Source organism: Myodes glareolus, chromosome 14 (assembly GCF_982192425.1).
Source record: "Myodes glareolus chromosome 14, mMyoGla1.1, whole genome shotgun sequence".
Classification (NCBI taxonomy): domain Eukaryota; kingdom Metazoa; phylum Chordata; class Mammalia; order Rodentia; family Cricetidae; genus Myodes; species Myodes glareolus.
Genome location: NC_142039.1, coordinates 14,587,759 through 14,876,116, shown reverse-complemented (window position 1 = coordinate 14,876,116; position 288,358 = coordinate 14,587,759). Strand labels below are relative to the sequence as shown.

Sequence of the window (288,358 nt, the reverse complement as noted above, 5' to 3'; positions counted from 1 at the left end):
TTCAACTAACAAAGTCTGGCGTGGTGCGTTGGTCACTGAATGGTTAGCCATAATTTAGGAGTCTGCGGGCTGACTCTATTGACTTTTATTTATATTTACTTTTTGGAGGTGGATCTCCCTGTGCAGCTCAGACTGTCCTCAGACTCACAGTTCTCTTGCCCCCTCCCAAGTGCAACCCTGCTGCATTCTGACAAACTGAGCTCCCTTTCAGCCCGTGCTCTGCCTCTCATTCCCAGGGTTGAGTATGGAGAGGTCTGGACAGGGCAGATGTCATGCTAGCGATGGATCGGAGGCTCTAGAGTAAATGTTTATCTTAAATATAGGACTCCGTATTTTATGAATTGAATGTCAATGCCAAGTCTTGGTCGCTGAGAACAAGAAGGGGAAGGCTTCTGATGAACAGCCAGTCTTTGCATGCGGGGCAGTGCTGGTCTTGGACATCAGCACCGCCTCTCCTCCATCACTTTGGACACAGATTCTCTGTCTTCAGCAGGACAAGATGATGGCCTGATTAAGACCACTCTAGCTCGTTTACCCGGTGAAACAACATGTGTGTATGGTCAAAAGGGGCCAAACAGTAAAAAAAAAGGAGGGGGGGAGAACCATGGATTGTGTTAATGCACGCAAAATATCTCGTGTTGTCCATTTCATTTGGCTCAGTTTATATCCTTTGTCCTCACATATCCTTCCCACTCAGTCTTGAGATAATTCTATATCCAATGATTGCTTTACAACCATCACATTTAAAACCTTTTCTCATCAGATTAATTATTATTATTATTATTATTATTATTATTATTATTATTATTATTTTGAGTCAGAGTCTCTCTTTGTAGTCCCAAAGAATTCACATCTAAAATACAGGTTGTGTAAAAACACAACAACACTCATAACGTCAAGGTTGGGTAAACAAGGCTCACTAATACCCGCAACAAAGCATCCTGCCGCTGGTGTAGAGGATGGAGCAGAAACTGGTATGGCAGGTGACTCCCTGAGCATCTATTTGCATCAAATGGTTGCAAAACCAAAGGTAGATTGAGCTTCTCAGGCTGGTGTGGTTGACCTCACAAACTTTTCACTTCTTGCTGGCAATTGATACTGGGGTAGAAAGGCCCAGGACTAAGGGTGGCTGCCACTTAGTCCTGGGTCTGCAAAGTAGATCCACTCTTCTGTTTGCGGAGGAGAGAAGGTAAGACAGGCAATTCCTGAGTCTCCAAGTCTCTAAAAGTTTCTCCGAAGTCTCAGCTGCAGCATCTACCGGGGAATTGCTCTTTTGAAGATGTGCAGCGAGGAGACCTTTATGTTTTGGTTCTGAGCGAGCACCATTGTTTCCTATTTACTCCATTTTAAGACGTAAATCTTGAAAATGTGTTGACAATTTAAGTATTTCTTAATGTGGTCTCCCTTGCATTATTTTGAGAAGCTGTTGATGGGAAGAGAAGTGTAGCTGAGAAACAGACTGTGGCCTTGGGGGAGAATCCAGTGCTCCAACAGTCTGTGATAGAAGGCAATGGAAGAAAACAGCGGGAGACGCAAACCAAAAGAACCTCAGGTCTAAGGGGATTTTTATGATAATCCGAGACTTCCGTACACCTTGACCCCAACAGCCTTGGTCCAGGATGAAAGTGGTCAGCATGCCGCTCTGTCAATATTGTTGTTGGGAATGAATGCTTTGTTATGGAGTAAAAGGGGGAATTTTGTGGACAAAGGAAAACAAACCTGTAAGGAAAGATGGCTAGACCTCTGAAGTGATTTCAGGACAGGGTTTGAAATGCATGTAATGAAATACCTCTCTAGGTGTGCTACAAGAATCCGTGGTTGCTGATGTAGCTGAATAATTTAATTCTTGCCTACCACACTCAAAAGAGAAGTAACTATCTTAATTAAAATTTTATTTACATGAAGTTGCCCGTGAGTCACACAAACACAGTAAAATCATCGTCTACAAGTTAGGTGCTGACTCTTTCCTTTTGCAGTGCTGGGGACCTGCAAACTCAGGCATGCCAGACAAGTACCACACCACTAGGCCACAACCCTATGTATGGATGTTCACATGTCCGTTGCTGTGTGTATGCAGACTCACATGTGTGCATGTGCACACGGAGGCCGAAGGATAAATGTGGGTGTTCTTCCTCGGTCTCCATCTATTATTTTTCACATTAACGTTTCTATTTTTATTAATTCTGGTGTGTGTGTGTGTGTGTGTGTGTGTGTGTGTGTGTGTGTGTGTGTGTATAGCTGCTGCAGCACATCTATGTGTGGACAATGGAGGATAATGTGTGGGGGTTTGTTCTCTCCTTCCACCGCGGATGTAACTCAGGTTGGCCATCTTGGCAGCCCGGAGTCTTCACCCACTGAGCCATTCCCCCTCTCACACACCTTTTTTTGAAAGAGTTCTTTCTCTGGAACTCACCAAGTAGGCTAGGCTGCCCAGCCAACAAGTCCTGGGGCTCTGCCTGCCTCTGCCTTCGCTACTCCAGCACTCTGAGGACACGTGTGTGCTACTGTGCCCAGGTTTTATGGGCACTCTGATGTGACTTAGCATCCCAGTTCCTGGTTTTTTCTTCTGTAGCTCAGGCTGGATTGGAGCTCACGATGGAGTCTGTGCTGGTGTCAAACCCAGAATGGTCTTGCCTCAGGCTCAAGGTGCTGGGGTTGGAGGCGAGCTGTACCACTGTCAAGTGGAACACTCTTGAAACATCTCCAGGATGGTTTCTTCCATTCCTGCTCTTTCCTCCGAGGGGGCATTCCTTTTGTTACAATATTTACATGAAGAAAACACCTTTCTGTCTTTCCACTTCAAATGAGTAAAATTTGTTGTAAAAAAGTCCCAAATGAGGAAAACAAGGACTCTTTGGAGAACATTCCTCCCTTCTTTTAGGCCCCCTCTTTGTAACATTTTCCCTCTGATGGCCAAAGTCCAGCTGGCTCGCCTCTCTCACCCTGTCCTGCCTCCTGTGATTTTGTTTGCCTGAAGGAACCTGGATCCAGTTGAGGGAAAGCGGAGTCTGAAATCAGAAGCAAGACAATGGCGTCCCCCTCCTTGTCCACAGGCCAATCCCAGAGGGGTTTGTTTTAGCTCTCAGAGATGGCAGCGTTCCCTTCCCTTGGAGCTGACAATTGTCTGTGGCCTCTCTGACTTCCCCTGCTTATCTGTAGACAAACTCCCAACAATCTGCTGGACAGAACTCGAAATGCAAGGATTTGCAAACCCAGGCTGTGCCACAAATCAAGAGGAGGGACAGTGACAGGGATGGGGGTGGGGGAGGACTGTTCGGTGAGTTGCTGTGACATACAGGATATCACTGAGACCACAAAGAGACAGGCAGAGCTCTCCTCCCCTGAGGTGGAAAAGGCCAGCCTCTAAGCCAGGAGGATCGGGAAACAGCATTTGGAAGGAATCCTAGCCTGGGCTGCAGTTCGTTTTTGCATGATAGACCTTATAGAAAGGTCGGAGAAAAGGGGGCGAGAATTGGAGGGCAGTCAACTCCACAGCTGAAAGCAGGGAGGACTGGGGAGGTGGTCAACATTAACTTCATCTGTCCTCTAGCTAACTGAAAAGATGATTAGTGTGCAGTTTTCTTTAACTATAAAAGCGATGCTTGCGGGGCTGGCGTGCTGGTTCAGCCAGGACAATGCTTGCCTTGCACGTGGAAGGAGCTGATCTTTCAGAGTCCACGCAGAAAACAGTGGGGGTATGATGGCATGTACGTGTGCCCCTATGGTTGGGAGGTGAAGACTGGTGGGCCTGGGGACTCGCTGGCCAGTCAGCCTCCTTGATGAACTCAAGGCTAGGCCAGCCGGAAACCCTGTCTAAAACAGCACAAGGAAGACCAAAAAGATGGCTCAGCAGTTAAGAGCAAGGCCTGCTACTACAGAGGACCCAAGTTTGGTTCTCAGGACCCACATCAAGCAGCTTACGACCCCTGCTAACTCCAGCACCAGGGGCATCTGATGTCTCCAGCTTCTGTGGACACCCGCACAAACCCCTCCCTCCCACTATATGCATGACAAAGAATAATTAAGTCTTTAAACAAAGCTGGAAGACAGCACCTGTGAATGACAGCTGAGGCTGTCCTCTGAGCTCCCCACACATTCACACATGTGCACACTCAACTTGGCATGTGTGCCTCTGCATGGATGCCAACATGTCCACACACACCACATGAGCAAATACGATGTGTATATTATGTCAGTGTAAACAAAAAAGGGAAACAGACTGGAGAGAGAGTGGGGATCCTAACCCCATTCCCCCCAAATAATCACTTTTGTAGATTTTCTCACATTAGCGTTTCTGTTCACATTTAAAAATGATCCAGTTTTACTGCTCCGTTCTAATACATGCACCTTATATGCAGGGATGCACAATTTCAGTAATATATAATGGTTAGAGGAGTTTTTCAGTTAACACTAAAAACACGTTTTGCTAGGGTTTCCCAGATTATTTTTAGTCTGCTGCGTCTGTGGCTGCTTTCTGTTCATCTTAGTCACTCCAGAGTTGAGTATAGACGCCTTAAGCAATGTGTAACAGGTGAGGGGAGAAAAGAAACCTTGCAAAGCTGTTTAGGGAAGACTCTCTTCTATTCTGAGACAATGTTCCAGAAACTAACTGCACAATAGCAAAAGACTAAAAACCCTGATACTATGGGCGTTAGATGATTATTATTATTATTATTATTACCCAAGTATTATTATTATTATCCAAGTGTGGGGCTCATGCCCCCAATCCCAGCACTCCAGAGGTTAACACATGGGGATTGTGACTTCCAGAATGGCCTGGGATACTCAGTAAGAATCTCTCAAAAATATATTAAAAATTATGTTGAGGATATGACTCAGTAGGAGAATTCTTGTCTTGTATGCACATGGTCCTACTTCAATTCCCAACACTGGCAAAAAAAAAAAAACATAAAACAAAAAGTTTGTCTTGTGTCAGTGAGGCGCATTGGCAGCTAAGGAACTTGCTCAACACAAGGTAGGCCATTTTGGAAGAGGGAAACTCAGTTGAGAAAATGTCCCTATGCTAGACTCTCCCCTGGGCAGGCATTTTCCGGGATGATGGTTGATGTAGGAGGGCCCAGCTGTGGGTGGTGCCACCCGTGGCCTGGCTATCCTGGGTGTTTTAAGAAGCTCGGCTGTGACAGAAATCCCTGAGGAGCAAACCGGTAAGCAGAACTCCTCCATGGCCTCTGCTTCATCCCCACCGCCAGGTTTCTACCTGAGTTCTGGCCCTGGGCCCTGATTTCCTTCCATAACAGACTATGAGGTGGAACTGTACACTGACAAAACCCTTTCCTCCCCGAGTTGGTTTCTGGTCATGGTGTTTCATTGTGACAACAGAAACCTGACTTAGACACCCAGCGACCTGGATTTGATGCCTGAAACCCGCATGATAGAATTCTCGCAAATTGTTCTCTGACTTCCAAGTGCACTTAATGCCTACACACATATAATAAATAGAATAAAAATTTAAAAATATATTTAATATATTTTATATCATGGTAAGGGAAGTCAGACAATAAATAGGTAAAGAAAATGTGTATTTTAATTGGTGACAGGAGCTGTGAAGAATAGAATTGGGGATGATGTAATACTTGTGCTCGCATGTGTGAGCACACACGTGTGTGCGCAAATGTGTGTGTGCCTTTGTGTGTGTGTGTGTGTGTGTGTATGTTTTCCTGCTCCTCTGGAGGAGGACGTGTTATTGTGAACCTTCTCCCCTGAGCGTGAGACCACAGTTCCACTTTCCACATCGCAGAGACGGCTGGAGCAGCTAGCACCACGCACTGGGAATGGATCAGAGTGGAGGCGCTGCAGAGAGGACTGGGTCTGATACGCCTAGCCTATGTAGCAATGGAGAGCCAGTCAAGCTTTTGGGTCGCTGTGGAGCCGTTGCCTGCCCTCCAGCTCGGAGCGCAGGTGGCTTTGACAGGCTACCGTTTGAATCCCAGGACTCTTTTGCATCAGTGTAAGGAAACAGGCACGTTATTTAACCACTGTGGACACTGGATTCTTCACCTGGAAGACACTGTTGATGAAGGAAGCTTTGCTCCAGGGTCCTCGGACAGTGCCTCGCATATAAAGTCTATTTGTGTTGGATATCATGGAGATATTACTTGCTGTGGAGATCTTGAGCTGCCTATCCACGCTGTCCAAATCCCTAAACCTACTCCTAGGAAGACGGCTCAAACACCTTCTACAACAAAGCCATTCTGCTGGGAAGCCCTCGTCCTTAGAGCCTGCTCTGGGGCCCTGCATCCATCCTTAATGGACTTAAACACAAAGCTTGTTTTTTTTTTTTTTTCCATCTCCAGGGCAATACTCCATCACTGCATCCTTAGGGCAAGAACCATGACCTGACCTTTTCCAGGCATTTCTTCTATGTGATGGAAGAATTTATAGCTACTTTCTATTGATTGCTGAGGCAAAAATAGAAGAGCAGTTTTCCTCAGGAGATTTAGACGGTTTAAGCCTCTGCGTCTTTGAATCCTCACATGGAGAGCAGTGTTCAGTGCTACGTAGGAAAATACAGTGGATATGGAGACTGTCGTGACTGCTTAAAAATGTCATTTGCTCAAGACACTTGTCTGCATCAGACCCTCATCTGTCTACACTTTGAGAGAGTATCTCCCCATGTAGCCCACTTGGATCAGAACTAGCTAAGTAGCCTAGGCTTGCCTCTGAGCGCACGCTCCTTCTGTGTCAGCTTCACAGACGCTCAGTTTACAGGCACATGACAGCATTGCTGACTGTATGTAATAGTATTTCGATATCACAAGCATCCCCGTGTCTACTCAATGAAATCCAAAGTCTTGCCAGGGAACTTGGCTGCCCCATCCCCGCTGTCCTTCTCCGCTCCATCACTCCACACCCCAGCAGCTCCTCCGGCTCCAGCTTCCCTCAGCTTCTTTCAGTCCTGTCTCCTTCCAAGCTCCTGCCAGTATCGGTTTCGCTGTTTCCTCAGCTTGAAGTCTGCTCACGTTCACCTGGTCAGCTCTGTAGGTCACATTTTCCTAATGTGATCAGGCCCAGGAGGTTCATGGACCCTCGCCACACACACACCGCAAGGCTGTAATCCTTTCCTTAGTCTGTGCCATAGCAACTGCCAAAATTGCATCCTTCATGGCAGAGAGTGTCCCGGTGTTACTCAGTGAGTTGTGGGCACTTCGTGGGGAGTGCCTCATCTTGCTGTACCCTCAGTGGTAACTGATGTCTTAACTGATGACATCACTGGGGAAAGGCATGTCTGTTTGATGAAAGCGTTGGAAGTTCTACTGACATGTACAAAACCGAGGGGCTATCGGCTCAGTAAGCTCTGGATGACTTTAATACAGACTTTGCACAAATTTAGGCAGAGTAAGTTTAGGATGAGGCAGGGGCAGGAGTTTGGGGAGGTGGGCTGGAGAAACAGGCAGGGCAGTGTGATGTGGGCCCTGGTCAGCAAGATGAAAGGGCTCCGAGGCCTTCAGAGAATAGTGAAAAGGCAAGGGGGTGGGGGAGACCCGAGCAAGGACACTGGTCATTGTTAAAAGTAACCATGACCAAACAGTGACACACGTCTGTGTAGCTCTGTCTTCTGTCAGTTGTATGACTGTGCACGCTGGTTAAGATTTCCCCATAGCAAGATGCTCATGTGGCTAACAGGAACTAGAACAGAACTGACTTACAGGATCTGTGATAATTATAGAAGATAATGTACACACATGGTTTGTACTGGGCAGGGACAGGATGCAAAGGACCTTGAGAAGGGGTTTGTGAGAAGTAGTGGAATTAACAGTAACATAGACAGTAGCGACAATCACAGTGATGACATAACAGTGTGAGTATGTGTGTGTGTGTGTGTGTGTGTATGTGTGTGTGTGTGCGTGTGAGAGAGAGAGAACACGCATGTGTGTACGCGTGCCTATGTGTTTGTCAAAGATAGCCTCAAGTATTGGTCCTTGGGTGCCTTCCACTCTTTCTTTGAGGCAGGGCCCAGAAGTTGGCCAAGTAGTTGAGGCTAGTCCATATTTTTCATAGCGTGTCCAGGGATCTGTCTGTTTCCACAGTTCATCTTGCCATCACTGGGAGTATGAGCACACATGTGCCTGTCTTTTTATATGGGCCCCTGGGAGGAAGGGAAGAGACAAATCCCCAGGGAAGAAAGGATTCTCCTCTTACAGTTGGTGATCAGGTCTGCACATGATATGCGCATGTGTGTGAGCGTGGGTACACTCCTACACACCAGCGTGAAATTTAGGGAGGGAAAGCTTTTGGATCACAGCGAAGGATTAGTTGGCTCTCCCACTTCTCCTGTGGATGACGACGCACTCGGTTAAAATGTACTTCCAGCTCGGGCTAAAGGAGACTCGGGTGCATGTTCCTGTGCCCTGTTTGAGCATAAGCAGATGGGCTTGTCTAGTTTTTCCTCCTCACGCTCTCCCTAGCTCTAGAGTGTGGCATTAGGCATGTTACTATTTCTGCTGCTGTCACTGGTCTGATGCAAATAAGGGTCCCTCCACTGAAGTTTTGAGAACTCTAATTTCCATGGGTGATCAAAGTGCAGGCAAAAGGTGTGAAATTAGGGGTCAGCCTGAGGTTAATCCTCCCTAGAAATGCATTTTTGTTCTGAAATTAACCTTACATAAAGAACTATAAGAAAAGAGGTCACTCCTACGTATTGGGCTGCCCACCCCTCCAAGACTCTCTCTGTACTCTACCAAGCTCCCTCCCCCATAGTCCTACCTTTTAGAAAGATAGGACTCTTACCACTGCTACTTAGATTTATATCCCTTTGAAAAGGGGTTGGCATGGAGAACGACGATTGAAACAGTTTCGCCCTCCTTCTCCTCCAGCCCCCCTTCCTGATTACTATGCCTCAGCCTTCCTGTCTCCTTCTAGCTACTTGGGACTGTGAAAATTCCCGGCTCAACACCCTTCAAAATCTGCTGCACACAAGAGAGCCAGTGGGCCCCTCGCAGACACCATAGTAGGAGTGAGCTCAGGGCTCAATGTGCAGAACCATTCACTTTCCCGCTTTCCAAAACCACGGCCAAGGATTTGCAAGCTCTGGAGATGAAATGTGGTTGGGACATTAAGCTAAATAGGAAACCGTGCCTGGCATAGTCATGGCGTATTGATTAGTGGAAGGGGTAAACAGGAGTGTAGACTCCCAGGAGGGCTTCTCCAGGTGCCTGGAGCTGCTTGCAGAATAGTAAGTATCTAGAGTAATGGTGTCGAGGTTATAAGGGATAAGGGGTCCTCACAAAAGGCCAGGATGCATCCTCCTTTTGCTTTAGTTAGAATGGGTTCTATAAATTCTCCGAGTTTGCAGGGCCTTCTGTTCCTGTTAGCCTGTTTCTATGGCAGTCTAAACAGCGTGTCTTTTGAACCAATGACTGGGGGTGCCATTAAGGATTGGTTGACCTCCAACCAACTCAGATTAGACAAATATACCCAACTATGGCTGACATTGCTACTTGTCCCCTGAGATATTTTCTCTCCTTTTATGTACTAATAAGATTGCTGACTGAGACCAAGATTTTGTCCTTATCGCTAGCTGTAGCTAGTGACAATACAGGCGACTGGTTTTCAAATGGCGGTGAAATGTGTAGTTTTCTCATTTATTCTCCTGATATGTTTCTGAAATGACAAGGACGTACTGCTGGCTTGTCCTGTTTTCTTTTCTTCAAGCTAGAATATATACACAGTAGAGCAGTCACCTTAATTATGCAATGGAAACTGGTATTTAGTTGTGTGTGGACCTGCATATAAGTATGCCAATGCATGCACTGCCCACAGAGACCAGAAGAGGGCACCAGATCCCCTGGCACTGGAGTTGTAGAAGCTGTCAAGTGGGTGCTAGGAAACCACCAAACCATGGCAAAACATAAGAAACAAGAGTATGGATCCTGAGTGAGTATGTAGCCCCAGACCAGTTCAGGATTGCCTTTCCAGACTTAGAAGATAATCTCTCTCTCTCTCTCTCTCTCTCTCTCTCTCTCTCTCTCTCTCTCTCCCTCTCTCCCCACTCTCTGTCTCTCTCTCTCTGTTTCTCTCTCTCTGTCTCTCTGTGTATGTGCTTGTGTATATACACGTATTCATACAGGTGTGCATGCACATGTATGTGTGTGTGTAGGCCAGCAATCAGCATAATCTACCGTCCTAAATCACTCCGCACTGTATTTTCTCGAGACAGGGTTTCTCACTGAACCTGTAGCTCACCCCCATGTAGGCTGACTGCACAGTGCAGTTCAGAAATGCCCCCTCTCCACAGTCCCTTTCAATGCTGGGGTTACTGATGCCCCAGGTTTTACACACATGCTGAGGTGCACATTCAGGCTCACATCCTTGCACATTAGGTATGCATTTTTTAAGATTTATTTATTTATTCTGTATACAGTATTCTGCCTACATGTATGTCTACAGACCAGAAGAGGGCACCAGATCTCATTACAGGTGGTTGTGAGCCACCATGTGGTTGCTGGGAGTTGAACTCAGGACCTTTGGAAGAGTAGGCAGAGCTCTGAACCACTGAGCCAACTCTCCAGCCCCTTAGGAACACATTTTTTAATGAACAAATCGCCTCCATAGCCTACTTTTCTAGGCTTTTATGTGCCAGAGAAATTATCTCCTGGCATTTAAAGTCACCACTGGTTTGGATTTCTCTTGTAGTAAACTCTGGTCTAGCCAAAGTCTAGTAGCAAACTCCTACATCGTTGGTTCAATATAGGTGGGAAGTGCTGTTTTTCCTTTTGATCCAAAAAGCCTATTCTTAAAAAAAAACCAACAACTATATACATGGGTGTTTGCCTACAGTATGTCTGTGTACCGTGCACATGTCTGGTACTCATGGGGGCCAGAAGGAGGTGTTAGATCCCCTGGGACTGGAAGTATGGAAGTTGTGAGCTGCCATGTGGGTGCTGAGATCAAACCCAGGTCCCCTGGGAGAACACCCAGTACTCTTTCTTAACTGCTGAGCCATTTCTTCATCCCCTGTGCAGCTTTTATTTTTCTTTTGCCATCCATACCCTACCTGTAGCTCTGAGGTAATTTTAACAACTTTCTTCAGCAGAGATGTCTTCAAGATTTTAATTTAGTCTATATTGCTTATACACGTTAAGGGTTAATGTGTTTCATTATATTTTCACACATATAATGCATTTGATCATATTTGTCCCCTAATTCTTTAACATTCCCTCTCCCTCTTGTCCCCCTTTGCATTCCTGAGTCCCTTTATTTTTATGTACATCCCTCTGCTAAATTCCACCTATGAGAGGAAACATACGACACGTGTCATTGTGAAACTAGCTTATGTTTAACATGATTAACTGATTGCCAGTTCCATTAATTTTCCTGCAAATGACATGGTTTAGGGGTGTTTTATGGCTAAATAAAGATCCACTATGCATGTATGCTTCATTTTTTTTATCTGTTTATATGTTGACCGGCGCTTAGTCTGCAATAAACATAGATGCATGTATCTCATACATATATAAAAATATGTAGGTATGAGACATGGTGTCTTAGAACCCTTTGGTTGTATATTGGGAGTATATATCTGGCTTATAAAGTGGGTCTATTTGAAGATTCTATTGAAATATACTGATTTCCATAGTGTAGTACAGAAAAGCCCCTTCTTACCCTACTTCATCTCCCCATCCATCCTCTCAGCACTTTTTCTCATAAATGATTCTATTCTCATTGAAGCAAGACTTAAAACTGAGTGATAGCGAGACATGGCATATGCCCGGAGAGGTGTCAAGAATTCAGTTTTTAATGATCATTTTCTCAGAGATCAAACTTAGTCTCACTTTAAGTGTGTAGAAAAAGGTACAACGTCCATGTTCTCATCCAAACAGGGCCTGGGGGTGATGCTCGGTCAGAAAGCCTGTGCACCACATGCACCAGGCGCTGGGCTCCATCTCTAGCACCTTGTCTCTGAATAATGCCCTAGACAAACAGGACAGCCGACGAGCATAGTCTCTGATAAGAAAGTGGCTCTCTGCCTGCAGCCATCCCAAGCTGAAATTTACCGATAAACGCTGGAAACCTTGCTGTATGAGCAACCTATCCTCCCAGGGTAGGGGGGAAGCCGGCACACACCAAATGCAGATAACAAGCTTTCAAATAGTGTTTTAAATAGTTGTAAACACTCTCTTCTTTCTTCCTGGCTCGCTGCTGTGCAAAGGCAAGGATGATGGTTACCAAAGTCCTTTCCAGGTCTGAAAAATCGCTGCCCTAAGACTGAAAACCAGCCATGCAATCCCCTTCCAAGCCACACAGCAGTGTCGTGTTCCGGACATTAATCACTGTCCCCCCTACTGGAGGATCCTTTGGTCGATAGTGTCACTTCCTGGGCAGGCTGTTCGCTATCAGCAGGATTTAAGCCTCATTATTCTCGTGGCTAAAGGACGCCTCCAATTTCACAAGGCTTCCCTCTTCCTTTAGGACCGAGGAAGGGGACAACTCCCATTCTGGGCTGTGCTTTGTTTGTTCTTTTGAGCTGTGTGGCCTCCCCCTTCTTAGCTGTCACCATAATAGATGGACTTCTGGATTTATTGGCTCAATTAAGAATCTGTCTACATGACAGCAATGGATGATTTTGGGGCTAGTTCCAGGAAAAAAAAAACCTAGGCAATTCTGCGGGGGAAATAACTGGTCCTGTGAACAGGAATTACCAGATATCAGAGTAGCCCCTGAACTGTGGGGAGTTAACTCCAGAAATACACCACTTCAGTGCTATGCACAGGGAAGCGGGGACATTTTAAAAACCATCTCATTGACATGACACCATCATACACACCCATGACATGGCATTTCTGGTCTCACTTTCGCTATGTGTGATTTTCTGATATGGCTGTCTACTGTTTTCTATGAATCAGCTATCAGACTGAGACATTTGAGCTCTCAGAGTTCAGACAGAACAACCTTTTTGACACATGCCTTTGCAATCTGGTTCTTTTGATCTGGAGTCACCAGAAAGTTTGAAAAGCGATTGTTTAAGAATTGAAACAAAGGCTTGGTGTGGTGGTGAACACCTTTAATCCCAGCTCACGGGAGGGAGAGGCAGGAGCATTGCTGTAAGTTTGAGACCAAACTGATTCACATAGACAGACCCTGTCTCAAAAACAAAAACAAATAAAAATCAACACAAGGGGTTGGAAAAGTGTTTGCTATGCCTATTTTAAAATAATTACAATCGGGCATTAAACACTATAATGCTTGTTCATAATCTTAGAGTGGGAAGGCAGGGACAGCTGGCTACCCGGGCCTCACTAGCCAGCCAGTCCAGCCTACATGGAGAGTTCCCACTGTATACACGTGCGTACCCCCAACACCAACACAATGGCAGGTACCATAGGAAGACAGCATTTTCCTAACTTGAACCCCTAAGATTCCAATTCACGGAACAGTTTCTGGGAACGTTTTGTTTGGTGGGCCCTTTGCAATTCCGAGAGTGAAATATTGACACGTCAGTCCAATCACTTGTTCTGCCCAGATAGGGGTATGGACAGGTGGTTCTAGTCAGTGAGACAAACGAGCATCTGCTGGGAAGGCTGGGGCACTTTTTCCTAAAGCCAGTACAAGAGAAGCAGTGGTCATTTTCTGCTTTGGAACAAATCAAGGAGGAAACCACTGAAGAATTTCTTGCCATCTTGGTGGGGAAGAAAGAGTAGAAGGGAGTTTTCAACAAGTAGAGGACAAAGAATCAGTAAGAAGGAAGGAAGGAAGGAAGGAAGGAAAGAAAGAAGAGAGGAAGGAAGGAAGGAAATGGTAATAAATATTTACCTTTAAAGATGTTCCTCAAGTGTTGAATGATGCTTTTAAGTGTTGCTTTTTTTTTTTTAAAAAAAAGGACAATAAGCCTCTTGTTTAATTACTTTAGCTAAGCTTTTTATAACTTGCATTGAGAAACATCCTAGAAGATGAAGGTGCAAACCCAATGTTGCGTTACAAACTGAAGTAGAGTCATAGGCTTCAAAATCTCCAGTGGAACTAATCTTTCAGGTTCAGGAAGGACACAGAAACAAAATGAAACTCTGCATTAAACATGAACAATCAAGGCAGAAACTGTAATTGGTTAGGGAATGCTTAAAAGTGAAGGTAACTCTTGCAGTGGAGAGCTCATTCTGTCTGCCCCCTGCTACTCACCACCGAGGCTCACGGTGGAAGCATGGCGCTAAGTGAAAGCCAGTTTCAAAAGACCGCAGCTTTGGGGTTGCATCTCTATGCCTTGTGCAGAGTATATACGGCCAGCTGTGAAGCTAAAACATCAATTGGAGCTTGTCAGGTGCTGGGGTAGGGTGTGGAAGTGGGAGTATGAGCACAGGGTTTCCTTTTAGGATGAGGAGACTATTCTGGAACAAGGAGGTTGTGGTGATCCAACATTGTAAATGAATGAAATGTTGAGCTGGATGCTTAAAATGGTTCAGTGGGAATTTATAATGTTTATTTTACCAAAATTAATATTTAAGTGTGTGTGTGTGTGTGTGTGTGTGTGTGTGTGTGTGTGTGTAGGCTAGAAGTCGGCCCCAGAATAATGTAGACTAGGCTGGCCAGGGCTAGCCTGTTCTAACGATCTTCTTGTTTTTACCTGCTCAGCACCAGGGTTAGAATCATGTGTCACAAAGCCCACTTTACATGAGCTCTGGGGATGGAACTAAAGTCCCCATTGCAGAGAGACACTGTGTTGTTTTTCTGTTGGCTTGGCGGATGCACCTGAATCTACTGATATTTTAAGTGCTGTTTGTGTCCTATGGCCTGTAGTCAACACTCTGCCACTCAGATCTTGGCCTGCTGGGATTTTTGGTCTCACCTGCACTGGCTCAACTGCGGCTGCCAAATATATATAGGTTTTAACTAAGTCTCTATTATTTTATTTATCAATAAAGACTCAGGAGTCAGACATTGGGGTGAAAACCTGTTAGATCATGGTAACTGAGAAACAACCAGTTGACCGTTTTGGTTGGAGATCCAGCAAGAGCAGCATCTCTCCAGGTATCCGAAGCGTTTCTCCAGCCACCCAAAGCATCTCTCCAGCCACCCAAAGCATCTCTCCAGCCATCCCAACTCTCCCCCCCCAAAAGCTGCACATCTCTAAGTCCCTCCCTACTCCTTCCTGTACATCTCTCTATATATTCCTGGCTCCTCCATGCCCTCTATGGCGAATTCTTGTCAGCTAGCTGCTTGCTCTGTCCCCTGATCCAAGGTTGATTTTATTAACACAGTCTTGGATTTTTACAGAGCAATCAAATATCCCGCCACAACACTATGCTGAATGAACCATTTTTCTGGCAATTACATAGCAGTGAGAAGCCTTTTTCCCTTGTACCATTATGGTGGAGGTTTTTTATATCTTAATTTTAAAGTTGTTGCTGTCTCATAATTTAAAATAGTTACAACAACAAATATCAGTTAATAATTTTTATTGAAATAAAAATTAGAAAGTCAATAGTAATTTGTTAGGACAAGACATGGTAATGCATATTTACAACCCCAGATGAAGTATGAGGATTGAGATTTCGTGGTTATCCCAGGCCACATAAAGAGGTCAAGACCAACTTGGGATAGAGAGGTCCTTTATCAAAGGAGCAAAACAAAACACCACTTGGGTGGAGTGTTTGTCCTATGGGCTACCAATAAGTACAAAATAATATAATATTAAGTAGGCTAGAACGGTTGGTTAAAGAACCCCAAGGATCCATTTGTCTCTCTCCCCAGCACTGGGGTTGCTACTACATGCCAAAATGTCTGATATTTTTGCGACTTCTTAAATATAGATTTTGAGTGGACATAGATCATTTTTATTGAATTTTTGCGTATGTGTTTCTTTTAAAAAACAGTGATTTAAAAATAGATTAGAATCTTTTAAAAAAATACTCATGTATTACACATCCTTGGCTATGTACAGTCTCTCTCTCTCTCTCTCTCTCTCTCTCTCTCTCTCTCTCTCTTTCTCTGAAGCCTGAAAAGAAGGGACATATCCATCTAGCCTCAGATAGAGAGCATAGAAAGGTCTTCCTATGCTCATGTTCCTGTGGTAAACACATCCAAGTAAGGTGCTTGCAACTTAGACATCCTTAGTATGAGGTCCCTTTACAGAATGTGACCATCCTGCCCCCAACTAAGCAAGAGATTGGAAGTTTCAATGGCTCTGGGAAGATCACTTTGGGTGATATTTTTTGTTTTGGTGCCAAGGTGTGATAAGGGAGTCCTGTACAGTTGATGAGATTTAGTTTATCAAGAGGGAACAGGATTCTCTGAGTTGAGATTTATGTCCAGTGTTCAGTAATTTTCCAGCAGGCAACACTACACTCTGGTCATAAATCTTAATGAGCATAGTTTCCTTCCTTTTGTTAGCAGACAGCCTCATTCAATCACCATTGGGAGGTGGGAAGTGTCCCTAAATCTTCACTGTCCCTCTCTTCTCCCGAGTCACCTCTTCTTCTGAGTCAGATTGTCTGGAGGAACAGGAGACCACAAGCTGACACTGCCACTTCCCTTGCTTACCAGTGACTTCCCTTTCATCTCAACCCTTGACTTGATGGCAGCCAGCCACATCCTGGAAGGAAGAAGCAGGGCAGACCGAGGGGAGGTCATATTTATTTTAGAGGAAGTTGAGGGAGAATCTGCAGCAGATGAGCAAGTAAGTCGTGGAGCAGAGGGGGTCAGAAGTGTACGAAGTGGAAGACAACAAAACTTGCTTGAAGGGTTGGGAAATCTCAAAGCATCATTAAGCCGTGGGGGCTCCAAACACTATCAGGCAGCGTGCACAGCCTGCTAGGAGATTCTGGGACAGCCAGGGCAAGGGTGGCCAGAAATCAAAGGACCTGGCTTTCCTTCTGGGGCCGTTTCCTAGTCCCTGTCTCCCCAGTGTTATGATAACTGGATTCTCCTGTGATACCTCCGAGTGCCAACACCAACAGCGTGCAGCAGGGATCTGCTGTAGATGGGGCTTTGTCCCAAACAGCTGCCTCGTGTCTTGTTTTGAGAGCATAACCTTACGCAGACCAACAGGAAAGTATCCGACTATCTCCTGGAGTGATGGGTGTCTCTGTAAACCTCTTTTCAGAAAGTGGAACTGAAATCATCACCACGTGCACCCAAAGTCCCTGCTCTGACCCTTGAGGAGCCATCTATTCATTAGCGGAGGAATCGGGTCAGGATGCTATGTTTGTTTTCTCTGTGACACAGCCACCAAACTCCAAAGGCCAGACTCTGAGGAACTTCCTTGGAAGATGCTTGTTACCATGGGGAGATACTGTGCAGGTTTGATGCATCTCATCATGGACCTCCGACTCCGTACTGACATGCTTTCTTGACATGCACACTGCTCCTAGCTCTGTCTGATTGTGTTGGATGGTTCACTCACCAGTCAACTTCTCTCATATAGAATACAGATAAATAATCCCATGCCAATGGTTCTCTGTCTGGAATGGGCCTAAAATAAGCTGGGCCTGAGCTGGGACTGATGGGACCATTCAGTTAACAAATGAGTCATTCCTATAAGCAAAACTCCTTCAGGAGATTTTAGAAAGATGTGGAAGAAAATAAAAAAATATGCCATTTGTTAAATAATTAAAATGTTCCCTGTTATTTATATTCCTCCAGTAGTGTATTGTAAATAATATATACACACATACAAGCATATTTGATGTATAGCTAATGAATGAATGGCACCTGCGTGAGAACTTTGTTTACGAGCTCATCCTTTCCAGGATTTGGAAGCTGTAAAGGAATGATGTCACCAACCCTGCACTCATGGCCTTCAGAATACACCAGTTCCCTGCTTTAAATGGCCATTTCTGGATATTATAAATATGTAAAACCCTAGGGTATTTCATGTGCTTCACATAAATATATAAAACATTAGGGTATCTCATGAGCTTCATATAAAAATATTATTGACTGTAAAGAGTCTCACTTGTAGGATCAGTTAAGACACTACCATTTTCTTAATAATATTAATTATATTTTCTTTTGCAATAATGCATATTTACTAACTACAAACAACTCAATAATATATAGAAAAGAATAAATACCACCACTCTCCAGCTTTCCAGAGAGAAGATCCTAAAATACACGCACAAAACAATAATGCTCAGGTTTTAAGTATGCTTATGTGTACTGTCTTTCTTTTCTCTTCCTTCTTTTCTTTTCTTTCCTTTTTTTTTTTTTGGTTTTTCAAAACAGGATTTCTTTGTAGTTTTGAAGCCTGTCCTGGAACTAGCTCTTGTAGACCAGGCTGGCCTCGAACTCACAGCGATCTGCCTACCTCTCCCTCCCGAGTGTTAGGAATTAAAGGCGTGCACCACCTCCTCCTGGGGTGTGTGCTGTCTTTCATAAGCTCTCATAGTACTTTCAAATTCTTATTTAATTTTAGTTTAAATATTGCATCAAGCCTAACAGAATACCTATAGTATTCTAGTAGGTGAGGTAGTATTTTTTTTTTGACTGGCATATGGTTTGTTATTTAATGTTCACTGTGGTTTGTAGCTGTTCATTCCTTGTTTGCCCATATCCATACATGAAGATTTTGCATACATTCTCTTCTGTCTTTTCCTCTCTTCTGGTTCATGGTTATTTAGGAATCAGCACTCCGGAGCTGACTGCAGTGGCTTTCCACTGCTCCTCTTCCATGGATCAGGAACCAATGCGTGCCTTTCACTATACTCTTGAACACCATGGTATCTGGCTCCAGACTCAGTCTAAGTAGGGCGGACTCATATTTCATAACTCATTCTGTTATCAGCCTGTCACCTTCCCAGAGTGCGGTCCAGCTGGGAAATTTCATCCCTGCCTCTTTTCCTCTGATGACAAAGGAGAAAAGGAAACATTTGGCCAATCTGCTTTTCTATTAACCTTTACATAGTTAAAAATTAAATACACACACATATATATATATGTTCTTTTTTTTAAAGTAAATTTTATTAAATTATAAAAGTTTCCATTTCTGCCCCCCCTCCTAACACCCTCCCACTCCCCCCACTCCCCCTCCTCCTCCCTCTTCGTCCCCCAGGGCAGTCAGGGTTTCCTGCCCTGTGGGAAGTTCCAGTTCCTTCCCCCTCCCTCCAGGTCCAGGAAGGTGAGTGTCCAAACAGACTGGATCCCCAAAATCCAGTATATGTAGAGGAAACAGGTCCCAGTGTCATAGTCAATGGCTTTTCAGAAAGACTTCGGGCCAGCCACAGTCAGAGAATCCGGCCAAATTCCGAGAATCTGGTTAGATCACGTCCTCTTTCAGTCCCAGTCCAACTGGCCTTGGTAAACTCTCATCAGATCCGTTCCCTTGTATCAGTGGGTGATAGCATCCCTCGCAGTACTGATTTCGTTTTTCATGTTCTTCCTCCTTCTTCTCCTCATTTGGACCTCGGGGGGCTCAGTCCGGTGCTCCAATGTGGGTCTCCGACTGTATCGCCGTCCTTCGCCAGATGAAGGATCTATGGTGATAAGCAAAATATACATCAGTATGGTCATGGGCCAAGGCCGATTCAGTCACCCTCTCCTCTGTCCAGAGAACAATCTGGGGGATCTCTCCTTGGACCTGGGATCCCATATATAATCAAGTCTCCTGTAAACCCTAAAATGGCTCCCTTAGTTGAAATATATTCTTCCCTGATCCCATATTCATCCTTCCTCCCTCCCCCCCCATCCCCGGCCACCAAGCTTTCCCCGTTCCTCCCCTACTCCCTTCTCTCTAACACTCTCCCCTTCCATCGACCCTCCCACCCCACCCATGCACCCGAGGTTACCTGGGACTCTTGTCTATTTCCTACCTCCTGGTGGATAGCTAAATAATCTTCATCAGGTACATCTTCTTATTTAGCTTCTATAGGATCACGAATAATAGGCTCAAAGACCTTTAATTATGGTTAGAATCCACTTATGAGTGAATACATACCGTGTTCCTCTTTTTGGGTCTGGCTTACCTCACTCAGTAAAGCGTTTTCTATTTCCATCCATTTGCATGCAAAATTCAAGATGTCATTGTTTTTTACCGCTGAGTAAAACTCTAATGTGTATATGTTCCACACCTTTTTTAACCATTCTTCTATTGAGGGGCACCTAGGCTGTTTCCAGGTTCTGGCTATTACAAATAGTGCTGCTATGAACATAATAGAACAAATGCTTTTGTAGTATGTTAGGGAATCTTTAGGGTATATTCCCAAGAGTGGTATTGCTGGGTCCTGAGGGAGGTTGACTCCCAGTTTCCTGAGAAACCGCCACACTGATTTCCACAGTGGCTGCACGAGTCTGCATTCCCACCAACAATGGATGAGTGTTCCCCTCACCCCACATCCTCTCCAGCATAGGCTATCGTTGGTGTTTTTGACTTTAGCTATTCTGACAGGTGTAAGATGGTATCTCAAAGTGGTTATGATTTGCATTTCCCTGATCGCTAAGGAGGTTGAGCATGACCTTAAGTGTCTTCTGGCCATTCGAAGTTCATCTGTTGTGAATTCTCTGTTAAGTTCAGTACCCCATTTTTTAATTGGGTTAATTAGAGTTTTAGTGCCTAGTTTCTTGAGTTCTTTGTATATTTTGGAGATCAGACCTTTGTCTGATGAGGGGTTGGTGAAGATCTTCTCCCAGTCAGAAGGCAGCCTTTTTGTCCTACTGACAGTGTCCTTTGCTTTACAGAAGCTTCCCAGTTTCAGTAGATCCCATTTATTCATTGTTTCTCTTATTGTCTGTGCTGCTGGGGTCCTACTTAGGAAGAGGCCTCCTGTGCCTCAATCTTGTAGACTACTTCCCACTTTCTCTTCTATCAGGTTCAAAGTGGACGGATTAATGTTGATGTCTTTAATCCATTTGGACTTGATTTTTGTGCATGGTGATAGATATGGATCTACTTTCATTTTTTTACAGGTTGACATCCAGTTATGCCAGCACCATTTGTTAAAGATGCTTTCCTTCTTCCATTGTATACCTTTAGCTCCCTTGTCGAAAATTAGGTGTTCATAAGTTTGTGGGTTAATATCTGGGTCTTCTATTCGATTCCAAAGGTCGATTTCTCTGTTCTTATGCCAATACCAAGCTGTTTTCAATACTGTAGCTCTATAATAGAGTTTGAAGTCAGGGATGGCAATGCCTCCAGAAGTTCTTTTATTGTATAAGATTGTTTTGGCTATCCTGGGTTTTTTGTTTTTCCATATAAACTTGATTATTGTTCTCTCAAGGTCTGTGAAGAAGTTTGATGAGATTTTGATGGGGATTGCATTGAATCTATAGATTGCTTTTGGTAGAATTGCCATTTTTACTATGTTGATTCTCCCAATCCAAGAGCAGGGGAGGTCTTTCCATTTTCTGGTATCCTCCTCAATTTCTTTCTTCAAAGACTTAAAGTTTTTGTCAAATAGGTCTTTCACTTCCTTGGTTAGAGTAACCCCAAGATATTTTATGCTATTTGTGGCTATCATGAAAGGTGATGCTTCTCTGATTTCCCTCTCTGTTTCTTTATCCTTTGTGTATAGGAGGGCCACTGATTTTTTGGAGTTGATCTTGTATCCTGCCACGTTACTAAAGGTGTTTATCAGCTGTAGGAGTTCTTTTTTTTTTTGTAATTTTATTAAATTATAAAAAGTTTCCATTTACGCCCCTCCTCCCAACACCCTCCCACTCCCCCCCTCCCTCTCCTCCTCCCTCTTTGTCCCCAAGGGAAGTCAGGGTCTCCTGCCCTGTGGGAAGTCCAAGTTCCTCCCCCCTCACTCCAGGTCCAGGAAGGTGAGCATCCAAACAGACTGGATCCCAAAAATCCAGTATATGCAGAGGAAACAAGTCCCAGTGTCATTGTCAATGGCTTCTCGGAAAGACTGTAGGCCAGCCACATTCAGAAAAACCAGCCACATTCAGAGAATCTGGTTGGATCACATGCTCGTTCAGTCACGGTCCATCTGGCCTTGGTAAACTCTCATTAGATCCGACCCCTTGTATCAGTGGGTGATAGTATCCCTCGCAGTCCTTCGTCATTTTCTTCCTCCTTTTGCTCCTCGTTTGGATCTTGGGGGGCTCAGTTCGGTGCTCCAACGCGGGCCTCCATCTGTTTCGTCATCCAACGCCAGATGAGGGATCTATGGTGATAAGCAAAATATTCATCAGTATGGTCACGGGCCAAGGCCGGTTCAGGCACCCCCTCCTCTGTCCAGAGAACAATCTGGGGATCTCTCCTTGGACCTGGGATCCCATATATAATCAAGTTTCCTGTAAACTCTAATATGACTCCCTTAGTTGAAATATATTCTTCCCTGATCCCACATTCATCCTTCCTCCCTTCCCCCCATCCCGGTCAACCGAGCTTTCTCCATTCCTCCCCTACTCCCTTCTCTCTAACCCTCTCCCCTTCCAACAACCCTCCCACCCCCCTCCCCCATGCACCCAAGATTACCTGGGACTCTTGACTATTTCCTACCTCCTGGCGGATAGGTAAATAATCTTCATCAGGTTCGTCTTCTTATTTAGCTTCTCTAGGATCACGAATAATAGGCTCAAAGACCTTTAATTATGGTTAGAATCCACTTATGAGTGAATACATACCGTGTTCCTCTTTTTGGGTCTGGCTTACCTCACTCAGTAAAGCGTTTTCTATGTCCATCCATTTGCATGCAAAATTCAAGATGTCATTATTTTTTACCGCTGAGTAAAACTCTAATGTGTATATGTTCCACACCTTTTTTAACCATTCTTCTATTGAGGGGCACCTAGGCTGTTTCCAGGTTCTGGCTATTACAAATAGTGCTGCTATGAACATAGTTGAACAAACGCTTTTGTAGTATGTTTGGGCATCTCTAGGGTATATTCCCAAGAGAGGAATTGCTGGGTCCTGAGGGAGGTTGACTCCCAGTTTCCTGAGAAACCGCCACACTGATTTCCAAAGTGGCTGCACAAGTTTGCATTCCCACCAACAATGGATGAGTGTTCCCCTCATTCCACATCCCCTCCAGCATAGGCTATCATTGGTGTTTTTAACTTTAGCTATTCTGACAGGTGTAAGATGGTATCTCAAAGTGGTTTTGATTTGCATTTCCCTGATCGCTAAGGAGGTTGAGCATGACCTTAAGTGTCTTCTGGCCATTCGAAGTTCATCTGTTGTGAATTCTCTGTTCAGATCAGTACCCCATTTTTTAATTGGGTTAATTAGAGTTTTAGTGTCTAGTTTCTTGAGTTCTTTGTATATTCTGGAGATCAGACCTTTGTCTGATGAGGGGCTGGTGAAGATCTTCTCCCAGTCAGAAGGCAGCCTTTTTGTCTTACTGACAGTGTCCTTTGCTTTACAGAAGCTTCTCAGTTTCAGTAGATCCCATTTATTCATTGTTTCTCTTATTGTCTGTGCTGCTGGGGTCCTACTTAGGAAGAGGGCTCCTGTGCCTATATCTTGTAGACTACTTCCCACTTTCTCTTCTATCAGGTTCAAAGTGGACGGATTAATGTTGATGTCTTTAATCCATTTGGACTTGATTTTTGTGCATGTTGATAGATATGGATCTACTTTCATTTTTTTACAGGATGACATCCAGTTATGCCAGCACCATTTGTTAAAGATGCTTTCCTTCTTCCATTGTATACCTTTAGCTCCCTTGTCAAAAATTAGGTGCTCATAGGTTTGTGGGTTAATATCCGGGTCTTCTATTCGATTCCAAAGGTCGATTTCTCTGTTCTTATGCCAATACCAAGCTGTTTTCAATACTGTAGCTCTATAATAGAGTTTGAAGTCAGGGATGGTAATGCCTCCTGAAGTTCCTTTATTGTATAAGATTGTTTTGGCTATCCTGGGTTTTTTGTTTTGCCATATAAACTTGATTATTGTTCTCTCAAGGTCTGTGAAGAAGTTTGATGGGATTTTGATAGGGATTGCATTGAATCTATAGATTGCTTTTGGTAGAATTGCCATTTTTACTATGTTGATTCTCCCAATCCAAGAGCAGGGGAGGTCTTTCCATTTTCTGGTATCCTCCTCAATTTCTTTCTTCAAAGACTTAAAGTTTTTGTCAAATAGGTCTTTCACTTCCTTGGTTAGAGTAACCCCAAGATATTTTATGCTATTTGTGGCTATCATGAAAGGTGATGTTTCTCTGATTTCCCTCTCTGCTTCTTTATCCTTTGTGTATAGGAAGGCCACTGATTTTTTGGAGTTGATCTTGTATCCTGCCACGTTACTAAAGGTGTTTATCAGCTGTAGGAGTTCTTTGGTAGAGTTTTTGGGGTCACTTATGTAAACTATCATATCGTCAGCAAATAACGAAAGTTTAACTTCATCCTTTCCAATACGAATCCCCTTGATCTCCTTATGTTGTCTTATTGCTATTGCTAGAACTTCAAGCACTATATTGAAGAGGTATGGAGAGAGTGGACAGCCTTGTCGCGTTCCTGATTTTAGTGGAAAGGCTTTGAGTTTCTCTCCATTCAGTTTGATGTTAGCTGTCGGCTTGCTGTATATTGCTTTTATTATATTTAGGTATGATCCTTGTATCCCCAGTCTCTCCAACACCTTTATCATAAATGGGTGTTGAATTTTGTCAAATGCTTTTTCAGCATCTAGTGAGATGATCATATGGTTTTTTTCTTTCAGTTTATTTATATGATGGATTACATTGATAGATTTGCATATGTTGAACCAGCCCTGCATCTCTGGAATGAAGCCGACTTGATCATAATGGATAATTTTTCTAATGTGCTCTTGGATTCGGTTTGCCAGTATTTTATTGAGAATTTTCGCGTCGATGTTCATGAGTGAGATTGGCCTGTAATTCTCTTTCTTGGTTGTGTCTTTGTGTGGTTTTGGTATTAGGGTAACTGTAGCTTCATAAAAGGAGTTAGGCAGTGACTCTTCTGTTTCTATATTGTGGAATACGTTAAGGAGTATAGGTATTAGCTCTTCCTGGAAGTTCTGGTAGAATTCTGCATTGAAGCCATCTGGTCCTGGGCTTTTTTTGGTAGGGAGATTTTTGATAACAGCTTCTAATTCTTCGCGACTAACAGGTCTATTTAGATTGTTCACCTGTTCTTGGTTAAACTTTGGTATATGGTACTTATCTAAAAAAATGTCCATTTCTTTTACATTTTCCAACTTTGTGGCATATAAACTTTCATAGTAAGATCTAATGATTCTCTGAATTTCCTCTGTGTCTGTGGTTATGTCCCCCTTTTCATTTCTGATCTTATTAATTTGCATGTTCTCTCTCTGCCGTTTGATTAACTTGGATAGGGGTTTGTCAATCTTGTCAATCTTGTTGATTTTCTTCAAGAACCAGCTTTTTGATTCATTGATTCTTTGGATTGTTTTCTCTGTTTCTATTTTGTTGATTTCAGCCCTCAGTTTGATTATTGCCAGTCTTCTAGACCTCCTGGGTGAATCAGCTTCTTTTTTTTCTAGATCTTTCAAGTGTGCTGTTAAGTCTCCAATGTGTGCTTTCTCCGCTTTCTTTAATTGTGCACTTAGTGCTATGAACTTTCCTCTTAGCACTGCTTTCATAGTGTCCCATAGGTTTGAGTATGTTGTGTCTTTGTTTTCATTAAATTCAAGGAAGAGTTTAATTTCTTTCTTTAATTCTTCCTTGACCCAGGGGTGATTTAGTAGTTGACTGTTCAGTTTCCATGAGTTTGTTGGCTTCCTGGGGGGAGCATTGTTGTTGAATTCTAATTTTAGTCCATGGTGATCTGACAAGACACAGGTAGTTACTAATATTTTTTTGTATCTGTGGAAGTTTGCTTTGTTACCGAGTATGTGGTCAATTTTCGAGAAGGTTCCATGAGCTGCAGAGAAAAAGGTGTATTCTTTCCTATTTGGGTGGAGTGTTCTATAGATGTCTGTTAAGTCCATTTGATTCAATACCTCCAATAGGTCTCTCAATTCTCTGTTTGGTTTCTGTCTGATTGACCTGTCCATTGGTGAGAGAGGAGTGTTGAAGTCTCCTACTATTAGTGTGTGTGGTTTGATGACCGCCTTGAGTTCTAGAAGAGTTTCTTTTACATATGTGGGTGCCTTTATATTAGGAGCATAGATATTCAGGATTGAGACTTCCTCCTGATGAATTGTTCCAGTTATGAGTATGAAATGTCCATCTCCATTTCTTCTGATTGATTTTAGTTTGAAGTCGATTTTGTTAGATATTAGAATGGCCACGCCGGCTTGTTTCTTAGGTCCATTTGCTTGGAAAACCTTTTCCCAACCCTTTACTCTGAGTAAGTGTCTGTCTTTGTGGTTGAGGTGTGTTTCTTGTAAACAGCAGAATGTTGGATCCTGTTTTCGTGTCCAATCTCTAAGTCTGTGCCTCTTTATAGGTGAATTGAGTCCATTGATATTAAGTGATATTAATGACCAGTGGTTGTTGACTCCGGTCATTTTTTTTTTTTTAGGTAGTAGAGTGTATGTGTTATTCTTCTTTGATTTGTGCTTGTGAATGGTCGCTAGATGTTCGAGTTATTGTAGGTCGTGTTGGGAATGTTGGATTCCTTCGGTAGTGATTTTCCTTCTAATATTCTCTGTAAGGCTGGATTAGTAGCTACGTATTGTTTAAATTTGTTTTTATCCTGGAATATTTTGTTTTCTCCGTTGATAGTGAACAATAGCTTGGCTGGGTATATTAGTCTGGGTTTGCATCCATGGTCTCTTAGTTTCTGCAGTACCTCTATCCAGGATCTTCTGGCTTTCATGGTTTCCATAGAGAAATCCGGTGTAAGCCTGATAGGTTTACCTTTATAAGTTACTTGACCTTTTTCCTTTGCAGCTCTTAGAATTTTTTCTTTAATATTTATGTTTTGTGTTTTGATTATTATATGGCGCGGGGATGTTTTTTTCTGATCCAATCTATTCGGTGTTCTGTATGCTTCTTGAACCTTCATAGGAATATCGTTCTTTAGGTTGGGAAAGTTTTCTTCTATAATTTTGTTGAATATATTTTCTGGGCCTTTGATCTGCAGCTCTTCTCCTTCTTCAATCCCTATTATTCTTAGATTTGGTTTTTTTTTATTGTGTCCCAGATTTCCTGAATGTTTTGTGAAGAGAATTTGTTGGATTTGCCGTTTTCTCTGACCAGAGCATTTATTTTCTCTATGGTATCTTCAGAATCTGAGATTCGTTCTTCTATCTCTTGTATTCTATTGGTTATGCTTGATTCTGTAGTCTCCGTTCGTTTACCTAGGTTTTCCATATCCAGCCGGTTCTCGTTTTGTGTTTTCTTCATTGCCTCCATTTCAGTTTTCAATTCTTGAACTGTTTCCTTTACTTGTTTGATTGTTTTTTCTTGGTTTCTCAGGGTATCACTCACGGATTTACTTAGTTCTTCAAACTTTTTGTTATATTTCTCATCCATTTCTATACTCATTTCTTCAAACTTTTTGTTATACTTCTCGACCAGTTCCTTAAGGGAGTTATTCATATCCTGTTTAAGGGACTCTATTGCTTTCATAATGGCACTTTTTTCCACTTCATCTGGGTTAGAGTGTTCAAATCCTTCTGTTATAGGGTCGTTGGGATCTGATATTTTCATGTTGTTTTTCAGATTGTTGGAGGAGGTCTTGCCTTGGCGTCTGCCCATCTCTTCGATCAAATGCTCTCTATTGGAACGTCTGGTATCGGGTCAGGTTCCCTGGTTGGGCAGGGAGTTCACTGATAGAATGCCTACCTTTCCCCAGGCAGGGTATTGAAGCACAGGCACTCCCTCTTTCCGGGATGCCCCTACAGAGCAGGCCCAGTGTGCAAGGCAGCTGAACTGGGGAAATTGTATGGCCTCAGTGGGAGGGGAGAAATATAGAAATTTGTACCTGGATGGAAGCTGGGATGGCAGGCGGGAGAGCCTAGAAGGGTGGAAACAGCACTGCAGGCTGACCTGGGAGTCTATGGGGTCGGGGAAAGTCCTAGCTCCCCCTCGCCGGGCCCCTGCCGCGGGCCCGAATCAACTCACCACTCCGAAGGCCCTCTGGATGGAAGCTGGGATGGCTGGCGGGGAAGCTAGCAGGGTGGAGCCAGCAGAGCAGGCTGACCTGGGAGTCTATGGGGTTGGGGGAAGTCCTAGCTCCCCCTCGCCGGGCCCCTGCCGCGGGCCCGAATCAACTCACCACTCCGAAGGCCCCCTGGATGGAAGCTGGGATGGCTGGCGGGGAAGCTAGCAGGGTGGAGCCAGCAGAGCAGGCTGACCTGGGAGTCTATGGGGTCGGGGAAAGTCCTAGCTCCCCCTCGCCGGGCCCCTGCCGCGGGCCCGAATCAACTCACCACTCCGAAGGCCCTCTGGATGGAAGCTGGGATGGCTGGCTGGGAAGCTAGCAGGGTGGAGCCAGCAGAGCAGGCTGACCTGGGAGTCTATGGGGTCGGGGAAAGTCCTAGCTCCCCCTCGCCGGGCCCCTGCCGCGGGCCCGAATCAACTCACCACTCCGAAGGCCCCCTGCATGGAAGCTGGGATGGCTGGCGGGGAGTATATATATATGTTCTATATTTGCATGTGCCTTTAAATATGCGGGTAGCCCTGGTGTATGTGGATACTTGGAAATTAGTACACGCATTTGTACATATGTTAAAACATGCATAAAAAATTCCTACATGGAAATTTTTAATGTAAATATAGTGAGATACACTGAACTCATTTACAAAGAATATTTTAAATAGAAAGTCAGCTAGGAGCAAGATGAAGGCCTAGATTTGAACATTTTACTTCTGCTGAAACTTCTACGAATTACTAAATGTTTGGTTTTATCTCTGCTTTTCTTGGATCTCTGGCCTACAGGAATCCAGAACGTTTTAAGATTGGCTCCGCTTAGTTTCTGCTTTCCTACCTCTTGTGCTTTTATTGCATTAAAATTATTGATTTTTCAAGTTAAGGAGCAATTCATATATTTGAGGCTTATTCTTTGAAACCCTGCAACCTAGGCGTTTTAAATATAGTCACGAAGTTGTATAATATTCATCATCCTCTGTACCCAAAGCCCTTCACTATCTACAAATGAAGTTCAATACATATTAACAACCCCTGTTCCTTTCCTATTCCCCTGGCCACCCCTACCCCCTCTGGCTCAGTTGACCTCTGTCTATTTTGGAGACCCTCCCCCGGCTCAGCTGACCTCTGTCTATTTTGGAGATTTTATATACACACACATTGAAAGAAAATGTGTGTGTCCAATTCATTTCATCTGCCACCATGTTACAGCCAGAATAATTTTTTATGACTGAACTAATTCCATTACAGGGACATTTATTTTTGTTATCTAACCCATTCATCAGTTAACTGACATTTGGTTTGCTTCACTTTTTGGCTATTATAAATGATTCTGGAGCGGACACCCATGTATAAGGCTTTGCATGATGTCTGTTTCCAGTTATCTCAGGTGTATATTTAGCAGTGGAATTGCTGGACCAAGGGGTCACTCTGTTTACATTCCTGAGGAGCTGCCAGCCTGTTTTCCACAGTGGCTGTACCTTCTAGTCTCCCCTGGTGATATATAAGTGCTTCCGGTACTCCACCTCCTTGCCAACATTGCTGTCTTCTGTCATTTTTAGTCTGTGAAGAAGGGTCTCGATGTTCATTTCCCTCATGGGTAATATGAGCTTTTTCTCCACATCCTCATTTTCCATTTCTGTATCTTCTGCTGAGAGATACCTATTCAAATCCTTTTCCCACTTAAGAACGGTTCTGTCTTTTTATTGTTGTATTTTACCTCACATACTGCAAATACGAGACCTTTCTTAGATATCTGATTTTAGAAGCAGTTGGAGCATAGATTGAGGAGTCGCGTTAGTGTTATGAAATAGCACTTCTTTATTGCCAAGAGAATGTGGCTTATACCTATGGCTAGATGACTTGTTAAAACCTCACATGAAATCAGAGGTACTGTTTTGTAGAGAGACTGACATGTACCATGCGCTCATAGCTCCACCACTGAAGATAGACTGTTTCCTCTTTTTTAAATTTAAAACATTTAACAAAATTTTAATCAAAGTAGAATTACATCACTTCCCCCCTTCCCTTTCTTCCCTCCTGGGTCAGAGCACAAGTTTCTAGAGAGGAAAAAAATAGTCTGAGATGGAACGCTTTGGTCTAAATTTTCTGATCAGCCACTCCTCATGGGAGTTGTGAGGGATGTCTCAGAGGGAAGCAAAGGGGACAGAATCCTGGGTGGGGCAGTTGCTCAGCTGGTGAAGCGCCTACTGTATCGGCATGAGAGTCCAGGTTCAGATCCTCCACGTCTGTGTAAAAAGCTTGAGGTGACATCATGCACCGCAATCCTGGGTTGGCAGGTGGAGTGGGTAGAGACGGGCGGATGCTTGGAGTTCCCTGGCTAGCTCCATTCAGTGAGAAATCCTGTCTCAAATAAATGACTAAATAAACAAACGAGAACAGATAAATAAATAGAGAGGAGTGATTGAGGGAGATACCCAGTCTTTACTTTTGGTTTCTATACACACAAGTGTGTATGCACTCACATGCACACCCATGAGCACTTACAACACACACACACACACACACACACACACACACACACACACACACACACACACGTACAAGACAGAATCTTTAGTACTTAGAGTTATTTAGTAGGCAAATTTGGTCCATTTAAGAAATAAGGGACCAGGGGCTGGAGAGATGGCTCAGAGGTTAAAAGCATTGCCTGCTCTTCCAAAGGTCCTGAGTTCAATTCCCGGCAACCACATGGTGGCTCACAACCATCTGTAATGAGGTCTGGCGCCCTCTTCTGGCCTGCAGACATACACACAGACAGAATATTGTATACATAATAAATAAATATTTAAAAAAACAAACAAACAAAAAAAAAAGAAATAAGGGACCAATGCTGATTATTTGAGATTGTGTGCTATTTTACTCTTTCTACTATGGAAATGAAAGAGAACTGGGTGGTGCTGGTGCTGGGGAGATGGTCTACTGTGAAGGAGTGCTTATCGTGCAGACAGGGCCTGAGTTCAAACCTCCAGCACGAATGTGAAAAGCTGAGTCTCACTGTGCATCTGCCTCTGACCTCAGTGCCCTCAGGATGCAGATGGGGGTCCCTGGGGCTGGCCGACGGCCAGACTCACTCCGGGTTCAGCGAGTGATCCTGTCTTAAAAGGGACATGACAGAGAGGGATGGAATAAAGCATCTGTTCTTCTCTACTGGCTTCTGCACTAAGCACAACACAATCACCCCCACTGCACACACGCAAAATGCTACAGTACACATATTCACATACACACAAATGCGAAGAGTCAGGAAGACTTTTAACATTTAACAGCCAACTTAACTAGTGCTTCGAGGGGATCATGGCTATTGTTTGATTACATCCCGAGGCTTCCCATCCACTGAACTGCTGGAGAGTCACACAGGGCTCCCTAGGATGGACTGAGAGTCTTTTCTTATGACCTTCCCCTCGTGCATTAATTTGTACTATAATGTTTCTGATTGACCTGATGAAAACCATTTTCTTGCCTTCATATATCTAAGAAAGAATCATCTATCCCATTTGTTAGCATGTATTTTTTTTAAGACTTAGCACTTTACCTCCCCTAATTTTGTGAGAGAATCTCACATCAACTGGAATCAGCTGTGGGGTCCAGGAGACGGACTGGTTATATCTGGGGTCCATCGGGGCCATTCAATTGACATTAAGGAAGTTGATAATTTTGTGTTTTGTGGAGGAAATCCCTTTCAGTTTAACTTCCTTTTTCAAACAACAGTTATTTGGAGACTCAGTGCCTTTTCTGTGACTTTATGACTGCTCTTATTGCTTTCCTAAAGGAACCTTAATACAACCTTTAAAGTTGAAATTCTTAAGAGATGCTCCCCGGAGTCATGTGATCTTGCTGTTGCTTGTTTTTTTAACTCTACTTTCTCAAATAAGGTTTGTGAAATAGTTGCTGTCTGAAGGTGCCTCATATCAATCTGGCCAAAACTGTATACCATCAGAATACCATCAGAATTGCTTGCTGGTTGAGGGGAGGGCCTTTACAGGGCTGGAAGGCCTCTACAGGACTCGAAGGCCTCTACAGGGCTGGAAGGCCTCTACAGGGCTGGAAGGCCTCTACAGAACTGCAAGCTCTCGTTTCAGCCCTTGAAGGAACAGCCCTGTAAGATGCCTGGCCCAGGATAGACGCTCGAGGCAGGTGTGTGGAGTTACTAAATAGCTTTTTTTGAATTTCAGACTTCAAGGAACTCTGTCCTGGAGCAAAGGAAGAGAGAAAGAATGCACAGAGCAATGAAAGAGAAGATGTCAAAAGAAAAATCTAAATAGCAAGGACTTAAAGTAGTTTTAAACATCTTCAAATGCTTTGCCATTCACGGGCTGGAATGTTACGTCACCTGTCCTTTAATTTGAATAAGACCTGCTGACTGCTTGTAGTAAATAGAACACAGCTGGGGCAGCGAAGGGCACCCTTCTAAACTTGGGAACTCCTTCTAAGAGAACATGTAGCTCTCACTTTGTTTATTGGGACCCTACTTTTGGAGCTAGGCAACTGTGGCTCTATGATGCTGCTATTCCAGGCAGCATTTTGTTATGGCGGCCCAAGTGCCCTTCCTTCCAGACACTATAGTGTCTCATCTCTATTGTTTCCCAGTAGATGTTTCCAGACTAATTTTTAAAAACAATTTATTTGTTTTTATGTACATTGGGGTTTTGTCTTCATGCATATCTGTATGAGAATCGCAGCCCCCTGGACCTGTAGTTACAGACAGTTGTGAACTGCCATGTGGGTGCTGGGAATTGAACCCCCAGGTCCTTTGGAAGGGCAGCCAGTTCTCTTAACTGCTAAGCCATCTCTCCAGCCCCCAGACTAAGCTTTTCTAACGCACAGCTCTGGGAATGAGGGTAAAACATATGCTGAGCATATGCAAGGCACCGGGTTCCATTCCCAGCACCAGAGCAAAACCGAGGTTACACTGCCCCAGGCTCAAACTTCTCACTCTCTCTCTCATCATTTCCTGGGTCAAATGCCAATTATGTTATTGGATACATAGCACTTGGCACCAGGCATGGGCTGAGTCTTTCACCCCAACCTGTTTGCCACACAGCACCTGACCCAATACCAGTACCATTTTCATATAGATAGCATTGCCATTAACTCCTTCCCCTTGGTTCTCAACACACTCCCATCCATTGGCTCACAAATGCCTATTACGCTGACTCCAGTGGAGCCAAGACTCTCTTCTGGCCTCCGTGATCACCTACATACATGTGCACATACTTACATATAGGTGATTATACACATATTTAAAAATAAAATTAACCTTAAAAATGAAGTTATAAACATCTCTGTCACTGTATGTATGCCTTTATTTACAGGTCATAGGTCATAGGTACTGCTTGATCTTTTCCCCGAGAAGAGCTGGGGTCCCAAAAATATTTTCTCTTTGTGCCCTGTCCTGGGTCAGGGTCAAGGGGTAGTACACAGGATCCTTGCTGTGTATTCCAAGATTACTTCCATTGAATGTATACCAAAGGAAGTAGTGGGAAGTAGTCAAATATCCTCAGACTACAGCCAGGGCAGCTTCATTGCAGGGTAGCTTCATGCCAGCCCTGGAGTTTTAGTTAAATTTCTCACTGTCAAAATACTTGGCAGAAGCAGCTTATGGGCAGGATTTATTTTGCCCCACTGTTTAGGAGGGGACAGCCCATGATGACATTGTGCTGAGACTCCCCCCTTCTCGTTGCATCAGCCGGAGGAGAGTGGAAAATATTGGCACTCACTGGACTTTCCTTTGTGCCTCTTTTATTTTAGGCCCCCAGGCCACGGGATGGCACCGCACACAATCAGTATGGGGCTCTGATCAAAGCTGCCTAAGATTCGAAGTGGAGTACTGAAGGGGTGAGTGTGAATCTCAGAGGCGTGTGGCTCACTGGCGTCTGCCCCAAGAACAAGCAGATTAGGCAGCACTGAGCGTGAATTACCAGGGCTGGCACGGATGAGTTAGAGTCTTCCGGGGCAGGGTGCACAGGCAGCTGTGCAAGGACTGGAACAGTGTCTCCTGATACCGGCAGGTTCTTAGTGATAACCACTCATGACCTCATCACAGGTGAAGTGAAGAATGCGTGACATGCAACTCTAATAATAGGGACATGCGTTCTACACACCAGAGCTTGAAGACAAGAGGTCACAGGGATGCTTAAGTCAGTTTAATGCTAAGTCACTTCAGAGCTAGTGAGATGGCTCAGGACCCCCAGAAAGCATGTTAAAGCAGCCAGAAAAGCCATGAGCAGCAGTATGTTTCTGATTGCAGGATTGGGGAGGGGAGAGAGTAGGAGCCCTAGAGCTGATTTGTTAGTCTAGTCAACTCAGTGAGCTACAGGTTAAATGAGCAAAAAACAAGGCAATGATCGACTGAGGAAGACAGTGTTGGACACTGTACACACATACATGAACATATAGACATGTGCACACATACACAAACACACACATATATACCGCATACTAAGAGTAAAGACTCTTCAGGAAGAAGAAGCAATTACTTCATATGGGAGTTTGATGTCCGGTAACTTCGGCAGGAGGTGTGAGCTATGTTTCCACTTCCCAGACACAGTTTGTCTTATATACCTCACCGTGTTCTGGTAGGATGTCACTGTGGGTATTAAAAGTGAGTGCCCATAAGAGCAAAATAGTTCCAACTACAGAAACAATCCAAAGACACCGATATCCTCTTGTCACGCTAATGGCAAGACAGCTCATGACTGCTCAGATATTTCTCTGGATGTCACGGGACTAGTTAGCACGCTGTGGGATACCACAGCTGACAGAGGATGTAATGTCAAGTTAACATCATGCCCTAATCAAGGCTACCTTGATACAAAGTCAGCAGGACGGACTCGGAGACTGATGAGTTCCCATTTGCCCTACAAATCCAAGACACAGTGACTCAGTGACCCAGAATAAATCAGGACTTCCTGCTAAGCCAGGATTCCGAGCCAAAGTTGACCACCCACGCTCATCCACTCTCTTGGGAGAGAGCATAAGTCCTCTGCCTCCAGCCCTAGAAGCGGCAGCGCTGACCTCCCCAGCCTCAGCTTCTGTCTGGTGTCCTCCTGATGCTCAGGGAGGAAGCAGCGCCCTGAACTTTGAGCATGGTTAATAGCATTCTCATGGCTTTTGCAGCACTTGAGGTCTGCCCCGTCACCTCTCCTGATTAGGGCTGGACGTTTGGAGTCTGCATGGCTGACTTCCTGCAGACCAGGCAGGGAGGCCGAGCTACTGCCGGCAATTCTAGGAGGTCACTGGGTCACTATTCTCCTCCTTGTTTTCCTGTTCCCTGAAGCAGCATTTTGAATAAACAGCTCTTTCTTCTCACAAACCAAGACATAAAAAAGCCTTCTAGTGTTCCCCCGGCTGCTGGACTGGTTTCTTTCCTCGTGCTCTGGTGCTGCATTCCCGCTGAGTCCTTTTGGAGTGCACCATCATGACTAACAGGAACTGGACAAACACAAGCTTTAATCCTTCCGCTTTGGGAATGGTTCCTCTCAGTCACAGGACTCTCTTCTGTTCTTGGAAAGATACTATTTTTTTTAAAGTTTTTTTTTTCTTGCAGCAATCAAGATTTAAAAAATTCCACCAAGAAATATTTCCATTCTTGGTCATGCTTGATATCCTGCGTCACTTGGAATTGGATGAAGATAATTAAAACAAGCAGCAGACTCAAATACATGCAGAAATCTCGAGACTGCTCAGTACTGGTGCGGGCGGAGAAAGCTGGCGTCTCTCATCAGCCGTGCCCCTGTTCTGTTTCCCCACTTTTAGTGCCTCCATCAATGGCCCCGTACATCTGCGCGAGCAGCAGACATGCATGCACCCACTCAAGTACGCAACTGCTAACTATACACAGATCCCCGAATTTTTTGATGATGGCTTCTTTAGGACAAACAAACATAAAATACTTGGAGGGGGAAAAAAAGTTCTTAAAACGTAAATAACATGTTGAATACCACTCTGACTGCTGGATGATTAAAAATCATTCCATTTTCTTGTTTATCCCAAGTTCATCTCTTGGAAACCGCCGAACCTGGAGACCCAGAAGCTATCTGCTCGCTTAGCCTGCTCTCTGGGAGGTATCTATTTGATTTTTCTTTTCCCTTTTTCTTTGGCTGGATGACTATATCCAGAGATGGGAAAATTTGGCACTGTTTATCCTTTGGTCTCCTGTTTCATTTATTGAGCTAAATGGCAACAATTCTATTTTCTTGAGGCTAAATTCAGTCTCTCATCTGAGCTTTCATTGTTTTTTCTTGCCTTACTCATGTAAGGGCCTCCAAGCCGTCCCCCCGTTTTCATTCTTGTTTCGCCATAGTTCAGCTTTCACATAATGGCACATGAAATTTGAAAACGAAGGGGAAAGTGTCAGAGTAGGAAATAAGACTATGCAACACCCTTTCTTTAAAGCTTTACCATGACTCTTCATACACTCAAACCCAACCCCTTTGTCATGCTTTTCAAGGCCTCGGCTTCTTCTTCTGGTCTTGGCTTTACAAAAATTATCTTCTGAAATTTAATAAACGTATTGTCTTTATAAATCATCATCGAAATCCAGGTTTAGAACAATTTTATGATCCTGGTTATGGAGAGATAGATGGCTCAGTGGTTAAGAGTAATTAGTTCTCAGTCATGAGGACTAGAATTCACATTCCAGCATCCACTGGGAGCAGTTCCCAAATGCCTGTAACCTACAGCTCCAAGAGACCCTATGACTTCTTCCAGACTCCTTAGATCCCATCTATACATATCTGCATACCATTACACACACACACACATACACACACACACACACAAACATATGCAAACTCATACATAAATTAATCTTTAAAGAAAACATTTTTATAGTCTCAAAATTGTTATGATGCCACCTTCAATCAACAGTATTTCAGATTCCAAGGACCAAGCAAGTGATACACTTTGTAGCTTTGTAAATGTTTCCTGTCCATAGTCCTTATAGATGTAGTAGTGTAAGATGCACTCCCTAGCAGCCAACTTCTCCTTTTGAGCATCAGTTCATGTTTTGGCATTTATTAACTTTTCATTCCTTTTAATTGATGAAAACTATCTCATTGTAGAGATAAAACTAGATACTTTTAGTCTGTTTGCTAGCTGATGGATATATGGAATATCTCTGGCTTTTATCTATTTGATATATAGTTGCTGTGAGCATTAAGATCCAAGGTTTTCAGTGGACATATGTTTTTATTTCTTTAGTACAGTCCCAAGTAGTCCTATGGGAAGATGATGACATCATTTTTAGGAAGCATCCAAACAGATTTCTAAAGTGTCTGCACCCTATTATATTCCCGCTAACAATATATAAGTTCTAGTTTCTTCGCATCCATGCCAATATTTGATGTTTTTCTTTCTTATTGTGACCACTGCAGTGGCTTATTTTTTCTGTATCTTTTGAAATTATTATGTGGATTTTAATCCTCCAGTTTCAATTTTCTGGGTGTTAAGCCAACCTTGCACTCACCTTACACATGTCTCTGTGTGTGTTGTGAAAGGTTTTGTGTCAGTGATTTATTGAGCACACTGACAGAATGGCTTTCCTTTCTTGTGATATTCTTGTGTGCCTTTGCTGACAGGGTAACACTGACCTCGCTGTAGATAGTCTTTTCTCCTCTACTTTCTGAAAGCTTTTACAACATTGGCATTCTTTTTTATGAGTACACAGAGATTTTACTAGCAAGATAAATAGTCCTGAGTTCACTTGATTCTGAGATGCTTCCCCCCAGGAGGATTCTAAATTCTTAATACAAATTCTTTACCTATGAAATAGATCTACTTTTTCTTGAATGAGTTATGTCTCTCTAGGTATGTCTATTTTCAATCTCTCTCTCTCTCTCTCTCTCTCTCTCTCTCTCTCTCTCTGTGTGTGTGTGTGTGTGTGTGTGTGTGTGTGTGTGTGTGAGAGAGAGAGAGAGAGAGAGAGAGAGAGAGAGAGAGAGAGACAGAGAGAGAAAGTTTGGGGATCAGAAGACAGCCTTGAGTATTGGTCTTTGCTTTCCATCTTGAGACAGAGTCTCCCACTGTTCACCACTGTGCATACCAGGCTCGCTGACTCTCTCCTGTCCCCACCTTCTTGCTGTAGGGTAGGGATACTGAGGACTACAGATCCATGCTGACTCTGTGTGGGTCCAAATTCAGGTCCCACATGTACATAGTGAGAGCTTTACCTATTGATCCCTCTTGCCAGCTATTTTTCTAGGAATTGGAAGTTTCATGCATGTACTCTAATTCCTTTGCAAATGACATACTATTCTCTTATAATCCTCTTCATTTTGTGAGGCTGGTAGTGCTTTCCTTTCTTCCCTCCTTGACTTTGGCAATGTGTGTCTTCTTTCTTATTGGTTAGCGCAAGGAAAACTTTTGTAAACTGGTTAATCTTTTTAAAAGCCCGACTTTTGGTTGTGTTGATTTTATTGCTTTTCTGTTTATGATTTCATCCGGCTCCATTCTAATCTTTGTTTCATCGTCTGCTCATCTCTCACAGCAGTGTTAAGTAGATTCTTAGGCTACTGACTTAGGCTTCTGACACATGTACCAAGGCAATGCATTTTTCTTCCTCTGTTGCCTTCGATGTTTTCAATACATTTTGATGTTGCATTTTCATTTTCTTCCAGCTCAAAACCTTTAAATTTTTCCTGTGTGTTTTTACTTTGATTTGTGGTTTTTTAGAAGTGTGTTGCTTCATGTCCAAGTATTCCCCAAATTTATTCCTCTCTTGGTTCACGCTTTCTGTTGTGGTCAGAAGTCATTGTATAATTTTAATGTGTTTAAGTTTGCTAAGACTTGTTTTGTGGCCCACTGTAAACCTCTGAAGAATGTTCCTTCTGTACTGGATAAAGTCTGTGATCTTATAATCTCTGGCTATAGAGATCCAGGAGTATTATTTTGTTGGATAGCATTGCTCAGTGCCGTATCTTCACTGATTTGTTTTTGCTGTGCAGTGGGTACATAAGCTATCGAGCTTGGAGTATTGAAACCCCCATCTATTACTGTTATGTCGGTGAATGATTCATGTATTTTGGAGATCTGCTCTCATGAGCATAAACATAAATAATTGTTTTAAGTACCAGGTAAATTGACCTTTCAATCACCATGGAGATCTTCTTTGGTCTCCACAAATAATTCTTCTTAAAATCTATTTATCTGTTATTCATATTCATGCTTTTGCACAGTATATAGTTTTTCCTATGCTTTTAATTTGAATGCATTTACTTCTTATATAGCAATCATAATCACAAATCTTACTTTTTAATCTAAAAGGATAGTCTCTGTGTATTGAATGAGGCATTTAGCTCATTTATATTTAATGCAATTATCGATATGGATGAATTCCAAAAGGCTATTTTGATCTTGTCTATCTATATCTTTTGCTCTTTTTCTCATTTATATAAATATTTAAGTAAACACTTTTAGCGAATTGTTCTAAATCAATATTGAACTTCTCACTGCAAAAACAATAGGCTACAATTTTTAGTAATTGCTCCAAGGGTTACAATATTGATCTTATCACAGTCTCTTTAAAAATAATATTTAGTACCCTTACTCTGTTCATGGTGCTGGAGGTTATACTGCATGCTACTAAAGGAGAAAGAAACACCAACCCAGCTACAAATCCTGAGCTCAATGGTGAACTGCCTGCAAGATGTTCTGGTGTCAGAGTGGCGCAAATTTGTGGGAGGAACCAACCATGATGTGACTGGATTTAAGGCCCCCTCCATGAGACGGACCCCATGAGTAACACTGCTCAGTAGACCAAGAACCTGGTACTACAAAGGCCAGGGCCCTAGGAGAAAACAAAATCTACTGTTCTGTTAAAGGATGGAGCAATAAAGCGACCCTAACAGCATTCTGCTCAACCATCATCAGAGGGGCTTCCTCCCATAGGAAATGGGGACAAATTTTTTAACCCACGACTGGGCAATGTGCAGAGAGTGAGAGACCTTGAAGCACTCAGTCCTGAAGGGATGTCTCTATCGAAGCCTTCCCCTCAGTGTTCAGAGAACCCCTAGAGGAGGAAGTGGAAAGATTGTAAAAGCCAGAAGGGATGAAAGACACCAAGGCTTTCTAGATACAACAAGGCTGATACATATATGAGTTCACATAAACCACGACAGCAAGCACTGGGCCTTCATAGGTCAACGCACTTGGGGTCCCAGTGCTGAAAGTTGGGGTGATAACAAACTCTTATCCCTAACTTAGAAGCTAATTCCAATTTATAACCACTTGCAAAGGAAAAATTAGGTTTCTCCAATGGAGTCTCACTGGGTATACAGATCACATTTAAGGGTATACTCAGAAGTAGGGACAACACAAAACAAATTTAATGGTATTTTTGGAGGAGTTTGTTTGTTTTTTTATTTTATGTTTTTTGTCTCCTCCTTTGTCTAAACTTAAAAACAAGAGCAAAAGTAAAAAGCACCCTGCAGGTCTTTTGCTTGTATATTACATTTTTCTGGTTTTATGTTTTTATGGGATTTGTGTGTGTGTTTGTGTGTGTGTGTGTGTGTGTGCAAATGTTTGTGTCTCTGTATCTATGTGTGATTCTTGTGCCTTTTCTTTGGCTCTATTTTCTTCATGTTTATTTTGTATTATTCTGGTTTGTTTGTTTTTAGATTATTGTTATCTTTATTGTTGTTGTCATTTATTGTTTTGGATACCTGTTTGCTTTCTTTTTCTTTTATTCTTCTCTCCTACACTGTATCCTGACTGAAATTTTCCCTCCCTCCACTTCTCCTAGTTCCTCTACCCATACCCCGTCTTCCCCAGATCCACTCCTCTTCCATTTCCCTTCAGAAAAAGAGCAGGCCTCCCAGCAATATCCACCGAACATGGTCTAACAAGATATAGTAAGACTAGGCTCAAAGCCTCATATCAAGACTGGGCGAGGCAATACAGTATAAGGAATAGGGTTCCAAGCTCAGGCAAAAGAGTTAGAATCCCCCACTCCTACCTTTGGGAGTCCCACAAGAACGGCAAGCTGCACCACCACAGGCCATATGCAGAGGACTAGCACAGACCCTATCCCTCCCGTTTCTGTGAGTCGAGTCCTGCTTGTTGATTCTGCGGGTTGTACTCTCATGGTGTCCTCCACCCTTCTGGCTCCTACAATCCTTTCTTTTCCCTTGGGTTCCACAGGTTCCTTGAGCTGGTCTACCTAGTGTTTAGCTTTGGGTCTCTTCATGTGTTCCCATCGCTTCCTGGATGACACTCCTCTGATGAAAATTGGGCTAGGCACCGATCTATGAGTAGAGCAGAGTATAGGAAGTCTGGGTCTCTAAACGACTGTCCTACCTCTTGTTCCTGGTTCTCCATGCAGTGTCGGGCTTGGGCTCCCCTCTCATGGTGTCCTCTCATGGCGTGGTCCTCAAGATGGACTAGTCATTGGTTGGCCACTTCTAGAAGTTCTGTGCCACCATAACCCCACTACATCTTGTAGGCAGGACAGTTTCTTATAGGTCAAAGGTTTTGTGACTGGGTTGGTGTCCCAGTCCCTCTGCTGAGAGCCTTGCCTTTTCTGGCTCTATATTCCCCTTACTAGGAGATTTTGACAGAGTCACTTGTAGATTCTAGGGAGTTTTCACTGTACTAGGTTTCTACATTGACCCCCAAATGCCTCCCAATTCCAGTCTTCTCTCCTAGTACTCTCTCCCTCAGTTCTTCCCCAACCCCATCTGTTCCCCCTCATTCCCATCCCTCCCCTCCTCTAGTCTACCTGAAAAATCTCTCCTATTTCCTTCCTTGGAGATTCATGAGTCCCTTCTTGAGCGCTCCCTGTTACTTAGCTTTTTAGGGTCTATGGACTGTAGTATGAATATCTTTTACTTAACAGCTGATGTTGCCTTACAAGTGAGTACATACCATGCTTGTATTTCTGGGTCTGGGTTATCTCACTCAGGATGATCTTTTCTAGCTCCATCCATTTACCTGAAAATGTCAAAGACAGAGAACAAGGTATGGATTCAGGGGGGTAGGGTGGTGGGGAGGATCTGAAAGAAATTGGGGGAGGGAAACCTACATTGGCTGGTTTTGTGTGTCAACTTGACATAAGCTATAGTCATCAGAGGAAGGAGCCTCAACCGAGGAAATTCCTCAGTGAGATCCAGCAGTAAGGCATTTTCTCATTTAGCGATCATGGGGGAGGGCCCAGATCATGGCGGGTGGTGCCATTCCTGGGCTTCTGGTCCTGGGATCTATGAGAAAGCAGGCTGAGCAAACCATGGGAAGCAAGCCGGTAAGTAGCACCTCTCCATGGCCTCTGCATCAGCTCCTGCTTCCAGGATCCTGTCCTGTTTGAGTTCCTGTCCTGACTTCCTTCAATATGAACAGCAATATGAAAGTGTAAGCCAAATAAATCCTTTTGTCCCCAACTTGATTTTTGGTCATTGTGTTTCACCATAGCAATAGAAACACTAACTGAGAGAGAACCTTAATAGGAATGTGTTGTATGAAAAAACATATATTAGCAAAAAATTTAGTTAATTTTAGTAAAATAAACAAAGCTCACTTCAGTATAATTCTAGTCACTCCCTGTTGTCATCATAATGTTTAGTCACTAAAAATCCCAATGGCAAAATACCATAGATTTGATTTAAGTAATCTTTAAAATATCATTTAAAAATTAATATATAATTACATCATTTTCCCTTCCCTCTCATCTTTCTAATCTCTCCATGTCCTTCCTCACTCTCTCAAACGGTTCCTTTAATTGTCATTATTACATGTGTTTATAAATATAGAAATATAACCTGTTGAAACCATCTAGTATTGCTCGTATGTATATAATTTCAGGGCTGACCACTTGATACTGGATAACCAATTAGGGGCTCATCTGCGGGGAAGATTGATTCTCCCTCTCTCAGATGTCATTAGTTGCCTGTAGATCTTTGTGAGCAGGGCCCAGTGAGATTTCTCCATTTCACATGAATATGTCTATTGATGCTGTTATCATTCAGGTCTCGTTTAGGTAGTCATATCGTTGAGGTATCCAGGTTGTAGCCTCCCTGTCATTTCTAAGGGACACAATCTCACAGGAGACATCAGGCTTCTCTGGCTATTACAATCTTTCCTCCTCTTCTTCTAAAATGTTCCCCCGAGCCTCAGGTGCAGAGTTGTGTAACAGATGTATCCAATGGGGCTTGACAACCCAGGGTCAGTTGTTATGTGCATTTTGATTGGTTGTGGTTTTCTGTATAGTTTTCTGTTTACTATTTTAAACGGTTTTATAAATAAATCTTTATTAGAAATCAACTGTCCTTGTTAATTTATATTTGTCTATTTCTTCGTTTCCCCCTTGAAAAATGTGTAGCTCTTCTTGCTCTCTTTTAAAAACTGCTGACTTTTCCAATCTTCAGATTTACTACAATGACCATCAAAATCCCAGCAAAATTCTTTACATACCTTAAAAGAACAATACTTAACTTCATATGGAAAAGCAAAAAACCTAGGGTAGCCCAAACAATCCTGTACAAGGAACTTCTGGAGGTATCACAATCCCTGACTTCAAACTCTACTACAGAGCTACAGTACTGAAAACAGCCTGGTATTGGCATAAAAACAGACAGAAGGACCAATGGAACCAAATCGAAGATCTGGTTCAATCCACACACCTAGGAACACCTGATTTTTGACAAAGATGCAAAAAAATATAAAACGGAATAAAGAAAATATATTCAACAAATGGTGCTGGCTTAACTGGATATCAACATGTAGAAGAATGAAAATAGATTCATATCTATCGCCATGCACAAACTCAGGTCCAAAGACCTCAATATAAAGCTAACCACACTGAACCTCATAGAAGAGAAAGTAGGAAGTACACTTGAATGCATTGGCACCAAACACCACTCCCCAAATATAACCCCAGTATTAGCACAGACACTGAGAGAAACAATTAATAAATGAGACCTCCTGAAACTAAGAAGCTTCTATAAAGTAAAAGACACAGTAAACAAGACAAAATGATGGCCTACAGAATGGGAAAAGATCTTCCCCAACCCCACATTGGACAGAGGGCTGATCTCCAAAATATACAAAGAAATCAAGAAATTGGTCATCAAAAGAAAAAATGATCCAATCAAAAACTGGAGTACAGACCTAAACAGAGAACTCTCAACAGAGGAATTTAAAATGGCTAAAAGACACTTAAGAAAATGCTCAATGTCCTTAGCCATCAAAGAAATGCAAATCAAAACAACTCTGAGATTCCATCTTATACCTGTAAGAATGGCAAAGATCAAAAACACTGATGAGAACTTATGCAGGAGAGGATGTGGGGTAAGGGAAACACTCCTGCATTGCTGGTGGGAGTGCAAACTGGTGTAGCTGCTTTGGAAATCAGTATGGTGATTTCTCAGAAAATTAGGAAACAACCTTCCTCAAGACCCAGCAGTACCACTTTTGTGTATATACCCAAAAAATGTTCATTCATACCACAAGGACATGTGATCAATTATGTCCATAGCAGCATTGTTTGTCATAACCACAACCTGGGAACAATGTAAAGGCCCCTTGACCTAAGAATAAATACAGAAGATTTACACAATGGAGTACTACAAAGCATAAAAAAATGACATCTTGATATTTGTGGGCAGCCAGGTGGTGGTGGCACACACCTTTAATCCAACACTCAGGAGGTAGAGGCAGGCGATCTCTGTGAGTTTGAGGTCAGCCTGGTCTACAAGAGCTAGCTCCAGAAAGGTTCCAAAGCTACAGAGAAACCCTGTCTCGAAAAACCAAAAAAAAAAAAAAAAAAAAAAAAAAAAAAAAAAAAGCGGGCAAATGGATAGATCTAGAAAACATCATATTGAGTGAGGTAACCCGGACCCAGAAAGACACTCTCTCATAAATGACTTTTAAACATAAGACATAAAGGAAAAAAACCTACAATTCATAATCCCAGAGAACCTAGACAACAAAGAGAACCCTAAGAGAAACACACATGGATCTAATGTACATGGGAAGTAGAAAAAGACAAGATCTCCTGAGTAAACGGGGAGAGTGAGGACCATGGAAGATGGTAGAAGGGAAGGGTGGAGAGAGGAAGGGGAGGGGAGAAAAATATATACCTAAGTAAAAACAGTGAAAATTTACTGGCTTTTCTTTAAGAAATCTAAAATTTTAATAGGCAGGTTAAACTGTTGATATCTATTATTTACAACAGGTATCCCAGACTTAATAAATCTAGTTACCATAAATACAACTATCATTTCTATTAATCCTATGTATGAAGAAGTGCTATAGTGTTTTAAGATTTCTTTTTTTGTTGTTGTTTTAAACTTGCTTCTACATCTACCTTCTCTAACACATCTATTTCATTCTTGCTTCCACATTTTGTTCAGAGTCCGACTGAAAAGAGCAGATCCTCTCAGTTGTATTTGTCTGCTTAGCTGGATGTTGACTTGAGTTTTCTGTTCTGCCCAGTTCCCGCAATTGTTAAACCCCAAAGAAATGCACAGAGGTCTACATTAACTATAAACCGATTGGCCCATTAGCTCAGGCTTCGTATTAACTCTTATAACATATATTAGTTCATTATTCTTGTCTATGTTAGCCATAGGGCTCAGTACCTTTTTCAGCAAGGCAGTCACTTCTTGCTTCTTCTGAATAAGCTTTCCTCTTGCCAGAATTCTACTGTTCTCATCACCCCGCTTCTACTTCCTGCTTGGTTGCCTCACTTATACTTCCTGCCTGGCTATTGGCCAATCAGCATTTGTTTAAATATAATTGACAGAATACAGACCATTGTCCCATACCAGCTGGAGTTATGCTCACTTTGGAAAGACTCTTACCCTGAAAATAGAACTTTTGATATATGATTCTATTTTTAAAATTTGAAGATGTTACTTTTTCCCTGCAGACTGTCATTGGCCAATGCTTTGTAGATCTTTTCATATCTCCCCATGATCCTCCTGGATTCTATGAAAACCTACTAAGATTCCTGGGCTTTGTCATCTACTGGAACTCCTGTTACACTCAAGCTGGTTTGCCAATCTGCTGCAGTCCCTCAGTCTAATGCAGTTGCTGGTCTTCTCTTCTCTGGCTGGTGAGATGGCTGCTCTAACTGGTGATACCATGAGTTAAATGAGTTTGTTCTTCAGGAAATGACAGAGTTCCCAGATCATCCTGCTATAATTAAGGCACATAGAAAGTTTGGGACAGCGTGGGGGGATATGAGAGCAGCCTCAGCAAGAACTCCATCTTTAGCTTGTGAAGTTCAAGAACATTTTAATAAATGCTTCTCAACGTGTTTTATGTTGTTGGTTATTCAGAATTCCAGGAATGGTTGTTTGGGAACAGTTTCATCCTTGCTTGTGGGGGCAAGACGTGTTGACCTTATTCTTTCATGTTGGAAGCCAGAAACCTCTCTCTGACTTCACTTTATATGTTCCCTGTGTTCTATCCCAGTAAATTTATCATTTTTTAGATAAAAGACTTTAGTTTCTCCTGTATGACCTTTGTGATCGTTAATTTTGTATAACACTTGACTTGACTAACAGATGCCTAGAAGTTGGTAAAACATTATTTGTGGGTATTTCTCGAAAAGATCAGCATTTGAGTCATTAGACAGAACAAAAGTCCCTCCCTCACCAGTTTGCATGGGCATCATTTACCTAATCCACTGAGGTTTCCAAAAGGAGAAAAAGGCAGAGAAAAGGTTCATTCTTACATTCTTTGTCTTTCATACACATATAACTACAGATAATGATACTTATCCTGGTGACAGGACTTTTGGTGGATAATTCTATTTCTGTAATTCTTACTTCTGACTGTCACAGTCCAATATTTCATATGTGTGTATATACATGTGCACACACACACATATGTATGTATGTATGTATATCTCCCCCTCTCCTTTCCTTCATCCCTCCCTCCTTATTTAAACTGGTTATTCATCTTGTTTGGCTTTGGACATCAGATCTTGAATTTCCAGACCCCAGGACTCACCACAGGCCCACCCTGCTTGTTTTCAGACTAGGACTGTGTCAGCCGTAGTTCTCATTCTCAGATCTTCAGACACAGACCACATTGCTTGATTCTCCTAGTTCTCAAGCTTTCTGTTCCACTGAGATTTCTCATCTCTCAAATTCCTGACAAATCAATATACAGAACAAAACTTCTCTTATCTACAGAAACATCCTCTTCATTATTGGGGAATGGGATGACTGTTCTTGATGATCAACTTGACTACATTGGGAATGAACTAAAAACCCAAACGACTGGGCATATCCATAAGGTACGTTTTATTCTTAATTAAATCATTTGGAGTTGGAAGACCAACTTCTAATTTGATCTTTGAGGTTGAGTAGATAAAGCTTTAATTCCAGTGTCTTCAGGTTGGAGAAATGGAGTTAAAATTGGTTTGAGCCACCAGGAGGGTGCTGGGGACCAAACCTGGGTCTTTGGAAAGAGCAACAAGTGCTCCTAACTGCTGAGCCATTGTTCTAGCCCCTCAATCTTCTTATTATAATCTCTGGGAAAAACTATTTCTGTATGTGCTATTGTTTGCCTATTGTTTTTGCCTTCTTATCATTCAAACTTCTCTCCTCAGACTGTCTTTTCATTTTGCTTTATTTTCCTCATAGTAATCATTATTACATTATAAATTACATTTAATTATGCTTCACTCCAAACTTCAAAGGCTAGGGGTTTTGCCATGTGCTCCATCATGTCCTCAGGATAATTCAGCACATATCACATCCCCGCAAGCATCTGCTGAGAGAATGGGTTGAAAATGAAATTGAACTTTGTCTCTTCTGTATGCATGCCTTAAACTTATTTTTACTTTCCCCGCTGTAAAAATGTTTGCTTAGAGAGTCCACCCATAAAACTTAAAATATTTCTGGGGAATGCAAATGTCTTTCTAAGCAATGGGAGCCTTGTTCTCAAGCAGGAAGCGAGAGTGGAAGACTTGAACTACAAGACAGAGAACTCACACTAGATTAATGGGTTGCAATATAACTCGGGAGAGCATTAGCCCACTGAGCATCTCTACATATAATATTTATTACAGAAGTGGTCCTCTCTAGGCTTACTGATTCCTTCTACTTTCCTTTTCCATCCCCCAACTCCTATATGTAAATAAGAATGCATTTTACCAATCTGGGTTGCAATGGAGTTTTATCATAAAGATAAACTAAATGATGTGGATATCTTAATAGGAGGATTAAAGAATATTCATGGGGAGAAAGGAGAAGTCAAAATCCCACAGTAAAGATGATCAGCACTTAGATGAAGGTCAAGGATTCACCTTTTATATGAACGAAGGAGACAAGGACAGATGGGGCACCTAGGAAAAACTGTGTAATAAGAGTGAACAGATGTGGGGCTGGAGAGATGGCTCAGGGGTTAAGAACAGTGGCTGCTCTTCCAGAGGTCTTGAGTTCAATTCCCAGCAACCACATGGTGGCTCACAACCATCTGTAATGAGATCTGGTGCCCTCTTCTGGCATGTGGGCCTAAATTCTGGCAGAATACAATATACACAATAAATAAATCTTTAAAACAAAGAGTTAAGGACAGTTCTTGGCTGATCCACAGGGAGGAGGACTGGAGTGTTCCTGGTGGAAAGGGTTGAGTCTGGAAGCAAGAGAGAGATTTCCCAATGAGTAAAGTATGACATTTGGAGACTCCACAGACATTTGCTGGGCTCTCTATGGAGTGTGAGGAGGAACATGGCAGGGAGAAGGAGCTGATTGATGGTAGAATGAGCAGACAGTCCACGTCATAGCTGCTTTCACCACTGTCTTTCTATCTGTCTTCAATGTGATCATCACATTAGCGTTGACCATGTAGCCACCAAGCATAAAGAATGAAGTTCTAGATAAGCTGTATGCGGGATGAGTCACTTTAGGATAAAATACCTGTAGGTCATATTCTAAGTACAGTTCATGGCCGAAGTCGAGTGGTGGTTGGTACACATTTTCCTGTGGATTTCCTATTAAGAATACACTTGCAGAGATTACTTCTTTATTCCTACATGAATAACAGTTACGTGGCTTGCTTTTAAAATAATATAATGATTGTTGTCAGGGCCTGGGTAAGTAACTTAGTTGACAAAGCGTTGCCTTGCAATCTACCTTTAACTCCTCTAAGCAGGGTGTGATGGCACAGATTGTAATCCTAGTATTGGGGAGGTAGAAACATCTAGATCTTTGGGGCTCTATGGCCAGTCAGCTTCGCTTACTTGGTGAATTCTTGAACACCGAGAGTGCCCCTATCCCCCCCAAACCTGAGAGGGGTACTGTTTGAGGGACAGCAGCTGAGGTTGTTCTGCGACCTCCACGTGCATCCTCACACACGGGCACACAAACTGCTTTCAGGTTAGTATGTTTTTTGACAAGATTTCACTGATACAGTTGAGCACTAAATTAGGGAATACGAAAATAGAGAAATAGGAAAGTGCGTTTTGAGCTTTTTGGAGAGTTTTATTTAAATGAGAAATTGCACTCCAAGAGGCCTCTGCTTAATCATGAAGGCCAGGCTTAAGTGAGGATTGAGAAGCAGAGAAAAAAGTCACTTTTGTTGTCTTCTCGGATCAGATTGCCCGTGTCTCCTTCAGCCACAATGCCAGCAGTTAAACAGACATTTACTGCTTTTCATGTGGTGTTCTAGAATAGGAAGCTGCCGGAGCAGAGGCAGTGGGCAGTATTAACATCAGCGAAGTGTCTGAATGAGTGTCCCTCTTGGCTTGCCATAACTGGCTAAAGGTAGAAGAGGCAGCACTCTAGCTTATGCATAAAAATAGGAAGCTGGAGCCCTCAAAGGTCTTTTTATAAGAAGGCTTAGGAGTGGAATGGAGAGAGACTACTTGGGGCTGCCAAAGTCCCCATCCTGGAGCTTTTCGGGCATGGGGAGGGACTGGTTTGGGGAAGGGTAGTCATGGGATGGTGCCAGTCAGGAATCTTCCTTCCATGAACTTGTCCTGCCTCTGAGGAAGCAAAGGATTGAAGTGCCCCATTTGTTTCAAGAGTCAGTGATGCTGCTGACAGCCAGACAGACCTCACTGTGGGAGCTGAGCGGCTTCAGATTTACAGAGCAAGCCACATTTCACCTCATTTCATCTTCTTTCCAGTATGTGGTCTCCAGGTTCAACCCACAATTATTTTCTTCTTTGAAAGCTAGAATGTGGCCTTCCAACCAAATATTCAAGCATTGCCTTTTGAGTTACCAGGGCAAAGATTCTTCTCTACATCTGTCCCCTGCAAAGAGTATTTTGGGAAAATGAATCACACATGGCATTCTGCTCAGATGACGCCGGCGGGCTCTGATGGCAGGTCTCCAGGGAGATTTGGGTTAGATAGTTAGTCACCATGTCCTATGGACTGTGCCTTTGAAATGTCTCTCTCATCTTGTCTTTGGAATGTTTCTGTTCTCTTTCCTGTTCCATGTTGCTTTGGCTGCCACTTTTTAATCTCTTTTCTGGTTCCTGATGCCTGGCTTTCAGCACTTTGTAGCTGGTCAGCCTGACTTCCTGCTTAGAAGCTTGAAGTAGCTCCTTATTTTCTTATTATGGGATGGACAGAGTGCTGCCCGATGTTAAAGTCTTCTCTCATCTGATCCCAAATGACTCATCCAAGAATGATTAGACCTTATCCAAGCCTCAGATCCCCTGTTCTGGTGGGGTCAGAGTCCTCCTAACCAATGCCCAAACCTGGCTCCTACGGTCTTGTTTGCTGTCTAATTTACTTTTTATTTTATGAGCAAAAGAATATCCCTACCTAGTCCCACCCTTTTCTGCCTTCAGGACTCAGTCTTCTGGGACCAATACTTACATTTTCATTCTTCTATAAATTTCTCTGGGGCTTCCTGCTCTGCCATAAACTCATGGCTTTCACCCAGACTGGTATTTTTACTAATTGTTTTCAAAGTTTTAGGCCAATGAGATGGCTCAGCAGACTTGGCAACTTGAGTTCAATCCCTGGATTCCACAAGGTGGCAGAAGAGAACCAACCTCTGAGAGTTGCTCAGTGAAGGAACACACACATACACACCCACACAAACACCCCTCCACATACACTTTTAATGATGTTAATTCTAGTAATCTTTGATGTAGTTAAAGTGTCTTCAACAATCCTAACCCTCGGTAATCTTTAATAAATACATGCCTGATTAATTCTGCATTTTTTTAGCATTGAAGGTAATTAGAGTCAGTTCCCCAAAGTGTACCACAGTAAAATAACTCAGAAAAAGTGTGTGTGTGTGTGTGTGGAGGCCAGAGTTTAACATTCTGTGTCTTCCTCAATTGGTTTTAAATAAATTAATCAATCTATCTATCTAACCATTTATCTATCTGTCATCTGTCTATCTATCTATCTATCTATCTATCTATCTATCTATCTATCTGTCTATCATGTATCCATCTTCTCTCTTTCTTTCTTTCTTCCTTCCTTCCTTCCTTCCTTCCTTCCTTCCTTCCTTCCTTCCTTCCTTTCTTTCTTTCTTTCTTTCTTTCTTTCTTTCTTTCTTTCTTTCTTTCTTTCGTCGTGGTCTCCCATGAAAGCCCAGATCAAAGAATGCTGACTTTTAATTTTCCTCTTTGATAGCAAGAGTTGCTAAGCAATTTCTTATACCTACCGTAGGATGTTCCCCCAGTGTTCCAGAATACTTTCAGGGGTTTTCCTTGTGGGCACTCTTCCACAGGGTGTATACTGTTTCTGGGTTAAGAACATCGCATTCCATTTTATCTCTCTCTTGGTTTTCCTTAGGTTCTGTTTGTTTTCTCCTTGTTTTCCAATCACGTACTTTGTCCATTATCAAAGGTGATAAGCTAGGCAACTCCAGTGTCTTCTTCAGAAAATACACATATTCTTTTAATGATTGTTCCAGGATGAAAGCAGCCTCAGAGACATGGCTAGAACACTTTACCTCAAGATGATAAAGATTACGTTGCTGAAAGTGACATTCTGGGAGGAGGAGCTCAGAAAGGGGACCAGTGACCCCAGAATTTTCTCTGGGTCTCTGACATGAGCATTGGGTTTAACTAGAGAAGAACTTGGAACAAGAAGGTGTATGGATAGCTGTGTTCATAGTCAATGTATGTTTTTGTTGGTTGTTGTTTCAGCCCTAGCCTTGAAGGCAGTCCAAGCCTTAACTGTTTAAGAGAACAAACTTTTGACAGGAGACGATCAGTTCTGCTTTAGGGTATAGTCTCACCACCATGGATGCTTGCTATTTCCAAAATGCAAGATGACTACCTTCATGCCTTCAGTCTTGAGAAGGACTGAGGGAGGTTGGGTAGGTAGACACTCCTTGAGTGACTACCATGCCTGCACAGAGTTAGGCCGGACTCTGACCCACAGTAAAGACGGCAGACACATACAAGGCAGGAATGCATGCCAGCTCTCATTTTACTCATAGTTACTTCACAAGCCCTAGCGAGGTGTTAGTGCATTGTGTAAAAGCAGCAGCTAAAGCCTGTGGTGATGTCGTCTTGTCATCTTAGCTATGTGAAGTGAAATATAAGTGCTTAAGTTATTGCGGCAATAGCTCCACTTTAACCTGTATGCCCCAGGGTCTCTTGGGTTTACTGTCTTATTCAGGTTAGAGAATTTAATTTGATTGATTTCCCAGGGATGCCAGAGGCTTCATAAAAGGATCACCTGCAAAGTTGTCATTCCTTCCTGAGGTGGTCTCTGGAGACAGCAATGACTACTTTGAAAGGATTGAGGGTGTTGCTTTCAGAAGACATATCTACAGTGCAGATTAAGAGATGTGCCCAAACCCTCAAATGCGGTGGGGGTACGTCTCATTTCTTCTTCTGTCATCCAGGGATTATTGTAGTCTTCAAAGTCTAGTCCGCTCCATCTTCATTTCGGTCACCAGCTCTATCTAGGACAGTTCTATCTTCCGTACTGACCACTTGATGCCTTCCATTTGGGGACATTTGCAATGGAACCTAAATTTAGAAAGCATGTTTCTGGATGGAAGGGTTTGCATCTATACCAAGAAAGATAGAATTCCTAACTTCTGAGCAGGGCTATTTAGAAGTCAAGATTAAACTTGGTGAACAAGTGTTGAAGTTTTAATCTCAGCATGCTAAGTAAAACCCAGAGCTTGCCTGAATACTGCATGCGTCATGTGGATAGTCTCCGAGACTTATCGTTTAGGGACGGGAATCAGCTGTCTCTCAACATGGCCACCTCTTAGCTGGAGCAGGAAGCTGGGGAATATGTGTGGTTGTAGCCCTCCAGGGTGACTGGAGAAACCGAAGAGAGTTCAGCAGGCTAAGAGGATCACTCCTTCTCTCTATGCAGGCAGCTGGAGACCAGTCGCTCTACACTCTAGGCATCTCCATCCAAGCCTGTGTCTGGTTGTATGGTTGTTTATTTTGGGAAGGTCACAATAAATAACTGGAGAGAGGATATTAGAGAGAGCCTTCTTGGGAAAGGCCAAAATTCTTTGGGGACATAAAGCCTCCTGCATGCAGTCACTAATAAGAGGAAATCGCTATAGATAATATTTGCTTTTTCTACATTCCCCAAGGACAGTAAAATAGAAACAGGAACAAGCAATAGAAAAAAGAAGCTGTTATTTGTTTGGCTAGGAAAGCCTTCTATTCCAGGCATGTTAGCTAAACCAGGGAATAAGGCCCTGGACCCTGAACTGACACAGTGCCCTAATTGTCACTGTTCAGATCTGCTGGGAAGCTTGGGAGTTAATAGCAGGAGGAGTGAGGTTCACTCTCACCCCGTCAGGACTGGGCCAATGCTTGGTGGAGTGTGACATTAGGCTTCTGGTTTTTCCTGTTGATTACAACCTGAAAGTTTCTGGTATAGAGTTCAGCTTTGCTGCCTTAGGTCTGGACATGGGAGGAAGAGCAAAAATCAAATGACACAGAACAGGCAGCTCCTGTTTGCACACACTCAGGTACCATGCCGAACATCTCTCTGTAAGGGTCTTGGCTCAGTCACAAAAACCTCCACAAGAACTCAGGAATCAAAGCCAAGGCTTACGTCACCGGGAAGATAATGCATTCTTGGTACCAGACCTGAGTTCACTGTGTGTATAGCTCAGGGGACAAAAGGAGGTGCTTGCCACATCCAGGGCAGTGACCATCCCCAGGACTCCTGCTCTTTGTCCAGAGGTGAAAATGTCCCCCAAGGAATTCCTGAATTAGCAAAGGTCATCAAAGAAAGGAATCTCTTTCTAGGCAAAGTTGTTTATTTTTCTTCCTCATTACAAAAGCATCAGGGTATCTTTTCTGAAATTTTGACTTAGAGATCCTGAATTTTTATTTATGGGGTCACCTTCATGTACCTCACTAGGGATAAATCCTCCACAGCCCAGCAGGGGGGCATTTGGATTTCACACTTCCTTAACAAGGAAGAGGTAGGCAGGAGAGTCAGCGATCAGCTGACCTACTCACTACTCAGACTTTCAAAGGGGCTATTGAGGTGGACAAAGACTAATGAATCTCCATGAAGAGGGACAGAAGCCTGGAGGAGACTTGAAAACAGAGGACTTCAGCAAGAAAAGGTCCCCTAACCATTGGGAAGGAGGGTCACACTGAGATGAAAGGGATTAGTTACACTTTAAGCCTCACAGGAAGCTTTCCCTTTCTTAGTGGACAGAAATAAAGAATGAAGCTAATGATCTATAGCAAAGTGGGTGCCTGGGCAGGGATTTGGCATAAGATGCACACATGGATGATGGAAGGGGAGAAACTGGGGCAAATGAACACAGATTTAGGCAAGGACTCTCTCTCAATATGTGTGTGTGTGTGTGTACTGCAAAACAACAGCAACAAGAAGAAAGCACAGGCCAGGTGTCCAGGCCAGTGGAGATGTCCAGGGAGTCTCCAGCATCTCCCCAGACATAGCTGTGTTTCACAGAGCTGCCACCAGGCAAGGAGAGTCTGAGTCCTTGAAAAAGTAGATGCTGGGATGAGATTGATTGATGGTGAATATTTGTATAGAAGGACACCGTGGTGGGAGACGATGGTCTGGGAACAAGGGCAGCAAAGAATCATCATATTACCATAAACTGACCAAGAGAGGACCCCTGGGAGAGAGGGTGAATGAGATGACCATGCCTTCAAGGAAGCTAAAGCAAGGTCACTTAGGAAAACCTGGGTCCCACAGCTCAGAGAGGCATCATGTCTCCTGTATGGGCTCCGTATGCTTTGTCATTGGCTGAGCTGGACTAAATGTGAGGGACTTTCATTTCTTCCTGCAGCTCATAATTTTACTTTTTTTTCCATTCTGCCTCAAGTTCAGCTCATACAGGGTAAGTTTGATGTTGCTATGATTAACAATAGATTTCAGGACACACGGCTCTCAGGACACACAACCTCATGGGTTGTCATATTTGCTCTACCCTGAGCTCTAAGGACTGTAGGATATGTGCAATGAGCCATGGTTGGATCACTGCCTGAAACTGAACTATCAGCAATCTGGTCTAAATCTTTTAACTTGAGGCAGAGAGGGTAGGGCAGAGAGATAGCTCAGTTCTTCAGAGCATATAGTGCTCCTGCAGCGGACCTGAGTTCACTTCTCAGCACCCACACTGAGTGGCTCTCACCCACCTCTAACTCCAGTTCCAGGGGGCTCTAAACACTTCAGATCTACGCACGCACACACACAATATAAAAACTATAATGTATCTGGGGAACAAAGATTGAGGTGGTTGTCCATAGGAAGTGAAATTCAAAGATGAGCTAAACTCAAGTGCAGATGCTTTATTCTCAATTGCAAATAAAAAAATAAAATAACCAGAGACACCAAAGAATGAAGGAGATGGAAAAGGCGAAGAAAGAAAAGGCGAGAGAAGACAGAATGGCCACCGGAGGCTTTGTTGTAGGGTATGTGAAAAGTCTGGAGAACAGACTGTTCTACTTACAGTGTTGCCCCGTTCAACCGTTCAGATGCCATACCCCATCGATGCAGGAAATGCAGGCCAACTGCTTCCTCTTGCATTCACAGGTGACTGTGGCAATACAAGGCCTGTTAGAGAAAAGGAAGGAGCTGGCTACCCTTTCCCTGATGAGGGTTCTTTAGTCTAGCTCAAGAATGAGAGCAGCCAACTTGGAGCCATAAATACAAGTGGCCAAAGTGCCTAGAGCTTCATGTGTGGCATTCTGGTCACAGCAGCAGAAGGTAGGGCTGAGTGCGCAGCAACTGGACAAAGAATGCAGAGCGAGACTACTGTGGAGATTTCAAATAGTGTCTTTTTCTAAATCTTGTCCCCTTCCTTCCTTGGTGACACTGATCTTTGGAATCTTGGTGGTAGAGACAGAAAGGCTAGTGGCTTCTACTGGCAAATCAGTAAATGTGGAAAGAGAGCCAGATCTGAGTAAACCTTGTCCAGCTACTGAAAATCTAGATTCTTATCAACCTTTCTGGTCTTCTTGTGTTCTTTGCAAAGGTAAATAGAAATGTCACTTGGGATGGCCTCCTCAGGGACAGGGAAGCCAAGGGATCCCTTCTGTCACACTACAGCTAATTTGAGGATACAGAGAAACAAGGGCTCCTTGTGCACCTTGTTATTTTCTGAAGGGAGTTAATTAAGTGACACTATAGGAGGCAGCTCCTCTGAAAATCGCCAGGGGCCAGAGCTCAGCTGGGGTCTTTTGGTTGACTTGAAAAGCATCAGATATAAAACTGTGGCCTTTGTTGGTATATTCCATGGCTACAGGGAGGTGTCAAAACCTCTTCAAAGGAATAACTTAAATAATTGCAAATAGAATCTAAAACAGAGCAAATGATAGACTTTGGAGGATATTTCCAATCACTGGGAGACACAAGAAGGGAGCTGTCCATATAGTTATTAGCTTCTCTCCCCCCCCAAAATTATCTCATAGACTATCAGGAATTCCCAAATCTTGATTATCATTAACTCTTTATCTTAAATGTTGGTGTATTTCTGGGAGAAGTTTGAAAAGCTGTCCCACGCTATCATCTTGCCAGCAAGAACCATGCGGGACACTAGGATTCTTTTGCAGAGAAGCTTTTAATGTATCTTGAGAGAGAGAGCATAAGCTAACATGGCCGGGGACCCCTAAATGAGGGAACCCAACCTTTATATAGGAAACAGTCCTTGCTTCAGACATGTCACCCTTGGATTGGCCCGCAGCCCATTAGCCCAGATGAAGCCTCAGGAATAGGCGGGAACAGCAATGGAAAGTTACCGAGCACATGTGCGTTCACCTGGTGGTGAAACCGGATGCCAGCGCCATCTTGTAATGGAGCAAGTGGATGCGGCCCTTCACAAAAAGCCATCAGAGTTAAAGATTAAGACCATTGTTTGTGAAAGAAGAGTTAGAGATGCTGCCTGGACCTCTCACTAGGGAATTATGTCTTTAAATTGTACTTGCAGATGAGGAAACTACTTGGTAAAGCTCCAATTTGACTGGTTGTTCATGTGGTACATGGGCTTCTTAAATTATCGGTACCTCACTAGTTTCTTGTCCAGCCATGGGAACTCCACAAGGAGGCACTGTTTTCTTAAGAGGACTAGGACCAACGAGTGAGGGTAGAAGTCACAGCAATTCCAATGGCATAGAGTTTTTTTTCTACCCAAGTTGGGTCAAATAGTTTCACCCCACATTGCTTCAAGTATTGCTTAAGACTAAAATTAGAATAAAGTCATTTCCAGAAAGAAAGATCAGATCTGAGAAAACCAAGATATTCTTAGTTATTTAAGTCTGTTTACCACTTTAGTTTCTTTCTTTTGGCATTTTGGTATGTGTGTGTCTGTGTATGCACAGGTGTGTGGAAGCATGTGCATCTGTGTGTGTGAGTGTGTGTATGTGTGTGTGTGTTTGTGTGTGTGTGTGTGAATGCACGTGTGTAGAGGCCAAAGATGGCTGTTGAGTGTTCTGCTCGATTTTTCTCGTTTTTTCCCCCTGAGACAGAGTGATTTACTGAACCTGGAGGTCATTCAGTTTGGCAAGGCTGGCTAGCAACCAATGAGCTCCAGGAATCCTCCAGTCTCTGTACCCTCCCCCCTCCCCAATCCTGGGGTTACAGGCACATATTACATAGCTCCATAACCAGCTTTTACATGTGTGTGAGGAATCTAAACTCGGGTTCTTGTGCTTATAGGGCAGCCACTTAAGTAACTGAGCTTTCATCCTAGCCTAAACTACTGCGTCTCGAGGTCAAGTGAATTAAATGGAAATTAAGATTTTAGCACAAAGTATGAGAAGATAGAGCATTAGGTATGTGTTTCAATCACTTAAAAATTTATGTACATATTCTTTAAGTTAAAAAAAAACAAAGGGAAATGTCGACACCCTGGGGTCCCTGACGATGAGTCCATATGTGATCATTGTTCTATGCTGTATGCTAGAGAATTTTCACAAAACCTTGACAAGAGTGACACAGCACATGTTTCCAATCTTGGGCACAAGTCTGACCCTATAGGATTGGCTTGGACAGGCTTGCTGTCTGCCATATCACACATGGGTGCAGACCATCTGAGAGCAATCTTTGCTTTGAGGGAGCATGCTTCCAGTCCGCTGGCAGTGCACTCCGGGCTGGCACAATCTTCTCTGCCAGGACATTCTTTATTTTGTCTGTTTCCTTGATAGCTGGAATATTTCAGGCTCTTGGATATTTTGGCCTCTTCTGATTCCTGAACTTAAGTGGTAGCTTGGAGAAGGTAGTAGATTTTCACATTTTGGGGTGTGTGTGTGTGTGTGTGTGAAATTACAATTGGCATTTCTCTCCAGTGTGGTCTGATAGTTATCTAGAGACTCTGAAAGGAAACAGAATGCAGGGCCACGATGCTGAGCCAGACAGCCGTGCCCCGCCCCCACACTTTGTCCTTTACTCTGCCCTGGTATCGACTTCCTAAGTGAGGGTTTTCCTTCCCTGGTGGCCTTATCTGAAGTAGCACCCCATTATTCTCTCCCTGTTTCCTCAAGTTAGTTTTTTTCCTTCTTCTTCCAAAAAAGCATCAGTCATTGCCTGACATATTGTACACATTATATATTCATTGCCCATTTCTTCCCTTAGATTCTTCTCTCAGAGGGTGGAAGGAAGTGTATCTATGGCAACAGTTCTCCAATTTTATTTTGGTTTTGGTGGGTACATTGATATATTGCCCAGACTGGTTTTGAACTCTTGATTTGAACCTCACACAGTGTGGAGACAGAGGGGTTATTTCTTTAACAAAGCATCCAGAGCTCAAGTGATCCTCCTGCCTAAGCCTTCTGAGTAATTGGGATTGCAGGCACACGCCAACTACTTGGCATGATTCTATAATTTTATCACAGTGCTGAAATCTCCAATGGGGGTAATTAAAGACAGACTCTGTAGAGCTCAGTCTAGCCTCAAACTCATAATCCTCCGGCCTCATCTGCCCAAGCGCTGAAATTATAGGCATATGTTATATTCTGCTTGTGGATGTTTCTTCCTTTAATCCTGTTGCCTTCATAGAAGGCTCATCCTTCAGTTAGAACGTTTCCTTCTTGTTAGTGGTACCCAGAGTAAACACTGCTGTGAGAGACCCTCCTCCTAGACTTGGAGACTTCGAGGTATCAGAACGAGCACCAGGAAGCCATTTTTCCATTGTGTGTGATTTCTAGAAACAGAATGTTAGCAAAGGGCCGTGGATTCTTTCCCTCAGGCCATGGTTGATTGTTTCCTACTGATATAAACATAACAGGCTGTCCGCCATGGAGAGAATGGGTTATTGAACTGAATGCCAAAGAGTAAGAACAGAACAATCTTAGGTATTATTAGTAATGTGTTATATTTTTGTAAAGCCATAGTTTCCAAATGACACAGATGATCTCATTTTTCTTGGAATTATTCTGGAGTGGACAGTTGGGTGTTTAAGAACACTGGGTAAGTTCAACAATTTGTGTTTCCAGATGTACAGCAAAATGTTGGTCCAGACTGAGTGTACATACTCCCCATGGCTAAGATGACTTCTAGTCTGAACACATGCCCATGATTATACTTGTACACACATGCACACACGAGTACATGTATATAGGAACACTGACTAGACAAGCCCATGTACTGAAATCTATCTGAAAGAAGCCATGTCGCCTTAGTGTACTCACATGACTGGGTGAGTTAGGGTCTGGGATGTTTTCAAGGTTCTGTTTTGGTGTCAGATTGAGGGGAGATAAAGCAACCATTAATTTAATAGTGCATCTGGGATCTTTAAAGCCAGAAGCAGCTAGACAATTTATCAATCTTAATTTGCTCGCACTGCAGTTAGACAGAGAGGATCTCTGGGAAGCACTGACAGGGCCCAGATGCTCTCCATTCGGCTGCGATCACACACACCAGCAGCGGCTGTACAGCTCCCACCCCCAACTTCCTCAGACCCCCACCATGCCTGAGCTCTTGACCTTGGGCCTGGTGTTAGTCCCTGCACAGGGAGGAGGCCCTAAAGCACACTTACTCAGTTTTCTCCAGGCAACCTTCCTTGCAACAGAAAATTAGCCTCTTGTAAGCCATTGGCACCGAGGGCAAGGTAAAACTTTCAAGTAAACATTGGGGCATCCAATGTTGGGGTTAAAAAGGAGTTTGCTAGCCCTTTTAGTATTTGGGATATACTCAGATCTCCAAATGGGTCAGCCATATTTGTGGTCAATAGAAAGGATTAAAGACAGGAATTGGATCTTACATGTCTTGTTTTCCTATAGCTTTCTATAGATTGTCATATATAGTGATATTCAGTTAATGTGAATGGCTAAAGGAAACCACAGGGCTTGCCCCAACTAAACTACTTTCACGTCATTTCTGTTTTCCTTGAAAAGAAGGTTAATAGCTTCATAGGTTTTGTAACACAGACACACAGACACATACAGACACACACAGAAACACAGAAGCACAGAGATACACACCGAAACACAGACACAGACAGACAGACAGGCACGCACACACCACACAGAGCCATACATTTCTTGTTCCAGCTGCTTGTTTCCTGTGGCATGCCTGTTCCGAGTCAAGAGCCTGGGCATGCAGGGGGCGTTAAGACAGACAGCAGTTTTGACTCGGCACACTTTATCATGTGGTCGAGATGAAGACGAGAGAGACATGTGTACAGGGTCGTAAATGCTGCAGAGGCAGGGGAGAGAATCACTGGGCTTTGTGAAAGTGGATAGCTCAAGTTTTATTTTAGCCTGGGGCTCAGGGAGGAAGAAGCAACGTTTGTTTTGATTCCTAATGAGAAGAAGGGTCAGCTAGGCGAGGGCACCCCCACCCCCAATGTCCAGACTTTATAGAGCGTCTGAGTCAGGAGGGTTGGTTGTTGCTGAGGACACTCATATGGCAGAAAGACACACACACACACACACACACACACACACACACACAGAGAGAGAGAGAGAGAGAGAGAGAGAGAGAGAGACACAGACAGACAGACAGACAGACAGAGACAAAGACAGATTTAGAGATTTTTTTCCCTTTATTTTATTTTATTTTATTTATTTTTAGTGGAGACCAGAGACATGGACAGAAGTGAGGTTGTTTGTGCTATGTGTGGGCGTGAGGCTCATGACATTTGGACTCTTGTTTTGAACTAAATCATTTTACTTTAAAGGCCTCAGTAAATGCCAAAGATCTCCCAGTGAGAGGTAAAACAAAGATGATTACTTATTAGGAATTTTAAATAAATTCAATGGTTTCTTCAATGGCCTTCGACCTTGGAGGAAATGCACCCTCAGGCTGTCGAATTTCAAAGTGAAGAGGTAAAGTGAAGACAAAGGCAGAAGGACTAGAAACTGAGGCTAAGGTCTCAGGGTTTTCAAAGTGTCTTGTGGGGAACACTATTCTGATTTGGTATCACTCAGTCATATAGGCCCTATTTCCAGAGAGTTGCTAGAACAGCACATTTATAAATAGTGGAAGTTTACATATAACAGGCCCTTTGGAACCACTATGCCAATGCACACAGTGACTCTCCAGGGGATCACAGTACTAAACATTTCCTAAACATATGTGATGATGGAAACCCCCTTTGAACAAGAAAATTTGGGGAATTGGTGCACTGAGAAACTGAGGATTAGTCTGTGGTGGTATTGAAAGTAAGGACACTTTCAACAGGGGCACCATTGCATCATTACAATGATTGAAGCATGTAACGGAGTATGTTGGATTGAGTAATTTTTATCAAGGACCTACTTATGTTTTGCATAAATATATGCTTGCCTCTGACCTACCGTGTCATTAAGAAAATTTATTTGTGTAAACAATCATTCCCCAATTAAAAATATTTTTCTAGTTAAAATATCATTGGGACTGGAGAGATGACTCAGTGATAACACTGGGGACTCTTATAGAGGTCTCAGGTTCAGTTCCCAGCACCTAGATACTGGCTCAGAATTGTCTATTGCTCCAGTTCCAGGGGATCCAATGCCCTCATCTAACCTCCTCAGGCACCAGATGCTCACATGGTGCACATGTAGGTGAAACACCCATATGCATTAAATAATAGCTATTGTTGTTTGTGCATGTGTGTACTTGCCACAGTGTGCATGTGACGGTCCGAGAATATGTTTGTGGAATTGGCTTTCTCCTTCCACACTTACACGAGTTTAGGGGATTGAGTTTAGGTCATCAGGTTTATAGTACCTTTTCTACCAAGTTATCTTGCTGGCCTTCTTTCGAAATAGACCCACAGAATGCCCGAGCTCTTGTGCAATTGCTTCCAATAATACGTACAAGCTCTGTCTATAAAAGTGTGAGGCAATTCATCTCGCCCATTTGACCCCTTTATCTCGCTTAGTTTATCAGTCCATCTTGGAAACACTTTCACCAAGCTGACCTGACTATTTATATATACTTGGAAAACATTCCACTGGAAATTACTCTCGCAGGGTTCTGTGCAGTATAAAAAAGGAAGTGGTAATCCGACCCTGTTGTTTCATCACCATGTTTTCTTTAAGATAGCTTCCCGAAGTGTTATTGGCCAGTTACGAATTAAGAAAATCTCCTGCGGGCATTCCAAAACTTCCTTCCAATTCTCTTAGGTTCTTTTAGGGCAAGAAACACGACTTTTCTATTTTTAAAGCTGAAAAGACAAAAGACTAAGAGGAAGAGGGGTTAGAGATGTGTGTTTTCTGTATTGCTACTATTTAGATGTCTATCATGCCCAAGCAATCCTGTTGGGTATTGCAGAATCTGAAAGTACACAAGGCATTTCCTGTTAGGAGACTGACGTGGGAGTCTGATTGATTGATTCATTGTCAGACAGATAAAGGAAAATTCCAGATAACAACATCTGAGATTTTCTGATGAAGACTTCAGGAGTCCTGCCTGGCATTTGTTGGGCATCTGAGAATGAATGAACTTTATTCTGAAGACAGTTGGCCATAAAGCTTCATGGAGGAGGAAAAATAAATCAAAGATGGGGATTAAAAGTTCCCTAGGAACTAGACACCAGGCAGTTTTGGTGGCTATTAGCCTGCCCTTACCTCTTGCTGCTAATTAGAAATCAGGAGGCATTGGAACAGTTCTGTTTCTGCCACTCTTTGTGTGACAGGTCACTCAGACCTATGCATCTCAACTCTCAAGTGTCTTCTAATTCCATCACTGATTGCTTCCCACGTCCCCTTTCCCAAATTGTCCTGCTGTCGCCCATGGCCTGTTATCTTCTTTGCTGCTTGGATGGTCTCTAATGTGCTCGCCACACTGTGCCAAGGAAACCACCCCGACTGCAAACCTAACAAAGTGGAAGCCTTCTGTGGTGGCCCATGACCATTGCGATAGAATCCATATGCCCACCGCCTATAGCCTGGTTTCATTTGTGATAATGTTCTTTTTTTTATTTTGTTTTTCCATTCAAAATTTTTACTTCCTCCCCTCCTCCCATTTCCCTCTCGTTTTCCCCACTCCCCCTTCTCCCTCCTCCTTCAGTCCTAAGAGAGGGCAGGATACTCGGCCCTGTGGGAAGTCCAAGGCCCTCCCTCCCCTCTCCATCCAGGTTGAGGAAGGTGCGCATCCAAACAGATTAGGATCCCAAAAAGCCAGTACAAGCAGTAGAAAAAAATCCCAGGGTCATTATCCTTGGCTTCTCAGTCAGCCTCCATTGTCAGCCACATTCAGAGAGTCTGGTTTGATCACATGCTCATTCAGTCCCAGTCCAGCTGGATTTGGTGAGCTCCCATTCAATCAGGCACACTGTCTCAGTGGGTGGACCAACCCCTCACGGTCCTGACTTCCTTGCTCATCTTCTCCCTCCTTCTGCTCTTCAACTGTACCTTGGGAGCTCAGTCCGTTGCTCTGATGAGGGTCTCTGTCTCTATCTCCATCCATCACCGGACGAAGGTTCTATGGTGATATTCGAGATATTCATCAGTATGACTATGTGACAAGGTCAGTTCAAGCACCCTCTCCTCTGCTGCTCAAGGACCTAGCTGGAGATATCTCCGTGGACACCTGGGATCCCCTCTAGAACCAAATCTCTTGCCAACCCTAAAATGGCTCCCTTAATTAAGATATCTTCTTCCCTGCTCTGATATCTGCCCTTCCTCCATCTCAACCCTCCCACTCCCCCAAGCTCTCCTCAATTCTTCCCTTCTCCTTTCTCTCTCCCCCTCTCCCCTTCCCCCCACCCTACCCCCACCCTCATGCTCCCAGCTTCTGCCCAGCAATCTTGTCTGCTTCCAATTTCCAGGAGGATCTATATATGTTTTCTTTTGGGTTCACCTTGTTATTTAGTTGTGCGGACTCATGCAATCCAACTTCAGCTGCCTCACCCCAGAAGTGGGCATTGGTGGTTACCATCGTTAACATGCCTGCCACTGTTGCTTCCCTAGGTTTCTTTCGGCCCTGTTCTTTTAAGATCCTTGGTCCAGCTCTTGTTTACAATTGAATAGCGTTATCTACTGGCCTCACATCCATTTGTACATTCTTTTCTGTTCCTCCTTCCGTCTCTACAGCTAGTCACACTGACAGCAGAATTAGCCGGAATCCCCGGTTCTGTTTTGTCTCCAGGGATTAATGGCTATCTCTGCTCCTGTTCCACCTTGCGCAGAGCCCATGATGCTGCCGGGTTTCTCAGCTCCATACTGGCTACATCCCTAGCATAAATTCCCAGAAGTGGAGTTGCCGCTCAGACAGTATATGCGTTTTAAATTCAGAAGCTCACTGCCATCTTGCCCTCTAGACATGGGGTATCATCTTCCATTCCCACAAATAGTGGACAAAGAACCTTATTTTCCTCCCCCTTGCTCTGCCTGGGCAGTATCACGCCTTTTAGATTGCCAATCAGATAGGTGAATATGATATATCATTGTTATTTAATTTGAGTTTCTTTGCTATTTAACAGTGTTTTACAATGTCTGCCATTCCTCTTGTGAATTGCCTCTTTGTCTTTTGGTGGTTTTCCAATGGGAGTTTCTGTTTCCTTTGCTTATTTATAAGATGCCCTTCTCTACTAGCCTTCAGAAAGGCCTGTTGCAAATACTTTCTCCGCCTTGTTAGTAACCTTCAAACCTACTAGGTATGTCCTATGTCTGTTTTTTGCCATAGGGGTTTAAAATGTTTTATGGCATTGCATCTATCAACTTTTCCTTTCCTTCACAGAATCTGAGTAAGTTTTCATACTTAGGATGTGTGTGTGTGTGTGTGTGTGTGTGTGTGTGTGTGCAAATCTGTGGAGGCCAGAGGAGAGCATTAGATCCCCTAGAGCTGAAGTTACAGGTGGTTGTGAGCTGCCTGCATTGGTTTCTGGGAACTGAACCCCCTTTATCATCAAGTGCAGCAAGGGCTTTTAACTGCTGGGCTGCCTCTCCAGCCCCAGCTTTTCACACTCAAGCTGGTATCATAGCACAAAGGGTGGTACCTATCTGCCATCTCAGCACCCAGAGGCTGACATGGAGGATAATGGGTTCATGGCTAGCCAGAGCTACAAAGTGAGACACTGTCTCCAAAATCTGAACAAACAGCCCTGCACACAACACACACGCGCACACACACACAATGAATGAAAATAAGGAAAAAGAGAAGGAAGGTAGGTAGGAACAAGACTCTTCATTTATCTTTCACGGTGGAATTATTTTTTAAAATTCTCAATAATCTTACAATAGTTTAATGAGATTATCATTGTTTTCTTATATTTAAGCCTCTTTCAGAGTTAATTTGACTTACAAGATATGAAATAAGGTTCCATCTTCATATTGTCTTAAATGAATGCTCCATTGTTTGAATGGTGCTTGGTAGCCTTATTTTCTCCATGAAATGTCAACTAAAAGTACTTACTCTATACAGTGAATCTGTGTGTGTGCCTGTGAGTGTTTGCCTGTGTGTGTGAGTGCATGTAGCTTTATCTTTTGTGCATGAAACACCAATTTAAAATATTTTCATTACACAACAAATCCGTTTTGTGTGTGTGTGTTCTTGTGGTCTTAACTGCTTTCCACTGGTCTATTTTTCCAGATTTCCCCACTATTTTAGTTAATGTGGAAGGACAGTACCTTTTGAAAACCTTCAACTTCATTTCTCATAATTTTCCTATAGCCCTGCCCTTATGATATGGACTAATGATAGGATTTATAGACCTCTGAGGTCCCATGAGAGGCTTCTGAATCTGGAGTGTTTGGGTGACTTGAGCAGATCTGAGTATCTCCTATGTTGGGATGTTCTTTTAGAAATCCCCAAAATGGAGAATGGCTTAAGATCTGAGGATGCTTCAGAGCTCCTGGGTCATGGGGCCTGCAGGGTTGGGAGAATCTATGTGTGCTTGAACCAGTTTGGAGCTCGGTTTGGGAATCAGGTCCGCATCTTCTAAAGACTGACCAAGGATAGAGATGAACGCACAACAGAAAAAGAATGATGAAAAGTTAAACAGAATCTGCTAATTTTGTTGCCATTTGAGTTGTACCATGTCCCCTACAGAGGGAAAGTTTCCACATTCATAAAATGTTGATACCTAAGCTGTTTTAGTTCTTTTAAATGCGAATGTGGGGAATGACGGATTGCAAAGAGAAACGCTAGTGACAGGAACACTGTGTGAACTATTCTTGTACAGAACAAGTTGCTACTTACTCACACTGTGACATTCTTCTAATATTTTTTGGGCAAGAGGAGAAAGATTTTACCCCAGGACCTTATATGGGCCCCATTCCTACCCGTTCTGGGATGAGGGCACGTGAGTCCACCCTGCCTTCACTCACCCATTCACATTTCTAACCACCGAAACCATCCAGTTATCTTAACTCAGTCCAGCTTCGTGAAATACCATCTGCCAGGCCAGATGAGGTAAAAAGCAGCAAATGAGGTTTGGATTAAGGCTCTGAGGAAGCCCTGCTACAGAACTGATCTGTGAAGAGAGGGTGGTGTATGGTTACACAGGTCAAATTCCAGCCGGGGAAGACTCGGGTTAAATCTTCCAAGGCCCATGCTTTCCTGGTGATCAATGGATTTCCTCTAAGCAGGTTATTCCCTTGGGGCACAGTCATCTTTTGTTATTGCACATTTTTGTGGTGACCAGATTTAACCTATAAATAGAACTCACATGACTATTTCCCTCTGGGAACTAGGAACAAATCAACCCTGGATTGGCCTTCATAGGTGATGTCTCGGATTCGCCTTCATTGGCAAAGACACATTTTTGAATGTGTATGTGTGTGTGTGTGGCGGGGCAGGGGGTGTTCACCAGAAACTGCGCACTCATGGAATTTTCCTAAACTGCTGTGACAGTGTCAGGATGTCTCCAGGCGGCTGATCTCTGCTATGAGTTTACAAAAATGAACCCCAGATTTTCCCTGTAGAGATATAAACAAAATTACTTGCAAGTAGAGGCACAGTCAGGGCAAGTAACAAGGAGTACTTCATTAGCTCCCAATTGTGGTGTGCTATTTTTTGGGGCTTGCATTCTTGAATTCACTCAGTCCTCAGGGAAGGGAATCCATGACTCTCACAGGTTAACTCTTCTTGTGTGGGAGGAGCATGACTGGCTTGACCATGGATAGTCAGAAACAGGCCCGTCTTTCCATAGCAGAATGTGGTTGAGTCTGCAAGCATACCTTCCTTGTTTCACTTTGCTCTTTTGACTAGCAAATTGTTCTTATTATGCATCCCAGGGAGAGAGGATACTCTCTTAGTGGTGAACTCACTGACTACTCAGATGTCGGGCTGAGTACTGAACTCTAGCAACACAGAAACAAACCTGGAGTCCCTGCCTTAACCAGTGGGTGATAGGAAAGGTGGAAAAATAAACCCAGGAAATCAATCTGGGCAGTTATGAGAACACAGAGAAGAGACAGGCAATAGAGCAGGGGGTGGGGAGGGGGGAAAGAGAGAGAGAGAGAGAGAGAGAGAGAGAGAGAGAGAGAGAGAGAGAGAGAGAGAAGGTGAGGGAGGGAACGAGAGAGGGAGGGAGGAAGAGAAGGAGGGAGGGAGAGAGCTAGAGAGAGAAAGAGAAGGGGAGGGAAGGAGAAAAGGTGAGAGGGAGCAAGGGAGGGAGAGAGAGAGAGAGAGAGAGAGAGAGAGAGAGAGAAAGAGAGAGAGAGAGAGAGAGAGCGCCAAAGGGACTGCTTCAGCTGTTGTTCCTCAGGAGCTGAGCTCCTTGTCTCTTAGAGCAAATCTCCCACTGGTCTAGCGCTCTCCCAGTAGCCTAGGCTGGCTGCCAGTGAGCCCCCAGTGCTGGAGTTGGAAGCTTGTGCTAGCATGGCTGCCTTGTTGTCATGTGTTCTGGGGATCAAACACAGGTCCTGATGCTTCTTCCTCAGCCTCATAATTTTGCTTTTTTGTTGTTTTAATGTTTGTGCTTGTAGTTCAAGTATAAGCGTGAACCTAGAGATATTCCTTCCTCCTTTTTAAGTCTTTGGAAACTTCTGTTCCACACTCTTTCTATGAATATGATGTCTGTTTTATATTATTGGAACCATACACTATCTGTCCTCAGGCATATGCGTTTGCTCACTTACCTTCATGTCTTCAGGCTTCTTCTGTGCTACATAGACTGGAATATCTTTCCTTGTGACTGAGCGATATTTCCTTTTCTCTGTAGGGCATTTTCTGCTTGTTTCTAGTCCTGTTAATGGGCATTTGGCTATTTCTATCCCCTTCAGCATTGGTAGGGATCTGTGAGAGTCCTCTGTTCTTCCGTCTTGCAGGGTATATACCTGGAAGTAGGATTCCGCTGCATATCCCCCAACCATCCCTGTTGGTCCCGGGGACTTTAGTTAAAAAAAAAAAAAAGGAGAAATGAAATGAATGAAAAATGTGTATGGAGTTTTAGACATCAAGAAAGCATGAATTCATGATACATATGTTGGACTTCATCAGCTGTCTAATTCTCAATCTGTCTGCTCTGAGGATATATATTGGATAAAGTCTATAGTTACTGGTACTTATGCTTTCATTGGGGGAGAAATTTAATTAGTTGCTTTAGCTATTAGAATAAAGGGCTTAGTTGAAAGTTAAATATTATGGTCATGTATTGTAGCACAAATTATCTTGCAGGATAAATAGAAATGTTGTTTCTGAAGAGGGAGGACAGGCTAGGGAGGAGGGAGGAGACAGTGCTCCTGTCAGCACCTCATTAAGAGGATTTTTCCAAGGTCACGTCTTTCAGGGGCATGTGAGCCTTGTCAGAGGGCAAAGACAACATGTGGTTTGAGCTACAGAGGCATTGAAAGAATTTTAGTGATTGTATACAAAACCCTTTGACCTGTGTCCTAAGACATGTCCCAAGCTTCAAATGCCTTTAAAAATAACCTCATCATGGCCAGATGAAGGATTCATGCTTTTCTCCTCACCTCCCCTAAATGGAGATATCATGGCATAGATGTGGCCAGGATAACACGGCTAAGAGATTAAATGGCAAACGGAAACTCTTCTGCGATGATATACTCATGACAGACAGGTCATAATTAGGGTGGGAATCTTCTCACTTAATGTGGTCTTACCTCTCCATCTTTCATTTAGGTGGCTTTCAGAAACTGTTTCCTTCTGCCCCTCTAATTTATTCTGAGCAGTTTGCACTTCCCACTAATTCAACCATCCTGATGCTAAAGCTAACATTACTAAAATTTGAATGATTGCCCTGCTGCCCTGGCGGGTTGTGGGGAGCATGGGAAGGAGCAGGTGTTATGTGTGAGGAGTTCAGGCCACCTGCTTTTATGCCATGGTCATGTGTTTCAGCTGGAACTCGAGGTGGAATTTCTGCCATGGTTTCCACAAGCACAAGCATGCTAGATTTGCTATGCGTTAGTGAAGCTGTCTCTTTTCCACAGTGTACCAACCACACACAGACAGTGTAAACACAGTGCTAAGGGAAAGAGCTGGGGGGGTTATGCACAATCAATTTTTTTTAAAAATTCTTTATTGATTGATTTTGTTTATTGTGAATGTGTGTGTGTGCATGTGTGTGTGTGTGTGTGTGTGTGTGTACAAACACATGCATGTTGTATCACATGTGTAGAGGTCAGGACACAACGCTGAGGAGTAGGTTCTCTCATGTCACACGACAGGACCCAGGGATGAAATTCACATTGCCCCCACACAGGTACCTCTAACTTTCTGAGCCATCTTGCTGGCCCCACAATCAATATTTTTTCTAACCAATTGGAGAACAATAAAACTGCCATGGAAATAGATGGATGACTATTTGTTACTGGTTCACCACCAAGCCTGCAAGTTTTGCGAGGGAAGGGAACATCTTCCTAACCGCTATATATTCAGTGTCTAGACAGTGCTTGCTGTGTTGTCCTCGGGGGCCACTGAGTGGACGAGTGAATGAGTCATTGTGCTAGAACTTGGCAAAAGCAACAACAACAAAACTTTCCACGGAATAAGGAAATTCTAAACATAATACCAGGCCTGCTTGGAGACAAAATTATAGATGATGATTATATTTTCACTTTGAGTAGGTTAATGTAGTAGGTCTCTCAAAGTTCCCCAAGATGGCATCCAAGGAACCTATGATGGTATCTTACTGCATGTGGAAGAATTATGGTTGCAGATGGACCCAGACTGTGAACTACTGATCTTAATTACAGTAAAGAGGGTGTCCTGTGGCTCCAATGTGATCATGGAAGTCCTTCAAAGTGAGAGTCCCCTCAGCACAAAATGAGGGGAGTCCACTATGCTGGCTTTGAGGGTGGGGAAAGGGCTGTGAGCTAAGGGAATGGAGTACCAGAAAGGGAAGGAAGCAGATTCTTCTAGAACACAGTGCTGTTGACACCTTGACTTTAGTTAAGTAAGGCAGACTTCAGACTTCTCATCTGTAGAAGGGAAAGACAAATTAGTGTTGTTTTAAGACAATCACTTTCTGGTAATTCATTATAGCAGTAATAAAAATTTTCTATGTACTAGACCTTTGTTCTCTCTCTCTCTCTCTCTCTCTCTCTCTCTCTCTCTCTGTATGTATGTGAGAGATATGTGCACACCTATGAACATGTGGAGACCCAAGGAGGGCCTTGAGTGTCTGCCCTATCACCTATCACCCTCTGCCTTAATCCCTTGAGACAGGGTCTTATAGAACCTGAGTTTCAGTTGACTTTGCTAGGCTGGCCAGTCAGCAATCTCTATCAATTCTCCCGTGTCCCCCAGGGTTGGAGGAACACGCTTGTGCCCACTTGTTGGCTTTTTCATGGACGTTGGTGATCCAAACTCGGGTCTTCATGTTTTCCCAGAAAATGCTGATGCACAGAGTAACTCCCTGCCCTGTGTGTTGGTTTCTTACCTGTCTCATACTGGCTCTGATGGTTAATTTTGTTGTCAATTGGAGAAACATAAGAGATTCCTGGAGGATTAAACATGTCTCTTAGTGGCTCTGTGAAGGAGTTTCCAGAGTTCATTAGCAAGAAATGGCTCTGACCTAACCAATGGATTAATCCCTTGATGGATTCATAATATAGTGACATTATTGGGAGCTGGTAAAAGGTCGAAGGGGAATTCTTGTTGGAGAAAGCTCACTGGGGACTACATTTGCCCTGGACCTTTTTGTATTCTTTTCTTTGCTTCCTGTCCATCAGGAAGTAGACAGCTTCTGCTGCAGATTCCTGCTACCATGATGTTCTCCCCAAATTCATGACACTAGGGGATCATAGATTAAATCTTCTGGAACTATTAGCCAAAATAAAGCTTTCCACCCTTCAATCCCCCTTTTATAGACTCTTGTTATATGTTCAGGCAGGAATGGAACAGTTGGGCTTAAGGCATCTGTCTGTTTTAGTTGGGGCTGTAAGTATACGCCATTGTGTCCAACCAAAGTGCTAATTATTACCAGGAGGTTGTTTTTTTCAATCATAGCAATTAAAAAAATGATTTGTCATCATTAAGTAATTTTGTTTGGTTTCTCCATATTTTACCAATTTGTTTCTTAAAAGCCCCTCAAATTGTTGTCTTTTTTTTTTTTAACAAGTCAGAGAGGCATATGTCGTCACTGGGTTATTCAGTATCAAAGAGCAAAGAGCAAGTGTTCTCTCTCTCTTTCTTTCTCTCTCTCTCTCTCTCTCTCTCTCTCTCTCTCTCTCTCTCTCTCCATATATAACCCTATTTAAACTCAGTAGGTCACAAAACAAAACTGAAAACAAAACCAAACCAAAGACATGGAAGTGGGAGGGGGTTTTGAGGGTTGATAGATATGTATGAGTATAAGATACACATGTGTGAAATCATCAAAGAATTACAGAAAAGAAATCTGCTCATCTAAATTTAAAAAGAACAGGAAAGGGCTTATTTTCTCTGTGTAAAGGTCTATTGTATGAGCTTCTTACACTTAAAACTTTCTTTTCAAGGTCAGTTGTCTCCCTTGATCACTTCATAGTGAGTGAAGGGGGTTAGGTGTTCACTGTGGTTGACCGGAAAGCCCAAAGGGGTCTGAAGGGCGCTTTCACTCAGACAAGCATCAGTTACTACAGGAGAGTTTGAGTCTATTGCTGATCTACTGGTTCAAAGAGACCAGAATTTTAAAATATTGATGCACAGATCCAAAGTTTTACATGTGGAGTTCAAATATCTATCAACTTACTTCTGAACCAAGACACATAAACTTTTTCCCATATGTAATATTAGGAATTGAACCTAGGATCTTGTGCATGCCAGGTAAATACTTATCATTGAGCTACAATTCCTGCTTTTTATTTTAAAATTCAATTTTATTGCATTAGTATCAAGGTATGTATCCCAGGGTGGCCACAAACCTGCAGTTACCACAATTCAACTTCATGTGTCCTGGGATTGTAGGCTTGTGCCATAGTGTCTGGACCCAGAAAGCATCTTTGATAATGAGTTTAGTTGGGTTCCCTTAAACATGGACTTCATTTTAGGCTGTTTGGGACATATTATTAACATAGAGATGTTCAATTTGGGCAGAAGGATTAAGTCCATAAAACACTAGCGAGGAAAGACGCATATCCACAGTGCAAGTAGGAAGGCAAAGATAAACACACAAACTGTGCAGCTCTCCCAGAATGGTGAGACAAGGCTAGAAATCATCAGCGACACTGCCTGAATAATCTGGGGGTTGTCATGATGATTCTGAAAGAGAGGGACAATAGAGCTGAATGTGAAAAATTCACGCCCATGACATCTACAAGATGAGCAAAATAAGACAAGGGACTGGTAAATAGAAAACTGTGAACTTTGGTGAAGAAAATAGCATAGAGCGGCTTCCTACTGATAGGATATTAATTTCAGAGAAGTTCAAGTGGTTTGCAGAAAATATTTAAAGATGAAGCACCCTGTTTACACTGCTCAGGTAATGTTGGCGACAAACTGCGGTGATGTCCATGGACCAAAGTCTGTTTAGATGTTGGATGGGTGAAATCAGAAAGTAAGCTGTTAAGAAATTTGCTGTGACATTTGTAGATGTCATAAACGAAAAGGTGTAGTGTTTTCAACTGACTTTCTACGTAGATGCTGTGGCTTCTTTTGTCTTAAAAATTCAAACAATATTATTAGATTCTAGCTTATATCTTGTCATATACAATGTCTTTTTTTACACTGAGCCACATTCTTGCTTTCATTAACTTTTAATTTAGCACACAAAGTAATATGTTTCATTATGATGTTTTAGCTGGTATGCACCCTTATGCTTTGTTCTTCTTGTCCCCCCCCTCCTCCATTCTCCCTTCTCCCTCTGACTGGTTCCTTCCTTGGCCCAAATATTTTTACCTTCTGCTCTCATGCCAAATCGATTCTATTACTCTCACTTCTGCCTCTCACTTAAGATCCTCTTTCTAGATCCATGACCTACCCCCACCCCCGCACATACTTAGAATGCATGTTCCACATATGAAAGAAAACAGATAACTTTTGTCTTTCTGAATCTGGGTTATTTCACTTAACATAATGATTTACAGTTGTATCTATTTTTGTGCACGTCATGATTTCATTTTTCTTTATAGCTGAATAAAACTCCATATGTATCTGTACTGTATTTTCTTTATTCATTCATCTGTTGGTGGAAAGCTAGATTGGTTCTATTTCCTGGCTATTGTGAACAGGGCAGTATCATCATGAGTATGAAAGCGATGATATGCCATGTGAACTTTCAGACATCTGCCCGAGCAGTGTAGCTGGATCACAGAGCACTGCTTTTTAGATTTTGAGAAAATTCTGTTCTGATTTCCACTGTGGCTTGCACACATTTTCATCCCCACCAGCATTGTTGGGTAAGAGTTCCTCTTTCTTCACTTCCTCCTCAATATTTGTTGATGCTTGTTTTATTGATGATAGCTGATCTGACTGGGTTGAGATGGAATCCAAATGTAGTTTAATTTGTAAGGATACAGGAACACTTTTCAAAGATTATTTGACCATTTAAATGTCTTTGTTGTGTGCATGGGGGGTCTGTTTATTCAGTTAATTGTCCTACTTAGTTGATGTTTTTTGTTGCTGTTTAATTTTTGTAGTTCTTCATAGAACCTAGATGTTAGTTCCTTGTATGATGTGTAGTTGACAAAAACTTTTCTGAATGGTGGCAGTGGTGTGTGTGTGTGTGTGTGTGTGTGATTTCATTTTAGTGGTTATTTCCTTTGCTGTGCGGAAACTTTTTCACTCACGTAATCCCATTTTCAGGAATATTTTCCGTGTTATTGGAGTCCTTTCTAGAAAGCCTTTGCCTATGCTTCTGTCTTGAAGTGATTTATCAAGTTTCCTCTAGCAGCTTCAGATCTTAAAGTTTGGTCTTTGATCAACTCTGAATTAATTGTCATTCAGGCTAAGAAATATGGATCTAATTTCATTCTTCTACATGTAGAAAAGCAATTTGTTAAAGAGGCCGTCTTTTCTCCACTCTATGTATGGGTTTAACTCCCCAGACTGGTCAAGTTCCGTGTCTTTGCCCTGTCACACTCGATTCTTCCATGCTCGCTTGTCACGATTGCTTTGTAGAGCAGCTTAAGTCAGATGCTGTAGCCCCCTAAGCACTGCTCTTTCTGCTAAAGATTGCTTTGACGACCTGAGGTTTTAGTGCTTTCATGTGAATTTTAGAATTGTTTCATCTAGTTTTGTGAAAAATGTCATTTTTGATAGAAATTGTATTGAATTTGTAGGCTGCTTTTGGAAATATGAAATATGGCCATTGTGACAATACTAGCATTATTTCACTGGAAAAATAATTACTTCATTTCTTCCTTTCATATTTGAATTTATTTTTTCTTGTCTTGTTGCTGTAGCTAAACCTTCAAGAATTTTGTTGAATAAGAGTAGAGAGAGAGGCTACTCTTGTCTCATTCCAGATTTTAGTAGAAGTGTCCTAAGTTTTTCCCCATTTGATATAACATTAGTTATATATAGATCACATATAGATTGTATATATATATATATATCACATATAGTCTTTGTTATGTTGAAATATATTCCTTCTATTCTTAATTTATTCAGGCTTTTATCATTAAAATATATTGAACTTACTCAAACCCCCTTCTGCATCGATCCAGATGTGCTGTGATCTCTGTCCTTAAGTCTGTTTGTGTTGTGTTTACAGTTACTGGTTCACATATAGGACAAATTTGCATGCCTGGAATGAAGCCAACTTGTCCTTGCTGTGTGATAATTTCAGTGTGCTTTTGGATCCAGTTTGCTAGAATTATATTGACAATTTTGTGTCTATGCTCGCCAAGGACATTGATCCGGTTTACTCTTTTTGGTTGTGTCCATATGCAGCTTTGGTTTCAGGATGATTCTTGTTTCGCAGGATGAGTTTGGTACTGCTCATTCCCCTCCCATTTATTTTAGGACAGTTTGTAGAATATTAGTGTTAAAGAAGAAATGACTCTTCTTTAGAATTCTTCTTCAGTAGAATTTGGCAGTGAATTCTTTAAATCCCAGCCTTGTCTTTGTTAGGAGACTTTACTTCTTCAGTTTTGTGGATTGTTATGGATCTGTTTAAGTTGTTTATATTCTTGATTTAATTTTGGCAGGCTATATATGTCTAAGAATTTACCCATTTCTTCTAGGCTTTCCAGCCTTTTTGGATATATGTTTTCAAAGTATTCCCTAATGTTTTTCTGTATTTCATTGGACTACATACTAACCTCTCCCTTCTTTAATGTCTAATTTTATTAATTTTGGTTTTCTTTCTCTTTTATATAGTTCAGCTATAAACTTATCAATTTTCTCTATTTTTTCCAAAGAATCAACTCTTTGATTGCTCCTACGTAATGTACTTTTAGTTTCCATCTTGCTACTTTATTCCCTGACTTTTATTGGTTCTTTTTGTCTACCAGTTTGGGGTTTAGATGGTTCTTGCTATCCTAAGAACAAGACGTGCATTATTAGGCTATTTGTTTGAGATCTTTTGGTTTTTATGTACTTATTATTTTAAATGTAAGCATTCATAGCCAGAAACTTTTTTTTTAGAATTATCGTAGTTGTGTTCTTAAAATTCTCCTAAATTGTACTTTAATTTTCATCTGACTCTAGGAATTTAGAATTTTCCTCCATGATTTCTTTAGTGACTCACTTGTCATTCAAGGCTCCATTGTTCAGTGTTTGTGTATTTGTTAATTTTCTTGTTTTTGATTCTTTGTTTTATTATACTGTGATCTGTTAGGATATAAAAAATTATTTTGATTATTTTACTATTTGGCAATACTTGATTTGTGACCTAGAGTGTTATTTATTTTACAAAAGATCCTATAGTCTGCTAAGCAGAACGTATATTTGGTATCTGTTAGATGGAATTTTTTTTACATTATTAAGTCCATTTTATCTATGTGCCCTGAGGTTTGTTTGTTAATTTTTCATTTTGATGGCCTGTTGAAATCATTTATTATCATTATATTAAGACCTAACTAACCTTTCATGTAAGTTACTGTTTTTATGAAATTGGAAGTTCCGGTTCCAATAATATTTGGTATATATATTCTTGATGAATTTTACCTTTATTGCTATGTAGTGGCCTTATTTATCTCTTTTGACTAAGTTTGGTTTGAAATTGATTTATTGATTCAGCTTGTTTGGGGTCCCCATTTGCTGAATAGTTTGTCTCCCATCCTTTTGTTCTTCAGACTGCAAGAGTCCTCAGCAGTGAGGTATGCTGTTTCTTGGAGACAAGGGGTATTTAGTACATAGTCAGTCTGGGTTTCTTTATTCACCAGAAAATTGAGTTGAGTCCATTTGCATGTAAAGTTACTCTTGGAAGGTATTTACTCATTCCTATAATTTTATTGGTCATTTTCCTGATTGGATCATTATTTTTCATTTCTCCCTTCTTAGTATTAGAGGTTTACTGGTTGACTGTTGGCTGTGATAGATCTCTTCCTATCTCTTTCTTGTTCACCAATTCCCTTCATGCAATTTATTCTTGCTTAAGCTCTCATTATTGAGATTTTCTTGTTTCATTTTACGTACCAATCCCAGCTTTCACTCCTTTCCTTCCTCCCATTCCCTCCACCTCCCCTGCCTCCATCCCCAAATTAACTCCCCAGAAATGGCAATTGCTCCTATTGCTCCGAGGAAGAACCAAGGCCCTCACCACTATATCCAGGCTGAACAAGGTATCCATCCTAAGAAAATGGGTTCCAAAAAGCCAGTGCAAGCAGCAGGGACAAATCCTGGTGCCACTGCCAGAAGACCTGCAGTCTGCCCCAGCCATGCAGCTGTCAAGCCCTCATAAGTGGATGGTAGCTGTAAAGCAAAAGATAAGGAGCCTATAGCCCATGACCCGAGAGAAGCTAAGTAACATTGTAACCCCTAAGAGTAGCAGATATAAATCCCCCTGGGAAGGGGAAACAGACAATATCTCCAGAGAAATTTGGAAGCATGAAGGTGGGGGAAAAAGGGAGGACTGAAGGGGAGAAAGAGGTGAGAAGGGGAGGAGGGGGAGAACCCGAGGGAACAGGATATGGGGGAAAGATAGAGATGGAGAGCAAGGAAAGAGATATTTTGATTGGGGGAGCTAGCAAGAAGCCTGGCACTTGAGAAATTCTTAGGAATCCACAAGGATGACCCCAACTAAGATGACCATAAGCAATAGTGAAGAGTGTGCCCTAACTGGCTTTGCCCTGTAGTCAGATTGATGACTATCTTAAATGTCACCGTAGAACCTTCATTCAGCTTCTCCATCCTGATGGAGACAGGGTCAGAAACCCACAGCGGAGCACTAGGTTGAATTCCCAAAGTCCAGTTGAAGAGTGGGAGGAGAGAGGATACAAGCAAAGAGGTCAAGACCGTGATGGGGACACCCACTGAAACAGTTTACCTGAGCTAATGGGAGCTCACCGACTCCAGCCAGACAGGGAAGGAAACAGCACAGGACTAATCTACTTGTTTTCTCCGTTTTTGGCCATTGCCTATCTTTGCTAGTAAACTCTCAAAATCTTTATCTGGCATCTTTGGGTTCAGTAGCTGAGGAATTGTATGTTTTTAGAGGACTGATGTTGCTTTGCTTCCTCATGCATCACAAATATAGAACGCTATGGAAGTGACTCTTGAGAAAGCACATTTGACTGGATCTGTGGGGTGTATATATACGTATCTCACAAAATGTGGACCAAAAATATTAGACAAGATTGTGTTTGTTTTAACAACCTTTCCATCATTCTCTACACAATATAATGTAACGACTATTTTGGGTATATAGCGGGTCCATTCACTATTTTGGGTATTGTAAGTCATCAAAAGATGACTTAGTGTGTAAGAGACCCTATGCACAAGTTCTACACAAATTTCATGTTCCTCTGTATAGGGAATTTTAACGTCTATTTGTAGATTTCAGTTTTATGGATCCTGGAACCAACTCTTCAAGGACTTTAGGGAAAAGTGCACTTCTCAGCATGTGGGAGGACTTTCTGCCCAGCTTCCAGAATTCAAAGGGCTTACTCACACTACATTTAGAGGAAATGCCCCAGGCAATGCTGCCTTTGAATTTACTCAGGAACCCACTGGTGAACTGCTTCTTGGAACACAACTTATTTGTAAATAAAAGAGCTTTTCAAAAATACTCTCTCTCATCAAACTTACAGAAGGGTTTTTAAATGTTTTCCTAATTTTTCTTCTTTGAGCAACTTACGACAGCAATATGTAAAGTAGTTCCCATTTTAACATAGATGAACCATTGTTTTACACTCAAGTGGAAACTTTTCTAGGTTAACATGATCTTAACCAGAATCATCCTTCCCTAATCAAAATGGTGCAGGTCGGCAGGCAAGAGACGTTAGAGCAAGGGGGGCTCATTCTCTGATGACTTCAGCAGGTGTTTGGGGATGTCACTACCTGTGTTCTCAGGATCAGCTAGTTCAAGTCAACAGTGACTTTGATAAAGGGCGCAAAGCAGGAGCAGATGTGAGGACTTTAGGTTTACAAACCATCACAAAGAAGTGCTCTAGAGAACTTGGGAGATGCCTCGGTGAGTAAAGCGCTTGCTGCATAGGTCTGAGGACCTGAGGCTGAGTCCCCAGAACTCACGCAGAAGTTGTGTGTGGTGGTGAACACACTAGCAATTCCAGTGTTCTTCCAGTGAGGTGGGAGGCAGAGGCAGGAGAATCTCCAGAAACTTGGACCAGCTTGTCTGGTGTATGTAGTGATCAACAACAGATCCTTTGTCAAATAAGTTGGAAGATGAGGGACTACACCCAAATCATGCTCTGATCTTCACAAATACGTTATGGCATGTGTGGTGTCTGCATTGACACACAAGGCTATGTGTGTGCATGCACACACATGCGTACATGTTCACATACAACCACACAGGACTCTATGTGTGTGACGCTTATCAAAAGCTCTAATTGTACCCAATTAATCGCTAAACAAGATTTAAAGTCTCCCTAAGCCTTCCCAGTTTTATTTAATGACTTCTTCCTGGTCAGTATATCCAGGGCAAAAGCAGGCTAACAGCATAAATAAGCAACAGATTTTTACTCTATAAAAACACTGACTTTTTCCTTTCAGAAGCACACATATTTTCAAGCTAAAGCAAGATGGCCGCATAAGAGAGGCAGCTGCATTGTTTGCTGCCAGCCACAAAACTTAACTCTCCCCAGATGGAAATCTTCACCCTTTCTCCCTCCTCATAATTTTTGTCTGGAATGAAACTACTAAAGGAGACTGTTTTTCTTATGTGAACTTAAAAGTGAGACACAGATTTGCAACTTCAGTGGTAAGTACCCGGCTGACAGGGCTTCCTCTCAATCCCCTTGGATATGCACTGAAGGCAATGGCAGGAGAGAGCAGAATTCTTAACAGAGATAGGTCAACAGTAAGAACTTTTAAATTTTAAGGTCATTTTAATCCAAAGAAAACCTTGATTCTAACCTAACAAGGACAGTCCTCTGTGTAATGGCTCACAGGCTGTTCATATTAAGAATAAAAGAGAGAAAGAAAAGTAGACACCCTAGTTAAATGACAGGACAAGACAATAATAGACTTCATTCTGGTGGCAATGGCTGGCTGGGTTCCAAAATAGAAGCCAAACAGCACATATATTATTGACTGTGAGAATCCCCGTATCCCTGTAGAATAATGCACATGAAAAATGTTTGATACATATACTGTAGATACACACCATACATATATGTATGTTATTTAGGAAAACGTGTGGAAGTTTTATTGTATTTAAATCATGGGTATATAACATGAAGATTTTTTTCATTGTCCCGAAAGGAGCCCTTTTCTAGTATAGGGAGAATTTTTTGATTGTAAGACGACCCTATGTGTGAATGTGTGGGGCTGAGTATTGTGTCTTTAGTGATTCTAGGTTTCCACAAACCCTTTCTGCCACTGAGTGTTCCTCATAACCACTTAATGGGATGCCTGACCCTCTATATCAGTGGTTCTCAGCCTCCTAATGCTGTGACCCTTTAATACAGTTCCTCATGTTGTGGTGACCCCAACCGTAAAATTATTTCATCGTTACTTCATAGCTGTAATTATGCTACTGGAATGAACTGTAATGTAAATATCTGATTGTAATCCTGAAAGCGTCATGCTTCACGGTTTGAGAACTGGTACTTTAGGAAACATATAGAGGAGCCTTTTATTTGTACTGGGCATTTACTCTGCAGAGAGATGACATATCATAATGGATAAGAGTGGGGTCTGAAATTGTATTCTTGATCAATATATATATATATATATATATACACACACAAATACACACACACATGTATGCATATATATTATACATTTTGGGGTGTCTGTGGGTTGGCAGGAGCACCTGCTCTATTCTGAGTTTGGAGAGAGGTAGTTCCACTCCTGAGGTCTCTCATCCTCCTGGTATTATACCCTGGCATGGCCATCATGTGGGTATGTCAGAGATTAGGGAGATCTAGTCTTGCTACCTTATGTGTTTTCAACATGTTGCCTCCCCATTGCTCAAATCCCACTGCCAAAGCATGTCACAGAGAAAAACAAGAGTCAAAGAAAGTTGGCCTTTTGATGGGAGGAGCAGCACAAGACACCGTTATAGAGAACAAGTAACTGGTGCCTTCAAGAGTCTACCACTGAGAGGTACATTAAACTTGCCCCAAACAGGCTCACTGAAAGGCATTACTATGCAGAAGAGAAGTTACAAATGTCACAATGACTTTCCCATTGTTCATGGTGGAATCTCCAGAAAATGAAGCTCTTTACAGATGTTTTCCTTCCCTATTGCTTTCTTTCCTGTAGAGAACTTAATCTTGTGAAATTCCTTACTGTTGTTTTGAGGGAAGCTGCCTTAACACTTACCAGACTATGATGTAGGGTTGTCTGTTCTTAGAACATTCCTCACTGTCTAACAGCAAGGAGGATGCACTTGGGATGCTTTATAATATATTTAACTCATTTTGTGACGCTCCATGAAGTTTCTCCTTCAGTGTGTCTATTAGTTTCCTTTTTCACAAACACCTGACAAGAGCAACAAAGGAGAAAGGGCTCACAGTTTGAGAGGATACAGTCTGCATGACAGAGAGCACAAGACTGCAGAAGCAGTAGGCAGCTGATTATAATACCCACAATCAGGAAGCAGAGGATGAATGAACATGATGTGGGGTTGAGCTATAGAGCCTCAGAACCTGCCCTAGTGATCCACTTCCTTCCCCAAGGCTCCACCTCCTACAGGTTAAAGACCTTCCCAAAGCCAGCTAAGGACCAAGCGTTCAAACACATGAGCCTGTGGGAACATTTCACATCCAAACCACACCAGTGAGCATTATAGACCCTCCTCTAGACACACTTTCCTGCTCACTCTTACTTAAACACATGTGCACACATAACCACACACACTTCACACCTATAGTCCTCCAGCTCCCAAAGAGAAGCATGAATTCACAAAGAAAATGTAGCTCAAATGCATAAAGAGAAAGATAAACATTTCTCACTGTGAAGTGGTGTTATTCCCAAGATTTTTTTAATAGTAGATTGCCAGAGAATAAAACATCATGACCTTTTCTTCACCCAAAGGATGCCTTCTGCATTTCTCAGTTATCTATGGCAAGTTAGAAATTCATTCTTTCTATTATTCATATAATATTTTAGTGTATAACATTTAAACATCACATCACCCTGAATTGCTCTTGAACAAATATGGTGTTAACACAAACAGAAGAGCCTCCTAGGGTGAAGGCTAAGTTGGAATTTTATGGGTTAGGCTAATCCTTCTTTACTTTTAGTTTGCAAAAGATGAAAATGAAATATCATAATCACCTGTCAGGCAATGGGATCATTAGACAACAATGCTTTGTGGATATGGCAGCACATTTATGTGAATTCATCATTTTAAAAAATGAAATAGAAAAGTTTGATGTATTTAATTATCATATCATTTAGACTGTTAGCAAGTAGATTTTTGCTGTTGGGAATATTGATGAACTATATAGTTCTCAAACCACCAAACCCCTGAGGAGTTTGTGGTCAGCTCCAGTTCTGATCAATGACTAGGGAACATGAGACTTTCTATTTCCAGATATTTTGAAAATCAGGATAGCATCTGCTAAACTTTTTAGGTGTCAAAAGACATTGACAACGTTTAATGGTGTGTACGCATCTAAGTAGAAGGTTTCAGCTTTATATTTTATATCTAGCGACCCTGCAACACTTGAGCCATTGTGCTGTGCTCTTAGTGGGTGTTTTAGTTGGAGTTTTTATTGCAGTGGTAAAACACCATGACCCTAACAACTTGGAGAGGAAAGGATTTTAGTTCTGTTTACTACTCTCAGGTCACACGCCATTAATGCTGAAAGTCAGGGCAGGAACTCATTCATATAGGGCAGGAACCTGGAGACAGGAGCTCATGTAGAGGCCGCGGAGGAGTAATGCTTGCTTTATTGCTTCTCATAGCTTGCTCAGTTTGCGTTCTTACAGCACCCAGGACCACCAGCCTAGGGGTGGCACCACCCGTAGCGACTTGGGCCTCTCATATCAATAATCAATCAAAAGCTTATCCACAGGACAGTCTGGTAGGGACATTTTCTCAGTTGAGGTTCCTCTTCCAAAACAACTTTAACTTGTGTCAAGGTGACACAAAAACTATCCAGTACAGTGGGAGGACTTAAGGGATTTTTTTTTGAGAACCTTCCAGCTCCATTGTTCTGAGACTTCTTTCTTTTCAACACAGAATGCGGTAGTAATTAATGCTCAGTGTTTGTTGCCAAAAGCATGGTACAGCTCCACACTCTGGAACTTGGCAGATGTAGACTTGAAGTCCTGCCCTGCCATGCATTATGGTACAAACTGGCAAATACTATTCCTAGACCTCAATTATCTGCAAATAAGGATAAATGTAGTATTGACAAATACATGCTACTTCATGGGCTTGGGCCAGGCTCTCTGAGACCTCTAGTTCACATAAGCTGAACCTGGATTTCAGTCTCTGTGAAGAGTTCAATTTAGCGAGACGATTCCCTGTTCTCCACATCTGACTGAACTCTTTATGCCTCACCACCTTCTTGTCCCCAGTTTGCTCAGAACAGCATCACTGGTCCACTGCTGCCTACCCTGCTCTTGAGTGACAAGCCCCTCTTGCCTTGCTGTGTTTAAAATTGAGCCCAGCACTTCTCTTCCCTACAGTCAAACCCCACCACAGTGCTTGCTACCCACAGTGCAGTGCTCCTGAATACTCTGCCTTGTCTTTAAAAAAAGGTCAGTAAGTTTTTTCTCAGAGTGTCTGCTGTACACAGTGACGACTGGAGTTGGAATGTAGAGAAAGCAGACAGTGAGGAGTCTGGTACAGGGAGGGTGTGTGAGGCTTTCTCACATTTACTGTGGTCGATGCTGCTTTTGGTTCTGTTCTCACTTCCTCAGCAAAGGCCTTCCTCTTTCTTTAGATGTTTTTGGTCAATATTTTCCCCAAGGCATTGCCCTCTCTGGTTTGAACACCGAGCCCTTTGACTCTCCTTCATGTGATGTATGGAAACATCTCGTTTTCACCCTGCTTCCCTCTCAGTGAGAACTAGCAAATGGATGGAAATATTCGCAAATCCATTGCCAAGGCGGCATACTTCCTGGATTATTGGACACTAAAAGAGTAATACATAGCAATTGTCTTTAAAGCCTTCCACTTATCCTTAGTTTGCTTTTACTTTGCCAAGATGCCTTAAACATCAGACACGCTGGAGGGAGGAGGTATCAGCTGATTTATCCCCCACAAAGCCATTTACAAAGGGGTGTGTTAAAGTCTTAGTACCCAGAATCTCAGAATGTGATCTCATTTGGAAAGAGCACTTTGCTGAGGTAAGCAAATCTAAGTGACAACGGTAGGAGAGACCAATAGAACTGGTGTCCTTATGGACGGGAACACTGTCACGACATACCAGAAGGAAGATGCTGTGGGGATTGCACTGAGTGTACCAGGAAGAGATGTAGTGTTGGTCAGGAGATCGACAAGGCCGGGAGTACTCGAGAGGGACAGAGGCTGGGAGAACAGCACGGAAACAGGTGCTTCCCGAGCATGATGGAGCATGGCAGATACCTAATTTTTAGACTTTGAGATAATACATTTGTGTTGTTTTAAGTGGCCCAACTCACAAAAGCTTTGGCAGATCAGGACATAGGGTAGATACTGTTGTTTCAAATAAAAAGATAGAGTAATAAACGTTTAGATCTGTATGTACCTCACAGGACACCAAGTGAATGGAAATTAAAAGCTCAGAGTTCAAAAACAGGGAGGTACCCTGTAATCATCTTTTATGAAAAGCCCACTTCACAGTTGGCTGGCATGGATGTTTCTGCAATGCAGTGACCATCAAAATAAGCAACATCACAGATGTTAAGAGCATTCTTACTGTGTTGTGTCATGGCACAAAGAATCTGAGACTTTTCATTGCCTAGAGGCCATGGTATCAGGCTACATTTCCATATGGATTTTGACCAACAATCATAAATAACAGAGAACCTGCTCATAAACAACCAGAAGGCAGTGAGTCAGGCAGGTGGTACTTTGGAGGTGGGATCGAGAGAGTTTAAAATGGCGAGTGAGTCCTGTTTATGTGCACACTCAATGCTAAATCCCAATGAAGGAAGCAAGACTGGGGAAGTTAGGGTTTTACTCAGATTCCAAATGAGTTTAAAATATGATGTTTTGATGCTTTAAATGTCTTGTGTAAAAGGAATCAACATTTTAAAAATAATTAGAGTCTTGTAAGAGAAAAATCTTTTGTATTTGGGGAAAACCAAGAACACCAGATGCACTGGGGGCGCTGTCTGCATATTCGTGGCTGTAAGGTAAAGGTGTTTATGTCCTGGTTCTTCCTGATGGCACCAGAGGGATCTTTCTATGGAGTTTCTGTGGGGAAGGGCACAGATCTTAGAAAGTAAGTGGGAAATTCACGAGGGACTTGGACCTTGTCAGTAAACTCTGCAAGGAGGGATGTGGGTGAGGTGTTGTGAGCAGGTGGCGGGGAGTCTTTGTACTGCAAGGAACAAAGAAGCAGAGAGTAGACTGGGAGTGGGGTGGGGCCTGGCTTTTAATCTCAATGTCTAACCCGCCTATGTCAGTGACCTGATTCCTCAACTTGAGGCTTTTCCCCCAAATAGTGTCTCCAGATGGAGCTCAAGTGTTCAAAAGCACGAGCTTTTGGAAGACAGTTACATTCACACCATGGTGAGATGACTAGGGATTAGATCCATATCTAGTCATAAAATATATTTCTGTTTTACATGTACCCTGTACATATAACCTGGAGATATTTTTTTTCAAAAATATTGTTCATGTATTTCTTCATTTTTTTAAAGTTGTGCATATGTCTATGTGTTTATGGGTACTCGAGGTCAAAAGAGGGATCATAGTCTCCAGAACTGGAGATGCAGGTGGTTGTGTGTCCCCTGCGCTGGTGTGGGTGCTAGGAACTGGACGTTAGTCTTTTGCAAAAACAATTAAGCCCTTGTTTTAGCCAGGATTGCTATTGCTGTGACAAAGCACCTTGAGCAAACAGCAAGCTGGACAGGAAAGGCTCAGCTTATACGTCCATATTGTTGTTCATCATCGAAGGACGTCAGGAAAGGAGTCTAAACAGGGCAGGAACCTGGAGACAGGAGCTGATACAGTGGCCGTGAATGGGTGCTGCTCACTGGCTTGCTCCTCCTGGCTTGCTCAGCCTGATTTCTTATAGAACCCAGGACCACCATCCCAGGGATGGCTCCACCCACAGTGGACTGAGCCCTCCCTATCAATACTAATTAAGAAAATGCCTTATAGTTGGATCTTAGGGTGATATTTTCTCAGTTGAGGTTTCCTCCCTTCAGATAACTCTAGCTTGTGTAAAGCTGACATTGAACTAGTTAGCACAGCACCCTCATTCATTAATTCATCTTTCCAGCTTCAGTTTATGTGTTTTAATTGGGACCTATTACATCAGATCAAATATGGAATTTTTGGCTAATGTTGACATTCAAAAGTTTCAGATTTCTGAAGCCAGAATTTTTAAATTGGAAGTAATCAATCAACTTCTAATAATATTGTACAGACATTATAAGTAGAAACGTGGACTGCTCTGGTATTTAATATTTGAAGTGGTTTATAAAAGTACATGTCCACCGTGAATATTTAGTAGGCAAATACATATTCACTTGTGCCTCAGTTTCGGAACATCCACTATATACTAGGCGCTGTGGCTACCTATAGGAAGCACATAGTTGAAAAGATGTGGTGACTTGTTCTCACTGCAAGGCAATCAGGTTGAGATCTAATCATAAGCACAGGTGGGAAGTAAGTCAAACGGAGGACGGGGGCACAGAAGAGCCTTGAAGTTGGCTAAAGATGTAAGGAAGAACTTTATAGAGCTGAGAGGCACAGATGTGCAAATTAAAAAAAAAACAACAACAGACAGATCAGTTGCACGAGTGTGGAACTATTAGGAATGATGCAAACATTTGAACCTCTTTTCAAATGTCATCCATGACTATACATGTACCCATGTCTTAAAAGGCTCAATTACTCAGTTGAACACCCAACACCACAACCCAAGTGTAGAGCCGTTTTACTTCAGAAAGGTAACTTCTTCAATGTTACATGTTCTTATAAAAAAAGGAATCAAGGTAGAAAGGTATAAAGATCTCTTTGATGCTGGACTATTATGAATGGAAAGGCTTCATGTTGTTCATGAAATAAGCTATACAGATGATTTTATGCCTTTAATTTTTAATTTTATTGGTGACAAATCAAATAGGTACATGAAAATCTCCACCATCTCTACACATGTATTTAAATAAAACAAGAGTTCTAAGATTTGGATTTCAGTGATGACTAAAACATTATCACTTTACTGTATAAAATTCTCTAAGTTTACAAAATCTGCTCATTCCCCTGTGTCTTATTTAAAAAAAAGAAACAAAACAGCTGCAAGAACTAAAAATATGAACTTAATGAAGAGAAATACAAATAAGCTCCTGGTGAAGCCCAGCACACAAGTTATGGAGGACGCAGCAATGTTGTGAGCATGGTTGTATACTACTGTTCTCTGTGAGGTTGACGTGTCTCAGAACTCTGTGTGCATGTGGATGACAACCCGTTGTGTACTTCTATAGTGGAGACAATGGGAAGCCATGGTTTCCCTTTGGTATCCCCATATCTTTTTCTGTGTTGGTCCCATCTTCCCCCTGACATCTCGTTTCCCCCATAGGCTGTAGAAACTGTCTCCCCCAATCCTGATGTTTAGCCCTAAGAGTTCTCTGAGTTCCGTCAAGACCAGAGATGCATTCCAAACTTCTGAGGAGTTTTTATTGGTCCCATATCAGGAATCACAAAAGTTACGTCATTATGTAGTGTAGAGAGAGCTGTTTGTCATCCCTCAAACTATATCATATAGATGGCTTTCTGCTTATGAAACTGGTTCTATCAAAAAGACGAACAGTGACGACAACTCCAGAGGCTGGTATGGAACCCTCAAAACTCTTTGAGGCAAGCGCAAAGCTGCCCATACACTAATCACACAGACTGGGAGCTAGATGTGAGCTCCTGGTAGACATGAGCCAGCTACCGGGACAGATTTAATTAACAAGCAGGGGACGATGAACAGCAATGATATTTGTCTCTGTGTCTTTCATTTGCTTTCCAAGGAACTTTGGCAGCTGAAGCCAAGTGGCTCCTTTCCAGGTTAAGGCACCACATAAAATTTACTGTCTGTGAATTTGGCTCATCTTTCAAACAAAGTGTCACTGTTGAAATTGAGACACAGATTTTCCAGACAGTTTTGTAAGGGTTAGGATTTTGTTCAGCTTGTTGTATCAGACTTAGTATTCAGGATATTAATTAAGAAAATAACGGATGCAGTGTAAACATGCCTCAGATACATAGGTCTTTTATATATTGCACATAAAATTTTGTTCAGCATTTCTCCCTAGCAATTTTTCATTATTACAAAAAGGATATAAAATTGTGCAGATCATCATATGCATTTTGGTTGGTCAATATTACTTCAAAATGGTAACATTACAAATGATTATGTATTGTTTACAAGAGCTTTAAGCAACATTTTCTGGATGACTAAGTAAAGATGATGGTAAAATAGTTTAAGTATAGAAGATTATTTTTCCAAGATTACATTCTAGGAAAGATTAATAGTAAGGAGTGGGTAATGAATCTTTAAAAATATTGTTAGGTCCTCAGGAGTGAGTTTTCCCTTTGCCTCACACCTGTATAACTGCATATATCTCCATCTGATTTATACTCAACACATTTTCTCTTTTATATAAGCATGAGATATTACAACAAAAACAGGTGTGTAGATCCCAAGCTAAATAATGGTGTGTAAACTATAAAAATAAGATTCACCCATATAGTTAAATTGCTTTTTATATGGACTCTACAGCTTGTGCCCGTACTTTCAAACACCATCAGGGTAGTGAGTACCTTGAAATGAATTATTTAAAGAAATCGGTGGAAATAGTTTTTCACATGTACAAAAAGAACTGTAAATACAAAATTTTGTGTTGAATTATGCAGATGTGAGTTCCTCTAGAGCACGAAGAAAGATAACTCTGGGTAGCAGGCAGCAAGACATTAGCGAAACTGACCCCTAATATCAATTTGTGTGCAACACCGTCTAACACACTAAGAAGCCCAATTAAACATGTTATGTTCATGGAGTAGATGTCTTAAGAAGAAATAAGCTGAGTGATGTTGAAATCTAGCCAACTAAATCTTAATTTCGATATCCTCTAGATGGCCTGATTCTCTACCTAGAGAAATGGAAAATAAATAAATACATTTTTTTGCTCTCACTTAACTAAATGATCTCTGTTGTTCCACAAGTACTTTCACAGTCCTGACAACACATTGCTTGTCTCCCTGAGCCACCGCATCCTTAGGAAGGCTGCTCTTCTGTCGGGAGGTGTCAGAGAGTCCAGTGGGTTACAGTAGTGTTAACCTTAGTTCATCACATCTCTGTAGGACTCAGTTTTTAAAGTCACATTGGGCTGATCTGGACAGCCGTCTGAGTTCCCACAGCCATTCCAAACTCTCAGCCAGATGTGAAATGGTGAAAGCAACAGGAATTGTCACAATTGCCGGTTGTTTCTACAGTGTCAGGGTTCTCTGCACTCCGTGCCCGTGCATGGAGCAGACGAGGTGCTCCCTTAGGCACCTTCCATTCCTAGGTCACTGGCCCGGATGGAAGGCTCTGATCAGTTTGCAGTCGTGTCCCTTCTTTCTCTGAACAGGACCAGTGTTTGAATTTTAGGGCTTCGCATTTCCGAGTCATGCCTCCGGGGTCTTGTCACTGGTCAGCTGTTCCCTGTCTGTCATTTCATCCTGAGGCGGTCTTGCTCTATCAAAGAAGCCACACTAGGAGAAAGAAAAATCAAGTCATCTGGAGAGTGTGTGAAATGCCTTATTTAAGGAATTTGCATCTTAGACATTTTATAAGAAACCTGGGATATGTGAATTATCTGTCTAACTGTCCAAGTTAGAGGGAAAATTGGAGTGTTGGCGACTGGTGGAGAGAATTCAGTGCCCGGACAAGGTTGGCAGCGCATCTGTTGCCTTCCTCCCGCCACACGGGAAGTAGTGGCAGGATGTCTTCATTTCAGAGAAGCCGCTCACAGATCTTAGCTGTACCCCATACGGTCACTAGTGCACTAAGGATGCTTCTGCCTTTCTGCACGCTTCCCTCATGGTGCCCCACAGCTGACCTGACGCATGCCATTCCCTGTGGTGTTCTGTAGGGTACTTAGGACACATCATAGGGAGACATTGGTGCCTGTTCTTCTGGACTTGGTGGGACACACAGTGATTAGAGGAAGGTCCAATTTGTGATTTATGTCAATGACAGCACCGGGCAGGATGGGACATCCTTGTGACTTTCTACAGATTTACCAGTACTCTGGTAAAGATGGTTCCAGAGCCATCTTTCTATTGAATTTCAAATTAATATTTAGCCCCAGTGGATGCTTATTTTCCTAGAACCCTAGAATTATTATTTATTGTTTCTCATGTGGGAAGCCCAGAAAGAGTTCCTTCGCAAGACTAGTAAGGTACTCTCTCATTTAGCGTATAGAGTGATATCCAGCTACCGTAAAGAGCAGAGTAATGCTGAAGTTATCTCTACATGTGTGTGAAGGACTGTATGAGCTCAGGACAGCGGACAGCTGTCAGCTGTTAATGATTAGAAAGGCTATTCTTTCTTAAACAAAGTTTTCTAAGTTCTGTAAAGCAGACTGCCGCCTATTGTTTCAAAATTTATAATTGCCATGTTCTCAGAGGGCCACACAATAGTGGCTGACTGAGATGTGTAATGTCACTGTGACACTGTTCTTGATTTAGAGTGAGAGACTCCGTGTAACCTGGCAGATGGACAAGACACTTGGCTACAGATCTGATGCTCTTATGTACTTTCAGAACAAGCCTCAGCAGGACATGTTGAACGATTCGTTAAGATTTTCTACTAGAGACAAACTAATTGGCAAGATGGAAAACTCACTCCACACACCTTTGGCATGGCCTATTTGGCCTAATAGTTGAAATGGAAAAAAAAGGAGAATCAGTCTATATTAGCTACGTAGTTGGATTGCTTTTAAAAGGAAATTCAAAGGACTGTTGATAGGTTGCTGTCAACAAAACACACAACTTCCTGGTTAACTGAAAAAGAAGTCTTGGTAATGATGAAATTACTCTGAGCCCATTAAAAAGAAGATCACGGGTCTTAAGACAATTACTCAATATATTTATTTATAAGAAATCTCAAGGTAAGGTCTGAGAATGTCTCTCAGGAGAGAAAGGCTTGCCTAAGCCTGTGCAAAGCCCCAGGCTCTATTCCTATCACTCAAATAAAATCACCCCCCACCAAACTTCAATGTGGAAGCAGTTTACCCCCTTATCTTTCACAATATTATCTTCACACACATTAAATTCCAAAACAAAATAGACACAATCTTCTTCTGTCCTGAAGATTTATCAAAATCAGCAGCTTATGACTTTATTGTTATATTTAATATTTTCCAACAATATTCTTTCACCGTCTCCATTGAGGGTGAAACTTCTGAACTCCAAAGGAAAAACAAAGAAAGCTCGCTTACCTTCCATAAAGCTAAAGTTAAGATGGCCAGAACCAGCAAGCCAAGAAGGATTGCTAGTATTATGACCCACAGTGGAATCGAGAAAGAGACATTCGGCGTGGCCCAGATAACCGACCGTCTTAATCTGAAAAGAAAACAAAGCAAATGATCGCTAACTTGCAACTGTCTGATGAGACAGGCAAGAACTGCCAGCTTGCTACTGAAGATCATCCCGAGACAATGCTCATAATAGCTGCAGGAATTCGAGGGCATGTTAGGAGGTCATAGTGACTGAATGTGGGCTCTCTAAAACAGACACACACCCATGCCTCGGAGGCTACATGAAAATCTAATGACATATACTTGTTGGGTGGTGACCTTTAATCATGGAATCCTAGACTGAAATCCTGGTAAATGTGGACCTCTCTGCAAACAAAGAGCCATGAGTGTCGAATCTACACATCTTCATGTAAGTCAGCTAATTTCACTGAAAGGTGAATTTGTGAACAATCATGAAATATTAGATATTCAAGAGTTAATGTCACTAGTTAATGTCAGTACTGGATCTCTTCATCTGTAGACTTTGTGATCTAGTACTAAATGACAGCTGAGAACTGAGGTTAGCCACCCTTCATTCTTCCTCCCTCCCTCTCTCCCTTCCTCCCCCCCCCCCTCGGCAGGTGTCTCCTTAGAACCCTGTGGATTCTATGACAGGCACTCAGGTTCTCAGGATTGGCAGCATGTGCTCTTACCCAATGAGCTATCTCGCCCGCTCCTAGCTTGCATTTTTATGGAATTACTTGAAATAAAAATAGAATGAGAGTGAAGCCACTGTGTCAATCCTAACAAACAGGAATAAACAAAGGCAGTAGGAACGAGGGTTTTCATGAATTATTGCTTGATAGTAATCAGTAACAAAGATTCTGCGGGGGGTGGGGACTAGAGAGATAGTTCAGTGATTAAGAGCACTTTCTGCTCTTGCAGAGGATGGGAGTTTGACTCCCAGCATCTGAAACTACCCATAAATCCAGCTCCAGGAGATGTGGCTTTCTCTTTCGACCTCTGCAGGCATCTGCACACAGATGTTCACATACCCATACACAGAAATAAAAAGAAAATCTTAAAAAGAAGGTTCTGTCGAGATCAAAAAGGCCACTTCAACACACACACACACACACACACACACACACACACACACACACATGTGCGCGCACACACACACCACACCATACAATACATACACACTACAATTCTGTATAGTTATCTGTCCATCAACCCTCTGGTAATTTTAGATTAACATTAATTATTAACCCCTAGACTGATGATTACTATTTCAAAATATCTTTCTCATTTTTGCATAGGGTCTAGAAAAGAGGGAAGACAAGGACCTACAACTAATATACTCCTTTTGTATTAACCTGTATGCCTACACACACACACACACACACACACACACACACACACACACATGCACGCATATGCACACACATTTACAAATATTCTCCTTCCCTCAGCTTCTCCAGTTACATTCAGTTTGCTATAGCAGTGCTGTTCTATTCCCTTCTAAACGTCATTATTTGTAGGAGATACTCTAATGGTTGTTTAGATGCTGTACTATATAAAGCGGTGTGGTATTATCCTCATTGGTTTGGGCTACCTTCAAACCTAAGTCCAATTTTCATGGACAGAGCTAGAGAAAGCACCTGGAGACGATAGGAGCCCATGTCATTCCCCCCCCCCCCCGTTGGAAAGATTCCTGGAGGAAAATGAGGCCCACACGGTCAGAAGAAGAGAAGAAGGACCTCTCTTGCTCCAGAGCTGGGAGTCTCTGCAAGAAAGCTACAGACTCCTATGTAAAGTGGAGAGGACTAATCCATGCTGCTGAGAGCTTTCTTCAGAGAGAATAAAAATACAGAATATTCTTGGAACTGACTATTATCTATCATGCTTGATATAGGTGTCTGGCTTTACAGTAATAGGCACTGCTTCCTTTAAATTGATCTATATGCTCTTCATTTTAAATATGCTCATTGAAACTACCTGAGAACTCTAGACCACAATCCTAAAGGGAATTGTGAGAGGGACTCATGGCTAGTTGGTAGCTGTGAATTGGTATGGCAGGAAATGACTGGGCATTTTCGTCACTGGAACCTAATATTGGGCCCTAACCACACCCCTGTATGTATGTATGTATGTATGTGTGTGTTTGTTCTGCCTTCTTAACTAGATCTGGACCCCTTCCAATGTTCTGCTCAGTTCTTCCTGGTTCTATTGTGCCTCCCATATTAATCCATGCCCCCATCTAGCAGACATATGAATGGATTATGTGTCCTTCACCTACCTGGTCATTGTAAGTTTTAATGTGCTGTGTCAAAAGTCAGTCTGTCTGTTGAAAGAAGCATGAAAGACTCCCACAAAGATCAAAGAAAGATACCTGAAGGACTTTCTTTCTCACAACGGTAGAGAGAAAACAATTCAAGCATGGGATGGACGCATGTTCTCAGCAGGGGCGTCTAAACCAGGGAGCAATTCTCATGGTTCTTGGCTTATATTTGTTTCCAGAAATTCTGGCAGCTGTGCCTTAGGCAGTGCGTGGAAGGTGATCACCACGTGGTGATCCAAAACTCTGAAATCCTCTTTTAGTTCCAGAATTCTGAATTTCTCATTATCAAAACTGTGGCCAGCCTGCTTCCAGGAAGAGTAGGTTTATTTTAAAGTTATCACTCCCTCCCATCCCTCTGAGTACCCTGAAGTGTAAGGACTCTCCATGCCACGTGTATTTCTTGCTTAGCATCCCATTCAGTCCACTAAGGGGAAGGGATAGAAGGCCTTGAGGGTCTCTGAGCTTCCCTCTGCCTCTGATCCAATGGCACAGTCTAAAGTTGGCGCAGCTGCGGACCTCTGGCCAACCTGGTGTCTCTCTAAGATGACCTGGCATTTATGCTTCACATTTAGAAGCCGTGACACCAATGTCAGTGGGACAGGCAGACGATGCATCGTTAATAGAGAGTGACCGCGAAGAGCCGAACACCACGCCCCATCGGGAGAGCTCTATGCCTTGGAAAGAAGGGAGATCGGAAACATTCCGACCTGTGACTCCGCCGTAATGGCGGGTCGCTAGCAAAGCACAGCTCTTCCTGAGACTCCCTGCTCTGTAGAGATAAGTGAGAGACTTCAATTGTATGTGGCTTAAATGGAAACAATTGAACTGGTCACTTTGTTAGGACCTATGTTTGTTTAAATTCATGGTGGTGGGGAATAGGAAGATAATTCTGGAGATATCTGAATGAAAATAAAGTACTGACAAACACCAAAACTTGATCATTTCCAGTGCTTGTATTCATCTTGACAAGCCCTCAGAAAGCTTAGCTTGGAGTATCCACAGGCTCAAAACTGATGAGAAAGTGCACCACAGATGAGGTTTCTTACGACTGTGATTTATGCTGAGAAATGTGTGTTTATGTCAAATAATTATGAAACACCCCATATTCTCTGAACCTCTGTAGGCCTCATCAGCTGTGACCTTGGTCTTGCTCACTGCTGCCCAATAGAAATATTAGACAGCTATGAATTCAAATTTTGTATCAGTCACATTTAAAAAATGAGAATAGGAGACATTAACTTTAACAATATGCTCTCAAAACCCAAATATCAAGTACTTTCTGTTAATACAAATTTAATATCATTGAAACATGCTATTAATGTTTTAAAAAGTAAATTATTTCTTACATTCTTATTTTTTGATTGTTTCCAAAGTTCAGTTGCTCTGAACACAGGCCGCACGCAGCAGCTGCAAAGGTTTCGACCGCTGGAGTGAAATGCAGCCTTCCAACACTAACTAGCTGTGCTTAATGGAAAAAACATTTGCGCACCAGATCTTCCCATTCACGTTTTATAGAATGAAAATGCAATCAAGTTATGAGCTTGTTCCGCAGCCCCACATTTTAGGAACTCGGACTCTACACGCCTGGCATTGTCCATGTGACCCAATGGTGAGGTCAGCTGATCCATCCAACCCCTCACTGTAGGATTCGTCTGTCTCACGGCAGAGCGGGCTACACACAATGCACAAGAACTTACTTTAGGCTTGTGCTGGAAAGAAGCCCTTGTACCTGATGACCGGAGTGCAATCCCTGGATTCCACAAGGTGGCAGGAGAGAACCAACTCCTGGATTGTCCTCTGACCTCCACTAGGTTCATGTCTACATGTGTGTATGTGTGCATGCGCGCGCGTGTGTGTTTGCATGTGCTCGCGTGCACTCTCTCTCCTCCCCCTCAAAAAATTGAAAACTTTAAAGATTTGTTTTCAGACCCCAGGCTTCTGATTGGGTTAAAATTGAGTCACTGGAGAACTTAAGATGCACTGGGGAGTCCAGTTGTCAGCCAACAAATCAACTATCTGCTTTTAAGCATTTTTGCTTATCAGGAACTTGAAGTTATTTAAAGAAATAGTATAAAAACTTAGCAACTCACTTATTATCTTTATCTGTGGCTTTAGGAAGTGGAATCTATAAATTATAAGCAGTTGGATTTTCTCAAAGTGATCCTAAGCAGAGACCATTTAATCTTACCTCCATCAAATCGTAAATCTTGCTGTTCTTTATTATGGTTGAAAGACTATAAATAAACTTCAATATGCCTACATTCCATCATTGATATTTATGGTATATTTTTGGGTATTTTGATGAAAAAAAACCACCAAGGTGGGAGGAAACATTTTCCTTGTGTTTGCGACTATAATTAACATTAACATGTGTGCTTACAAATCACAACATCTTATGCAAACATACAGCAATGGGGGCAGACGAATGTTTTAATAAATGTACCAAGACGCTTTACCTACAATGCCATTTAGAGCAAAATAGAAACACAAAGGGAAACAGCTGAACACACAGTTAACAGTCCTTGGCATTGCGCCATCCCATCAGAAGTTTGGACACCAAAGAAACCATCTCATTTAAGAATTCTGTTCATAAATGTTGAAGTTTTGTGAAAAAAAATTCTGAAAATGAAGTGTATCTGCAACTTCCAGGAGATATTTTTACATAAGTATCTTCACAAAATAGTTTATAATAATAATAATAATAATAATTTTTACATTTATACTAGACAGCAATCCTTTCTCCTATGTGTAAATTGTGGAAGTGGGTGTTTGTTGAATGACATGCAAATGCCTATGTCTCAAGAGTCAGTCAAAAAAAAGCATTCAAGTAATTGAATAATCTTTTTCTTTTTTTCCCTGTGCTGTGATGACTTAAGATGCACTGGTATGCCTCTCAGCCATGGCCCCTGCCTCACCTCTCAGAGGAGTTCGTGTGTTACCAATTCAGATGCTGCGTGAATGGCAGGTAGGGACTATTTCCTACACAACCAGAGCTTACTTATAAGATACGGCTGACTTATGACCACGTTGAAAAGGAAGTACAAACCAACCAACCATCCCACACAAGAGTCTAGGAAAACAACCATATATCAACTTCTCACTACAAAGTCTTCCCAGTGTCCAGATGGACATTGGCTGATTCTCAAGTGACTGATTAAACCACCGTCCAGCAATTCTCTTTGGCGGGGCTCTTTCTGAGAGGAAGAATGGGGAGACCTTTGAGAACTTTCTCAACAAGATGTCTGCCCCCTCCAGCCAGAGTTCTCTCTAAGCCACAGAGAGACCAGACCGGTTCCCTACACTGAACAGCTAACTCTGTACTGGCAAGGTCTTCCCCTGTGAGTCAGATACTGGGAGACTTGAAAGCAATTCCCTTGCTAAATGTTTTTCCAATAACCTCTACCTAAACGATGTGGTAAATCTTCATCATCAGATAACGGGTCGTTTTTTCGTTTTTAATGTGGTAACGGATGGTGCCATGGAGGGAGCATGCATTTGATCATTTCATGGATCTTTTGAGATGAGTTGAGAACAGCAGGCTGTCACCTGTAGGCAGCCCTGAAGGATGTGATCCTGTTGATGGAATCGACTGGAACATGTGTTTTTGTTATGAAACACGTGCTCCAAGAAAACAAAAGGGGTCTGGATTTATCTCCCTGAGAGCTGCAAGTCTTTGAACCTCTTTGGATGAACGCTCTGTATTAAAAGCCCTAAGCCTCTGTATGCTGGGTTGAACATAAATCCAGGCTATAGCAGACAACTTGTGAGAGACAGAGAAGTGATCTAAATGAAGAAAGATGTGGCCATGCTGACTTTAAAATCCATTGCTCAAATCTTTATTGTCGTTTCCAGTGTGGGCTTACCAGACTTAGAGAGAGACAAGAAGACATTTGGGGATGTTATTAACATTTATTGAGACTGGAGACTTAATTATCTCTGGCAAACTACTAAAAGTTTGATTATGTAATTTTATTAATTACCTTAACAGTTTCATAGGATAGCTATGGTTTCAAATTAGATTGAAGGGCTTCAAAGCCTTTGCTTTTCCTCTGAGTGATCTGTGGTGTTAAATCTCTCAGCCTTGGCTCTCCCTGAGGAGTCTCCTCCTGTAATGACTGTAAATCAGTCGCAGGGCCCTGCCCCCAGCCTGTTTAGTCCAGAGGCACGGAGAGAGCTCTCAGGATGTACACATTTCTACGTGCATTTAAAGATGCATGAGTAATGATTCTAATTGTATACTCAAAAGTTGAGGCTGGAAGAATAATCAATAGCTAATCGGTTTCATTTATTTTTGTAGTGTGTGTCTCTGTGTGCACACATACATGTGTGTGTGTTTGTGAGCAGATGCATGTGCATGTGTGTGGAGACAACTTCAGGTGCTAGTCCACCTTTGCTTTTATTTTTCTTTTGCGACATGGTTTCTCACAGGCCTAGAACTGGTAAGGTAGGTGAGACAGGCTGTCCAGGGAGCCTGAGGCCTGATGAGGCTGTCTGACCTCCCGCCTCCGTGCTGGGAGCACAGGTGTGCACTATCAAGCCCACCGCCTTTTATTTTAGTTTGTACTTTCTGTACATGGACGTTTTGCCTGCATTTTTGTCGGTGCGCCGCATGCATGACTGGTGTCCACAGAGGCCAGATGAGGACATGGAGTTCCCTGAAATGGATGTTACAAATAGATGGTATGAGCTACCATGTGGGTGCTGAGACTCAAACTCTGGTCCCCTGGAAAAGCATCTAGCACTCTTAACCACTGAGACATCTCTCCAGTCGCCTTCTCCTTTAAAGGACATGGCTCCAGATACTGGCCTCATGCTTACAAGGCAAGCAATTTACTGACTGAACTATTTCTTCAGCCCCTAATTTCTATAGTCAAAGGTTAATTAGGCTACAAAGATGAACCATTACAGTGGAATGGAAGATCAGGGCTGGAAATGGATGGATAACAAAGGGATCAACTACGCAGATTCTAAAGAAGCGCTTCCCAAACCTGACCCTGTGGATGTTCTTGATGTAGGTGTGTCTTTCTATGCGCTACTTTCATTGGTTAATAAAGAAACTGCTTGCTTCCTCACTACATGTTCTGGTAATTTTGATTCAATACATGCTTAGAGTGAAGTTTGCATCTGTATTTCTAACCAGCTCTCAGAAGAGGCCTGGGATCCTGGTTTACAAGTCACATTTTGAATAACAAAGGCCTAGGGACACAGTGTTCAAATTGGGGGCTGGAAATACCCACTGATAACTAAGTGATGAGGCTTGGAACTTGAACACTGTTTTGTTTGTTTCAAGACAGGGTCTCACTACGGCTCCCTGGCTGTCCTGGAAACATTATGCAAACCAGGCTGACCTTGGACTCACAGAGATCTACCTGCCTCTTCCTCCTGAGTGCTGGGATTAAAGGTGTGTGAACCACGCCTGGCTTTAATATTGCTATTAGGAGAGCTGAGTTTTTCAGGGTTAGATTGTCTTTGTAAGGACTTTGTAAGGACATATTGCTGGGGCTCTCAACGATGCCCTTTTCATCTTTGCATGGGTTTGGCATATTCTCGAAGATGTCAAAAACTGTTCTGTGGCATCTATGAAGTTCAGTGGTGTTTAACTGTCTCGATTTTAGAAAGCAATATTTGGTCAACTGAAGTTCATACTTCCCCCACCTCTCAACTCAGAATTGCTCTTGGCATGAAAAGGACAGAGAGCTCTTACAAGTTTGCACTGGTCTGGGGAAAGTTTCCTCTCTCCCTACCAGAATCACCATGCTGTTATCAAAATTAAAAACTCAGAATAATTTTGCTATGACCACTATTCCTATTGGAATGTGTTTCTCTGAAACAGAACAACTGACTTAGAAAGTGCTGCATAGTGTGGGTCTTGCACCTGGAGTTTTTATTGCAGAAATATTTGTGAAAATTTAATAACCGGATCAAAAGGCGCTGGGAAATTTCTAGAATGAAAGAGAAAATGGTGGGATAAAGAGGAGAGCAATATTCACTACTTCATGTAACTGTTTTAACCAAGCCCAAGCTGAACAGTGCTATAGAAGTAACTTTATCACTTGTACCTGTGGTTCTTAAAGAGATACTCACTGCTATGCTCCCGGTGGGGAGTGTCGCTGGCTGGTCTTTATAGGGCATCTTCCTCACTGCAAAGGACACCAGGGATGCAAGAGCATAGGGATCGTTCTTTCTCTGAAAGTAAAAGCGTTTATTTAAATGCATGTCCTTGAAAACTCTTAAAAATACTGCTACATAATCAGTTGTTTTCAGTATTTATATGTCCAGTGCAATTTTCTTCTTCTTTTTTCTGTCCTTCTTTTATGTCATCTATCCATCCATCCATACATACATACATACATCCATACATCTCTCCATTCCAATAACCATCCAACTATGATGCATTTATCCATCCTTCCAAATGTGTCTGTAAATTTACCTTTCCTCTAAATATCCATCCTATCCATTCAAATATTCAAATATATGACTAACCTGTTTTTAATTATATATATTTAATAACTATTTTAAACATTTATTTTACATATATTTGTGTACATACACATATACACACAGATATGCAAATATATGTGTATATTTGATTTTCTTTTAAGATAGAATCTAACTGTGTTGCCTGTCTCTGCCTCCAGAGTGCTTGGGATTCAAGGCATGTGCCACCATGCCCGGTTAAGATATATTTTGTTAGTATAATATTTGTGCCTCAGTTTAAGAGGAACCCGGCCCTAAGGAAATTCGAGTTCTAAAAAGGAGTAAGTACAAGGATTTTCTAGAGTTACTGCTGGTGAAGGTCAAAGGGACCCACAGGGATTACAGGTGCTTGTTCCCCGAAAAGGAAAGTCCTGGTGACAGCTTGTAGAGACATGTTTCCCATCTCATGTGACATGGAAAACCCCAAGCGGGGCTGCTCAGCCTCGGTGCTACTGAGGCTGTGGGTGTGTCTGGAGTCACCCTGTGCACCTGAAGGTGTTTGCCACAGTCTCTGCCTTCTCCCTGTTAGGTATTCCAGTTGTGGGGATTGGGATGCTCCTGAGGGCTATGGAAACTCTGAAACTCAAACCCCCTGAGGTCAGGTGTTAAATCACAGCACAATAGATAAATAAACAGGGCATGGGGTGGGAGGGAGATACGTTGGGAAGGATTTTAGGCGGAGATGGAGGGAGAAGTAGGGGGTCAATATGATCAAGATACATTATGTACATGTACAAAAATTTCAAAATAAGTAAAATATTAAAAATTAAATTATATCAATTGACTTATGTTTATAAAAATTTAATAGTTAAAACTCAATTCTGTTTAACTATATTTTAAATTACCAGTGTTACTAATATTACATGTGCCTACTTCATTCATAAAGGAAAACAGTGATGTGTGCTTTGGGCACCCATATTTTTGCTTCCTCACATCACCCAGGACGATCTGTGTGGAGAGGAACCACCCACAGTAAGCTGGTCCCACGCACATTATCATCAATCAAAAAAGTGCCCCACAGACTTAACTATAGGCAGTCTCATGGAGGCATTTTCTCAATTGAGAGTCCTTTTCCTAGATAATTCCAGCAGTTTTCAGGCTGACTAAAACCTAACCAGGACAACATCAATGAAGAAGCTTTCAGAGCTGGGGGTTGAGGTGCATGCCTGTGATCTCAGTCTGGACCATTTAAGAGTTTGAGGCTAGTCTACCAGCCAAGGCTGCAAGGACTTGTCTTAAAATAAAACAGTAGAGAATTTGGAGAGGCCTGCCTAAGGAATTCTAACTCCTGTAGTAGACACTTGTCTAGCATGCTTAAAGACCTGGGTTTAATCCCCTGTACTGCAAAAACCCAACCAAATAAACAAAGCCAAAAAATCAAAACAAACCAAAAACAAAAACAAAAACAAAAAACCAAAAAACACCCAAAACCCCCAAATAGCAGTTTTCACTGATTATGTTGGTTCATACCTATAATTAAAGGAGGTGAGAGGATGAGGCAGGAGGATTGCTGTGATTAGAAGTCATCCTGGACTACATAGTAAATGTGGATTAAGAAAAGTCTCAAAAAACCCAAAATGTTTTCACTAATCTTCAAGTTCAATAAAAACTTGGTAGAAAATTAAATTACAGTACTAGAAGCCATATCTTCAGCGAACAAGTGTAGCAAGAGTTGCATCTCTGCATGGATTCTAGACAGAGAGCTTTTCTTTTACTTCTTGTAGATTTAGGAGCAGGAGCTTCTCGATGCATTAAAGATGTGGTTTGACAGTGTCTTCCAGACACAGTGGGACTGCTGTATATATGATTTCACAGAGGCCAGTGCACAAGACCAGCTCAGCCTCAGGTTCAAGTTAGATGGGACCCCAGCACTGAGGGGGGAAGTGGACACAGGGTCCAACATCAACTGAGAAGCAATCTGCTATTGACACCCGGGGGCAAATGGAAAATCAGTTTTCTCCAATGGAGTCTCACTGGGTAGATAGTCTACACCTCCTCCTTTTGCCCCTTCCACTCTTCACCACAGCTGGACCCCTCAGATTGTTCATTTATTTCCAATCGTTACTCTTGTCTCATTGGTCCACAAACCACTGGAATTGTCTGGGTCTTTGAGAACACCTGAGATCTATGTTAGAGGTTCTGAATCTATCTTCAGTGAAACTGTATTTGAAATGTAGTATTGTATTATTCTATCATAGCGAATATATTTTTTTAAGTTTTATATTGTGGTTTATAATTTTCTGTTTTCCTATTTTATAGTCATGATCCACAGAGTGATATCTGGACCACATGGACAGTGGCGACTCTCCAAGTTATATTGCCTCATAGTACCACGGCTGCCTTCATCTGACTGAGTCTGCTTTATGCTGTGTGCACAGTAAAAATGCAGCTCGTGAACCTCCTAAAGATATTAGCCATTAACAAATGTTCAGTAATGACATCACTGCTCTGTCTTCCCCAACTTGATGACACAAACTGGAAGGCCAACCCTACAGAAATTTAGTGAACCACAAACTAACCACTTCATGAAATGATGTACAAGTTATCTGATGGCCTTTGAGATCTTCAGATGACGAATTTGTTGGCCTCTCACAACGAAAGGGTGAGGTTTTCCAGTGATTGATTACACTGGGCACTGTTCTAGGTTTCCCAGCGATTAATTACACTAGCACTCTCCCTGCTGCTGTGATACAACACTGACTGAAAGTAACTTCTGGGAGGAAAGGGTTGAGTTGGCTTACACTTTTAGGGCACAGTCAATAACTGTGGACATTGTCAAGTCAGACCAGGAACTCAGACAGGAGGTGTAATTGTAGGACTGCAAATCCAACACACCCAAGTCAGAGGCAGCAGATCAGAGGTTCAAGGTTATTCTCTGCTATACAGGGAGTTTGAGATCTGCCTTACTACTGGAGGTACTGTCTCAAAAAAAAACGACCCGAGGCAAATCTCTTCTGCACATGCTGCTGCACTACTGAGTGTGGGTTGAAAACCTTCACCTTACTCCAGACTTCTATTACTCCTTAGAAGGATACTGTTCCTCTGTCCACACCACATCATTTAAGCTGTTGTTAGCAGTTCACTGGCTGTCTCTAGCATGCAGTGTGTGCATGCGTGCATGCATGAGTTCATGTATGGTGTGTGTGTGTGTGTGTGTGTGTGTGTGTGTGTGTGTGTGTGTGTGTAAGACAAAGATCTACTTTGCTTGCTTTTTCTTAGGGTCTGTCTACTTTGTTTTTTGAGTCAGGGTCTTCTGGGACCTGGGACTCAGCAGTTAGGTTAGGATGGCTGACCAGTGTGCCTTAGAAATACACTTGAATCCGAGGACTGGGGTTATCTGAGCAAACCACCATGTCCTGTTTTTCACTTGGGTTTTGGGGGATGGAAATTAGGTCCTTGTACTGGTGTGTCAGGCACTGTACTGACTGAGTTGTGTTCCCAGTCAGTTGGTATATACTTTTTCACTATGGTTTCCTTATGGTACTAATCAAAGTTACAGGGTCGGCAAACTACAGGGAGAGGAGGCTTCTGGACTTGATAAATACCAATATCGAGAGCTTTCTCTCTCCTATCTTTGAACTGCTTAAACCATCTCAAGACTGATAATAATGGTGGTGAAGATGATGGTTTTATTTGAGAAAGGACTTTTATGTAGCTCAGGCTGGCCTTGAACTCACCCTCTTCCTGTCTCCATTGCCTGATGTTGGAATTGCAGATGTACACCTCCATGTTCAGCTCAATAATTATTTTTAAACCCACGCTAATTTTATCTTTAAATACTCACTAGCTGCCAGAATTCACGCTTCTGAGTTTTCTGAGCAACTATTGGTGAAACTCTTCAATAGCAAAGAAGGTTTTACTGTAAGCAACAACCAGGGAAGAAGGTGCCACTTGGTATTAAGCTAAGTAGAACCTTGTTCTGACCAGTTTGCAAGTCTACCACAGGAAGAGAAAAAAGCATGATACATTAAGTCCCACCTTTCAGTTAACTTTAAATACTGGGTAGGGGAAGCAAAAAGTAGCAGTGTATTGTGGATTATGTGATGAAACTACTTTTAAAAAATATGTAAACTTAAGTATATATATACACACACACACGCACACACACACACACACACACAAAGGCATATGCATATAGTTGAACATGTTTATATAAATGAGTAACTGTTACATGTATATCTCTAACTCCAACTCCATGTTTATGTGGGGGACAGGGATTTTTTAATACTGCATTCCTTCTTGGCATCAGGCTTCCAGGAGGGTAATATGTAGAAACTGTAGGGAATAAAGGCATTGTGGCTACAGGTGTGGGTATATGTAGGGGTACACAGGCAGTGATTGTTATACCCATAGATTTCCCTCCATTTTGTGGAAGGAATTTGGAGTGTTGATGTATGTTCTAGTCTGACTCCTCTGTTAACTACGTTTAAACAATTGCTCAGTCACTAGTGATGTCCTTCAGACATACTGGCTCTTTTTCCTTAAGATTAATTTTTAGTTTATGTATATGAATGTTTGCCCACACATACTCACACATGAATGCTCGCAAGCATACATGCACACACATATGCACAAATACATGAATGGGCATGCCTGGTGCCTGCAGAGGCCAGGGGAGGTCACTGGATCCCCTGGACTGGAATTACAGACCATAGTGAGCCCTGGGGACTGAATCCAGATTCTCTGCAAGAGCAGCTAGTGCTCCTAATCACTGAGCCATCTTTCCAGCTTCTATTGTGGTATTCTTAATAGGAGAAGGAGGATATGATCTCTCTACGGAGACAGAATCCCAGGTACCAAGCAGAAGCAGGCAGTTTAACCCCATCGCTCCCTGACTCAGTTGCAGTGCTGTAATGACAGGTCCTGGTTCATTGAAATGGTCCTTCCTTCTCTCTTGTTTCAGAAGGATGGGATGCTTAGAGCGACAGGAGGAATATGCAGTCTTTCCTTTAGACTGCATGGGCTTGGGAGTTTCCTAAAGCCCTTCTCTTCCAGCTCTCAGATAAGAACTAATAACCCACGGGCAGAGTAACCCACACAGACTTATGCTATGCGGTGGCAGAGTCATCTTCTGGTTTTTCAGCTGAGACATTGTACAGCTAGGAAAGTTGTGACTCCGTGGACAACGGTGTTATTATCTATTAAAGGTGGAATCTGATTTGAAAAAGTCTATTATAATTTTCAAATTTAGGCCATTGGAAAGTATTAAAAATGGCCTAATTTTTGTTGCGGCTCAGTCTTTGAAGAAATTAGTATTCATATATGCACGTCAGAAAAGCAATCAAATGATAAAAGTCTACCATGGCAATTCATCATGAAGAGACAATCACATTTTCTGAACTATATAGGGAAAATAAAATTATTATTGAACTTATCTTTTGAAATTCTGCATGGTTCTCTCTTATCTAAAGTTCTTATTTTCTGAAAAAACTTTTCAAGAAACCAACTGACATTTTAATGCAAACTTTTGTTTTTGAAATTTCCCTCACAAGGCAAAGAAATGAATACACTGAGTTAATTATAAAAAGACCTCTGTGTGGCATTATCTGAGGTAAATTGTACTTGTGTAGAATGCTCTGTAAAGTCATTTGGTGTGCATGTTTGCTTTCTGTTTTTTTTGTATTTCAACTATAAAATGGAAAGAAATTAGCCTGTATATCCTCAAGGCGAGAGAAAACACGTGACAGAATTTGACCAGAGCATCTGTCTCCAACAAGATATGACTGGCGTCATGTGGGGCCCCAGGAGTCTGTTTTGGCAGAGGAAATGAAAAGGAACCAAACGCTTCGCAGTTCTGAATTCAATCATTATTACCACTGCTACTCTGCTAAGCAGGACAAGCGAAGAATTACCTTCTGTTTGTCATAGGTGTGGTGGTGCCTGTCTGTAACCCCAGGTCTCAGGAGCACAGGGGAAGGACTGTGAGCTGGTAATCCCAGCTCTGAGAAGCAGAGGCAGGGGGATTGTAGATTGGTAATCTCAGCTCTCAGGAGGCAGAAGCAGAAGGATTATGAGTTGGTAATCCTAGCTCTCAGTAACAGAGGCAGGGGGATTGTGAGTTGGTAATACTGGCTCTCAGGAGGCAGAGGTGGAAGGATTTTGAGTTGAAGACCAGCCTGGACTGTGAGCTCTTATCTCAAATCAACCAATGACTTCTTTCCTGTATTTTGAAATAACTTGCTATGCAATACATAGATCATTTAACACAGTAGTAAGGCTATATATTCTATATTCTCTCTATATATATATTCTATATATTCTAGAAAATCTTCATATGTGGTTACCATAGACTAACCTATACTATCAGGGTTACAGGCCAGCAGTCTGTGCCACATGGTTCTGACATAATATCTCAAGTGGGCGAGCATCATGCGATACTCTCTGGTTCAGCATTCTAACCTAGCGATGCACGCAGGACTCAAACTCTCAGACTCCTCCTCTTACCAGCTATGTGACCCTGGAAAGGACACTTAACCTTCATGTCTCTGTTTGCTCCCTTGTAAAATGTAGTTGATAATAACCGTATGTATCCCACAGGTTTGCTTTAAAGATTAAGTAATTCACACATGAGCATTTATCCTGGTGCCTCACGGCATGGTCATCATTCAGCAGAAATCTGGCTCTTTGCAGACAGGCAGACCTCTCTGGAAGGTTTGGCTGTCTGTTCCTTAATGCTTAGAGAGAGCCATTTTGACATAGTCTGTTCTGAGTCAACCCAAGTGTCAACACAATACCAAAAGGGGCCATTAATAAAGCACACAGAATTATTGCTGACTTTAGCTAAGTAGAATAAACATCATAAATAACTTATTAGGAGAGGTTCCATATGAGCTGCCCATACATCACTGAGATTTTCAGGAAAGAAAGGAGACTTTTGTACAGTCCTTTCATCTCACACAGGAGGGAACTCAGAGCCATCAAAGTTCAGTAGAGCACAGCCAGTTCAGAAAAGAATTGAGCTCAGGCCTCCTGACCCCAAAGTCTTTGAGATAGTGAGGACAGATTGTAGATTCATTCCAGGACATCAATCTTAGAACTTGTTTTTAATGTGTGGATTTTGTTTCTTACAGAGCATTTGGCTCATAGGTAGTTTTCAGACATGAATCTGTCTATGAAATTCAGAAACATACATCCCCACACATTCTCATACGTACTTTGATCAATGTTTATCAAGAATGCAAAGAAATCTACATTGGCTTGTGTCTAATCACAACTTTTGCCCAAGATTAGTAATGATATATCTGAGAATTGATGGAAAAAATGTAGCGTGAACAGAAAGAAAGAAAGAAAAAAATCAAAATAAAAATCTTAAACTGTAGTTAATAAATTCTCCTGAACACTAGCAAAGTATTTTAAAGAGTTTATTAACTAGATTTTTACACAGTAGCAAATGGAATAGCACAAGTTGTTCAGAGGGAAGTAACTCAGCTGATGGTAGTGGACTGAGAATCCTCCCAACATGTCCATGGCTACTTGGAATCTTATAACATGACTTTACTTAAAGATTTCTGTGAGCTTAAGGTCATTATACTGACGTTATACGGATTTGAGTGGGCTGTAAATCCAAGGATAGTGTCCTTAAAGAGTCAGAGAAGAAGGCTGAGGAGATGGTTCAGTTGGCATAATGCCGACCTTGTGAGCGTGAGAACCTGGGTCCCCAGCATCTATGTTGAAAAGGTAGGCGTGCTTGTGGGTGTCTATAATCCTAGCACTGTGGGGTGGGTTGGGGGCAGAAGCAGGCAGATTCTCTGCTGTCTGAGCCTGTTGGTCTGCAGGCTAATCTGATGGTGAGAGATGGGTTCAACAGTAGACTCTATCTCAAAGGATAACAAAAAGAGACATAATGGAGACACCTGCTGTCTATCTCTGGTCTACATACGTGTGTGCATACATATGTATGTATACATGCAGATCCTTATACACATTACTCTATCATTCACAAAAAGACAGAAAGAAAACACAAGACATGAATGAGGTGATATAGCAACCGAGGTTGGAGTGATGTTCACAAACTAATGGAGGCTAAGAATAAGGGGAAGGCAGAGAATTACTTCTCTTTATGCACTCTCAGAAGGACTTACTTCTCCACCTCATTGGCTTAGAACTTATGATAGTGTGTGTGTGTGTGTGTGTGTGTGTGTGTGTGTGAGAGAGAGAGAGAGAGAGAGAGAGAGAGTTGCTAGGGATTGTACCCTATCCTCATATATATTAGGTAATTGCTCTATAACTGAGCTATATACCTTTAGGTTTTGATTTTTTGAGACAGGATTTTAAAAAAACAATTTTTTAACACACAGGGTCTTTGTGATTTGGTTCAGGCTGTTCTCCAACTCAACACTGGCCTCAGAACACCATCTCCCTGCCTTAGCCTCTGTAGTGTTAGGTAGCGCTGAAGAACACTGGCTTAAAACTGGACAACTGAAAACCTCGAATGATTTTGTCTCTCTGGACTACAGTTGGCACATCCGTAATGTACATGGGAAGTGGTTAAAAAAAAACAAACGATTTTCTTCCTCTTGTTTGTTTGTTTCATAAGAAAAATTGGAGATTTGTGGGAATGTCAAAGTATTTTTGTTTTCTTTTTTCTTTTCTTTTCTTTTGTTTTGTTTTTTTGAGACAGGGTTTCTCTGTGTAACAGCCCTGACTTTCCTGGGACTCACTCTGTAGACCAGACTGGCCTCAGATTCTGCCTGCCTCTGCCTTTCCGAGTGCTGGGATTCCAGGCATGCGCCACCACTGCCTGGCTGTCAAATATTCTCAACAATAGAGAAGATGAAGATTTAGAGACTCAAAGTCCTGTATTAATAGATAGACAATGGTTGGTTTTCATCATCACATGAGGCAGATGAATCTGTCTAGTTTGGGAGGTAGAATATGAGCAAAATTAGACTGACTTACAGCTTCTCCAAACAGTAAGGTCTGAACACAGCAGTATCATTTAATTGGTGATCATTTCTCAGCGTGAGGAGACTTAAATCTTCAATGTATTTAAGGTCAGGCTGGGGAGCTGGCTCAGAGGATAAAGTGCTTGCTGGCAAGTATGAGAGTCCATACTCATTCCACACACAAAAGCCAGGCAGGTGCGATGGCCATCTGCAACTCCAGCACTTGAGAGGCAGAGACAGGGGACCCCCATAGTAAGCTGGGTAGCTAGACTTAGCTGGAATTTGAGAGACCTAGGTTCAGCAACAGTTCCTGCTTCAAGAAATAAAGGAAAACTCAAATAGGGAAGACACTGGACCTCAGCTTGCCTGTGCACACACAGATACACACACACACACACACACACACACACACACACACATGTACTTACACACACATGCACACATGCACACATTTCTCTCTTCCCACTGCAAAACTCAATGAACTTCCCCGCTGCACAGATAGATAAAGCAGGAGGTGATCTTCAGATTCAAAAGGTCCAACCTCAGCTGAGATGCTTGCCTGGCTACAGCCTGTGCTATCCTGACGCTGTGTGAGAACTTTTAGAACAATCTTTCTATTGCTTTCTTTGTTGGTTCCATTTGTTCAGATTTTGGGTTGCATAGCTGTCTCTCCACACTGATTCTACGCTGTCCCTTGCCTGACCATTCAGCAGTCTTTTCGCCAGACTCTCAGGGACTTGGAGTAGTTAAGGTGTTCTTATCTCCTGGAGGAGGTGACCAGGAAGTGAAATGGGAAGATTGTTCTAGAAAAGTCCTCTCAGACAGCATCAGGACAGCACAGGCTGTAGCCAGGCAAGCATCTCAAGAGACTTTGGACCTTTGGAATATGAAGATCGCCTGCTGCTTTATCTATCTGTGCAGTGGGGAAGTTCATTGAGTTTTGAGGTGGAGAGAGAGTAATGTATGTGCGTATATGTCTCTCTCTCTCTTTGTGTGTGTGTGTGTGTGTGTGTGTGGGCATATGTGCATGTGTGTGTGTGTGTGCATGTGTATCTGTGTGTGGCTGAGGTCCAGTGTCTTCCCCAGTTGATCTTGGCTCACCTCTCCTACAGAAGTGTCCTTTGAAATATTTAAATTCTAGAAATTTAAAAATGAAAACCTTTACATTTAAAACTTTAAAAAATTCAAAATAAAATATAAAAAACCTGGACTGGGGAGATGGCTCAATCAATAACCTGCTTCCTGTGTAAGTCTGAGGACCTGTGTCTGGATCCCCAGGACCCTTGTAAGAAGCCATATATAATGATGCATCTCTACCACGCCGATGTTCACAGAGGTGAAGGAGTGTGGGGAGAGGTGACAGCCAGCTTAGTTGTGTTGGCAAGCTCCAGGTTCAGTGACAGACTGGCTCAGAAACGAAGGTGGAGGAGGATGGAAGAAGACAACTTTGACCTCTGGCCACAAGTATGTGGCCAATACACAATAATAACACACACACACGCACATATGCAAATGAAAAATTCTTGCAGAGGGGTTGATGCTGATCTCCCAGAAGGTTCTAGGTGGACGGTTGCCATGGTTACCTGGAGGAACGTGTGGGCCCACAGTCTCGACCTGACCTTCAGGACTGCGCTCTCTCCTCCTCCCAGTCGTCCCACTGCACAAGAGATTTGCAAGCACTCAATGTTTGTGCAGTTCTGCAAAATGCAAAGACAAAGACGGAACATCAGTGCCTCGAATGCAGCGAGGAATCAACACTGACGTGGATTTCTTTCCTCAGAAGACACTGGCTTGCCTGCAAATCTAATGTATTTCATTTAACTTAGAGAGAGAACAAATTCATTGAAGCAACTGAGACAAAGAACAATTAGCAATGATGTGAAGTTGTTTCCTGGTCATAAAAAGGTAAAAGTGGATCATAAAATCCCGTTAGACACACGCTTCTCTCTAACAACTCCATCTCCTGTGACAACCAGTGAGCTGTGTTTCATTTTCTTAGAACTCGGGAAGATGTTTCTTAGACACGAAAGATAAACTTGGAAAACCTGGAAGCCTTCTCAGAGAAAGCCTTTGAGTCCCTGTCACCTCAAAGATTCAAAGTTAATGACTCACTGATAAGCAATTGCTTCACAACATTCTCTCCTCTGTCCAAACCACTTCCTGATCGCTGAGCTGGCGCTTGTACAAGTCCGACACATTAGGCTGTTGTTAAACCAGATATTTACCCGTCTTATACTGGATCCCCTTTTAAATACAAGATACACAATGTGGAAAAGAGGTTCCCGATGAGGACATTCTACCTATCAAATGTATCTTCACTGGATCCCGGTTTCCACAGGCTCATTTGTTTGAACACTTGGTATCCAGCAGGTGGCGCTGTCTGGGGAGGCTGTGTAGTCTAGCAGGAAGGACCTGGTTGGGAACAGGTCACTCACTAATGGTGTACTTTTAAGCTTATACCTGCTTCTGGTTCCAACCTGCACTGTCTACTAACTGACTGGTTATGTATGTGGTCTTGCTTCTATGCACCCCCAAGGCCGAGACACAACTTCTGGTACTATGCCTTTTCTAGGACAAGCAGAAACCTCTCAGAAACTGCACTCAAATAAACCTTCCCCCTTTCACTTGCTTTTGTAAGGCGCTTTGATCACAATGATGGCAAAGATGACTAATAACTGAGTGTGGGAATACATGGATACCGCAAGTCTGTTTTTCACGTGCCCTGTGCAGACCTCCTTTATTGGATTGGAGATATGATCAAAGAAGTAGCCCTGAAAGAGTGGAGGCTATTACAGAGGAGAGCAAGAGGTTGGAGATGGAACCTGCAGGTACTGAGTGGGAAGAAGGGTGGTTCATAAAAATCCTCAGGTGGGGTCAGCGAGAGTAGGAAGGCAGCCGGGAGAGGACATATAGGGAGAGCAAGGAAAGGGTTGTAATTATTTCAGCAGCTGGTCCATAGCATCAAATGTGAAAATGAAATGAAGAAAGACACGGATGTTGTAAGTTGTAAAGAGAACAGAGAAAAGTTTGGAGAGGGAGGTAGTCCTGGCCCAAGCAACGGGGGACTGAGGTGGGGGAGGCGAAGATGGCTGTAGGTGGGAGAAGAATTAAGTTTCCGTGTTGGAGATGCACATTTTAAAAAAATGCAAACTGGAAAGCGTGATGCCAGCACAGGACGTTGGCACGCTACACTTACAAATTCCTAATCAGGAATGGGATTCCGTACTCGGTTTTAACCAAACAAAAACTGTAGGAGGTCTTGTTTAGCTTTTGATTTCAGAGTAAACTTTGCATAATCATCCTCTCCTCGGAGTTGTCTCGATTCAAGGACATTGGTGGGTGTTGCCTGGCTTGTAGTTTTTGAGCCAATAAGAGGAAAGGAGAATGTAATGTGAGTTTGAAATCAGATGCAGAAACTAATGACAGTCTTGGCAATCATTTGCAAGAAAAAGGCTCCTGTGATAGTTAGAGGTTGAGATTTATGTTAAAATATTTAATGAGAAATAGCAGGAGAGAAGACACTGGACTTACATCACAAGTGCATAGAATTTCAAGAGGATACCATTTCTCCGCTGCTCTTCTGCTCAAGTTCATACGCAAAGTAGCATGTGTAAGAGGAATCTAAATCCTGTTTTTGCAAATATTTAGTACTGCAGAAGTCTGGATATTGGTTTTTCAATGGACTCTTCCCATTTTTACTGTATACAACAGGATTCTTTCGATGTCAACGTTTATTGACAACATACAGCTTTATTTTTCTAAAATAAATTTATTCTAAAAAGGACAGTATGAATTGCCTACTTTAACATTTTGAAGCCATTGTACAATTTTACAAGCGTGCAGGCCCTTAACTCATAATCTGCTGATTATTGTAGCTTTATCTCTTAAGTATGCTACTGGAGATAAATTCCCTTGTACTTTTCATTTCCATGTTTTAATTTTCCTATTAAGAAGAAACAAGTGGATGGATATTAGGAATTAAGACATGATTGTGTGTGTTCCTATGTGTGCACATGTGTACATATGCTTGTGCAGGCCAGAGGTCACCTCGGGTGTTACTCCTCAGGCACATCCCACCTTCTATGCTGAGACAGTGTCTTTCACTGTCCTGAAACTTGCCAAAGATGCTCTACTGGCCAGAGAGCCCTGGGCACCCAGCCTGTCTGCCTGTTCAGTACTGGGATCAAATGCACACCACCACACTCAGCTATTTTACATGGGTTCTGGGGAACAAACTCAGGTATTTATGCTTGTCAGGAATCCACTTTTAAGAATGAGCCATCTCCCCAGCCCTAAGACACAGTTGCAAAAGCCTCTTTCGTTGTTTTAGGAGCCCAGGCCAGTTCTGCAACCACTGCCACTGGACTTATCATCTCAAACTCAAACTCTACTTCCTTAAGTCTTTTGCCTCATTAACACACAAGCGGAATTTGTATCTGTGTCACCCAATGGTCCTGCTCTTGACTGCTGTTACAGATATGTTCTGCAATGTTAGTGCTGTAGCTGGAATGACATTGCTCTACTTTACTGGACTGAAATAAGTAGTTAGGAGTATCAGGCTTTTACATATATTTTCTTCTGCCTTAAAAATTATAGTCAATTCATGTAGTGGCATTTCATTTGTATTTTAATAAATAAAGCTTGCCTGAAGATCAGAAGAGTAAAACAGCCACACTGTTCAGTCTTATAGAGTAGGCATCAATGACACACACCTTTAATCCCAGTAGCCACCATTATGTGTGCCCCCAGGGCATGGGGCCAAGGGACTGTGTGATGAACCAAATCACTAACTGTCAGCTAAAGTGAATCCTCCACTAAGTTGCTCTGTCTTGTATTTGTCACAGCAGAAAGAAAAGCCACATTTGTCATTGCTCTTCTTGCAACTATGCAAATGCTAAACTCAGAGGCTCAAGTCCTTGGACATCCTTGCTCCTTGAATTATGTCTCTTTTATGACTGGCTGGAACAATGGGGCTCACTGAAATATTGCAAAAATGGGCATTGTAGTTTGAATACAGTGAGGGTAGTGGCTGGTGAATTTGGTCAGCACTCAGTAATCTATTTTTTAATCTGTGCAGTAGATTTTTTTGTAATTGGATGGAGAGTTCAGAGGTCTAAGGGCCATAGACGAATGGAATGACATTCTAAGGGCATTTGAGATATAACTACAAAAGCTATCACCATTACTCCAGTGAATTCATACCTGAGTCATTTGTTTACACGGTCACCGAGCCCATCAGCCGGGCACTGAGCTGTGCCCAGGGAAGCAATGCAGGGAACACCATGCATATTCTCATCTGAGGGAAGCAGGCCTGAGAGTCAGAGCACATTAGTGCCCAGAGGAGTCTCAGAGTCACTCTGCATTTCTGGGAGAGGGCCAACAGCGTGGGCTTACGAGTTTCCCAGCTCCCCACCTAGCCAGGGCAGTGACCGCTGCTCCTGTGGAGACAGCTATAGAGCTGTTCAGAGTTCTAGCTTTCTTAGCCTTCAGTCGTTCTTTTCTTGGTCCAAAGCTTCCTGATGAAGGCCTCTCTCTTTTCTGTTTGTGACTTTGGATTGGCACTTGAGGCTGTAGCTTCAGTTTGGATAATGAGTATCAGGATGGGCTTCTTCAGTGCAAGTGTGGGGCAAGAAGCATCTTTCTGGGCAGTCTTTGCTCTATCCGAGGCACAGTGTTCTCAGCCTGTTCCCACCCCCAGTCCCCAGGTATGGTTGGAAAGAGGATGGGATGTCTGGTGGGCTCTGACTTCTGCAGAATTTGAGGCTGTACCTATAACTGAGTTCTTATGGCTGTAGTCTGGGAAATGCTGATGGATTGGAAGTTAACGCTTGCTTTGTGCCTTGGCTACGTGGTCAGGAAAGGACGAGCATCCACGGGAGGAAAGGCAGAGGAGATAAGATCATAATCAACATTGGGATGAATAAGGGCCTTGCACAAAAATACCAATTCATGCTGACAGTTCTGCAAAGTCCAGCTAAGATCAGGCTAGACCCATCAGAGGCCCTCAGTGCCATATTTCAGCCCCGAAAACCTGAACACATTAGTTTATCTTTAAGGTTTTATTTTATGCTAACTTATGCACAGTAATACAATGAACCAGAGTTCCTAATAAATACGCTGCTGTTTTTTTTTTCTCCCAGGAGTCTCTCTCTATTACTTTAATTCCCAGTCTTTTGATTGGTCCTCATGTAGCCTAGGCTGGCCTTGGGCTTGCTGTGTAGACAAAGATGACCTGCTCCTGATCTCTCTGCCTCTACCTCTCAAGTGCTGGGATCATAGACATGTATCATCCAAGTCCCTGGGTGTGCTTGCTGCCTTGCTAAGACGATCATGGGATTTCTGTTGATCTTTTATTTTTATATTCTGCATTCCAGATAGTAAAATTATATGTGATTCTTATTTTCTGTACGGCTTATTTTACTTAATGTGATGTCCTTTAGCTCCACTAATTTTCCTGCAGATGGCTGGTTTTCCTTCTTCCTTGAGGTGTTTCGGCGCTCCATTGCCCATGCCTGTCGCATTTCTTCCGTCTGCTCATGTATTGACAGCACCTAGGCTGAATCGTGCCTCTTCGTCAGTACTGCCTCCGTACACGTGGAGGTGTGCACGAGTCACAAGCCGACTTGGTTTCCCTGAGCACACGGTGCTTGCCTCTTTCAGACAAGCCAAGCCCGGTAAGATTCAGAGGCAGGTGTGACACCATAGGGACATACTGGGTCGAGACGGCTCTCGGCACTCATCTCAACTGCCCCACTCAGGGCCTCTGAGAGGGCTAACTGAAACTTGATGACTGTAAATTGATTTTCAGAAGTTAATCTCCAAATAGTGGGATTCAGTATGACATTGCCATATATGGATCTTACGATTCCTGCCCTTCCTCCTGTTCTGTTCTTTTTGTTCTTGGAATGGATTCACAGTCACACTTAGTGTTCACCTCTGTTTCTCTGAAGTGGTTGTCGTGGTGGATTTAGAAGACTATAAAGGCTATATTGCAAACACTTTCTTAATCTTTACAAAAGAGTCACTTTCATTTTGCAACACAAGCCGCCCAAAGCTGTCGGACGTGTCTGAGCATTGAAGAAAACTGAAAGCAAGAGTTAAAGTTAAAACCACCTGTGTCTGGGAATTCTGTCTGTACAGGGCAACTCACCAGTATTTTTGCAGGGCTCTGTCTGTGGAGCTGGACCACTGGCGCATCCCTCTTCCTAACAAGATGAGGAATTGTAGCGTTTCTCAGGAAGGCGCTGAGCTCGGGGGTGTCCTCTGGGGAGGCAGCTGGCTGCAGAGAGAAAGCAGACATCACCACATGTAGCTGCATTCACAGATTCTACCATTTTCCTTCACCTCAAAGCCCGGGCAATTGAATCGGATTCACAAAAGTTGGGCTTTACATAGGCACAATCAACACCAAAACGACTGAAGATGACAAGGAACGAAACTGTCCCCTCTTTGGTGACAGGAATCCATGAAGCGCAGGAGAACATATTTTTGGGAAATTTATTTCCAAGGATAAATTTGAAGAAGAAATAATTTCCCCAGAAGGGCAGAAAACGAGAAGTTGACTGACGCTCCGGGCATCAGTTACTCTCACTGTTTTCCTCTCATGATGGAGAGGCCTGGCTAAATGGGGGCAACTTCTGTGTGGAAAGATAAACCCTGAGGTGTCTAGAAAGGGCTGGAGATAGCCTGATGTGCTCCACAGCCTGCTGTCTTTTTGGCTGCGACCCTGTTCCCTTGCTCTTTAGAAGCACCCCCGTGAGGAGACGTGGTGCGGGAGAATTATCTGTATTCTGTCAATCATATTTTAAATAAATGCTGATTGGGTAGTCAGGAAGTATAGGTGGGAAAACCAGACAGGAAGTAGAGGTGGAGCAAAGAGAACAGGAGTATTCTGGGAAGCAGGAAGCTCCCTCTGCAGTCCTACCCAGATCACTGAAGAAGCAACATGTGAGCTGCCCAGCTAGAAAAGGTACTGAGCCATGTGGCTAACGTAGATAAGGATAATGGGGTAATATGTGTTATAAGAGCTAATAAGTAGCCAGAGCTAATGGCCAATCAGTTTATAATCTTATGGAGTCCTGTGTATGGTTTTCTTTGGGGTATGCCTGCTGTGGGGTGCCGGGCGGGACAGATACCCCAACAAGCTGACCCCTCATGTTACAGAGACCTGTGTCCCAAGGACAATGGCTTTCCCAGTGCACACGCTGCTGTATGTGGAAAACAGCTCGCTTTTCACTCTTAGTTTGTATTCTAGAACAGGTGATTTTTATCTCAGTGTTCCTGCTGAGCACAACTTCTGGCTGAAAACACACTTTGGCATTCCAAATTGTGTGTGAACCCCACACAATATCCTAGTGACATCATTTGCTTGCAGATCTGCCTAACTTGCGGCTCACAGGGCATAAGCAGTAGGGGAAACTGTGAATGAGGCGCAATACAAAGTACAGAATGTACTACTTTGTATTAATAAATTAATAATGTAATAATAAATATGAGATTGTTATTTCTTACTATTTTGTTTGCTCAGTTCTCAAGTATAGGCTTTGTGGAAACTCAGTGTTGTGTCACAGTGACAAAGTTCGGACTACCTGTGACCAACTGAGTACAGAAACCTGCCTCCCACTTCCACCCTAAAGCTCGAGCCTTCCCTTGCTTGATTTGTCTACACATAATGAGAGCAGCATGATTACACTCCTGTCCGGGATGAAGAAAGAAATCCCAGCATTGCAGATGTGGAATGTACCACAGAAGATAAAATAGTGATGATCAGTGCTACTGAAGGCCTGGAAGAATCTACCAGACAGACAAAGGGATGGAATCCAGACACTTCAGGGTGACAAGGGTCATGACATGCTGGATCTTGCTCCTGTTGGCTTCCCCAGATTCATCACACCAGGAGGCGTTTGACTCCCACTCCACGGCAGCCTCTCTGGTTTCCCTTCCTGAGCTGTCACGAAGCTCTGGGCTTCCATTTCATGTGGCGCTTGATCTCTGAGGTCTGTAAATAGCTCTCAGGCCCATTCACACTCGCCACCGACTAGTCTTGGCGAGGGAACATAAAGTAAGAAACAGAGAGTCACATGGCCTTTCCCAGGAAACACCAGAAAACAGGCAGAGGAAGGAGATTTAACAAGGAAAATTTGGGGAGATTGGGGTGGGGAGGAAGCCCATTAGGAATGAAAGGGAAACTTGCAAAAACAAAGAACTCTTGGTGTCACCCAGATCTTGCAGAGAAGGGAAACCTGGTGAGGGACATATGTATTGGCTGAATATGTCCGCTAAGAATTGTGGTCCTTTCCTGAGTGGGATATTCTGTGGGTGAAAACTGAATCATTATACTTAAGAGGGTTTGGATAAGTAACGATTGTTTAGAAGAGCATCAAATGAAGTCCCTTGGTCATTCTCATGTTAAAGCAGTCTCTTTCCATGTCAGAGTCTGCATAGACAGTTTCAGGTAGCCAGGGCTGCACTGTGAGGTCCTGCCCCACCCCACCCCACACACACCCAAATGAAGCAACCAAGTAATCAAACAAAACTAGTTTTTAGTGGGTTAGAGTTGGGATGAACCTTTCTTAAGTGGGTAGGCAAAGCCCACTCTTGAAAAGGATGCAGGTCGAATTATTTAGTTTACTTTTTATTTTAATGCAGAAGGAAATTCTGAGGCTTGTAAGGTTCAAGGGAGGGGTAGCAGAGGAGAAGAAGTTGAAGACAGGAAACGGGGACATTTGGTGTAGAAAAATTAAGCCTGGAGCAGCAGAAGGAAATGGCTTTTCTCCAAAAGCGTTGCAGAGAGAAGTTGAAGAAGAGAAAGAATATTAGATGTTGCATATTGTGGGCTGGATTTTGTGATGTGGAAATTGATCATTTGAAGACACGCTTGTCTTCAGGACAACAGCAATGTGACGGGAACTGGAGAGGCAGTACAGAGAGTGCAGCGGAGGCTTGGAGTAGTTAATATAGAGACTGAGGAGGACAGGACTTCCTTGTGACAAGGATGACCCCACGGATACTTCCAACCACTGGGATATAATGGGACCACCAGCTAAAAGTGGAGAAGCTGGACTATAAAAGTACATCTTACTGGGACTCCCAGGGCAGTCACTTGGAAACTTTGGAAGTTTCTAAAAGAATGTCCAGGTAAATCATCTTGCATTCTCAGCATGGCCGGAAGGAAAGTTTGGCCAAAGGTAGCTTTAGGAGTGGGCTGGGCTGAATTGGGCTGAATGCTTCAGAGAAAGCATGCATATTAAGAGAGGAAGGTTCATTGGAGAGAGACGGTGAGAACATTATAGGAATAGAATGGCTGAAGAATAGGATGCTGAGTGTGGCGGAGGCAAGGTATCTAGAGAACAATGGCCACAGTCCCAGGATTGTGAGCATCTGGATGGAGTGAGGTGAGAACTCAGAGAAGTGTCGGCCCCACGGATGCTGGGATTGCCCAGGACAAGGACAGAGCCTGGTCTTGCCAGAGGATAAACAAAGGAGTTGTTCGCAAATGCTCAGAAATAGAGTATCTGATAGAAAAGTGTTTACAGCCCAAGATTTAAAAAACGGAGCTTAGACAGACAATTAAGAATTGTGTAAATCCCTAGTTCCCCATATGTTTTCTATTACCCCTCTGTATGTGTCTGCTGCCATGGACAGCAGATTTACTATGTACAACTTCTCTTTCTTTTCTTGTCCTTTGAGACAGGATATGTAGTGTAGGCTAACCTTGAATTTGTTATCTCCTGCCCCAGCCTCTAGCAGGAAACTAATGTACAGAGTGGAAGTACTGGAAAAATCGGGTCATGATTAGTGTGTGTGTGTGTAAGTCATATATGGGTGAGAGCGTGAAAGTGTGTATAAACATACACATGGATGCTAGAGTACTGTTTTGGCTATTGTTTCCAAAGTGGCATCCACTTTGGGGTTTCCTGAGTTTTTCTGTTTGCTTTGAGACCAAGTCTCTTATTGGCCTGGAACTTTCCCAGCAGGCTATGCTGTCAGTCCAGAAAACCCTGAGGATTTGCCTGGCTCTGGCTCTGGGTGATTTCTGTACATAGGTTCTTGGGGTTAAACTCATGTCTTTATGTTTGCACGGTGAGTATTTTGCCAACTGTGCCACTTCCCTAGTCGCTAGTTGTGATTTTCTATTCTCAAATTATAACTTATAATTATTATCAGTATTAATAAAACAATGGCCCCAGACCAAGAACTCTTTGTGTGGTTTCTTCAGATGCGGCTTATGTGGAAATCAAGAACATATGTGCTGGGGTCCATTATAATTTGTCAATATTAATACACGGTCTCTGGATAAGCATAGGTCCTCCAACTAGCCAGAAAACAGGGCCCCTGCAAGAAAGGTGTCAACAGAACATGCCCCTTTCTTTTCATACCACTGGTTAGAAGATAGAAAAAGCGTCTCTGGTGAGCACCGTAATCTATGGGTCTTCAAACAGCTTACAAACCAAGTTCCTCAAATGGCATTCCAGAAATTATTTCACAAAACAAAACATAACAAAGGGGGGAAAGTTATCCAAGAAATGTAAACAACAATTCCCATCCATTTTCTTGATGGATGGTGGCGTCCCTTTCCCAATTGGCCATGGTCACACAGACTGAACGTTTCCTCAGCCGGAGATGAGGGGAGGTGAGGGATGCTGGACTCAGAATCCTCGGGCGAGGCAGACGTGCTGTCAAGAGCAAATTGGTTCAATGCTATGAGAAGCTGTAAGTAAACACTCAAGAGGCTCCCCAAGAGCAAACAACTTCGTTCTGCAACAAGGAAATAATTGTTAGTAAATACGTTTCTTTCGGCAGCTGCTACTCAGAATTTGACCTCAACAAGACTTTTTCATTTTCATAATTTCCCCCCAAACTCCTCACTCTGGTGCAGGCTTAAATTTATGGATTAAAGGAACAATATGTAGCTAGAATGTGCAGTACCATTGGGAAAAATGGTCTTTGAAGAAAGAAGTTGGGTGAAACGAGACTGGTGGCCCTGAGAATCCATAGTTAAGCCTGGTATCCCATCTTTTTCTTGTTTGTAGTGTCTTTGGAGCTCAGGTATTCCCAGCATACACGAAAGAATAAACTCTACTCAGGGACTGTAATTAAATCTAAGTGGAGGCAAGCCTAGAGGGCCAATGTACCCTGCAATTAAGACATACATGTTAAGGGTTTGTGGGCAGAGGGAAAACCCCACTTTTTTCTTCCTGAGTTATGCAGTCTAAATACAAGAATCAATGCACTCCATTGATGGTGCTGAAGCTTCCTTAGTCTTTGGATGTGGTGTTTTTCCATTGTATAATAGCTATGGGGCTGCACAGATGGATGTTATATGTGCATGTGGGTGGAAGTCAGTGGACTTCCTTAGCTGTCATTCTTCAGGATGAAGATCAATAGCAAGCACAGATGGTAACTACAGCATCGTAACTGGAAAAAAAAAACCAGAGCCAGGTGGGCTGTCTTGCTCAGACCTTCTAAAACTGTGGATGGCTAGGATATCTTCTCAAAGGAGGAGGGGAGCATGTAGTTGATGCCTGACCATGATAGGGTTAAGTCACAGGTGTCCTGGGTGGGTGATATCAACTGTGGCTGTGAACACTCCAGCCCTTTAAAATGATTCCGAAGGGCATGAAAAGAAATTGGTATGCAATGACAAAGGCAGGTGAAATACTCTTCTTCTTCATGTCTTCGTTTGAAAGGTGTATTTTAGGTGAGGGCCTCGGGGTGACTGAGCCAGGGCTGTTGTTCAGGAGCTGACAGGCGTCCCCTGGTTTTGAATTGATGAGAAACAGTAGACAGAGCAGTTAATGACAAGAAAGTACTCTTAGGGATAAGACAAACTATGCAAATATGCCAAGCCACTGTCTGCTGGCCACTTGAGTCTAGAAAACTATTTGCAGGGATCTAATCCTTGACAGATGAATGGGTTCTGGGTTTTTGCCATTCCTGTTTGTATGATCTGGTTGCAATTTGGACTTCCTGTGAGATCTTGCTGAAACAAGGAGAGATTCAGAGGCGACCTCTTTACATCTCCAAGGGCAATGCATACACATGGGACTCTCGTGCTTCTCGGTCTTGGTACCTGAGGATCCTCCTTCTGTTGAAGTTATCCCTGGAAGGTTTCTGGGTGCTACTGCAGATTGGCTCTGAGCTTCTATGCCTTCCTCGTTCCTCACAGCCTCCAATTCTTCAGCCTTCTTCCTCATCAGCTCACAGCTGAGCTGTTTATTATAAAATCTTGCCCATTGAAAAACTCAAAATCCTTTATTCTTCATGAAACTTGTGGTTCCTTGGTTGGGTTTACTGTTTCAACCTCATGTTATCTAAAGATCATAGCATGTTTGAAAGGCTATTCAAACCCCTGGATAAAGTCCACCAAAATAACAAAATTGGTAGTTTGAAAAAAAAATCATTTTACCATCTTTAGTAGAGCTGAGAAACACTTTATTCAACTCTAAAGTCTTATTCCAAGAAGGATCTGGAACAAATTAGATTTAATGGATCGGTCTGAATGCTGCAGACAGTTGAATGTTTCAAAATGTTTTAGATGGTGGAGGGAGGAGAAACTGCTACATTAAATCCTTTCCTTCTGACCTAGACCATAAAGTGTGTAGGCAGAACTTCATGGATGTTTGATTCTTCTCCTGGGATCTAAAAGACAGGTAACCAAACCCCAAGAGGTTGAGAACATCGCTACGCAACAGAGCCCCAACCTTTGGATTAGGAGGCCAATGTGCAAGTAGAGCGAACGAGTCTAGCCCACATGTACTACTCTCTGCTGACCTCAGCCGGGCATTGGCTTCCTTGAGTGACAAGCAGGGGCTGTGTCGCTCTCTCTTCTTCTCTCCACGTTTCTAATTCTCCTCAGACTCCGATGTTTCACAGGCCAAGCTGAATAAATCTCCATGCAGCTTAAAATGATGCAGGCAAATTAAAAATAAAAAAATTCCCCGTTGTCTAGTGGCATCTATGTATGGCCACCCTCGTCCCATCCCATCTTGGATGCTGATGCTCTGTGGTTGGGCAGCAAGGGAGGTGAACGTGGACGAGATGGTTTATTCATTGTTGCCGAAAGCCGCCATCGGTTAGAACTGTTCTGCCGGTGGCTTCACAAAGGCACTCGGTGCTCCCTCCTCAAACTTGGGGGGCATCGGAGTAACTTGACAGAATAACTAGTTTCTACTGTGCAAACTGAGCCCTGCTAAGGTCAGACTTAGTGGACCTTGGTGTGCATGTGAGAAGACTTTCAGGCTTTTGTTGAATTTGGAACACATCTTTGTTTGCACACAGGTCAAATTTCTGAGGGTTTGGGGAGATAGTTGGCAATAAGAAAGCATTTCTCTTGAAAAATCGTGTTTTAAATGGCAACTCAGTTCTCAAGCCAGTCCACAAAAAAAAAATGAGTCCCAGGGAAAAAATCCTACTTAAGCTTCAATATGGTTTTTATGCCATAAAACTGTATATTTGTAATAAAAATAGTAATATCCAGGACAATGGCCAGATGAGTGATTATAAAAAATAGAAAAAAATATTTGTTTACTCTGCGATATTGAGTATTTGGGTAGGGAAATGAGAAAGTGTGCCTATGCTTGGTAGACTCAAAGGGGCTATCGACATCATTTCAAAGGCTCGATAGTTGGTGGCTCTGGTTTCCTGTAGTGGGTGGCCTAGAAAATGCTTCTCAGGAAATCTGGATGGTTTCTTTTCCATGAGTATGTGAGAGGAGCAGGCACGGTGGGGCTCCCTATAATTCAAGAAGTCATTAGCCTGAGTCTGGAGAATGGAGAGTTTGAGGCCAACGTGGGCTGCACAGTGAGAACTTGTGTCAGAAAAGAACAGAACAGAAGCGAGACAAAGCCGGTTAGAAGGTTGCACTGAGACAGCAAAGTCGGAAATCCTTTCAGCCAGAAGTGAGCACAGTCAAGAATTTACATGGGAGAGCATGTTGACTAGGTGTGTATCTGAGCACAGAAGGGGGTGGGGTGGGGTGGGGTGCTGACTGTGGTGGCACAGGATGGACATTTGCTTAGGAATACAGATGTTTCGAGAGACACCGCCTGGCACCTTCCTTACTGAAGCAAGGCAGAGTAGGCCGCAGTTAATGCAGGGACTCTCAGCTATTCAGAGTGTTGACAATAAATGACCACAAGTGCTCAGTCCCAAATGGGAATCTGTATCATCAACTGACCCTTTCAGTCACTTCCTGGCCCACTCCTAGCACCTCCAGGTTTCAGAGCTCCTGTAACCTTGCAGAAGAGGGGTGGAAAGAACGCAGGAGTTGCAGGACAGGAAGGGTGATGTGAAATGATGTCCCCTTGATGTGACAAGGCACGTGCCCTCGCAGGCTCAGTGCAGCGGTGGCTGCCTGTACAAGGGCGGATGCTTAAAGTTCCATCATGGATGGGGAAGGGATCATGAGACTACACTCTTAGATGATGAAGTATCAGCAGCTGATGATTTTGGTTGGGCTGCCATTTCTCTCTGGACATGTGGTTACTGGAAGACCGCCCCTGTTTTGGTGGGACCCATGCTCATGCGCATAAGGGCAGCACCAATTAGATTCAGCGGGTTTCTTTCCAGAAGGATGTGTGAAGGTACAAGTGACAGAGGATCAGTGAATCGTTCTACACTTCTTAGAGAAGCTTTTTTGGCACGAGATGGTAAGTAGCACAGAGACCCACAACAGGGCAATGGGCAGAGAGTGAGAGAATTTGGAGCACTCAGCCCAAACAGGGATATCTTTATCAAATCTCTTCCCGCAAGACTACAGAAGAGCTGGCTGAAAGATTATGAAGGTCAGAGGTGGTGGATGGCTCCAAAGAAGCAATGTGATCTAGACACAGTAGGGCTGATGCACATAAGAACTCAGCCTGTGACAGTATGTACACCACTTGCCAAACTCAAGCCAGACAAAAACCAGCATGAGAAGGGAGAACGGACCCAGAGTTTCACCCTAACCAAGAAGCAGTTTGCAATGGATACCTGCTGGGAGAATCAGTTCATTAGAGAAAATCAGTTTTCTGGATTACTTAAAAAAAACTGATTTTCTCTAATGAACACTGGGAATATCATCCACACTCCAGAGCAGGCTATATGCTCAGGAGTAGTTGGCCAACATAAAATAGACCCCATGGTATTACAGACATGTGCCCCTGGGCCTGGTGCTATATGTAATACCAGCTCTGGGGAGGCAGAGACAGAGGATCCCTGGAATGCATTGGTCAGCCAGGCTAGCTGGAGAGGTCAGCTCCGGGTTTAGTGAACACCCAGGATGATAGAGGAAGATACCAGTGTTCACACACACACACACACACACACACTTTACACAAACATATACATAAACAATATAGAAAAGCTATCAAATAGCCTTGCTATTACCATATTAAGATTTTTAAACCTGTGTGTTGAAAAAATGGTGTAATCTGTTTTTTCTATAATTTCTACGCATACTTAATCCAGGACAAGTTGTTTATCTGTGTTGTCAGGGAAGGAATACCTGCTGAATAAATTGATAGCAGTGCCACTAATCTGGTTAATATCTTAAAGAAAACCAATATTCAGGTACTTTAAATTATGAGTGCTACTGGCCTAAAACTAAAGATTATTATTTTAATGTCAATTTACTAATAAGAGGGTATTTTTTTTGAAGTTTCGCTGGGAACATACTAAATGTTGTTAAAGTATATTAAGGAGGCTGGAAAAATGGCTCAGTGGTTAAGAACCCTGGTTGGTCTTCCAAAACAAGTTGGGTTCTGTCCCCAACACCCATCTGGCAGCACCCAATCATCCCCAGCTCCAGTTCCAATGAACCCGATGTCCTCTTCTGACCCCCACAAGTGCCCAGCATGCACGTGATACACATATGTATATGCAGACAAAATACTCATATGCATAAAGCAAATCTTTATAGAATATGTTAAGAACAACGTTCCCATACCTTAGGAATTCATATATTCTTCTAATTAAGCTATGTTAGGGAGCTGTTACTTCATATTGTCATAAAATCTTATATTTAGTTTTCACAGATTGAAAGTTTTTTTTTTAAAAAAGAAGCATAATTAAGTTGCATTCAAAGAATTTCCTAGCCTTGGGCAGCTTTTTAATGTAAAGCTATTAGCACGCTAAGGAGTAAGTAGGGAGCGGGGAATGCCAGGTGCTTAGTATACAGCACCACTCAGTTTGCACGAATCTGTCAACATTTAATGCAAGTTATCTGTTGGTGCTGTCCCTGTCACTGAGAGTGATGGTTAAATTGCCACAGAAGAAAAAGAAACCTCACAGTCAGCATAGCGCACATTAAACAAGTTACATAATATATACAAACATATATAAACACTGTCAGACGTAAGCCAAACATTGCACTCTGAGAGTTAGGAGCCTTCTGCTGGAGCATGTGATTCAAGACTGTGTGTGAGATATATCAAATACGGGGCCCAGTGTGCGGAGATCTGAGTCACCTAAAGCGTATACACTCACATTTGAAGACAGTATTTTTTTTAAAAGCTGGGTGTCCCTGAGGACAGAGATCATCGCAATAAAGGGGAAATGAGACAAGAATTCCCGGAAGTATTTGAACTAATTTCATGCCCCACAATGGCTTTATTTACTATCGTCCCACAAAGAGGGTGGCTCACCACCCATTAGGTCCTTTACTGCTGAGCCTCCTGTTTCCCTCTTGCCCCTACATACAGAACATGTGGGGGTGAAAAAGGAAGCCATTCAGAGTGTCAGTGACCCCTGGCCTGTGGCCGGGTCCTGTGGATGGCTAAGACTGTGGTTCAGGAAGTCTGTCCCTGCAGCAGAGACACTGGGCCCTTGTAGCTACTAGGAGAAGGTTCTCAAGAGAGGCTGTCTTCTGAGGACAACATCCGATTCTCAAAGTTTTGTTTTTGTTTTCTTGCAAATGTGACATTTTTAAGGGCCTGTGTTACTTCATTTCTTTACTTCCCAGAAGGAACCTGAGCCAGATTTAGACCTTAATCTAGATGGGTTTGCCTTTGGGACAGTGGGGTTCTTTGGTAATGAACGAGTGGCCATCAAAGCAGCTGCCTGGACAGGAGGCAGAAGCAGGCAGAGAGGGAGAATCTCAGGCTCAGTTCAGAACCTACTCTCTAATGGACTCCCAGGCTCCTTCCAGAACCTTCCAGAATAAAGCCCAGGGCTCTACTCTGAGCCAGCCTCCTTACAGGTCAGGCCCTGAGCTTTTTCTAGACCCCCAGGCTTTACTTTGAGCCTGGTTTCTAACACACCTCTAAGAACACTTTCTGCTTTTGCCTCTGCTTCTAATAGACTTCTCAGGCCCTGCCCTAACTCTGCATTCCAATAGGCCAAGGTCCTTCCCTGGCCCTGTAAGTGCCATAGACACTGGTCCTGCACTGGCCATGCTTTTTCCTAGACCCCCAGAAGCTTTTCAAGTCCGCACTGCAGTATTTTGGGCTTCTCTATAATCTTTCACTACCACGGGAGCTCTGAACATTCCAATCTAGGGGTTCTCAGCGCATGGAGACAGCTTTTGGCAAATTCTCACACTTTCCCACTTGCTATTGACAACAGCTACAAGAACCCATCTTGGCAAAGATCCTCATGTCTTTGGGCAACATCCCAAAGAAGACTTTTTAAAACAGCATCTTATACTAACTCTTCCAAATGCGACATACCTAATTATGATTTTGGTTTGGTTGTGCTATTGGTGAAACGGTCTATAAAAGGTGATCACTGAAAAAGGTTTGAGAGTTGACAGGTTGCTAGCAACAGTAAACATTTGCTCAGGTTGAGAGTTTATACTGGGTTATGCCCTTTAAAACCAAGAGAAAAGTTCTGCTCAGTGATCATGGAAGCAAGCTAAGTTGAGCCACTGCTTAGACCATGTTCCTACCTTTATATCCTGTGGGTTGATCTCAGGATTTGTTTGACACCGCAGAGGCCCCAGAGTTTGAAGATGAAAAATATAGAGGAGAAACTCATCTCGTGCTGAGAATGGCCAGCCCACTTCCAGAATGGTGTCACTGATGGTGCTGGGTCCGATATTGTGCAGCTGCAAGAAGGTGACACATTAGGAGATGTGGTCCAACTCTGTCTCTCACGGGTTTGCTTGGAAAAGCGCATGTCATTGGTGTTGACTATGGCGGTAGAACACAGAGTCCCCCCAGGCAGGGGGAGCTCTGAAATCACAGCATGTGGATATTCAGGGAAGAACATGAAGCTCTGAGCTTCGGTTTCCTGAAGACCAGGAGACGGAGAATTCTTATCAGAAAGGCTTGGGACCAGAAGTATTTTAAACTTCAGAATACTCAGGGATGGGACCCAATTGCAATCACAAAATTCACTGATATTTCAGACATACCTTATTATGCGTAGCTTGAAGGTAACTTTTTACATTTTTTAAAAAACTTCTTTAAGTGTATTTGTGCGTGCACAGCCGCCTGTACACACATGTGCCTGTGGAGGCCTTAAGTTGGCATCAGCTTTCTTCCCGGATTGCGTCACACCTATGTATTGAGGTAGTGTCTCTTACTTGAACTCAGAGTTCACGGCTACAGGGCTGGACATAGCTATTCAGCTTGCTTCAGGGATCTCCTGTCTTTGCTTCCTAAACCCTTGGATGACAAGCAGGCTGCCACACCCACATGGCAAGGGTCTTACCCACTGAGCCAACTGCCCAGCCCATTGTATTTTTAACGTGCTTGTGTTTTGGCTACGGTCTGTCCCATGAGGTCAGGTTTGGTATTTTCTGCTTGGAGCAGGTATCAAAGCAATTGGACTTTGTAGTACATTCTGTTGTTTTTCAGATTAGAGAGGCCCCATCCGTACTCTCTGTGTGCGATCACTGCTATGCTTACCTTGAATTTATGTAACTTTAACGGTAGCACTAGAAGCACACTTTTAATTATAGGCTTCCAAAATGTAGTCATCTTTTCTTTACATTTGGAACTGGCCTCCTCCTGCCTGACTACTGGCTTGTCAATTGCAACCATATGGGATGCACTCTCTTTCACCCTCTGGGAAAAGGGCCATCCATCAAGCACCAAAGCCTGTCTGTGCGCCTTACAATTCTCTGCCAGTGAGTGTTTCCAAGCTGATGTGCTGTCATTAGCCAATCCCAGAGAAAGGAAGGCCACATCTCATGAAGACGAGCATTTTAAGCACGTGACTTCTGTTCAGAGGACACAGATGCCATCCCCCGCAAACACTAAGCACATTGGAAGGAATTATGAGTTTACAAATTCTCTTCAAAATTAGTAGAGATCGTTGCCCCCCCCACCCCGATCTGACAATTACCATTAGAATCTATGAAGCAGTGTGGTTTCAGCTTTTTTTATTTGATGGCCTGTGTAATTCACATCATTAAAGGAGCATGGCATCCACTGACCCAGCATGTTAGGAGAATTGAGATTAATGTGTAAGAAATACTTGGTGACTGGGAGCAGGGATGGGGCATCCTGGTGCCTGCTTTAAACTTTCATGATGTTCATGCTAATCCTAGAAGCAGAGCTGCACATAAATGATTGAATCTGAGCATCTTTTCCAAACTTTGAAGTTTTACCATTCTTAAGAGGAAATTGACTCCCACAGTTTCATAACGATTCTATTAGTCTATTATTATTATATTGCTATTTTCCTTGGGAAGTTCTTGACCTGAGTGACGCTGGGACAGGTGTCGGGGTCCAGCCTCGAAAGGGTTCACACGTTCAAACGTAGGGGTGTGTGGGTTAGAAATATTAGATAGGAAGAACAGAGATACGAAAGAAAAGGAACAGAGACATAGGATAGAACCGGGAGGGCAATCTAGTGAATACTGAATTTACCTTCATTTATTTTCCATATGCTCATATACCCCAATCCAAAACGGGGAAGGCAAAACGACTGCTTTAACATGATTCAAAGAACAAACAGAGCAATTACTTGCTTCAATATGTGAAACATCAAGTCACTATATTCTGAGTTAAGCATTCTGTTGTTAAGGCAGGATGCGCACTGACTACACCTTAGACCAAGCAACTGGTAGGCAGCCACTCCCTGGGTCAAACCATCTACATCCTTCAGGGAGCAGGAGTAGGCTTGACCTTTGGTCGGGGTGAAATGGATTCACTTCTGTGGGCCACCTCAATATCCAAAACACCACGTAACCACACCCTAGGTCAAGATATTTTGTTTGTAGCCACACCTTAAGTCAGACCTCTTGTCAATAACCTTGAAAGAGCCAGAGGAGGCTTAACCTCTCTCATCTTCAGTCAAGGTAGAGAGGACCCACTTCTGTGGGCCCCTACAGACAGGCTGTCCTTTTGTTATCAGAAGAACCTAAGCTCCGGCCAGGGCATCTGAAGGTGCAGAGGAAGGACGTTTATGCCAATACTGTTCTCCCCATGGAGGAAGAGCTCAAGTTTGGGAAAGCCTTCACTGTTAACCCAGGGGGAAGGAGGTCTTCATGGCCCTTTGTAATGGTTGATGTCAACTGTCACTTGACAGAAGCTAGAATCACCTGAGATACAGGGATTATCTTGATTTTGCATTGTTGTGGGAAGGGTTCTGTGTAGGTGGGACTATTCCCCCTGGGCCGTATAAATGAAGGAGGTGACTGGAGCTTGCATTTTTCTCTGACTCCTGAGTGCAGATACAATGAGACCAGCCAGCCTCCTGGGCCTGCCACTATGTCCTCCCTGCCCGCTGCCATGTCTTTGCTGTCACGACGAACTGCATTCCCCTGGAATTATAAGCTAAAATAAATCCTCTTCCCTTAAGTCACTGTTCTCAGTGTATTTTATCACTTACAGGTCCTTTGCATGTATGTATTTATTATATATTATATATATTGTGTGTGTATTATATACATACATGTATTATATACATACATACACACACACATATTGGCTTCTGGTTTTGTGTTTTTATGGGGTTTAATTGTGCAGATATATGCTTCTTGAGCTTTCTCTTTGGATCTCATTTGTTCTGATTGTTTGGAATTATTGCTTTTAAATGCCCATTTGCAGCCTAATGAGAGAGAGCAAGGAAGGGTATGGATTTGAGTGTGTGTGGAGGCAGAGAGGAACTAGGAGGAGTTGGAGGGAGGGAAACCATAATCAAAACATATTGTATTAAAATCTGCTTTTAATTTAAAAAAAAAGAAAGTTATGTTCAAAACAATTGGTTCAGAGGCATGAAGGAACAGAGGATGAATGGAGAAGGGGTCTCAATTAGAAAGTCAATTGGAATTTTATTTTTCTGAAATTCCATGCTGGGTTCGCTGAAAACAAATTACTACATGACTGATGGCATTAACTTTAAAGAAAAACCTAAATAACTGCTAAGTTAAGCCTCTGTTATATATTTACTGTTTATATTGAATCTAAATGTTTTAGGTAACATGTCAACAAGTGATCTCACTATTAACAGTTTAAGACTTTGTGTGGGAAAAGAACACCGGGACACTGTTTCCTCTGAAGATAGTTGACTAACCCATGGAGTATTCAGATCTCAGAATAAATCATTCACTTTCAACGTCAGTTACACAAATAAAAAGGTAAAATCATTCTATCATGTTCTTGCCACATAAATTATATCTATATTTTCATTTAATAATGACTAATTAATGGAATATTCTAATAGTACTTCATAGTTAATGACATTTAGTTTATATATAGGTAAGCTTAAGGATATCTGAAAACATGAAAGAAATATAATCAAAGGAATTAGGCTTTTTTGATGCATAGGCTGTCCAAATACTAAGTGGCGAACAAATAAAAATATTTTTAAAAGATCACTTAATAAGATAAGGTGTTTCTTGCCAGGTAATAGATCTTACCACTGAGGACTGGATGTCCATGTCTCTGGGTATTCAGCTGGGTAGCCATCAGCAGCCACTATAGCCATACTAGTGTATGGGTAGTTATTCTTCAGGGCACCATAGCCATAATAGTACAAGTTATAAAGTTTGGACCTTGAACTGGGACCTGAGGTTCTATGAATTTCTTATTAGTAAGGAGTACATGAATAAAACATCAAAAAATTAATATAGGAAATAAGTTTCTTGGATTGAGGAGATGGCTCAGGAGTTAAGATCACTGGCTACTCTTTCAGTGAACCTGAGTTCAATTTCTAGTGCTCACAGGAGGCAGTTTACAACCACCTGTGATTCCAGTTCCAGAGGATCAGGTGCCAGCTTCTAACCTCCACAGTCACACATGCTGTGCATATATGTACACACACATATGTATATAGGCAGAACCCCCCCCAATGCGTAAACTGATAAAATAATAATTAAACAAGAAATTGATACCTCATAAATATGCTCCACCAAAGGACCGACTTCCTCCTCCTTGTGGGGCTCCTTGTCTGGTTCCCAGTTGTGGATGGGCAGAACAATCTGCGGAGGGTGAGACACTCTGGAATGTGTAATATTAGGTTGGTTACTGATGAGCGCCTGCTAAGTATGTCTTCCTTGCATATTACTATATAGTTACACTGGTTCCAGAGAAAGCAAACTGCTCTCCAGTTACTGGGGACTATATCTGACACGCGGTTAGACACTGTTAGTAAGGGGTGCTAAAATGGCCGAGGGAATAGTGGAGACACAGAAGCACCGTGCGTTCTTATACACTGGCCTATGGTCAGTCACTGGTTTACAGTCCTGTACATCTTAGACAGGGAGCAGGGCAGAGCATGTTATTGAGTGGACATGAACAATTCAACACACATATGTACATTTATAAAGTCTGCTATCCACTTTTTGTAAGTATGTGTCTGTGTCTCCTGGCATAGAGGTTATATAACCCCTGCTTTAACACAGAGTAAGAAAGAGGGTGTGTGTGTGTGTATGTGTGTGTGTGTGTGTGTGTGTGTGTGTGTGTGTGTGTAAATATATCTAGGCTCCTGTGAGATGTATTCAATATCTAGTTGAAAAGATATACAGTTTCTGGTTAAATATGTCTGCATAGACCAGTGGACACTCTGTGTATATTCCTTCTTTGTAGATTCTTTTGGTTCCTGTTCCTGCAGAGGGCAGAGCCAGACTCAGGACCAGGTAGAATCAAGTGTGATCACAGACTAGAGTTGTCTTACGGACAGTTTGTAGGACAAGCGAGTCAGAACTAAGTATTGCCATCATCTAAGTGCAAAATTAACTTAGCAATGTACACATAGACAAACCTGCTGAGTGAAATTTAGTTTTTGGCATCATGTGTACCTGTGTGTGTGTAGTGTGTGTGTGTACATATGTGCTTATAAGTACTCCCCTCTTCTGGAGTCGGTGGAGGCCAGAACTTGATGCTAATATGTCTGCCTCAATTGCTTCTGCACCTTTGATTTGAGACAGGACAGCTCACTGAACTTTGCGCTCGCTGTTTTGGCTATGCTTGGCTGGCCCAGCAGCAAGCCCAAGCAGTCCATCAATCTCTGCAGTTCTGCGTTGGGGTTGCGGGGTTTGCACAGCCGCACACAGCCTTTTCCATGGGTTCTGAGGGTCCAAACTCAGATCCTCATTCTTCACAGCAAGGGTTTTACCTTGAGCCACTCCCCAGACCCCAAAGCAGAATATTAAAAGATACCGCTTTCTAGAATTCTATTGAGAAAAGGTATCTTTGAAAGAATATTCATTTTTTAGCTAAAGTTAATTTCAACTGAACAAATCCTTGCATGGGTCTCAAGTGCTGCTTTGGAAACATTCAGTAATATTCGGTAATATGCACCCTCTAGTAACTTCAGCATTTTTTCTCTTCTAGGCTGTTCTATCTATTAAGTGTTTATTCCTCTTTACTGTTGAATAACATTCTACAGTATGGTTTGTTTACCATTGACTCACTGGGAACCGTCTGGGTTGTTTACAGTTTGAGGCTCTTACAAATAAATTTCTACAAACATTTATACAGAAATCTCTGTGTAAGCTTAAGTTTTCATTTTCTGAGAATAATTTTTTTCTGGGATAAATAAAAATAGTTTTTCTATTGTTGAAGTTTGTTTGCTATTGGGAACTTAAAAACTAAGTATTTGGTTATATAATGCAAATTCTTTTAAAAATATAATAGGACCTATCTTCTATTTCTATTAATTCCAAATAGCAAAGAGCATCATTTATTGTCTTGAACAAGGTTGACCCTACCTGCTATAGATAGAATCCAACATAGGCTTTGGTTATTCATGTTTTTTTCTCTTATTGATTTTTTCTCTTATTATTCATTCATTCATTTTCTTGTGTGTGAGCATGTGTGTATGTGTGTGTGTGTATTTTCCATGGCTTGTGTGTGTGTGTCTGTGTGTATTTGCCATAGCATATATGTGTGTGTGTATTAGACATGGTGTGCATGTGTGCATGTGTGTGCATATTTGCCATGGTGTGCACTTCACATGTGTGTGTGTATTTGCTATGGCTTGTATGTATGTGCATGTGTGTATGTGTATTTTCCATTGCATATATGTGTGTGTGCGTGATGTACATGTGTATTTGCCATGGTGTGTGCATGTGTATGTGTTTTTTTGTGTGAGTGTATGTGTGTACTTGCCAAGATACCTGTGGAGGTCAGAGGATATCTTGTATGAGTCAGAACTTCTACCATTTTGGTTTTGATCCTGGGATAATAATTGGGTCCTTAGGCTGGGCGCATTACTTGCTGCATCATCTCGTGGGTGCTGCTGCTTCCTCTCTTGATACAGCCTCCCCACTGGATTAGTCTGAAAAGACTGTGTATTTTGGTAAATCTTCATGAACCTAATCTACATAGTTTACCACTGAAGGCTAAGCTTACTTAATGCATGTTAAATCAATACTTTGTCATATGAATTGTTTGCCAACTGGCTCAAAGACCGGTTGATGCCATGTAGTAATGAGTCAAATGGAACAGTTCTAAGTACTTTTACCCACTTCAAAAAAACTCTACTTAAGATTATTTTTAAACTATTAAAACAACAACAAATAAAAATGGGCTTAACATAGCGCATGATAAAGCAGCTCAGAATAAACTCCAGTGACCGAAAGCAAATGAGGGTTCCTGAAGGCTGACCATGGAAGATCTTATAGCAACTACTTGTTCCTTGAAGAATTAAACATTGGAGCCAATGTTTTAAAAGCATAATCAGAGGACGGAGTCTTGTTTTGCGATATGGCCAAAATGAACATTTACACTGTCAGAGAATAAACTATAGTCAATTGTTGGACATTAATGTAGCAACTAACACAGCTGCATCCACCCGAGAAACCCGGTTTTAATTAGTTGTTTGGATTATTGCCAATAAGGAATAGAAATTTTTTTTCACTCTACCCGATGGCAGGAATACATGAGGAAACATTAATTTCCTAAGATGAATGTGTAAGAAGGAAGGGAGTTACAGTCTTTCAATGCCTTGGAATTACTTATACATTATATGAAAAATTCCCCACTTTATAAAAAAATAATTTATTTACAAAAATTTAAATTTAGAATTACAAAGCAGTTAATATACATGGTATCATCATCGTTATTGTTATTATTATTATTGGTTTTATGAGACAAAGTTTCTCTGTATTGTCCTCGTGCTCCTGGAACTTGCTCTGTAGATCAGGTTGGCCTCAGACTCAGAGATTCATCTGCCTCTGCCTCCCAAGTGCTGTGGTTAAAGCATACACTACTATACCCAGCTTGGTTTCTATAATTTTGTGGTTGTAAATCTAAAATGAACTACAGAGTATTGGGTGGCACAGATTTGCAATCCCAGATACCCACAGGCCTGTAATTGTAGCTACTCAAGAGAGTGGGCCAGCAGGACTGAAAGCTCAGAGGCTGCAGAGTGAGTGAGTTCAAGGCCCCCTTTGAAAACTTAGTGAATTCTGCCTTGAAAGAAAAAGTAGAAGGAAGCTCAAGGAGGTAGCTGTGTGGCTGAGCGTTACTTAGCAAACCCAAGGCCCTAGGTGCAGTAAACAACACACCCAACCCAAATAATAAACAACGAGAAAACTCTGAGATAACAACGGGGGAGGGGGGAGGCAAGGGTTCCTGAATACTAGTGACAATTCTGAAACCATAGGAGACAGTAGAAATAAATGCTATATTTTCTTCTCTGAGCTTTTAAAACAGTGACTTTCTTTGAGAAAGAGACAAGGGAATGAAATTAAAAGTAAACAAAAATAAAACAATACTAACTTCTAATGCCACATCACTGTATTTCAGGTAAGTCACTGCCCTTGAGTCAGATGATTTGGAGAAATCATAGAGCAAGTAAGAAAATAGAACTGAGTTCTAAGGAAACCCAACATAGCAGCAGTTTAGAATGTCACTAAAGTCATTCCTTTTTCAAGCTTGTATGCATCTATGTGTATGTGTGTGTGTGCATGTGTGTATGAGTAATGTGTGTTTGTGCATGCATGTGAGTGAGTGGTTTATGCTTGTGTATGTGTGCCCGTGTATGTACATGTATGTGGATGCCAGTGGTACTAGCAGGTGTCTTTGTCTATCACTCTCCAGAACAGTTTTTGATATGGGTCTCTGACTTAATCTGGAACTTACTGACAGGAAAAGACTAACTGGCCAGCATGCCCCACTGCAGTGCTAATATTGCAGTGAAACATTCCACACTTGGCTTCTTAGAGTGGGGACTGGGAGTTGGGTCTTAGGTTGTCATACTTGGCGTGGGGATTGGGGGTTGTGTCCTAGGTTGTCACTCTTAGTGTGGGGATTGGGGGTTGGGTCTTAGGTTGTCATACTTAGCGTGGGGACTGGGGGTTGGGTCCTAGGTTGTCATACTTAGTGTGGGGACTGAGGGTTGGGTCCTAGGTTGTCATACTTGCACTGCAAATGCTTTACTGACTGTGCCATCTCACTGGCCCTCGATTAAGTCACTCTTAAAGAAAAATATATAGTGCTAATATTTTTACAAGTAAAGAAAAACTCCAAAGATAGAATTTCTAGATAGAACTAGAAGAGAGAGATGGAGTTGGAGGTGCGCGCGCGCACACACACACACAGGCAGGGGGTCAATGGAGGAGAGAGTAAGATCAAATCTACTAGGGAAAACCAATACAGAAAAGCACAACAGAGACAAGAAGGAGCAGAAGCAGAAAGAGATGTGTGGCCAGATGCTGGAAGAGTAGTGACCCTTCTCCTTGTTCCCCAGAACAAGGCAGTGATGGAAGAAGATAGGTCTAGCCCTGAGAGGCACAGTACCAAGAAGTCAGAGACTGTGTTTAAGTCTGAGTCAAGAGAGTGGAAAGAGTACTTCCTGCCCTGGGGGAGCAGAGAATTTCCAATGGGCGTCAAAAACAAGAAACCCAGACTGTAAACCTCAGCTGGAGGTAGGCAAGAGAAGACAAGGGGCTGGGAGAGAGGATGACACTCAGGCACACATTCCAGAAGGAACACTCAGCTTTCTGAAGGATTGGGGCGTGTGCTGGTGCTGAGGCTGGAGAGATGCTCGGAAGTTAGGGGACACTTGGATGTAGGAATGCTTCCAATACAGTCAATGAATCTGGTATCCCTTGACACTCAAGAAAGAAAATGATAGATCAATACTTCTCATGAGTATAAATATAAAAGTTACTAGCATGATTCTAGCCAGTTCAAGTCTGGAGTATCTTTTCCAGAAACAAGTTTAGTTTAAACTTTCAAAACAAAAATTAAGCAGCTCGCAATTTTCATGGACCCGTGGAGAGGGAGACAGAACCATTTAATCATCTTCATAGACACAGGCAGTACACTGGACAGAACTTAATAGGTATTCATTCTAGCAGTTCTCAAGCAAAAATGAACAAAACGTAAAAGGGAACAGCCAGAACTTGGTAAACAGCATCTCTGAAAACCATGATGTTAGCATCCAACTAAACATGAAAGACTGAACAACTGTAAGAGCGAGAATAGAGCAAGGATGTCTGCTCGCACCACGTCTATCCAGTCATGAACTAGTGAGCCTCGTCTTTGCTGTAAGAGGGGAAAAAGAAAAGAAGACATTCAACAATGTCCAAGAGGAGGTCTGGCCTTGGTCCTCATTTTTTTGCAGGATAATTTCTAAAATATCATATGGCTGCCAGAAGTGACAAGGTCTGAGGCTTTGGGACACACTAGATATTCCAGAAAGAGGAGTTTCTGTGATAGTGTCTAATCCAGAAACATCAGCAGTGTAATTTATATGGGAGACTTGGTCGTATCATCTCAGTCAGCTTGGAGATGGATCACTTGGGCGGGCAGGCAATCCATCAATAACGCCTCTTTACAAAGGACTAAGGAAACTTTGCCCCTGAGGTTTAGGGCATGGCAGGTGGCACTCCCTGCCTGCTGTTACGCATCAGTGTGGGGAAGTAGTAGGTCATACCCTCCAGACAAGGACACAGAGAAGCTAGTGTTTGGCACTTGTCCAGGTCCTTCCTTATATCCTTCTTCCTTTGGTGAGCTCGATCTGATTTTCCCCAGCTGTAACGTGTTTCTATGAGCTTGGTAGATTAGGATGGGATCTGTAAGCTGCTTGTGTCAGACATGACAGTACTTGTTCAACTTGCTTTCCATTGCTGTAATAGAATGTTCTGACCAAAGACAACTTTGGGAAGAGAGGGGTCTATTTCGGTCTATAGTTTCAGGTAATAGTCTATTGCTGAGGGAAGTCAGGGCAGGGACACGAGGAGAAACTGAGGCAGAAACCAGGAGGAGGGCGGCTGTCTCTGGCTGATTCACAGGGCTCACCGTGGAGGAGGGCTGTTACTAGCTAGCTCGCAGGGTTCTGCTCAGCCAGATTTCTTACACAGCTCAGACCACCTGCCTAGGGATGGATTGACATCCAAGAGGTCTAGGGAGGCTGGCCCTCCCACATTAGTCATCAATCAGCCACTCAGAGACATGGTCACAAGCTAATCTGATTGTGGCATTTCTTCAGTAGAGGATTTCTTTCCCCAGGTGACAGGTTGAGACAAGTTGACAATAAAAAAAAAAAACCAAAAACAACCCTAGGATCCGGTTCTTTTGGGGGATCCACAACTTTATATCTGGCTAAATTTATGCATATACAGTTTGGAAAGTAAGAGGGAAAACAATTTTTGTTCACAGGCAGCATACATATGCAATAAAAAATCTAGGAAATCAACAAAATGTCACTGCAACTTTCATGCTTGCCAAAACATGAGCACATGGTCCCCATTTCAAAACTTCCCATTCCTGTTATATGGCACAGCAAGACATTTAGGGTGAGACCCTTACATTTGAGCAAATGATTTGTTTAAAAAGGTGCCACAGTACGAAAGGGGTGAAATGGTGGGCTTTCCAGCAAACAGGCCAAGAAAAAACTGATACTCAGGAGTGAAGCACACCCCGGGCCTTACCTTAACCCAGCTACAAAAGCTGACCAGAAAGGAATTGGTTTTTTTTATTATTATTTTTTTTATTTTTTTCAGGTTTTATTATTATTATTATTAAAAATTTTCACCTTCTCCCCCTTCCCATTTCCCTCTCCCTCCTTCAATTCTCCTTCCCCCTCCCTCTCCCTCTCCAGTCCAAAGAGCAGGAGGGCTGACTGAGAAGCCAAGGACAATGGCACTAGGTTTTGATTCTACTGCATGCACTGGCTTTGGGAGAACCTAGTCTGTTTGGATGTTCACCTTCCTAGTCCTGGATGGGGGGGGAGGACCTTGAACTTCCCACAGAAAGGAACTGAAAACCTAAACATAAAGTTAAACACTGGGGAAGGAAAGGACAAAGCTTGCTGTGAGCCCAGAGAGACAGCTATTAACCCAGAGAGGACACAACGGCACAAACCATGACAAAATTTGCTAATAGATTTTCATTCTTTAAACAACATTGTTAGGAAAATATAGAGTCACATACATCACACGGGGATAAATTATTTTAAAGCCAGATACATGGCAAATGATTTCCTACCCTGAACATGTAAGGGGTTTTTAACAAACCATTAACAAGACAAACAATTTTATAGTGAATGAATGGATGAAAGACTGAAGCAGATACTTCATGGAGAAAGGAGAGACTGGTGACAAACAACCCTGGAAGAGATCAACACCACAACTAGTCCTTAAGCAAATGGACTCTGAAATGCACATTTATTATTCTAGAATGTATGTGTGTATACATGTGCATGTGTGTGCATGCGTGTGTGAGTGTATTTTCTCACATGTTGGCATGGATGGGAGACATGGGACTGTCTTGCATTGCTAATGGGAATTCACAAAAGGCATGGCTCAGCCCTTCAGCCCTTCTGCAAGGCAATTGAGCAAGCTCTTATAAACATGCATTTACCATATAACTCAGTAGTAGCTCCCTTTGGGAAAACAAATATCCCAACAAAAACTTGTATGTGACTAGCCATAGCAGCTTCATTCTTAATTAGCACAATCTGGAGACAACCAATACGGTCACCAAATGGGGAATGGATCATGCATTAGGTGACGATACAATGGAACATTATCAACAATGACATGAAAGAGACTACTGATACATATGCAAGAACATGACTATTTTTCAAATTCTTTATGCTAATTAGAATCCAAACTCATTCTGAATGAGTTCACTCTGTGACATTCTGGAAAAGGCAAAAATAAAGTGATAGAAAATAGATCAAGATGCCAGGTATGGGAGCAGGAGAAGAGCTGGCCAAAAAGGAGCCCAAAGGAATGGTTATTTTCAGTGGTCTCACGATATCCTAACTTTACTAACTGGACTCTCCAAAGGGTGGGTTTTACAACATGCAATCTATATCTCAGACTTAACTCTAAAAACAAGCTGGAAACCCAGTAAGCTATGAAAAGATCTGTGACTGACCGAGAGCCTAAGGTCACAAATGAGTTCTTATGGGGCAGCTAGTGATTGAAAATGGCTCATGACCTGAGTTTATTCCATGTACAAGGAGAGAACTGAGTCTCACCAACTCTAATCAGAGGTCTAAGCACCTCCTGAAAAGGAGACAGGTGTTTAAAAATCTCGATGTTAGTAAGAAAAAGGTCAGTTGGTTTAGTAGAAATATGGACATGAATTTTCCTTGGTAGGAAGAACAAAATGACAAAAGTATAAACAGTCTCTCAATTCACTTAGGGACTAGGGAACTCTAAGTTAGGTCCTTCAGTCCCACGCTACGTCTCACCCAACCAACAGGCTCAGCAATTAAGGCTGGACCAACCTGAGAGCGAACTTTCACCCAGTTCTTCCGGGAGTGAGATTTGGGAAAAACCATTTTTAAGTGATTTGATGTCAGTCAGTAAAGTGAGTAGCACACTCTAGCTGGTCTGGAAATACCACTTCTTAGCATATTTCTCACTAAATTTCTTCCATATTGTACCAGAAGATGTGCTTGAAAAGTTCTAAAAATTAGGGGTGTGGGAGCTCCAAACATTTATAGAATGGATGTGTGAGGCAGAGTTTTACAACATAACACTCTTGTATCAATAAGCTGATGAATTACAAGCCTAGGTAGCTAAAGACGGGCAAATCTCACAGCATTTATGCGAATCAAAAAAAAAAAACCAACAAAACAACCCACAGGAGTGAGTATTAACAAGGTCATAGAATAAGGTTCAAAAGACTATCTCATAGGAGGGGTACAGTCACCATTACTGGGAGTGAGCTCCAGGGACAGATTGACTGTAGTTATGGTTTACCCTTCAGTGTTTGCTAGCAGTGTGTTCACAACCCCCTGACTTGTACATTGAGGGTGTCACCATAGTGAAATAGCTCTGCGTGCAGAGATCCTGGAGGAGTTAGCACCAGCCAAGACCTGTGGAAAGGAAGGCAAGCAGGATCCTGGAGCCCAAGGATAATGTGGTTTAAAATACCAGTAAACGCTTTTAGTTGTTGATCCGAAAAAAAGCAGAATTACAGTAACAAAATCAATGAAAGCCGCCACTACAATCCAATTTCCTTCTCTTCCAAGCAAGGTTTCCCAGGTGGGAGTCATTTAAAGAATTCCCTTGACCTTCTCCCTCCTCGCTCCCCTTCTCAAAGAATAGGATGGATGGACAGACCAGGATGCAGAACGTCAAGTCACTGATGCTCACAAATATGCTGGCAGTTTTCCAAACTCACAATGAGATGGGCGAGGTTAAATGACCGCCACATTAAGCAGCTCTAGTGAAAGTGAGGATTTTCCTTCAGACAATCATACATCTATCTATTTAGTCTCTCCTCATTAGTGGTATTTCTAGTTTGGTTACTAAAGTCTTGGTCTGGACAGTTAAGTGACCTCTTGCTTTGATATCCTTAGACTTAATTATTTTACAAGGTTCGTCTTGCTTGCTGATGATCGAATGCTGAGCAGGAAGGATGAAAACCAGTCGGTTCACTGAGCATGAATGTAGTTTTGTCTAGTCCTTCACTGTAAGTCTTTACATACCAAAGTTAAACTTAATGACGCACCACACTTACCCTCTTATTTCTACTTGAGCGACAGCGGTGATGTTGATTTGCAGGCTCACAAAATTGCTGTCTGGATTGTCCTTGTTGGAGCTAAAACAGCGATGACACGGTTTCAGTACACTTTCTCACAGTCATGAGAAAACCTTCTGTACATCACAAGAGCAAACCACATTTCCAGATTCAGCACTTGGAAAAACCACGGTATTTATTCTACAAAATCATAACCATTTGTCCAGGGAGACGCTAAGAGCTTTGGGGATATAGAAACTAATCAGCTGTCCCTGGGGTGACACCTCGTTTGAAAGTCCAGTGGAGAAGGGAGAAGCAAGTACTTTTTTAGTTAGAATAAACTGAAGGGGCACTGAATGGCATTTGCTTCCCTGCTTCTACTTCAGACAAATTCTTTTGCTTCCCTACACATCATGCTCAATGCCATTCAGATAGGAAATGACAGCTCCGTCAACTGCAGATTTTCCATGATAATAAATGGAGAGCTGGCATAAATAATCCAGAGCATCTTATAACTGAGAAAACTTTTGGGTATGGTTCTACAGTGCGTCACACCATATCCTATTCTGTCGGCAATTTTATCTTCCTTATGCTTTGTTTAACTTAATAATGTTAATATTAAAATAAGTGTTTTATTATATTAATGTAAATACTAATATATAAGATAAGTGATTATAGTCATTTTATCTTCATGAGCTGTCCATGACAAGGAACAAGAGGGATTAGAAGCCTGGCTATGGCATTGAGAGGCATGAGAAAACTGGGCATTGCATAAGCAAGGAGTTCAGAGGACATGGGTGCTTGTGAAATGCTTCAAGAGTCTTACGAGAGCATGAGTTTCATAATTCCTCTTTGAACATGGCAGGAAAATTTAAGTTTGCTGCTTTTCCCTCAAGCAAATATAATTAATTATCAATTATGAAACTGAACTTTGCAAAAAGAATACATGTTAAGCAGTCAGGGTTTAAAAGGAAAATTAACTAGAACCCCCAAGAGGCTCAAGCAATGCCTGGTCCTTGGATGCAGCTGCCACCCACACTTCATGCCCCCTCTGTGCCTTCATCGAAGTCAGAGATGGAGCTACCACTTTGGGTGATGGTTATAACCAGGTTGGTAAGAAGGGAGAGCCTGCCCTGTGGTCCTCATGAGTGCTGCTTGGGTTCAGTGGGCAAGCTCTCTCTGGGAAGATGGCCACAGGGTAGATTTGCATGAGTGTTCTCATGTTCTCCCAGTCATGGCTTGGGAAAGGAATGGATAAAATCCTGCTTCCAATTGGAGAAAACAGGGTTGTTTCCAAAGTGCCTTTGAAAAGACCTTGTTGGTTGTATTTACTGAGGAGACAACTTAAACTGCCAACACTGGTAAAGATTCTACTGGCAGATGTCAGGTTCATTCTCTGATGGGGACTTCCCCCTGCCGAGCTTGTGATGGAGTCTACAGGAACTTCCCCCCTCAATTAAAGCCCTGTCTCCAACCACTAATTTCACTATTACCACATCTGGGGGGAAGGTTTCTTTATCCCTTTTAAAAGAAAGCATTCAAAAATTCAACTACTGAGAATTGTCTTTGAACTTGAATTTAACATGAGGCTGCAGAGGATGTTTTGATTTTTTAATCACATTTATTTATCTATTCACTTATAAATGTGTATGTGAGTGTATGTGTGTGCCACAGCATGAGACTGTAGGTCAGGGAAGAACTGTAGGAATCGGCTCTCTCCTTTAAAACCAAGTAGGTCCAGGGCGATTGAACTTGGCCATCAGGCTTGGCAACAAGTATCTTCATCTGGTGAGCCATCCTCCCTGACCATCTCCTTTGAAATTCAGCGAGAGCAGAGACTGACATAGCTCAGTCCCTGACTGTGCAATGGGTGTTGCTCTTTCAGAGTATGCCAGTGTGGGTCCCTTTTTACCGTGGCAATGCTGGCAAGGTTCCCGGAAAGGAAGGATCTGACTTGCTATATAACTTGTATGCTTCCTTGACATCTCTTCTGGAAGGAAACTTCCCCCACTAATTCCATAACTATATGTCAACAAGCAATCCACCACCACTGGGGACCCTGGGTTATTTATACCATCCTCCTAGTTCCACAGAAGGAATGATGAATTTCCCTTCTGTGACTATAACCCATGTCACATAAAAAGGACATTGTTTTTCTCCTCATTAGTACAATGCCATTTCCTATTAACTTCTGTTTACTAATGTTCCTTCTATATATTCTGGCCTTTGGAATGCCAATGAAGACGTTATAGTGCCATTTAACCATTACTGAGAAAGCAACTTCCAGGACGCTCACGAAGGTGTACATGGAACTGTATCCTGAACTTTAGGGTGGAGAGAAAGTCCCCCATACAGAGACAGGGCTTTGAGAGATCATTTTATGCAATTATTTGGTAACAGGAAATATTTTGAGTGGATTGGTGTATGAAACCAGCCTACCTTCTGACTTTAACTTGTACAAAGGGGCATTAATTGTGGAGCATGGTAATCAATGCATGGAAGAGTGCAGACTGTGTAGCATTTGACCCAATTTAGTTTTTCTTTGAACACATTTAACTTGAATGTAAAGCCACCTCTGTGAATCCTTACATCTTTGGAGTTAGCCAGCAAAGCCTACAGATCAACACCTTCAAATACTTTAGTATTTATTATGAAGATGTCCTCAAACTCTTTTATATCCCAAATACATTGGAAATTTGATCCCTGATGCATAACCCAGCTTTTTCTGCATTTTTATAATTTTCAAAATAGTATTACAATTGTCTTGAGCAGAAGTGGAATATGACCATGACTTGTTTTTAGGAGAAGGTACATACATGCTAAACCATGTTGTCATTTTTGATCCACCATATCCAATCTTTCATCGATGGATTCAATTTTTATAAGCGAAACATCTTTCCACACATGACAAAAGGCCTCACACCTGTAACACAAGGCTTTAGACCCATGAAGAATCAATAATGTCAACAATGATGGGGAGAAACAGAAACCTCAGGTGCTTTTGTCTAAGGTGACATCGGTGCTGACACTTTAAGACTTAAAGACTACATGAAGTCCTAAGATTCACCAGAAAAACACTTATGTTCAAGAAGGTGAGAAGTTGATTGGGCTCATTACAATCAAGAAGCTAATTAAGGTGAGAAAGAGCCTCTGAGCCAGCTAGAAGGCTTCCTTTCCCTGGAAAGCTGCTTCAAAGCTTTGGCTGGGGGCAGGGAGAGGGGGTTGGTAGCACATTTAGATTTAAACAGTTAATTCTTATCCTAAGACTTTTCTCAAACCTTTAGTTGATGTAGGTATTAAGGAAGTATTCTATCACACAGAGCAATTACCATAAAATTTATCATACTCTAATATCCCTTTGTCTTATAAGATATTAAGGTAAATTACATAGTATTTGATAACCAAGTAATAAACAACAACTTTACAGCCATTTGCATGGTTTCAGCAAGGATTTCACATTTTAAGCAGAATATAAATGATAATTGGAAGTACCTATGTGCTTTCTATATTAGTGTTTTTAAAGCTTTTTAAATACTTGACTGCAAGAAAAATTCACTTGGTTGGGTATCTTGTTAGCTCTATATTTCTCAATAAGGAATGATTCATGTACAAGACAATTGTACTGCATTATATATTAGCTATATCATGTTACATCTATTTCATTCCATTTTCTTTTCTTTTAATAAGAAGAGCCTAGAACCATTTAATTGATTCCATTACAATGAACTGAAGTTTGTATCTGAGAAACCCCAGCGTGCATGCTTCATTTCTCTGGAAGTCTTCCTGCTCACGACACATTTCTGGTCATAAAAGAGCAAACAGAATAGACAATGAAAGGACAAGGCTATGGCCAGATCCATAGGACAGGTGGGCAGCTGTGTGCACAACCACAGGTTACTAGAGAAGGACCTGGTCCCTACACAGTGTTAGGTCATGGAGACCTGCCACAGAATGCCACTCACACCATCCAGAGTCGGAGTCCTTCCTGCACATTTGGGAGATGACAAGATTTCACTTGGAAGATCTATTTTCTTTTCCCAGATTGTTCCCAGGAATGAGCTGCCTGCCTGCTGAGTGCAGAGTGAGGTTATTTTTCCTCTCTATAGTTTTTCACAGAACAGTCCGATACAGTACAAGAGTCCTGTGCCCAGAAGGAGGAAACGCGGAGGTGAATCAGCAGAGGCGGGGAGCTGTTCAAGACACAATCTGACTACTTTGCATCCTGGCCTTCATCTCTTTTGAAATGCAAAATAATCCCCAAAAAGGTGGAATAATTAAGAACAATAAAGAAGAATGGGGTGGTGAGAGTCTAGACTCTAATTCTAGGAGAATTTTTAATGTGCAGGTACTTGCAACAGGGCGCATAGTCACCATGCATCTCTTCCTTCATGGGTGCTGTCAACAGAGTAAGCATTTAAAAGTCTAACCTTCTGATTTGGAGATCGAAGTGAATGCTCGTATTTGTTTTCTCAAGACGAGGAACAGCAAATCGGAGGCCCAGAGAAAACTAAAAGCAAAACACAACACACATGGGACACAAAGGTGTTTGCAGGAGGACCCCTATGCACAGTGTGACAATCCCACCTTAGCCACTCCGCCACCCTAATCCTACACCATCACAGCCTTTCATCTCCCACTCTGGATGACTGGGAGGTAAGAGGAAATCTGCTAGGAAACCACAGGGCCTAGGAGACTCAGTTCAGTATGCACTTTGGCTCTCTACTTGGCCTTGTTGCCCGTCTTCTGCTACCGCTCTGATGTAGAACTTCTCACAACACAATATAGAAGATTTAGGGAACTGCGATGCTTCTGTTTGGGGGATGCGGTGTAGCTGTAGGGATCACAGCTGTGATTGCCAAAGCAATAATGCAGGTGGCAATTCTAATGTAATGATGCTCAACCAAGAATGACGGTTACAGAGTTCTGTGTGCCATGTATATTAGCTATGGTCTGGGAAGCCCACACAAGCAAAATTATTATATGTTTAAGAAGAGTGGGGGTGTACTGTAAGGAATATTCCAGGAGAACATGTAGGTCGGGGTTGTGAGGATTCCTTTGTCCTCCTTTATTTTCCAAATTGTGAAAAGTGCTCATGAAAATAGGTTTGTAAATGGAGAACAGGGAGCCCATGGGAAATCTGGACAAGGAAGTGAAAATGGAAGCTAACGCATATATGTAACATCCTCTGTATACACCATGGTGCTACATGGTCATCCAAGCAATGTTCTCTGCCCTGCTTGCCTTATCTCAGGGACACTTATGTTGACATCCTCCAATGCAATAGCTATCTGCGGATTAGAGCAACAAAGGCAGAGCTGGAATTTCAATCCTTTTAAGGCAGATTCCAGAAACAGCCCTTAGAGCTATTGCATTGTGCAAATGAAACTAGCAACAGAAAACAATATTATTTAATCAACAGCAATGACCTGTGATAATTTATCATAACTCTTCTTCCCCATGGTCCTTACAGTAATGATGCATTAGTATCATTTTGTGCATATATGTTTGTGTGCATATTTACATGTATGTACATGTATATATGGAAGCCAGAGACTGGCTTTGGGCCTCTTTCTATAGCGCCCTACCTCATCACCTCATTTCTATTTACTGTTTTAGTTTGACAGATCTCTCACTGAACCTGGAGCCCCCAAGATCTTTTTGTGTTACCTCCTAGAACTTGGTTTCAGGCTTGTTCCAGGGCACCTGGCTGGGGAGATCACACAAGTCTTGATTATAAAACGTGTGCAGTGTTTTAATGGCCCAGTGAAAAACTGCTTTACAATTTTTTTTTTTTTATTTTTCGAGACAGGGTTTCTCTGTAGCTTTTGGTGCCTGTCCTGGAACTAGCTCTTATAGACCAGGCTGGCCTCGAACTCACAGAGATCTGCCTGCCTCTGTATCTCGAGTGCTGGGGTTAAAGGCGTGCACCACCACTGCCTGGCTCTGCTTTACAATTTCAAGTGTATCCATTTTTGTTGGACCTCTGCATATGCTCTTCTCTCTTCTTCAGGAGACTTTTATCTTTACTTTGTCTTGCATTTTCCACTTCAAGAGTTTCTGAAAACTCAGGCTTTGTAACTTAGGGTAAGAGAGGTAATGAATGGGATGCTCTCATGGCCTAAGACAGGTAAGCTTTCCTTTCTTAGCCTCTGTCTCTACTATTAATCTCTTCTTGCACAGCCTATGATGTTGCTAATATTAAGTGCCCTGTTTCATAGGAATACAGTGTTTCCATATTATCTTATCAGGTGTTTGCTAAGTAGCATGCTTATGGTGGTTACACCAAGAAGAATGTGATAAAAAGATGTTGAAAGAATAGGAGTGGGAGTGTGTCCTTGTGCACACGTGCAGCCATTGTGTTGTGGGATTCCCCTCTGTATGCTGTGAATACCACTGGTTAATAAAGAACTGTCTTGGCCTGTGATAGGGCAAAAAGAGTGGAGCTAGGCGGGGAAAACTAAATTGAATGCTGGGAGAAAGGGGGCAGAGTCAGAGAGAAGCCATGGAGCACTGTCGGAGACAGATGTGCTGAAACTTTGTTGGTAAGCCATGACCTCATGGTGGTGCACGGATGAATGAAAATGGGTTAAATTATTATGCAAAAGTTATCCAATAAGAAGCTAGAGCTAATTGGCCAAGCAGTGATTTAAGTAATATAGTTTCTGTCTGATTATTTCAGGGCTGAGCAGCTGAAAACCAACAAGTGGCCTCTCTCCCTACAACAATATAGAGTGAAGACAGACAAGACCTGTCAATTTCCTATTGGTAAGCATCACCAGCAGAGGCTGGAAAGATGATGACTCAGCAGTTAAGAGACCTTGCTGCTTATTCTCTTCTGCCCCCTGCGAACCATCCTTCAAATGTGGCATATACCCATAAGCATAAATAAAATAAAAATTTAAATAGTCATAGATTAAAATGTGTGTGACAAAATATTAGCTAAAATATTTTGGTCAATCTGTCTTGCATTTTTTTCTTTGGAGAAATTTTCAAGTTATGAACCTTATTAGCACATAAAAACTATTTTATAGCATCATGGCATCTACATGCTTACATGTACATGTTTATTACATGTCAACAACTTTTCTCTTTAAAAAATCAGAAGTCAGAATTGATATTACTGAGTGAACAGGTGTAAATTAATAGTAGAAGTCATTTGAAAATTTTTCTTTTAAATTTTGAGCCTGGGATAAATATTCCCAGCTATTTATTTATTGAATCGTTTTAAATAGTAGGACTGATCTTCCACCTGCAGTTCGCTTCACTCATGGGCAGAGAGTGCTTTGTAAAATGCAGCATGAAGAGTGAGGGAATCAACATTTTTATTCCAAACCAGGATGCAATAAAATTCGGTGTGTTTGAGGTCATTAAAGGGCAAGATAAGAAACCTATTAGCTTTCTTCTACTAGGGACCTGGAGATAAATGAATCCAAACAATTTACTTCCGCCTGCTCCAGATTATTTGCTGGTAAAATGGATTGATAGCCTCTCACATAAACACTCCCACGGTGCAGGCCACACTGCCATTTCCACCCCTTTTCCGTTGTGGCACTGGTGGCAGCGTTGAGTTCAATTTTACTCACAGTTATTGGCGCTCTGAGATCATCTGCCGTCTAGATTTAACACTCTCGGTATTGAACGGGAATGAGTGACCCTATCTGAATGCTGGTGTCAATACCCTCATGTCAAACTAGGTTCTTCTTGTCTTTCAGGTAAATAAATATTACATCGAGCGGTGAGATTTATTTCCTTCAAACTAACAAAACAAAGGTTAGTTTCTAACTAAAAGGACTATAATGGGAAAATGCCTCATTCTGTCTTTCTTATCTTCTTTTTAACATCCATCTGTTGTTCATTAGTTTCCATTCAAGTATTTTGCACAGCGTTGTAGACCAGATAGAACTTGGGCTTTGTGGTCAGGCCTAGTTGGAATTCTGGTTCTGCCTTTCATCACCAGTGTGACTTCAGGTAATGTGTTTAACTTTTCCAGGCCAGAGTGTCCTTGTCTATTAAACAGGTGAGACTCGGGGTAACACTGATGTAGTTATTCTCTAGTGATGGTCTTGGGACACAGAGGGCATTTGGTACATGAGAACTAACAGTCATCTGTTACAGGGATTTCACTGGCTTGAAAATATTTAAGTTAATGAATGAATTAATTTTTTTATAGAAGAAGTAAGTTTACATGATTTCAGCTAGCCACATTTTTAAAATACCCAAGATCAGTGCAATAAAATAGTGTAAAGGAGTAAAACTATGATCTATTGTACATGCTTCTGGAGTATACATTGGGAAGAGGTATTATTTCAGAAAAGGTTACTGACGCTCAGTTCAGGTTGTGAAACATTGGGATAAAAGATCGATTTGCCAGAAGACACATCAGCACCTTTGAAAGGCAATCGGGACTCTCCCCAGGGATGCATAGGATAGGCAACAGGACCCGAAAGCCCCCTTGAGAGGATGGCCAAGCGGCATGGATGTCTCGAGCCCACCAGGGAGGTATTCCCACGCAAACCGATGCTATTGTAAACTTTAACGGAGTTCTATTCAAACAGGACATTCTGCTGATAACAGAAACACCTAAGTAAGGATTAAACAGAGGATTATGCACATTCTCTTTATTGTGATTTAGTTGTGTGACCTTTTCAGAATCTCAGAATTTGTTCTATGGCTTCAAAATTGCTGCTGTTATATTTATTATGAGGCGTTGTTGTTGAGTAGTTAGGCTGAGTTGAGCAAGTTATCCCAAGTCAATGACTACTCTTCTCCCACAAGATCATTACTCGGCTTATTTTCCTTTTGCTGATATGATCTTTGTATTATTTTTCAAATATATTTTATTTAAAATTGATTGGTGTGTGTGTGTGTGTGTGTGTGTGTGTGTGTGTTTGTGTTAGTGTGACGTGTACAGGAGTTCATAGAGGCCAGAAGAGAATGTTGGGCCCTCTGGAACTACAGTTATATTGTGGGGATGCTGGAAACAGAACTCTAATGCCCTGGAAGACAAAACACTCTTACTGCCAAGCTGCTTCTTTACCCCTATTTTCAAACATAGACCTAACAAAGATCATTTACAAACCAAGTGTGGCTATTTCTAACATGAAAATACTATAATATTCACATGGGAGGCATATTGGAAAAGAGTTCTCTTTGCTTTGCTAATGTAGTTTAAAAATTATCCCTTCTCCCCCATTAGACAAGGCTGGCCTTGAATTCACTGTAGCTTGGGGATGGGTTTGACTTTCTGGTTCTCTTTCTGCCAGCTCTTGAGTGCTCGAACCCAGGACTCTGTGCGTGCTACGCAGGCATTCTACCAAGTAAGCTACATTCTTAGCCCTCCTAAATAGCTTATTTTAAAGCTTTTTAACTTAATATTGTAGTTTTAAAATAAAATCTATATTAGAATTAAAAGAAAATAATCAAAGGCAAAAATCTGAGGTGCACGTGTGCTCACGGACTTTCTGGGACTCCCAGATGTAATGTGTAAAGTCTACAGGAAAAGTGTGTGAAAGCATAGATCTGCCTGTGGCTTTGACCCACCATTATCACTCCATGTAGGTTAACACGCTAAATCCCTGTCTGCTGGTAATTTCCTGGGCAATCTGTTTTAGCTGCTGTTTGCTGGGTGCTAATTGGGGGAGTTTCCCACTAGTCCTCTGTAAAATTCAATCAGTCAGAGATCAGGAAGGGCTGCTGGTGTTCTCTTACGTTCGTGCCAGCCACCATTGGGTTCCCGAGGTCACACACCACCATCCTGGTCACATTTTCCATCTTGTATTCACAGCTCAGTGGCCTCAGTCCCTACAACAGGAAAAGAACACCGTTATGGAGTTCAGGGGCAGAATGGGTTACATCCTGTTGCAAGCGATGTGGGAGGCCTCAGAGCTCCCCCTTGATTTCAAACACCTGTGTGGGTCACGCTGCACCAAGTTAAACCGATCCGATACCATCGACTCAAGAGCAAAATCCGGAGGAAAAAGAACAAGTTAAACTTTAGGAGAAGTTGTGAAAACACATGTTTTGCTGAGGAATAAGAGGCTCAGGCAGTACTTATGTGGACATTTTGTACTTTCACTATCTTAATGTTAAACTCAGAACAGTAAGATCGAAAAGTGATCAAACATGAACAAAGAGATTTATTCCTGACGTTCCTATCACAAAAGCAAAGCGAGGAGGATGCACACAGTTGCTGTGTCTCTACGGCCATTTGTAGAGGAAGTGCCTTGAACCCAGCTTCTGACACATCACAGAGGAACTCTTTGTTAGATCTTGTGTGTCAGATCCTTCAAATATTTAGGATGTAATAGAAAATTAACTTTTTAGGTGAGCATACAAAGGAATGAGTATTTTCTTTCTTTTTTTAGAAAAAGTATTTGTGTTATTAGTGTGTGTGTGTGTGTGTGTGTGTGTGCGCGCGCGCGCGCGTGTGCAAGCACACATATGTTTGGGTGACTTTGAAGGCCAGAAGAGGGTGTTGGATTCCTGGGTTTGGAGTTACAGGCATGACACTGTTGTATTTTCTCTCAGCTCTCACGGAGGCATTTTCATACCTATGTGCTATAAACACATCGCTTTCTATAGCCCCCACCTGTATTGTACCCCCCACGTCCTCTGGTGAATGTTCACGGTTTGTGTTTAACTGGTTCTTCCTCTCTATGCCCCTTTCTCTAGAACCCGATCCTGATCAGAATTTCTGAATACTGCAGCTGGAGGAGGTTCCTGTTTTCGCCTGAATAAGTCTCCATTTGCCTGAAGAGAACCGGGTGCAGAGACCTTTCTTTGCAGCCTCTGCCCCTCCCAAGCACCCATGTCTTCATGGCTGGGCGGAAATCCACCCTTCACTTTCCACCCCAACTCCTTATCCGTCTTTCCAAACCTGATGGTGTCTCTGACAACGTCTTACGTTTCTCTATCATTTTATCCTAAGTCATTCTATGCCATCAAATTGTGGCCTGTCCCCTTCATCCCCATAGATAATATATGAATGGCTTTCACAGTGGAGCACCCTTTGGGAAACATCCGGGAAGTCAGCAGATGAGGTTTCTACTGTGACAATCCCTTCCTTCCTCATCTGGTACTGCTGCTGGGATGTTATATAAGGAAATGATACGAGGTTTTCAAGGAAAGGTTTTAGAAATGGTTTCCTGTTCCTTTCTTCCTTGGGACACTGCCCTCTCCCCAACTCTCACCCAAACTAAGAAAAACCAAACCAAAAAACCAACCAACCAAACAAACAAAAAACCCTCTAGTCTCTACATGAGGAACTCTATAGTCAACACTTTGAGACTGTAAGCATTAGGACGGAAAGACTTCCGGGAGCTGTCCCTGTCTCAGTGTCCGAGCAGAGTTTGCACACAGCAGCTGAACCGGATAGAAGCAGTTCACACATCGTCCCTTAAAGAGGCAACTACAAGGAGGTGCCTAGTCTAACATCACCCAGGTAAACATGCAGAGTCTGATCAGTGGGAAAGAGCCCAGTGGCTACTACTTGGCTGAACTCGCTTTAACGCAAGGTTACAGATGCTGTGCAGAGAGCATGGTAGCTGTCTCACACAACTTTCCAAAGCTGGCAGTCTCTTTACTCAAAGGTAGGTTTATTGGGTATTCATCTTTACAACTCGCAATTTAGAGTAACAATACAGAGATGCTTCATGCTGAGATTATCAATCATGGAAGCAAAACAAAATTAAAAAGTTTTCGAAAGTATCCATGTTTCCTGGCTATAACTCAGGGATTTAGTTTTTATAGTTAAAATGTTTGACTTGCTTGAAGGTGGAAGATCACATGTACTTTTTAAAGAACTATTTTTAAATTAAAAGTATTGAATTTATTTTATGTGTTATGAGTATCTTGCCTACATGTATGTATCCTGCATGCCTGACACCCAAAGAGACCAGAAGCAGGCACTGGATCCCCTAGGACTGGAGTTACGGATTCAAGTTAACATGTGGGTGTTAGGAACCAAACCCATTCCTTAGCAGCAAGTGCTCTTCACTGCTCGGCCATCTTGCCAGTTCCCACAGGTACACTTCCCCAGGCTTCCTACAAATAGTTCTTTGCCATCAGTTGAAACATTTTCCCTCCCACGTCCCCTCCACCCCCTTTCTTTTTCTTTTCTTTTTTTCTTTTAGTCTTTATTCTCTCTCTCTCTCTCTCTCTCTCTCTCTCTCTCTCTCTCTCTCTCTCATGAAAAAAGAAACTGTTTTTTTTTTTTCTAGACATTGCTGGATTGTTTTTCTCACTGGTTCCAGGGACATTTTTGTTCTAATCCATTTCTGGCTCATAGAGCATTCTTCACTCCCTTATTCAGTCACTGAAAATATTTATCTTGGGGCTGCTACTTTACCAGGTAAACAAGACCCCACGTCCTTATTGAATCTCTGTTCATGGCAACAATTCTATCAGGTGAATTATAGCAAGCAATGGAGACGCAATTACAGAAGGATTCACTTTTTTTTTCGTTTGTTTGGTTTTTTTAGTTAGAAAGCGAATAGAATTTAAGGAAGGTATGCATTCGTGTTTAAATAATCAGAGAGGACATCCCGGAGGAGGTAACATCTAACTAAGCTAACAAGGAAAGGGCTTATTGATAGTTCAAAACAGGAGAGATTTGACTGGTTCTGCAATACAACTGCCAAGTAACTTGAGCACGCTGCACAAGTCTGCTTATGTACGAACTCTAGAACAAATTTGATTCTTCTCTATAAGGTTGGCATCAGGATCAGGCAAATTCAATGCTTGCAAGAGTTCAGAGCAGTACCCAGACCACAACTGTGTAGTGCATGTTGATAGTATTCATTATTAGCTGCCTGAAGTTATTAGTAGATTTTAATTATTATGAAGACCTGAAAGATAAATAAAAAGAGGTTACTGAAGAGGTTGAAGTTATAGAACTAGTGTGTCAGTGCACATTAGAGGGATGAACCAAACAGAAATTCACAAGAGCTAGAATTTAGGTCATGGGGATGAATGAAGCATCAACTACTAGGGAGGCTGAAGGCCCAAGGAGAAGGAAGAGCATGGAAGAAAAAAAGAAATATATAAATAAAGAAGAGAAATAAAAAAGAGAAATAAAGAAGGAAAGAAAGGGGGAGAAAAGAGGAGGGAAGTATGGAGGGTGGGAGAGGGAGGGAGAGAAAATGGAAGAAAGAAAGAGAGAGAGAAAAGAGGAAGGAAGAAGAGAGGGAATGAAAATAAGAAAAGGAAAGAGAAAAAGTTGGATACAAAAATTCTCTATTTACATATCTAGTCTCAAGGATTCTTGTTTTTGTTGAATTATTTTCTCAATTTAAAAAAAATTGAACCAAACAAGCAATCAAGTATCTTTGACACTTAAAAGCATTATGCATTTCTATTCAAGAAAGTGATTTAAAAGTGCATACACTCATCAAATTGTGTGGTGAGACTTTTCCTGTCAATTACACCTCACTAGAACTATTTAAAACATGTGTTCAAATCCATCCTCACTGGCAGGCAGGACAGTTAGAGGGAAAGTCTCTCTGCTCTTCCCAAGACTATCTGCAGTTGTCATGGCATTTTTCCTCCTCCACTGCAACCGTCAGCATCCCTTGGTATTCTAATTTCTCCAAGGAATGATCGAAAATGCTCCCATTTTCTCCTTTCTCTAGTGATGGTGCTTTTATGCGTGTTTCTCTGTTATTTCAGCAAATAATAGACAGGTGGTGAGTGCAGCTCTCACCCAACACATCACGGTGTTCAGTGGCCATTTTGAATTGAAAATGCCATCTCATGATCAAACCTCTGCAGGCAAAGAGAACAAAAGAGAAGGAAAGGCGGAAGAGACAGCTCGGGGGCTAAGAGCACTAACTTCTCTTACAGAAGACCTGGGTTCAGATCCCACCAGCCCCACTAAGCAGCTCATAGCCACTTGTAACTCCACCTCCAGATGATCTGACCTCCTCTTCTGGCCCCCACACACGTATCTACATTCACACACACACACACACACACACACATACACACACACACACTAAAAATAAGTCTTTTAAAAAGAGAGAGGAAAAAGCATGTCGCCTGCAAATACTTATATATAAACAAATGCAAACATTTAACTTAAGTGTGTTTTTTTTTTAAACATTTCTGGGTTCCCCTCAAATTTTTGTTTTTATTCCCTACACATCATCCCAGAGATCCCTAACTTTGCTTTTTTAAAGCCTCTGTTTTAGAATGTTCTTTTACCAGATCATCCGCACAGTTTGTTGTTCATTTTGCTGCAATGGAAAACACCAGCGAGCCCTTATCACTGTATCTTTGGCTATAAACATTGTAACACACATCATCTATAGTCTCAACTGGGAACTGATGTTTCTTTCTTTTTTCCTTTCTTTCTTTTTTCCTTCCTTCCTTTCTTCCTTCCTTCCTTTCTTTTCTCTTTTCCCCTTCCTTCCTTCCTTCCTTCCTTCCTTCTTCCTTCCTTCCTTTCTCTTTCTTCTTCTTCTTCTTCTTCTTCTTCTTCTTCTTCTTCTTCTTCTTCTTCTTCTTCTTCTTCTTCTTCTTCTTCTTCTTCTTCTTCTTCTACTTCTTCTTCTTCTTCTTCTCACTCTCTTTCTCTCTCTCTTTCTCTCTCTCTCCCCCCCCCGTTTCTTTTGACAGTGTCTCCCTATATGTAGAGTACAGGCTGCCCTTGAACTTGTGATCCTTCTTTCTCTCCCTCCCAAGTGTTAGATTATAAGGATACACACCCGCACCAGGCATTTTTCTGTAACTTTTTAAATGCTCTTACAGTGACACCACATCAGACAGATCACTTTCCATGACATTGCTCAACCATTAGACTATGAAATTCCCTTAGAGAATGTGGTCTTGAAAAAGTGGTGGACACATAATAAATTTTAGTTAGATAAATCCAACAGCAAGCATTTATAGAGTGCATGCTATTCCTATTCCTATGAAAGAATGTGAAACTTAGCCTCTGCCCCTAATTGCATGTCTTGAACAGTTCTGAAACAGAGGACCTGCCAATCTATCAGACATTTATAACCATGTGTTTGGTTTGTTTGCTTGCATATTTGTTTTGGTCTTTTTTAGTTAGTTTGATATGTAGCTCATGTAGGTCGTCAACTCATGGATTCATTTGCCCCAGCCTGCTAGGATTAGATGTGTGCCCCCACTGATCTATTTAGAATGTTTTCCCAGACAAAGCAATTAAGAATACTACAGGTTCCCAGAACACACTGAATGAGAAGAGCCGTGTTCTGGTAAAGATCCAGAAGGCCATAAATAGCAATTGTACCTTTTCAATAAAGAGTGACATTGAGGACTGGCACACCAGGAAGAAACAGGCTCTTCTCTGGTCGCAGGCCCAAAAATGTGGACTAAGAAGAAAGACAAACGAACTCGTTTCCTTGGCAGTTTCTGTTCAGCCTGTTATCAGTACTCAGCAGGACTGGTTGGCTCTTCTTCCATCACCAGTAATAAAAACCAGGCCTCCTGTGATCTGCTTGGAACTTAAAGGGACTCAAACCAGGCTCACAAAGTCAGTGAGGAGAGGGGGTCAGCCTGGGAAATGAGTCATCTGCCTCTTTGGCTGGTCTTTTCTCTGCCTCGCTTCAGCTCCTGGTCTTTGGCTGATTCATCTTCATACTGTGGCAAAGAGAGACTCTAATACTTCATAGCCCATCTTCTCCCGGGCTCATGGCTAGTAAGAGCTGACAAAGAAAGGCGCCATTCTGATCTCTTCTGAGATGAAAGATTAAGCCTTGTTGATCAGACTTAGTGTATATGTGGATTCAAGCCTTACCTTGCTGTTGCGCTCAATCCCAACATAATCTGCTTCCTCAGGGATCATAACGAAGAGTTCAGCTTCATAGGCTCCTTCTCCTTCATTTCTTGCATTTATTGTGAGCATAAGGTGATTTTCATCCCCGATAATTATCTGATGCTTATCTCTAAAAAAAAAAAAAAAGAAACCACACAGTTTAAAAAGAGTGATTATGCAGTTCAATATCACATGCTTCATGAATCTAGTTTAGAAGTTTAAATACTGTGTGCCTGTAATCTAAACACTCAGGAGACTGGGGTGGAAGAATTGGAATTTGAGGCCATCCTAAACTATTGAGCTACATAGCAACAGTGTGTCTTCAAACAAACAAACAAACAGAGAAAAAAATAATGATTTAGGAGGATAAAAAGAAAATGTCAAATGCAAGGCTAGGACTGAGAAAGAAGGTACCTGGTCAAGAAAGGCTGGTAGGAAGATTTAAGGGAACAGTTTCTGAGTGGGGAGGGTGGGACAATGTTCAATGACGTGCAAGCAACTATTTAACAACTTGTTCTAAAAAAATAAAACCGATACATATCATTTGTGGATTCCAGTGTTGTGTCCTCCCACTGTGACCAGTTTGAAGCTATCAACACACTGTTCAGTCGGCTAACAAAACTCCTGCAAACTTAACATTTGACTCCAGAGCCAGAATGAAGAGCTCCCAACTCCTCCATATCATTCAGAACACACATTAGGGAGAGAGCGAGCTGTAGGGAAAGAAAGAGGGCGTGTTTAGAGACAGTAATAGAGCGAGGACACACAGCAACACGGAGGAGAAGAGGGAAAAAGAGGCAGGCGAAACAGGATCTCAAATGACTGATAGAGGGTTCTAAGGTATTTTAAGAAGCTTTGCTTACTTTGAACTCCAAATGAAATCAATATTTAGAAATGCCTCTTCCACTCCCCCCACCCACCAAAGCCATTGCTTTTGACACTGAGTAAATTATGAACGTTGGGACAAGTCCCCTTGAGAGATTACCAAGCGGATTCCAAACACTAGCAGTGCGGGAGTTTCTGGGAGAGAGGTGTCCAGCCCACTTTTCCACCCAGGGGTGTCTCAGCCCTACTCCAATTTCTTTCCAGAACCCAACAGGGCAATTACCAGCTCTGGAGTCAGGCCTTGCCATTACTTGCAGCTGTGAAGCCCTTTGATTCTCGTTTGACTCTCTGACACTTTCTGCTCGACTCCCTGGTGTGTCTTTTAAGTCCTCCCCCAAGTAAATTAAAATTAATTTTGTTTTGACAGTTTTTAAGGAGGCCTTTGAGTCATGGGGTGCTACAAAAACAAGTTTGGTTAAGGTGTGGACTGAACTGGCTTGTCTGAACCCTTTCTCACTTGACGGAGGTAGGTAAACATAACCTGAGCCACACCGCACATGGGTTTACTTTCAACAAGAACGCTTTTGCCCCCGACTCTTGCTGAAAGATGAAATGGCCCAGGCAAGATCTCAGGGTGTGTCACTTGACACCAGTGACAGAGGACTGACCAGATCAGAGGCAAATCCAAAAGTGTGGCCACTCTCAAGAATTCCATGCTTCACTCCCCTACCCCCAGTTCTTGGGAGAGTATACTTTCCCCAACGCAGCTTTAAGTAAACACCCACAGACCACCAGGTGTGATGCACACGTTTATTTATTTAAACTTACGGTCTAGCTGACAGCTTCAAGTCGGGGATGCATAGATTGTCTTCTCCACAGTCCACCAGGATGTGAGCCTGTGTTGAGCAAGTGAGGCATCAGGAAAAGCTGAGAACACTCAAATCAGATCATTTCCCTCGAATATGCTAAGGGATTCTATCAGCTAAACCAGAGCTTTGGTTCCACTGTGCAGAGGCTTCCCAACTCCACCTGCTGTGACGTTAAGCGATCTCTGGATAGAGGCATATTTCCTTGCCCGTTTCCAGTTTGCTCTGAAATGTCTGTAGAGGATGCTAACTGTGCTGTTCTTAGGATTACTGCCTGTCTTTGCTTCCATCGCTACTACATCTGAACAAAGCAACTTTGGTTGCATAAAGGGAATGGCTTCCAAATAACAATGAGGAAACACGCTCGGAGCAGGTCTCTACTGCTGTGTATCTCTGTGCACAGATGGGAATGAGGGGGCACGGGAACAACCCTTTCCAGAGAATGGGAGGAAAAACGCCTTCAAGGACTTACCTGCTCAGTAACTACATTGTCCCTGTAGTGGTTCAAAATGGGTTTCACTTCCAGGCCATCTGTAAAGGTGGAATCATCCAAACTGTAGTTCAGGCTAATGTTGATTGGAGATAATTTATCTCGGAATTCAGTTTCATCCTAGGAAAAAGAATCACCAACTCAAGCCCATGAAATGACTACAGGATATTAGTCTATGACAAACAGGCAACACTGGACTCCCATCAGCATTAGTGAAAGACAATGTTCACCGCAACAGGCTGAACTGGGTGCTAATATATGTGGTCTGCAATAAACAAGATTTCATCACAGTTAGTGATGAAATCACCTACAGCCAAGGAATCTCCTAGAGCAATAGTTCTCAATCGGTGGGTCACAACACCTTTAGGGAGTTGAATGAGCCTTTAGCAGGGGTCGTATATCAGATAACCTACATATTAGATATTTACAATACGATTCATAACAGTAGCAAAATTATACTTATAAAGTAGCAACAAAAATAACTTTTGGTTGGGGATCATCACAGCATGAGGAACTGTGTGTAAGGGTCACAACATTAGGAAGGTTGAGAACCCCTACACTGGAGGAAATCATTAGGTACCACGGACCCCAACACCTGAGTCTGCATCAGTCACATCACCAGTAAAATACGCACCACAGGTGCCAGAGTACACCATGCATCAGGATGTTTTGGTGAAGTTGCCAGAAGCTTCTCTTGGGTTCAGAAGAAGAAAACATTTTACTTCTTGTTCCTTTTTATTATTATTATTTCTTTTAAGTTGTTTCAGTGAACTTAGTAACAAATACCTTCAGCACTTTTGAAGATGTCTTGGATAAAGGAACAGAAGTCCTCCCGGGGTGAGGAGAGGGCAGCCAGTGCTAAGCTCTGAGCAAGCAGCCAGCATCCCAGCTGAGCTAGTCAAGGCTGCACTAAGGTGGGGGAAGGGGCTCATGGCCTGGATTTGCACTCTTAAGTGCAGCTGTGGCTCTTTGGTCCTCACTAGGATTCCCTGATGGGAAGAGAAGAAACGGACTAGTGACCACCGTCTAACAACTGCCAGCATGGCAGTGGATAATTGAGTTCCAGATATTTTGAATTTTAAATTTCATCAGAATTTGTAAAACACAATTACAAATTATTTTTAATGAAAGTTTGGTTGTCTTAATGTTTCCCCAAGTCAGCTCTAAGTACATCTTGATAAAATCTAACAGGACATACTCACATAGGATTAAAAAAAAAATCAAATAAATTGTGTTGAACTTTCATGTACGGGGGAGGGAAGGCAGTTAAAAATGAAAGTCACCTGAGTTAAATGTTATTATTAAGATTTTGTCAAAAACAAAAAAGGAGCCTTAGAAATGAATAGCAACAAATCATTGGGTTAGTTGAAGTCAGGGTCAGCAAGAAGCATTCAACCTCAAACTAGAGTTTCCTCCCAGGAAAATGAGACTAGACAGACGGGATGTCTGTGGCAAGTGTGATGGTTAACTAGATAGAAATGGTTGGAATCTGGATTCCAATGTGAGAAGCCCAGGAAAAGATTTCTAGAAAACTTACTCGGAGGTAAACGCTGAAATCCTGGCAGTGGAGGGATCTCTGCTGCCTTATCACGAAGGGGAACGTGAGGTGGGGCTGGTGGTTATGGAGGAAGAGCGTCCGCTTGATGGCTCCTTTTTGCTTCAGGAAATCCAGCTGCACCTCAGCCACCAGAGCTAAAGAATGGAGAGAGGATAACAAAGTCACAGGAGGGACAGCACTGGACAAATACAGTGCTGTCAGGGGTGGGGACTCATTCAGGGAAACCTTTTCTTTTCATAGTTGGATCAAATAACACAAAAGTTGAAGAAGTATTAAAAAAAAATGCTGCTGTGTATATAACTGTTTTGGGACTTTGCATGCATGGGCGGTATATGTGTGTGCACATATTTATGTGTTTATATGTGCACGTTTGTTTATATGTGAGTATGTGTGCGTGTGGAAGTCAGAGGTTGACGCTGGGTGTCTTACTTGATTTCTCCCACCCACTTATTTTTTGAGGCAGGGTCTCTCACTGAACTCGGAGTTCACCAGTTTGTCTAGACTGCTGATCAGGGAGGTCTAGGCAGTGCCTGTCTCTACTTCTCCAGACTCGGATTACAGAGGCATCTGCCATATTTGCCCTTTATATATTACTGGTTCATATTTAGGTCCTCATGCTTACACAGGAGCGCTTTACAGCCAAGCTTTCTCTCTAGCCCATATTTTGTAACTTAAATTATATACATATACATATATATAACATATCACTTTTCCAAAATTATGTTTTTAGTTGCTAATGCCCATGATTAAAATAGTATTAATTTAAATGTGCAACAGAAATTTGAATTTTAATGAGGGGTCCATTAGTTTTTTATTGTCTGGGCAGAGAAATATGTCATGTTTTCTTCGCATAGATACCGTAGAAATGAAAATATGCTCACCTATTGTATCTGAAATGCTCTGGCCTGTTATAGATGCACAGACTCTTAGAGAGAAGCTGTGGGAAAACAGTAGTCAGTGATTGCTGGTTAGTAAAGTTCTGATTCTGAGATAGGAATCTTCCTTGCCCTCCATCCAGATAAAAGGAACACAACATTTCCTTCTATATGTTTAATTATATACACATACGTATGTGCATGTACACACACACATTAATACACACACACTCCCATAGCTTGACACAATACTAATACAATTGGCACAGGTAGCTTTTCTTGAAAATAGTGATAGAGATTTAATCAATTGATTAATACCCCAGTTTCTTTATGCAATGAGTACATATGAAGATTTTCCTTGGAACATGGGAAAGCTGGGGAACACAGTGGGGAAAAGCTATGGAAAAGTATGGAGAATAGCAAAAACATGGCTCCACTCGAGGGACCTGAAGAGTTTCAGTGTGGTTAGAGCTCCCAGGAAGATGAGGTTGGCTGGTTTGGTTGATGGGTGGTGAATAGGGCTTTGGAGTCATGGTACGACTTGTGAATTTAATCCTAAGCATGGACAAGCATGCTGGTTTTAATGCCAGTCAGTCACACTGCTGGGAGGAGCCTGGAACTTGGAAGGTGGAAGGAGAGATGAGGTGGGAGAGAGAGAGAGCTAAAGCAGCTACTCAAGCCAAGGGTGCGCAGTGATATGGGTATAAAGGCAGTGCCAGCTGAGTTGAAGACACTCATTTTGCCTTCAGTGTGCACTATCTGCCATCCAAGAACTCATGGGTGATTGTGTTTGCCCCATGACCTGAACACGCCCTGGTCTGTGGCCACAGACTGAATGACAAATCTCTACTTGTTTTTGTCTGACTTTACCAAATATTCTCACCTCCCTCCTGAAATAGTCTAACAGCCAGCACTGTAGCCAGGGACTGTGCGCATTGCTAAGAAAGCACAGACGCGAGAGAATAGATTTAGTGGCAGTCTTAAAGATTTTACTGATAAAATTCTAGTATGATTGGAGCATTTCTATGGAATTCAAAGGAAGTAAATACTCTCCACCTCCAATCATGCTTTAATTAGATGTCAGCTTCCTGTGTCAAACGTAACAAAAATGTGTCACATCTGGGATTCATCTGTCTCCATGACCTCAGTCAATGTCTCCCTTCAGGGTAAGCAATTCGCCACACACCATTAGCCAAAAGCTTCCTGAGATGTCTGTGCTATTCCAAGTGTTTATACCACTTCCCCAGAGAAATCACAAACTGCAGCCCCCTTCTCCTTGAGTTAGAATTATTCATGGAAGGTGGGTAGGAAATTACATCTTTAAATTTTCTGGCATGGATTTTTCTTCATGCCCAGCTTTTCCGTAAGTTCTTGGTATGTGCCGCCATCATCCACTAACCTATGTTTTATTCACCGTTCCTGAGCATAGACAAAGCCTCGGCAAAATAAATCCACATTTATGGTGAAATTATCAATATACAAAATTAAAATGAATTTACATGCAGTAATTGCTTTACCCAACATGAAGCAATAGAACTTTCACAAAGTAAGTTTCGGCTGTGAAAATGGATGTCGAGTCTTTGGCAAGAAGGAATTTGATAAATGATGTCAGCTGAAGTCTTTATCTTAGTTTATAAATTATGTCAGAGTATATTTATATTTCTTTCTTAGTTTTCCCTTTCTGTTGCTTCAATATCGTTAACAATTGGATGACTTTAATTTTTTCATTCAAATTTAATATAACTGCTACAGCCTGCTGAATTATTGATGATAGCATTTCAACTTGAACCCACCAGGCTAAAGAAGACTCTAGTAAAAATATCTTTTCAATGTGGTAGTTTTTCTATAGTTCTACTCTAAACTAAAAAGAACATTTCAAAATTCTACAGAAGTGGATGACAATATCCATTCTAAGTACAGAAAAATATTTGTTATCTATATCTATAGATATTTATTGAGGAACCAGGTCTATTCTCAAGTCAATACATAATTATGAATTGTGTCAGGCAAAACTGTGAAATATGACTGAATTTGAAATATAACTTTAAGCTATGATTTATGTTCAGATTCAGCAAAACCCATTAGTCTCAGCATTTTTGACTGAAAAAAAACAAAACAAAGCCAAACAAAAACGACATGAAATCAACTGAGTGCTTTCATTGTGACTCTAATCAAAACTTTTGGCAGACAGGCTGCTCTACACAGAAGGCAGAACAGACACCGCATGACCCTCACACTATTTGCTACCCATGCACCGGTGGACAACGACTTCACGGCATAACTCTGCTCGTGGCTGTGTATGATGAGAAATGAGTTAAATGTGAAATCTGATTTCAAAGTACAAAGCCAGATGGAGGAGATGCTCATGGTTCAGTGCTTGCTGCACGATCCCCGGGACCTGGATTTGGATCTCCAGCATCCAGATGCCCCTCCCCCACCAGACCCAATGGCAGTCATCCAGGGCTGGGTTTGAGGGTGGGAAAGAGTACAGAGGCGGGGGACTCTAGGGCAGGGGTTCTAACCTGTGGGTCAAGACTCCCTTGGGGATTGAATGACCCTTTCACATAGCTCTCATATCAGATATCCTGCATATTAGATATTTACATTATGATTCACAGCAGTAACAACGTTATAGTTATAAAGAAACAATGAAAATAGTTTTATAATTTTATGATTGGGATCATCACCACATGAGGAACTGTATTAAAGGGTCTCAGCATCAGGAAGGGTGAGGAGCACTGCTCTAGGGTTTATGGCCAGTCAGGGTAGCCTAATTGATGAGACCAAGGTTCAATGACAGACCCTGTCTCAAAACCAAGATGGAGACTTTTTAAGGAAGATACCTGCTATCAGCCCGTAGCCTCCACACACCTGTGGGCACACACCCACACGCATGTGCACACACACACATATACCACATAAACATTTCACACATGTACAAAATAACAATGAACGTACAAAGCGAACAATCACTATTTCTAATTATCTCTGTATTATTGTCCACAGATGCACTTGGTGTGTATTTGTTGGGGAGGGCGCATACCGTGGAGCTTATGTGGAGATCAGAGGACAATTGTGTAGGATCGGTTTTGCTTCCACCTTTGCTCAGGTTTGGGGGATTGAACTCGGGTCCCAAGGCTTGTGTGGCAAGGGCCTTTACCAGTTGAGCCATCTCTTTGGCCCAACTATTACTATTCAACTCTACTTTAAGGATGAAAAGTATATGGTTTTACATGATGTCATTCATATCTGAAAAACCTCTTTTATTCAGATTGGAGAAGTAGATAGTTTGTTTTATGTTTATAAAACAGAAAAAAAATCAGTTTTTCTCACTAGTAACCAATTAACTTAATATTTATTATATTGAATTTCACTTCTTTTTTTTCCTAACTGAGCAATGCCAACAGCAGCTATTTTATACAACCAGACAGCTGACTGAATAACACAAAAATCCACATGGAAGGAAGTGACAAATGATTTGTGACTGGAATTTGCAGAAGGGTTTATCTGCAGTACAAGTTCATGCCAAATCCGGCCAGTGTTAGAGCAAAGATGCTTTTCAAGCACTCTGGATGAACTGCACGAACCATTCTATGTGAGTCAGCTGTTTGCTTCCTGTCTTCTGTCTGGTTGGTTGGTGGGGGTTCTGAGGATAGAACCCAGGGTACTCTACCACTGAGAAATACCCTCAATCCCCAACTTTGTCTTTCAATATTCTGAACTACACAAAAACTTTTACACTTGAAAATTAAGTATCAGCCAGGTGATTGTGGCACACACCTTTAATCCCAGCACTCAGGGAAGCAGAGGCAGGCGAATCTCTGTGAGTTCAAGGCCAGCCTGGTCGACAGAGTAAGTTCCAGGACAGCCAAAGATACACAGAGAAACCCTGTCTCAGAAAAAAATTAAGTATCTTCAGAAAAGGATACATAGAATTAAGCAACAGTTGTTATAATTTGTCCACAGAACAAATTACAATTTATCCTAGTAACATGATTCCAATCAACAAGGAAATGACTGCCAAAAGGAGAGGGATTAGCAGAGGGAGGGGTTATTCGCCATTGGTGACAGCCTGGATGACAGTAGCTTTTCCTCAGCAGTGTGAGCACCCGTGGATTTCCAGGGCCCTAGCGGATGACACCATTCATGCCCATGCACTTATCAGCAGCACTAATTGGGCTTGGTGGGCTAAATAAATAACTTTTAAAGAAGTATATTAAGTTGTGAGGGAGGTGTGATGAGAGTTCTGGGGGCACTGGGGACGGAGTGAGGGGTGGATACAATCAAGATACATTCTATACCTGTATGAAAATTTTCAAAGATTAAAAAAATGTTTTTTTTCCTGAACAAAAGAAATTAGTCCTACATTGGTTTGAAAAAAGACCTCAGCCTCTTTCTTAAATTCATAAAACTCTTAAGGAAAAAAATCATTTATTTCAAAATAAACACGTTCTATAGTAGAATGTTGCCATTGTGCTTAACAGAATGTAGTGTGGAAAGCCATGGTTTTGAAGGTGTGAGCAGAGGGCTCCTTGGAGAATACTAGAGTCTTAACGCTCACAGCCAAATAGCTCTCACAGTTCCTCTAGTGTTCATTTAATCACGCCAGGCAGCGGGGAAATGCCGGCTCTTTCACGTATTCTCTAAGATCAGGTTTTCATTATACTATTTTATGGTTTAAACCATTTTAAAGTTGGCTCAGGGCGTTTCCCAGCCACGTTCAAAGGCAGTTAAAGGAGAGGATAGGCCTTCCCACACAGGGAACCCCTCACAACAGGATGTTTTCCAAAGAATTCTTTGGGAACCTGGACCTCTCCACCCATCCCCCACAGCTTAGACTCCCACAGGAACTCCTGTCAGAAGGCCATCAGTGATGTGCTAGGATGTGCTGGAAACAGCTTCTCAGGGTCAAGACCGGCTGGTCTTTATTCTGATATTTTCAAGAACCGAACAGTCTCCCTAGAAAATGAGGGTGACTCTCAAAGACCTTTGTTGATTTTCCAGAGGAAGTGTCCTGGTACCATGATCCGGCACAACATCTGATGTCTGGGACCCCTACACTAACAAACAAACTGGTGTTTTTTCTTGGGGATGTGATACAATCCAGTTCCACATGGTCATTTCAAGTGACAGGTATAAGTCAAAAGCTGGATACGCCATGTTTCCTACTGTCCCTTTTATTCTTGTAATATCATGGTCGTAAGAACAGGTCATTGTACGAAAATCTTTTTTATAGCATTGACCTTCTGTCTAGTTGTCCATGCCAAGTTACAAAACTGCTATTTTTAGTACATGAAACTAAGTAATCCAGACTAGTTTATTTATTTAAAAAAGAGAGACATGATAGATTTTAAAAGCTGTATCCACAATCTATGCAAAAGTAAGAGTTGTTTTGGTGTGCTTTTGGTTTGGTTAACATTTAGTGTGCCAAGAAGTTTGTTTAACAAGGAATTTCCCAACTGTTTTGGTCTTTTTTTAAATCTCAGACCCATAGGTTAGAGTGCTGGCCTCTGTCTGAGCCCACAGTCAGAGTTCAGTATCACATCAGCGCTCGTCTGCAAAGTCTGCACAGTCCAGAGATCTCAACATCCTCTGGAAGATTTTTCTAGATATGCAGAGTGCAGGACCCCAGAGTTCCACCCCAGACTTTCCTCATACAAATCTGCATTTTTAAAAATAAATAAGATCCAGGTGATTTGAGTCTATGTTAGAAGTGTGTAGCACTGGGCTCACTTACCAGGCTACAGGTGTGGGGAAGTCTGGAAGCTGGCAGGTTTTATTTTCAAGGTTGATAATCATCGGGTGTAGCAGGAGCCGGGCATCCACTGTTACAACTGGCCTTGCTCTGGAAGGAGAAAGCCAGGACATGAGAAACTCATGAATCATGGAGGGGATCTTTTCCTCATCAGAGGAACTCTCCTAGAGGTCATTGCGAACATATCCAACTTTGCACAGTGAATTTTGCTCTTGGCATGTGAACAAGTGGGTACCACATTCAAATTATCCCTCTAAACCATCTGAGAGCAGAGAGCTCCGACAAAGGATGCTGGTGGTCCGTTACAAGCACATTACGTCCATTGACCTGATTTCTTTATGGAGTGGACTCACTATATTGTGATAATATAGTATGATTATAATACAGCTTCATGATTTTCAAGGGGCCTTATGTCCATATTTGAGAAGATATATATTTTATTTAAAGATTTATTTAATTTTATTTATATCTATGTACACATGCTGGTGACTGTGGAATCCAGAGAGGGCATCAGACGTCCTGGAGCTATGGGTAGTTGTGAGCCACCCCATGTGGAATATGGGAACCAAACTTGGGTCTTCTGCAGGGACAGCAAGCTCTCTTAACCACTAGGTCACTTCTTCAACCCCAGACACATCTTCTCATAATACGTAGGTGAGCCTTTTGAAATTTGTTGGCTCGTTGATAATTTTTCAACTCGATTGGTAATTTCCTAGCTAAGCTTTGCAGTTCAAGAACAAATGAAAGTGAGTTTATAGAACAATTCTGTATTTCACTCTGACAAGTGCTTCTCAGTCTTATCTGCACAATGTAATTACTCAGGGAGCTTTCGAACAAATACTACACCCAGACATCATCCTGGGTCAATGGAATTAGGCTAAGGGTTTGTGTTGGAATTTTAAACACATTCTCAGCTGATTCTAATAGTCATAGTCATATCTGAGGCGAGGAATGGATGTGACCTGCCATTAGAGCCACCCTAGAGACAACAGGATAAGAGAGTAAATCATGGAGTAGGAAAGTGGGGGAGCTCTCAAAGTATCTTTATCAGAGACACACACTGGGAGCCAAGAGTTAAGTGTGCTTTTTTTCCAGAGTTAAGTGTGCTCCAAAGCTATGTTGAGTAGGAATCTTCTGACAGACGGGGCGGGGGGGTCATATCTAGAGGCAAATGCTGTGCAAAGACTTCAAACAGTTCCATGATAACAGCATGGGGCCACTGGGATATTTTACAAGCCTCTGGATGTTAACTGTATGGTATTATTTTCAAAATGGTATTTTCTCCAGTTCTGGGGGTGGGGATTTGATAGTAAAATGGTATTAGGCATGCAAGAGATTTGCTTTGGCAATCACCATTGAGAAGAATGTGGAGGAAATGGGGGGGGGAGGAGAAAATTCTGGTGTGGACATTGGGGAATCCTTGGGCAGAGATCCTGTGACAGGATTGTCTCCAAGGACCGGCGTGCATTTATGTCCTTGTGCCAACAATAGGCTGGGAGTAGCTCACAGAAAATATGAGATTGGCACAGAGCTGTGGTGGATTTGGAGGGTGGCAACAAAGCAGGGTTCTTGGTGGTGTAAATGTGCAGCCGTAAGAAAGCCAAGTTTCATACTTCAGAGGTGCGGGGAGTTTCACCTCTGTATCCTAAGTGAGAAGAGCAGAACAAAACAGCCCACGACACATTAGTGTGAAGAAAGCTAACCTTAGGGTCTGTCTGGGAGATAAAGCCACCATAGCATCACATACCTGGGACACCTGCACATCGGGTCTGTGTGCCTGCGCTCACCTATGACTTGGTCTGGAAATCCTAATCTAGTTCCTTGGATTCATTTTAAACATTTTAAGAAAGCTCAACCACCTAACCAGCTACTACTCAGCAAAATTTGCATTCAGACTCTCACCGAGTCCTTAGAACAGAAGTAAACTGACAAGGTAAGTACGGATAGCTCACTTTACAGATGAGAACTAGAGGCTTAGAAGGTGATAGGACGGTGATTCTCAACCTGTGGGTCATGACCCTCTGTCTCCAAATGATTCATAACACTAGCAAAATTAGTTATGAAGTAGAAACAAAAATAATTTTATGGTTGGGGTCACCACAGCATGAGGAACCATATTAAAGGGTCACAGCATTAGTAAGGCTGAGAGCCACTACTATGGCTTTTCCGGAAATTACAGAAGAGTTAGTGTCTGGAAGGGTCAGGGTTTGAACCTAAGTCTGTTGCACTAATGCTGCAGAGGGCTTGTTTCTGGAAGGGATGACTCCTGGCATGTTCTAGTCCCAACTTCCTGTCCACACTTGGATGTGAGGGTAAATAGCCACATTCCCCCTGCCATAATTCTGTCCTGCATGTATGGTCACTGACGATCCCCAAAGTACTGACAGTCCAAGTTCAGGTCCCTCTAAAAACATGGGCCATTTTCTCATTCCAAGAGTTTAATAGCTGATTCCATGGCAGTTACATTGGTAGGAGCTAGAGGTTTGCTTATAAAGCCTGAGAATGAAAATATGTAGAAATGAGAGAAAGGTGGAAAACAGAGAGAAAAATACACCCAGAATTTTTAAAAGACATAGAAACATTCTTCAGGATAAACAGGGGAATAGGTCTTTGGAGTCTTTAAGGCAAAACTACCCAAGTAGGAAAATGCATTTAAAGCAGAAGAATATTTGCATACCAGCAACCACATACCTGTAGACAGCTACTTTCCCTTTTCCAAATGCTCCTACAAGTAAATCTTAAAAGAAAAAGCAAAATCAAAATACATGCATAATTTTTTTAATTGGGCATTCCGAATCTGAAAACCCCAGATCAGAAGTGTCCTCCCAACTGGAAACATTTTGACCACCAACATGATGCAATAAGTGGAAAATTACACACCAGGAAACCTTGTTTAATGCACAAAATTATTAAAGAAATTTTATAAAATTTGCCACCAGACTGTGTGTATAAGGTATGTAAAAAATGTAAACGCATTTTGTGTTTGTGCTTGGGTCCCATCTCGAAGATCTCTCACTATGCACAAGCAAAGATTTCACAGTCGGAAACGAAAATAAGCAGAAACCTAAAGACTTCTGTCCCGAGGCTTTCTAGAGAGGGCGGCTCAGCCTTATCTGCGCTAAACTCAAAATCTGAAGCAGTGCATGGACTGTCCCGGGTGCCGGCTACAATGAGAACCATGAAAACAGAGGAAGAATTCCCACTCGGTTAAGACAGTTTGGAAGAGTGTGGGGCTTCAGATGACAAACTGGCACATGAATGAGTGGCTTTCAAATACCTTCTGTCTTAGATACGCTTGCGAGGTCACCATGGTATTATTTCCCCACAAAGTAAAGGCAGGTGACCCAAGAGAAGGCAAAGGGAAAAGTACACGCTGAATACTAACTCTAAACCTGACTTGTACACGCTGTCTGATTGCTCCCTTTCCAAGGACAACCCTAGGAAGCAAGAATCATTGCTGCAAAGCAGCACATTCTGAGTGTCATTCTGAGACCACCATCTCCTCTTTCCAGAGAGTGTGGTTGATAAGTATTCTTTTGGTGAAGCAGTCCATACCATATGAAATAACTGATATATTATCCTGATGATCTTAAGTAACAATAGTAACAGCAAATATCACACAAACAAACCCAATATTTTAATAAAAATTCTTTCCAATGACTTCTTTGACTTCTAAGAGGACATTTGAAAGTTTGCCAGCAGTACAACCTACAGAGAAATGCATTGAATATTAAGATGACTACATTATAAACTTCTTCACATCCACATGGCCAGAGTTAGACCTGAGTGACAGCAGGAGTGAATTCCTGGTCTCTGATGGGTCAAACTAGCTCAGTGCTTCAGACCCCAGGCAAAGCAGCCTATTTGTCTCTATCTAATTTACAGTGCCCATTCCTGGGGAAAAGATACAAAATTAGAAATGGCACTGGCTACATCTACAGCATGCACACGATGGGTGTGGGAGGAGCAAGGACTCTAGAGTGAAATACACACAGTTCAAACTATGATTGGTTAGTTCTAGTAAAGGAGAACGGTAAGTAGGGCGATGTGTGGAGGTGACCGAGGAATCAAACTGATGAAAGGAATTTAACGGTATAATGACTCAGGGCCACGCGGTCTTGTCAGCCATCTTTCTGTCTAGGGCTGGGAGCTGAAACTGGGCAATAGACATCCAGCTTCCCTGTCCAAGTGGGAAATCTTGGTGGGGTCTCCCTCCTTGTGTCCTGGATATCCCCAGGCAGAGAAAGCCATAACTGCCTACAGAGGCGTCCACATTTGTGGTTCTACTTACTGCATCCATCCTTTCTGAGTCTCTCTTCATCCTTTCCTTACAAATATGTTGCAGGTCAATTCCTCCAGTGCACACTTTGTTTTCTAATCCTTGGCTTAATGTCTTCTTGGGGAAAAGTCAGTCTGAGATACATCAATTCTCATTAAATATTTTCTCTTAAGAAGTGGACTCAAACATCTCCAAGATCAAAACCTCAGGAAAACCCTTTCTGTTTTTTAAATACAGCCTCTGGAATAAGAGACTCAGGATTTGACTCTGAGCCACTGAACATGCTATTGTTTGAAAAAGTCAAATGCAAGCCATCTGACGAGAACCGTGCCTCTGGAATTAAAGAAACGACTGGAAAGGGGGCTGCAACTTAGCCAGTTTCTGCCTTAAATCACTGATGCAGGATATCTAGGTTCCCGAGTCTTTCAGATTTACAAATCATCTCAATGACTTATGTTAGAATTTCAGCTTCTCCGACTATTTCCACATGTATTCTTTGTTACAAGTGCCTCCTTGAGGATATTAATGCATGTTTTTTATCGTTATCAGAACATAAACGCTTTCTTTGTGGTACTCACAGGCTCCACCTCACCTGAGATGAGTGCAACCTGGGCAGCCTCACTAGCATCTACATCTGTTGCCATGGCAGCAGATGGACAGCTCTGTTACACAAACTCATTCAAGAAAGAAAGTGGGCTTTGTTCTTGGCACTAAGTACAGTAAAATATTGATCTACGAATATTGGACTGTATACTAAAAAAAAGATAAATTATGAGATTTTATTTGCAGGGTTTCAATGGATAAGATTCCTTACTCCACAAGTGTGAGGACCTGAGCTTGAATCCTCAGCATCATGTAAAACATCATCCATTGCTCTACATACCTGTAACCCCAGCACTGGGGGACAGAGACAGGTGGATCCCAAGAGCGCAGTGACCTGCCAGCTTAGCAGAAACTATGAACTTTGGTGAGAAGGCCATAAGATGGGCAGCACTAGAGGAAGACATCCAGTGTCCTTCTCTGGCCTTCTCATGGTCATGTATGAGCGTGACCACCCATACACTCACATGCACCACACTCATACACACGTACATATCATTGTAACACACGCATACACATGAGAAAGAGGGGGAGAATTAATGTGATAAAAGGGGGAAAGAACATGAGATGACAAGCCCTTACAGGGCAGGAATCTGTGAGTTAGCATAACGACTTCCTCCAATTGTATGTGTTGAAAATAAATGAGGAAAGAAATAAATCTTTGCTTCCATGGCCTTAGGCATAGAGCCATCACACAATCAAGGCCCACATAGTCCTGCTAAATAAGAGAGTAAGTGCAACTATGATCGTCTTCCAAGGATGAGCAACAGGATGAACTGTACCCCTTACACAGGCAGGTTGGTGGAAACCAGAATGGAGTTCTGGGATTTCGCATGTGCCCTTGTCGATACTGGATGAAGTGTACACACATCCCCCAAGTCTAGGGAGTGACATGGAGGCTTGGTCACAGTTAGAGACAAGCTGCTAGCGGTGACAAGGAAGAGGATCGTCCCTTTAGGCACTGTAACTCCTCTGCTTCAGGAAGTGAATTTTCCAGCCCTGGAAAAAGAAAACTAATGGACAAAGTAGGTGCCAATTTTCTTTGTAAGAATGTAGCCACAGTTATTCGGAGGCCAAGGAAACAGTTATCTACCACAAAAGCACGCTTGTCTTTTGAGACCCCACCTTGGTATCATGCCTGCTGGCAAAAGCCAGAAGCATTCATGCTCAGGATCTCCAGTTGGGCAGACTTTTCTAAGGGAGGAAGAGAATTTGCTGGTTTCCTTTCTGACTAATCTGTCTTTCTAAAGGATGGGACTGATTTTGATAAGCACCATGTAGGTTCTCCCTTTTTCTCTCTGTTTCTCTCTATGTATTACATAGATACAGGATGGATGTTCGTGTTTGCATCCATCTACCTATCTACATATCCTTTATGTGCACAGAAATATGTGTTTGTGTCTGTACATATTTGCATATGTATATTTGAATGCACAAATATGCATGCACACCCAGAAACAATACTTTTTAATCACTCCTACAAAGTCCTGATTAGGTGTGAGTCCATTTTACCTTTCCACCACGTTATTCTCAGGAGTCTAACTCTGATCATCAAGCTTGATTGCAAGCATCTTCCCCACTGAACAATCTCACCAACCCCTTTGTCTAGGCATTGAAAGGATAATCTGGAGAGAAAGTAATTTTGCTGCTGATCTGTAGATCCGTAACCGTATGAACTTTCTCCTCCTTCCCTTACTTCTAGATAACAGGTCTTACACTATGAGCTCATGCTCACTTCCTCCCATTGGTAAATGTCTCAGAGGCAAATCTGAAAACAAAGAGGGGAAAAATGTCGCCCTTCTCTGTATATGCACATTAGCTGTTTTCGTTTTGTTTTGTTTTTCTGGAAGAAATAGCTGGCAACCAAAATCAGTTCTTTCCACTCAATCAGAAAATGTTCTCCAAATGCTTCAAGGCTTTGTCACGGCTTCTCTGGCCTTAGGAGCTGGTTTATTTTCCTCTGGATGGAAGGACAGAGGATTCTTAAAGAAACAAAAGGGGGACTTAGCATAAATGCAGGATCAGTTGTCAAGAACCAAAATAACCCTAAAATGTGAAGTCATCAGAGCTATGCTGTGCCTGTCTTTGTAGTCTCCAAAACTATTCTTTTTAAATAAGGAGGAAGGGCAGCACTCCACTTCCCGAAGGGCTGCTTGGACTGCAGGCTGTCTTCACTCACAAGGAAGGGGAATCTTAGAGCCCAAACTCTGGAGTGTGTGCTGAAGGTTTGGGGCAGGTTGGGAGCATGCAGTGAGGGGGGGGGGGAGACTTCTCAGAAGAAGGGCCACACAGGGGGGACAAAGAGAGGTGACAGTTGTTCTACTAAGCTTTCATCAAGAATCATTTCCTTGGGAAGTCTCTGTCATCCATACACCTATACTCTGAAAGATCAGGCAGTCTTTCTCACCCGTAACCTCCATTCTGGAACCTTCTCCTTGTCCCATCATCCCGAGGAACACACAGATCTGAAGCCAGCTACAACAAAGGCCATCAGACAGTTCTTTTTTTATTTTGCAACTCAAAGAGATTTACTAGGGCCTGGGAGTTTGTTAAGTGGGCAAAGTGTTTGCATTGTGTGAGCAAGAGAATCTAAGTTCAGACGCTGGGGAGGCTGTTCCTGAGTTGTTGTATCAGGTAGGATAGCAGTACATCTGTACTCTAGGTCCAGTGAAAGACTATCATAAAACTAAAGTGGAGAGTGACAGAAGAAACACTCATAGCCCATCTCTGGCTGCCAGGTGTGTGTGTGTGCGCATGCACACACGTGTGTGTGAGCGAGCGAGCGAGAGAGAGAGAGAGAGAGAGAACATGTGTATGCACGCAAGCACGGAAACTCACACACAGGACTAACTAATTTAGTATACTTTGGGACAATGAAGGGTCCATAAGAACATCCAAAGATATCTGGAGAGAGGGAGTCCAGTGGGTAAGAGCACGGACCAGCTTCATAACTCAGCACCAACATCCAAAGCCAGTCATGACTGTCTTTTCCATTAACTCCAGCATTTGGGGGCAAAATAAGCACTTAGACTAGCTGAAATGGCAAGCTTCTGGTTTAATGGGACACTCTGTCCCAGAGTAATAAGACAGAGAGCAGTGACAGGATTCTTGATGTCCCACAATGGGCTTGAATGGGCACACACATCCTCTATACAATAAATAAAAAAATGGATCCCCAAATATAACATATATGGAAAGGTAGTAGTTGCAGAAAAAGGTTAACACAGCTGAAGAAGCGGCACCTTAAATGTTGAGAAAGTAAAGAAATCATGCATGCATTCCCAAATTATAATTTTAGCAAATACACCCAAGTATGTTTGAAAGAACGGAATGCTACCATGTTGTCACCTGATCAAAGGTTAGCATTTTTTTAATGTTTACCAGAGTGTGTGTCACATAGTAAAAACTAAACGTTAGTGGTAATTGTTTATTCCTAATCTGTGGCAAGCACATACAGATGGACAAAACCATGAACACATTCATAAAAAGTTACAAGGGGGGATTTCATATAAAACATTTATTGCCAACAAATACACAGGAAGATATTTAACTTCACTAGTCACAAAAGCATTGCAAATGAAGGCAACGATGAGATACTATTTTTAGCTTTTTAAATCAGAGGATGAAAGATTGGCACGGCGCGGGAGGGGGGGGTAGTGGAGGGTTATGAGTTCATATGCCTGGTTTACGAGAGGGTAAATCGATGGAATTTTTTTGCAAGGTAGTTTTTTGTTATTGATGTCCTTTGTTTTTGAGATAGGTGCTCACACAGCCCAAGCTAGTCTTGAACTTGACACACAGCCAAGGATGACCTTGAATTCCAGAGCTCACCTCTAACTCCCAAGTGCTGGGATGATGGGTGTGTACCACCATGCCCAGTTAATGTCACACAGCCCAGAGTTGCATTGTCTGATCTGGCTAAGGGACTCCAGAGTTGTTTTCAAGTGAGGGAAGCCACAACACATAGGTGTATATAGGTGCTTATATGTGTATAGAATTTCTCATTTACATTCTAAAAATCTTTGAAGCCCTGCTTTGTTTTGTTTTGTTTTAATGCGCAATTCTGTTTTGCCATGAGTGTTGGGTCCCCTGGATGGAGTCACAGACTGGTGTGAGCTGCCATGTGTGTGCTGGGAATTGAACCTGGGTCCTCTGGAAGAGCAGTCAGTGTTCTTAACCACTGAGCCATCTTTCTAGCCCCCTGAAGCCCTGTTTTAAATGCAGTGTTGTCAAGTGGAAGTTTGCTGAATGAAAGGTGAAGAATTAAAAGTTTCAAATCCTGCTTTACCTTACTACTGATTTCTGCATGACCTAGGACAAGTCTCCACTCCCTAACACATCTCTGATGGAGCCTTTGAGGCTCCTAAAATGAGAAGGCAAAGGGCATAGTAGAATCTGTTGGGCTTAGATGAGTGTTATTCTATGTTCTCATGTCTAATTCAAGCCTTTCCTACTTCATATTGCAGCCTTTCTCATGCAGAGGTGTGTGTGTGTGTGTGTGTGTGTGTGTGTGTGTGTGTGTGTGAGAGAGAGAGAGAGAGAGAGAGAGAGAGAGAGAGAGAGAGAATGTGTGTGTATGCGTGTGTGTGTGCTTTCTTAGCTTTCCAATCTGCACATGGACATTGGCCAACTTCTGTGACTCAACCTACTGACTCTTACCCGTATTTTGGGACTGTTGTTGCCCGTATGTCATAGAGTCTCTTTCAGACCCTGCTCACCACTTTCCCAGGGTCCATTTCTGCCAGGCCTTTTCCTGAAGAATGCAAATACCACCAAAGGCAGTTAAGCAAAATCTGGGGACCCATCATGATCTGTTCGTCAACACAGTGAGAACACTAAGCGAGAACCCAGCACTGGACACCTGTTACAGAATGCTAGGGTTAAAGATGGGCGTGTGTAAATCTAGAAACCGAGAAACTGGTGTTTGGGGAGCAGAAAAACAGATCATGTTTGTGGGAAGCCAACATTAGAGTCTCCTCAAGTTTGGCAAATGTGTTAATCTAAAAATAGACAGAGGCTGCTTTTCTTGCTATTTTATCACAACACGCGAAATATTACTGAGGGGAAGGTTAGGAGTGAAGGAAGAAATGTTTGAGAAAAAAAGACGCATGATTTTATCCCAGAAAGCAATAACTCTAACAATCTGTCTGAAATGCTTCCAAATGAACTCTGAAGAAAAACATTTATGAGCTTGAACGTGGTATTAGGTTGCGGCATTGTAATTTACCAAGGGTTTATTTTCCCTTTAAAAAAATCCCACAAAAAATCAGAGCAGAATATCAAACAATGAGTGTGCCTTATGAAAATAGTTTTCTACATGCTATTAACATCCTGTGGTTGCAAGAACCACTCATCCCCCTCTTTCTGCTCTCATTGTCGCTTGACAAATCATCTCACTACGTCCTTGTCACGGGTCACACTGATGCACAGTGTGTGTGTGTGTGTGTGTGTGTGTGTGTGTGTGTGTGTGTGTGTAGTGTCCAGGCAGCTGCCAAAAGTCCTGGAGAAAAGTTTGCTTCTTCAAGACTAGGGTCCTTTTTCAGCCTATAGGAAATGAGTTTCCAGTCCCCAGAAAAGTCGCAAGCTTCCAAGACACCCCTATTCAGCCTGAGGGAAAGCTCCTATGATTAGAACATTATGGTGTTTTATGTGCTTTCTAAGTACCATGAACTGAAGTGTATACTTTTAGAAAAGACATGAAAGAAAGATGGACACTTTGGGGGAAGGAGAAGGGGTTTAGAAGGAGTGGGGGATAAGAATCGGTAATGGGGGAGATTGAAATACATTATACATATCTAAAATTATTTTTAATTAAAAATTATAGAATAAAAAGATCTCAAGATGTCAAAATTCTAACTTCCTTAGGAAGCACCTCGGAGTGTGTCTATATTAGGGAGCGGGTAGCTAATTTAAAGTGATATCCTGTGGCAGGCTCTAGTCCCATATGCCTGGTATTATAAGAGGAAACAAGCAACATACACAGTAGACCATGAACATATTTGAGCAACTCAGTGCTCAACGCAAACCAAGGCAAGGGCTGTGGAAGGAATCAACTCCACTACTATCTTGCTTTTCGACTTCTTGTCCATAAGATTGGGAGGAAATACGTGGGGTTTTGTTGCTTTTTGTACTTTTCCTTGTCCCAACCCATCTGTGGTTTGTAAAATTACAAACTACAGACTGAAGAGGAGTAGAGGAGACAGGCATGGCATTTATACCAGCGGCGCCATGCCCCGGGCACCTCATTCTTCTGTATCAACTACAAGTCACGGTGTGCTGACCTCCCAGGCCCATCAGTGGGCAGGACAAAGGTCCTTCTAGTCTCTGAACACACAGAAGCCAGTGTACAACTCACCAAATGGAGGCCAAGGCTGACAGAGTACTAAGCGGTGGAGTGCTTGCTTAGCACGAATACATCCCTTGCTTCCATCCCCAACACGAGAAAAGCAAAACAGTGATGGTAGGTAGTGATGGTAGTGATGGCCACGTAGGTCAGGACCTGTAGCATCAAAGTTTCTAGGTGAAACTTGACTTTTCTAATCGTTCCTAAATTTATGACAACGACACTATTCAGTCCTTCTTTAGCGCATGCCTGGGGAAGGTAAAACATGGCACTTCTGCGGCTTTTATGGCTGGAAAGGAAAACAAGCAGAAGAAAGACTCTGAGCATCCTCAGAGGAGCCCCACCTGCTTCACCACGCCTTCTAAGGCTTGGCCACATCCTGACCTTTCCAGGGTTCCTTCACTCCTCTATAAACATCGCTTAACACTAATGGATATTAGATAAAAAGCCCTAATATCACAGGGATATCGATAAATTACATAGAATGAATAACATATGGTAAAATGTCCCATTGACAATGCAAACAGAAGGGGATGAAGAGGACTTTATTGGTTGTTTTTAAAATGGACCATTTCAGAGCTAGGGATTAGCTCAACAAAGTGCTTGCCACACAAAGATGAGGACCCGGTACCCAGCACCAATGTAAAAGTCTAAGGTAGTAATGTATACCAAATAGCCCAACTGAATAAGTAAGTCTCAAAAAAATATGTGAGAATGAGCAAGACATCAGCATCAAACTCTAGTCTTCACATATGTACACATGTGCACTTGCGCACGCTCGCGAACACACACACACACACACACACACACACACACACATACACAGATCCTCTTATAGGAAACTTTAGATTTTAATTATTTGAGTCATCATTTTAGGACACAGGACTGAATCTGAAGCAGAGAGCTCAGACCTCAGCCTTGACCCTGAACACCATCCTGCCACCTCCACTTGGCTGGAAGAGTTGAGAAATGGAAATAATTAATTGACTAGTCACGATAATTCTAGAATTTTCAAATTGCCTCCAGAATAAGCTTGAATGGTAAGGATTAGTCTGGTTAACTTTTTTTATGGTTAGATAAGCAGAGGTTAACACATGCCAAGGCGGTAAATCTGGTCCATGCCGGTGAAGAAGGGAGAACATGGACTCCTGGCTTCAGGTGTGGTACTCTTTATGTTACCTGGTGTGATGGATAATCTCAATCTTGAACTTGATTGGAGAGAGAAGTAGCTAGCTAATTAGTAAAGCACACTTGTGTGTGTGTATGAGGTCATTTCCAGAGATGACTAACTCTGGGATTTTGATCTTATCAATACTCGATCCACTGATGGATTACAGTTTTGAACAGAAATTGAGAAGAAGTGATACCGTGGAAGATAGAGCCTCTTTGGAGGAAACCTGAGTAGCATTCTTGGAGACTGCATCTTCCCATGGACCTACCTGTCACTGCACTGCTCTGCTTCCTGCCTGCTCCTGTGTAAGCTGCTTTTCCATCCCTCTCACCATGTGAACCAAGGCTAAGAGAGTCAAACAATGACATCCTACTCTAAGTTACTTTGCATTTTGTCATAGACGTTAAAAGTCTAATCTAGCCCTGAAGCATCTTGAACAGGTAATGAGTCTGTCTGATAGAAAGCTAGGAATAAAGGCCAAAGCCGCCAAGAACTAACTGGCACTTTCAGTGGAACCCCCAGGAAAGAAGCACTGAAGCTCATTCTCATTATCTCCTGTTGGAGTCTCAAGTTTGTTCTACACAGAGATAAAATGACTTGCTAAGTCTCAGTAGAGTTAGAAGCCAGTGGTGAGTTAAAGAGAGAAAGGGACAGTGGTTTGTAGGCAAAGACATGTGTCTGTGAGGTAGCTGTGCATTGGCTCATGTATTTATATCATTCATTCAGGCAAACATTAATTTATTCAGCTAATTTTCACTTGACTTGTGTTTTTTTGTGTCAGTCAGTGGTTTGAGCACCAAGACTCTGAAATAACCAAAACCATATTCAATCCCTTGGTTTTAAGAAGGACACTTATCAAATAATCACACACTTGTGTAGCTTCCATCTGCGATGTGCGTTTCTAGAAGGTTTCAACAGTCAGGGAAGGCTTCATGAGGAAGTGACATTTGACCTGAGTTTCTACGTGGAAAGAGAAAATACGGGCCATTTTCTGGCCAGGATGAGCCAAGACTTTGAAACAGAAGGGATGAAAAAAAAAAGGAAGAAAGACACTAAAATAGTATTTGCATATTAATAGATTTAAATCACTTATAGAACGAATGGACAAAAAGAGGAAAGAATTAAAGTGAGATCCTAAAAACTGATATGTTTAGGCTTATTCTAGTTTTCCACATGCCACTCTGGCCCCTAATATACTTCAAATAAATTGTGAATCTTCATCTGGCAACGGATGGAGATAGAGACAAAGTCCCTCATCAGAGCAACAGACTGAGCCCCAAGGTCCAACTGAAGAGCAGAAGGAGGGAGAAGATGAGCAAGGAAGTCAGGACCACGAGGGGTTAGTACACTCACTGAGACAGTGTGCCTGTTCTAATGGGAGCTCACCAAATCCAGGTGGACCGGGACTGAATGAGCTGTGACCAAACTGGACTCTCTGAATGTGGCTGAAATGGAGGGCTTGATTGAGAAGCCATTGATAAAGATGGATGGAGATAGAGACAAAGACCCACACTGGAGCACTGGACTGAGCTCCCAAGGCCCAGATGAAGAGCAGAAGGAGGGAGAACATGAGCAAGGAAGTCAGGACTGTGAGGGGTGTGCCCACCCATGGAGACGGTGGAACTGATCTATTGGGAGCTCACCAAGGATAGCTGGACTGGGACTGATAGAGCATGTGATCAGACCGGACTCTCTGAAAGTGGCTGACAATGAGGGCGGACTGAGAAGCCAATGATAATGACACCGGATTTTGATTCTACTGCATGTACTGGCTTTTGGGGAGCCTAGTCTATTTGGATGCACACCTTCCTAGACCTAAATGGAGGGGCGGCCTTGGACTTTACACAGGGCAGGGCACCCTGACTTCTGTTAGGATTGGAGAGCGAGGGGGAGGAGTGAGGGGGAAGTGGGAGAGAAATGGGAGGATGGGAGGAGGGTAGAAATTTTTAATAAATAAAAAAATAAATGTTCATGCCTTTTCAACCTAGAAATGTGTGAGTCCTTTATCCTCACACAAGCATTCCTCAATCAAACAATTAATTCACAGTCCTCTGTCCCGTGATACAATGAAGGCTTCTTGAAAGGAAGAAATGATTTTTTTTCAAATGATGTTCATAACATATTGAAGACATATGACCTTCTGCTGGAGTCTCATCTGTGTCCTCTTCCGTTCACTGTTTCAGTCTGTCTATGCCAGGAAGTCATCTTTACTGTTTTTATGCTATCATGGTAAGAATTCTTGACATGCCATCTCTGTGTATTTACTCCTGCTGTGCTGGAGTCATTTCTTCATATAACTGCATATATGTGTGTGTGTGTATGTATGTATGTATATATATATATCATAATGTCATATACATATATATATGCATAATGTCATATACACATATATATCATAATGTCATATACATATATATGTATAATGTCATATACATATATGTAATGTCATATACACATATATATCATGATGTCATATACATACATATATGTATAATGTCATATACATATATATCATAATGTCATATACATATATGTGTATAATGTCATATATATATCATAAAGTCATGTGCATGTATATGTATGATGTCATATACATATATATCATAATGTCACATACATATATATGTATGATGTCATATGCATATATATCATAATGTCATATACATATATGTGTATAATGTCATATACATATATATATCATAATGTCATATACATATATATCCTATATCTTGGAACCCTGTTAACTTAACTCTCCCATAGAGAGTATCTGATTATCTTAGTAGCACTGTGTGTGTTGTGTGTGCATGTCTCTGTGTGCATGTTCATGTATGTGTGCACAGGTGTATACACAACCTCAGAGGTCATCCTTCAGCAGCCGCCCACTTTTCTTGTCTCTCATTGGTATCGGACTGGTTAATCAGGATAGTCTGGCTGACATACAGCTCCAGGTACCTGCTTCCCCCCCCATCACCACTGCTGAGATTACAGACATATGTCACTAGGCCTTTTTGACTAGGGATCTAGGACATCAAATTCAGCTTCTTACACTTACACAGCAAGTTCTTATGACTGAGCTTTCTCCCAAGTTGCCCTCCCCCAAATTCACTCACATTTAACTTTCTTAAAAGTTGTCTTTTATTCTGCCTTGTATCAAAGGCAACTACTGGAAGCTGTGTCTCTGTGATTACAGTGTTCCTCAAGGGCATAGATTATGTCTACAGAGTGTTACTACTTCACTTGTGCCTAATAATAGCCAATGTACTAGGTACTTCGTGTGTATTATGGAACTTAACCTCAAAAGTGCTACCTTGAAGGAAAATACTCTTAGGTAATAACAGGTGTTTTCCTAATGAGGACACTGGGGTTCCAGACTATGGTCATTTGTCAAAGTCCTATTGCAGCCATTGTCACCTCCAGGCTTGGAACTCAGGCCCAAAGAGGTGAAACACTGTCTAATTCAATGCTGTATTCTCTTTATCTAGAATGGTGCTTGGTAGTTAGAAGGTGCTTAGTATGTATTTGTTGCATAAATGAATAAATAATTGCCCTCTCAAAACATGATCTCTTCAATGTCATGTGATCAGTATTCTTCTATCATTTTTAATAGTAAAAATATTAGTGGCTGTTCTAGACATTAGCTGAGCCTGAGTATCTGTTATTAACAACTGAAGTGAAGAAGTTCTGACTCATCAAGTTAAGCTATGTGTTAAAACGTGTAACTTGTTGATTTCAAATAGTATAGATAGTTTGGGGTGGATAGAGCTTGTGGGATGGGATTACAATAGACAGATGGTGTGGGGTGAGGTAGCCCAAACTCAGCACACTGTAAGTTTTGTCTTTGGCATTCTAGTAGCCATGTGAACTCTTGGTGTCCAGATCTTGACTGACAAATACCACTATGTAAGGGAAAGAAGGAAAGAATGGTGGCTTCCAAAAGAATGGCTGTGGTGGGTGCAAGGTCTTCAAAGAAAACCACACACACACACACACACACACACACACACACACAGACTATACAGAATATCATGTGGTATTTTAGGGTATGGAAATATTCCTAGAAAGATGAGCAATTTTAAAAAGTCAGTGACACCCATTAGAAGATTTCCCTCATCACTCAAGGTGGAACAAATTCAGCAACAAATGGGGATAGGAATGAAATATGACAAAATTGATAACTATCTATTAGTGAATATTAGAATAAATAAATCAATGTATATAAATAAATGGTTATATATATATATATTCCTATATTAGAGTTACAGTGAATAAATTTAAATACAGCTCAGTTTGTCAGTAATAACTCTGCAGGCAGGACTTATTTATGGATGCTGAGATTAGTGAAGAAACATAGGAGAAGGAAACAAGATATTTCCATATTCTAATAGTATTTTCCTAAATATACTCACTGTGACAGAAAACAAGCAACTTTCTAGAAGGGAAACCTGGATGGCAACCCCTTGTGCAAGCGAAAGAAGACAATGGCATCACACTCCCTTGACAGAGGGCATCCAGAACAGTACAGCCCCACTGGGTGCTATGCTCGTCAAAGAGATGGCCTCGGTCTAACTCTAGGCGAACATCTGACAAAGCTAAGCTCAGTCCTTTTCAAATGTCTGGTCAATACTCTTCAAATGTGCCAAGGTTGTCACAGTAAATAAAAAATCAATGGAGTGTCGGAGGCTGAAATAAGAAGGCCTGACAAAGTTCATCGCAGGATCCTTCAGTGGATCTGAAGTGGCAAAAGGATATAAGAACTAAAAACAACCAAGTCTTATTGAATTTCTAACAGATCTGCTTATGGTTGATGGCTGTTGAACTGGTTATGGAGGCGATGCTTGTAGGGACTCTGAGCAAGACACATCATGAGATGTGAGTGGTTCCTAACTTTTCTGTGAATCTAAAACTTTTCCAAAAGTACTTAAAAGCTTTTTATAATTTCACTAAATCATTTTTTTCCAATGTCAAATCCTTAGAGACCTACACAGTATTATAGAAGCACCTGGGTGGGGGGCAGGTGTGTCTTGATGTGGTTATAGAACCAAATCGCTGAGGGTCAGACTTTGGAATAGCAACTTACATACCTGTTTTACTCCTAGACAGAGCAAGGCTCGGAGATGGGGAGCTGCCAGGGGAGATGGGGAGACACAGCTCATAAACTGAGGCCCATTACCTCTCTATTCCTTTCGGCGTGATTCAAACTCCAGAACACGTTCAATTGAATTAATTCAACTCCATTTAAACTCATAGGCTATGTTTACAAGAATTGCATTATTCTAATTTCTAATGTATCATAATGGATTTGTGAGCATCGTGCTGCAGTAAGACTGTCACATTTGTCTTGGACACGTGCTTGGCACTGTGAGAAGGGAACATAAACTTTCACCACAAGACTTGAATGCAGTTCAACTCGGCTTCAAATCAAGGGATTCAAGGTCCTTAAAGTTTAATGAAGATAGACTATTCCCTTTGGGTCAAGCATCCCTTTACTTCCCCTGACGTGGAGGTCGGTCTAGCTTACTTATTGGCTTACATTGCCCTCTCTCTGTGTCTCTGTCTCTCTCTATTGCCCTACGTCTCTCTGTTTTTCTGCCTGTTTCCCTATCCCTTTATCGCCTCCCTCCCTGCTACCCTTCCTTCCTCCTCCTCCCACTCCCCCCAGCCCTCATTAAAACAGATGGGCCATTTTATTTCATTGAGTGTAATTGTCTGAAATGGCTTCATGATAAAATCACCGTATATTAGGAGCCCGAACAAGACAAAGATAGTTTTGGCCCTCAGCCCATGTTTTCTCTGGTTTTTATTGCTTGTGAGATTTGTGTTCCTCAGAAGAGTCTGCACTTCCCTCCTCCATCCTGGGATGCCTGGCCTATGTGTTTGGCAGGCTGTGTTGCTACGCAATCGTGGCTAACAGGATTAGGCGAGATCATTGGATTTTAGGATTCCCAACTGTCACAGCTGTTTCTTCTCTGACATGTTTTCACTCAATTAATGTACACAAGATCCGCTGGTCAGCCCTTGGCTTCCAGTGAGGACCAAACAGAAACTTAAACACATCTCCGACTTACTTTTTAAATGAAAATATGTGTGATTCCTATTTATATGTATGTGCCTGTGGCAACACGTAGTATATGCAAAGCAACTAAGAAATGTGATATGGATAGCATAAATGTAAGAGAAAAATAAACACATTATTTTTATATTCAAGTCTCTATAGTTCCGCATCTCAGTCTTCCCTCACATGGTCTGGACTTTTCCCCACTATCCTGCATCAATATTTGAGTAATCTTTATGCTCACCTCTTCCTTACTCTCTCCAACTCCTCTGTATTAATAATCAGAGCATCTCATTCCTGTGTTTAGTCTACTGTTCATTGACACAATCTAGAAGTTCTTTCCTCTCGATTTTCATAGACATTCAGGTCTAACTGGAATGTAATTACATATTTAAATGACTAAGGGACTGGAAAATAGGTGTATTTTTCCTCTCTCTGCCACCCAACAAAGCACAGACAACCTGAAAGAAGTCCTTGACACCCAGGGCTGGAAGTGACAGGTGGATTGTATCATCACAGGGGATAGCAATCCACGGGTTATAGGGGAAATTTCTGCTGAGGGCTTGCTACCTAATGGGCTCACAGTAGCTGCAACTTGACTCATCTTCCTGTTTGAGGAGAAGGAAGCAAACATGTCCCTATAGGTTAAATGAGGGGACCACCAAAGTTTGTTTATTCAAGCCAAAGAAAAGAATGTGCCCTAGCAAGCAAAGGAAAAAGTAGATACAAAGTTTTAAAAGTAAAGTGGGGAGTTGCCATTCCTTAAATGTTCTATGTAACCTTAATTTAATTTCATGCAATCTCAATTTGTATCATACAATTTAGCCGACTTGTGTGTTATATGTACCTGCATATACTCAGGTGTGCATGCTCATAGAGTAGACAAGGACAACGCCTTGTCTGTCACTGTATAACCTACTGCTTTGAGACAAGGTCTCTGAACTAACCTGGCATCCAGCAAACCCTGGCAATCCTTCTGTCTTTATCTCTATAGCCCTCGGGTGTCATGTGTATGAGTAGACACTGCCAGACTTTAAGTGGGTGTTGGAAATTTGAACCCAGCTCTTCCTACTCATTCAGTGAGTTTTCTCTTGGCCACTAAGCTGTCTTTCCAGTCCTATGCCATTTAAGTTTTACAACCACACATTCATGTCTAATTTTATATGTGAGGAAACTAAGATTAAGACATGTTCTCACTTGTACACAGCTGGAAAGTAGAAGAGTCACATTTTCAGCCTGGACAGTCTGCCTTCAGCCTAGTAGAATAGGTTTTCAAAATCCTCTCTCACCGAACACACCTGTGACAAAGTGGCTTTGGCTCTGCCCATGACAACCAGATCCCATTCCTATTTTAAAAGACACCCAGTATTTTGTAAGAATCTTGTCCCAACTTAGAAGTACAAACGAGTACACACAGCTCTACAAACACTCCTAGGAAGCAGAAGCTCGCACAAGTCCAGTGGCCCCTTGAGTGCCAAGCCAATCAGTGGGAATCTGAACAGGGATGTTCTGAATACAAGTCCCCATTCAGATGTGCTCTGCTAACTGTACTCAGACAATACTGGTTTGACATTTTTCCAAATATAATCAAGTAGGGTGTCATCAAGTCTTACTGCACATACTTGTGCCCTACACACACACACACACACACACACACACACACACACACACACACACAACACATATATCCGTGTGAGAAAGATTTGAGAATAGTATTTAAATGAACACACTCTACATCTTGTGCACAGTTTCTAGCATGCTTGGGACTCTTAATGATTAGTAATTACAGTTGTAGACTGGGATAGGTTTTGTGGCCTCGAAGGTCAGTGCTGTGGGGGAGGGGCAGAGAGGCCTGCTGGCTGCCAGTCTGGCTCTGAGTCCAGTGAGAGACCCTGCTTCAAGGGAACAAGGCAGAGATTAATAGAGCAGGACACTCACTGCTCTCCGAGGATTTACAGGTCACTTGTATCAGCACATGTATGTGCATACACCTCCCGCATACATGCACACACACACACACACACGCACGCACACACACAGTTCATGGTTATTATTCAAAAAATGTTAATAGCACAATTGGCCCCATGCTTGCTCAATTCTGACATCCCTTCTTCCAAAGATAGGGAGTCAGAATAACCTTGCTCAAATACAAGACATTGAATTAGAGCATATGACAGTCAGCCTACCCTTTCTCTCTGAAGAAAGCAGTCAAGCTGTATCAAGAGCATTAGTTTACAAATTGAGACAATGCATGTGTCCTGCTCTGTCACAAGGAGGTCTAACAGCAGGCTACCCAGAAAGGCTATGTAGCAGGCAATAGACAGTTGGAGCCAACAGTGCTATACTGCTGAGCCTATTGGTGTTCAGTGAGGGGCAGTGTTCATTTCATCCAAACCAGAAAATCAAATCCCCAGTAACCCAATCAGTAACTTCAGTTGTCACCACTGTTGGTAAGCACCGTTTTTTTAGTTGTTTTCCAATTGGTAACAACTTCAAGGATTGGCTTGGTCCAAATCTAAAATTCCGAATCCATTTGTCTTTGTATTTCTGATTGGCTTAGAATGGAAGACTTGAAGAATGTGCCTGTGTGCGAATACTCAAGTGTGCCCCTGTTTTCCCTAGGGGAGGAATTCCCTTCTGGATTCTGCCCTTGCTTACTCCTTGACTGGGTGAAATCGGTATGTGTATCACAAGCATCCGTCTTGATTTTGGCACTAGCTTGTGTTCTGGAAGTAATCAGGGACTGACGATGACTGTTTATGAAACTACAGGGCCTGCACATTTTCTTCTGGCAGTGCATATAATTAAGACCAAATGATTATAAAATTTCTAAAAGCTAGCACTATTTCTCTCATAAATATATATACACATATATTTCTAAATGCACAAGCACATTACTCAACATTTAAAAATTTTATGAGTGTATTTTATTCTATTCTATTCCCCCAAATCTACACTTTCAAAATGTAAGTATTTCATGAATTTGCAAAATTTTACATTCTATGAATTTCCTGGAGAAAGTCAAGAAAGCCAAGATATGGGGGATGGGGCGATGGCTCGGTGGGTAGAAATGTTTGCTTTCCCAGCCTTAGGATATGAGTTCAAATTCCTCAAGAAGGAAAGAACCTGAATATGAGTGTATATGCATCTATAACCTCAGCATTGTGAACTGAAAACAGATGGATCCTAAGAGCTCCCATCCTACTGAAAGCAGCCAGCTTCCAGCTCAGTGAAACCCTGCATGGAGGCAATAATGCAGGGGGGGGGGGAGGGAGGGAGGAAGGGAGGGAGGGAGGGAGAGAGAGAGAGAGAGAAGGAAAACACATGACATCTTACTCTGGCCTCTACACATGTGTACACATGTACACACACACACACACAGACACACACACACACAGACACACAGACACACACACACACACACACACACACACCACAATATAGGAGGAGGAAGAGACAGAGATTGCTAAGATAGAAAATGGTTTTCTTTATAGTGTGAAGGTTGTTTGTTATGCCTTGAACATCTCATTGGGTAGAACTGAGCAATGGATGCTCGGCAGGTTAAGAAGGTTCTCATGGTCTTTAGCAGTCCTCCAAATGGCAGTTTACAGATATGGAATCTCACTGTGTCTAAATTGCCACTTGGATTGGCAGCTCACAAAGCCCCTGCTTCAGTGTGCATGTCTTCTGGGCCTGCAGTTGGATAAGCTCCATGCTACCAACACACCACACCTCCACTCTGTATTGCCACTGGATGACCAAAGCCATCCCAAGTGCACGATGTTTACAAATCATCACCTCCGCCGTAGCTCAGGAACTCCTCAGTATTTACTCTCTGAATTAATGGAATGCTACTGTCACGTAGCTAGTTGCCAAGGTCTGTAAACTGGAAGCCATTCAAAAATCCACCCTGTCCTGTGCATATAACAGTTACTCACCTACTACGATGCTTTTCATCTGTTTATGTCATTATGACACATATTGTCACAACCAAGATCAAGGAAACTCCAATCTCCCACTGAACTTATATTATCCAGTCCCCTCCCCCCATCTACCCAGTTCCCTCACTGAAGCTAGTGTAGACAGGTGTGGCCTTTTTCCCATCACTGTAGCAGACGCGCCCACACGACTTCTCATGCCTTCTCTTCTGCCTCCTGCCCTGTAATTTGTCCGTGACTCTGGATGCCTCCGCTGTTTCAGGAAATCATATGTTCTCATTGTATTTTCCCTCCCTTCCTTCCCTACATGGTTGTTTCATACTCAGCCCTCACGTGAGGTCAACTCAGAGGTCCTCTACGAACAGCAAGGAGCAGTCCCCAAATGAGAATGAGCCTCACTTCACCTATTACAGAAATCCCTGTCCTTTGCTGTAAGCATTGCCTATAGTTTTAAGTTTGGGAAGGCAGCAACCAATCTAGCCACAATGCAATGTAGCCCTATAGCAGAGCTGAACACATACTGTTTGACAGAATAAAGTGTCTTAATTATCTTTATCCTAAGCCTCTCAACTAAAATAACCAACTTAAAAACAAGGCTGAGAATTTGAAATCAGTGTTTCATTTCAAGTAATATTTTTCTTTAGATTGTTTTTTTTCTCATTTCTTATTATCATTATTGTTCTCTGGGAGTCATTTTTGTTTTATTGACTTAGGTAGGGTGGCCATACTGGATGCTTACTGGGATGCCTGCATAACCTATAAGCCAATTCTTGTCTATTTTGTCTTTGTCTCAGCGTCTGTCTAAGTTCTTCCCAGAAGACTAAGATGAGTTGCAGACTTTAAGTGGATTCATGTGAAATATGTCATCCTTGGAGTTGAGAGCAGAAACAGCTCAGCCTGTGTACAGAGAAATTTGATCTAGAGAGAATGGGGAGCAAGGAAAAGGGAGGAGAGGAAAGGTCCAGAGAGGAGGATAAGGGAGAGGCAGTGATAAGGAGAGAGGGAAGGAGAGGAGAGAGAATACATGAGAGCAAGGGGGGAGAGAGAGGAGTCTGAGATTCAAAGGATGGGAAGGAGCAGGGAGAGGAGAAGGAAGGAAAGAAGAGGGGATGGGGAGGGAGTGGAGGGGAGCGAGGGGAGGAGAGAATGGAGGGGAAGAGAGGAAGCAAAGGGACAGGGGGAGGGAAAGAAAGAGGAAGAGTGAAGAGAAGAGGGAAGTTAGAAGAATGAGAGGAGGAAGAGATGCCAGTGGGGAGGGAAAACAGAAGAAAGAAAGGGAAGAAGGAAGGAAAAGAAAATGGAGAAGAGGACAAAATGGTAAAGGAGGGAGGAGAAAAGAGGACAGGACAGAGAGGAGAGCAGGGGAGAAGAGAGAGGGAAAAGCAGAGGAGAATAAAGAGAGAGGAGGTGATAATACATTCTAGGGCTTGATGAGTTCCTGTCTCTGTGTTGTCTTGAGATAGTTTTCACTTAAAAATTACCGTGTGCATGCGTGTGTGTGTGTGTGCATATGTGTATGTGTGCGTGTGTGTGTGTGTGTGTGCATATGTGTATGTGTGCGCGCGCGAGCGTGTGTGTGTGTGTGTGTGTGTGTGTGTGTGTGTGTGTGCAGGAGAATTGTCTGTATTCTGTCAATCATATTTTAAATAAATGCTGATTGGCCAAGCAGAAAGTATATGCAGGAAAACCAGACAGGAAGTAGAGGTGGAGCAAAGAAACAGGAGTGTTCTGGGAAGCAGGAAGCTCCCTCAGCAGTTCTGCCCAGACTACTGGAGAGGCAAGATGTAAGCTGCCCCGCTGAGAAATGTATTGAGCTGTGTGGCTAACATAGATAAAAATAATGGGCTACCATTAGTTATAAGAGCTAATAATTAGCCTGAGCTAATGGGCCAATCAGTTTATAATCTTATGGAGTCCTCTGTGTGATTTTCTTTGGGGCTTGCCAGCTGTGGGGTACCGGGTGGGACAGATACCCCAACAAGCCAGCCCCCTCATGTTACATGTGTATGTGTGTGTGTGTGTGTGTGTGTGTGTGTGTGTGTGTATGTTAGCACACATGTAGATATCAGAGGACAACTTGAGAGAGTCCTTTAATCTTAATATAAATGTTCCTTTTCTTGCCTAAGTCAGATTAATACACTTTGATTTTTAATGTGCTAGTGTATTTTAAATGATACTCTGGTGTGGGAAGTTCTTCTGTATATGTGTTGCTTTTATTAGTTAATAAAAAAGCTACTCTCAACCAATGGCTTAACAGTATATAACCAGGCTGAAGGATATATATGACGCTCTGGAGCTGCCAGAGGAGAAAAACATGAGCCGCCTACCTTGCCAGTAAGCCACAGCCATGTGGCAATACACAGATTAATAGAAATGGGATAAATTATGATGCAAGAGCCAGCCAATAAGAAGCTGGAGCTAATAGGCTAACCAGTGATTTAAATATACAGCTTCTGAGTGATTATTTTGGGGCTGAGCAGCAGGGAACAAACTAGCGGCCTCCTCCAACAACAATACTTGGTAAAACATTAATTTGAGTACACAGATAATTTCTAATAATTGTGGACTGGTACGTGAAAAACAAGATGTGCCTTCCTCACTTAATTCTTCTAGAGAAGACTGTAGCCTGTGGTGCATTCATCCCTTACAGTGGTAGCAACAGCACAAGAATGATCTGGAAAAGAGAGGTGCTGCTTAGCTTGCTGTCCTTGTGAGGAGAAATGAAGTGTGGAAGGTTGGGTGAAGGTTCCTGCCAAGTGAGAAAACTCTACACCACTGCTGTAGTGAAGCAAAGACTCTGAAGCATGCTTTGAAAAGTAGAGTGCTGAGTTCAAAACTTGCACCCCTCAGCATCTCCCAGAGTTGGCCAATCAAAGCATCCAATGGATGCCAAGTCTTAAGCTTTTATAGGTAAGTTCAATAAGTACCTAGCATCCTTGCTAAGTTTCAGAACCCCAATCCAAACCCCACTCTCCTACAACTCATCCAGGTGTATTATGAAGCCCAGTCTTGGTTGCTCGCTGAGAGTGTGTGAAGAGAGACATGGGAAAGACTCTCAACTTACTCCACCCTCCTCCCCTGTCCTACTCATTGGAAGGAATATAATCTGATGGGAAAGTTGTTTTCTGTTAGCCCCATTTGACCCTGGTTCAGCCTTCACAGGAAGCAGGACACTGACTGTTTGATTGACACATCCTCTACTTCCTTGCCCTGTAGAAGGTACAGCCATTCCGCCCTTCAAGTTCTCTGTTACTACCAGTGAGGAAAGGATGTTTATGGCAGACATAATAAAAAGCCATAACTTTCTCAATAATCTGAAATTGCAACATAAGAATTAGATCTCATTAATCACCTTGGCATAGTTGGAATAGAAACGACATGAGGGATCTTGAATTTTTAATCAGTTAAAACTAGAAAACATGTAGGAAACCCTCACGCCATCAAACTATGAACCATCATTGATTAGTATTGTATAGCTTAAGGAAACAAATGCTTCTTTGGCATTGCCACAGGTAACATTAACACACAGTATGGTTCCAGTCCTCTCTCAGACCACTATTACAGCTCGGCCAGTCCTATGAAGGTTTCTGGAAAACCTATAAGAAAATATAATCTTTTTTGCATAATCCCAGAGGAGAGACCAAAGCTAAATAATTAAAAATCAAGGATCTATATTTGCCTAGTCAGCTTACTGAACATCTTCCTCAAATCAGAAAACATCCTACAGATGAAAACTACCAATTAGAAAAAAGAATGGCTTTAATAAATAATCAGAGTTGTCCACCAAGTATTAACGATTTCTAAGATTTATTAAGACCATCATAAAAAAAACCAACATAGATGTGACCAATGAGACATGAAACCAAAAAGTTTAAGGCTCTGATTGCCAAGCTGATCCTTTAAAACAAACCTATATTCTGCAAAATATGAATTATCTGCTTGTGATGTGTGGGTTGCCATGCACCCTCATTATGAAAAAGGTAATGAAGAAGAGCTTGTGTTTCCTATCATGAACCATTTCTTTCTTTCCCTATGTTAAACTAGTCAACCTGTCTTTGGAAAGGCCAGGAGTTGGTTGGAAAACATACTCTGAAAACATGCAACTTACAGAAAAAAAAATCGGTTATGCACCGACTAATGGTAACTCTGAGCTTAAAAGGGAATAACAGGTTAAAACAAATTGCTTTAGGCAGGTGTCTGAAGCCAGCCGAATGTCAATGGAGACCACATTACTTTGGGGTTTCAATGAAAACTTAGGTTGCACAGTTGACAAGCTTTATGTCCAAGGCAGCTTTTAAAGCCATCTTGACTTTCCAACATTGTCTCTTGACTATAAAGGGACTGTTTGTTTTGTCTTAAATGCCTGTGAAAGTCCCTCTGGAATCATACCAAAAAACCTGTGCCATGTTAAACTTGACCTTCGTCTTTTATGAGAGAAATGCTTCTGCATAATGTATTTTCCAGAGAATGGACTCTTGCCAGGAAGCAAGAACTCATGTGGGAAAAGACAGTGACCCTTACCTGGGTAATCATTCTTGTCTATGTCTGCATCTCCTCTTAGAGAAAAACCAAAGCCAGAAGGGATGGTGTGTGAGTCCCACATTCCCTGCAGAACTTGGGAAGGCTTGGTGTGTAAGCCTTTTGGGTTGCCGTTGTAAATGAGCACTTCACCTCTTTGGTCCTTGCCTGCAAAGGGCACGCCGATGGCGATGTCTACAGAGAACAAAGGAAATTTAAAGAATAATTAAATACAATCATAAGGCCCAAATGGCTTTTTGCATTTTCTAGAGGTTTCTGGAGTACTGTAGCAACAGAGACGCGCCATTGCCTCCTGTCAGCATGAGTGTCTGTTGAGAGTTCACGAGGTGCTGCAGGCAGCAGGTAGAAAGTAGTGAGATTCGCAAAGGCACTGTGTTTCTAAAGTCTGTGTTTCAGAGGAAGGTAATGGACACTTTGAATAGAGACACAATTAAGGAAATAGTAAAAGCAGTAAATGGTACAGAACATCTTTTTCAAAATTACTGATACAGTGGAGAGAGATGGCATTGTTTTAGATGGGGTGGTCAGACACTGTGTCACTGTGGCTAGCATCGATACTGAAATCTATGGTCACGAAGAAACCAAGCATGTGACTATTAAAAAGGAAAAGCACTTCCTCCCCTTCCAGAAGTAGCCAGAGATGGAAGGAGGGCAGCCCATCTGAGTAGCAGAGAAGGAAGAGCACTATTTTTATGGGGCCTCAATGTTGTACCTTGAAAGGTACAGCCAGGCCTTACCGTGTATCAGGGAAGGGGCAGATCAAGTAAGTTACCGTTTTAGAAATTTCTTCTTTCAAAGAACAAAAGCTCCATTCTCACAGAATGCTTTATTTAATAGTTCCCTAATCTAAGGAACCAAAGACAAAAGCCCATTTTATGATTAAGGGTATTAGGAAACTCAGATAGAAGCCATATTACCTAGCTCTCACCCAAATACAAAACATTTATCTCCTGCCATATGGGTCATCAGGAAAGTCCTGAATATTAAATAGAAACTGGTGTAGTTTAAAAAGAAGTTTCCAAACAGTAGCAAATGAGTTTGCCACATGAGGAGTCTCATTTGTTAGTGAAATGGCCCACTGTACATAATGAGGAGGTCTATAAATCCGGTTCCACTGACCTGCTGAAGAGAAATGCTCTAACAACTCCATTATAGCAAATACAGACATTGCCATGTGCTTGGTGGGCAGGACCACTTTGCGCACTCCTGCTAAGTCCATGACTTCCCAGCTGTCCCCAAGTTTAAGCCCAGCTAGCCTGGCATTCTTTGGCTTGTTTTGTGCCCCAGACCACCAAGGCTCAAAACCCAAGAGATTCTTCTCTTAAATTTTAAGAGCATCAGAACTGATTTAAGGGGAAAGACAGCAGAAAATAGGGTGAAAAAGACGGCTGACACAATTCGGCGTCATGCCTTGCTGGGGATAGCCGTCTTAGGAGGCAGCAAGCCAAGCTACTTCGAGAATTGTCTTTGTCATTCTCCCAGAACACAGCATTTAACATGCACTTGGTTTACAATTCCAGAGCTTGAGTCAAGGGCCTCCCACATGCTAGGCAAGGGCTGTACTGTATCCATGACCTAAACATGTGCATTTATAGGACGTTCAACAACTACTCTTTACTGAGAAATACTTTAGTCAAAGAAATTCCAAAACACTTGGTACTGGTGCCTGTGACTACTCCTCTGATGGGATCCTCCCTATGCTAGTTAGGTATAGAAAATTCTTCTTAAAGCTTCTTCTTTGAATGATAAACACACTGTATCTTGGTTCTTCACCTACATGTCCTGAAAATGTTCACAAATTTTTATGTGAGCATTCAGTATTTTCTGAGACAGTATTTAAAAAGCATCTATGGATTCCTTACTTAAAGAACAATACGCCCCATATAAGAATTTAATGCTATCATATTTTCAACATGGAAAGGGCCTTTGCAATGATATTGCTGACCAAAAATTAGCCTGTATAACAACCCATATAGTTTCTGGTTTGTTTTGTTTGATTTTGGATACAGGGTTTGTTTCTCTGTAGCTTCGGAGCCTGTCCTGGAACTAACCCTTGTAGATCAGGCTTAACCTCAAACTCACAGAGATCCTCCTGCCTCTGCCTCACAGATGCTGAGATTACAGGCATGTGTCACGAGTGCCTGACCATATGGCTCCATCAGAATACAATAATACATTTGCAAACTTACCAACATGTATTTAACTCCACTCTATTCATAGGCAAATTTCTATAGCTCTCAAGCCACCATTGAGAAATCATACACGGCAAAAATCTCTATGTTATATCTTAACTTTAATTAATCAAACCATACAAACTTAAATTTGTCTTGAGATTTTTCAGAATTTATTAAGGGTCAACAATAATAAACTGCCCCCACCACTAAGAATCTTTTAAGAGGCCATGGTCTTCTTCTTGCAACAGTAACACGGCCCTAAGATGCAAGCGAGTCCCATATATTGCTCTAATTACCGTTGTATCCATCTTGGTTCAGGTCCCCCAAGTGGGCCACAGCGCTACCGAATCTCCCAAAAGTCTCTGTGCCGGTGAGGACCTGTGGGTCTTGGAAGAGGAGGGCACTCACTTGTAGGTACAGGTAGACCTGCCCTACTTCTCGAGGATTACTTTCAAATTCACGGTCCATAAAGAGAGGTGCCCCGATCAATATGTCATCCATTCTGCAGGGAACAGAAAGAGGGGACAGTGAGTCACCTTGGTAGACAAGGTTTTCTGGTGTGCTTGTAATCAACCAGATGAGTCCTCTTCCTTTGGTGTGGTTCCTTTCCTGAGGGCCATTTTACAACCATCGGATTTCTTTCATAGCTTTGTTATGTCTACAGAGCAGAATGCTGGAGAAAAGAAAGGTTGTTAAATTATCACATTGAACTTTCCAACTATGCGAAAAATGACTGAGAAGCCACAGACATTTCATCCTTTCTGGCTTGTTAGTGCATTTCCAGAAACTTCGCACACATGGCAAACCTATCAAACAGACCTGAGTAGGTTTTAGTGTTTGAGGATACAAGAGTTTGTCTGTAATTTATTGAGCTGACCCTGACTTCTTGAAAGTCACAAGATTTCAAATAATTTTTGTCCTGTCCTTCCTTTGGTTAAATAAAAGAGGCCAGAGAAGTGATTAATGCTGGCTGGAACACAACTTTTTAATTCCTGATGAGATATGCAGTCATTCTGTATATGCCATAGCTTGAATCTAATAAAAGATTTTTTTTTTAAGGATTTAGAGATGAGTTCTAACCACTGTGTGGATAAGAAACAAAAGTGGCTAGAGGGGTCTTCTTCACAGATGCAGACATCACTGAAGGGACGGGACAGGGAATTTTCTCTTTTGTCAGGAAACTTCTAAAGTATTTGATTTTATTTTTTTAAAAAGGTTAAGAAAACTCCTGCTAACCAAAATGCATACTTTGACCTCTCCGAATGAGCGCTGCTAAAGTATGTCTGAAGACAAGTCTATCTTGGCAGACATGCTAGTATGAAGTTACAAGTTTACCTTTGACTCCTGTGTCTATGCAGCTCAACGTTGACGTTTGCCAAGTTACCTAATTACCTGAATGCTTTCAGTCACATAATTTAACTATATATTACTATGATATTCCTACTAATAGTAAACTATTAATACAGCAAGTATATTAATATCATATACAGTGTGATAATAGCAATGCTTTGGTATGTTAGTATAAATATATTAAAGTGATATTAATATATGCCATAATTATAATATAATTTTTAAAAAGGAATGGGGTGGGAAGCTATTTAAAGCCATATACTTTATTCTTTCTCTCTCCCTCTTCGCATTTTTATTCTTCCCTCCTCTTTCCCCTCTCCCCCTCTTCCCTCTTTCTCTTATTTTCTTCCTTTATTTCTCCCTTCTCTCCCCATCCATTCTGCCCTCCTTTTCCTCTATCTTTTCTTTTTTGACAGAATCTCCTTCGTAGCCCAGGCTGGCCTTGAACTCATGATCTTTCAATCTCAGCCTCCCAAACACTGGAGTTATAGATGTGCACCACCATGTCCAGCTTTAGAGCCAAAATCTTTCAGAAGCTCTAAGTGGTGTGACCGATTCACTGTACTGACTTCACTGTCCTGACCTCTCCCTGAATTTGGAGCTTACCTGTAGTAGCAGTTCACCATCTATTTCTCAGGACTGTTTTCCTACTGCTGGTCTATCTTGTCCAACTTGGATGTGACGGTTTTTATTGTACCTTATTATATCTTATGTATTTAAATGAATGAATGCAAGCTTTGCTGCTAGGGTAAAGGTTAACAACTGACCTATATTTCCTGGAAGAGGGGGAATCAGTTTTCTTTAATAAAGTGACGCTGGGTATATCAAACACTTTAGGACAGGCCTCATATAGTTGACCAATATACAATGAGTTTCATATTATGTGTGCGCTTTTGTTTGGCTAAAGTTTGGTGGGGTTTTTTGTTTGTTTGTTTTTATTTTAAATGTGGTTTTATTTTGTTTTCTTGGTTTGGGTTCTTTTTGATGTATTTGCTTTTTTGAGAAAGAACATAAAGTAGGGTCGTTTGGGAAGGGCACAGGATCTGGAAGAACCTAGGGAGGGGAAATAACATGATCAAATTATTTTTAAAATTAAAATTGTTTTCAATAATAAAAACATATTAAAGCAAAGAAAAAGTGTATCGTGTACACCTGCTAGGTTTAAGACTATAGTGAATAATCTCAAAAGAATACAGTGCTGAATATTGGGTCAAGTCAAAACTTGAAGAGGATATACTTTCAACTTATCACTCATATAATCACAAATAAAGCAACTTGAAAAAAATAAAATTCGGATCCAAATTAGTGCTGAGGTTATGGACAGAGGAGAGGCTGGTGCTCAGAAGGAACAAAGGACACTGACATGTGGAAATCTACCGGATCTGGAAGGAAGCGTTCCAAATGGCTATGTTGAGAGTGAAGGAAGGTACCAATGAGCAGAGTCAGAGAACACTGAGTGGTTGAGGTGAGCTCCGTGACTTGAGCATTCTAGTGTATTCAATTGGAAAGATAAAATGTATTAGCAATTCTTTGAATTCAATAATTGAAAGATAATCATGTATACCAATATTATATATTCTAGTGTTATTGTATGTAATATTATGTAACACCATACGTTATTTTATGATGTTATATTTATATAACATATAATAAGAACTGTAAGCCAAAACCTATAAAAATTGGGCAAAATATCTGAATAGAAACCTTCTCAAAGAAGATACACAGATATGAGAAGACGTTACATATCATGTCATTAGGAATTAAAAATTTAAATAATGAAGCACTACTGTAGATTGCTTGGAACAGCTGAACTCCAGATGCTGCTACTGCCGAAAGTTAGTGTGGCTCTGGCAATATGCAAATCAATACAGCTGCACGGAAGCAATCTAGCAGGTCCTGCAAAGCTACACATAGGATGGTCACATATGATCTCACATATGATGATCTCACATTCTATTTGTAGTCCTCTTTAGTTTTCCAAGTGAACTTGATATTTAATGCCCACATGAAAATCCGCAGGCAGATTATGGCAGCATCACTGCTAACGCTTAGGAAACAACCAAGATGCCCTCAAAAGCTGTGTTGCATCATCTAGCAGAATATTCATCAACAAAGGAAAGGAATGAGTACAAAACCATGGGAAGATGGAGAAAATGACACTACTGATTGAAAGAAGCCAATCTGGAAAGACGACACAATTCAGGAAAAGCCCAAACCGTGGAAACTAGGAAGAGCAGTGATTGCAGGGGTAGGGTAGGTGGAAGGGTCAGGAAGAGGTGGCTAACAGGGCAATGATGGATACACGTAGACACACACATGGGAAGAGCCATAGGACCTTATAGCAGAGAGTGAATCTCCCTGCGAACTGGGTCCTGCTGCGGTCAGTATGCTTCCTCCTCTGTAGAAACCCGCACTACACAGGGACACGATGCTAAGAGCAGGGGAAAGGAAAGGGGGGAGGGATGTGCCAAGGCTGTACTTCCCGATCAGTTGAAGAGCTGGGCAGTGTTGGCGCATGCCTTTAATCCCAGCATTTGGGAGGCAGAGACAGGTGGAACTCTGAGTTTGAGGCCAGCCTGGTCTACAGAGAGAGTTCCAGGTCAGTTAGGGCTACACAGAGAAACTCTGTCTCTCTGTCTCGAGGAAAAAAAAAAGGCAATTGAAAAAGTAAGTTGAATCCAGATGAAATGAGAAAAATGGGAATTTTGGAATAATATTGATGTAGATTTAGACCTAGGACTACGGTAAGCATGTGTAGAATGGTGAGGAGCTGTATTTGTTAAATGTGAACAACACAGAAAGAGACTGCTTCACTGAATACCATTGAAGGTATCTCCCCCTGCTCCCTCCTGGCCACCCTGGCACCCCTGCACAGTAGCATTTAACAAATGGCAGGTGTTATGGAGGACTTGGGCTCTCTGGCAAGGAGAAGACCCAATACTTTTACTTTATACCAATGCAAATAGAAATCATTGGTGTCCAGAAAGCAAAGTCAATTTCCTTCTTTCTCACACTGCAAGAGCTACAAACAAATAGAAACAAAAAAAAGAAGGAAGTGGAGGCGGAGGGACATAATTCAGGCTACCCACAGTAGCAGACACAACATACTGGAAAACACTGGGAGTGGCTTCCAGCGGCATGCGCAGTGAGAAAGAGGTGGAGGCAGAGGGACATAATTCAGGACTGGCTCTTATTTTTGTTTTAGATTCCAAAACCTAAGAAGGATTCCTAAACAAACTTTTCTCTCTCCCTCCCTACTTCCTTCCATTCCACCTTTCTCCTTCCATCCCTTTCGTTCTTTCTTCTTTTAAGCAGTATCTAACTGTATCGCCCAAATTGGCCTGAAACTCACAATCCTGCCGCTTAGCCTTCCAAGTGCTGGGATTACATGCTCACACCCAACTTAAGATGCTCCAAATACATGTCAATCCTCCCTCCACATACACAAAAACAAGACTAAAGCCAACAGATCATCTTATTGTGCCCCATCTGGAGAAGAGAGCAGGGAGCCTTACTTTCAGCCCCTGCCCTTGTACCAGGGTGCTCTGCCTGGCTGTGTTTCTGTGACCATCACATAGATGTGAAGATGCATTTGTTAATCATCTAACTGTGAGTGAGGAGCCTCAAAGTAGGACACACAAAGTTACTAGTTCCGCATCACAGAGACTAACAGAAACAATTCTTCATCCACAAAAAAGGAACAAAGCTATCTAATTGGTTCCTGAGGGGGTGGCTCTGACATGGGTCGACACAATTGGCCCAATACTTTTCTTCTTGTAAACCTAGGATTCTAGAAGTTGGAAATGATCACGAGGAACTGGAGCATTCGTGGAGCGTTTGAATTACAAGGTAGCGTGGTGAGAGCATTGGTTGATTTTCGTAGAAATATATTTTCCTAGATGCTTAAGTTATGTCTATTAAAATACTCAAAATATCCTTAGTTTACACATATGCTCTCATAGAATTAAGAGACAATTACCAGCTCAGATTCAGCTGCCACAATATGCTTCATAGACTACTTCTCACTTGCTATAAATATTATCTTACATGCATAGTGCCATTTAATCACAGCTCATATGATTGTTTAGGCTAATGCTTTAAAATCTTGATTTGCAACCCATTAGAGGATTATGAAATAGGAGTCTGCAGTAGCGATCCAGACACAGAGCAAGCAAGATGTGACTCCTCAACAAAAAGGATACCCAGCCACGTGGCTAATATAGACAAGAATAATGGGCTAATGTAAGTTATAAGAGTTAATAAGAAGCCTGAGATAATGGGCCAATCAACTTATAACAAACAGACCCAAAAACAACAAAAAAGATGATTATTAAATAGACTGAATGGGTTCCCAGAAACAATTTTTAAAAAACTGAATATAATAATAGAAAACAGAGTAAATGCATTATACATAATGAGGATAAGGAGTGTGTGTGTGTGTGTGTGTGTGTGTGTGCTGGGGTATGCTGCAAATGTATTTCTCTTTTAGATAGGGTGCAAGCTGGTTTTGAACTTGTTATATAGCCTAGGATGACTTTAAACTTCTGATTTTTCTGTTTCCACTGCCCAACTGATAATATTACAGACAGATGCTACCCTGCCTGATTTTTTGCGGTACTCTAACCCAGAGTGTCTGCACACTGGTCCGGCACTCTACCACCTATAGCCCCTGCTGGCAAATGCCTTTGATATTATGGACGACAGGTAGTAAACTGTGCTTTTAAAGATAAGGTCTTGCTATGTAGCCAATACTGGCCTTGAATTCATAATCCTCATGACTCAGCCTTGGAGCATTAAAATTATAAGAGTATGCCACCGTATAAGGACAAATCCTTTACTTGTGCATTTCAATTCAAGTTCAAACATTTGAAGTACTTACTAGCATAGATGATTTTTGATGACCATCTGATCAGTAACGGTGTATGGCAGGCTGATGCATATTCCAAAAGAATATGTATAGAAAGATTTTTAAATATGTCCAAATGCTTTTAATAAGGTAGTTTTTAATAAATGATGTTAAAGATGTGTTTTTACTTAAACTATTTCCTTTAGTGGTGGTATAAGTGAGATTTAACTTCTTTAGGAAAGGCATTGCGTGGAGGTAGGATAATGTATCAACTTCATTTTATCGGAAAGGCCTTAAGTTTAAGTATGTTCTACTTAAACACCTCTGTGAAGCATATAGGTTTCATTTTTCTCTCTTATTTATGTCTACATCGACTCTGAAGACCTAGTATAATGAAAGGGTCAACATCTCCTCTTCACGTGACACATGAAACAGAACATTGCAGTTACCATTTGTGATAAAGCGTGAGAGAATGCACTGAGAACATCAAATATGAAGAATCAGAATATATATTTCCTGCAGATGAGAGATATTGTGCTAATTTAACATAGGAACCCCCTTCTTTTTCTCCAGGAGTAAAATTTGTATGCTAATGCCTAAATTGATATTTATAGTGGATTTTCTTATTAAAGGAATCCAGAAGAGTGGGTTGCAGAGTTGATATTAAGGCAACCTAACTGTGATAGGCACCGGCAAAGGCGAGTTAGCTGGTTACACTAGTGAAATGAACCTAACTTAGAACCTTTTTATGCTTTTTTTTATTTTCTACCTAATTTACTCATAACAATTTCTCCTATGTGAATAAAAAATATTTGGACTGAATCCAGCTTAAAATTATAACTATTCAAAGCTACTTTCTTTCAAAAAGTTTCTCTACAAAATGTTGTCAATTTCACTGATGGCTAAAAGTCTGTTGAAATGTGTCTCCTTTGGTCTTGTTCAAGCTATAAACAATGAGTGTGGAAATATCCATGGCTTCAATTTTAATTCTCTGAGTTTCTGAAAAGGATAAGTAATACTACACAGTGAAATTACTACAATGAAAATTAAAACAGATTATCTTATCTACAAATATAATGAAAATTACTATCTCCATTTTCCATTCTAGAAATTCATAAGAAAGTTTACATATATGAATTCACAGTATGAGCTGCATCAAGAAACAAAAACTGAGGTTAGTTCTGTCAGTCTGTATATATCATCATTCAAAAACCATGACAGACTTGATAATATTTCCCACCAACCAGTGTGTGCACAACTGTGTGATCTATGAATCATACATTCATAGTACTGGTAGATTTTTTTCTAAATAAAAATATTTAGCTGTGGTGATGGATATTTGTAAGCCCAGAACTAAGGAGCCTGAGATAGGAAGGTCATGAGTTTAAGAGGAGCCTGGTAACAAGATATTTGTTTATAAATGCTGCTGAACTAATCCAAGATAGATATGTTCAAAATACCTTGACTTCTGAATTTGGATCTAAGGATATGATACTTTGGAAAGGAGGTTCTTCTTTTGTTTTCACAGAGGATGAGACCCTGTGGATTGCTTCTATCCCAATATGGTATGATAGACCACACCCTCCTGAAAGGTTTCTGTGAACACCCTCAAAAAATTTCTTCACTCAACTGCCGACTGAGATGAACCTGGCAGACAGGTTATACCATGAAAGACCTGATTAACTGCGCCCCTATACAGCAGGAAGAAGTTTGGAGAGAAATAACTACGTCCATATTCCCAAATATTGTTTATAAATGTTCTTTTACATTTAAAGGGGGATATGATATAGATATGAATAATTTCATTGGTATGGATTTTAAGGTCAATTTTGTTATATGTATATATATTTCTGATCTTGACTGATGTATTGTGATTGTGTAGTTCATTTTAAAAATGTAATGTATAATTAGAAAATATAGGTTGTTAATGGATAATATCGATAATAGTCAAGCTTGTAGTAATGTTAGTCTGATTTTCTAGAAGTGCACAGATATATTTCAGATAGACATTCATATCTTTCAAAGACTACAGAACATGGCATTTAATGTTTTAATAACTTAGGACTTTTCATGACAATGAGACATGTCTGCTCCTGGCAGCACCAATCTACTTCAAGAAGAAGATGGGCATCGAAGAGGCTCCTTATGGAGTTGGTTAGCCATTTTGGGCAAGAAACTGCTCTTGCCTGGACTGTTGTATAAACTGGACACAGAGAACCCGCAGAGAGAGGACTGCTGAACTTGCCTAAAGGTGAGATGATCTTTCGGGGTTCCTGATTCATGAAAGAGTCTGCGAGACATTCTGCAGGACACAGCAGATAGTGACTGAACTGCCTTTGAAATTTCCTGCTTCATGGAAATGTCTGCTGGATATTATGGGCCTGAAGGCCGAAGATGGGTGCCCCAACGATACAGAGGAACTTTGGGTGACTGTCCAGGCAGCAAGATGTCTCTGTCATTTCTAGAGTTTTGGAAGTTGCTTACTTCTTGTTTACTTAGGTAATATATCCTTCTGGAGTCTTTGATGGAGTTGAAGAATGGATAGTCATAGTTATAGTTCTCCATTATTATGATAAAGATATAGTTATAAATATTGTGACTGTAATTCTTGCTTGATAACTGTTTTGTTATATGTAATTTTACTATGTTAAAACGAAAGCCTTTCTTTTTTGTTTAAACAGAAAAAGGGGAAATGATGGAGGAAGGTTATCTGTCTATTGTGTTATTTTCATTGGTCAATAAAGAGATTGTCTTGGCCCTTTGATAGGACAGAAAATTAGGTAGGCGGAGTAAACAGAACAGAATGCTGGGGAGAGGGCAATGAGGCAGATGCCATGGAGCCAGCCACCAGGTCAGACATGCTGAATCTTTTCCGGTAAGCCACTACCTCGTGGTGCTACCACGAGATTATTAGAAATGGGTTAATATCAAGATATGAGAGTTAGTCAGTAACTAACTCTCTAGAGATAATGGACCAGGCAGTGTTTAAATGAATATAACTTGTGTATTATTATTTCTGGGGCTAAGCTAGCTGTGCGGGAGCCGGGCAGGATGAAAAGCAGGCCTGCCCGCAGCCCCTCACTACAGATTTTGGTAAGAACCTTGTTTTGTTGTATACCAGATGAACATGTGTGTTTCCAAGCAATCTTCATTATCAGTATCACACACAATGGTACCTAGTAATCTTTTGGTGTGGAAAAAGTCTAGTTAAGTCTGGAGACAGACAGTCAGACAGACAGACAGACAGACACACACACACAGAGAGAGAGAGAGAGAGAGAGAGAGAGAGAGAGAGAGAGAGAGAGAGAGAAACAGACAGAGACAGAGACACAGAGTAAGAAAGTAACACTGAATATGTATATGTTAAAGGGGTGTGTGGCCCTTCCAAACTTGCACCGTCACCTACCTAAGTAATTTTCTTGGCTCTCTGAGTAAACTATATAAACCACCACCACTGTGATCTTAGATTTCACTTTTGTTGTCCAGCTCTTTCATGAATCTGCCTTTGATCAAACCTATTTGCTTCCAGAATAAATTTATTTGTGATAGGACCTTAAATTTCACAGTATCCAAGTAATTAAAAACAGCAAATTATTAGTGCACTGAAAATCTGTGGGCCCTTCATCTGTGAGAAAGTATGGTGTTCGTGAATCCATCCTTTAGTGGAGTACAAAACATTATTAATTGAAGAAATAAATTAGTTAGGAAAGAATTAGTCTGCACAGCAATTTAAAAAACCACCGGTAAAGGACAAGAGTTCCTACTTGAACAGTTACTGAGTTTGCTAGTAGCAAGTTGTTTTGATCAGCAAGAAACCAGTGAAGCTCCTTTCTCACAAGCATTTTCTCCTTACACAGCAAAAATGTGTATTGTAAATATTGTCATAAAGTTGTGCTCTGGTTTAAATTGAGCATATTTCCAGGAAGGAGAGTCCTCCAGAACACTTGTGAACTCTGGGGAAAGTCACAGGAATATATGCACGTGGCCTGCAAGAAGGCTGTTGGAGAAAGGGTGGGCCTAATGGAATGCCACCAGTGCATAAGGAGGCAGCCTTTGTGGCCAGATGCGTGCCCAGGAGAGAAGCATGGCTATGCACATCTGACCGGTCTCCATGGAATTGCTGTCAGTATAGAATGGAGTCACTAAATCTGGATGCCCCACCATGTTTGGCTTTCCTGTTTTTCTTTATCTAGATTCTTCTTGAAGTAAGTTCTATGAGGGTTTCATAACAATTATAGCCCATAAGGTTGGGAAGCTTGAGTAGTGTCCCTAAAAGTATCTTTCTCTTTGCAACTAAGACAATTGGAGATGAATATTATTTTATTTAAAATGAACTGCTTGTAGGGAAAAATCAGCGCTCAGCAAGTTCTTTAAGATATACCCAGTTTGCAACTGCTTCTGCTCCCAAAACACTGTCCTGCCTTCTCTGGAAATTAACCAGACGAACAGAGTGCACCCATGAGAATGGATGCTTCTTTTGAATCCCCTGTAGTTCACAGGAGAATGGCACCCGTGGAGGCAGATTCCTTTTCCCCTCCCTGCGATGTTATGTAGTCATGTCTATTAAGCATAGTGGGATCTATACCTTTCATAATCCAAGTTCTCATCATTCTTCAAGCCCCTTTGCCATTTCTAAAATATTCCAGAAACTCCCACCTCTGGGAATTTATACTCTTGCCGTTTGGCAGGGAACTCCCTTCTACTTATGGCTTTCTTGGTTCTCATGCTACAGCCCTGTCTTGGTGTTATCTTCTCACACAGATTTTTATCATGTGTTCACTTCGAAACAGCGTCCTTCCTAATATGTCCTCTCTGTTTTCCTCTACAAATAAGAGTCAGTAGAATTCATTTTATAGATCAGGTTTAGATTCAAAGTAAACTGGAGCAGAAAGTACTAAGGTCTGTGTTGCCCTCTGACAGGTCGCCTTCTCTACCCCCATGTCTCCTATTATAGGGGAACGCTAATTAAACAATACACCAACATTCAGAAATAATTATCCAAGTGTTTAGTTTACCCGGAACTCAGGGATGCTGCTTTTAACTTTACGGGGTTTAGCGAATAGGCAATGACTGTATCTTATATGTTTATTTTGGTTGATAGTGCTCTGTGTTCTACTTGTTCATCCCTTCCTACCTCCTAGGATCTTGAGCAAGAACTGATGTTTTTACAGTTTTTACATATCTTTTCCAGCTTGGCTTCTTTCACTTAGTAATGTGAGTCTTTTTTCCTTCCTTCCTTCCTTCCTTCCTTCCTTCCTTCCTTCCTTCCTTCCTTCCTCCCTTCCTCTCTCTCTCTCTCTTTCTTTCTGTCTCTCTCTCTTTCTTTCTTTCTTCATTCTTTTTTGAAAGCTCTCATATTTTGATGCAGACTAAAACCTTATTTTCTAGATTTACCATATCTTGTTTATTCACTTGTCTACTGGAGACATCTTCGTTTCTAGTTCTTCTGAAGAAGATACCACCATCTGACAGACTCTTCACTTGACTTACTAATTTGGAGCAATGTCTCCTGTCTCCCCAGCTCTAACATGACTTTCACGGTAGAGTAGCACTCAGCCAATGCACAGTGAACGACAAAAGTATGTCCAAAAATAAGATAGCAGTAAAAGCATTTTCCAGAATGAATCGATTGTTTTCCATTCCATGCCACACCATGATATACAAAATATATTTCGAGTGTTGCAAATGTGAGAGCGAAAAAAAACCTATTAAAGATCTATCTAAAATGATTGGCTCTGATCCTGGAATACAGTAAGGATCCTTCAGATACTTACTTTGTACAAAAGCATGTTATCTCTGTGAGAGAAGAGAGTCGTCTGTCTCACTCGTACAGTGCTTTGGGTGCCTGAGAATGATGCCTTTCATATGAGATTCTCCAACCACATTTGTTACATGGATGAGCAGTACATCTCAACTTAGAGGTTCCCCCTCTTCATTCCCTCTCTCTTTTCCTCTCTCTCTCTCTCCCTCCTCCTCCTCCTGCACTCCCTCCTTCCCTGGCTATGTACTCTTGTCCACCCTCTACACTCTAGTGTATACTTTGAACTCATGATCCCTGATTCAGTTTCAAAAAGGCTTATGTTACAGACACACACATTCACTGCCACCCTTGGCCAAGATTTTTGTTTAATATTTTGACAAATTATCTCTCAAGGGGTATGCAATCATTTACTTTTGCAAGCACAGTTCAACAGTGGAGTAAAGTTCAAGCACAACTGTAATTTGCTGCCACGATTTGAAAAATAAAAGTATTACATATTCTCTATGAACTTTACTGATATGCTGGCTAGAGCAACATACGGAGGAAAAATTCATCACTGTGAAAAATCTTTATGATTATATCACGTGGAGGGAGAACCTCTAGACAGAAAGAGAAATAGATGAGCAAGCCCTTAACTGTGGCTAAGGCATTTGAAGGGCCAATGGCTATGTGTTTAATAATATCAGAGAAAAACCAAACAAAACTGTCCTCTTTTTAGAAGTGGCAGATGTGGAAAATCTCAGCAAGACATAAAATAAGATGACAGAGTTCTTTATTAGATGCATCCTCTTGTCCTGAACCAGAAGTTAAAACAAGAGGGCCTCTATCATGTTCAGGAAGCACAGAAGGATGTGTTCTGTGAAGGAAATATGTAACATCTTTTATGTATGCACATAACATACAGCAGGGAGGAAGTGCTGAGAAACTTACCCATCATTGTTAACATCTGATACCACCACTGTGTATCCGAAATAAGATGCCATCTGCAATACAATAATAATTTCTGTGTTCAGGAAGCCGTGTTTATAGTCACCTCTTAATTATTCATGAGAAATGACTTGCACTGTGGTACATTTTTGCATTTAAATACATAGACCCCCTGAACTTGTTCCAAGTGTTCAAGTTATTTAGTCTAACCTCTGACCTAATGAATAATTCCTTCCACAATAACCCTGACATCTGCTTGCACAGCCTCTGGATACATTAGGCCCTTTTAATTGGTGGACACAGCTGTTAGGAAGGTCTTTGCCACTTGCAGATTTTCTGGGATATCTATCTACTGCTTTAACTTAGTTTAGCCATCCTGAACTCTGTAGAATTAACTCAACTCCACCATGTGTGGAGGATTTCAGGGCATTTTCAGATGCTGCACTGTCCGACACTGAGATTCCACACACAGACTCAAAGAACATATGGTACTCGTAAGTACAATGGTAGAAGAGCTAAGCAGGAATTGCATCACCTAGTTTGGCCTCTATATTATTATATCACAAAATAATTTTGATTTTAGGGAAATTCACAATTCATCAAATTATAGTGAGATCATACTTAATAAGACTCTTAAATCTTTTCAGTGAATGTAAATGCTATAAAATAATCTCCCACAGTTTCCCTCAGAATTGTTTTTTAAGTAGTTTTATAATTCATTTCAGTCTGGCTCATCATTTCATCCTACCAATGTTCTTCGTGTGTGTATGTGTTTGTCTACATGTTCATGCGTGGATGCAGGTCCATGTGTATACATATGTGGGTGAGATCAGATGTCAACAGTTGGGTGTCTTCTTTAATTGTTTATTGTATTTTTAATTGTTTATTGTATTCTTTAATTCCTTATTGTAATTTTTTGAGACAGACCCGTACCAAATCTGGAGTTGACTAATTAGGTTAGACTGTCTTGGCAGCATTTTCTTTTCTCTGGTTCCCCAGAAGTGGAGTTATAGGCTTTTACCATTGTGCTCCCCTCCCCCGAATGGGTACAGGAGATAGAAAATCAGATGCTCTTGCTTGCAGCACAAGCATCTTACCAAACACTCTAGTTTCATTTTTGTTTCTTTAGTCTGAAATCTGATATTTTAGCTGATTTAACCTCCCACAATCCACTAACTCACTGAAAATACAGCCCACAAGAAACTATGTGCCAAGGACGACAGACTTCAGTCTGTATCGAGCTTTCTCCTTCCTGCAATGCCTGAGCAATGTGTGGACCAGAATGTACCCCATTGTGATATAAAATCCCTCCAGAAGGACTGCTCCAAATTTCCCAACCCACCCACCTTCACTCTCACCCCAGCCTCATTTATCCTACCACCCAACAAAGTTCCAGGAGAAAAATGGAATTCCTTTTTGAAAATTTTATAGCAATGGGTACCTGAGCCCTCAAATTTTGACAACATAGTATGAAAAGCTCTTTTTATCTATTTGAAACCCTTCCTAATTGATTCTCTGGACATGACTCATCTACAGGGAAGGGTTACCTTCAGTGCCTAAAAAAAAAAAAGTGGAAAATTTCACCAGGTCACAATACCAAGAGAAACATAGGAATCAGACCATATTTGGTTGGGAAGGTGGTAGCATCCTGTATTCAGGCCATTGAACATTTCACAAAAGGGTCTCCGTGAAGGACAGGGTATAGGGACACAAGATAACAGTGTTTCAGGACTGTATATAAAGTTGAGGCTCAGAGAAAGGCTTTGAGTATAGTGAGGAAGAGAAGCAGAAGCCAGACTCATCTCCTCTGGTCAATAGGGTAGGCCCTGGGAGCAGCAGGTCTCCTGTCACAGGGAAGTAGGTTCTGAGAGCTTGGGTACTTTGAACACCATTTACAATAGAATGAGATTGTTCTGCCTTCTCATTATCTGGTGACTTTTTGCTTTTGAGCCTTACAGTCTGCTGTGCTATAGAAACCTGACTTATTGGCTAGCAATGAGGGAAGCTACGAATCCTAAATACTAAATGCATCCAGTGATTCTTTCCCTCCTGAAGTCCTTGACAATCCACATGGAGAAGAAAGAAACCCAACTTGAATTTCTTCATGTGTTAGTCTTCTTCCAGGAATTTCTGGATTAAAAGGGAGGTTTTTGATTTGTTCTCTTCAGCATCCCTCCAATACACACACACACACACACACACACACACACACACACACACGAACACATGCATACATACCTATTCAAACACACCATTGACAGGGAGCTCTCTCCTTCTTTGAGGACTTTCAGGAATTGACATCAAATGGTCTCTTTGCCATTCCCAGCTATTCCCAGCATTCAATGCCAGCTATACCTGCGTTTGTCACTTATCACTAGTAAGTACTTAGCCACCTCATTAAGACCCTAGTCTTAAAGGTTTTGTTTCGATTTTCTCTTTTTTCTTTTCTTTTCTGTCTCTTTTCTTCTTTTTTTTGAGAGACAGCAAGAGAGAGAGAGAGAGAGAGAGAGAGAGAGAGAGAGAGCATGAAGTTGGGTAGGTAAGGAGGTGAAGAGAACTAGGGAAAGAGGGAGGGGAAGAAATATGATAAAATATATGAAAAATTAAAATAATAAACAAACAATTCTCTCTTTTAAAAAAGACTCTGGGCTATTCCTTCCATGACTTGAATTAAGTCTTAGTCTTAAATGCATTATATAGTGGTCAAGGGGTTATTCTGACAAAATATAAAGTCCTTTCTCTGCTACCAAGAGGTTCCCTGTGGCTTGCCTTTATTATATCTTGAAAGACCAGAGCTCATGCTGGGCCTGATGGTTCATGCTTGTAGTCCAAGCATATGAGAGGCAGAGGAAAGGGGAGTATGAGTTACATAGTGAGACTATCAAAAGAAATAAGAACTAGGGTTATCTCAGATAGAGCCCATTGATAATGTGTACAAGAACCTGTGTTTCCACCCCAGCACCACAAAGACATAAAAAGAGCTCAATTCAGGTAGCTAGTATTAGCTTCACAATGTGCACTTAATTTTGTAAGTGGATATGGCAAAAAAGGAAACCCTTAAAACTAGAAGATTCTGGACTAGAGCTTGTAGTAGGTGTCATGCCTTTTACCAGAACCCTTAGTTCTGACTTATTTCTTGCTTACTTATAGCAACTGCATCCCTGAGAAACGTCAGATTAACCCAACTAGTTCCTGTGTGAAAGCCTTCGTGTTCTCTGCCACTGGCTTTGCTTAGGCATTTCTGCTGTAGAGGTCTCCAGCCTTTGTACCACCTCCACCATAGTATATAATTCTATGCCATATTCTTCAAACCACTATCTGAAGCTGAGTCAATTGAGGTGCACCATTATATCCAGTGTTCATTATTTCCTGAATGAATGACTACATGATATGAACATTAGTTGTTTTGCATGATACTAATAAAACACAAATCAAAGGCAGAGGCACCTAGTTTTAAACAAGATCCTACTTTCTCTGTCTCTATTCATTTCTTATTAAATGATTCTGGGGAATCATCACCATTATATTTGGAGACTTTGGTACTCTTGATTAAGGCATACTTATGACTGAATTAAAAATAGTATTAGTATTATTAGTCAATAAGCTAAATGCTATATTAATCTGTCTATTTAAAATATAAAACATTAAAATCAAACACTATTTAAAAAAATGTCTTTCCCTAAGGCTGGATATGGTGGTGAACATCCATAATCCCAGTACTTGGGAGGGCGAGGCAGGAAGACTGCAGTAAGTTCAAGACCAATGTGGGCTCCACAGTGAATTCCAAGATAGTTTGAATGAGGCTCTCTCTCAAGACAACAACAACTGAAAAGTCTTTACCTGCTCACCAGTAAAATTCTGAATGAAGGTCATATCTGTGGAGTTAATGATGGAGACCTGAAGTTGCAAAAGCAAGACAATACATCAGCTCACAGAATTGGAGAAACCGTTTTTAAACAATTGAAACTTAAATCACTTAAAATTCTTATGAAGTGTAATAGTTGATTAGCCATTTGTAGAAGGTGCAAAATTGTAGGCCCCCCAAGAATAATTTTAGAAAAAGACAATGGAACTTGCTTATGATTCTAAAAAGGGAAATAGGTAAATGCAAGGATATGGGCAACAGTTAGCATGTTGGTCAGTTAATTTGTCTTATCTTCATTTTGTTCTAAACAAATATCTATGCTTATGCTATTATGAGGACTGATAAATGGCTCTTTGGGAAAATAACCTTTCTTAATGCTATCCACATAGAATAATGTCACCTTTAATTCTATTTAGCCAAACACATACCTACAAATTGTATATTGTCTAGATCTTATTTTATTTTAATTTATTTTTTGATACAGGGATTCACTTAGAACATAAACTGATCTGGAACTTCCTGTGTAAGTCAGATTGACCCCAGACTCTGGATTCTTCTGACTTATCAACCTCTTGGGTGATAGAATAATAGCACCACCATGCCCACCTTAGGTCTTCTTGCTTCCACAGTGAGCACTTAACTAACTGAGCTATCTCTCTCATCCTGTGAGCCATTTTTGTGTGGCCTCTTTCTATGTATCTTTATTCTAACTTCATGGTAACCAGTTATGAGGGTCTTAAGTATTATCCTCTCAAACCTGACACTTCAGAATGTGCGCTTATTTTCCAGTACCTTTGTAGAGGAATAAGTTAGGGACTTGGAGAAAAGTTTGCCCTTTGGGTAGCTTTTGTGAAAGGAGAAAATACAAATACAGAAGGAGTTTTTCTATGTTTTGGATAAGGGTGACTCTTTGCAAAAAAATGCACCCCACATTTTTGTTTCACATGGATCCCCAGAAATCATGCATCAATATAGTTGCATTTACCTCCTGTTGGGATGAGCAGGGAAATAGCACACTTCTGTGGTAGAAGCTCATTAGTAAAGAGCATTTACAGTGGCTTACATGGGAAAAATATTTCAGTGCACAAAGAACGTGTCTGGGCTATACATTGATACTCACGTATCCAAAGTTCTGTGCTCCTCTTGGAATCCCAGCAACCAATTCTGGGGATAAGAAGAGTCATTTAGAGGGGGAGCCACATTAATTGATTAATTAGTGTGCTTATATATGTGTATTCATGTGTATGGGTTGCACATGTAAGCAGGCATCAAAAGGCCAGAGTAGAACCTTGGGTGTTTCTCCCTCAGGAGACATCCACCTTGTATTTTTGAGACAAAGTCTTTCACTGGAACTTGGAGCTTATGAAATGATTTTGCCTATGTGGCTGACTGGTGAGCCACAGAGATCTGCCTGCTTCTGCCTCCCCAGCTCTGGAATTAGAAGCACAAGCCATCACATTGTCTGTGGTAGATGGCTTCTGAGGCTCTAACTCAGGTCCTTACGCTTGCATGCATTGTTTACCAACTGAGTCATCTATCAGCTCCCAGTGTATTTAAAGCTACTTAGCAGTCAAGTGGAAAGATGATGGTGCCTTGTAAATGAATGGTAGAGAGGGTAAAGATGGGGCCATGGAGATGAGTGATGGAGAGGGTCACAAGCTGGAAATCGGTTTTGTTTGCAGTTGATTTCTTCCCGATGTTTCTTTACAGGTGAGAGAAAACAAACAAACTAGACAGCATGCTCCTCTGCCTTTTAGGATATCCTCCTGTCTTTGCAGGTCCTCTGCCTATTAGGATATCCTCCTGTCTTTGCAGGTCCTCTGCCTATTAGGATATCCTCCTGTCTTTGCAGGTCAGTGTGTGATTGAAACGTCACAGAGGCTTTGCTAACTTCCACTTTGGGGACATCTTTTATATGGCCACAAAGATACATCCTTAGAAGTTCAATTATGATGAGGCCCCTTCGTGGACCAATTGCTGATCAAGGATTCCAAGTTAAGAATTTATGTTTAAAGTTCATAGAATTATTATTTTTTCTCCTCATTCTTCTTTGTCTTGTTATTTATCTTGTGGTGTAGGAGGGACTTCTTTCTATGTGTTGCTTTCATTGGTTGAATAAAGAAAAATGGCTTGGCCTTTTGATAGGGCAGCCCTTAGGTGAGTGGAGTAGACAGAACAGAATGCTGGGAAGAAGGGAAGTGTGGCAGATGCCATGATTCTCCTGCCCAAGATAGACGCTGGTTAGACTTATGCCGGTAAGCCACAGTCAAGTGGCGATACACTGCTTTGCCTTGAATGTAGCATGCATTTTTATACAAAATTCAAAATGATCATTCAGGCCCCATAGCATTAATGTTATTCAGATGTAAAAGCAAACAGGAATCAGAGAGGTTGCAGCACTCTAAAAAATACTGTTAGTCAGGTCAGAATTTAAAATTGACTCAAATTCTTACTCTTATGCTATTTATTTTATGTGTCTTTATGAAAAGAATATTTTCTAGTCTCTAGAATCAAGACAAATAACAGTGAGACTTAGATTCAAGAAGACAGACATGAACATAAATATATTATCAAAACATTCCTCCCAAGAAAATTTACACAAAATAACCAGTGTGGTTCCCTTCACTTTGTTTTTGTTTTAGATTGTATTTGCTCCTCTGCTTAAATCTTCTATGATATCTCTTCCTATAATTTTGGAGCTTTATGATCCATAAGATTCAGTATGAGCTGATCCTACCTCCCTTTCTCTACCCCAGTCCCATTAACCATCAAAGTATAAAAGTCTGGCCAGGCTGATGAATTTCCTAACTACTTCAATCTTTTATACAACTTAGCTTGTAGAAATCTCCCCCATGTCTGCACTGGTAGCTACCTCATAGTCCTTTACTCGCTATGCTTAATGCTAATCACTAGTGCTAATCACAACTTTTAGTCAGGTGTTCTGTCTGTCAGACCCAGTATAGTGTAATCTCTGAGATTAAAGACAATTTGTTTACACATACACACATATGTATGTATGTATGTATGTATTCCATCTATATAAAATCTTGTGTAGCAAAAAAATCAATAACATTTACAATAAGACTTCTTATGCCATTTGCCGTTACTCCACACTTTTAAAATGACAAGTTTAACAATGTCTCTCACCTTGTTGAGAGTCCCCAGTGAATTCTCCAGCAGCAACTGAATAGCCTGTATTGAATAAAAAAAAGAAAAAGCAAATTGCATTTGGAAAGAAATGAGTTGTATTTAGAAAACAATGAAAGTGCTATCATGGTACTATTTTATTTCAAAACCTCTACAAATATCTAAAAAATTAAGGACTCATTAAGAGGAAAAAAATCACAGAAATAGTAACACTTTCAGACTAGGTCCTAGTTATAAATGTCTGCCATACAGATCTTAAATAAAAACATAACCAAAAAAAAAGTAAGTCATATTCTTAGATCAGTCTTCAAACCCCTGTAAGGGGGAGTGGCAGCTGTAGCATTTCAAAAACTGCAAGTTCATCACTATCAAGCACAATTCCTGTGAGACATCCTTCGTGTTCAGGTCTTCTTGTTGATCGTCATGATGAACTACTTTGTAATTCCTTTCATGATTGCACCCCCAGATGTCATTGAGCTCAGAAGCAAGGTTCCATTTACATTGACAAAACAAAGGCATAATTTAACAGTGCATAAAGCAATCAAAATTGGTTGGACACCAAAGGCAGGTATCAGTAATAGTAGAAGGATATTATATAGCTTGCACATGATATGATTCAAAAACAATCTTACACCTAGAAAGATTTTTTTTGGTTTTGTAGAAACTGGACAGGCCTGCTATCACATTGCCCATAGCACGAGCAGAAGCCCTGCTAATCCAAATGTCTTCTTCCAGGGATCTTTCATGAGAATGTTAAAGCACCTATAAAATAGCAGTCCGGGTCATGTATGGTATATATGCTATCTGGGGGAAAAAAACCCAACAGGTTGTGCTGAAAAAGAAGATGTAAGGGTCTACTCATAATAATAAGAAAGAAAACTTTCAAAAGATGTCAGCTACTATCAGATAAATCAGGACCAAACATTTCATGTATATTTAATTTGCTTGCCTCGTGAGAAAGTATAAATACCTGGAGCAATGGTTCTTACCAAGGTAGCTGTCATCGTAGGAAGCTGGAGCCACATCTGTTTGCTTTTCTCCTGCCAGCTTTCTTAGAATATCCTTAAATGAGTAATTTGCAATGATATCCGCTATGCTGGCAGTGATCACCTGACCTGTGCGTGAACAAAGTAATACATGAACTAGACGGATGCAAGGGAGAGGCAGGCTCTTACTCGGCAATCCTGGAACCATACCACACACTCCTGAATGTCCACCCCAAGAACTGTCAGGCAGAGGTTAGCTATAACTGAGTGGGTAGAACTTTCCAATCTAGTGGAGGCCAGAGATAAAAAAGGCAATGTTTTATCCATTTTTCCTTGACTTCTAATGTATATCCCCTCTCAACCTTCAAATGATAAAAGCATGAAAGAATAAGGAAACTTACAACTGTAATTTGTATTTAAATTTGCATTTTAGAGTTGAGGGTGGAGTTCATTTCATAGGCTGCCTGCTTAGCATTGGGCTCAATCCCCAGCTCAGTATAAAACTGAGCAGGGAGATGATACATGCCTCTAATCCCAGCACTTCGGTAGTAGAAGCAGAAGCATCAGAAGTTCAAGATCATCCTGGACTATGCAATGGGTTTGAGTTCTGGCAGGGCTGCATGAGACCTTGTCTCAAAAGCAAACAGCAACAACAAAACAAAACAATAATGCTCAAGCCAGGAGGAAATTTATCGTCAACCAATCATACATAAATGTCTTATGCTCAAAGAACTTGATGCCATTCTGCAAAGTCACATAGTTTTGCTAGTGGTTATAGAACTGAAGTCTCCTTTGCATTCCAATAAGAAGTTTTGTTTCCTTGCAAAGAACATACGCGGAATTCTCTTACTTGACAAATTGTAAAGATCTCAGTTAAGTTAAAGGAAGGACTTAATATATCTGAGAGACATTTACATTTATTGCAAAACTACATAAAGGAAACATAAAATTATGCTAGTAGAAAGAAGCTGTGTCCAATGAGATCTAAAATTTCACACACAAAAAAGATATTCATGGCCACCAACATTGATAAGAACATTGGCTCCCAAAGCCACTTTCAGGAGTCTTAAGATATGATTTTATTGGGACACTCAAATATCTAAAATACATCATCATATGGAAAAGTCTATGCACTTGAATATTTAGTGTGGATATCTAAAGCAAAAATGTTATCTCATGCCCTTTGAGACAAGATGGAAAAATGCTTTTGAAAGCATGATGCTTAACATCCAATCTAAAGCTACATTATTCTTTGGGAATTCCCAGTCTTTTGGGTCCAAGAAAAAAATAAAATCCCGTCAAACCAGGTTGTAAATATTTCTGAGTAATGGGGACAAATGAATGCTTTGATATCAAGACAATGAGATTTACACACTAATTTACGAAGAATGTCAAATTTGCCAGTTTTCTCTGACTTTCTGCTCTGCATTCCCTTTCCTTCCTCCCACATCTGGACAATTTCTTGTTTTTGTTAGCTAGGTCCATAAACATCTTAAGCATCTATAAGATTTTAAATTCTGCATCTCAGATAAGTTTTTCTGTATTCTTACATGACTATTAATTCATGTGAGATTTTTTTCTACTTTAAATGAAGGAATTAATTGACCAATTAATTAGCCAACATGAAATTAATTAAGATTAGAGAAAAATATGTATATACATAAAAATAATTTTCGGTTTACATCTATCCCTGACCCCGACTCAAGGCCACAAGTCAGTGTGTGCTAGCACAGCTCCCACAAACAAGCCTCCTGTCTGTGCTCTCAGTACGACGTCTCCAGCACCTATCGCAAAGCCTGGCATAACCTCAGTTAATTCTTGGCAGAACAATGACACTTCAGAAACATCATTTGGACAATGAAGTGCAAAGTGCAATGATGCTTCAGTCAAGAAAGTGTGAGCAGAGGTTTCCATTGTCACCAGAAAAGGTCAGCGTTTGGTGCTACTTCTGTTCCCCTGTGTTAGTAACAACATGCGTGCTTTTCTCTGATACGGAACATACCTTGCCAGTAAAAGCTTCCGGGTCCTCCCACTATGAGGTCTCCATTCTGCAAAACAGAAGCATCCAGAGAACTCGTGGGCAAGAAGGCAAGTGTTTTAAAAAGCGTTGAGTCACTGTTGATAAGCATGCTCCAACAGCTTTTTCCTCACAAAACCACACTTTCTTAAAGAGGACTTTAAACCACACTTTCCTTATACCTGAGGCCTGGAGGTTGTTTTCTTCTCTTCTCTGCTTTCAATTATTTAATTTGTTATGTTAAATAATTTTAGTTTGACTCAGGCATGTTCACCTTGCTCTCTTGAGAGCATACAATTTTGGGGAAAGGGCTGTCACTGCTGGAGCTGAGCAAGGCCTGCACATTAAGTTTGCAGTTAAATGGGCATTGTCTTTTATAAGCTTTAGTGACAAGAACTTAATTTCAGTTATTTTCAAGGCAATAATGATGTCTGGTAATGTCTATATTACCAGCAAGATGGCTCTGCGGGCAAAGCTGCTTGCCATCAAACCCGGCAATCTGAATTAGATTCTTACAACTCACATGGAAGAAGGAGAGAACTGAGCCCCCAGGTTTGTCTTCTGAGCTCCTCACACTCTAAACAGCACTTCTCTCCAATAAGTAAAGAAATGTAAAACCATATTTTTAAAAAATCTTTAAACCCACCCCCTTTTCAAAAGAGAAAGCAAAAACTCCAGATTAGCAAGTGCAAGCAGCCCTGTTCTCTAGCTTCTGTCTGTAACTTGCAGGAGAAAAATAGCAAAGCAAACAATCATAGAAAATGCAATGAACCAATAGTTAAACAGATAATATGTTTATGGAATTTCTCTGTGTTAATTTTAAAAGCATAGAGTCATTTTCTTCATATATGCATCAAATGCTCTCCGCTTACTGAATGAATATATACATTTTAATATGAATATGAAATCAAAGCAGCCAATTTCAGCTAAGTGATAAAGTGATTGAATTATAGGTTCTTGTAGTTTTTTAGAAATGCATTTTTGAGATTTGCATTCAAAATGATTAATGCTGGGAGTGGGAGGGAAGAGGCCCTTCATCCTGGATGCTTTTCCATACTATTATCATGTTCATAGATTTCAACAGAAATAAGAAGTGAGTAGGGAAAAAACAAAAGTACTCGAGGAGAAGTTGCCAGACATGAACGGCTCCCAAAGCGTCTCTGGCTGTTATTGTTTGGGGAATGGGTATGGGAATGACAGACAGAAAATTAAACAGTGGCCACAATGACAGGAAAATTCATCCAACTACAGATGCTGAGAGAGCAAAAGAGTTACCTTATAGAAGTCCAGACTAAAGCCTGCTTGGCAGTAACCTTGGCCTTCAGGATCAGCGTTGCCTGGAATGGTCAAAACAAATACCCGCTATAATATCATCATTTCGGAGAAGTATTTTAATAAGCAATACAGATATTTTTTTTTGCTTTCCCCATATACCCCTGAATCAAAGAGACCAATTGGTGTTTTATTTTTTAAATGCATTTCAGGCAATCTTAAGTACATTTCCATCTATTTTCTGATCCTGATGATCACATCCAGGCAGCAGTGAGATCAACTTGAGGGTTTATGACATTAGGCCTACTGAGCACAGGGCACACAAGCCCTTCTCCAGCTAGGGAACACGTCAAAGTATGGGTTTGCACTGGGGTGCATATTCAGATTCTTTTCCAAGATAAAACCGCCATCTTCTGATTGTGTCCCCAAATGTCTATGTCTCCTTCGCCCACTCCTGATGTGTCTGCCATTTCTACAGCGACAACTTGCGAAGGTCACCCAAGTGCATGCTTTCTGCAGAGAAACTGGTAAAGATTTCCTTTACTTCTTCATGAGGCTGGCCTCATTCTCTCTATGTCGCTGAAGATGAGCTTGTACTTCTGAACCTCCGGTCTCTACCTCCTGAGTGCTGAAATCACAAGCGTCAAGTATTCCATCCTATTGGTGTAGCAGTAGGACCCAAGCCTGGGCGTCACGACTGCTCCACGAGGTCTCCACCCACTGAGCTGCATCTCCAGCTCTTACTGCCTTCTCACGCTCTTTAATAGGAACATGATTTTAAATTGTTATACTGTGACAAGTGAGGATAATTTGAAAACTGTGTTTCTGATTCTCATGGTCTCACAGGGGCATTGCAATGCTAATGTTCGCAGAAGCAAAACCCTCCAATAATGGTTTGTTTTGTATTCTCTATACTAACTGAAGACCCAGGGGAATCACGTCACACATTTTTATAGACTATGGGCTTTATAATAAATATATGGGCTCCAAGGAAATTGTTATTCAACTCTGTAGCACATTAAGATCATAAATTTACTTCCTACAACCTATACTTTGAAAGAGGCGCTTTAACTTGCTTGAATTAGAGTCAAAATGTAGTAAAGGAGAGTGGGGCCTCTCCTTTATCTCAGTTAGATGGGAGCATGCTAATGATTCCATGTTTCTTACTGAGGATATCATTTAACTGATCCTTCAGTGAGAGAGAGAAAGGAGCCAGCATCACTGTAGGAAATTCCGATATGCTGGGCATGCCTCTGCCCCGGAGTATCTTTCAAATGCACCTGGTTCTTCTGGCTTTCTAGAACCTTACCCATTTTCTTTCTTCCAACCAGTTCATAGCTCTCTTTTCTCCTATTGTTTCTGTGCAGAAACCCCTCCTTTCTGTTTGTTAGTTGAAACAGTGTCTCATGCAGCCCAGGTTGCCTTGGAGGCTTCCATGTAGCAGAATGGCCCTGAACTCCCATTCTTCCTGGTTCTACCTCAGAGTCAGAATTACAGGCAGGAATCACTACACTTAATCTTACTCCCTTTATGTTTAAAACACCTTACTACCCAATACAGTGTCTTTCACCAAATTCCTTTTTTCCTTCACAACTGTATGTCAATGTCTTTCGCCAAATTCGTTCTTTCTTTTACAAGTGTATGCTAGGATTGATGGTTATGAATTTTATAAGGTTCCCTAAAATCACATCTATATAACCTCAATTTATGGGGTTCTAATTTTCTAGAAGTTCTATGCTATAAAATTTCTACCCATCCAGAAATATACATTACTGTATGATTTAGTCTATGTGAACCCATGTAGATTGTGTTGATTATATTTAAGGAATGATTTATAAACACACAAACCTTCTTTAAAATCTACTTTTGAAATTGGTCCTTTATTTTTCATAAAGTAAATTATTCAGAAGGGAAGAAACCTGAACCATTCTTTACTTTCAAACAGGACACTGAATTTTTTTTTTTAAATCCCTAGCTGAAAACAGGTCATTGAGAAAATAATCAACTCCCAGTGTTTGTTTTGAGTGGCAACTAGAGAAGAGCGGGGGTTCTTTGCTCAGCAAGTCTCTTTCCCTTTTCTCACTTAATTGTAATTTATGAGACCCAAAGGAGTCTTTCTTCCTGGAACCTCAGAGTGTCTCTAAACAGTATGCCCCAGTATAACTCAGGGACCCAGGGACACGTTCATTCACTGCCGATCGTTAACTGCTAAAGTGAAACTGAAGGGCCGTGAGAACTGCCCCCACCTGAATTATGAATGACCATAAGAGCAGACGGCTCGCCATTCAGATAAACGAGCAGGCTGCTCCCCGTACCGTACAGATCCAGGTGCCCCTTGGATCTGTGTTATAGGAGCAAAGCAAGACACTTCCTTCAGTTCCCGTTTGAAAAGGATATTGCTGATAGTCCCTGTCTGTGATATTGACCGTATGCTCATGAACAAGCTGGCTTTGTGTTCGTGTACTGTGAACTTCTCACCATGACAGGAAGCCTGCTCTTTGGGTGATCTGGAGATGAGGAAGTGTGAGGGTATGTTTTAAAGGCCTTGGTGTGCCCTAGAGCTAAATGTTTCCTAACAAACTATTCCACAGCTCCACCTAAGCTCCATTTCATATCGGCTCTGCATATTTCTGCCTGGGAAAATAAAAAATAAACAGGCATGTTGATGTACCCACAGAACTCAAAACTCTTGGACACTATAAATGATACTTTTAGAAAATAGTTTAAGCACATGCTGAAACAGGCACCCAGCAGGTTGAGATTTTGTGGGCTATGACTTAGCCCAGGCTCTCAGGTCACAAGGACTTAAAACATGAGGACAGAGTGAGACACAGTGACACATTTTACAAGTGAACTTCATGATAGCCGGAAGAGTCTAAGTCATAAGGGCCACTGGGTAAATGAAGGACATTGTTTGCTGTTGTGAGGGAACCTCCAGCAAAGCCTAGAGAACAGGATACACACAGATGGAAGCCTTGCTGAGAAGCCTAGCATTGAATCTCTTTAGTGCAATAATACTGGCCACTTATCTAGTTTGGATTATGGCCACTTCCTGGCTGTTACCAGCGTTGATAATTCCTTCTTTCCCCACTCTCAATGACCTCTGCTGGAGAATCTTTCCTGTTACCCTTTCTGAAGACTTTCTCTTCTCTGTGTTCCTCCAGACTCCGGTCATTTCTTTACCTTTTCCATTGACTATAGACCTAGTTATTCACTTATATAACATTTTACTACTCGATATTGTGTTATGAATTTAGTTTGGTTTCTTCCCTCTCTTTCCTACCAGAATGCCCATTCTTTGGATGTTGTTGGTTTGCTTTCTCTTGCTCCTTGACACACCCACTCCCTGCATATAGAATAGTTGGTGCCAATGTGTTCAGTAAACCTGTGTTAAATGAATAATGGAGTCTCATTCTCAACAAAGAACATTCATTTTAAAGCTGTTTAAGACCATGTCTTTAATCTCAGGTCATTCTTCCAGCTCACACCTAGGAAATCATACTCCATTTCCTGCCAAAACCCTCACAAGAAACTCGGGTTTAGAAAGTTCAGGTTTGGTTTGGAGCTATAAATCCCAGTGGCTTCTTTATTAACCCTTTAATAAAGGGTTAATTTTAATAAAGGGTTATAAGTCCCTCATCCAGTCTTTGCCTTCACTGTTTTATCCTGATATTTGCTTACTGTCTTCCCCAAATTGATCTTGAATCAAAAAATATATTAATAAGTATGCGAAAGAGGAAAATTTTACTTGTACTTTTTAGGACAATCTCTAATAACTTCAGAGGGAGTCTTTAAAAATTTAGTATTCTAAAATAAGTTACACTAATATTCTTTGCATTGATATTTTCCTCTTTACAGCGTGTTTCCATTAATTAGAAGAAGAAGAATAGAAGTCCCTTTGTTGTTTCTCCACATCTCACAATGATCTATCAAAAACTTGGAGAAATAAAACTTACAAAACAATTCCGAGCAGATAATTGGTAATCACACTATTAGTCACAACATGATAATTCAGTGTCAGGATCCCTAAGGAAAATATTTGCTTTGAAAGAAACATTGCGATGATGTGGTGGTATATGCTTGCTTTCAGCACTTGGGACGCTGAGGCAGGAGAATAAGTAACTTGAGGTCAGCCTGTTCTCAAGCCAACACAAGAGATATAGAAAGGATGCCGTCCAGGAAGAACCCTAGAACTACTAGATGAGATCTGGACTCAAAATAGATGGAGTCTTTTGAGAATATAGAGGATTCAACATTTTAAGCATTTAACAAGTACACAATTACCAAACAAAACAACCACCATTAAGAATGAAGGCTACACAATGCTGCAGCCAGAAATTACTCCAGACCGGTCATCCTGATACTAACATGCTTTCATTAACAAGTTGGCCAGTCAGCATCCTGTAGAACACAAAGTGGAGATTTTCCACAGAAATTGTCAGCTAAGGGTCACAGTTATTCTACCAAATACTATCTAGAACTGACTTTCAAATGCAGAAGAGTCAGCAACATAGCTCATATGTGGATGCTTATTGCTAAAGGTGGTGATCCAAGACTCACATAGTGGAGAGAACCAACTCTTTATTGTCCAACTTCTATACATGTGCTGTGGCGTGTATGCTGCACATACACACAAAATAAATAAATTTAATAAAAATTAAATAAATTGTGGTTGTTTGAATGAGAATGGCTCCCATAGGCTTATATATTTGAATGTTTGGTCCTCTGTTAGTGGAACTGTGAAGGACTAGGAGGTGTGGCCTTCTTGGAGGAGTTACGTCACTGGGGGCAGGCTTTGAGGTTTCAAACCAAAGCATTCTGGGAGCTCTCACTCTCTCTGCCTCCTTTAGGGATCAGCTGTCGTCTCTCGGCCACTGCTCCAGCACCATGTCTTCCTGCCTGATGCCGTGCTCTCCACCATGATGATCATAGACTCATCCTCTGAAACTACAAGTCCAAATAAACTCTTTTCTCCTCTAAGTTAGTCATGGTGTCTTATTACAGCAATATAAAGTAAGACAGGCATAAATAAATATAGAATAGATGAGCAGAAATCTGAATCGCGATATCATCGCCCACAGCTGTCAAGCCTGGAGGCCTTTGAACTAAATTTTACTTTCAAGGAATAAGAACAACTTACTGTTGCGGCAAGGAGAGTGCTCAGCATAAGCACTGAAGTTCTGAATCGCTACATAGCATGTGCCAACAGGGTCCTTTGCTGGGTTAGGTTTCAGAGTTCTCCAGTGGTACAAAGGGGCACAGGCCTGTGGATACCAAAGGCAAGAGACACAGTATTGGTGCAGGTTTCTCAGATAGTGGCTTGATTTGAATTGCTAACTAGTATAACTAAAGTTATAGGTAATTGTATTAAATTGTTAAGTGAACTAATTGGTCTTCAACTAGTTTTTAATATTAGCTCATTGAAAAATTATAAAAAAAACTATATATAAACAAAGGGATGATCCTATTCTATCGCAGAAATTTTAATTAAATAAAAAGAAAATGGTGGTGCACGCCTTTAAACCCAGTACTTGGGAAGCAGAGGCAGGTGGATTTCTGTGAGTTCCAGGCCAGCCTGGTCTACAAAGTGAGTTCCAGGACAGCCAGGACTGTTATACAGAGAACCAATAAGGAAAAAAGAGAAGAATAAAGAAAGGAAAAAAGAAAATTATTTCCTAAAAGTCAAAACTTCACATTTCCTATTCATTCCTTTAAAAAAAAAGTCTTTGTAACAGCAAATAACATTCAAACACTGAATGAATTAACACTATGTCCTAAAATAACTCATCCCTTCCATTGTCTGGTCATTATTTTTAAAAACGGCTCTCAAATCAACAGATTCATGCAGGTTTATGAATCTCCATTTTTGTGGACCGCCATGGTTTATCTCTGAAGCTGACTTCTGACTTTTAAACAATGATTGCCATACAGGTGGGCTACCTCCTTATCACAGCATTTTACTAGTTCCGATGTCATGGTTTTTATTCATGAAAACACTGTAGATCAAAGAGCATTGAGGATCAGCAAGCATTCAAAGAGCTCATGCTAATGACAGACAACACGTTTCTAAGGTATTCTGACCACTACTCTGATTCTACTTGTTTTGGAGAAACGTATTCTGATAAACTCTGGTGACCACAGATAACCTTCTTAATGGAGATGAACTACCCAGTCATCCCATAAATATATGTTCAATTCTAAAATGCCAAAACCCTGCAGGATATAAATAAACCATTCCGTGATTATTTCCAGGTAAAATACAGAGCAGGAGCTTGGAGAAGAATGCACACGATGCAGACATGCGCTCACACATTATTTAACTTCCAGCCACACTAAACATGGAGGTTTGCATGTAAAATCTCCCTAATAAATAAATGTATGCTAAATGAAATTAAATCCATGCCCTTTAGATAGAAGTTGAAAAGCAGTTGTATAGCAGGTTATTATGAATTAGCTTTTACATGTTGGGTTTTGTGGTATGCAATTTGTTATATCAGATACTTATTTGATGACTTACATGTTCTAATTTTAGGACTCTGATGAAATCAAAAACATACTTGTTAAATTATGCCTTGTGATGCCATTTCAAGGACTGTATTAGGGTGAAATGAACTGCCTTCAAATTAGTTAGCTTAATATCAGGGATTTTACCAACAAAAGTTAATTTAAACAATTAAAAAGTTAATGATAAAAGTATGCTTCATTCACTGCATGATCTGGTTCTTCTTCTTTTAATTAATCTGTTTTACAAACTTTAGCACAAAAACTTGGAAATAAAATAAACATTACACACCAAAATTAACCAGAACTAATGTCTATACAGCTCAGTGAACAGCTTCAGATATTCTGAAGCTGCAAAACTTCACATTGGGTTTTAAACTTTGATTACTAAATGTATTTTTACAAAAATAAAAAATATATGGCAGAATTAGAATTAGAAAAATAGATTTATATCCTCTGTCATGACCTCTATCCACCAACTGCATTAACCCTTTTACAAAAAAAAAAAATACCAAACCCTCCAGATCTATTAAAAGTCATCCATTTTTCAATAATTTAGACACATAACTTTTAACAATAAGAGGATAAAATCAAAGTCAATAGCATTTGGGAGCTGAGAGACCCCAACCTAAAAGTGGGGTTGTTTGCTTTTAAAATTATTAATGAATTCAGAAACATTGATCAGCTGGTATTATTAAAGGTCTTACTATTAAGAAAACCTTTCCCTCTGTTCTAAAAAATATCCCACAATAAATGAATATTTAAACAACCCTAGAGTCATTTTTTAGACCTATTTTTTCTGGCTAGCAGGGGAATCTGCATAGGACCAATTTTAAATAGCCTTTTCAATTGAGCTTGAACAATGTGTTTACTGCTTCAGGGTGTTGCTTTTAGTTCTCCATTTTTCCTAGTAATTTTTAAAGTGTTTGCAAATATCTGGAATATTAGAGAAAAAAGGTTTCATTCCCTGTAGCTTTGAGCACATTTTGTAAAAATGGATTCTTTAATTTCAATCACTGACTGTCTGGTTTTATACACCTCTATTCTTTAAGCAGTTAGTACGCCTACCAGCACATCCCTCTAGGAAAGTGAGTAAATCAAGCATTAAACCGTGTGATGCATAAGACAGGCAGCTCCCCAAGCCATCAATACTTACCACCACTTTTCCTTTGTGAGCTCTCACGGTTGCTCCAAACCATTGGTTTGATTTAAACTCTATAGGTTCCTTGGTTCCGTTAACTCTGATTTTCCTGTTGTCTAACAAAAAAAAAAAAGAATGATAGCTAGTTTATTAAGTGTGACAGCCAATTAAAATTACAGTAACCAAGTGATAAATTAAGACACCAGAAGAATGAATACCAATCTTTCTTAAACTTGTCTAAAAAGTTGGAAGAGGAACAAATATCTCCAAGGGGAAAAATTATCCTGATATCAAAGTCAAACAAAGACCCTACAAGAAAAGAAGCACACGCCATCATTTTATCTGTGTAGACAAATCATTGCCAATGTTCAGCATTCTGTCATGTTCAAAACTCTCGATAATTAGGGATGTCAGAACACAACAGAGGCTATATATCACAAGTTAATATAATACTCTGTGGTGTAAAGTTAAAACCTTAAATCTAGAATCAGAGAGTTTATGTGTGTGTGTGTGTGTGTGTGTGTGTGTGTGTGTGTGTGTGTGTGTGTCTGCTTTTCTGTATGTGCACATGTGAACAGTGCCTACCAGGGCTGAGGGGGAGGATCAGAGCCCCTGAAACTGGAGTTCGAGGCAGTTGTGAGCTTTCCTATGTGGGTTCTATAAACTAAACCTGGGTCCTCTGCTCATAACTGTTGAGTCATCCCCAAAGACCCCACCCTGTCCACATAGACCCCAACAAAATATTAGAAATGTATAGACTTATAAGAAAAGAAAAAGAAAGAAAAGGCATCTAAATCAGAAAGGAAGAAAATGATTCTCTGTGCAGATAATATGATCTTATATGTAGAAAACACTAAATACTCCAGAAAAATAATTAGAAATAAAATTTTGAGCCAGGTAGTGGCAGCACACACCTTTAATCCCAGTGTTCAGAAGACAGAGGCTGACAGATCTCTGAGTTTGGGGCCAGCCTGGTCTACAAAGCAAGTTTCAGGACAGCCAGGACAGTTACACAGGGAAACTCTGTTTGAAAAATCAAAAAGTAATTTTTTTTTTGGTAAAATTGCTACAAAATTAGCAAATCGAAATAAGAGGCCTGGGGATATGGCTAAATGATAAGAGTTGTTGTTCTGAATATGTAAAGCCCTAGGGGTTATAGTACAGCAACACGTATACTTGTGTTCACGTGCATGCACACACACACACACACACACACACACACACACACATACACACTAGAAATAAGAATTGACTATAGTGTCACAAATTTATAATCCAGTTCTGAGGAAGCTGAAGAAGGAGAATTTGAGGCAACCTATGCTACATAGAGCTTTCAAAACCATCCTGGGCTGTGTAGGGAGACCCTTGGCATCTACAAAAGTGTCAGTACCATTATTATATGCTAAAGAAGATCTATCTGTGAATGAATTAAAGAAAATAATAAAACACAATAGCATCAAATTTTCTGTACTACATTTGTATCAAAAGCAAAACATTAGTATGTCAAAACGATACAATATTGATGAAGGAAGCTGATGAAGACAAAAATCAGTGGAAATGATGGACAGCCTGCTCCTGCTGGGAAAGTCTCTAACGTTAGTTAAAGTGACCGTGACACTCAACAGGATTACACACCTGATGTAATCTTTATAAAAACCCTAGTGAGGTTCTTCACAGAAAGAACAACTCATAACAAAAAGCAAAGATACCACATAGCCAAGGCAATCATAAACAAAATGAACAAACCTGGAGACATCGTTGTACTTAACTTTAAAAGACGATACACTGAATAACCATAGAAGTCGAAACCCCCATCACCCTGGCATGACACGATGGAGCGGGCAGAGATAAACTCACACATTGCCAGTGTAGTTAGCTGACCTGCAACAAAGGTAGTGAGAACATCCAAGAGAATAGACAGCAACTAAACAAGTGGTTGAAACAACTAGACAACTCACATGCAGAAGAAAGAAATTCGGCCCCTATCACACACAGACCCACATAGAAACCCCACTCCAAAGGTTTTCCAGCTGTCAACTGCTAGAGGAGTGAAGAGGAAGATTTCATGGCATGGGTCTCAGCAAAAATTTGTTTGGACATGACCCCAACAACACAGGCAACAGAGGAAAAATAGACAATGAAATTGTGTCAAATTAAGTAAAGAGACCATCTGTGGTGTTTAAGGAAATATTCGCAAACCATACATCTGATAAGGGAATATCTCAGCTGTATCAGAAATTCAAACAACTCAATAGCAAGACAGCATTAACGCCAATTAAAACTGAACAAAGGACCTGAACAAGAATTTCTCAAAAGAAGATTTAAAAATGGCAAACAGGTAAATGAAAATGTGTTCAATAAACTAGTCATCGAGGAAATGGAAATTCATATCACAATGAGATCATAGGGTCTCATATGATAGCAATTTATTATATCAATTTACCTCAGGGGGAAAAGTGTATCAGTAAAAAGACTAGAGCAAATTCTGATGCGAAAGTGAAAAAAGAAACCTTTACACCAGGTGGGTATGGATATACACTGATCTATCTGTCATGGAAAATAATATACACATTCTTTTAAAAGTTGAAAATGGAATGACCACACGATCCAGAAGCCCCTTCTCTAATGTCTATGTCCCCATCAAAGGAGTGTGTCGATGAGCTAGCCTTACTCCATGCTCATGATAACGTAACTCACAGTAGTGAAGATACAGAGTCCTTGTAAGTGGGTACCAGTAGATGAATGAATAAGAAATGTGGTTCAAAAATATAGTAGATTATTTGACCTGATAAAAGAAGAAAATCTTGTAACCCATACCCAGAAAGACAAATATCATACGTACTCACTCATATGTGGCTTTTAGAATAAAGCAAAGAAAAACCCGCCTACAATTCACAATTCCAGAGAACCTAGACAACAATAAAGACCCTAAGAGAGACATACATGGATCTGATGTACATGGGAAGTAGAAAAAGACAAGATCTCCCTAGTAAATTGGGAGCATGGGGACCATGGGAGCAGGTAGAAAGGGAGGGGAGAAGAAGAGAGGGGATGGGAGGAAATATATAGCTCAATAACAACAATAAAAAGGAAGAAAATCCTAGTATTTGTAACAATGGATTAATGATCTGTAGTATATTTTGTCAGTCAGACACACACACACACACGCACACAGCGCATGAGTGAGTGGGATACAAAGGAAGCAAACTTACAGAAACACACAGCACAGTGGTGTTTGTTAGAGGGTATGGAGGAGACGTGGCCACAAGGGGACAAGTTGTAGCTAGGAGGCAGACATTCTGAAGATTTATCAGATAGTATGGTGTCCAAAGTTTTTAATGATTTATTACATACTGGAGATTCTAAGAGAACAGATTTTGAATGTTATTATCAATAGAAAAATGTTAATGATGTTAGGTGACTGTTGTTTGAATGACAAATGTCCCTCATAGGCTTATGTAGTTGAACACTTAGTTCCAAAGGTGATGGCAATGCTTGGGGAGGTCATTGTACAGTCTTGCTGGAGAAGGAAGGTCACTGGGGGAAGGCTTTGAGCCTATTTCCAGTCCCTACACCCCTGCTCCCTATGTGAAGACAAAACTCAGTCAACCTACAGCTCCTGCTCTCGGATGAACCCCATCATGATTGACTCTGCTCTACCGGAAGCATGAACCAAAACAAAACCAAAACAAACTCTCTTCACAAAGTTGTTTATGTTTAGAGTGTTTTATGACAGCAACATACAAGTAACCAAAACACTGAAAGATACATTAAGTAGTTTGATTTATGTTTTTTACAGTATATATACATTTATCATATATATATGTGTGTGTGTGTGATAAAAAGTATCACATTATATACTCTCTCTCTCTCTCTCTCTCTCTCTCTATATATATATATATATATATATATATATATATATTAGTGGTACCTGTCAATTTAAATATATTTGAAAAGTAATTTTAATACACTGGGAATGTCTCTTTAAGGGTAAGTTAAGGATGGTTTTAGGACTGAGAATATGGCTCAGTTGTAGAATGCCTGCTTAGAATGTGTCAGACTTAAGTTTGATCCCCAGCTCTGCAAAAAAAGATATAAAAAAATATAGCATGCATGAGGGTGGCTTTCATTATACACAAACACCATGAAAATACATATAAGATACCTCACAACTTAAAGGATGCTTCCCCTTACATTTCACACTGCAGAGATAATTCTACCTCCTTCACAGTGTGGGTTCTGAGCATCCTGAATGTACATGCAAGTTACTGCTGATAGGACACCAGATCTTTGTCACTTCTTGAATAAAGCTGGCTAGTTTTCAATAGTAACAGATGTAAAATTCTTCCCCTGGGGCTAGAATGAGTGCTCGGCCATTAAGAATACTTGCTACCCATCCAAAGGACAAGAAGCCAATTTCCAGCACCCACTTGAGACACTCACAATCAACTACTCATAACTTCAGTTTCAGGGGATCCAGTATCCTCTCCCGGACTCCATGGGCACCCATTCACACAGATGGTACACACCCACGTAGAAATACACGTACATCACATAAGAAAAATAAGTCTTAAAAACAACCTTCTCCCTGGCCAGTTGAGCACCAAATGTCTCAGCATGCATCAGAAACAATCATGAACAGACGCTCAGGACTTGGCTTTTAACTGAGAAGCGCGTGTCCATAATACCACAGTTTTCCATTCTCTTTGCAGATCTCAGCCTGACAGACGCTAGATAAGGAGAAACTCAGCCCAAGTGTAACACACTTCAAGTCCCAATCCAAAGCAGCGATCAGTCCCTTCCCCCTTGAGTCCTAGTCAACTGACTTGCCCCTTGGCTTCATCTGCCCTGCTCCACGGTACTCTATAGTAATAGCTAAGGAATTCCTAAGGACATTTGTCCTCAGCCATCTTATCTGCATGTGTTTCCTGTCATACAGATTTTTATTTTTCTTCCTTGCCTCTCAAATAAATACATTACAAAATGAAGTTTTAAGTTCTATTAGGTAAGGCCAAAATAAACACCTAATTAAGATTTCAGCCGAGTTTACTTATGACTACAGACATTTTTTAAAAAGAATAATATATTCAATCTGAATCTAAAATTTACATTGTGACATGTTAGTAGAAAATCATGAATTTCCTTTTCAAAACTCTTAACTTTGATGTTTCTGGAGGTTTTTTTTTAAAGACAAGTTCTGGAAATTTTCACCCAAATGCACACAATGAGCAAAGAACCACAGCATCTTGCAGCTTAAAGCCTAAAATGGAATTCATAAACATTGCCATTGATGACTAGTCAGCACGGGTGACCAAAAACTCAAGGCCAAAGAATCTTGCCTCCCCTAACTGAGTGATCTTGGCTGATTGGCTCAACCTTTGGGAGTTCTCAGTCCTTCTGTTTGAGGCTGATCTGCCACTTTGCAGGTGACCAAAAGTCACCAAGTTCATAATCAGGAGTTGGCATGAAGATACATAAAAATTGACATTCACATTAAGCAGAATATTCCAGAAATCTGACCAAATGTCCATAATCATTAAAAAGTAACTAATAAGAAACTCAGAAAGTCAACCTACAACTAAGAATTAGAAAGGAACTCACAGACACACAAGCATAATGGGTTATTATTAGTGATTTGTGGGGCTCAGGAATAATACGTGACACCTCACAAGATTGTCAATGTGGCTTTGATTAAGCATGGGGAGAAAGTACTGGAGTGGCTTTGAAATTTCTAACCTAGTAAAGTCAGGAAAAGGAGACTGGCAACTCAAACACTCACAGTTAAAAGAGATCCCCAACGGACTTAAGAGACTCGGGCTTCTGTAAGGAATAAAATTACGAGGAAAATAATTTCGGTTCCAAGTCTGGCTTTGTGTTGTGGGACTGAATTATGTGATTCTGTCTGGGTGTCTCTCAAGTATTTTTTGTTTTGTTTTGTTTTGCTTTTACACACTGAACTGAATGATAACTTTATTAAGAGAGAAAACTGTGATTATTTGGAGAAACAAATTTTTCTAGTTGAAGAATACCAATGAATGCATTTTGTTGATTTCATTTCCAGCTTAAGCACTGTAATAGAGAAGATTCCTCTCAGTTTTCCCTGATCTGTTCTCATGGGGGTGTGTTATTCTTTCATTGATCCTGAACATCCACAAGTCGTCTTTTAAAAATTCTGTTAGGGTCCACAAACTGACAGCAAGGCCCCTTTACAGAAGGCAACAACCACACAACTCATTGAACATGGAGAAGTTGAGTCTGAGCCTACATAGAACCTTTACTCCTACGTTCTAGTGTCTATGACATGGAAAGGTCCTCTGCAGGCTACCAAAAGAGAAAGGTAAACACCAACCCAAACACAAAACCTTTGATCTACAATCTGCCCTTGCAAAACATGCTAGGGCAATGGCAGCACAAACCTTGTGGGAGTAACCAGCCGAGGTCTGGTTTGACTTAAGGCCACTCCACGAGATGGAACCCATACCTAACACTGCTTGGGTGACCAAGAACCAGAGTCCAGATAGCCCAGAGACCTAAGGTAAATCTAAATATTACTGACCATTTTTCAGAAAAGTAACAATATAATAACTCCTTATGATATTCTGCTACTCATTGCTCAGTGCCTTATTCTGCCATCACCAGAGAGGCTTCCTGCTGCAGCAGATATAGAGACCCACAACCAAACATTATGGAGAGAGAGAGAGACAGAGAGAGAGAGACAGAGAGAGAGAGAGAGAGAGAGAGAGAGAGACAGAGAGAGAGAGAGAGAGAGAGACACCTTGGAACACAGTGCTCTAAATGAGATGTTTCCATCAATCCCTCCATCCAGAGCTCAGGGTATCCCATGGAAAATGAGAGAAAGGATTTGGGAAGAGAAAGGATGGAGGATACCAGGAGAAGAAAAACCTCTAAATCTACTGAACAGAGCTCATATAAACTCATAGAAAATGAAGCAACAATCACAGGAGCTACATGGCTCTGCACCAGCCCTCTGTGTGTGTTTGTGTGTGTGAGTGTGTATATGTATGTATGTGTATATATTACAATTCTCAGTTTAGTATGTTTATGGGATTTCTGAATCTATAAATGAGTGAGTCTCTGATTCTTGTGACTTCTCTTGGATCTCTTTTATTTTTCTGTTGGCTTTTCTTATCCAACTTCAATATGATGGTTTCCATTTTATCTTATCGTATTTCATTTTGTTATAAAACCATTGTTTGGGGCTGGTGATGTGACTCAGTGGGAAAGGTGCCAGTCACAGAAGCCCGAGTTCTTTCACTCAAGTTCTGGAATCAGCATAAAGGTGGGACAAGAGAGTTGGTTGCACAAGAGTTGTCCTCTTCTACTCGTGTGCCCACAACACACACATCATATACACATACAATAAGAACACAATTTAAAGTAGTTAAACAAATAAAAATTCTGTTTCACAAGGGAGAAACAAACTTGATCAACAAGTAATCTAATGAACTGAGCAGATAGCTTTTAGAAGACAAAATAAAGATGGCCAAAGATCATTTGAAAACAAATTCTACATTTTTAACCACGAGAAAAAGGCAAATAAAAACTGCACTGAGATTTCAAGTCGCACTAACCAGATGACTGTCATCAGGAAAACAGATGACAAATGCTGGCAAGATTGCAGGAGAAATGAAACTCACATACACTCTTGGTTGGAATGTAATATGGTGGGGCTGTTATGGAAACCAGTGGCCATGTGATCCGGTGACACCACTCCTGGGTGTTTACCAGGATTCTAAGTCAGCATTTCACAGGGATTCTTGTACAGTCGTGTTTATAGCTGTATTATCCACAAGAACCAGGATAAGGGAAGTCTAGATGCCCATCCACAGGTGAGTGGATAAACAAAATGTGGCAAAGCCACACAATGAGATTTTATTCACTTGATGTGTCAAATTATGTACTTTGTAGGAAAACAGGTGGAATTAGAGACTATCACACTAAATGGGAAAAAAACAGGCAAAGAAAGGTGAATATCTTTTTTTTCTTATTTGAGGAATCTAGACTTAAGAATAAATATGTATTTATATATACAGACATATATATTACATATACATATGAAAGTAGAAATAGAATTGCAAAAAGGAAGAAAGAGGTCTAAAGATAGTGGAGGCAAGAACAGTAATGAGGAGGAAGAAAGGTAAACTATGACATATTTTGTTTCATTATGAAATATCAAGGTAAATACACATACATGCATTTATGACATGAAAACAGAAGGAGTTTTGGGGGAACAGAAGGGGATCAGTGAGAATATTGAGGAGGGAGGATGATGACGGTTGGACAGTTTTGAGTAAGGTATAATAAGCATGGAAATGGTGTAATGAAATCAACAAATTTATTCACTGAAATTTTTAAAGATTATATATAGGGATATATACAGGTATATAGAAATACACATACGCATTCAGTAATAATTGATGGAAAGGGGCCATGATTTTCAAGGAGAGTGGGGAGGGTACAGGGAAGGATTAGAGGGAGGAAAGGGAATGGGGAAATGTGATTAAATGACAATTTCAAAAATTATAATTTTTCTCACTTTAGTTTAAACCTGGTGAAACAGGCATCTAGTCCTCCTGCTTGGTAGGCCAAGGTGGGAGGCTCAAAAGTTTGAAGAGTTCCTGGACTTCAGAATGGGATGAAGCCCAGCCTGGGCACCTTAGTGAGACTTTCTCAAAATAAAAAGTAAAGAGAAAGCTGAGAACAGAATTCATTGGTAGAGCCTTTGCCTACCTCATGCGATGCTCAGCCTCCATTGCAACAGAAACACACATTCCAACCATTGTAATTTCACAACATTTCCGGTAAATAACACATTTGGTTGGTGCTGAAAGTGATCTCTTCTAATTTCTCATCTTCCTCTTCAGAACGAGAGTCTTTCATGCCAATTGGCATGACCAGGGTGCCACATATCCATCTACCACATACTATCTACCTACCATACTATCACATCATACCTACCTACCACATACTATCTAACCTACCATACTATCATACCATATCTACCTACCACATACTATCTACCTACCATACTATCACATCATATCTACCTACCACATACTATCTACATACCATACTATCATACCATATCTATCTACCACATACTATCTACCTACAATACTATCACGTCATATCTACCTACCACATACTATCTAACCTACCATACTATCATACCATATCTATCTACCACATACTATCTACATACCGTACTATCATACCATGTCTATATACCACATACTATCTACCTACCATACTATCACATCATATCTACCTACCACATACTATCTAACCTACCATACTATCATACAATGTCTATCTACCACGTACTGGTGCTCAATGAGCCTTCCACATACGGAAGCTGGCTTTGATATAACTGACCTGACCTTTACTAAAAAGTAGCCCCAGGCAATAGCTCTCACTGCTCATAACTGTTCCTTCCCTTCTAGTCTCCTTTTATGGCAAGAACCAAACCCTGGAAAACACATTTCTAGAACTTTCTTATGAGGAGGATTCAGGATGAACAAGAAGTGGGAAATAGGGAGCTTGTTCCTTTCTGATAGCACCTGCAGGCAGACTCTTAGTGGTTGGTGGCAGATCTGATGCTTCATCACGTGTCCAAGCCACTCCCAGATGTTGTCCTGACATCCACGTCTTCGGTGTGCTTTGGTCAGCTGAGATTATGTTCTATGATCTCCACACTTCTAGATTCCATAATCCATGGAAGCTGCTCTTTTTCCCGGGGTTTACAAGTCTCTCAGCTGCTATGTTAATTTCTTCCCCAATCGTAACAGGCAAAATGGACTCTATTTTCCTACCCATAACCAAACCCAACCCTAACTGATGCACTAATGACAAAACAGAGCATTTAGGGCAGGTTTCATGCCCTTTGACGCAGAAGAGAGCATTATCTGCCCCACGAAGCTGAAAAAGACCACTCTATCTTAGGAACTTTCTAATAGATTATAAATGGCAGGTGAAACAAAGTCCAAAGACAGGAAACATTAGCCAAGTAACTATGCAGAATTTAAAGTTTTCCAAGTGAAGGGAAGTATTTACAAAGTTAATAAATAAGAAAATTTCATGTGTTTTTTCCAAGAGAAGCAAAAATATATAATTGATATATAAAGGAATCCCCAAGTCAATTCACAAAAAATAAAACTTCAATAGGAAAACCACTGTTGATGAGAATATAAACTAATTCAGTAACCATGGAAATCAGTATAGAGATTCCTCCAAAATCTGAGACTACCTCTATTATATAGCCCAGTTTGTACTGCTCCTAGGTATTCAACCAAAGGACTACAGGTGAATGCATCACAAAGATACGTGCACAGCCCTGGAGCATGGTTCACAGTAGCTAAGTTATAAAACTAACCTAACTGTTCATCAACAGAAGAATCTGGATAAAGAAGATGTGGATATATACACGGGCGAGTTTTCTGTCATAAAGAAGAACAGGGTTACGTAAACACTGGCAAAACTGACAATATCGCAGATTTCTCACATTCATAAGTGTCACAAGTCCTTCTCCGCCCATGCCAGCTTCCTACTCTAGCTGTGCCACCATCATGAATTGTGTGCCTGTCTACTAAGAATACTGGAGTGAAGGAGACAGCTCAGGCAACAAAGTGCTAGATATGCAGCCGAAAGAACTGGATCTGATCCTCCTCAGCCATGTGAAAGACATGTGATGTGGCATGCCACATTATCCCAGCCCTGAGGAGGTGGGAACAAGAGAATCCTTTGATTAGCTATTCTAGCCAAATTGGCAAGCTTCAGGCTCAGCGAGAGATCCTGCCTCAAAAACTCCGGTGAAGAACAAGTAAAGAAGACAGCTGACCTCTACCTCTGGCCTCTGCGTACACTCAACACACATGCACATAAACAAACAATCTCATGAAAAATATATATCCAGGCTCTGCATCTGTCAAGGACTGAGCAACAAATGTTTTGGGCACTGCAGTCTTCCACAGTTCTTTGTTACAACTGCCTAGTACTACACTCAAAGTCAAATCAAACCATAGCCAGAACAGAGGAGAGTGAGCTTGACAGAATTGGAGAAAAATTTTAATATATGAGCACAAAAATTGAAAATCCATATGATTTTCATGTGTGATAAAATTTTCTTTGAAGTGTTAGCCGCTTTATTTATTCCTTTAAATTCTTATATAGTATTATATCCCACTAGATAACCACGTATGTGCATCTATTTCACCTGCATACATGTGGACTCTAAGCATCCTTGTAAAAGTCTATTTCATCTGATAAAGTAACTGTAATTCCCAGGCCCACCAGCAGAGCAAAAGAGAGGGCATCTGCTATTCAGGACAGTTAAGGTTTTCTTAGGGACCTGGCCAGGAAAGGGGATCTTATTTATTTATTATTTTATTTATGTTCCCCCAATATAGTAACTTTGATCACCTTTATATGTTTGTGGACAATTCATTCTTCCCTGTTAAGTTTGTTTATTGGCTTTTCTGATGGATAATAATCAATCATAAGTTTGGGAAATCGATACTTCCGTGTGTGTGTGTGTGTGTGTGTGTGTGTGTGTGTGTGTGTTGCATATGCCTTCTCTCGTTTTTTTTATTTATTTTTTGCCTTTTAATTTTATGAGGCTTATGATCATGTTGAATTTATTCCTATCCGCTGTGCTTATTTCAGCACAAAAAGCCATGGATCCCAACACCATTGTATTAGTTACTTTTCTTCTCACTCTGACAACAAAATAACTGACAGGAGCGACTGAAGGGAGAAAACACGGGTTTTGGTTCACGGTCTCAGAAGATTTCAATTCATCTAGTGAAGAAGCCACGCCAATAGGCAGGCTCTGCACGTCCGGGAGAGCTTGGCTGGTCACATTCTATCAACCAGGAAGCAGACAGAACTAGATGGAAACTAAGGCAGGGTTCTACTTTCAAAGGTTCCCCATCCCCCATAGAAACCTACCTCTGCCAATCGGGTCCCATCCTATATCACTTCTACAACCTCCTATGACTGTGTTCTACTGGGAGCTAAGTGTCCAGACACACGAGCCTGTGGGACACATTTCACATTCAAACCATCACGCAAACCAGAGCAACCATTTATTGAAAATTTAATCTTTTTTGTTTGCTTGTTTGTTTGCTTGAGAACAGGGTTTTTTTTTTTTTTTTTTTTTTTTTTTTTTTTTTTTTTTTTTTTTTTTTTTAGTATTGGAGCCTGTCCTGGAACTCACTCTGTAGACCAGACTGGCCTTGAACTCACAGAGACCCCCCTGTCTCTGCCTCCCGAGTGCTGGGATTAAAGGTTTGTGCCACTGGCAGAAATTCAATCTTTTTGCTCAGTGGTGGTTATTATATCTCTGGGGCAGGGAAAAAGAGAGGAAAGGGAAACACTCCTTATGTGGCCTAGGGGGCAACATAGATTCCATGCTGCCTCAAACTCCCTCAGTTAGGATTTTTGACGGTCTGTCCTGAGAATATACCCAGACTCTCCCATTGCCATTGCTCTTCCTGATGTCTGGAATATTCTTTGCATTGTGCTTGCCCACGGCTGATTCCTCTTCATTGCTCAGGTAGAAGTTAAAATGGCCGCTTCCCCATGACACACATCTCCTAAATCACCTGACTCTTGGAGACACTCTTGTCCTTTGCAGCAGTTCTCACACCACTGTCTGAGATGATGGTGTCTTAGTCTCCACATGTATTGACTCTCCCTTGACAACATACATTAATTACATGCGCAGGGACTATCCTGTCTCTCCTCTGTAGTTTCCACTTCTTGAATAATTCATGGCACCCTGTAAGCCACCCACAAGTGTTTACTGAATGAATGGCCCAGTTCCCATGCATTCATTCAGAAGTTTCCCCAGGATAAATTATTCAGTACAATTTCACTTTTATTGAAAAAGTAAGTGTGCCTGCGTCAGGGTTGGGGAGATTGACATGTCCTGTTAATGTGTTTCTCTAGCGTGGAGATGAGGACAAGCCTGAAGATACCCTGAAAAGACACGTAGCCAAGCTGAGAAACACACATGGGTGTCAGCAAACAGCAATGCTGTTTTCTGGGCCGTATATGAGTGCCCCTAAAATTTGATATTTGGGGCAGTCTGGGTAGAGATCCCAGTGAGTAGCAATGTCTACCAGCTTTAGGTCTTTTTATATTGGGAAATATGTATTTCAGATCAACAGTGGGGTGCAAGATTGCAGAACGCAGGACACAAATGAGTAAAAGATTTCTCCAATGCGTTCAGTGGAAAGAGAAAACCTGAAGTGAGGACAGATCACCAGGGGAAGGGGCGGGAAAGCTGAAGCTATACAGGTGTGAACAAACATTTCGCCAGATGGGACAATCTGGAGAAATTATAAAGCTCTTGATTTCAACTGGGAAATACAATAAGTTTGGCTCTAGCATTCACTCATCACTTCCAAGTCTGTCACCTCAGGGACTTTGTTCAAGCTGTTGCAGGAGCTGTCCAGACAGTTTTCATCAAGAAAGGGGAAAGAAATCTTTAAACATTTAAATCTTGATCATCATCAAATGTGTGCTGTAAAGGTTACATTTAAGTTGGAGTTCTGCATGTGAGAATGAAGAATACTGATATGTAAAGTTCAAGATAAAATGATGGCCTCAGATAATCCTTTGTCTCAAAGAAACAAGCCCAAGAAAAGAGCATGAGCCGGGTTTTATGTCACAGAAAATTAAACTTCCGGAGGAATTACTCTCAATCCCCCCCATTAAAATGCTAAAGAAAGCTCTGGGGCTCCATTCTTGACTGTGGGGAGTTCTCAAGTGTTTAAATAAATTTCTGACTCTTTTCTGTCTCTGACGCTCAAGGGAGGTTTTATTCTGATTGAATGATATTGTGTCAATCACTGGGATTGGTGATTTAACTCACATATGCATTCTCTATGTAAGTAGGTATGTACATATTGTACAAACACTCATGCGGTATGAATGAATGTCATACTTTTGCCTGCCAGATTGAGTTTCCATGCCCTGCTCTCCACACCAGAGGACATAGACTTTATCTGATCTCCATGTCCGAGCTTCCCTTACCTACATTCCTGTAGCTCTCTCCTACTTTCCATTTAGTTCCATCCTGCTTTCTCCTTTCTCTCTCTCTCTCTCTCTCTCTCTCTCTCTCTCTCTCTCTCTCTCTTTCTCTCTCTCTCTCTGCCATCCTTCTTATCTCCAACTTCTCTAAATCATTTCCTTAAACCCGTCTACATGGCAGCCTCGACGGCACATCTTGTGGTCCCCTCACTTGGGTGGTAAAGGCAGGAATGTTATGATTTTGAGGCCAGTCTAGGCTAACTAGTAAGACCTTATCCCAAGACAAAATAACAACACACAAATGAGCAAACAAACAAATGACAAAAGTTTTACACTGTGTAAAGATGCGTCACTGTGGTTAGCTTAATACAGAACTGAATTTAATAAAGAGCTAGGCAGGAGAGATAGGTGGGACTTCTGGGAAGAGAGGGAAGCACTGGGAAGAAGAAGGGTGAGGACACCAGAGAGAAGAGGAACAGATGGACAGAATGGAAGAAAGGTAAAAGCCATGTGGTAGAACGTACATTTATTTATTTTTTAAAAAAAGGTTAATTTAAGTTACAGAAGCTAGTTGTGAGCAAGCCTAAAGTAAAGGCCAAACTTTCATACTTACTAAAGAGTCTCTGTGTTGCTATTTGTGAGCTGGCGGCCCAAAGAAAAGTTTGGCTACACAAAAGGACTGGTTACATAGCTCGTCCTCAGAATGTTTTTCTAGTTTGCATACGATGGAGTTCTGTGCCAATGCCAACACCAAATAAACAAAGAAGGCTGTAAATTCTTTTTTCAAGTTGAAAACATATTTGGTTATTTTAAATTTTTCAAGCAGTAATGTGTTTTGCATGAAGCTTCATTCTCCATGGATTTTAGTGGTGGGCACCAAGCAGTGTTACTAACAACGGTCCAAGGCATTTTCTCTATTATTTACCAATAGGATTATTTCACATTCTCGGGAACACGGAAGACCTCAGAAAATTATTGTACCTGGTTGAAAGACAATTTGTCATCTTAGAGTTGTATCAGTGATGAAAGGCTCTTTCTTGGGTTCTTTGTGGCAAGAATGGGCCACAGAAGTTCCTTTTCTTGCCTGCCTTCTCTCTTTCCTTTCTGGTTAAGGTAACTGAATATAGAGTTCTGTAAGAGGGCAACCGAAAGGACATTAGGATTCAACTTCCTGGATACACTTTCTGCTCATGGTAAACTCATACAGCCGTTCACAATTTAAGAATAGAAAAATGAATTATTCTGTTCTGAAAATTGTGAAACTTTTAAATTCATTTGTCAAAACCACAATTTCAATGTTTTTCCCCATATGTAATCAAATATTAAGATGCTTAAATAAAATAAATTTGTGCCTTTAGAGCTTAAATAATAATGTTCATATGGATGGGTTTGGGAAAGGAATAGTAATGATTATATTACAATATCCCTATTTTATATTTTTTTCTCTGGATGAGAACCTAATTTTTCTGTAATTATTTCCATATCTAAATCATCTTTCATAGGACAGAGAACCATTCCCAGCTTCTTGTTTTGAATAACCATAGTAGCTAGCCAGTGCTATTTAGAGTTTTGTTTAGCAATAAAAATGAATGAGTTTTCTACATCACATAATGTTATTTGAAATGTTTTTCATATGTTACTTGACTAAAGTTTTATGTAAAGTTTGTTCTGAAATTACATATGGACTTTTGTTGGGACACTGTAAGCAATTTTGGAAGACGGGAATTCTGCTGATTTATATGGTGCAGCGAGAGGAGCAAGAAATTAGAAATAAAGAAACAAACCAAAAAGCTCCCCAAGAGAAATAATAATCCATCTGTAGAAGACTAGCTTAGGAACCAAGACAGAAACAACTCCCAAGTGTGGCAGAGAGGCTGCGGGGCAAAGCTGACTGTGGTTGGACTGTTTGATGGAACCATCAACTTCAACCTCATTTTCTGCAATTCAGTTCGCTATATCCGCATTGGCTGGGATGGTTTTCTCTCTTACCTAACAACCCCAGCTATAGATGTACACACATACGCATGCATGCACACACACACACACATGCACACACACACGCACACACACACACATGCACACACATGCATGCACACACACACGCACACACACACACTCACCACTTTTCAACTCTGTCTCTATATCATTTCCTCCGATTTAAGCTTTCCTTGACCTACAAAATCCACACGTTTCAGTCAAATATGGAATCTTTCTGCACCCCTAAATTCTTTTTTATTTTCTGCTGCTAGCACACCTCTACTTGGAAATAAATTTCATGCACTGGTTTCCCATAGGACTTAAATGTTTTATGGACAGACTGTCATGTCTGTCTTGCCCATTGGCTTTGTGTGATATAAAACAATCCCACTAACCAAGTCAGGAGTCTGCTGGATTACATCCTCGACCCTCATCAACCCCGTGGTCCACAGTTCCATCCCATCATCACTTTCTGCTGATTGCTTTTCTAAATCTCTCTCAAATCCCCAGTCGCTGCATTTCTTTCTGGCTCTATTGCCTCATCCCTCATAGCAGCCACCGTGCCCTTCAGCTGCAATTGCTGACATGGCTTGCTGGTGGGCTGTTTTTGCTCAAGTGTGCCATCTTCAACCCCATTCTCAACCCAGTGGCAGAGGTTTTTCTCACTGAAAAGTCAGCCAGATAGAAGCTTCGTCTTACCAGGGTGATTCTTGTCACTTCCAACTAAAGAGACTTTAATTTGGCTCCTTGAATTTTTCATGCTTATTCTCCCTCAAGTCCCTCTTCTAGATTTTTCTCTTTCTCTTAGAATTCTCTTTCTCTCAAGGAATCACCTGGAATCACATGCCTTGACCAAGAGCTTTCAATATGGGTTGTGTATTACATTTACTTGTCAAAGGTACAGCATGTTTCTATTTAATGTCCAATCATTCCCTTGCATTGAATAACGAAAATGTCTCAGTATGGTAGTCCCAGGAAGGTCACTGGCTAATGAAAATGTCAATACGACCTCAGGGGAATGCTTTTAAATATAGTATCCGATTGGGTTTCAGAATAAGGGTTATGTAAACTGGCTTCTCTTGGTAGCATGTGGGAATGTACACAAGCTAACTCCTGTTGCTTGGCTGAATATTCCTTAGAATTCCATCTCCTTTGTAAGAAGATGATGCAGTAAAAATGACCCCAGCCATTTATCTAATGAAACAGTTCATGCAATTTAAATTTTGAAAATAGATTTGTTTGTGTGTGCCTGCACACTTGGGTGTGTATGTGCTACAATGCATGTGGCGATCAGAGGACAGTCTTGTCGAGTTGATTCTCTCTTTCCAGCCTTTTGTAGGCCCCAGGGATCCTCCTCAGAATGCCAGGCTTGTACAGAAGGCATCTTAGCTGCTAAGTCATCCCATCCATGCCATAATATGATTTAAAAAAAGACAAACCATTCCTAATGTTATTAAAATAGGCACTACAGAATCCCAGACTTCTGTCTGCAATTTATACTTTGGAAAATCAATGTCCAAGATGGACTTGTCCTCTAGGAGATTTCCTTAGATTCTACCCCACCCAGGTACACCCAAGCTATGAGGTGAGCAGACACAAAAGTATATTCATTTAGCAAGTGCATGCAGAAACAGTGGTCAATCTATTGTCTAGCTATTCTGTTACTGCAATATTCCATGTGTTCTGACTGTGCATAGCATCCACACTTGCTCCTCATTCCAGCTTTCTAGGTCTCTTCATTCTCAGCTGACTACTTTGCCTTTTACTGCATTGATAAAAATCTGAAGTCAAAGTGAAGTAAAAGGTCATTTTCTTCCTGCAATCCATAATGCATCAGCCACTTCCCTCTGTGTTTTTTGTTTTTGTTTTTGTTTTTGTTTTTGTTTTTAACTCCTCCTTTCCAGGTGGGACTGAGAATGAGCTGTTTTCCTTCATGATCCTTCAAGGTTATACTTCCTGTTTATTTTAGAACCTGACCTATTCCCATCTATGTGTATCACCCTGTTTTTCAGTCAGTATTGTTCTGGTACATTCCCTCTGGTAATTTTCCATCATATTGCAACCATGCTATGGTAATCATGTTTGATTATTACATTTCCCTGGCCCCATTTCAAACTTCTCATGCTTGCTCTATCCTGTTATCTTCTCCCAATCATTCCTTGACGTATTTCCTTGAAACTACTTTTTTAAACCAAATACATAACTTTCAGTTAGGAAAGCAAATTGTTTCATTCCACATCACGTTTGTTGTTGACAACGCGACTTTCATTTAACAGGACACTCAATACCTTGTGCACTCCTCTTTATGCCTGTCTTAGGGTTTTTGTTGCTGTGAAGAGACACCATGACCACAGCAACTCAGAAAAACATTTCATTGGGGTGGCTCACTTACAGCTCAGAGGTTCAGTCCATTATCACATGGAGGGACGTGGCAGCATGCACGCCCTTGGTACTGGAGAAGGAGCTGAGAGTCCTACATCTTATAGGTAGCAGGAAGTGGTCTGTCTCACTGGGCATGACTTGAGCATTTATGAGACCTGCCTCCACAGTGCAGCAACACACTTCCTCCAATAAGACCACACCTACTCCAACAATGCCACGTCTCCTAATAGTGTCAACTCCTTTGGGGGTCATTTTCTTCCAATACCAAAACCACCAAAACCCCCAATACCTTTTTAGAGGTTGTGGTACTATGGGACTCAGTTTCAATCAATCTATATATCATCTCTTTTCTTCTCTCTCTCTCTCTCTCTCTCTCTCTCTCTCTCTCTCTCTCTCTCTCCTTTTGGTCTACACTTGCCCCAAAAGTAAGTTATTGTCTTAAAGCTCCCGTGATTTCCACACTTAATCCCAGGCATCTTGCACAAGGACTGAGTCTGTCCCACAGCCTGTTAGACATTCATTTGGAGGTCAAATAAGCTTCTCAAATTTCTCATATCTGGATTCAACCCTTGATAGTCCCACCAAGGCAGACTCCTTCTCCACTGCTCCCAGCCTCTGTCCAGTTGCCCTGGGAGCTAAAGCCAAACTTTTATTTCTCTTTCACACAGTTTATCTGATCCAGAATGAGATCCTACTAACTGAAATGTAAAATCCAGCTCTGCCCATCTCTCACTCTTCACTGTTCCTATTTATGTCAAGCTTTTTTCCTTCTTTGGACAGTAGTAAGAGGTCCCTGCCTTATCCCCTTGGCTTCTGTTCTGGCTTGGTAATAGTCCATTCTTTATCCAAAAGCTCAACTTATCCTTTAAAAACACCATAATTCAAATAATCCTGCTTCCTACCCAAAACTTCCCATTTTTTTTTTTTAGTATAAAACCCAAATCTCAACTCTGACTATTAAAGTACCATATAATTTAATGCTGGTCAGCACACTGAAAGACACAATCCCAGGTCATAATATTAAATGTTTACATTCTGAAAGAGCAAAATTCATAAGGTTTGCAGTGCCAAAAATCCAAGATCTCTGAAATCACAATCCTGAAAGATTACAGTGCCAAATGTTAAAACCCCCAAACTCTCCAAACCACAATTCCCTCTGAAGGGGAAAAGCAGGAAGGAAAGTCAAGTTCTAGGAAAAGATTTCCATGGTTTGGCTGGACACAGAATGGCTGCATCATGTCAGGCAGAACAAATGCATGGAAGCCTGCTAAGGCATTATTTTGAGTGTGTTTCCAGAGAAGAGTACTGTATCCAAATGGCCTGAGGCTTTTAGAAAGACTTTAGAAGGTTCTGGTTCACTTTATGTATTTTTGCTCTTTTGACTCCATGAAATTGCATTAGCACAATGTTGACTTAGTTTTTATGCATTGTGAATGTACTTAAAAACGTCCATGTTTCCTCAGTGGATGAAGAGATGTTCTTTGTATGTTTGCATTTGGGAAACATAAAATGTCTACAAATCTCAACTCTTTGGGTAACTGTGCGTTCAGTGGTGACTCATTGAGGGGCTATTTTTAACTATGAAAATTTAAGCTTGGACATGTATACAATGTATTTCGTTCAAATGCACTCCCCTGCACCTCTTCCCAGATCTACTGCCCACCAAATCTTCCTTCTTACTCCAGGTACTGTTTGTTTGTTTGCTTGTTTGTTTGTTTGTTTGAACCAATGAGTTCAGTTGGCTCAGGAGTCAACTGTGGACAAAGGAATAGGAAGACTGTAGGATCCTGAGGTGATGGAGATGGGAAACCATGACTGCCATGAAGTCTCTGACAGTTGTTATGAAACACTTTGCTTTAGAGCCTCCATCACAGTATCTCAAATGACCACAGTCAAAAGGCGGGCTGCACACAATTACCAACCTCTATAAGCTACATTTATACTTTTTCTTTTTATACCTATATCCTTTTTTAAGTGTGTGTGTGTGTGTGTGTGTGTGTGTGTGTGTGTGTGTGTGTGAATAAATACACACAGAGGCCATGGGCCTTCAGAACCATGTGGCTTAGGGATCATGACTCAGTCTTACCTCCAGTGTCTCTTTGATCTAATGTTCTCTTTCTCTGACTCTCTTCTTTCCAAGTGCAGGCCTTTCTCTATTGCCCACATGTATTCACCTCCAGATTTTACCCTGGACAACACTCTAAAACACCTCTCCCTCACAGGCTTCACTTAGCTGAGACCTATTCTAGAGTATCATCCCCTCAATGAACTCTTGTTGGCCACTTGGGTTAAGCAAATTAATAGCCTCCACATGTCTACAAACCTACAGATAAGTTATGAATAAATAACAATAAAGGAGAGATGTGTCTACAATACAACTGAGATGTTAGTCACCTGACCTGAAGACAGGCAGGGGTTCCTGCTTATTAATGTATTAACAGGAGTTCTGCAGAGCAGAAAAGGAGGCCCAGAAGAGAGCCATGGAGAAACATGTGGTCAACAGTGTGAGCTTTAAAAATGGAAAGGGCCACCAGCCAGAGCGTGGGGCAGTCTGCAGCCTGGGAAAGTCAAGGAAACAGCATTTCCCAAGAGCTTCCAGGAGGACCAGGGCTGTGCCAAGATCTTGATTTTAGCTCAGGGAGACCAATTTTAGACTTGGATTTTGAAAGCAGCACAACAATCAATGTGTGTTGTTTAAAACCCCTCAGGTGTGCGTTAATTTTCTGTAGCACTAAGGGAAAGCTGATGATCCACCCTGTCTGAAATAAAGTTACTACCTACCGGAAAATTCGCTCGTATGTACCTCTATGGGTTTCAGCAGTTACATTTCGCAAATATTTCCAACAATCAGGAAGCTAGATGGTCCACCAAGCTGCCCCAGTTCCCTCAAGCTGCCCCAGCTCCCTCCTGCTGCCCCTTCCAAGCTGGTTCCTCCCCTTTGGAATGAATGTTCAGCAAGGATTTCAAGAGAGACCCAGTTTTGTAATGGACACTTCATCTTTACAAAAATAATCCGAAGAGCAGAGGATCGCTTTTTGGCGGTGTCAGCAGACCTTTGCAGTACTACCCTTAGCATCAGAGATCCCAGTTCTGGCCTTTCTGCATGGCTGAGATTGACGGGCACTCCCCCCAGACTGTCTGGTGACATTCATCCGCGATCTTCCCATCTGCGTTTCATAACAGGGCAGGACTGCTGTGAGAGGCAGAGTGTTTCGAGTATAAACCACCTATCAGCGAATCGGCTTGTTTGCCTATCTCAGATCTTACAACGTGGCCTACGACTGACATTACTTCTAATCTATTTTAGAATTTGTTATACAGATACACCTCCTGTGCAGATACACATGTTTTTGGTAAGCATGCACTTAAATTCAATTTTGAAAAATTAGACATTTTCATTAAATGTACTAAACATGTTTGTTGTCTTAAAGATGAATGGATGCTTCTGATGAAATCATCACTAGCTTTCTATCTATCTTCCACAAAGATCTGTTTCTGTAGCCAGACAGTACCAGTTGAGTGCACCTATGAAGACATCTCCACGGTGTTGGCCACGATCCTCATCCTCATCATGGATGTAGGAATCTGCACAGGGCTCCAAGTACACACCTCAGCCAATCAGCTTGAATGTCAAAGCGCAGTTTTCTTCTTTCAGAATAATTTCAAGACGATTTTCGACATTTCTCTTAGAATGCTGCATCTGTTGCCTGGAGTATTCTTGCCAAGAACCTGGAAGCCTGTTCCATCACACAGACTTCCAGCTTCTTGAAAGAATTTTGCAGATTAAGCAACAGGCGCCTAGTGTTCATACTACTCAACTAGCCGTGGAGCAGATCTGTTTTCCATTTCTAGTTGGAGTTTCAAGGGCTTCCTCTTTCTAATTACTTCCTCCCTCTCCTTTGGTTGCTAAGCACCGTGGGGTCCGCTGCCTCCTCCCTTCTCCTATCAGGACTCAGTTGTGTTTGTTGTGGGGAAGTCTAAGCCAATGGAGATTCCTTTAGGAATGGGTGGTAGGTGTCTTTATGAGGCCAGCATATTTAGACATAGTAGCCTCAGGGATTGTTCACAGAAAAAGACGAGGGTCAGCTGAATAAGTCTTGGTCAGTCAAGATGAGCATATGGCTAGTAATATTTCTGCATATGCATTCATATACCTATTACCTTCCATATGCCAACATATATTTCTGCATATATAAATTCATCTATGTATATTTGTGAGTAGTCCAACTTCACTTATTTATTTATTTATTTAGTGATGGAACTTAAACTCAAGGCCTCATCCATACCAAGAAATCACTCTGCCAATCAGATTCAGGCCTCATCCCGTTATCATTCCTTATCCATATCAGTTTTCTGGGCTAGGGATTGACCCTGACTTCCCACATACTAGGCAAGCATTCTACCACTAAGTGATAGCTCCACCTAAAGATGGGTCTCAGTTGTCCAAACTGAAATAGGACTCACTCTTTAGCCCATACAGGCCTTGAATTGTCAACATTCTGACCCCAGGCTTCCACATAGCTGAGATCACAGGTCTGTATGGGCACTGCTAGCTCCCTTGCGGATGTTCAAAGGGGAAGGTTATCACTAAGTCCCCTCCCCCATCCTTTCAACTGAGCTTCCTGGAGTGCAGCGTTAGGCTCTTCCCAAATCCCATCACATCCATGTTCTTCCTTCTGTCATTAGGTAGCTCTGACCTATATTTTCCTTTCCCTTTGTTGCTGAAGAAAACATGATCCTCCCTCGCCCCGGGAATGAGTGCCAGGAGAGGGAGAGGCTGGAAAAGCAAGGCTCCTGTCACCCACATGTTCCCACCTCACACATGAGGAAAGTGGAGGCGCAGCCCACACTATCACAAAACAAGCCAGTCCCAGCGCCACAGCCATATGCTGAGAGCAGTCCGTATTCTGGGCCCAGGCAACACAAAAGAAAACAGATCCCACAAAACAAGGAATTTCATGTTCCAAGCCCAACCCCAGCAAAAAAACAAAAACAAAACAAACAAAACAAAAAAACCCTTACAGTTCCGGAACTTTGAAATGCCCTAATTGAATTACCTAATATTTGGTTTTTTGATTATTTTCCTCTCTCTTTTCCACAAAGACACTACACTGAGGCAAATTCTGGAAGTCTTTCTCAGTTGGCTTAAATCAGCAGCACCTCCTACCTCTTCCTGTTCTTTCTCTCACGTGGGTCTCCAACTCTGAGTGGATCCCAGCTGTCTAACTCTGCACTCAGTACTGCTGTAACCATTGTGACCATAAATTCGCACATGCCATTAGCTTTCTCTTCCAAGGCTGTCACTTGAGAATCAAAATCTGTCAAATATTTTGGGGCTGGTGCTTGGTTGCAGTGGTCAACCATTTACTCTTTTGTGATCCGTGGCTGAAAATGTCTAGTTCATTCATCCCAACCTTTACCAGAAGGATTGTATTCTACTGATTCTTATGTCATCCACACACTGCTGTGCAAAGTGGAGGGGAAAGAAGAAACGAGCCTTGGAGCGTCACATGCATGTGGCAGATGTGAGGTTTTAAGCTCTCTATGACAGGGGCACAATTCAGAGGCAAAAGTGAAAGAAATCGATTCGGCAGCTAGAAGGAATTCCACCACACTGAAGTGTGAGGGTCAGAAGAGAGAAGTGCATCTTGGGAACGACTTGATTTTGTACAGAGCAGGAAAATTATCTGCTCTCTGCACCTCCCCCATCACCATATGCTGCCTTTAAAATCCCTCCTTCTTGACTTGAAAGGACCAGAATTTGACGGTATTCATGCGTTTGAAGTCCTGGGCTATCGGAAACTTCCTCTTGTTTTGTATTTATCACTTGATATAGCAAAAAATGAAATCCAAGATGATTGATAAGGTAAAGATAAATGAAAAGCACTAAGCTAACAAGTAACTTTTGAAAGGAGGCAGTTAGTTAGTCTTAAAGAAAATAAGGTAAGTTCTAAAACTAGATTACATGGCTAGCTACTTCAGTGTCTAACCTGAGAACACTTGGTTAAGAAGCAAAACAGGAAATGGTGAACATCCCAAGGCTAGGAGAAGTTGAAACAACATGGTTGAATAAGCAGATTTTCTTAGGTATCTTGCCTTGAGATACAATGAGAAAAGCAGGCAGGTGAAAGACATGAATAGTGGGTAGCGCCACAGAGGAATGCTGACAACATAGTCACACACGTGCCTGACATTTTCTACACTGTTCCATGGATGCCACCTTGCTCGTGTCTCTAAGTCACAGCCCCTATTTTCTCAAGAAAAGGTATTGTCTTCCTTTTCCCAGGAAAACTGTGGAGGTAACTCATTAAGGACTCTGAGCAAAGATTCAGTGGAAACTTAAATAAACCAGGGACATTGCAACTCATAATTTCCACCAAGAACATGCCTACTTCTAAGTCTTTGCTTTCTCCAAAACTCTTGCCAAAATTGCCACTTTGTTTAGCCTCTTGGAGGAAGAAGACATTTCCATTGGGATTTGCAGATCCACCTGTGTTGGGCAGGTGAGGGTTGGGCAAGAGTAAAGGGAGGGAAGGTGCACAGTGATTCTGGGGCTCAACAGACCCAGTCATAATCCTGAACTTGCACTCCAAGAAAACCAGCTTTCTCCCATTTCTGGAACAAGTTCAGAAAACAGCCTACGGCTGCTACTGTGCCATCATGTGGTCTCAGCCATAGTTTTGCGGTTGGTTTTTTGATTCACAAAATGAGTTTTACATAGTTGTTTTGTGTAAGAGATTAGGAGTTATGAACAGGAGCACAAAGGGGCTGCTATGTCGTAGTCACCACTCGAGTTCATGCATCTACAACGTTGACCATGAGACCAGAGTTGGCGGTACCTGTTGCCACCTTCACCAAGTTCATGCATCTACAATACTGACGGTGAGACCCAGAGTTGGTGAAGCCGGTGGCCACCTTTCATCCAGATTCTAATATCTCCGTCTGCTCACAAAGTCCATGCTCAAGTAGAAAGCAACTTTGAGGGTTTCTGCTGTCCCTTCTTTGTGTTCACATCTTTGCACCAACTTACAGCTACTGTCGATTCCATTCTCCTGGGCCATATGAATAGAATAACTGGACAGTTTGGGCATGCAGTAACAGTACCCACTCGGGAATATACAGCCCATCTCTGGGCTTCTGGCTCCCCTCCCAGATCTCCTCCTTTCTAAAACAGCAATGACAAAAGAAATAAAACAAAACAAACATGCAAACAAACAAAAACCTGTTTCTGGACTCACAGTACCCCCTCTCGGTTGACACGGGAATTATTTTTTCTTTCCCAGAGATTTCTACCTTATCTTTCAGTGAAACTTCTCTCTCTCATAGGTCATGGAAGCATTAATTCCAGTCTGATCCTTCATTTCTCTCAAAGACTGTGCAGCCTTTTTTACTCCACTGCTTTTGAAAAAATAATCTTCTTGGAGCTGAGGAGACAACTTGGTCAATAGAGAGCTTGCCACGTAAGTATGAAGATTGGTTAGGTCATCAGGCACAGGAGAGCACTCCCAGTGCTGAGGAGGTAGAAGCAGGGGATCCCTGGTGCTCCCAGGGAGAAGAACCATCACACACACACACACACACACATACACACACACACACACAATCTTGTGTAGTTATTTCAGGAATACCCATTTCTTTTCCCTTTCATTCTTCCCCTTTGTCCCAATTATGAGTTCTCAAATTACTGTGACTGTGGCTGGGAAGTATAATAGCTGCACCTCTCTACGGAGAAAAACCTCTATCCATCTAGAGGCTGAGGGTGTAGCTCAGTAGCACAGCATTTTGCTAGTATGTGCATGGTACAGGGTTTGATTACTAACCCTCCACATAAACACAAAACAGAAATCCTGTATCCATTTTCAAAACATGACCCCAATGCCTAAGTGCTGAGAACCCTGCTATGTCTTCAGAACCATACAAAGAAGCTACGGACCACTTCAGCATTCTCTGAGTAACAAAGGTCTTTCCTTAGTAGTGTTTTCCTCTGTGTGTAATTGCCAAAGTTGTCCTCACTTCTCCCCTTCTGTTCTGCTGCAATATAAATCGAGCTACAATATGGGCTAAGTGCATTCCTGTGGGCCATTCTGGAAACCCAAACACAAGCTTTCTGCACAAGGCTGCTAACGAAAAGTGAACTCAAAGCCCCAAACAATTGCTTTAGAATGAATGTTGGAAAATATTAACCACTGCAACTTAACATGGAAAGTTTTGGTTGGAGAGGTCAATTTAAAAGTCAGTTTGATGCCTGGATTCTGTGGCTTTTATCTATTAAATTATGACATTAGCTGAGATTAGCACTTACAAAGATACTCAGGTATAACTTGTCTGGTCAGACATCAATTTTTCCTCTAGAAAAAAGAAAACACTAACTACATCTTGGTTTCATACATTATGGAATGTCCTAGAAAGTTATTAAATTCATTTATATGACTAGACATTGCTACTTGGAAAAAAAGACCAACCATGTCGAAATTGAAATGCTTCTTTTCTTGAATGCAAATTCAAATCACACAGTGATTGGTACCTTTATGTGTCAAGATTTGAATTTAAATTTCCTTTTAAAAATATAGATTAGTGGCTAGAGAAATGACTGAATGGTTGGCTGCTTGCTATCCTTCCAGAGGCCCTGAGTGAAATTCTCAGCACCCACATCATTTGCCTCACAACACCCATAAGTCCAGACACCTTCTTCTGGCCTCTATGGGCACCCATACACATGCAACACACACAAAAAGATGCACACGGAGATAAGTAAAAACAAATCTTTAAAAATATAAATTATTTGGGGTCATATAATTTAAATGGCATTGATTTCAGGCTCATGTGATCAAGTCTTAGATGAACTCTTTGTGTATTCATGTGTGTATGGTATATGCCTATGTGCATACGTGTGTGCTGGTGTGTTTACCCAGGTTGCATATGTGGAAGCCAAAGCTTGAGGTTCTACCCTTCCCAGTCCCTCTCTGCCTTATTGCTTGAGGCAAGGACTCTCACAGAAGCTGGAACTCACAGTTTTAGCTAAGAACAGCTCATCAAGAAACACCTGACATCTTCCTGCTTGCCACCCACGCAAGCACTGAGGTCCCAGGCTCGCCCTAGGTGTTCAGCTATGACATGGTGCTGTGGATCGCAACTCAGGTCCTCATCCTCGTGCAGCAAGCACCCTACCCACCGAGCCATCTCCCCAGCCCCAGAAGTTTGGTCTTAAACTAAAGATCAGGAAGGAACTCAAACTTTATTGCTTTATTTACAAGAGGTTTCAATTTTCCAGCTGCTAAACTTAAGTGTAAAAAATAAAAGGTTATAAACCTGGCATCAAACTGCTGAATTATTTAATAGAATAACAAACAAGATATAGTGACCCTCAATGGGCATGGAAATACAATTTCAAAAATGCTTTTATAAAACATTTTTCTAATTCAGTCATAATTCAAGGTAAGGTTTGTATAATTTTTTCTTTAAAATTGTTCCCATGTTCATAGCCCTGGAATTACTTCCCTATCAACCTAAATGATACAAATTAAAGTCACAAGTACATACCACCCAATCAACTTCATCAAAATTCTGTGAAAATGGACATTCTATATAAATTCTAGATGCATGACATCTAAATAGCCAAAAAAAAACACACAAGGAAAGCAAGAATGATGTCATAAAATAGCTGTGCTATGTACAAGGTATGTTAAACAACTGTCCATCAAACCTTGTCAAACCCTGTCATTTGATCTGACATATTTGCATTTTTGAAAAGCGATATTTATTCTCTGATAATACATATCATTTGAATGCTAACGTTTGGGCAGTACAAGCTAAAACACTGACGATAATGTTTTCAAAACATTACTTTTAAATTATTTTCTTAGGACCCAAAGAGAAAACAGCAGACGAAACACAACCAGACTGAATTGTTTAAAATGTATTTTCCTTTTAATTAAATAAGAAACATCTGTCTAGGGATTTTGGAAATGAATGTAATCCATCTACACTCTGCCTGTAGTATTTTGCATTCAGTGACCAATATTTTGAAAGAAAATTCTCTCTGTAAAGAATTAGAACGGCAAGCACCCCAGGTTGCTGTCTGGATCTACTGCAGGGGAAGTCTTGCCTCTGGACTTGGTTACTAGAAATTACAAATGCTCCGAAGCCAGTCTTTTTCCAAATCTGTATTTGAGGAACAACCCGATTCTCTCTACAGTCAAGGTGAGGTGGTAATTCTGGCTGTCCTTGAACTCACAGAGACCCACCTGCCTCTGCCAACTAAGTGATAGGATAAAAGGCATGCGCCACTACGTCCCACAAGGTTGTGTATCTTTCTATTCCTCGCAAACATCCACACCCCGTTAATGCTCACCTCGGAACATTAGGGAAACAGAAGTTACCAGATTCTGCCAAACACTTGGATTTACGTTAGTAGGGCAAAGAGAATGCAAAGTTGGCACGGGAATGGCTCAGGTTCTTTTTTAACCAGGGGTCACAGTGCGGAATACCATCACTTACTGGTGGTGTCAAACGGTATCTGCTTGCATTGTGCAGACCCCTCTGCGGGCCAGGGACAGTAGTAGACAGCTCCGCCTTCCACGATATCCGGCTGGCTAGTGTTGGCTTTGGGCGCCCCCACCAAGACGCTGGCTCTACAAAAGGGTTTGAGAAAGTCACTTCTCAGGGACCTGTGCGCACAAAATTCAGTCCATAACAGCATACTCACTGGACTGCCATAGGGAGCACAAACAGATTTACGATGGAAGGACTGTCAAACTTGATTTTCTTTTTGGAAGACTATGAACATCAAAAACCTGGTTTTGGGAGAGGCCGCCAATGTTTCTGAATATCTAGCTGGAGGTAGGTGGAGATTGATAAGGAAAAGCAGAGGACAGATCCCAACTGCCTGCAACCTAAGGCACTTGCACCGTGACCTTAGTAGACACGAGCTCGGTAGAAACAGACTGTATTGTCATCTTTATTTTTAAAAATTAGTCTATCTGGTCTCATTCTCTCCATTGTATGACGCTCCTGTCTTTGAATCCGGACTTATACACAAGTGGAGTGTCTTCAAGGTTCACAGGGCTCATCTATCTAGCATGAACCATGAAAGAAGAAACTGGTAGGAAATAGACTCCTAGTAGGCAGTTGGCTAGAATCTCAGACTCCCTTTCCTCTAGGCTGCGGGGACAGGCGAGGAGGAACTGGTACAGGACCCGGGAGCCCGCCACTAACCCAACCCAGAAACTTACGTGCGCACATCAGGTATGTAGAAGTCCAGTGAATAGCCGAAGTAGCTGCCCTCGGGGCCAGTGTACACCGTGAGCTTGTCCACATCCAAGTTGAATGCCAGCGTCGCGGGGGACCACAGCATCCCCAGCGCGGCCGAGATGCAACAGAGACGCGCGAACGGAGGCGCCCGGTTCCCCGGGGGACCGCGGTGGGTTCCCGCAAACATCGCCTTCCGCCCCGAACGCTGTTTACCCGGGATCGGGAGCTGTGGAGTCTGGAGGAAAAGGTCTGATGCTCCCCAGAAGCCGGTGTCTCCGGTTGGTGAGCTCGGCGCATCCACAGTGACAGTCCGCGTCCTGTGCGGCCGGCGATCCCGTGGCTCTGGGCTTACAGCGTCAGATCCCGCGCTCGACCTTCTCCAGTCTAGGGCCGGCGCGCTCTCGGCGCCCTCCAGTGGCTGGTTCCCAAGCTGCGGGCCGGAGCCTGCGCTCCAGGACGGGGGCAATCTCCAGATGCCTTGTTGGAGACTGCTGGGTTTCTACAGTAGTTGAGATTTTAAAGGCCATCTAAATTTCAAGTCATTATTTTGGAGAAGTAGTGTTCTAGTTCTAAAAAGAACGAAATTGTATTTTCACACAATTGCGCGGCTCCGATGTAAAAGTGTATCCCACCTCCAGAAAACAGTGATTATCTGGGTACCACCTCTACTCTTGAGGGATTTTTAGCAACAGTGACTTTCTTCCTTTGTGAATGGGATTTGAAATCTTATTGTAACAACCCTCTTCCGCTCCTACTCCGATGACATAGTAATAAAGAAATCCTGTAGATTTTCTTCAATCTTCCTCAAAGACATCTCGGGTACATTGTATGACTTGGTAGCAAACCCCGATCCTGTGAGGTTGTGATGAAGAACAGCAAGGTCAGAAATGCCACGGTTCACAGTTTACGAAAGCAGGGTTTGGGGGAAAGTTGGTATCAACAGGAACTCTTACCCCACAAGTATTAATTGTTGATCTTTTGAGGAACCTGAAGGTGGAGCGAGGAGAAGAGAAATGTGATATCAATGACTTTGAGGACATACATGGGCGATAAAACAGCATGGCACTGAGGTAACAGAATTTCAGCATAGGGAAAGAAGGGTAAGATGTGACACAAACCTGGAACTCCAACACTGGGATCTGGAGGCAGCTGCCATGTGGGCATCTGGAGTTTGAGGACAGCCTGGACTAACCTAACAAGGTCTGCCTGAGATGTTGTTAAAACAAACAGAAATCAAACATAGATAGATAGATAGATAGATAGATGGATGGATGGATGGATGGATGGATGGATGGATGCCGAAAAGGCAAGCAGTTTCTGGCTGTTTTCAGGAGATCTGGAAACAAATGCAACTGTAGGTAGGAAATTGAATAGGAGACTTAGATTTGGGCCTCATGGGACAGGAAGATGAGGAAAACATTGAAGACACTAATCACCTAGTATGATTATCATGTACACGTTTGAAGTGAGAAGGAGTAACTAGCGGATGGTCTGAAAGAGGAGTGGATCCTGACAGTAGGGATCCAGGCAAAGAGAACTAGAGCAAAAACATGACAGGCGATGGAGATTCAAATGTTCAGGGGCTAAGTTATTGGACGGCAGAGAATGCAGAGATGCACCAGGAAGTTCCACCCAGGCTAACAGAGCAACAAGGAAGGGTCGTAAAAGTTGAGGGAAAGGCCAAAGATCAGGGGAGGATGAAAGACAAGATAAGGGTTCAAGCTGAGTCCAAAGACACCTACTTAGAAGGAAAGGATGCAGAGAGTGGATAAATAAGACGCCAATTTGTGCCCCACCACTCAGGAGGCAGAGGCAGGTGGGTCTCTGAGTTTGAGGCCAGCCTGGTCTCCAGAGTGAATTCCAGGACAGCCAGAGCTATTATACAGAGAAACCCTGACTTGAAAAACAAAACAAAAGATGACAACTTGTGGAGAATTAGTACCACTCCCCCAGTGGGTGTGGTCATCGGTAGGTTGATACAACTTGGGGAGACTAGACAAAAATCTCAGCCAACTGAAGAAGGAGGCTTTTTCATCCCTTTTCCATCACAGCCTGCTCAGTAGGATGCTTTCAATTTTGGGTTTCTTCTGTTCCTATTTTAAAAAATAAAAATTAGCAAGGTGTCACAAGCTTCTTGGCAAAGGGTCGCATCATCATTTCTTCACTCTATTGTCCTTTCCCAGATATAAGGACTAAGGAGTAGATAGATGGTAGACCAGTTGACTGTTTTTCCTTCTCTCTACTAAGATCCATTTGCATTGGAGATAGAGTCTGCTACTTTGGTTAAGTTATTGCTAATAATAAAAGTGAGATGCCCCAGCATGAGTCTGAATGAACAATTCACATGCTGCACACATGTGGAACTACTCAGAGCTGTGATTGTCACTGAGGCTGGGGAATAACCACAACTTGGTCATTTCCTGACACCAGTGCACTGCAATTTTGAAGGCTGTCATATTGCAGGCAAGTCTTAGTTTTATGTGGAATGTCTAAGAAGGCAGAAAGTGACAGCAGGACCCTAGATGTGTCCTTGACCAGAGACAGACTTTCTACACAGGACCAGTGCTGAACTACCTGATGCACATTGTTTGCTACCGAACCAGAGGCATCTCTCATACCCACTTTCTTATTCCTTTTGACTATCCCTCGGGGGTTTATTCTTCTTGTTTCTACCTATTCATAAGTAGGTAGTGAAAACAGGTACTGTGTGTGCACATGATTGTGCATGTATACATGTGTATGTGCAGGTCTGTATGCAAACATGTGTGTGTGTGTGTGTGTGTGTGTGTGTGTGTGTGGTCTAGAAGCAGATGTCTTATTAATGTCTTCTGGGTGTCTTCCTCAATCACTCTTATATTTTGAGACAGGATATCACTAAAGCTGAAATTCACCAATTCAGTTCACCTGAACTGCATGACCAACCAACTCCAGGGATCTTCAAGTCTCTGCCTCCCCAGTGAGGGGATTAAAGACTTCCCTGCCACATCCAGGTTCTTCATGGATGCTAAGAAATCAAACCTGCATCCTCATGCTTCCACAGCAAGCATTGTGTCCGCTGAGCTGTCTTCTCGGGCCTCATTTCCTATCGCCACATAAATGGATGAATAGTTGCTCTTTTCTCTTAAAATAGACTCATTCTTGCTTATATATAAGAATATAACTTACTTAGTTATATTCTTAATATTAATTTCTACTTTACAGATGAGAATTTGGGTTAAGTGTCCAGAAAACACAATACTTACAAGCTCACAAAGCAATGAAGTAGTGTAATTTGAGCTCATCTCTAATCAGATGCCCAAAGAATTCCTTACCTTATTTCATTTCCAAGGAATAATTTCTCTTTCTCGCCCGGGTGGACAGTGCTTCCTCCAAGAGCCAAAGACCCACCACCGGACATGAGAAGAAGCAGTTGATCAGGTTTATCTAAGATGCTCCCTCATTGCAGACTACTGCAATGGCACTTGGTTGCCCCTTAGAGGTTGAAGGGAAGTCCCTATTGCTAGAGACACCATGCCCTTCAGAACAGATCTCAATGCCTCCTCCCAGAAGACTACCTTTCTTGGTACTAGAAGAAGCCATGTGAGATTCCGAATCAATCAATCACCCGTCCTACCCAGCAATGACACAGATGGACCACAACAATGACTAGTTGAGCTTCCTAGTAATACCAGAAGCTTCACTCTTAAAGGCTCACCAACATGACTACCTAAGTGTGACCGAACAAGGGCAACAACAGAGATGCCAACATGGATGAGACAAGGACCATAAGGCCTCAAACCTAAACAAAGAACTACAGATGACTAAGGAATGCTGAGTGGAAGAAATGGTCTGCCCCAGGGAAGAGCAATTAGTTGATACTAAATGATCAATCCTGAAAGTATACATACAAGCAACATTACAGTGAATGAGCAGGCTGTATTTAGGAATATACATATGTGTGTGTATGTATATGTATATATATATTTGTGTGTATATGTGTGTATATACATATATGCATGCAGCAACAGTAGTTGGGGGGGGAAGGTCATGAATTTGAAAGAGAGCAGTGAGGGATACATGGACAGGTTTGGAGGCCAGAAAGAGAAGTGAAAAATGATGTAATTATAATCTCAAAAATAAAAAAAAGAATACTTTCTTAAAGTCATGATAAGCATGAGAAATTGCCTTCCTCTAGGCATAAGCTATTGGGGCTGACCTTCTGAGCACGGCCGTGAGAGCTGCTTGTGAGGTGGCTAAGGAGACAGCTGTGCACTTTTCCAGGCAAGCCCGGGGAACAGTTTGATGGTACCTTGTTATCTGGGAGTGGAGGATGGAAGCTCTTTGACCTTTCTGAGAGGCCTGTAGCTTGGCACAGTAGTAAATCTTATAAGAATCCAGAAAAGGGGGGATTTTGAAGACTGTGAGGAAGGCAAAAGCCTGAAGAGGTGTCTTGTACAGTTCAGCCTTCAGGCACTTGGGAACCACGCCAATCAGGTCTTGGGTCCTGTCACAGGCACACATGGACAGTGACAGGTCTTGTGCTCCATAAGCAGTTTGACATTTTAAAGATCTCGTGGTACTGATTTATTTGTTGGAAAAGCAAGTCTTGGAACTGTTTATCGTGCGTGTGAGTATATGTGTATGTTTAATACCAAGAAAGGTATACATAGCTGCTTCCCTAAAAAGAAAAGAACCCAAAGGTCAAAGATGGAACAGATTTGGCTCAAACATTCCAAAAATAAACAAGTAAAGAGCAGCGGAGGGGAAAATGACCTTGGATTTGCAGCCGAGTACAAAATGCTTAAAATAGAGATGCTGTAACGTTTATCCAGCAAGTGCCAACTTTATAGTCAAACACACGCGTAACTTAAGATCAATTATAATGTCTGATTGTGTTTAAGTCTGTTGGGTTTTTTTTTATATGATGGAGTGTAGTCAAGTCTTAGTGTCAAGAGGTCAGAGAGTTCTGACACTATTATTTTCACTAACACAGTCACACTTTCAACATGTTCACTAAACCACATGTGAAACAAGCCAGTGTCAAAAACAGTAGGCTCTTAAGTGAGCCTCCAGATTTCAAACTGTTAAATTTACTTACCGTGTGTGTGTGTGTGTGTGTGTGTGTGTGTGTGTGTGTGTGTGTGTGTGAAGTGTGAAGTCAGAGGACAATCTATGGACAACCTGTGGGACTTTCACCAACTGAGGTTCTGGGGATTGAATTCAGGACATAAGACTTGTCCACAAGTGCCCTTCCCACCAAGATATCTTTCCAGGCCCTCTATCAACTTTAAAAGTCAATGTAATAGGGAAATTTAGTTTTTCGATCTCTTCTTGTAATCTGGGCAGTTACAGCAATTACAGCTTTTACTTTTGCTCAACTTATTTTTTTTATCAGTTCCCCCACAATAGTGAAGGAAATGATTAGTAGGAACTGGTTAGTTAGACTTAAGTTAAACCTAAGCGTCTCTGCTGATGTCGCTTTTATCTGCAGATTTTCTATTCTGGTCTCTGGAGGGTGAATTTCATCATAGTCAAATCATTTTTCCTCTTTTCGATGCTTTTGTTTGTCGTGCTCTGTTCTGAATTCCTTTCATGATTTTATTAGCCACCTCTAAGTGACAAGCACTGGGGTGACAGCCTCATGTTGGCAGTCACCCAAGCACAGCCAAGAGCTGGTTCATCTGAAGGAAAATTCCCACCAGTCAAGTTGATCCTTTTGGAACATGCCTTTCCAAACAGCTGTGCTTTAGGAACAAAGATTCCTAAGGCAACTCTTCCTTCCACCACCACCACCCCCGCCCCGGCTAAGTGACTGAGGAAGAAGATGTAATTTCCTGAGCTTTGAGATTTGGGGCAAATCTCCCTGAGATCCTAGCCCCTGGGGGACTCCAACCTGTAACCGGGGTCTTGAATGGGAACTGACAAGATTCAAAGAAAACTCCTTTTTGCTTCAGAATTCTGAATACCCTCTGCAGGTCTGATGGGTGAATGGGATATGCCTTCTACAATCTGCTCAAAGAAATAAATGGAAACTCTGTGTGTGTTCACATGTGTGCATGCACACACGGGAGTGTGCATGCTTGTACACTAGGGTATACAGTAGGACTAAGGCCTGCAACACCAGGCCCAACTAGGGCATGTACTTTCCTTCTTTTTTTTTTAAAAACGATTGATTAATTGATTGTGTGTAGAGTGCATGTATGCCTGAGGGCCAGAAGAGATGACCAGATCTCATTACAGATGGTTGTGAGCCACCATGTGGCTCCTTGGAATTGAACTCAGAACCTTTAGAAGAGCAGCCAGTGCTCTTAACCACTGAACTATCTCTCCAGGCCAGGCATCTATTTTCTAGTACTGGTGTGCAGGGTTTGGGAGAGCAATGTGCTTCCCATTTTAACTGCCATTCCCAACCCTAGTACCCTAGTACAACCCTAGACACAGGGAGACCCTTGAGTACATCCCTGTACTTGCCTGTTGCACTGGACTCAAATATGAGCCCTGGGGGATAAATTGGGGGGAATTACTCTCTCCAACTTCCAGGCTTCACTTACACAATTAAGATGAGGTTTAGTTCAGTAGTAGAGAGCTTGCCTATCGAGCATGAGGTGCAGAATAACCAACGGCAACAAGAGAGGATGCAGTCCTTGGGACAGCAGTCGGGTGCTGACTGCTTCAGTTCTTGCTGGAGGTTACAGGACTCATAAGACACTGAAAACCTCCTACAAATAGGCAAGGAAGTCTTCCAACCACAAGAAGGATTGATGCCTGAAGCATTTGATATACTGATCAGAGTGTGCTGAAATCCCCTGGCCAGAATGCTGTGTTTTCATCTCACGGGTGTCCAGGGGTATCTTTTGGTGTCTGTGACCCTTTTCAAGTGTGTGGGTTTTTCCATGAGCTTATTGGTTTTTCCAATAAGTCTTTCTTGTAAAATCTCACGATTTAGATAACCTTTGTAAATAGTCTTAAGATGTTTATAATTTTAAAGTTTCAAAATAATTGTGGTGATCCCTCATATACTTTCTAAGAGTTTTATTTCCTTGCTGTAATTTTGTTCATCATTAGGGTAAAAAAAAACCCACAAAGACAGACTAGCGAATAGGAGAGATGTATGAGAAGGAAATTCACCTAAATACACTAAATAGTATTTTCCTAATAATGGCAAATCTAAATCAGATTTCCTGGCAAACATTCACCATCTCTGTCCCCCTCAATCTCCTTTGTCTTCTTGCTTTATTTACTCTTTGTTTTTGTCTTCTCAGCAAACACAAGCAGCCACTCCATCCTAGGCACTGTAACAGCGTGCATCTAGCTAAAGAGAAACACAGCCATCCCACATGTCTACAGGTCCGACATCCATGGCCTTATCTAAGTGTGGATGGGAATATCCAGAAAAAGATAGCAAGTTCTATATTAAACATTCACAGAGTTTTCTTTCTTTTGTCATATTACTCTACACAACACATTATAACAGCTGTTTACACAGCATGGGCATCTGTTATTATTATAAGTAATCTAGAGGTGCTTTGAATATATAGGAGGATGTGCATAGGCTATGTATAAATCCTACGCCATTTTATCAGAAGTTTGAGCATCCCTGGATTTTTCTCTACATAGGGGCTCTGGACCTAACCCTATAGACGCTGAGAGATGAGGACAGTTCTTCTGGGACTTGTGATCTATTTAAGATATGAATGGAAGAGAAGTAAGAAAGCAGAGGAGGACATAATCAAAGGGATGGATGACAGGATTAAAACTGGGGGATGACATCGGAGACTGACAAGGCTGGAGCTAAGTGAGGAGAGCGTTCCCGAGACAGTTTTCATTAGCAAAGACAAAAACTATGTGTGTACCACGTTAGTTCCTTTTTCATTGCTCTAACAAAATGCCTGACAAAAGCCACTTAAGGGAGAGGGAATTTGCTGTAGTTTATGGCCAAAGAGGGGATCTAGTTCATTATGGCAGGGAAGGCATGGTTGCCAGAGTTAGCAGTCTTTGAAAGAATGGCTTGAACATTGGAAGGGAATTTCTTGCCTTCTACTTATATGACCTAAAATGAGACTAATTGACTTTAAATGATCTCTCTGGTTTTTATTGGTCTAACTTATTTAAAAATCTGTGCTGTTCCCCAAGGCCTCCGGGCACATACTCAGAAAACTAGAAATACGACAAGTTAAATTAAAGCCAGCAGATGAAAGTTAGAATCCTGCCATAAAGGAACCAAGATGCCAGGTAGCATTACTGGAAGGAAAAAGAAACATGTCGAATGGATTAAACTTAGCCTGTTTTCAACTGGTTTGCAAGTAGGATTTGTTCAAAGTAGATGTTGGAGTGACTCCCTACAAAATCCCCGAAATGATTTGCTGCTGCTTGCTCTCAGGCCAAACCAGCGAAGCAATGGCCGTCCCAGGGAGTTCTAAATGACAGTTCTTTCTATCAGTCATTTGCTTAGCACTTAATCACTGTGTGTTCTCACTTGTTTTCATCTCAGTCTTGGGAGATGAGAGATTAAGTCTTAAAATATAAAGGCTTGCAAGATATATATACCTGGGACTCACGTGGTGGGAGGAAAGAACTGAATCTCACAAGCTGCCCTCTGGCCTCCTCGTGTTCACTGTGGTATGCATATGACCTCTTTAGCCTACATGCACACACACACACACACACACACACACACACACACACACACACACACACACGTGTGTGCGCAATACATAAATAAATGTAGTGGAATATTTAGGCACGGTTAAATTTCTCTCTAGTCCCAGCACGATCCTATTTAAAAGCCAGTGATCTTCAGAGCTGGACAGGCAATGTAGAGCAGTGAAGGGGTTCTGGTCCAGACTTGGGCGTCTACAGCTCAGTGTTGCCACCTGTAGGAGCCGAAGAAATTCCTTTTCCTTCCCTCAGTTTCTCCACTCATAAGATGCCCATGTCAACAACTAATCACATGGACTAGTGAAGACCTCTAAACTCATATAAGAATGCATATGGAAAACAGTGACGCGTGTCCCTCTTCTACACTTCTAGCTGAGCGTGCATTGTGTTTGTAACAACATTATCTTTGTGTGCCATTCCCGGGCTTCTCTGCCTCTCCCTGAGCACCTTGAGTGTTCACTGTTTGTAGGAATCAGCCTGAAAATTGTCCCATTCTTGAGCAAACATTGTTCTTCTGTCTTGGTTGAGTCTCCTTGGTTAAAATTCTCTAATAAAGGTAATAAATGGCAGGGCATAGAAACCTTACTGAATTATTTTGAGATTTTGATGGAATAAATGGTGTGGAAAGTGGAGGAAGCCCTGAGTGAATGAAGTACTGAGTGAATGTATACTGCTTGATATGGGCATGGCCATGTCAGGGACCAGAGCCTCAGACTCATGGGAAAATAGCAAACCCTCCCTCTCCCTACCAAGGTGATGCTCAGAGGGATGACAAAGTCTTCCTCTGGCACAGATATTGATAATGTATACAGAAAATGTCCACCATGGCTTTCTTTCTGGATGTTTATTGCCTAAAGATTGTTCTCCTATAGAGCCTGCTTCCCAGGACAAGATAACCCTGCCTCCTTATTCAGCTGTATGCAGTAGCCCCACCTCTCTGTTTAATTGCACACAATCAACACTAAGCTCCTGGAGACCCAAGAATTCACCATCAAAATGAACACAACCCTCCAGAACCCAGCCTTTCTGTGTGTCTATGTATTTGCCTTTTCTTCTTTCCCTTGCCACCCCATCAGGACCATTCCTAGAGCCATGAAAGAACATGGCAAAATGATCTTTCAGAAATGTTACTCTAATCGGTGAAAGAAGGAAGATTGGAGAATAATTATTACGCATTTAGATTACTCTATATGGGAAAAATAAAGCATCAGAGTCAGAATAATGAGCTGAAGCAGGGATAGACAGACACAAAGCAAAAGCCTACAGAACTGTGTGGCTGGCTGGCAGGACAGGGAAACATTACCTGGAGGATGCCCTCAGTGTTGGAGATAAAACTCAGAGCCCCACATATGTTAGGCAAGTGCTCTACCCCTGAGCACTGTCTCCAGCATTAGCTTTTGGAACAGAGTCTCATTGCTGCAAATAATGATCCTACTGCCTCCATTCCCCCAAGTGTGTGATTACAGGCTTGCAACAACATGCCTGACTTGAAGATTTTGAAAGTATTAAAAAATTGAAATACAACAAGAATCACAAAATGTAATTAAAATGTGTAATAGATTTTCACAAAAGAAAACACCCTCTAACTATCACCCAAGTGAACAAGATGTTACCAATATCCTAAAAGCTCCTCTGACCACTTCCAATCAGTTTCTCAGATTCATCAAAACACAAAGACACTTGTTCAACTATCTTCATAGCAGCTTTATCTATAATAGCCACAACCTAGATGCCCCTCAGCCAAAGAATGAATACAGAAAATGTGGTAAATTTACACAATGGAGTATGGCTTAACTGTTAAAAACAATGCCATCAAGAAATTTACAAGCAAATAGATGGAACTATTTAATAAATAATAGAAAATAATTATTAGAAAATAATTAGAATAATAAAAAATAATTATTCTAAGTAATGTAACCCAGGCTCAGAAAGACAAACATGGTATGTACTCCCTCATAAATGGATATTAACTGTCAAGTAAAGAATAATGCTACAATCCACATCTTCAAATAGGCTAAGTAACAAGGAGGGCCCGAGGGGCCATGCACAGATCTCCCTTGGAAAGGGCAATAGAGGAATCTCCTGGTTGGAGGGGACAGGCGGTCATGGGAACTTGAGGGATCAGGTTAGGGGTGGGCAGAGGGGGCAGTGCTGAGAGAAGATGACTGACTGAAAAGGGGGGCTTTATGGAGTCAGGCAGAAGCCTGGTCCAAGGGAAACTTCCACAAGTCTACAAGGATGGCCCCAGCTAAGACTCCTGACTGCAGTGGATGCACCACCCAAACCGGCCATTTTCTGTGATTGGATTGGTCCTTGATTGTCATCAGAGAGCCTTCATCCAGTAACTGGTGGAGGAGAGTCAGAGACCTAAGGCCAAACATTGGCGGAGCCTGGGGAGTCCTGCTGAGGAGAGGGAGGAGGAATTGTAGGAGCCAGGTGGGAGTGGGAGGGATTGTAGGAGCCAGGAGGGAGTGGGATGTGGTCATGGACACTGGAGGAAAACCCATAGAAATGGCTAGCCTGGCTCATGGCAACTCACAGAGTCTGAACCAACAAGCAGGGATACTGCTTGGGACTGACCTAGGCCTTCTGTATGTGTGTGTGTGTGTGTGTGTGTGTGTGTGTGTGTGTGTGTGTGTGTGTGTAGCAGTTAATAGACAGGTAACTTGGTCTATTTGCGGGGCTCCTGGCAATGAACTATCACTGGTGCATTGGTTAGATCTTGGGAACCTGTTCCTCGTGCTGGGTTACCTTGACCAGCCTGAATACAGGGCAGGGGTGCTTGGTATCACAGCAGTTTAATAAGCCATGTTTTGCTGATGCCCTTGGGAGGCCTACCCCTTTCTGAGTGAATACAGAGGAAGGGTGGGTGGGGACATGTGAAAGGGAGGTGGGGGGAAGGAGTGGGAGGAGAGAAGATAGGGGAGGCACTGGTCAGGTTGTAAAATAAACAATTTTTTTAATAAAGAACTGTAATCCAAATTTAAAAAGCATTTGTTAGGGATCTGAAGAGATGTATCCACTGTTAAGAGCACTTGCAGAGGACCCATATTCTGTTCCCAATAACCACATGGTGGCTCAAGCTCCAGAGTATCTGATGCCCTTTCATGTCTTCTGAAGGCATCAGGCATGCACATGGTGCACATACATGCATACATGCATACATATATACATAAAAAGAGTCATGCACAGAAAATACAAATTGATAAATCCTTTTTAAAAGCATAGCTTACTGTATTGATTTAACTGTATACCAATGAATTCTTATACTGTGTTGTTGTTTGTCCCACTTACTTTGTCTAACAGATATTTGTAGCCCATCTCTGTTGTTGCTTTTATAAACTGTGTTGGTAAGTGGTACTCCATTGAATAAATAGAATATTGTTTATTCATCCCCTTGTTGATAAATCTGATTTTTATAAGCAATATCATTATATCATTTATGTACATATCTTTTTATTCTTCTGTAAGCATTTGGTTAGCATAGACCGAGGCATAGAATTCCTAGGGCATAGGATATTGTTGGTTGCTGTTAATCTTCGGTTCCTTCCAATGGGGTGTGACCATACTAAGCAGCACACAGGTGGATTCTGATATTTTAGCCAATCTTTTAGTCTAAGTCTTTGAATTAGAGCATTTAGTGAATTTACATCTAGTATTTATAGATTTGAGTTTAAATATTCTCTTATTATTTACTTTTAATTTACCTTAATTATCTCATATTCTTTCTGCTCTGCTAACTTGTCTGCTTTTAAACATATTATTTTTATTCTATTAGTTTTATAATTTCATACTTTATTACTATACATTCACATATGCACTCTTTTCATATTGACCTCTACAATTAATTAACATTTTTGCCTTTTCCTAGAAAATTTAGAGCTCATAGAGTGCTATAAACCCACGGATCCTCTCCTGGCTTTGATGCTCTTGCCATGTTTTACTAAAGAAGGACTATCTGTACACAGTGTAATTATTTTTTACACAAACAATATTCCCTTGATATCACCGCATATTTTCCCTTTTGTTACTCTTCACGCTTTCCAAGATTTCTGCATATCTCTTTAAAGTAAAGTATTTTCCACTCTGTCTGCAGAACATGCGTTTCTGCGTGGTAAACTGTCATGGCTTTTAATTTTTCTAAAAACAATCCTGCTTTGTTTTTATTTTTGGAAGATGTTTTCCCCACATATAGAACTTAGGGTTGACTGGTTTGATTTAATTTATGTTTTTACTTTGAAGCTATCACTCTAGTGTCTTCTAGTTTTCATTTGTTTCTGTTCTGAATTTCCCTTCAGTCCAATTATTGCTCTTCTAAAAGATAAACCATTCTACAGTGTGTCTGCTCTCGACATTTCTCTTTGCCTTTAGTTTTTGTGGCTTTAATATGACAAGTGACCTAACTTATAATTTGCGATATAAAGAACTTTTTGAAACTATGGCTTGGTATCTTTTATAGTTTAAAATGAATTCTCATCTACTACTTTTAGTAGATGAGAATTCATAATTCTCCCGACATATCTCCCTACAATATCTCCGTCATCTTTACAGACTCCAGTGCATATGTTACATCACAGTAGAGTACAACTTTATTGTTGTTTGTATATAAATTGAAGGCTTGATTTCCAACTGGTGATGCTGTGCAGGTAGCTGGATCACAACAGTGCTAATTTCATTGATTGAGTTCATGGTTGAATAAGGCATTAATCAGCTAATTCATGGCGGAAGGGCATCACTGGGGCATGCCTTAGCGTGACACATTTTGCCCCTGAACCCTTCTGGCACTCTGTCTCCTAGCTGATGTGAGAGGATCAGATTCCCACCACCATGCTTTTCTGCCATGATGTTTCTGCCTCGCCACAATCTAAAAACAATGGAGCAAGTAGAGCATGGACTGAAGCCAAGAGCCAAGATAACTCTGTCCTTGTCTTCTCAGACATTTTGCCACGGCATTGAAAAGCTAACACGGGCCCATTCTATCTTTAATAGTATGTGGCTCAGATCAATGTCTTCTTCTGATTGATCTCTCAACTGATTCCCTTTATAATTGTGACTAATTTGCTACCAAATTAGGGTCTGGAGTTCTGAAATTTTGTCTGATGTATCTCTGAGACATAGGTTTCCCATAGGTTATTTTATTTGTATGGTTTCCAGTTTGCTACCATTTTTCTATTATTTAACCCACTGGATAGTTTTCATACAGGCAGAAATAAGTAATAGTGAAATAGTCAATAACTCAAAATATAAAACAAACTCCATGGCTCAGAGTCCCTGTGGCTGGAGATGCAGCCTGGCGGTAGACTGGCTGCCTCCTAAGCATGAAGCTCTAGGTTCACCCCAGTACCACCCTGTCAGTAGATGGATAATTGAACACACAGATGAGTAGGGAGATGAAAACAAATTCACACAAAGAAAAAGTTCTTTAAAATTATTGAGCTACTCTCTAGTTGCGCCTCTTCAGCAGCATGCACAATTGCCTCTCACTATTTTGGGCAGAATAGTTGCAGAATATCCCATTGCAGGTACCAAAATCTAAGGATGCTCAAATTCCTCATATGAATTGGTACTGTATTTATATATGACTTATGCACATCATTAATGTGGGATTCCCCTTTGTATGCTATGAATTTGTTTTATTGCCACTGGTTAATAAAGAAGCTGCTTTTGCCTCATGGCTTAACAGAGTATAGCCAGGCTGGAAAAGATGTATAGAGACAGTAGGCAGAGTCAAAGAGACACCATGTAGCATCCAGAGGAGAAGGATGAAAGCCTCCAGCCAGAAGAACCTTGATGGTAAACCACAAACCTAATAGTAATACACAGAATAATAGAAATGGATTAGTTTAAGATGTAAGAGCTAGCTAAAAATACACTTAAGCTATGGATCAAACAGTATTTTGATTAATATCGTTTCTGTGTAATTGTTTTGAGTTTGGAAGACCGGGAATGAACGAGTAGTTTCCACCTACACATCTTCCTGTGTACTTCAAATCCACAGCATATTACCCATGATGCTTAGTACAATGTGAATCCCACTTATAAGTCTTATACTTTATCATTGATGGGATAATTGCAAGCAAAATTCTGCATACATTTGGTACAGATTTTATTGTATTTGCTTATTCATTCTATAATGCTTCAAGACAAGATCTCACTTGCAATCTTCTTGCCACAATTCTCCAAATGCTGGGAATGTGTCACCACACCTAACACAAGTTTAATTTAGAATATTTTCTGTCCTCAGTTTATTGAATGGATGGGATACAGAACCCAAGGATACAGAGGTGGGGTGTGTGTTTGTGTGTGTGTGTACACTGCAAATTTTCTATAAATCTAAAGCTGTTTCAGTGGGAAATGTTTACAAAAATATGTGAAACATATTTTTATCACTTCTTCTTACATTATTTTCTGCATATTCCAAAAACAATATTTATAGCCTTAGACTGGGGCAGGATATGGGGTTTTTTTCCTTTGTTTTTTTAATTGTTGGTTTGTTTACTTTGCTTCCCCCTCCCTCTTCATCTAGCAGGGTGCATTCTTGTAGCCAATACCCTACCATATGCTGGCAGAAGTCCAGAGGTCAAGGGAAGCTTGGGGGAGGGCCTGCTCTTCTGTACCAACTAGGAGGGTCCGGTCCACCCTGGCGAATCCACGCAGTCCTCATATTTGAAGCTGCTTCACAACAGAGTCTGTCTCCATCCGCGGCCAGTTTCTCCCTCTATAGAGAATCTGAAAATCCCATGAAAACATTTGTTTGTAGATGTTTTTGGATTAAGTCCTCTATTGTCTTTTTCCTTTGAGCCCTCTCCTTTTTTTCCCACAGAGAAATTCCCAGATTTTTTATTTTAAGATTATGGGACTGAACCAGATGATCCATCTTGGCCCTTTGCCTCTCAGGCTCGAAAACAAAAACAACAAAACATAAGAAGCAAGCGCCTTGCCGTGGGCTTTAAACGGCACTTCTACTTCTTTCTGTCAGCTGCTTGTTCCAGGGCACTCAGGGTAGATGACACCAAACCCATCCCTCCTGCACTTCAGCACTGGCTCCTCACCCAGCCCTTGCTCCAGCTGTGCTGGCCTGGGTCCCTTAACTCTTTCCTCTCCTTGATGCGGGCAATAGAGGGAAGGAGACTCACTTGCTCTTCACACCAGTGCTTGCTAGCTGTTTACAACAGCCAAGGCACTGAAGTGATGTCCTCCACGGAGAAGAGAGGTCACATTCCAAAGGTGGAGATCCCTGTGGTTGCATGATTTTTTTTCTTTTCTTTTTTTTTTTCTTTTTTTTTTTTGTATTTTGAGACAGGGTTTCTCTGTAGCTTTGGTGCCTGTCCTGGAACTAGCTCTTGTAGAGCAGGCTGGCCTCAAACTCACAAAGATCCACCTGCCTCTGCCTCCCAAATGCTGGGATTAAAGGCGTGCGCCACCACCACGCGGCTTGCTTACGTGATTTAACATAGTCCTTATGACATAGGCACTGTTGTTTCCAGCATGTGCTGTGACATTCCAGTGCCACACAAATGCTCGGAGGTAGAGCACAAATCAGCTCTCGCAATTCCAGATTCTAGTTGCTTTAATAGCAATCAAATTGAATTGCTCCTTTGGAGAAATACTATCCCATTTTACCTTGGTTTGCCTCTGAAAACCATAGCAAGCTTCACAAACATCTCATTCCAACTCAAGAGATGGTTATTTGTTGGTATTTACAAGTTGTTTGCCAATCAGCATTCACCTGTCTTTCCAGCTGTGAACTGAGGCTCACCTCCTTCCCCTCATTCCTCCATTACGATAAGGTGGGGTAGACTCACAACCAGTCCACGGACAGGCTCTGTTTGACAGAAGCCAACAGTTTGTGCCACTCTTCTGCAAACGATGACTGTCAGGGACGTGGTATGCGTCTTAGGTATTAACCAATCAACACCTAACATTCAGTCAGTCACCTGATTGGTTCAGGCTCAACAAAACATGGTGGGAAATGAGGCTTTCTCTCTTGCTAGCTCAGGAAGAGGAAGGTTGTAATGCCAACTGCGGGCAGCAGCCACTAGAGAGGAGAAATAAGCAAAGCAGAGAGAGATGGCATCAGGGTTTTCACAAGATGGACAGTGGTGCCCCATGTCTTCCTCACTCCCTCCCTAGACATTTCTGATAGGTGAGTTATGTTCTCATATGTAAGTCATTTTGAGTTGGAGTTTCATTTATTTATTTCAAATCATATGATCCAAATAATCTGTTATGTTTAGGCCTATAAACTCTAAATGTTTAAATAGATTTTTAAAAATAAATGTCACAAGATATGTACAAATGTTTCAGACTGAGTGCTGAGGTGTGCGCATTTATTCCCAGCACTGGAAGGCTGAGGCAGGAGAATCAAAAACTGGAGAACTTGAGGCTAACCTGGGGAACATAGCCAGATCCTCTCAAGATATTTTCTAATTTTATGTAGAAGGCCTCAGATGGATACCCAGAGATTCTTCACAAACAAACCTGGGCCTCTAATTTATGGAGCAAAAGTGGCTGTAGAGCCTGAATGACGCTCTGCTTCCCACGTGAAGGTAATAGAGATGCTAAGTAACTGGGGTCCAGATGGAGTTTACTTCATTGGCCCACGTTATGCTGGTTGCAGATTGTAGCTCACAATTGTCTTGGATTTTGATGCTAAAAACACTCCTGTTTTTGCCAAACAAGCCTGCTTTGGAGGCTTGCCATGGAAAACACAGGCCCCTCGCTGTGGTGGAGGTTTGTGCGTCGAGTGGGAGCCAGGGAGACGACTAGATGACCGCAACGTGAAGGGAAAGCCGCTGGGCCGAGTGCATCGATGAATTGTGCTCACTCAGAACTTTGAAAAGCACAGCTTCTTTCCTGATAGCCAGTGACTAGGGTGGAAGGCGATGGCGGAACGGTTAGGACTTGAGAGTGTGTGGGATATTGCCCTCTAAGGCTGTGTGCGAAGCCAAGGACATTCCTTCCGAGTCCCAGCTAATGTTTTCTGCAGGTCGGAAGGCCAACACCAATCACGAATTCATTGGGATGTCACACACTAAGTTCAAGTTTCAAGTGCAGAAGCAACTATCTAATCCGAGCTAGCCCGTTCTGTTTTCAGCTTCCCTGCTAACTTTATGGACCTAAGATGGCTCCGGGACACAGTGAGCAGGCCAACTTTCTGCTCTACTATTCGAGAAAAGAGAAAGAAAGAAAGAAAGAAAGAAAGAAAGAAAGAAAGAAAGAAAGAAAGAAAGAAAGAAAGAAAGAAAATCAAGGTTGGTTTGGCAGTGGCTGAAATGGAAGTGTCTAGACGCCTTTGCTGCCTGCCTTTGTTTCTGACATTAACAGCTGTATTTGATGGTTAAAATGTGGATTGACATAAGCCACACAGCAGTGGTTCTCAGCCTTCCCAGTGCTGTGGTCCTTTAACACAGTTCCTCATGCTGTGGTCACCCCTAACCATAAAATTACTTTCGTTGCTACTTCCTAACTGTAATTTTGCTACTGTTATGAATCACGATGCAAACATTTTTGGAGATAAAAGTTTGCCGAAGAGGTTGAGACTGACAGGTTGAGAAATGTTGTCACGCAGTGTCCTCTTGGGAACAAAGGACATCTGGACCTGTGTTCTGTTGTCTTAGAAAAGGATGGTGGCCTGGGTGTTGTCCGTGTGCATAACCTCACAGGTTCAAGACAGACTATGCTCTGAGACCAACTTTGTGTGGACCAAGTGGTGCTTGGATTACATTTTCTGATAGAAACCAATGTGACTGTCATGGTGATGGAGCAGGTTGGCATGAAGTAAATGGTCACATGCTTCACTCTTCATTTGCTGCCCCTCTGCCTGCCTGGCAGTCCCATGAGAGAGGATGGCAAAGGCCTTTGATAGCTGAGAAGAGTAAAGCATGTGGGTCTGGAAGGAACTAGAAAAGGCGGGGAACATTGGCAAGTTGGAAGAAAGTCTGTTGCTCTTGTCCCAGTAAGGCTTAAAGCCTCTCCTTGTGATTATGTCCTTTTAGATAATCCTTGTCATCTTTAAGGACAATGTCAAAGATGCAGGCTTTACTTACCTTTATTGGCCTTTACTTACCTTTATTGGCCAACTAAATGAAGAGCCTTAACTCAACTCAAACCGTAGGGAGATCCTGTCACTGTAAGTCCTAGAACTCCAACATAATTGTGTGTATTCATGGTTATCTAAAAGGAAAGTCAAAATTGAGAGGATGTCAGGGTTAGGGGTGTACTTCAGAGGTAGAGTACTTGCCTAGTGTACACGAGGCCCTGGGTTCAATCCCCACCCCTGAAAAACAACAGCAACAAAATACTAAAAGAATAGATATCAAATCTCACACATTTCTATCATTTGGACACATAAATCACAGTTACAGTTTCATTTTCTTAGTTGAGCGAAAGCAAATTTGACTCTTTATTGACAAGTGATAAGAAACAATTTTTGTGACTTTTAATTAAACTTCTATTTTAGGAAGTACACTTTAATTCTTATACATTTCATGTATATTAATAACAAACCATTTTAAATGAAATAAAGACTACATTTTTCTTCTGAGAAGGGTCATGGCTTTCATCACCTGCTGAGAACTTTTATGGCCCCTGAAGGCACAAGATCCAGGGGCAGGGAAATGGCTCGGCATGGGGCGGTACCTGCTGCCAACCTAACCCCATAGCTCCCTCATATGTTGGAAAGAAGGGATGGACCCACAGATTGTCCTGTAACGATCACACCCACATGAGCGTGGTACCCACTTAGTAAGTAAATAATTGCAATAAAAACTATTTTAAAAAGCACATGATTCACTGGTTCACAGTACATATTTCTAGTTATATATTGGTATATTTAATACATAAATATACTATATTTATGGAGTGATAGGAGGTTTTTTTAGAAGAGGTGGAATTTTTTTAATTTTTTAAAAAAATTCATCTTTGAATGCATTATTTGCACCCTTTCCTCTGTAGCTATGTAACATGAGGGCTGGCTTGTTGGGGTATCTGTCCCACCCGGTACCCCACAACCAGCATACCCCAAAGAAAATCACTCACAAGACTCCATAAGATTATAAACTGATTGGCCCTTAGCTCTGGCTACTTATTAGCTCTTATAACTTATGTTACCCCATTATCCTTATCTACATTAGCCACATGGCTCAGCGCCTTTCTCAGCTGGGCAAGTTACACGCTGCCTCTTCGGTGGTCTGCGCAGGAATGGCTGAGGGAGCTTCCTGCTTTCCAGAATACTCCCAGGCTCTTTGCTCCACCCCTACTTCCTGTCTGGCTTTCCCGCCTATACTGCCTGCCTGGCCAACCAGCGTTTTATTAAAATATGATTGACAGAATACAGACAATTCTCCCACACCATAGCTCCTCCTTTGTCTCTTCCAGTTCCTCTCAAATTCATGGGCTCCTCTTCTTTATTTGTTGTATGTATATAATATATATGTGCATATGTATATAAATAAGCCCACTAAGTCCATTTACTTTTGCTCCTATGTGTATTTACTTAGGGCTGATCACATTGGATGGAATAATTTGCCAGGGGCCTTGTCCGCGGAAAACACTGATTCACCCTGTTGCAGTGTCCATTAATTATCTGTAGTTCTTTATGTAGGACCAGGACCTTGGGGGATCCCCCCACACACACACTCACATTGGCATGGCAACTGGTGGTGAAGGTATTGTGCAGTATTTACTTAGGAAACTGTAATTTTGAGGCTTTATGGGTTTAGCTTTCTTGTCTCATATAAAAAAAAGAAAGAAAACAAACAAAACAAAACAAAACAAAACAAAACAAAAACAAATAAAAAACACTGTCTCGCCCCTGGCATCATAGTCCTCTGGATTTTTCAATCTTTCGGGCCTCTCTTTTTAAAATTTTATTGATTCTTATTGAGCTCTACATTTTTCTCTGCTCCCCTTCAACCCTCTCCCAAAGTTTTCATGCTCCCAATTTACTCAGAAGATCTTGTCTTTCTCTACTTCCTATGTCCATGTATGTCTCTTAGGGTCCGCTTTGTTGTCTAAGTTCTCTGGGATTGTGATTTGTACGGTGATTTTCTTTGGTTTATGTTTAAAAACCACTTACGAGTGAGTACATGTGATAACTAACTTTCTGGGTCTGGGTTACCTCACTCAAAATGATGTTTCTAGCTTCATCCATTTGTCTGGCCTTAGGGATAGGAACCACATTCTAGTTTTATCAATTGGGGGTGGAGACCCCAGGGTCTGTTGTTTGATGCATTTTGTCCACTTGTGGCTTTCTGAAATGATCACTGTCTGCTACAAAAAAAAAAGTTTCTTTTTGATAAGGGGTGAGAGCTACCTTATACTCTTACCTGTGGGTATAAAGATAAGTGTTTAGGATGCAGTTAGAAATCATACTTACTTAGAGAAGTGGCCGTTGTAGGTTCTCTTCCAGAGTCCATGACCTCATCGTCCACAGAAAGTTGGCTGGGTTTACAGTACCATACACGAGTACCCTTCTACTGAGAGAGCCATAAATTTAATTAGAAAACTAGTAGTTACTCCTAAGATATAAATGCCACGATTGCATACTTGGGGATGTCTTGTCTGGCCAGTCTTTCCTGTGCTTGTCAGGCTTTGCAACTGGGTAGGGAGGGCTGTTGATTGTGTGGCATCTCTGGCAGGTAGGGAGGGCTGTTGATTGCGTGGCATCTCTGGCTGGGTAGGGAGGGCTGTTGATTGTGTGGCATCTCTGGCTGCTATGACAGCTACTCAGAGAGGAGTCTTCCGGGTTAGTTCCAACCTGATCTCTCTATGTCCTGTGTCTGACATCTGTGGTATTTTCAGTAATTGGATCTTATCTTCAAATTATGTGAGTCGCCCAAGAGAAACAACAATGTCTAGATTGTTGGGGGAGGCTCTTCAACACCCTTGATCAGAAACTTGAAGGGGGGTTTTCCATGCCCGGCACTGGAGTTTTGCTGATGATCTATGACTCTTGAGAGAAGCATTATTACTCCAAGTGATGTAGTTTCATTAAACACTATATAGACACACACACACACACACACACACACACACACATACACACACATATATATATGTATATATATATATACATATATATATGAAATTCTAGAAACTCTCTTCAAACGTTGTTCCCCTTGTCAATGTTCTCAGTATTCCTTTGGATTCCCCACTTAATTCTTTCTTATATGCCATTATAATCCTTGCCTGATGGCTTCTAGTTATCAAAAACTCCTTCAAGTCTTGCCTATCACAATATCTTTATCCAGCAAGCAAGAATGGTGTTGTATTACTTTAAATTGTTGTAATGAAACACCCGACAAAAACAATGTAAGGGAGGTCAGGCTTAGAATCCAACAGGGAAGCAGTTCATCATTGTGGGAAGACGTGGCGGCAAGCAGGGAAGGCATGGAAGCAGGAGCCGGAGGCTAGCTGGTCACATTGCATCGTAGCCAGGAAGAAAGAATGAAAAGGAAGTGAGGCTGGGCGTTAAAACTGCAAGTTCCACATCTGGTGAGTCACTTCCTTCAGGGAGTCTCTTCCTCCTAAAGGTTCCATAACCTTTCTATTTTTTTTATTTTTTATTTTTTTTATTTAATTTATAAAAGTTTCCATTTCCGCCCCTCCTCCCAACACCCTCCCTTTCTAAACAGTGCTATTACCTGTAGGCTCAAATACGTGAGCCTATAGAGGACACGTGACACTCAAGGCCCAACAAATGGAGAGCACAGGTAAGCATCCTTTAAACATGTTCTGCTGATGTCGCGTAATGTGCTTTATGCTAGGGATGTGGTGCATAATGTTTATCCTCAAACAGTTAAAATCCAGAATGACCAAAGAGCGCTCTGGCCCCTCCCCTCCCAGACCTTGTCTCACTTGGCTAAGAAGCAAAGGGTCTGATGGAATGAGAATTCTGCTACATTTACCTGCCCTGTGTGGGTGCTAAGTATTTATACCATTTCCAAGTCCCATTTCATAGTTGAACACTCACACTGACAAAGATGGTGACCGTTTGATCAATAAATTTACTCCAAACATTAATCCAATGTTCTTTGTTTTTACAGCTAATAATTCTTTTCTTGTTCTCCATAACCCAACCCTTTTGGTGTCTTTTTATGTCTTTGTAATTAACCACAGTTCTACTCAGTGGATCATACAAATTTAATCTAATATTCCAATTTTCCTATAATCCCAAAGCCCCATTTTTTTTTCAGTCACAATGAGGGTGTATCAATATTTGGGGAAAGATGGCATTGGCTTTCATTTAGTCTCAAGGTGTTTGCTGAGTGTAGGTGGATAAGCAATAAGCACTGAGCACACAGCAGAGGACAAATGGAGCCTTTGCCCTCGGGAACTGGTGCGCTGACCAGGAATATGTGTGGGACCTGTTACTCTTCCTCTCAACCAGTCATCCTGCAGTTGATCTAATTGCCTAACGTCTCGCAAGTTCTGCAAAAAGCTGGCTTGGACTGTTCAGTGGGAGAAATGTGGAATTCCTGACTTCAGAGGCTCCAGGGCATGCTGTGGCCCCCTTAAAGGGGCCCACTCAGTAGAAGCCGCAATGATGCTCGCTTGCAGCTAACACAGGCTTTATCTGCTGTGTGGAATCAGTTTTCTACAGAGGAACAACTGTAACCTGAACCACACCCGATTAAGTCACAATGATGTCGTTTGCCAGATTCTCCCACAAGACAGGCTGTCTCCCCTCCATGTCTACCTCTGTGAAAGCCATAAAGGGGGATGGAATCCATGTTATTTCTAAGGGGTTTTCCAGACACTGTTTCTTCTGATTTTGAAAAAAAAGCAAAGAGGAACCTTTCAACTGCAAAAGTCTATGGTGTAAGCTTCAAAATACTACAAAGTAAATATGACACCGGAGTGAGAGTCTTTAAAAGAGACTCTATATGTGTGTAGTGTAGTGTTTGTGTGCACACGTATGTACAGGAATGCACCCTGTGTACAGAGACCAGAGGAAGATATTGGGTGTCCTGTTCTATCAGTCTCTGCCTAGTCCCTTGAGGCTGGATCTCTCCCTGAACCTGAGGTTCAGTTTCAGCTAAGCTGGTTGGTTAGCAAGCTCCTTGATACCTCCTTGTCGCTACCCTCAACACACAAGGGTTACAGGTACATGCTGTTGTGCCCATCTTTTTCATGGTTTTTTGGGATTTGAACTCAGGTCTTCATGATTTCATAGCAAGTGTTCTTACCCACTGCACCATCTATCCAGCCCCCAGAGTGTGGTTTTACCTCTCAGATTCCATTCGTCTCCTAACAGTCTAGCATTCTGTAACATATGACATGTTTCTCTACTCTCACTCAGGGATCTATGCAAACATACTCTGGAAACTTTCTGCAAATTGGTTCTTCTATTTTCCCCACACCTTAATTTTTGAAAGGAGTGAACTAACGCCGTCGTGTCAGAACAGCATGTGTCTTAGAACACATTGTGCTGCTATGAAAGAGCCGCTGAGACCGGGTATTCCGTGGGAACAGAGGTTTCATGTAGTTCTGGAGAGTGGATAGACTACGGTCAAGGGCAAGGGTCTGATGAAGGCCTTCTTGCTGCATTGTCCCATGGTGGAAGATAGAAAAGCCAGGGGACATGCATGTGAGAGTGCATGAATAGGGACCGAACTCAACCTTTGAGCAAGAGCCCACTCATGAGATAAATGGCTCCTGTGGCAAGCGCAACAGCCCACTTCAGTTGTCTCTAAAGTCCCCACTTTATGACACTGTTGCACGAGGGCCTAAGTTTCCAACACATGAATTCCTGAGGGACACCGAATAATAGCAATACTTTATTTTGGGCTAGGTATATCTAGTTCTTTCAGACATCATACTACAAGCTAGGTAAAGAACAATCCTTGGAGGCTACTTATGCCTGCCAATTGCTCTTTGATGTTTGAGGTGCCTGCTAGATTGTCTAGGGTGATCACTGTCTAGGATGTGACTGCTCACTTCATCGGGGCTACTAAGCAATCTTCATAGGGAGGTTTAGCTTCCAAAGAATGTGGTGGTGCTCTGCCTGACAGAGGGATAGCTTATAAATAATGACCCAGACTTGAATTGAGGCAGCAGTTGTGATAGAGAGTGCAGAAGACATGGAAAGACAGTGGCTATGTATTCTCCAAAGGGTCATACATAGTACATGCTATGTACACAGTATAACAAGCCCATGTATTATGTCTGTATGAAGGCACTGCCTCCACTGACTACTGGGTCCCTCCAAAACATTAGATGTGTTACAAAGAAACTGTTAATAGGCTTGTATCTGCCATAACATTCACTATGCTGCCAAGTAATGACCATGTCTATGGAATGTTTAGCTGATTAAGTTAGAGGAATTTGGAACATTGGAACCCACTGTCTTAATGAGATTAACATTCTACATCAAGAACTTTAAAATGAAATGTGTCCTACTTATGGGAAAATGTCATAGAAAGAAGTGTTGGAGAATGGCCCACCTACCACATATTCTTCTATCCAAGCTTCGAGGGAGGGCATTTGCATAAACGGAGTGCATGAGCTCATCATGGAGGCCATTAGAAATCCTCTTCGCCCTGACTTGCTTGCGGGTAAGATGGCATCCCTCCGTAGCGATTTCTTTCTGGGAAGATGATGAAGAGAGTGCATCTCTTTACCTACACGTCCCTTGCAGTGGTCCCACTTCTCAAAGGGCCGTGTTTTTCCACCCACTGTCCCCTCTTACTGCTGTCAAAATAGAACCAAATCCTCAATGGCTCATCCTGTAACAAGAAAAAGTGAATATTGTTTTATTTACTAAATCCCGTTAGAAGAGCAGTGAGCAGCCTTACTATCAATGCAGTTCTTTTAAATTGCTAAGTTAAATGCCAGTGCTCCACAAGTAACAGTGGGGTTTGGTCCCAATAAACCTAATTAAGGTGACAATATTGCAAATTAAAAGTGCATTCAATATGCCTAACCTACTGAAATCATTGTTTACCTCAACTTGCCTTAAATGTGCATAAAATATTTAATTAGTGTACAGTTGGGCAAGACTGTCTAACACAAAGATGGTTCTAGTTGAAGTAATGACTATCTCATAGACATACATAGGACTTTGACAGACATGATGGGACATGAAAAAGGAATCAATATCCAAAACCTGTTGCCATTACAATCCTCTGAGAGCATGGGTGATAGATACACTCTAATGACTGTGGGACCAAGTGGGAACTGTATCTCTCTGCCCCTGCCCAGGGCTACAAAGGAGAATGTATTCCAGAAAAAGATCAACATTAAAAATCGCCAAGTAGAGTCTGCACTCAAGAGGGATGTCACTTTTACATCACCATGAGATTGGGAAGTTGTAAAACAAATCCTCATTTATTTATTTTTTTCTGAGACAGGGTTTCTCTGTGTAACAGCCATGGCTCTCCTGGAACTCACTTTGTAGACCAGGTTGGCCTTGAACTCACAGAGGTCTGCCTGCCTCAGCCTCCTGCTTGCTGGGATTAAAGGCATGCATTAGCCAAATCCTTATTAATGGGGTCTGTTCTTAGGACAGGAGCTGCATTACTGACTTTTCTCATCACCATATCACAGTCCCTGAAAAAAAAAAAGCAACTTGGGTGAAAAAAAAAGTGTATCTTGGCTCTTCCCAGGTGGTGGTGAAGTCAGGACAGAACAATCTGGCAGACATGGTGGGAGCTGAGGCAGCTGCTTGCTCACAGGGTAGCAAACAGCACAGAGACCAAAACTAGATGGAAGCATCACCTCCAAAAACCTGATCCTAATAACCTGCCTTACCAGTCAAGACCCATTCATAAGGTCTCCCAGGCTTTAAAAGAGCATTCCTAATCATCAAACCATAGGTTTGTAGGGGACATTTCAGATTAGATCCAGATTACGAGTGTCTCTGGTTAGTCTGCATTGTGAGGAAGACCGCTTGTTGGTTCCCAGTTGCTCAGCCTGGAAATAATCACACAGAAACTATATTATTTAAATCACTGCTTGGTCCATTAGCTCTAGCTTCTTATTGGCTAACTCTTATATCTTAACCTGTCCCGCGCTACTGTCTCGCCAGCAAGAACAACGCAGGGCACGTAGGATCCTTCTGCAGAACAGCTTTTTAATGCATCTTGAGAGCGAGAGCATAAGCCAACATGGTGGAGACCCAGAGCGAGGCGAACCCAGCCCTTATATAGGAAACAGTCCCCGCCTCGGACGTGTCACTCTCAGATTGGTCAGCTACCCATCATCCCAGATGACGCCTCGGGAGAGGCAGGGACTACAGCGTTGGAAATTTACCAACACATGCGCGTTATCCTGTTCACCGGGCGGTGGAACCGGATGTCAGCGCCATCTTGGAATGGCGAATGTGGTTGCGGTCCTCTACATTAACCCATTTCCATTAATCTGTGCATCACCATGAGGTTGCCTACCAGTAAAGTTTAAGCACATCTGTCTCCAGTGGCAGCTCCATAGCTTCTCCTCACTCCACCTTCTTTCTCCCAGCATTCAGTTTAGTTTTCCCCACCTACCTCTATTCTCCGTGCAGGCCCAAGACAGTTTCTTTATTAACCAATGGTATTCACAGCATAGACAGGAATCCCACATCAAGTCTGACCACAGCAGGTTATCACTGATCAATTATATGCTTTATGTTTGATTTATTAATACTATTGTACACATATTCATGATGCATGGGAATATGTGGGTGTGTACATGGCAAGCCTTGCTTGTGGAGGATCAAGGACAACTTTCGGGCTCTGGGGATTGAATCACATAGTCATGCTTGCATGACAAGTGCTTTTACCTGCTGAGTCATCTAGTTTAAAATATCAGTATGTAACCTTAAAACCTTCAACTTTTCACTTTAACTATGAATTCTTGTCTAAAAGAGATAGTCAAATCTCTGGAAAATATTTGGTCACAGACTAAATTTGTCATTCTTTCCCTTTTACCTATTTATTTCATATGTGTATGTGTGTTGAGTGGTAGGCATGTAGCATATGTGTGTGTAGGTGTAGATGTGAGTGTGTGGATGGATTGTGCACTCATTTATAAGCATTCAGAGGTTAAAGCAGGGTATCTGGTGTGTTCTGTTGCTCTTTGCTTTGTTGCTTTGAGACAGGGTCTCTCACTGAATGAGAAGCTTGGTGTTTAGGCTACACTGGCTGCCCTGTACACTCTAAGAATACAACTGTCTCTATTATCCAGTACTAGGGCTATAGGCATGCACAGATATGCCTGGCTTTTTACATGGGTGTTGGAGATTCAAACTCAGGTCCTTGTGTTTGCAGAACAAGTGTCCTTACCCACGATGCTATCTTCTCAGCCCTCCCTTGTACACCCTAAAGTACAGCACCTCAAACACAGTTTGAGGCCTTTGCTTATTTGCAGCATGGGGAAGGCTGCATTTTCCACCATTTCTTGTGTCAGTAATTGCCTCTATCAATAAGGCTTTCTGCTTCCATGGATATCCTAAAAATTAAGCACTCTCTACCTCCAGATGCCTCAACTCTAGAATATCCCCATTAATTGTCCAGGTCTTCTATTCTGGAGCTACGTAGTATTAAAATTCAACTTTTATTTTGCATCTCGGTTTTGGAGAAACAGTACTAAAGCAGCGATTCCCATCTTTGGCTGTGCTTCTGAATCACTTTTTAGCATTTTAAAAATGTTTTTGAAGCAGCCTTCCACCCATGAGTATTCTAATTCGGGAGATCCAGGAGGCAGCAGGGGTCTGTAGTTCTGACTCCGCAGATGACTACTGTCAGAGCAAATAGACTGCTCTTGACCTTCCAAGTCTG

At 41.7% G+C, this 288,358-nt stretch overlaps 1 protein-coding gene across 1 annotated transcript; it reads right to left on the bottom strand.

The window, feature by feature from the left end:
- Window positions 1–87,825: 87,825 nt before the first annotated feature.
- On the bottom strand, window positions 87,826–260,323 carry Itga8 (integrin subunit alpha 8). Its single transcript, XM_087896358.1, has 31 exons — window positions 259,943–260,323; window positions 259,209–259,342; window positions 230,313–230,413; window positions 227,796–227,919; window positions 222,659–222,720; window positions 221,369–221,414; window positions 219,370–219,495; window positions 218,381–218,425; window positions 216,354–216,397; window positions 215,209–215,265; window positions 211,372–211,424; window positions 198,781–198,986; window positions 196,293–196,484; window positions 172,080–172,125; window positions 169,371–169,478; window positions 163,640–163,695; window positions 162,738–162,892; window positions 161,183–161,320; window positions 160,673–160,740; window positions 159,002–159,149; window positions 152,950–153,042; window positions 147,669–147,748; window positions 143,242–143,322; window positions 133,203–133,308; window positions 128,805–128,963; window positions 117,090–117,218; window positions 111,523–111,636; window positions 100,662–100,763; window positions 92,756–92,760; window positions 92,216–92,333; window positions 87,826–90,485 (listed from the first exon to the last, which is right to left on the bottom strand). The coding sequence occupies exons 1-31, from the start codon at window positions 260,146–260,148 to the stop codon at window positions 90,399–90,401; spliced, it is 3,189 nt and encodes a 1,062-aa protein (XP_087752484.1). The 5' UTR covers window positions 260,149–260,323; the 3' UTR covers window positions 87,826–90,398.
- Window positions 260,324–288,358: the final 28,035 nt, after the last annotated feature.

Excerpts from the sequence above, each read along its gene's own strand:
- Itga8 (XM_087896358.1), bottom strand. The coding sequence starts at position 260,148 with ATGTTTGCGGGAACCCACCGCGGTCCCCCGGGGAACCGGGCGCCTCCG. Across the intron at positions 163,696-169,370 it reads TTCCCCACACCTGTAGCCTG|CTTCTCTCTAAGAGTCTGTG; the intron begins GTAAGTGAGCCC and ends GTTTTCCCACAG. Across the intron at positions 153,043-159,001 it reads GGATTGAGCGCAACAGCAAG|GGACTGAGGCCACTGAGCTG; the intron begins GTAAGGCTTGAA and ends TTCCTGTTGTAG.